The sequence below is a fragment of the Panthera uncia genome, assembly GCF_023721935.1.
Source record: "Panthera uncia isolate 11264 chromosome B2 unlocalized genomic scaffold, Puncia_PCG_1.0 HiC_scaffold_24, whole genome shotgun sequence".
In the NCBI taxonomy this organism is placed as follows: domain Eukaryota; kingdom Metazoa; phylum Chordata; class Mammalia; order Carnivora; family Felidae; genus Panthera; species Panthera uncia.
The window spans coordinates 11,402,224-11,652,314 of record NW_026057580.1 but is presented as its reverse complement, the minus strand read 5'-3'; the positions used below and the strand labels follow the sequence as shown (position 1 = coordinate 11,652,314).

Below are 250,091 nucleotides of genomic sequence, written 5' to 3'. Positions count from 1 at the left end.
TCCTAAGAGGAAAGTATATAGCAATTTAGGTCCACCTCAAGAAGCAAGAAAACACTCAAATGAAAAACCTAACCTTACACCTAAAGGACCTAGGAAAAGAACAGCAAACAAAACCTAAAAACAGCAGGAGGGAAATAATAAAGATTAGAAAAGAGGGGCACCTGGGTGGCTCAGACAGTTGAGCATCTGACTCTTGATTTCAACTCCAGTCATGATCTCATAGTTCATGGGACCAGCATCGGGGCTGACAATGCACAGCTTGCTTGGGATTCTCTCCCTCTCTCTGTGTCCCTCCCCACCTCGTGGTGTCTCTCACTTGCTCAAAATAAATAAATAAAAATTTTTAAGATTAGAGGAGAAATAAGTCACACAGAAACTTAAAAAACAAAAACAGAACAGATCAATGAAACCAGGATCTGGTTCTTTAAAAATAATAATAATAAAATTGATAAACCTCTAGCCGCACTAATCAAGAAAAAAAGAAAAGTAACTCAAATAAATAAAGTTACAAATGAAAGAGGAGAAATAAAAACTAATCCTACAGAAATACAAACAATTATAAGAGAATACTATGAAAAACTATATGCCAATAAATTGGACAGCCGAGAAGAAATGGGTAACTTCCTAGAAATATATAAACTACCCAAATTGAAACAGGATGGTTAAAACCCTGGGCAGTTATTTGGAGGATGGTTTTCAACCTTCAGGGGATTCAAAACTCTCATAAAAATTATCCTCCTAATTCTGATAGGTTGCTTAATTCTACCTTGTTTAGCTCCCCTGGTTGTAAGGTCTGCCTCCACTCTCATTGAGGCCATAATTTAAAATAAATAAATAAATAAAAAGATGGCCACTCATGTAATGATGTTATAAAAATATAAACCTTTAAACCAAGATGATGCTCTTTGTCCCAAAATAAAGGTGTCTGAGCATCAAAGGGGGGAATGTGGAAGGGACCCCTCCCTAAGGAAAGAAAAAACCTCAAGGCAACCTGACTATACATGTACGTGACAACATCCCTCACAACCTTGTAACATGAGACCACTTAATAAGACTACATGTTTGTCTGTTACCACATATGGGAGACAAAGAAGTAAAAAATATATTTAAAAAACTACACCACACGGCATTCAGGGCTCAGTTCTTTGGGTACAAACTCAACTGAGTGGTGCCAGCAGAAATAAAGCTGCTTCCTGGAAAAAAAGCCTCGGTGTCATGACTCTCTGTGCAAGAATCCTGCTACAAAATACCACCAGCATTTTTCACAGAAACACTCCGAATAGCAAAAGCAATCCTGAAAAATAAAAGCAACACTGATGGCATCCCGATTCCAGACTTCAAGCTATACTACAAAGCTGTAGTCATCAAGACAGTATTATACTGGCACAAAAAAACAGGTACATACCAATGGAAAAGAATAGAAAACCCAGAAATAGACCCACAACTATATGGTCAACTAATCTTCAACAAAGCAGAAAAGTTTATCCATGGAAAAAAAAAGTCAGTCTCCTCAACACATGATGTTGGGAAAATTGGACAGCAGCATGTAAAAAAAATGAAACTGGAACACTGTCTTACACTATACACAAAAATAAATTTAAAATGGATGAAAGACCTAAATGTGAGACATAAAGCCATCAAAATCCTAGAGGAGAAAACAGGCAGACCTCAGCCAGAGCGAGTTCTTACTAGACGCATCTCTGGAGTCAAGGGAAACAAAAGCAAAAACGAACTATTGGGACTTCATCAAGATAAAACCTGCTGCACAGTGAAAGAAACAATCAGCAAAACTAAAAGGCAGCCTGTGGAAATGGAGAAGACATTTACAAATGACATATCTGATAAAGGGTTGGTAGCCAAAATCTATAAAGATCCAGCAAAGAAACACTTTTCCAAAGAAGAGATCCAGATGGCTCACAGACACATGAAAAGATGCTCAACATCACTCATCATCAGGGAAATACAAATCAAAACCATGGTGAGATAGCACATCACACCTGTCAGAATGGCTAAAATTAACAACACAAGAAACAACAGGTGTTGGCAAGGATGCAGAGAAAGAGGAACTCTTGCACTGTTGGTGAGAATGTAAACTGGCACAGCCATTCTGGAGAAGAGTATGGAGGTTCCTCAAGAAGTTAAAAATATAACTACCCTATGATCCAACAATTTCACTACTATGTATTTACCCATAGGATATAAAAATACAGATTCAAAGAGGTACATGCACCCCAATGTTTATAGCAGCATTATCAACAATACCCAAACTATGGAAACAGCCCAAATGTCCATTGACTGATGAATGAATAAGAAAATCATGGTACATATACTCAGCCATCAAAAAGAATGAAATCTTGCCATTTGCAATGACGTGGATGGAGTTAGAGTGTATGCTAAGCGAAATAAGTCAGTCAGAGAAAGACATATACCATATGAGTTCACTATATGTGGAATTTAAGAAACAAAACAGGTGAACTTATGGGTAGGGGGAGAAAGAGAGGGAAACAAACCTTAAGAGACTCTTTATGATAGAGAACAAACTGAGGTTTGATGGCAGGAGATGGTTAGGGGATGGACTAAATGGATGATGGGTACTAAAGAGGCCACTTGTTATATTGAGCACTGGGTGTTATATGTAAGTGATGAATCACTAAATTGTACTCTTGAAAACAATAATACACTATATGTTAACTAACTGGATTTTTTTTTTAATTTTTGAAAAAAGAAAAAAAAGAACAAAAAGTTTTTGGAGATGGATGGCGGTGATGGATGCAACAATGGGAATGTGCTTACAACCACAGAACTGTACACTTAAAAATAGTTAAAATGGTAAATTTTATGTCGTATATATTTTACCACAATAAAAAAGACATATTTCCAAAAAGCTTTAATAATTTGACTATTCCAAAATCTTCATTAGTAACATTATTTCCGTCTTAAGTGCCATAAACATATGACCACCCACCTTGCTCTCCACTTCTACTTCATCATAATAAACTACAGGCAAAAGAATAACTACACTGCTTTTTCATGACAAGAGTTATTCCAAGTTTTTATTCCAAGAAACTGTTTTTTATTCCAAGAAACCAGCAAAGAGTTTCTTATTGCTTGCAGACAATTTAGCCATCTACTCCAAAATCCTAGCCTGAGAGTTCATTTTCTTTTTTTTTTTAAGTTTATTTATTTATTTTTAGAGAGAGAGAGCACGCATGTGCAAGTGGGGGAGGGACAGAGACAGAGGTAGAGAGAGAATCCCAAGCAGGCTCTGTCAGCACAAAGTGGGACCCAGGGCTCGATCCCAAAAACCATGAGATCATGACCTAAGCCGGAATCAAGAGTCGGGCACTTAACCAAGTGAGTTACCCAGGCAACCCAAGAATTAATTTTCTAGGACTATTTACAATGCCAGTTGTCTTAGCCTGGGTCTTTTAGAGAGCAGAGACTGAGTCAAATATTTAAGATACTAAAAATTGTTTGTGAATAACAGGCCTAGGCCTGTGAAGGCTAATAGAAGAGAGAATTAAGTCAAGGGAAAATGTGACACAATGCAAAGAAATGCAGTACTGTTCTGTCTCTGCCTCAGAACAAGCCTTGAGATGAAAACTGAGCTCAGTTGATCCATTTATTCTGCATACAGGGATTGTTTGGGAGGACTGCAAGATGGAAGAGCAGCTCACTATAGTCCACAAAAGACAGAAAGAAGGAGGGATGGGTTTGTCCATATCCCTTCTAAATTCCATTTCTCCTTGTGCCATTCACCCCTTAGTGGCTACTAGGAAACTTGATTCTACCCCCAGCCTCTCAGCAACCATGTAGGAAGCCAGACATCATGGATGTCTGCATGGATGTCTGCATGGATACATGCAATATCGTATTTCCTTCAGTCCTAAAGAGGTGGATTGATCCAGTACAGGTGGGGGAGTGAGAAAGGAAGGAACTGAAAGAATTGGAGGAAGCATACTGCCAATTTATGGACCAAACATAAATCATAATGTATGTCAGATTAAGGAAATGCAATTTCCCATAATAACACCATATTCCTTCACCCAACTTAAGTATTAGGGTATTTTCAGTCATCTTGTGAATATTTTGAGAAAGTTGTAATGCGTACTTTCTTTCGATAGAATTTAATGAATCCTGTAAGAGTGTACCAAAATCAAATTTTCTATTGCGTTGTTAAAGAAAATGCCTAATCAGAATTTTGAACTTTGGATGAGTTATATTTGTAAAAGATGTTGGGAAAACCTAGAAATATAGTGAGTTCTTAGCTTTGGTTTCATTTTTTTATTTTCTTCATCTCTTTCCTTGTACAAATTCCACTCAGATACCCTGTTACTATGTATGTTTCTAGAAAACATAGCCCCAAATTGCATGCCAAGTCTTGAGTACAAATAAAGCAAAAGCTACCAACATTTAGTGCTTTAAAGCACTTTAATTGCAGAAAATGCATGTCAAATGTACAATAAAAAACATTGCACTGTAAATTTTAGGATGTAATTAATTTGCTTCTCTGTCATAATTTTACTTACAAATTACTCTTGATAGTTGTCTGGATATTGGCCTCTAATCATATCTTAATCCCTCAAAACTATGACTGTGGCAAAAAGGACTTTGAAGATGTGATGAAGTTAAAGATCTTAAGAAGAGGACTTTCTAGATTTTCATAGTGGGCCCAATGTCATCACAGTGGTTCTTATCAGAGAAGGCAGAAGAGTAAGGGTCAGAAGAGAAGGTAGTGTTGGGGTGCCTGGGTGGCTCAGTCACTTAAGCATAAGATTCTTGATTTCAGCTCAGATCATGATCTCCAAGCCTGATAACTGCTTATCTACTAGAGGAAGATTGAAACTGACCAAACCAAAGGCCTCTCCTCCAGACCAGCACAGCCACTGGTTCCAAGGTACCAAGAGAAAACTATCCTGTGGTTTTCCTCATAGTTTCCGATTTAATTTTTTGTCAATTCTTATTATATTTTTTCTTTATTTTTTATCTCTTCTGGTTGTTTATTTAATCAGACATTTTTGCTCTATTCTTTTTACACCTTTTCTGTATCTCTTCTTTATTTCTTTCTCTCTTTCTCGTATAAGCCCTATAGTTTCTTTGATTCTCTGCCTGGTCTTATGTTCCGCCCTTGTCATTTCTCTGTTTGGGGTAAGGTTTCTTCCCCCTCCCCCCACCTTCTTTTTTTTCCAGGGTTACTTAAATGAATAAATCAAAGCACACCTGATGGAAGGCCCAATCCACTGCTACAAGTAATGAGATAAAGCAGCCAAAGACACAATAACAGAGTACATGCAACACACTCTAAAAACACTTCCTGAGGTGTTAGGACCTTGACAAGGTATGACATTTTTTAATATTGTAGTACTCACAGGTGCAGGACACAGAACAAGCTATTAAGATGCATAAAGGACATAAAACTGGCCAAAATGATGAAATGGAAGACTCTCCTCAAAAGTAATTCCAGGAAAAAATGACAGCTATAGAATTGTTCAAAAAATATATAAACAATATATCTGGTCAAGAATTTAGAATAATAGTCATGAGACTAATATCTGGGTTGAAAAGCATAGAAGACAGCAAAGAATCTATTGCTGCAGAGATCATAGGACTCAGAAATAGACACAATGAATTAAGAAATGTTGTAAATGAGATACAAAATAAACTAGATACCGTGATAGCAAGGATAGAAGAAGCAGATGAGAGAATAGGTGAAATAGAAGATAAAATTATGGAAAACGAGGAAGCTGAGAAAAGGAGAGAAAGGAAATTACTGGACAACAAGGGGAGATTCAGAAACCTAAATGTTTCAATGCAATGAAATATTTGTATCATAGGAGTTCCAGAAGAAGAAGAGAGAAAAAGGGGCAGAGGTTTATTTGAACAAATTACAGCTAAGAACTTCCTAATCTGGGGAAGGAAAAAGGCATCCAAGTGCAGGAAGCACAGAGAACTCCCTTCAGAATCAACAAAAACAGGTCAACACCATGCCATATCATAGTGAAACTGGCAAAATACAAAGATAAAGAGAGAATTCTGAAAGCAGCTAGGGACACATGAGCCTTAACCTACAAAGGTAGACATATAAGGGGAATAGAAGACCTGTCCACTGAAACTTGGCAGGCCAGAAGGGAGTGGCAGGAAATCTTCAATGTGCTGAATAGGAAAAATATGAAGCCAGGAATCCTTTATCCAGCATGACTGTCATTCAGAATAGAAGGAGAGATAAAGGCTCTCCCAGACAAAGCCTAAAGGAGTTCATGATCACTAAACCAACCCTACAGGAGATCCTAAGGGGGACTCTGTCAGTGGAAAGCAGCAAAGACTCCAAGGGACCAGAGACATCACCACAAGCATGAAACCTACAGATAACATAACAACACTAAATCCATATCTTTCAATAATCACTCATTTAGTATATGGACTAAATGCCCTAATCAAAAGACACAGGTATCAGAATGGGTAAAAAAAAAACCCAAGATCCATCTATATGCTGCCTACAAGAGACTCATTTTAGACCCGAGGACACCTGCAGATTGAAAGTGAGGGGATGGAAAATGATCTGTCATGCTACTGGATGTCAAAAGAAAGCCGGAGTAGCCATACTTATATCAGACAAACTAGATTTTAAAACAAAGACTAACAAGAGATGAAAAAGGGCATTATATAATAATTAAGAGGCCTATCCATCAAGAACAGCTAACAATTGTAAATGTTTATGTCTCCAACATGGAACACCCTAATATATGAATCAGTTAATCACAAACATAAATAAATGTATAGATAACAATACCATGATTGTAGGAGACTTTAATACTCCACTTACAACAGTGGACAGATCATCTAGGCAGAAAATCAGTAAGGAAACAATGGCTCTGAATTACGCATTGGACCAGATGGACTTAACAGATACATTCAGATCTTTTCATCCAAAAGCAACAGAATGCATTCTTCTTGAGTGCACATGTAACATTCTCCAAAATAGATCATATACATATTTGACACATCGGACAAAGGGCTAGTATCCAAAATCTATAAAGAGCTCACCAAACTCCACACCTGAAAAACAACCCAGTGAAGAAATGGGCAGAAAACATGAATAGACACTTCTCTAAAGAAGACATCGGATGGCCAACAGGCACATGAAATGATGCTCAACATCGCTCCTTATCAGGGAAATACAAATCAAAACCACACTCAGATATCACCTCACGCCAGTCAGAGTGGCCAAAATGAACAAATCAGGAGACTATAGATGCTGGCGAGGATGTGGAGAAATGGGAACCCTCTTGCACTGTTGGTGGGAATGCAAATTGGCGCAGACACTCTGGAAAGCAGTGTGGAGGTTCCTCAGAAAATTAAAAATAGACCTACCCTATGACCCAGCAATAGCACTGCTAGGAATTTACCCAAAGGATACAGGAGTACTGATGCATAGGGGCACTTGTACCCCAATGTTTATAGCAGTACTCTCAACAATAGCCAAATTATGGAAAGAGCCTAAATGTCCATCAACTGATGAATGGATAAAGAAATTGTGGTTTATATACACAATGGAATACTACGTGGCAATGAGAAAGAAGGAAATATGGCCCTTTGTAGCAACGTGGATGGAACTGGAGAGTGTGATGCTAAGTGAAATAAGCCATACAGAGAAAGACAGATACCATATGGTTTCACTCCTATGTGGATCCTGAGAAACTTAACAGAAACCCATGGGGGAGGGGAAGGAAAAAAAAAAAAAGAGGTTAGAGTGGGAGAGAGCCAAAGCATAAGAGACTGTTAAAAACTGAGAACAAACTGAGGGTTGATGGGGGGTGGGAGGGAGGGGAGGGTGGGTGATGGGTATTGAGGAGGGCACCTTTGGGATGAGCACTGGGTGTTGTATGGAAACCAATTTGACAATAAATTTCATATATTGAAAAAAAAAATGTATTGATTAATATTTGTACATACTGCTTGTTTTTTTTATTTTTTTTAAACGTTTATTTATTTTTGAGACAGAGAGAGACAGAGCATGAACAGGGGAGGGGCAGAGAGAGAGGGAGACACAGAATCTGAAACAGGCTCCAGGCTCTGAGCGGTCAGCACAGAGCCCGACGCGGAGCTCAAACTCACGGACCATGAGATCATGACCTGAGCCGAAGTCGGACGCTTAACCGACCGAGCCACCCAGGCGCCCCACACACTGCTTGTTAAACTTTGTGAATAAATTCTGCTTCCTGAGGGACTGTCTACATTGACTGATACACATATGATCCACATTGTGCTATTATCCCTGGATATGATATACAAACAATTGTAATCCACCTCAATCCCAAAGTCACACAAATATATTCCTTGATGGAATGAACTCAGGTGCATTATGCGAAGCTTGCAGGACACTTTGGCATATGAGAAGTGGCCAAAATCCTCATGGAAACTACCTTGGGCTCCTGGCTCTTTGCGGGGTATAGTTCTCAAAACAGAAGTTAACAAACAACAACAAAAACTGTAAGAGAATCACTATCTGACCCGATGCAGCCATCAGTTGTCTCCTGAACTAAAGAAAGAGCCTCCATCCTGCCACCTTCCATTGTCCAGAGGTGCTTATTATCTGTCCTTGAGCTCTTTGAAGAAAGATATTTTTCCAGAAGGGAATAGGAAAGACTGAGGAGAATCTTGAGTCAAGAGTCTCTGAGTCCTTTTCCCTGCCCAGTTCAGGGCAGAGATTCTAGAAAATGAAGAAGAAAAGTAAGCTGAGAGTCAAGCTAATATCACTCTGTCTTCTTTCCTCCTCCTTCTGAGTGTTTCGGGGCAGGACTTGGTCTTGAGACAATGGGCAAGGGTTCCCTATGTGGCAGAGGAGAGGGCTTAGAGAAAGGTACCAATGTCTGCAACTTTGATCTCAGGGGTCCAGCACTGAGGGTAACCTCTGGGATGCAGAAAATAACTGTGGTGGTGTAGTGTGGCCAAATGTGGAAGGAGGCATCTGGGAATCCCCATTCACACAAGGGTTAGTTTTATGTTTGTTTTTTTCAGAAGTTTCACTTTTCAATTTCACAATCTCTTTCATGCCTGGAGACCCATGACACTTGTCAATATCTGTTTCCACTGGGTATCCTGTTCTAGAGAAGCCAACTAGATGGAGTTTATTTTTACAGAGGAGCAGAACGGTAGCCAGAGTTCCCCGACTCTGAAGTCCTGAGGCATCAGATTACTGTGGTCCAAAATCTCCACCTGGTCCTCTCAGGGATGCTAATTCCGACAGAGACCCAGGAGAGTGAATGTGGGATCTGGAGTGAAACTGCCTTTGAGGAGGAAGGAAAAGAGGTATATCCCTTTGGATCTCTTCTCCTTCCTGCCCCCTTGCTCACCTGCCTTCTCTGATCCTCGTCACCTTCCCTACCACCCCAACACACACACACACACACACACACACACACACACACACACGAGACCCGCCTACCTCAGAGGGTCCCACTTCTTGAGGTGCTTCGACACCACTCTATCCCCAGCCCAGATTCGCAAAGCCTGGGTACTTCAAAGGCATGGATAATGCACACAGTTGTATTCCTGGGACACCACTGGTCCCACATAGAAGAGAACTGTGAATGACCCCTGATCTGGCTAACCACTGTCTTGGAAAGGGGATGCTGCGGGGCTGGGGCCAGGGTCTCATACCGTCCTGTGCATGCCCCAACTGGAGCCTTTGCGCAGTTGTGAGCTGCCTCCTACCCCTATGCACATTGCGTCTTCCTCAACAGGGACCTGAGCTCTGGAGTAGAGGCTGGACTACTCGAAAGGGAAGGCAGCCTGGTCGGTGGTGTGCTTCCAGACCTACCTGAAGGGTACTGCCTGGATCCCCCACATAGAACCCTGGAGAACCAGGAGGGCATGCTTCTTCACCTAGGTACCTGGGGACCACGGAGCAGCCTCCTTGGACCTCCTTTTTGACTGGGACAGTGTCTGTAGCGCTGTCCCTAAGAATGGGAACAAGGCAGGGATCAGAGAACCTTCCATATAGTTTAAGGGGTTCTGATGGAGAGGTTGAATTTGTCTGGGTCTCTAGGACAGTTTACCCCCACCCAGGGCCACTGCTTTCTGGATCATTTTGGAATAAGAGGTTTTGGGGAAGGAAGGTAGGGAGAAAGACGTCCAGAAATAATTGAAAGGCAATTTCTCTTTGAAACTGATCTTGGAGACCAAGCTTTGCTTGGATTTCTTTCCCTTAGACTTTGCCCTAAACCACTTTCCAAGGCCTGCTGCTCAGTCTGATTCTACATTTATCTCCGATGGAGCCACAGTTCCTCTTCTGCTGGCCTGAGGCCTCCATCTCTGTGTGGTCTCAGCTTTAGCCTAGAATCTGCTCTAAAATAGCATTTCCTTCTGTGCCTTGTGGAGGCTAGTGTTTGATTTTCTAGTTTCCCTCACCCATTCTCCTGTCCTTTCCCAAAGTGGTTACATATGCATTTCTTTGATGGATAACGGGAAGAAAATCAACAGAAATTGTACAAGTAGATAGTATGTATAACTGTATAGAAGTGGTCATAAACACAACAAATCATCTCAGCTTTTTTAGCTGAAAATAAGTTCTCTAACTTTATTCGCCTTTTTTAAGAATTGCTTTAGTTGTTCTGGGTCTTTAATGTTTTCATATAAATTTTAAAATCAGCTAACCAATGTTTACCAAAAGTTATCCTCAAATTTTGTTTTGGGATTTTGTTCAATCTATAGATCAATTTGGGGAGAACTGTCATCTTAACAATGTTGAGTCTTTTTTAAATGTTTATTTATTTATTTTGAGAGGTTGGAAGAGGCAGAGAGAGAGCAAGAGAGAAAATCCCAAGCAGGCTCTGTGCTGTTAGCACAGAGCCAGCCCAAGGGGAGACGGACTCAGAATCCATGACCTGGGGGGAAATCAAGAGTCAAAAGCTTAACCGACTGAGCCACCCAGAACCCCACTTTTTTTTCTTGATTAGTCTACCTAAAGGTTTGTCAAGTCAACAAAGAACAAAGTTTTGCCTTTGTTAATTGTCACTATTGCTGTCTGTTTTTTATTTAGCTGATTTCTTCTTTGTTATTTCCTTCCTTTTATCCTTTGGATTAATTTTACTCTTTCTAGTTTCTTAAGGTGAAATTCATGTTACTGCTTTTAGGGTTTTCTTTTTTTTTTTTTTAGTATTTTTTAATGTTTATTTATTTTTGAGAGAGAGAGAGAGAGAACACCCACAGGGAAGGGTCAGGGAGAGGGGGACACAGAGAATCTGAAGCAGGCTCCGCACTGTTAGTACAAAGCCCTACTTGGGGCTCCAACCTATGAACCATGAGACCATGACCTGAACCGAAGTCAGATACTCAACCAACTGAGCCACCCAGGTGCCCCGAGGTCTTTCTTCTTTTCTAATCTCAACATCCAAAGCTTTAAGTTTTCCTCAAGTGACTCTTTTGACTGCATTCTACAAATGTTAATAAGTTGTATTGTTGAAATTTTTAATTCTAAATATTTTTATATTTCCCTTGTAATTTTGTCTTCAACCTATGAACTATATAGAGGTGTGTTGATTTCCAGATATTTGGGCCTTCCTATATATTCGATTGGTATTAATTTCTAATTTAATTACATTATATTCAGAGAATACATTCTGTATGATCTCTATCCTTTTTAATTTATTGAGACTTGTTTTCTAGCACAGTATATTACCTATCTACTGCATGCACTTGAAAAGTTTTATTCTTCAATTGCTGGGAGGTAATGGTCTATAAATGACAATTAGATCAAGGTAGTTGATAGTTTGTTGTTGGGTTTTTTTCAGGTTCTCTGTCTTTATTGATATTTTGTTTAGTTGTTTTATCAATTGCTAAAAGATGGGTTATATAAATGGAATTGGAGGAGCAGGGATTTGGGAAATTGAGGGTTTTGTTCGTTTGGGGGGGTATTTGTTTTTCTTTCTTTTTCTGCCCCCACCCCCAACTCCACCCCCCATTTCTGACCTCCAGGTAACCGCAGCTCCACCAAACACGGGTCTCAGCAGCTTCAGCGGAGGACAGAGCCCAAGAGGCTTTTTAGCTTCCCCAAAGGAGAGGCCTCCCTTGAGCCCCAGGAAGCTGAGGGCTGATGCTGTTTTTGGAGAGAAGTATACCAAGAAAAAGACACGTTCTCCTGCTGGCCCCTACCGAGGTCAGCATGCCAATAAACCGGTGCCAGGACACGAGTTAGTGGAGGACGATGGGCCTCCTGGCTTTTGTGCAGCTTGTCCCTCAGGCCTGGTGTCCCCTCCGCTCTCCGGATAACTGAGCCCCTGCAGACTATCCCCTCCCTGAGGCCGACCACCGGACGCCAAGACAACCATCTCCAAGGGGGCCGAAGTGCCCACGGTAGGTGACACATTGGAGACTAGTGAAGCTCAGCAGGGGGGCTGGCGTGCAGACCGTCCTGCCAATCCCCCAAAGCCTGTCCTGGAGCAGAAAAGGCCTTCCCGGTGTCTCACCAGGACAGCAGAGCCCTTTAGGGAGCTTATTGAGGCCGTGGATTCTGCCAGTGAAAGGCCCTCCAGGCAGGAGCCAAGGAATGGTGACTTGGGAACCTCAGACCTGCTTGTGAAAACGCCACAAGTGATTTAGTGACTCGTGGCTTTAGAAGCCAAGAACCGAGCTGAGGAACTGGCTGCCCAGTCCGAGTAGGATGAGAATGAGGGATGGGGGTGGGGTACAGCGAAGCACAAACGGATCAAAGAGAGGCGGGGTTAGGGGTACCAGGCTGGGAACCAGCTGTGTGGGGTACGTTTTATCCCGTTTCATACAACGCAGCGGCGGGACCCAGGGCGCTTGGGATGAGACCCACCACGTGTGGGCTCCGCAAGGGGGTCTTGGCCCAGCGCCTGCAAGTCACCGCTCCTTCCCGCCCTGTTCATCTCTCTTATTTCTTCCAACTCTGCCAGCTTCTCCCCCCTCCTCCTGCCCCTTAGGCTGCAACCCCTCAACCATCCTTCCCCTCAGAGAATTCAGGGAGTGAAACGAGGGTGGCATCAGGCGCTCCAGTTAGGGTTTTGGAGAGATCCCAGGAGCTGCCCTCTCAGGCATTACCATTGACAGCATGCTCTCTGGTTACAGGATACTTTCCTAAGAGATTTCCTCTCCTCAGCTATGACAGGCAGGCTGTCTGATCACCCTGTGCCTGGGTAAGGAAAGTGAGGTGCAGGCGGAGAGGCTGGCCAGAACACAGAACCCCTCAGCTAGACTAGAATCCAGGCTTCTCTGTGATGGAGGCCATCTCCCAAGACCCCCAAGAGTCAGAGACCCCAGTCCAGGACATTATATTCTGCATCTTGTTTTCAGAAATAGGGATAGAAATGGCACTAACTTTCCCCTGCACCCTTTGGGCTGGGGAGGAGGTGCGAGAAAGGGGGGAATAGGTCCCCTGAGCCTGGGCACCCTGCGACTGCCAAGACTCAGCTTTCCCAGCCACAGCTAGCCTTGACTCCAGAATCTGCCCCTGAAAAAGAGGAAGAAAATCCCATATGCATGACCTCAGAAGTCTACCACTGCAAACCACATGTCCAACCAAGGACTTATATCTTGAATACATTTTTTAAAAATCTAAAAATTCAACAGTTAAAAAAACAACCAATACAATAGGAAGATGAAAAAAGACATGAACAGACATTTCCTTAAAGAGAACATGCAGATGGCAAATAAAGACATGAAAGGATGATTAACAGCTTTGGCCGCTAGGAAAATGCATATTAAAACCAAAATCAGAATGGATAAAATAAGGAAGAGTGATTAACACCAAATGCTCGTGAGGATGCAGAGAAACTGAATTCATTCATTGCTGGTGGGAATGTAAAATAGTATAGCTACTTTGGAAAACAAGTATGGCAGTCTTTTTTGTTTGTTTAATTAACATGCAATTCACTATTTAGACATTTATCCCAGAGAAATGTAATCTTAAATTTATACACACACACACACACAAGTGTGCATGAATGTTCATAGAGCAAATGTGTGAGCAAACAAGAAGAGCTCATTGGTACAGCCAGACAGAATCAGCTCCAAGAACTCCCACAGGGACCAGAAGCCACCAAGGTCTGTGGCCTGCACTGACAGAGAGGGTCTCAGAAACATGGCCTCAAGAGGGAAGATGAGACCAGAATTGAGAAGCAATCCTTTTATCACAGCAGTTGCAAACAGAGATGAGGAAGAGATTATTATCACAAGTCAGATGAGTAATTACTAGGGGCGCTGAGAAAGGGTATAATAATGTGAGAGGTGCACAGTTGTGGGGTTCTGACCCCATCTGCTTCTTGGCCTGCATGTTGCTTACATGATCATAATCACTAGTTAACTTTACATGTGGTTTCAGTACTTTTCTGCATATATTTTATATCTCATAATATTATAAAAGAAAAGAACAAGAGATCAAACCCTTTCAAGAAAAAAAAAAAAAAGAGGAGGTGTCATACAAAACACAGTGAGACCTAGTACTTACCTTTGCAAATATAACCAAGTACTAACTCCATGACCCCACTGAATACCTAAACCTTCCTATCCTCAGTTTCCTCATCTCTATTGAGACCCTGCATCTGCAAAGTTTGAACAGATGAGAGTGGATGGATCTTACTACCACAAAGCAGGGCTAGATTCTTGTGATTACACACACACACACACATCCTCTTAACCACACTCCTACCCCACCTTCATTCTCATTCCCCAGTAATGCAGTAATGGAGCTGGGCTCTGGATCCTGAAGGTCTACAAATTTCACCAGAACCATCACCCTCAGAATCACTTGCTCATTGTGGCAAAGACTCTGAGCCTCATTTCTCTATTGGCTGCTACAAACTCAAGTGCTCTGCAGCACACAGCACCCTGGCCTCATATTCAGGAGTTCTGGGTTCTAACACTGCCTCTAATTCTCTACCAGGCTTTGGTTAAAGCAGTCATCAGTTTCAGACCCTAGCTCACGCCTCCAAAAAGTGAAGGACTCAGACTGAGACATCTCAATGTTCTTGACAAGTATAAGGGTGTACAATCTCTAAATCCCCTATCTGATGACCAAGAATGAATTAGGTCTGTAATATGCTGCCCATCCCCTTCTAAATAGAGAAGACAGGATCTGAAAAATTGGACATAGTCTTGAAAAGTCCCATGTCAAACTAGTTATAGGATCCTGGAAAATGCAGCAGGGAGCAGGAGGGCTCCTGTTGGAGACAAAGGAGGTTGTGAGGTACCATTAGTACTCTGAGGAAATTATATATCCTCAAGGATTCTATCTACTCATTTCTGTGCCCAGAATTACTTTAACCACCACCACCACCCTCAAAAAACCTACTGTTTTTAATGATGGGAAGCATAAGAGAATGGTGGTAATGCAACTGCTTTCTCAGAAGGAACATTTTGACAACCTAAATCTTTACCTTCACCATTCCTCACCCACTTTATTACATATACAATTCAATAGTTCAATGATTTTAGTAAGATTATGGAGTTGTGCAACTATCACCAAAATTAAGTTTTAGGACATTTCCATTATTCCAAAATTTTCCTTGTTCTAATCCCCACTCCCAGCCCTAGTTCTAGCCATCCACTGATCAGTTATTTTTAGCCCTTTTTAGATGTATCATATAAAAAATTTTTTTAATGTTTATTTATTTTTGAGACAGAGAGAGACAGAGCACGAACAGGGGAGGGTCAGAGAGGGAGACACAGAATCTGAAACAGGCTCCAGGCCCTGATCCATCAGCACAGAGACCGACACAGGGCTCAAACTCACAGACCGCGAGATCACGACCTGAGCCAAAGTCGGACGCCCAACCGACTGAGCCACCCAGGCACCCCTAGGTGTATCATATAAATGAAATTGTACATTACACGGTCTTTTGTGTCTGATTTCATTAACTTAGTATAATGCTTTTGGTGTTCATCCATGTGATAGCATGTATCAGTTGTTTGTTCCTTGTAATTGCTGAATAGTAAGTACTTCATAGCATAGATTACCAAAGTTTGCTTTTCCCACCATCAGTTGGTAGACATTTATGTTCTTTCCAGTTTGGAGGCTATTATAAATATTGAAGCCATGAACAGTCATTTATATGTCTTTGTGTGAACTTGTGTTTTTCTTCATCTTGGGTAGATTCACAGGAGTGGGATGGCTAAGCTCTATTTTAAATTTATGTTTAATGATTTTTAAGAGAGTGTCAAATTGTCTTCCAAAGTGACTCTACTAATTTACTTTCCCACTAGCGATGTATGAGGGTTCTAGTTTCTCCTTGGCAATGCTCTTCTCTTTATACAATGTTTTTTCTTATAATAGCCATGCTATAATTGTATCTCAGTGTGGAATCTCATTTGGTTGTAGTTTTCCACCTGATGACTAAATTGTTGAAATACTAATCTTTTCATAAGCATAATAGGCATTCATATATCTTCTTTGGTAAAATGGTGATTCAAATCTTTTGTCCATTCTTTATTTTAATTCCAGTTGGTTAACATACAGTGTACTATTAGTTTCAGTATACAATATAGTGATTCAACACTTACATACATCACCTGGTGCTCATCACAAGTGCACTTCTTAATCTAGCACCTATCCTCTCCTCTGGTAAATATCGGCTTGTTCTCTATAATTAAGAGTCTGTTTATTGACTTGTCTCTCTCTTTTTTCCTCCTATGCTCATTTTTTTTGTTCTTAAATTTCACCTATGCATGAAATCATATGCTATCTCTCTTTCTCTGACTGACTTATTTCATTTAGCATATTTTCTGGCTCCATCCATATTGTTACAAATGCCAAGATTTCATTCTTTTTCATGACTTAATAATATCCCATTATATATACATATATATATCCACTAATATGTATGTGTATCTCACATCTTCATTACCCATTCATCAATAGATGGACCTTTGGGCTGCCTCTGTATCTTGGCTATTGTAAATAACACTGCTGTATAATGTTTATGCATAGGGATGCATGTATTCCTTTGAATTAGTGTTTTTGTATTCTTTGAGTGTTCAATTTTTAATTGGCTTATTTATATTATTATTGACTAATAGGGGTTCTTTATATATTCTGGATACTAGTTCTTTACCAGATGTATGGCCTGTAAATAATTTATTCCAGTTAGTGGCTTGTTTTTTTATTTGCCTTACATTTGGACCTTACATTTAGGTCTATGATCCATTTCGAGTTAATTTTTGTGTTTGATGTGTGGTAAGGGTCAAAATTTAATCAATGCATGCAGATATTGAAATGTCCAAGCACTATTTGTTGAAAAGACTTACTCTCCTTCGACACCTTGAAAACAAACTAACCATAAATATGAGAATGCATTTCTAGATCCTCAACTCTGTTCCATTGCTTTATATGCCTGTCTTTGTGCCAATATAACACTATCTTGATTACTATGGCTGTATAGTTAATGGAATTCTGCTACCAATTTCCAATTGTGGGGGTCCCCATACAGACAACAAACAATGCTTCCGACACTAGCTAGGTGTCCTACAATGTGACTCAATTCTGACTATCCAGAGTTAGCATCAGATTCCATGGGTTAAGGATTCTGTCCTACAAGATTGCCCCCCTCCAACCCACTAAATTCAAATGCCAGTTGAAAGCCCAGGTTGTTACCTGTGCTTCTGACCAACTGGCTATAAATCAGAGGTTCCAAGGACTCACTCCTCTGGTTCAATTAATTTGCATACAGAAGCTCACAGAACTCAGAGAAACATTTGTTTACTAGATTACTAGTTTCGGGGCACCTGGGTGGCTCAGTCGATTAAGCATCCAACTTCAGCTCAGGTCTTGATCTCCCAGTCTGTGAGTTCAAGCCCTGCGTAGGGCTCTGTGCTGACAGCTCAGAGCCTGGAACCTGCTTCGGATTCTGTGTCTCCCTCTCTCTCTACCCCTCCCCTGCCTGCGCTCTGTCTCTCTTTCTCAAAAATAAATAAACATTAAAAAAATACATTTTAGATTACTACTTTCTTATAAAAGGATATACCTTAGGAATAGCCAGATGGAAGAGATGTATAGGAAAGGGCACAGAGTTTCCAAGCCCTCTCTACATGTGCCACTCTCTTAATACTTCCCTATGTTTACCAACTCAAACCTCTCCAAACATGTCCTTTTGGGTTTTTATGGAGGCTTTATTACATAGGTGTGATTGATTACATTATTGGCCATTGCTGAATGGATTCAATCTCTAGCCCGTTTTCCCTCCCTGGATGTCAGGGGTTGAACTAAAAGTTCCAATCTTCTAATCACTTGCTTGGCTCTATTGGCAAATAGCCCCCTCCCTTAGGTGCTTTCCAAAAGTCATGTCATTCACATAACAAAAGACACTTTTATCATTCTTAACACTTAGGAAATTCCAAGGGTTTGGGGGGCTTCATGGAACCAGGAACCATGGAGAAAGACCAAATATATATGAGATATATGAATCATAAGATCACAAGAGTAAATTTTGAACCTGGGTGGTATGAGTCCTCCTACTTCATTCTCCTTTTTCAAAATTGTTTTGTTATGCTAAGTCATTTGTATTCCTGTACAAATTTTAGCATCTGTGAGTCAATTTTTATAAAAAACAGTTGCTGGGATTTTGATAGGGATTTTATTCAATTTAGAGAGAATTGTCATTTTGACAGTACTGAGTCTTCCAGTCAAGAACATTAAATGTCTCTCCATGTATTTAGACCACTCATTTCTCCCAGCAATGTTTCCATTTGCAGCAGACAAGTCTTGCACTTATTTACTTAAATTTATTCCTAAGTATTTGATGCTTTTATGAATTGAATTGTTTTCTTAACTCCATTTTCAGTTGTGCCTCTTTAATGGCCTACCTGCCAGCACTGGAGACTAATGCTCAGCCTACAATATGGCAATATTCTTCAAAAATACCAACCAGCTACTTGATGGCAAGTTGACTACATTGGATTTCCTCCACCTTCAAGAGCCAGTCGTTCATTTCTTACAAATAGACACTGATTCTGGGTAAGAATTTGCATTTTCTGTTCTTAGAACCTTGGCCAAATACCACTATGAAGGGAATTACAGAGTGTCTGGCCCATACAACATAGCTCTGTCCAGGAGACCCACTTCACAACAAACAAGAAGTGAAAAGTGGGCCGATGACCATGGTATCCACTAACAATATCACACATTGCACCAATCTGAAGCTGCTGGCAGAGCACTGGGATAATCTGCTGATAGTGCTGCTGAAGCATCAGCTCAGAAGTAATACTTTTCAAGATAAGGTGTCAATGTTCATAATGTAGGGTATTTATTGAATCAGAGACCTTTATCTGGTGTTATGTCCCCAGTGAGAACAGTACACAGGACATTGGTCCAAGAATGAAGGGATGGGAGGAGTGGGCTCATTTTCTATTACAGCCAATAACCCATTGGGGGAATTTGTGCTTCTTGCTTCTTTTAGTCCTGGCTATGCTGGATTAGAAGTCATGGAACCCTCTTGCCAAGTGATACAGTAAGGGTCATACTGACCTAAAACTGTGACTGTTGTCTAGACACTCTGGTCTCCTTGGATCCAAACACCAATAGAAGAAAAAAGGAGATTCAGTGCTGGTAGGAGTAACTCTAACAGGAAGAGGAAGTGGGCCTCCATTATGAAGGCAGGTAGGAGTCTGTGTAGAACTCAGATGATCCATGTGGGTGTCTCTTGGTACTCCATGCCCAATTATGACTATGAAAGCACATGTGTAGCAACCCCAGCTGACAAAAATATGATTACCAGGGCCTCAGATCCCTTGGGGATAAGGGATTGGATAACACCACCAGGTAAACCATCAAGACCCACCAAATTCAGGTTGCCTAGGTGGCTCAGTTGGTTGAGAAGCCGACTCTTGGTTTTGGCTTGGGTCATAATTTCGTGGTTTGTGAGTCCAAGTCCTGCATTGGGCTCTGTGCTGACAGTGCAGTGCTTGCTTAGGAGTCTCTCTCTCTCTCCTTCTCTCTCTGCCCCTCCCTCTCTCCTCTCTCTCTCTCAAAATAAATAAACTTAAAAAAAACAAAACCTGCCAAATTCAAGAAGATTTTCAGCTTCCCCAGATTAACACCAGGCAAGACAGTACCAGACCATGTAGTGCTCAGAAAAGCCTAGGGCAAAGGATGCCTTTGGAGAGAATTATATAATGAAAAAGTCAAGTTAGATGTTTTTCCATCCCCTAACAAGTCCAGTTTGTCAATTAACTGGTCCCAGAGAGGATGGTGTTTGAACTGAAACTGGTCACCTAGGTTCTTATCCAGTACCTCTCCTTTAAAACTGGATCTCTCCAGGGGCACCTGGGTTGCTCAGTCATTTGAGGGGACAACTCTTTATTTCAGCCCAGGTCGTGATCCCAGGGTCTTGGTATAGAGCCCTGCATCAGGCTTTGAAGCCTGCTTAAGATTCTCTCTCTCTTTCTCTCTCTCTCTCTCTCCCTTTGCCCCTCTCTCCTACTCATGCGAGTGTGTGCTTGCTCGCTCTCTGTCTCTCTAAAATAAAAAATAAAACTGGAACTCTCCTAATCTTAAAAACCAGAGAACCCCCAGCAGGGGATCCTACCTCCCATGCCTTGAATTCAGCACCCATATCCTGCCACTCTGCTTGATCAAACACTGCTCGGGAACTGATAACACCTAGAACAGATTATAGCCTAGAATGCAGGAAGAGCATGGTCGGGGGAAGGTGAGTAAGTGCAGAGGGAGGTGAGTGAGTACAGGGAGTTAGTTGGGGCACTGGGGCTATTTGGTTGTCCTGCAGGCTGTCCTGCATGTTCCTATCAGGCAAGTTCTGGCGCTGAAAGGGTGTGTGGAGAGTGCAGAACAAGAGAGGGAGTTGGGGGACAGGAGGAAGCTCCAGACTACAGAATGACAAGGAAATGAGTGCTATGGTCACTCAAGGCTTTGTTGGTCATGACAGGAGTCCCAAAAGTGGCTACCTTGAAGAGTATGATGGGAAGAATAACATGATGGGAAGAAGAGCACAAGGGAAAGAGTTGGGGATGGGGGGTGAGGAGGTAGAGAGCAAAGAAGTAAAGAAAGAGCTTGGGGATGGTGATGGTGCCAGTCTAAAAATCAGGAGCTCAGTTCCATTTTAGTAGGTTTCTAACCAAGTTGGTATGGATCTCCTGGTAGATAGAGAAGTGAGAACTGTAAAAGCAGCCAAATGTGGGTTTCCAGAGATATTCCCAGGTTCCACCCCTCTATCACACTTACTGTGACTCATTCTGCAGGCTCTTCCCCCATCAGACTATCCTTCCTCCTCATTTCCCCTTCCGACCTCTTCTGCTTTTCCCTCCATCCTTCTGTTCTCCTGGCTGTGATTCCCATTTGCTCTGCCTCTCCTCTCTTTCTTCCTCCGTGAAAGTTCAGGAAGGAACATAAATGCAGGCTGAGGTCATTTGCTTTTTGTTTTTTAAAATATGTTTTTTTTTTTTTTAAGTAATCTCTACACCCAACACAGGGCTCAAACTTACAACCACGAGAACAAGAGTTACATGCTCTACTGACCGAGCCATCCAGGTGCCCCTTTTTAAATTTTGCTTTATTATTATCAAAGCATTTTCCCCCACATCTGATCCTCAGTTATGTGAGGAAGGCCTTCCAATCAGTACATTGCCCAGGGAAGGAAACTAAGACCCAGAGCCTAATGATGCTTGTACAAGGTCACCCACTCCTTCAGCTTAATCTCCCCAAACAGGGACTTATAAGGGACCTAAGAGTCAGAGAAGACCTCAGGCCCTGGTATTATTGTGCTGCCTGCTTGGGTAATCGGGATAGGGATGATTCAGATTCCTCATCAGGAGAAGGGCCATCTGTGCACCTTGATAGGGATCTTCCTGTGACCCTAGATGTCCCTGCTGGGGATGACCATGACTCCCAAACCCACTCCCATAAAATAGAAGGAAAATAAGACATTAAGGAAACTAAGATTTTCTTCCTGTGAACCTTTTTTGGGAAGTATAGGGATGTACTCCAGGAAAAGGAGGGTGTATACCAAAAAAGCTGTGGAATCTTGGAAACCAGAGCCTCAACCCACAAGAGGGAAAAGGGAGTCACCAAGAAAAGTCAGGAGGAAGAAGAGTCTACGGGACAGCGGGGAGAGGCCTAGAAGGGATAGGGTGTCCTAGGTGCTGGGAAGGCAGAAGGGAGCCTTCACCAACAAAATGACCTAGACAACAACCATAATGAATCTGAAGGGATTGAGAAGGATTCACATTTATAAAATTAAAATATCATGAAACGTAAGAAAATGAAAACATCAGGCAATTATTAAATCCCTGAGAAACATTAGTGTGTATGAAAAGGACAATTAAGGGAGCTTAATGTGTGACTGAGACGTCAGTAACATTCTTATAAGTAAATAATTGTAACTCTGACTCCCAGTCCAGTCCAAACTACCATATACCTGCACCAGGAAGGTAAAATTGCATGGGAGGATGTGTTCTTGGGGAGTGGGGCACCAGCACTCAAGCCAAGCAAGGTCACTGAGGCTGCCTTAATGAAGAGAGAGGTAAGAGGAGTTACGAACCCTTTGACCTGAGCAGGTTGGCATACTCTAGTCTCCCTCATGGCTCCTTTCATGGGATTAATATGACAAACTGCCTCTAAATTCATTCACTTGGGTAGAATTCTTCTCCCAACTTCCTAACAGCCCTCGCCACCACCATTTCATGAAGATGATGTTCTGCACATTATTCATGGATTGTTTTTGCCAGCTGATGAGAGAGGATAGAAGGGGAGTTTACCCACCACAGCGAGAGGGAAGCAGCTCCAAACACTCCTGTGGTCACCAGAGCCCACCACAACCCAGAACTTGAAGTGCCCAGTGAGATCCTCAGCTCTGAGGGGGAAATCTCCTGTGGGCAGGAAGGAAAAATCAGAATTGGGAAGCTATTCCTTATTTCACAGAGAGTGCAAACACAATGGAAAAGCATACAGCAAAGCAAAGAAACTATTACCACAGAAGAGGGAACCATGCTTAGTTGGGATGGGGGTGAGGGGAGAAAAGATGATTATGACGGAGAAGGGGCACTCAGGACTTCCTGGGCACTGGCTGGGGTTATAACTCCTGACTAGGAAGTGGGTTCTTGAGGATTCAATATAATTACTAAAAGAAGATTACATGCATGTTCATATATTTATATATTTTTTAAAAACAAGCTAGGGTATGGTATAATCGACACTCAGCTCTGAGTCCTGCATTTCCAAATCCTATTCAGCTACTGGCCCTGCACCCCTCAGTTTCTACTCCTGTAATGAGACTCGAGGACAAAAGGTAGAAGACAACTCCCCTGAGCTGAAGCCCAATCACCTGTACTCACAGATGAGAAACCCAGTCTAGCCTCATAGGGCCTAAATATGCAAAATAAATAAATAAAGTTTCCACCCCAGCTCAGATTTTCCCTCCTTGAGATCCCCAAGTGCTGAAGGCTGAACCCTGTCACATTTTGACCATGAGTCTCCTCCTAAACCCTGGGACCCGTTTTCCCCCTCCTTACTCCAGTCTCCCAGATCCACAGTTCTGGATTCAGGTTCATCATGGGCACTGCTCCCTCTGATATGGCAGAATTTTCGGTCCAGTCTCTCCTGACAATTCGGTCTGGCCTCCTCTGGAGAGTGCTCACCATGCCCTTTGCTGAGTAGTTTGGACTAAGGGAGATCAGGCTGTGCAGTCGAAAGGACCTGTGTTAGGAATGGGTGTGGTCTTCTAACCCCATACAAGCTTACCCAGCTGATAAACAAGAGAGACCTGTGTTTTAGCAAGGTGACAGGCCAAACCTCAGCCCTCTGCAAAAGGAGCCAAAACCTGAAATATTTTAAGGCTGCCTTCTTGGTTTCAAGGGTTAGCAGAAGGGGAAGAGCAGGGAGGTTTATCCCAGAGGGCTTCTGGAGAGTGACCCTGGGCTCTGTGAACAGGACCCCTGCTCCTTCTCTCCCTGGCAGAGTGAGGTGGCTGGTGAATAACCCTTCCTTGGGCCTTGGGATATTCAATTCTGGCTCCAAATTTGGACCACTGAGGAAGCCCTGAAACTCAGCCAAGCCAGGCTGACAATGAAGGCAAGTCCAAATTGAGAGGACTGGCTGGGTTCACCGGGTGAGCAAGGTAGTGGTAGCTTCTGTTAACATTGTTCAGCATTTTTACTTTTTATCAAACTGCTTTTGAGTACAGTCTGTACCCAACTTTTACATCATTAGCTATACCAACTACTTTGTCTTTTCTTTTTTTCTTTCTTTCTCTCTTTCTTTCTTTCTCTTTCTTTCTTTCTTTCCTTCTTTATTTCTTTCAAAGAGAGAACACATGTACACAAGCAGGGAAGAGAGGCAGAAGGGGAGAGAGAGAGAATCTTAAACAGACTCCACACTCAGCACAGAGCCTGATATGGGGCTTGATCCCATGACTCTGGGATCATGACCTGAGCCCAAAATCAAGAATCAGATGCTCAACCAACTGAGCCACCCAGGCGCCCCACCCCACTATTCTTTTTAGATACCCAAATTGCTTTTCATTTAAAAACACAAATTACTTGCCATGTTTAGTACTACTTCCTGCACAATATCAAAAGATCTTCCCTTGGAATACAAAGACTCAACATCATAAATATATCGATTTGCCCAAGTTAATTGATAAATTTCATATATTCCCATTGTTTTCTTCTGGAGTTATTTAGTCTTATTTTAAAGCTCATATAGAAAAGTTAACAACCAAGAATGTCTGAAAAGGAAGAACATTTGAGGGCAGGGCAATCTGATTAGATATTTAAGTAATATGAATCCTCCATAATTAAAGCAGTATGGTATTAGCAAGTGAATAGAGAAAGAGATTACTGGGGAAGAATACTATGTTAAGAAATAGGATCAAGTAAATATAAAAATTTAGTGTGCAATAAAGTGGCATCTCAAATGCCTGGGGGAAAGATAGGCTTTTTAATTAATAGTATTGAACAACTAAATAGCCTCTGGGAAAAGATAAAATTAGAGCCATACTTGATTTCACATACTAAAATAAACCCCAATAGATCAGAAATTTAAATATAAATAATGACACCATACAAGTGCTGAAAGAATACATTGATTAATTCCTTTATAACCTGTGGGTTGGGAAGGCCTTTCTAAGTATGATTCAAAATACAGAAGTAATAAAAGAAAATATTAACAAATCTGACTATATAAAATTAAAAATACATGTGTTTTTGCAAAATAATAAACAAAATTGAAGGATAAATTATAAAGATGCATAACATATCACAAATAATTTATAGCTTATCTCCCTGCTACAGTTCTTAAAAATACAGAACACAAACACACATACCAAAACAAGAAAACTGAGCAAAAGACATCAGTGGAGAGTTCATAGGAAAGGAAAAGCAGGGGAGCCTGAGTGGCTCAATGAGATTGAGCCTCGCATTGGGTTCTATGCTGAGTGTGGAGCCTGCTTGGGATTTTCTCTCTCTCTCTCTCTCTCTCTCTCTCTCTCTCTCTCTCTCTCTCTCTCAAAGTAAACATTAAAAAAAGTAAAAGGAAAGGCATATGGCCTTAATACATATGAAAAGATGCTCAATTGTATTCATAATAAAAAATAAATAAATAAAACTACACCAAGATACAATTTCCCATTGATCTGAGTGACAAAAGTGCCAAAGTTTTTCAAAACAACCTATTAATGACTGTGGAGAAACAGGCCCACTATAACATTGCTGATGGGAGGGCAAAATGTTTACTAGAATCCTTGTGGAATAAAATTTAGCACCATCTAACAAAATTACATCTATAATTACCCTTAGACTCAGAAATCCCATTTCTAGTAATCTACTTACAATACATATTTCTACAAATGTGAACATGGATGAGAGTATTCATTTTGGCATTGTTTGTCATAGCAAAACACTAGAAACGACACAATGTCCATCTGTAGGAAACTGAATAAACCATGGTACATCCAGACAACAATGCTATGCAGCTGTAAATAAAGAATGAAAATAACCTATACATACTAATATGGATTAACCATCAAGATATATAGTTAAATAACAAAAGCAAAGTGCAAAGATGTCTATATAATGCTACTCTTTGTATAAGAAGGGAGACTAAATAAGAATCTTATACATATGTGTTTATTTTTGTAAAAAGAAATTGTGAAATAAAACAGAAACTAATAAAAATGGTTACTTAGAGGGGGAAGGAAGAAATGAAAGAGAGGATAGGATAAATATACTTGTCTGAGTAATCTGTTTTTAATTGTGTTTTTACTTTTAAACATTTTAAGCATTTTACATAATAAAAATGAAATTAATTTTGAAAGAAAAAATGAAAGTCTAAAACTGAAAACTAAAGGAAATAAACCTATTTATTTAGCAAATTTTAAGGTAGCCATTAGAGAAAATAATTATCTCAGGTGACTTCTGAATACAGTACTCTGTACATCCTTTACAGTAAATACTCTAAGGAGTAAAAAAACAGCAAATAAATATTAAATTTCATTTAGCGATTTTATTGTTAGTAGTACTATGATTGTTGCAGTTCTGAAGCTATTTTATGTATATCTTAAGATAAAGCAAATAGGTAAATATGTCCAGGTTATTAAGAGCCAAGATTTTCAATTACCTTGGGGGCACCTGGCTGGCTCAGTTGATAGAGCACAGGACTCTTAATCTCAGGGTCATGAATTCAAACTCCATGTTGGGCATGGAGGCTACTAAAAAGAAAAAGAAAAGAAAAGAAAAGAAACCTACAAGATTTTCAATTACCCTGATAAAAGATGTAAAGTATAAAATCAAAGAAAGGAGAAAACTATAATATAAAATTTGAATTGAAAATATCAATATAAATTCATGATTTTTCTAAACACTGCCTTAAATGTCTGAAAGCAGTGATATTTCTGAAGCAATGAACTCTCCCAGCTCCTAAACAGTGCTTTCTAAAAATCATTCCTCATTAAAAGAACCAGTGCTCCTTGGAGAAATGGCTGATTCCATGTCCAGAGCTTGGGAAAGTAAGATTGGGCCTGGGACATCTTGTGCCAAAAGCAAGAAAGTGCTCACAGACAACTTTGGGGGCACCTCAAAAGGACACAGGAGTCAAGTTTTAAAGGATGCCCACTGGACATATTTTAGTACAGTTTGAGCACAAAAAGAATGACTGTAATTGGTTGTAAAATACTAAATGGATAAAAACCCTGATCTCACAGTTAAAGAAAAAGACTGATTTTCCACCTGTGTAGATTAATATGCCACCACCTTACTCTGAAAATTGGTAATTACTGAGAGATAATAAAGCATTTACCCTGCCTTTTTAGAAGGAACTCTAGAGTCCTAGTTGATGAAGGAAAGCTCCTCTCTAGATAACTACTCCCTTATAAATGTAGGAAGGGGAGAATTAGAAATGCACCGCTTTGTAACCACTGATGAAATAAATTCACTCAGGGAAGGATCACTATAGATGCCAATTATTAGGTGAAAGTGTTTTAGAATAGTCATGGTGTCAAAGAACCTTGCAGATGACTTGTTAATTGCAAAGGGGGAAACTTTACAGGACAAATCTGACAATGTCCACCTTAACCAAGTGATCACACTAAGCATCATTAGTTGTGAGATGATCTCATCCCTTCTGATGTGAGGCAATGTTAAGTACATGGCACTTTTAAAGAATTAGTCCCCAAATTGGGTAATCAGAATCTAAGTTTTTAATTGAAAAGAAAAAATACAGAGGGATTGGGGAACAAGTTAAATGCCCAGACAGAAATAATAACAGAATCCATAACGTTGGACATTCTATAAAATAACTGGCCTTAGGGTGCCTGGGTGGCTACTTGGTGGAGTATCTGACTCTTGATCTCGGGGTTGTGAGCTCAAGCCCCACATTGGATGTGGAGCCTACTTTAAAACAAAACAAAACAAAACAACTAGCCTTATGTCTTCAAAAAGTCAATTCTATGAAGAAAAAATACTGATTGTTCTGGATTAAAAAGAAAAAAAGAGAGAGGAGGACATAACAACAACAACAAAGCAACATATGGAACTTGACTGGATCTTGGGGTTTTTTTAATTAACGCTATAAAAGATTTAAATTGGGGAAGTTTGAATATAGATTAATGTTAGATGATATTAAGAATTATTAACTCATTAGGGATGATAATTTCATCTAAGTGATGCAAGATATATACTGAAGATTTAGGGATGAATGGTCATGGTGTCTGTAACTTGTTTTCAAATAGTTCAGGAAAAGAAAGATATGTACACAGATGGATAGACAACAGAGACTATTAAAGCAGATACAGCAAAATATTAAGATTTGTTGAGTCCTTGTATTGAGTGTTTGGGTGTTTATCATCCTTTTTCCTCAGTTTTTCTGTGTGTTAGACAATTTTCAAAATAAAAAGTTAGAAAGAATTTCTACATGAATATTCTGATTTTTACACAGTAATGGAAGACATTCCAGGATGCATCTCGTTAATATTTCTTCTTTGTTCCCATCAGCAATCAAGAGAGTCTCACCTTCAGATTTCAAGACATATCAAGAAACATCCAAACTTTGTTGTCTCGTTATGCAAGTTTGGCATCAGTATTTTATTAAAAATTCTTGAATTTTTAAATATTAAAACACTGCAACTTACTGGCACAAGAATGACAATATACTAGCAATAAAATCAAAATGAAGCTAAACTATTTAGAAGCAGTAGCAACTCCATAATTCAAAGATAATTTAAACAGGCAATTTTAAAGAGTGCTTCATAAATGTGCAAAGCAACTCTCAGCCTGCAGTGATGCTGCCACACCAGCAGATAATGCTACAGAGCATTTCAGGTGCAGGGGAAAACCCTTTACCCATGGCTGTTGCAATCTCTTAATTAGCTTGAGTTGATGAGTTCATATCAGAATTTGTTTTATTAATTACGTTTATTGCTTACTGAAGTTATTCTTATACTACTTACTAACTGGTACAAAAGTGTTTTAACAACTGGTTGAGCTGTACCAGTGCAGACCAGCTGAATGTCAGTGCTGTTTCCTTCTATTAAGACAGAAGCCACTCAGCTCCTGAGGGAGGGTACTCCCTGCACTGGGACTCTCAGTGCATCACCTGCTCTCCAGGGCTTGTTCCATCCTAATTCCCACTTTCCCGCATTTCCAACTTTTCCTCCTCACTTGATCCTTCTTCCCAACATGTTAACACAAAGTATTATAAAAAAAAAAAAAAAAAAAAAAGTTTCTCAATTCTATATAATCTGCCCCTTCCGTTTTTCTTTCCTTGCAAATACAGCCGAATTTATTGAAGACTATATCTCTTCCTCCACTGCCTCCATTTTCTTCCTCCAAATTACTCCTCCATTGCCTTACATCCTGGGGCTTCTGATCTCACCTGTCCAACGGAACTACTCCCACCAATATCACCAAGGCTTCTTGTTGCCAAATCCAGTAGCCACTCTTCATTCTTGGTGTCAGCATTTCTTGGGAACATCCCACACTTCACCCTTCCTTCTTTCTTACCTGGGCTTTCATTGCACCACACTTTCCAGGTTTCATCCTGTCTGCTGGCTTCTCTTCCCCTGCCCACCTTTTTATGTATGTTCTCCACTTTCTTCCTTGGCCCTCTTCTTTTCTCATGCTGAACTTTCTGTGGGTTATCTACTTTACTCTCCTCCCAGTGTGTTGATGCTGCCCAAATCTGTCTGCAGCCATGACTCCCCCCCTTCCTCCAAGCTCCACTCGAATAAACCCTGTCTCAGGAAATAGCACCATCACCTACTCTGGTTCCAAGTCAGAAATGGTACAAAATATTGCCTTGTCTCTCTCCCTCCCCCACACAGCAAAACTATTCCCCAGACATTAACTCTACCCTCTAAGTACCCCATAAAACTATTTCTCTTCTTTCCATCAGCCACTACCTTAATTCTTGTTTCCATTCTCTTCCCTTGGATCACTGCAAAAGCCTTGGATCTCTCTACCTTTCCAAACCAGTCTCCACACTGAAACCAAAATGATCTAAGGCACAAATCTCTCCTTGTTCTTAGGCTTAAAGTTCTTCGCTATTCCTCTGGATAAACTCTACACCTTTAGTATGGCTGACAAGGCCTAGCAAGAGCTGGCCCAAGCCTCCCTCTCCAGCTTCACTTTTCCCCACCTCTACCTTGCACCCTAGGCCCCTAAGCCATGCTGAATACATTGGTCTTCCCAGCTCGTCAAGTGCTTGTTCCTTCAGCTTTGCTGTTCCCTCTGGAATCCTCTTGCCTTCTCAATGCCTGGCTAACTCCTGCTCTGTCTTTAGGTCTCAGCTTGGATCTCTGTTTTTCTAGGCTTCCTCTGACTCACCAAGACTAGCTTAGCTGCCTGCTTAGTATTTCCATAGCAATTATTTACCATAGACTACTGATTTTTTTTCTTGCATCCTTATAACTTGCTATCCAAACACAGCTTCCAGCCCTATACCACTCCTTCCTGATCAGATCCCAAGCACCACCCCCCCCACCAACCAAATGGAGCCACTACTAACTCACAGGATCTTGTATGACTCTTCTCACAGCACTTACTATACTCTTTTAGTAATTGTCTGTTTCCATTCTCTAGTAAATTGTGAACCCCATAAAGGACCACTTCTATATCACTTACCACTTAGGAGCAACTGGCAGATAGTGATTGCTCAACAAAACTTCATTGGGTGAATGAATCCTTGGGGTGATTATAGTTCTATCCACCTTGGTTATGAAGTTCAATAGATACATATAATTAATTTGCATAGTGCTATAGAATTATTGTATTATTAGTATCTGGCTGTTTTACTTCTTGAGGGTACAGTCTATGCCTTATTCAATTCATTTGTTCCAGAAAACTCAGCATGCCTGGCACATATCGTTTTCAACCAACTTGATTGTATTGGTGATCATAAGATATTAAGATAGAGAGGCCCAGATAACTGAACTACCCTATATTGTACACAGCTACCTTGTCCCAGAAACAGGATTAGAACTCAGTCTGAAAAAGAAAAAAAAAAAGGGGGGGGGGGGAGGAGGAAGTTGCTCAATGTCTAAATAGAATGCCAGCATGAATGAGAGAAGCAATGAGTTCTCTCCATCAAGAGACTGGTCAGAGAGGTACCTGGCTGGCTCAGTCAGTAGAGCATGTGACTCTTGAGTCACATGAGTCATGAGTTTGAGCCCCATATTGGATGTAGAGATTACTTAAATACATAACCTTAGAGAGAGACAGAGAGAGAGACAGAGAGACAGAGAGAGAGGCCAGAAGCAATGGGAACTGTCAGGGCCCCAGACCTCCATGGTCAAGTATCCCCATAGTGGACATGACCCAGGCCAAGGAGTGTGAGGACGGGGGTGTTGGGTATATCAGCATGGAAGGGAGACTGGACCCTGGCTTGTCTCTTTTAGACAGTTTCAACCTTCAGCCCAAGCACTGGTATTAAGGTATTATTTGTCCTTCTCTGGAATCTATTTATTGCTAAGATAGTTCTTTTCCCAGTGTTACTTTCCTACAGTGAGTGAGTCACTGACAGGGGCTGGGAAGAATCATTTACAGTATAGCCCATTGGGGATGTTAGAATTGCCTCCTTCTAAGTCTTTAACATAAACCTACCCCCTCTTCAGCTTCCCCTCCAGCTCCAGGCCTCAACTTTTCATCCCCACCCCCAGATTCTCCCTATGGCCCTAGTGAAACTCATGAGAGAGACAGCAAAGATAAAAAGATAAATGAGAAGCAGCGTTGTGGTGGAGGCGGGGGGTGGGCGGACAAGTAGAATTCTGATTTTCTCCCCTTTCTCCATTTTTTGAGAACACTAATGTCCCTACGTCTAAGCAGCAGATGAGTCTCTTGCTTCCCTAAACATCATGAACCCTCAGAGGAAGCTGAGCCTGGAGCCCCTTTCTTCTATCAGAGCCTTCTGAAGAGCCAAAGATGGGAGACAGCTGGGTTTTTCTCTAACTGGGACTTTTTCTCTTTTATATTTTGAGCAACCTTTAAGCACATTCACATGCTCACAGTATTTAATCTTTGTTCTGGAATGCAAACTCCAGGACTTATGTCTGCACTGGACCAACAGAGGATGAGCTTGGGAGTATGTGACTAGGCCTCAAAAGCCAAACATATCAGCTTCTCCTAAATATACTTAGTTTCCTTCACTCCTGGATTGCAGGGTTTCTATTGGCATTACAGAAAACTGCCCCATGACCCAGATCCTGCATGGGATGCTTTAGAGTGAAGGGGAAAAATCTGGTACTCGCATTTTCTCCTTCCCCTACACCTAATGGTTTGTCAATCTGTTAAACAATACTTTTTGCTACCACTCAACCCAGACAACATTGTGGTAGCCAACAAAACAAATCTCATTCTCCTTTTCCTCCAAGAATTAAGTCTAGGAGTCCAGTTGCTTGCTTAACAAAGTACAGCAAATGTTAAAATACCCTGACTCACAAGAGAACTAACTGCTGCTGAAATGCACATGACTCCATAAGACAGCTGTCTACCTGCTGACTTCTAGCTCAGACCCTGCACTGCTCATTTTAGCTCCATTCCAAAACCAGGGCAAATGGGATTCAGAAGGCTGATTCTGTGCCCTCCCTTATGAATCTCACAGACCTTCCATGCATGTAGACCTTTAAATAATAAAGCTTAACACTGTACTTAAGAGGCTGGTCTGCTCAAATCGTAAGTGTGCACACTAGTTGTTTGCCAGTAATTAAGATGCTACTTCTACACATTTAATCACCATTTTCACAAACATTGTCTTAACTAAAAATTCTATCAACAGGAAGTCCTAGAATTATAGTGTATGAGCCCCAAAGATTTGGAGAACATCACATACCCTTCTTAATCCAAAAACTTGGGTATCTGAAAATGGGATCTTAATCACGGCAAAGCTGCACATTTAGGTCAGGTCCTGTTCGTGCATCTTTATATGCTCAGTACTTAGCACAGATCCAGACAAACAGTTGACCCTCAAAAAGTAATTGTTGAACTTCAATAAATCCTGTAAAAATCTCACATGGAGACATCAGCTTGTCACACCTCTTACCACTTCTTCTCCAAAAAGATCCTAGTATAACCCAGGTCTAGCAGCAAGGAACACACAAGGCTGCTGCTCAAATCTGAGAAGGAAGGAATGGCATGAACTCAAAAAGAGGGTTGGATTTAGACCAGGCCTCAAAGCCTGAAGTGACTTCCCCGCCCCATGTTGATAACAGGATCCATAAAGTGCAGAATGGGAAAGTGAGCAGAGACAGTGGATTTCAGAGCCTTAGAACCCAGTGAAGTAACCCTTAAGAGAGCTCTTCCTTCCCAAAAAGAATGCATGAGAAAAGAAGGGAGAAGAGAGAAGTCTCCCACAACTGTCGGCCTAAAACAGCCGCTCTCACCTCAGCCCATCTGGGGAAGGGGCTACAAAGCAGACAATCTTTATTCACAATTGGGATGGCAGAGGGGAGGTACCCTCAGGTCAGTCCAAAAGCAGAGATACTGGGTGGAGCAGATGGCACAGGGCAAGGACTCAGCACTCGTCCTCGCCCAGAAGGGCATAAGGGTTTCGGGCAGCCAAGCTGGACCCTGGAGCTGAAGTCGGGGTGTCCTCATCCCCTTCCCCCTCCTCATCCGCATCCCGGTCCTCCTCTCCCTCCTCCTCACAGGAGCTGCTCAGCTCTTCTTCTTCCTCCTCCTCCTCGTCACCTGCTGGCCCCACCCTGCCCTGCAAAACCACCAGCTCTGTGGTCTCCGGATGGGACTCCCAGGTGCCTGGGGAACCAAAACAAGAAAAGAATGGAGGAGAGTTTTAAGCAAGGAACTAAAGCCAGAGAAAGATGGGGAAGAAGCAAAAACTAAGAGTAACAATCAGTTCTGTAGCTGCTGGCATTCATTCATTAATTCATTCATTCATTCATTCAAACTCCCATGGGCTGGGCACCGAACAATAGCTCTGCATACATTAACTCTACTTTCTACCACCACCTTACCAGGAGGCAACTATCACCCTGGTTTTGCAGACCAGGAAACTGTCTCAAAGATGTTTAGTAACACAGAGCTGGCTGACAGGTGTAGAATCCAGATCTGACCCTGGGCCACAAAGCCTTTTGCCTACATCATAGCACAGGAACACTGGCTGTCTGACCTTTCTGTTCACTGTAGCCTGGCGGATGAAAACACAGGCTGAGGCGGCCATCCAGTGCCAGCCGCAGGAGGCTATTGGCTGCTCTGTACACATCATTCCGGGCTGCCTTGGCTGTCTTATAACCACGTTTCTCTGCCCAGGCTGAAGAGAGAAAAGAATAATGGGGAGGGAAGCCGTTAACCGGACCCAGTCACCATCACCCTATTCCCATAACGTAGTCCTTCCACTTTTCTCTGGAACATCCCAGGCCACAGATCTTGCTGGCTCCACGACAGAAATCCAAGCATGAGTAGCCAGATATTTTACCAAGAGCAGAACCTCTGAGAAGAGGAGAGGAGATAGAGCAGGGTAAAGGGCAAGGGGAGAAGCCAGGAACATGGAGCCCACCTTCACAGATGTCCCAGGCACACCAGGGATGTTCTGCTGAGGGATCCTTGGCCTCTGGGTGGCGCAAGTGAAGCAGGACCTGCACAGGGATTCGAGAGGCCAGATAGCCCACTGCGGTGTATGGCTCCTGAATTTGGGCAATGGGGTAGATCCCCGCCAAAACCTGAGGGGAAACAAGAATGCTCAGCCCGTTCCTGGCCTTCTGCTTTCTCTCCCTCCCTGCCCCATCATACCTCATACCTGCAACTGCCTGGGCAGAAGGGAGGGGAATATGAGGCCAGGGCAGTCACAGAGCTTCACAGAAGGGGTGAGAAAGTAGGTCTGAAAGTATCGGGTATGGCCGGGGGTTCTGGAGACACTCACGACCTTCCGCCCCACCAGCCCGTTGATCAGCGAGGACTTTCCCACATTTGGGAAACCTAAAGAAGGCAAGGAAAATTAACACTGGACAGATCCCTACTCTGTGACAGGTAAGACAACAGCTATAGAGAAAAAGGGAAGTAAAGCTCAGAAATCAAGGAAGCAGTATAACCTTAAAAGTTTCAAACAAATCAGGCTCTGGGCTGGCAGGGTTGAATCCTGGCCTCTCCACTTATCAGCTTTGTAACCTCAAGGCAATTTGCTTCACTTTCTGAGCCTCTTTCCTCATTTTACAAGTGAGTAGTCAGGATTAAATAAAACAGAAACAAATAGAACTGTGTGGTTCAGTGCCTGCAGCAGACCAAATGCCCAACACAAGTGAAACATGTATCTCATAATCATTACAACTTGTCCAAGAAGAAGACTATAAATCCTTGGGGGCTCACTGCTGCTCTCTTCAGGACCACCTCCATCATTCTGGGTGACTTTGGTATTTGCACAGGTGTTCTGTTTAGCACTCTGACCTCTCGGTGCCTGCATCTATTTTCCAAAGATCATTTCCTCAACTACCCACTGTCAAGGTTGTACTCTGGACCTTGTCACTTCACACCTTCAAAATCTCAACCACAGGCACCACTCTCTCTGCCCTGACATCCTATCAATTCAGCTCACTTACTCTGTTTCCTCAGTTCCAACACATCTTTAACTCTGACCCTAGTACAGAACCACTATTCAATACTGAACTCATGTCCTTACTTCTCTTCTTACCCAACTGAGATCCCAGGCCCCAGCTCTATAGCCAGTAGCTTTCACACTTGAGTTCACCTTGAACTCCCCGGTCCTGCCCCTCTCCTCCATCTTACTCAACCCCATGGCTCCCATCCCCCAATGCCCTGACACTCAGGCTTATCCAAAAATCACCAAGCTCATTCCCACATGAAGACCCTCTCATTTACTGACCCCTTGGTCAGGAAGGCCCTTTTCCCATTATCTCCAAATAGCTACTTCCTCTGAACATCCTGGGCTCTTCTCAGAGGGAGTTTTGCATGAGAACCCTCCTCACTGGATCACTCTCTACCTTTCAATGCCCCTAAATAATATGATTTCAAATCATGAATCAATTTACTTTCAAGGAAATAAGCTCTGTGAGGGTAAGGACTTCTCTGCCATTTTCACAACAGCATAACCCGTCCCTGGAACAGCACCCGGCACTCAGTAAATATTTGCTAAGAACTAGAGGTAAATGAAACCTCAGGACTGCCTGTCCCACAGCAAAGGAAAGGGTCTCTGGGCCTTAATCATACATTCCTTTCCTCCCCAAAAAGAGCAGAGACAAGGCTATTAATTCAGGGAAGATGCTCCTTGACAACAAACTTAATGGGATAAGGCTCAGAAAGATACTAATGCTAACAAAGCTCCTGCTCTGATTTAATGATTGCTCTACTATTGATTACTACCATGTAAACAGTTAAAATCTATGTCTTTCAGAATAACGCCTGGTACATAGTAAGTACCACATAAATATTAAATTTCAACAATCGTGATTATTACCATTATCACTATCTGTCAGGCATCATTAGGCTCTCTGTATGCCATTCCCTTCATTCCTGACATCCATTCTAATTGGGTATCAGCATCCCCATTCTAAAAATCAAAGTAACTAAGACTCAGAATGGGTAAATAACTTCCTCAAAATTAATAAGAGCTAAGGAAAGGGAGAATTTAACTCAGCGGTGCCAGGATACTTCCACTATTGCCGACACCCTCCTTTTCCAAAGAGTGAAACTCTGTACCTCATAGGAGGCTGCCATGCATGGGCCATTGCTTCCTTACCCACACAGCCAATGGTCACCACTCCGTCTTTGTAGCGCTCCCGGGTTGGGCTGGTTGGCTCCATTGCTGAGTCAGTCTGCTGCTCCACAAGGACTGCAGGTCCATCCTCTTCTTCCTCCTCCTCCCCAGAGCCATTTCCCCAGGTGGCCCCAGCCACATCTCGGGCAATCTTCTCCCGCCAGCTGTTTAAGTCCACTGTTCCAAGAAGCAGAATATGATGAAGGTTCTCCCTAGGGCCACCATAAATGACTGCACAGACTATACACTGCACAGCTGATGTAACTGGCGCCCCGAGAGTGCCAACCTGCACAATACATTCTCCCCAGCCTTCACTTGACCCCACACAGAAATCATATGAATGTTTTTGTTTCAGAAAAATACTGGGAAGACTGAAAGCAACAGACCACTGGGGCTCCTGTCTACCTGCTGCCTCTGTTGCCACCAAGTCAGTCTGCTCCCTCTTCTACCCCTCCCTCTGGCTTCTTGCCTACATCCATAAAGAAGGGGTTGACTTTAAGGAAGGTAAGCAAAATGACTTCAAGCCTTGGGCTTTCCACATATCGTCCCACAGCTCCCCTCTTAAGAAGTATATACCTTTCCCCGCAGTGATGGCTTCACAGGCTCTCAGTAACTGCTCCGGCCCCAGTGCCCGAGTCCATCCTCTCCCCCGTCTCCGACTCTTCTTCAAAACTGAGATCAGAGGGCACAAAAGTGTTAGCACATGGGCTTATGCACCCCATCTCACCCACCACCCTTAAGACCAATATCAGGGACTCCTTTGTCAACAAGCCTCTCTGTTCTCCCTGTTGTCCCCTACCACCCACCTCTCCCATACTGCCTTCCTCATTGCCCACTCACCGCTACTAGGGTCCTGTGGGGTCCGTGGGTCCCGAGGGAAAGAGGTAAAAAGGACTATGTGGAGCTGGGGATAGTGCTGGTGAAAATAATGCTTCCAGGCAACGACGAGAGCCGGTGGGGCTAGATCCACCTTGTTCAGGACCAAGACCAAGGCCAACCCAAGTTCTCCAGTCACGTACTCGTAAAGTGCTGGTGGGAAATTCACAACCTGGGACAGGGTTGGTGAGAGGAGGGAGCAATGAGAGATCAACCCAGAGTTCTCTGCCTCTAGCTCCCCACTCACCAGGCACAGCTCAGAGACAAGACTCTAGTGGTAGCAGATTCTGGGGTAAAAGGGTAAATCAGCCAAACTAAACTAGGAAAATAAAGTAATGGTAAGCAATACCTGTGCATTTGTGTCTGGGGAACTTCTTACAGGCCCTAATTAGGAATGGAAATGAGCCAAACACAAGACAAGGAAATAGTGATACCTAGCACACTGGGATAAAGGCTGGGGTCAGGAATAGGGGTGGGGGTTGGGATCAAACTTCGCACCTATTTTTATGTGCACGCACTTATGTTTATACACATGCGTATGCACACACATACGCGTGTGCATGTTTGTGGCAAGCATGTGTGGCTGTGTGAGTGCATGTGAGTGCACACATATGTGTACCAATGCGTGTATATATGTTGTTAAGGACTTCCAACCTAAATGTTCCCACAGACCTCCCTTTCTCTCACTAGAGAACAACAGTGAAGTGGTAAAGCCAGATTAACACAAGGGTCATCTAGCAGCAGAGACTAGAGCCTTAACCACTGTCTTAACCACTATTCCAGGTGAGGCTGAATTCTGTAGTGACTAACATGATGGAGCAGGGGAAGCCCTAGCTGCCTTCACAGAATCCCTTGGAGCTCCACACTAGAACTTTCTATGGGTCTAGCTCTGGTGGGATGGGAAACAAATTATGTAGTTTTTCATCAAAGGGAAAAGACTGAGTTCCTGACTGCAGACATCAGTCATACTGATAGAGAAGACTAGAAATGAAAGATACTTCTCCAGCTCCCAATTTCTGCCTCTGTGCTTTACCCTACAAGAATCTTCCTTCCCCCTCCCCCTTGCCACCCTCATTCCCAGTACTCACTGGATGTCGGATATCAGTGATAAGCAGGACAATGTCAGACATCTCCAACACGCGCCACAGCTGCCTCCATGTCTAAAAAGACAACATCAGTGAAGAGTACCTAAGCCTGGAGTCCCTCTCCTACCTGACCCCAGACCAATTTGATGAAAGGTCACTCCTGTCCCCACTGCATTCTCACCTCCAGATTATGCTCAAAGTAGCTGAGTTTCTCAGAGGTGTAAGCCCCATGAATCTTTGCAAGATACTCCTGGAAGCTACGTTCCTCCTGGCTCATTAGCTGCTCCTTGGACATCTCATAGCTCCAAGGAGGACGTCGGGGAAAGTCCAGGACTGGGAAATCAAGAAAAAGTCCAAGTAAGTCTAAGAATAGTTTCAGGGCTCAAGAGTACATCGCAGACCTCTCCTTCCCGGCAGTCAGGTCTTCCTCTTCCAAGCTCCTTCCCCGAGCCCACTCACTGCCTCTCCCAAACATCCGTGTGTTGAGCTCTCACCTGAGCCAGGCTGATAGACCTCTCGGATGTCCAGCTCCAGCAGCTCAGCACTGACCGGCTGTAGCACTTGCTCCCGGGCTGCTTTCTTTCTCCTTTCCACCTCCTCCCGGCTGTCTCGCTCAAAATGCAGCCGGTATCTAATGGGACAGGGACCGCGCCATCTCTTGCAATCCTGTGACCACAAACTCCCCTCTTGGGCAGACAACTTCGTAGAGCTTTCTCTTCAGAGTTGTTCAAGTCTCCTTTCAGTAAGCCCTCCCTCAAGTCTCTCTTTCCCACAGTATTCGACCTTCCCCTAAGCCTCGCCCTTCTAAAAACCAAGAACTCTCTCCAGCCCCTCCGGAAGAGAGAACTGTGGCCTGCTCCGGTGAGCCCAGCTGCCTGCGGAGAACGGTGGCATCCCAGCCCCATCTCCTCCACCAGCAATAGCCGAGTTTCCCCCAATACTCACATCAGGGTAGGCGGGGAAGCCCGGACCAGTACACCCCCCTCCCCCGCCTACTCTCACCGATTTGGGTCATAGCCTCGAGGACCCAGCCCCTGGGAAGGCTGCTGGTTGAGCCTGCGGATATGATGGGTCACAGACTCCCCGTCTGAGGTGTCGGTTTGCTCCTCCCGCCGCTCCCGGCTCCCGCTGCGGCTGTTGGAACTGGATCGCAGCCCATCTTGGAGCCCTGCGGGGAGGAGTTGGTGACGCCGAGCTGGCGGGTTCTAAGGGGCTGTAAGACCCCCCTCCTCGGTCAGCCTGGCTTCTCCTCACAAGACCCCACTTCTTTTGAGGCCGGGGGCTCCCAGCCATCCCGCTCAACACCCTACCGGATGTGCGTGGGGGGAGTCATTCCTCCACCAGAGACCTGCGGGGATGGCGCCCGGTTAGAGCTGGAGGGGTTCCCCTCCCCCAACTATCCATCCTTTCCCACCCCTTCCAAGGAGCCTGGGGTAAGGAGAATCCCCTCTGCGGTGGCCCGCGAGCGTCCGCGCGCGGCCACCGCCCACTCCCACGCCCCGCAGAGGTGCGGCCGTCACACCCCTCCTTCCAGAGGTGCGGGAGCCCGAGCCCCGCCCCCTCCCCTCGCTCCTGCACTGACCTCGCTTCCGCTCCCGCTTGTCCTGCAACTGCTTCTTCTTTTGCTTCACGCTGAAGGGCTTCTTTCTCGGCATGGCCTGGACCAGTCACCTGGCCCAACCTCCGCCGAGCTCCGGCCGCCTCAACGGACTCCCCCCGGGCAACCCCCGCCGCAAGGGCCTGGGACCCTTGAGGGGGCGGGGCTATGAGGTGACGTCAGCGAGCGGGCCTGGCCGATTCGCCCCAGTGGCCTGGGTGGAAGGCGGACGAAGGGAAATACAGCCACTTTCCTCTGGCAGCGAGGCGAGAGGAAGATGCGGGGTGGGCTACCCGCACGTGAGACTCAGTGGCATGGACAGGGCGCAGCTGCGGCGAGGAAGGAGGCGTGCGTGGGAGGATCAAGCTAACTTCGTCACGGACGCTACCAACTCGCGTTCGGAAGAGGGGGGACGCGTGTCATCACTACCTTGCGCGCTGGGGGAAGCTACCACTCACCTGGAGGGGTGGGTGGAGCAGAGGGCGGGTCCTACCACCTGGGGGAGAGAGAGGCGTGGATGCGCTTAAGATATTTTAGCAACCCCCGGGCTTGACCTTTGTGGAAAGACCGGACTGCGTGTCTTGGCAATGAAGTCAAGTTGCTGAGCTACACTGGGGACAGGGTCAGACGTCTTGAGGGACGGGTGGCAGTCTAAAGAGTCCTGGGCGCGCCACCTTCGTGGGACCAAAATTCTTTTGTGGGACGATGATAAGGGCACAGATCATACGGGCAAGCGCGGGCGAGGAGGGAAACCCAGGCGGGACAAGGACTTTTGAAGAGAGGTCAGAGGGCACGAAGTTGTGCCTTCAGCTGTTACCATGGTAACCCGGGACCGGATGTGGCGACTTAAAGGTGCGACAGCGGTCTCAGGCCTTCTGGCCCGACAGCCTATCGACTCTATGGCACATTGTGAGGAGCCGGTTGTGGGGTCTTTTCAGCGAGGAGAGAAGAGAGGAATTTTCTTTTAAGCATTTATAGGAACGCAACAAAAAGAAGGCTTGGGCCTCTATTATCGTCTGGCAGAGACCGAGCCCCACAAAGTCTCCCCGGAGCCTTCCGGAAATGAAGGGGCAGGAGCCTCAGCTTCTCAGTCCACCCAACGGAAGCGGAAACAGAATCCCAGCGTGCCCCTTCCTCACTACCCTCCAAATCCCGCTGCAGCCATTGCCGCAACCACGATGCCGAAACGAAAGAAGCAGAGTCAGCAGCAGCAGCCGCCACTGCAGCAGCCCCCGCTGCCAGAGCGGGAAGAGACTGGAGACGAGGAGGATGGGAGTCCCATAGGTGAGGAGCCCGGGAGGGGTGTGCACATGCCTGTCAGCTGGTCAAGGCAAGGGGATGGGGTCTGAAAAGGCGCGGGGGAGGGGGCTCTAACGGAAGGAGGAAGGGCGCAAGCGCTGGGGCGGGGATAGGAGGCTGTCCGATGTGGAGTCCTGAGCGAGTTCTCTTCCTTGACTCCTCAACTTCCATCCGGCCCCTAACCTTTCTGAAGAAGACAAGGGAGAAAAGGATAAAGAGCTCGTGTGCGCAGCCGCAGAAGGCAAGCGGGGGGGGGGGGGGGGGCCTGGAGAGGTTGCAGATTGCGATGTCTAGAATAACAACTTGTGACCAGACTTGCACAGAGAAAGTGGAAATGCTGCCTTCTCTAAACTATTCTGGGGCGGGAGGTGTGAAGGGATCGCTCTGATTGGCCAATAGTTAGGGAGAGGAATTGGATTACCTCTCAAATCACCTGGGATGTTTTGGATAGCAACTATGTGAGGGAAAGAGAAAGCTGTAAGTATCCTTTACGCATTGTGTGCTCATTTTGACTGAGTCTCTACTTTTTTTTTTTTTTTTTTTTTTTTTTTTTGCAAACTCTGAGAACGCTTTGCAGAGGAAAGGGCAGATAGATGGGCTAACAACTTGTAACACTGCTGAGAATATATCTGGCTGTACTGATTGGATTAAAAGATGAGTAGCAGAAAACCATAACAGGATCATCAGTACTTTAGTCCATTCTGGTGACTATATTTTCGTGTCTACTCTTAGGACCACCCAGCCTTCTGGGCCCTCCCCCCATGGCCAATGGAAAGCCTGGTGACCCCAAGTCAGGTGAGGACAAGGGGGCTCTGATCCTTTGATTAGATCCTGGAGAAGGGAGCAAGGGAGGGACTACAACCCAGGAAGGACTCAAAACCAAAACATCAGGGATTCTTTACGTAAATTAATGGAAAAATGTTGTATATTCACAGATTGGAAAGTTCAATGATGTAAAAATGTCACTTCTTCCCAAATTGATCTACAGATTCAATGCATTCCCAGTTACAATCCCTATAATGGAAATAAGCCTTCTGTGTTATTACATGGAAATGCAAAGGATCAGGCTGAGAGATTGCAAAGACAGTCTTGAAATAGGAGGACTTATTACTGTAAAACTATGGTTACTATGATGTGGTATTGTCATAAATCAGTATCTCGGTACAAAGAGACTAGTAACAGGCCTGCACATATGTAGACACTTCATTTGTGATGAAGATGGAGCTGAGATAGTGGATGTTGCAGTAGATCATGCTGGATCAATTGGATATTCACGGGTGGGGGGGATGAAATCTGAACTATTCATGTGTAAACATCAATTCCACGTGAACTGTAGATCTGAGTGTTAAAGGTAAAGAAAATAAATACATTTCATAGTCTTAGAGGAGATACGAGTTCTTAAACAGACAAGAAGCACACACACACTAACCATAAAGGAAAGATTGATAAACTGAACTACATTAAACTTTTATCAACCAAATAACACCATTAAGAAATTAATAGGAAGCTAGAGAGTAGAAGATATTTGCAATAAGTATAACCAATAAAGAGCTCATATCTAGAATATATACAGAACTCTTCTAGACAACCTGTTAGAAAAGTGGGCAAAGGACCAGAGCAGCTGTTTCTCAAAAACTGAGATCTAAGTGACCAAGAACATGTGAACAAGAACTCAGTATCATTAGTTGTCAAATAACTGCAAGATAAAAACACACCACTTTGAAGTTGAGACCCTTGTGCACTGTTGCTGAGATAGTAAAATGCAATTCTATAGAAAACACTATGGCGTTTCCTCAAAAAAATTAGAAATAGAGCTACCATGTGATACAACAGTCCCACTTCTGGGTACATATCCAAAAGAGTGGAAAGCAGGATCTTGAAGGAATATTTGCACACTCCTATTCTTGCAGCATTATTTACAATAGCCAAGAGCCAGAAGCAACCGAAGTGTCTATTGAGAGATAAATGGATATACAAAATATGGTATATTCATACAATGGAATATTATTCATCCCCAAAAAGGAAGAGAATCCTTGTGTGTTATATAGCATGGATGAACCTTGAGGCCATCTTGCTAAATGAAACAAGCCAGTCAGAAAAAGACAAATGTTGTATGATTCCACTTATTTGAGGTATCAGAAGTAGTCAGATTCATAGAAGCAAAGTATAATGGTGGTTGCCAGGAGCTGAGTGGAGGAAAGGAGAGTTGTTAAAGATCTGTTTCACAACAATGAGGATTTACTGAACACTACTGAAAAATGCACTTAAAAATATTTAGATGGCAAATTTTACGTGCCTGGCTGGCTCATTCAGTAGAGCATGCGACTCTTGATCTCAGAGTTGTGAGATCGAGCCCCATGTTGGGCATGGAGTTTGCTTTAAAAAAAAAAAGCAAATTTTATGTTACGTGTTCTACCGCAATTTAAAAACAAAAAACAAACAAAAACTCCCCAGAATGGCAAAAATGAAAAAAATTTATATTACTAAGTGTTGTCAAGGCTATGGAACAATGGCCAGTGGGAGTGTAAATTGGTACAGCCACTTTGAAAAAGAAAGTTTGACTTCATTAAATTTTACCATACATATACCCTAGGACCCAACAATACCTATACTACGTTTATCCTCAACAGAAATGCATACATATGTGTAACAAAGACATGTATAAAAATGTTCATAGCAGCATTTTTCGTTATAGCCCCAAACTGGAATCCACCCACATGTCCACCATCAGTAGAATGGATAAATAAGTTGTTGTGTGTGCATGCAATGGGATACTACACTGCAATGAAAATGAACGAACTCCTGCTACAGGCAACTTGGATGAATCTCACAAACACGATGTTGAGCGAAAGGAGCCAGACAGAAAAGAATGCAGACTGTATGATTCCATTTATGCGAAGTTCAAAAAACAGGCAAAAACTAACCTATGGTGCTAGAAGTCAGGATAGTGGTTCCCTTTGGGGAGGAGGGTGGAATAGTGGGGGAGGAGGGGCACAAATGGGGGGAGGACTTCTGAGTGCTAAGAAGGCTCTATCCCTTCACCTGGGTGGTAAAAACACAGGTGTGTTTACTTTGATGGTAATTGAGTTGTGCTTTTAAAATTGGCGTATTTTTCTCTATGTATATTGTACTTCAATAAAAAGTAAAAGAACAAAAACACAGGGCTTTTTTCTCAGGATTAAGGTGGCCACTGATCACCTTTCCGTGTCTGTCTTTCTCTTTCTCTCCAGCTCTTCACAGAGGTCCTCCAGGCTCAAGGGGACCAATGATTCCACCACTGCTGAGTCTCCCACCTCCTCCCCGGGGCAGAGGCCCAATTCGGGGGGGCGTAGGCCCCAGATGTGGCCCATATGGTCGTGGTTGGTGGGGGGCCAATACTGAACCTCCTTTTCCTGGACCAGGCCATGGGGGTCCTTCCAGGGGAGGCTTTCACAAAGAGCAGAGAAATCCTCGAAGGCTCAAAAGTTGGTCTCTTATCAAAAATGCCTGCCCACCCAAGGATGGCCCCCAAGTTATGGAAGGTGAGGTCCTTTTTTTTTTTTTTTTTTTTTTTTTTTAAATGCCTATACACATTCAATACTCATCACTCCCAGAATGCCTGTGACTCTTCTCTTTTGGGCTATCCTTTGTCCTTTTGAAGTAGAAGTAGCCCTGAATGTGTTTTTCTGCCAGAGAATGACTACCGTTATCACTACCACTACCAAATAAATACCTGGAAATGGTAGGGAGTAGGAAATCTGACTGCCCTCTCTATTTCTGGTTTTTGTTATATCTTATTTTCTTTCTTATATTTTAAACTGCCCAATTTTTACTTGTTCACAGACAAATCCAACCGCCCTGTCTGCCGACACTTTGCCAAAAAGGGCCACTGTCGATATGAGGACCTCTGTGCCTTCTACCACCCAGGCGTCAATGGACCGCCTCTGTGAGACTGTGCCTTCCCATCCAGGCTGGAAGGAGCCCTCTGTGACCTAGCGGCCATATATTTCCCTGTGGCCCTGTGATGGCTACTGTGAGGCTGTTCCACCCACCACCCTCAGTCAGTGACACCCACCCCCATCTGTCACTTTCCTGTTTGGGGTTCAGAGTTGTGTTTCATCACTGGTGCCCAGTGTGTGATCCAGCCTCCAGAGACTCGCCTTCGGGACCCCATCTTTGCTCCCTTCAACTGCCTCCTGGATCCTCTTCCCCCTCACCAACTGACTGCTGAACAGGAAACCTCTTTGGTGCTGTTTCTTGTGCATCTGCCCACCCAGCCCCCAGTACTGCCCTCGATTCCTGAGAGCTCTGGAGCAATTTCCTACCATTCCCATCTAGCTGCTTAAATCCTTTTTATGTGACAACCCTTACCCCAAAAGTTGCCAGTTGCTCTGTGAAACTCACCAGGTTGACCTGGGGTTGAGTATGGATGACTGGTGCAGAGATACTTCCTGAAAGGCCACTCTCCCTGCTTTTGGATTTTGTAGTTTCTGCGTCAGTAGCATGATCCCCACCGCTCTGGTCTGTGATCACTGTGCTTTGTGAAACTGTGCATCCCCTTGTACGTAGCCTCTCTCAGTGTCCGTGGCATCTTTGTGACTTCCCAACACTAGAGTAAGTTTTTCTGCCAAAACAAGTGAGACTCGGTGCCCTCTAGACTTTCCACACCTCCCAACGTGGGAGAATTGTGAACCTTTCTGCAAGACTGCCTCCCTGGTCTCCCCATCCTGGTGTCGGGTTTTCTGGGTTTGACACAAGCCCATGAGATGTCCTCTAAAGCTTCTGATGGGCAACCCTGTCTCCTCTCCAGCCCACTTTAGTTAGACTATGTCATTGTGAGGCCACCAGCCCTTTCGTCTGAATTCTGTGAATCTCCACCCGGCCTACCTTTGGGTGGAACCTGGACAGTACTGTCGCCCTCGTCTAACCTTCTTCCCTGCATCCCTGGCACTGGTTGTTTTCTGTGAAAACGGCAGTGAACAGGCTCAGTTTTGAACTGGCCCTGAGGAAATGGGTCAGGAGTTGTGTGGGCAAGAGGGAAGGATGAGAGCCGTTGGAGAAAGAATGAATTTTTTTTCTTTTTAACATTTTTTTATATTAGTAATAAATGCAGTGGAAACAAGCATTTTCTTCAATCCCTGTGTTCCAGTCATCTCTGGAGGTACAGATGAGGCTGTTCTTGTTGGAGTCAACTTTATTCTTTCATTTGTTCATATACAGTGGTAATAGAGAAGACAATGCTTGAGTCTCTTTCAATCTGAAGGAACCAGTGAGGTCCCATTAACCTATAAGCATCAAGTACACACCAGGCTGTATTACGTTCAAGGGTAAAATTTTATAGGAAAAAAGAAAGGCCAAGTATCCGTGGAGTAATTTTTAAAGACTTTACCCATGTTTGTAGATTTGATGTTTATGGGAGTGGTAATGACAAAACAGTCTTTCAGCAAATATATGTGGAGTGACTGTGGGCCTGACAATACACTAAGCACTAGAAATAACAGAGACAAAACCAATGAATTTATAGGGGACACCGTTAGTCATAAAATCATGAACATGTGTAAGGTTGCATTTGTCAAAAGCAAGACATGATGAAAAGGGAGTATGTAATAAAGGGAGACTGGGAAGGTGACCTTTACACAAGCCCTGAAGGAAGTGAGGTGGGAGAGTGAAGTCTAAGCAAAGGTGTTTGCTTAGAGTTGGGAAGAGTAGGAGATGAGGTAGAAGAAAGAGGAACTAGACCACTCAGAACCTTGCAGAACACAGATTTGGGTCTTAAGACCGAAGCCTTTGAAGAGTTTTAGGCAGGTGAGTATAATGGATTAGATTAGTTTTTCAAGAAGATCCACTCAATATATACAGCTGGCCAGGCTTGGAAATGCCTTCGAAGGGAACTTCAGTAGTCCAGGTGAGTTGTGATGATGGTATAGACTTGGGGACTGGAATGGAAGAAAAGTAATTTGAAAATAGATCAAAATGAAAGTATTTTAGGTTTTAGTTTTTAGTATGTTAGGTTTTTCTGGTTTGCATAACTACCATTTTAAAAAAAGGTAAGAAAACAGGCATAATGCTGCTAATTTGTTTTTGAAGTTAGTGAGCTTCCTTTTAAGACTTCCAAGAAGAGAGATAAAAAAGGTATTTGCACATATAGGTTTGGTATTTAGATTAAAACTAGTGACATAAATGCTGCATATCTGAGTTTTTTGCATATAGGTGGCAGTTAAACCATACGCATAGAAACATTTATTCCCTAAATATTAAGTGCCTGCTATGGCCCAGTTTATCAGCTTTTCAGTTCAGTTGTAACAGAACAAAATTAGTCTTAGAAGTTTATGTTTCACAGCTTCAGAGGTAGTCCAAGGCATCATGCCACCACAAGGTCCTCAGGTATTCAGAACCCATCCCTCCAGGTTTCAGCTCCATAATTCCTTGAGTCAAGATTCTTTTATTCATGGTTTGGGAAGTGAAGCTTTAGCTTGCTTATCCATGCTCCAAGACTCAGTATGGACCAGGAAGGGCAGAGGATACCACCTGTGTTGGAGGAAATTTCCTTAAAGCTAACACAACTTCAACTTTGTGCCACTGGCCGTAACAGTCTTGTGGCCAATACCTAGCTGCCACTGAGGCTTGGAAAAGTACTCTTTATTCAGGCAGCTACATATTACGCAAAATAATTGGACTTTCAGGATGAATGTCCTCAGCCACTCTGCTAAAATTTGTGGATGCAACAGAGAATAAGACAAAGTGTCAATACCCTCTAGCCAAAGACCATGAGGAACATAACACACCTGTGGTTAAACAGTTGGATTTATTTCGTCTGCAGAAACCATCTCCCTAAGAGGGTTAAGAATGACAGAATTAAAGGTTTGTGTTAGGTGATTTGGAGGGAGGGTTCAAGGAAATGAAATTGTTGTGGATTGGGTGCTGTCAGGAAGTGAGGGCAATTCTATGATTGCACTTCTTAATCTTACCTAAAAGGAGGGAGGAATGAAACATGGCTAAAGCTGTGGCTGGTCAAAAAAAAACATTCATTTTAGCTGAGAGGGGGCTGTTTAATATTTATGGTTTGCACAATGATCTTATCTTTGTGTTTAGAAAGATTCTAAACTTTGTCTTACTTTATGACAGTCACAGTAACCTTGTCTGACATTGGTGTTCTATGAGGTTATGTTCAACCTGAGCTCCATGGCCTAGCTGTTAGGATCCCATCGTCGGGCTGTTTTTCTCAAAAGTGAACAGATGAATAATTACAGGTTGTGATTGGGGGTACTATATAGAGAATAATGGTTGGGGGCTACTCAAGACATGGTGGTTGGGATAGAACTCTGAAGAATCTGTTGCTGAAATCACCTGAGGAGAATGTCAAATGGGAAGAAGTGAGGGCTCAGGATAACCTGACAGCCTTGAGGAGGGCTGACATTTGATGGCCAAATAAGGACAAGGATGAACCTGACAAGGGGATTGAGGAGAGATGGCCAGAGAGGTTTGAGGAGAGATCTCAGAGTGTAGCGTCTTCTCTTTGCTTCCTCTGTGCAAGGTACCATGTCAAGTTTTTATACTTACTGTCTTATGTAAGTTTCACATTCATTCAATAAATACTTTAATGCCTACTCTGGGCTAGGCATTGTTTAGGGGCTGGGGATATAAAAATGAGAAAGACAAAATTCCTACCTATATGGTGCTTACAACCTATTGAGGATGATAGACAATAAGTACATGTGTAATATAATCTTAAGTAATAAGTGCTCTAAAGAAAAAGTGAAGGAAGAGGCTGGAGAGTGACAGGTGGAAGAGAATAAATCAATACTACAATAGGGCCTCTTAGAGGAGATAAGATGTGAATAGAGGCTGAAATTGAATAAAAAAGCAACCATATGAATATTTGAGGGAAGTGCATTCCAAGCATTGGGAACATCACAAAAGCCCTGAGGCAGGAATGAGTTTGAAGTAAAACAGAAGGCCAGTACGGCTAGACTATGGGAGATGAGATCAGGAAGTTCAACAGGGGCCAAGTCATACAGAACCTGGTAGGCTTTGGCAAAGCACTTGAATTTTATTCTGAGGGTTTGAACAGCTGATTTACATTTAAGTTTATTTTTGAGAGAGAGAGAGAGAGAGCGCGTGCACGTGCACGCGCAAGTCAGTCCCGCGAGAGCAGGGAAGGGGCAGAGAGAATCCCAAGCAGCTCCAGGCTTGAACCAGAGATCGTGATCTGAGGTGAAATCAAGAGTCAGATGCTTGGGGCATCTGGGTGGCTTAGTCGGTTGAGTCTGGCTTCAGCTCAGGTCATGATCTCACGGTTTGAGAGTTTGAGCCCCACATCTGGTTCTGTGCTGACAGCTCATAGCCTAGAGCTTACTTCGGATTCTGTGTTTTCCTCGCTTTCTGCCCCTCCCCACTCGCACTCTGTCCTTCTCTGACTCTCAAAAATAAAGAAACATAATAAAAAAAAATTTTTTTTTTAAAGAGTCAGATGCTCAACTGACTCAACAGCCACCTAGGTGCCCCACAACTGATTTACATTTAATTTTTTTTTAACGTTTTATTTTTGAGAGAGAGAGGAGAGAGACTAGGGGAGGGGCAGAGAGACAGGGAGACACAGAATCCAAAGCAGTCTCCAGGCTCTGAGCTGTCAGCACAGAGCCCGAAAATGGGGCTCAAACTCATGAACCATGAGATTATGACCTGAGCTGCAGCCACGCAGGTGCCCCAACTGATTTACATTTTAAAACTACTACTAATGTAGGTGTGAAGATAGACTAGAGAATGAGAATGACAGCAGGGCCACCAGTTAGGGACCACATTGGTGGTCCAGGGAAAAGAGATGGTGGCTTGGTCTGGGGTAAAGGTGGAGAGAGGTGGGCAGATTTGGGATATGTCTTAAAGTCTCAGTTGATGGCAACTCCACCTTCCTACTTACTCAGTCCAGAAACCTTAGAGTCTTTCTTATTTATTTATTTATTTATTTATTTATTTATTGTCACACCTGACATCCAAAATCCAACGCATTACAAAACCTGCTGGCACTTTTTCAAACATATCCAGAAATCAGTCCTTTTTTCCACCTCCAATACCATTGCCCTGCTCTGAGTCACCAACACCCCCTAACATGTCACCCTGCTTCTGCCATTCCTCCCCACCCTGTGACCCTCAGTTTATGAGAATAAACTGTTGAACAATTTATTCTCAGCTCGACCTTCAAAGTCATCCTTTTAATATGTAGGCCAGGTCATGTCACTGCTCTGCTCAAAACCTTGTAATGACTTTCTATTTTAGTCAAGAATAAAAGCAAAAAAAAATTTTTAATTTTTTTAAGCGTATTTATTTTTGAGAGAGAGAGAGACAAAGTGCAAGCAGGGGAGAGGCAGAGAGACAGAGACACAGAACCCAAAGCAGGCTCCAGGCTCTGAGCTGTCAGCACAGAGCCCAACGTGAGGGTGAGGCTCGAATTCACGGACCATGAGATCATGACCCGAGCAGAAGTCCGCCACTTAACCAACTGAGCCACCCAGGCACTCCAAGAAGCCAAATTCTTGACCTGCAAGACCCTTCCCAATCCAGACACTGCTTTACTTCTCTGTTTGCCTCTCCAACAACTTCTTATTCACATTGCTCCAGCCACTCTGGCCTCCTTGCTGTTTGCTCCTCATATATGCCAAGTATACTTCTGCTATAGAACATTGCTCTAGCTATACCTTCTCCCAGCAAGCCTCCTTTCCTGGAAATCCATACAGCCAAAAATCTCACCTTCTTCAAGAATTTGCTTGAATTTCACCTCACTGAGCCTTCATGAACATTCTAGTACTATAACCCCTGCCCTCCTGATACTTTTTACCTTGACCTGTATTTTCTTTTTTCCTTAGCATTATCTCCCCTGCTAGAAATGTAAGCAGAGATCTTTATTTCATTCACTGATCCCAGGAGCCTAAAAGAGAGCCTGGCATATACCATGTGTGTGCTCTCTCTCTCTCTCTCTCTCTCTCTCTGTATATATATATATATATATATATATATATATATATATACAAATATATATTTAAAATTTTTTAATGTTTATTTCTGAAAGATAGAGTGTGGGTGGGGGAGGGGCAGAGAGCAGGAGACACAGAATCCGAGGCAGGCTCCAGGCTCTGAGCTGTCAGCACAGAGCCTGATGTAGGGCTTGAACTCACGAACAGTGAGATCATGACCTGAGCCGAAGTCGGAGGCTTAACCAACTGAGCCACCCGGCACCCCAATAAATATATTTTTTAAAGAAATGAAGTATGATGAGGGGGAATTGAGAAAGAGAATGACTTTTCAAGTTTGGGCCCAAGTAACCAAATGAAAGGTGGTGCGATTTCTTGATGGAAAACCTGGAAGAGAAACAGAGTTGACGAGTAAAAACAAGAGCTCGGTTTAGTATATACTAATTTGAGATATTTATTAGGGATCTCAGAGAGGATATCCAATAAGCAGTTAGATTTGTGAGCCTGGAGCTTAGAGCAGAAGTTGGGGTCAAAATAAGAGACATTTAGGGATATTCATCAGTTATGGATAGTAAAGTCATGAGACATAGGTGATAAGTCTAGATAGAGAAAAATGTCAAAGAATGTGCCCCAAAACATTTAGACTTCAAGGGAAACCATGAGAGGGGCACCTGGGTGGCTCAGCCAGTTGGTTAGGTGTCCAACTTTTGATTTCGGCTCAGGTCATGGTCTCACGATTCACAAGATTGAGCCTGAGTCAGGCTCTGCGTTGACAGCGCAGAGCCTGCTTGAGATTCTCTCTGCTCCTCTGGAGCACGCTCTCATGCACGGTCTCTCTGAAAATAAATAAACATTTAAAAAAAGAAAAAAGAAAAAAAGCCAGGAAAGGAGAGAAGGGGAGCAGCCTCTGAAATGGAAGGGAAACCTGCAGAAAGCAGTGTCCCTGAAAAAAAAGGAAGGTGGGAATGATCATCTGTGTCAAATGCTGCTAGCATAGTATGATAAAGACAGAGAATTGGTCCCCTATCAGTTGACCTTGGGAAGAGTGGACTCAAGCAATGGTAGGGACAAGAGCATGATTATAATGGGTTAAGGAGAGCTGAAAGAGCTATGGGAGCGTCTTGCTCCCACACCTATTAAGTGGTAGGGTTAAGAGAACTCAAATCTTGATTGTGGTGGCAGTTTAATGGGTGTATATATGTAAAAACCTTGATCAAAGTGCAATTTATTGCCTGTCAATTTATTGTATGTGCGTTTATCATACACCAATTATATCCCAGTAAAACTGTGACTTCCCCCCGCCCCCCAAACTGCCCCCAAGCTTTATCACACCGTTATTTCTGTTAGGCTACAATTCCTAGTTTACAACCCTACACTCAACACCCGTCCTCTTCCCAAGTAGATGGACTACGTCTTTCTGCTCCTAACCACTTAAAAAACAAAAACAAAAAGAAGGATGCTTCTGCTCCTTCGTACCAATCCGAAATTACTATGCTCAGTACTTATTCACGAGACGTCGCGGACTCACTGCCGCAGCATTCACACACAGCCATAAATGCTTTATTGACTTTGCTGGGCCAAGCAGACGCCGGCCCCGCCCCATCGCCGCTGGCATGCCCACGAGATGACGCCGCGGAGCGCACGTGCACCGCCCAGGGGCCGGACCGTGGCGCCAAAGTGGAGAGCCCGCCCCATTCGGGACACCACGCTGCCGGAAGCGGAAATACCGCCCGGGGTCGCCAGAGTAGCTGTAACTGCCACCAAGATGCCGAAGGGACCCAAGCAGCAGCCGCCGGAGCCCGAGTGGATTGGGGATGGAGAGAGCACGAGCCCCACAGGTGAGGCTGATAGGCAGGGAACCAGCGAGATAGAAAAGGGAAGAAGAGAGCGCACGTATTTTAGGAGGGGGGGGTCACGGGTTGTGAAACTGACCGGGCCGTGAGGGAGGCTACTGCACATGCGTGTAATGGGGCCGGCCGGAAAGAGTTTACCCAGCACGCCAGTTTGGGGTGGGAGTGAAGGTGTCTGGCTGTCGCGCACGAGTTTCAGTGGGATTTGGCAAGAAACGAGGGAATGCGTATGGTACCGTGGAAGAGATGGGTAGAAAAGAGAAAGTCCTCTTTTCTTCCCTTTTGGACATCTTCCCCACCGCGCTGTATTCCACGTTCCATGGGAATCTGTCAAGCAGTGCGACACCTCACCCACTGCGCGCTCACGCACACATAAAACGTCACACATCCACCCACCCACACCCTCTCAGGAGCAAGAGGATGACTCCCTGGGTTCTTTCATAATACGCATCAGACTCATCTGGAGCAAGAGTGCAGGGTAGCTGCTGGGTGTTGCAGTGAAGGTTAAGGTTTACTTAAAAGCAGCGAATGTTTGGGGGCGCCTGGGTGGCTCAGTCGGTTAAACGGCCGACTTCGGCTCAGGTCATGATCTCACGGTCCGTGGGTTCTCGCCCCGCGTCGGGCTCTGTGCTGAAAGCTCAGAGTCTGGAGCCTGTTTCGGATTCTGTGTCTCCCTCTCTCTGACCCTCCCCCATTCATGCTCTGTCTCTCTCTGTCTCAAAAATAAATGTTAAAAAAAAAAAAAAATTAAAAAAAAAAAAGCAGCGAATGTTTGTTAAACAGCTGCTTTTAATTAAGTAAGCAGCACCTATACTGTGTCTTGGGAAGGGAGAAAAAATATGAAGACATCCTCCCAAATTTGAAGGCACTTCAAGGGGAGATAAAATAATTACAGTAGATACACAGTGACTCATTTTACAAGCGATTTTTGGATGCCTGCTGTATACCTGATACTGTGCAGAGAAACTGAGAATGTAGAGACAAAAGATCAGACTTGCCCCAAAGGGGCACTCAGTTTAGTAGAGGGGACAGCATGAATCCAAAAGTGGTTGACAGAGTGATGAATGCTTGAGAATGCTGTGAGACTAGAGAAGAGAGGAGAAGCATCTACTCAGACAGCTAGGGTAGGAATGTCAGCAAAGCCTCCCAGAAATACGTGGCAGCTGAGTTGATTCTGAAAGAATCAGTATGAGTTAGCAAGGGGAAGAGCATTCCAAGCAGAGGAAGAAATTTGTGCAAAGGTAAAGACGTAGGTGAGCCTGGCCATTCCCCATATTGGGTGACTAATGTAATGGGGTTGGAAAGGTGTGCAGGAGACAAATAATGGAACGCTTTACACGGTATTCCAAAGACTTTAATTCTGAAGACATTAGGACTAATTGAAGTGCATAAGGCATGGTGTGATCAGCTCATCCTGACAACACTGAGCAGTGGAGAATGACTTGTATTGGTCAAGATTGGAGGCAGGGCTACTATGTAAGAGGTGCTGGCAATGATCTAGGTGAGAAGCAGTACCAGGGTAAGCCAAGACAGTGAATATTAAAGAGTTACTAAGGAAATGGCATTGAGCAGGTCTGAGAACAGACTGAATGAAGGGAGAAGAATTAAGGATGACACTCACTTAAGTAACTCAAAGGGTAGTGTACTATTGTTTGAGATCAGAAATGGGCTGTAGGGTTGGGAGTGGGAAGAGATAAGGTCAGCTTTATGAATGTCAAGTTGGGGATTCCTGGGGAACTTCTAAGAGGAGATGGCAGGAAGAGATCTAGGCTAGAAGTAAACACACAAGCAAGTGTTGTTGAAACGTTGAATTCAGAGGAGTCCCCTGAGAGAGTATGCAGATTGAAGCCAAAAGAGGACAGAAGACAGGAACCCAAAAGATCCTCAACAATTAAGGGAAGGTAAGGAAGGAGGTAGAGGAGATGAGACTGAGAAAGGTGAGCAGCCAGAGAAACTGAAGGCAAACCAGGAGCCAACAGGATCCCTGAAATTAAGTCATGACAGGAGGGAAGCAGAGGATGAGGAGGTGGTAGCATGGAATATTGCAGAGAAGTCAGCAAAATCAGGACTAAAAAAATTCTTCTTGGGTTGAGCAACTAAGGGGACAGTGGCAACTTTGGCAAAGGTAGTAGTCATTAGGAGATGATACCCAAATCAGATCAGAGTATGCTCAAAAAGGAATGGGAAATGAGGAAGCAGAGCTAGTGTGAACCTGTGGAGACCACAGTAGAAAGCAGTAATTGGGGGAAGAGATAGTAAGGAAGTGTTCTTAGGCTTTCAAGTTAGTTTAAGTTGTGTGCTGAAGGGGAGGGTCTATTAGGGGAGGAGCGATGCAGGATACCGCATTGCTTTAGCGGTACTTAGCTTTTTCCTCTTCCTTGGTGATCATACCTTGTCGCACTTGAACCTGTGCATAGGATTTTCCTTTCTATGGTTAGGAGGATCAAAGTGAGGTTTAAAGTTCAAAAGAGAATTAAAATTGGAAGGGAGAGATGGTTGCGTTGTGTTAGTCCTTGGGGAGAGATTAATACCTGGGAGGAGTCACTCCTCAGTGTTGTCAAGGTGAGCTGATCATGCCATTCCTTCCTCTGTACTGCAGTGGGTCCTCCCTCCTAATGTCTTTAGGATTAAACTCTCTGGAATAGCATATAAAGCCTTTCATTATTTCTCCTGCACATCTTTCCAATTCATTGACACTATTCACCCAATACGGGGGATCAAATTTTGATGAAATGTGTTCTGGTTGGAAGATACAGATTAAGCAAAGACAGACCTACATATGCCTGAGACTTAATCAGGGGGCAATAACAGGTCAGTGTCCAGAACATAGGTGTGGGTAGGAAAACAGAGATATAGCAGAAAAGATAGAATAGGACCCTTTTAATCTGTAAAGTCTTAAGTTATAGGGATTGTTCTTTGATAACTCCAGTTTTGGGCATATGGGTGGTCAGTAAAACTTTCCTCAATAATTGGTTATTACAGACTATGTGGAATTCTAATTTAAAAGTACTTAGTAAAGCATGTGACTTTTTAATGTTTTGTGTGAGAGAGAGAGGATGCATGTGCATGGGGGCACAGGGGGAGGGGCAGGGGCAGAGAGAATCCCAAGCAGGCTCCACACTTGGTGCCCCACGAGTTCAAGCCCCACATTGGGTGTGGAGCCTAGGAGCCTACTTTTTTTTTTTTTTTTTTTTTTTAATTTTTTTTCCCAACGTTTTTTATTTATTTTTGGGACAGAGAGAGACAGAGCATGAACGGGGGAGGGGCAGAGAGAGAGGGAGACACAGAATCGGAAACAGGCTCCAGGCTCCGAGCCATCAGCCCAGAGCCTGACGCGGGGCTCGGACTCACGGACCGCGAGATCGTGACCTGGCTGAAGTCTGACGCTTAACCGACTGCGCCACCCAGGCGCCCCAAACCTACTTTTTAAAAAAAATGAAAAATAGGGAGACCTGGGTGGCTCAGTCGGTTAAATGTCCAATTCTTGGTTTCAGCTCAGGGCATGATCTTGTGGTTTTGTGAGGTCAAGCCCCATGTCAGTCTCTGCTTACAGCACGTAGCCTGTTTGGGATTCTCTCTGTCCTCTCTCTGCCCCTCCCCCACTCGCACTAAATAAATTTAAAAAAACTTTTTTTAATGAAAAATACTTAATGTAGGTAGCAGAAAGCCACTGATATATATATATTTTAATTTTTATTTATTTTTGAGAGAGAAAGCAGGGGAGGGGCAGAGAGAGAAAGAAAGAAAATCCCAAGCACACTCTGTACTCTCAGGGCAGAGCACGATGCAGGGCTCAAACCCTCAAACCGCGAGATCATGACCTGAACCAAAATCAAAAGTTGGATAGTTAACTGACTGAGCCACCCAGGTGCCCCTGATTTTTTTTTTTTTTTTTTTTTTTTTAAACTAAGATTACAGAAGTGTTTCTGGATAGAATTGGAAAGCAGTGGATGGATAGGATGATTTGAAGGGGAATGTGATAGTGGGTAGGCCTGGACAGGAAGAGAAATCATAAAGCTGCTGGCTGCCTCCCATTCTCATGGGGGCAGGGAGAGAGGGAGTTAGACATAGTCCCCTGCCTTCAGGGAAACAGGGTTGGATAGAGGGGAGGAGCTGGAATTTGTTCAGTCAGTCAGGTTTTATATAAGACTTCCTACTTTGTTCCATGGGAACGCAAGCTAAACAGTCTGTCAGGTTGCTCTCTGGGTTGAAAGACTAATGTACAAACAGTTAAATATAACAGTGTGATTTGTGCTAGAATGTTATTTGAGCAGACCAGGTGGGGCATAGACCCAGATGTTCATTTATTTACCAGACAGCTCCGTTTACACAGTCTGCAGCTTTTCACAAATGACATATGGCAAACCAAATTTATACTATCTTTGTCCTTTTAGAGAGGACCTTCTCTTCCAGTATGTCCTGAGTTAATAAATGGTACCACTATCCCAACTAATTTTGCCCAGCTAAAAACATAGGAGTCTTTGGGGCACCTGGCTGGCTCAGTTGGAGGAGCATGGGACTCTTTGGGTTGTGGGCTTGAGCCCCATGTTGAGTATTGAGATTACTTAAAAATAAAATCTTAAAAAAAAAAAGAAAATGTAGGAGTCCTCTCTGAGTACTGTGTCTTCCCACTTCTGTCTTCACTCTATAAATTCTACTTCTCCCTTCCACTGCCACTCTAGACCAAGGCACAGTTGGGACAGTGCAAATGCCTAAGGAACGATAGAAAGTAGTAAAATAGGATGGAGCCGCTGAGGGCTTTGCAGGGGAGGTCAGGCTGCTTTGGAATTTGTAGATAAGCATTCACAGTGTCTGCTTAACCTTCTAGACAAAGTGGTGAAGAAAGGGAAGAAGGACAAAAAGACCAAAAAGACGGTGAGTAAATGAGGGTTGTGGATGAGAAATGACAGTGGGTGTTTCCAATCAAAATAAGCCCATGTGAAGGAGGCAGGGGGTCCAAGGGAGGAGGAAAGATCTTTTCAAGAAAGGAAGCAAGGTGAGGGTGGACTGGAGGTTCAGTGGGCCTGTGTGTGGCAGAGAAGGACTTGGTTGGTCTCTGAGCCACATTTACCTATCTCTTAACTCCTTTTACAGTTCTTTGAGGAACTGGCAGTAGAAGATAAACAGGCTGGGGAAGAAGAGAAAGTGCTCAAGGAGAAGGAGCAGCCGCAACAGCAACAGCAGGTTCTCAAGTGTCAGGGGGTCCAGCCCACGTTGGTTCAGTCGGTTAGTGGGGAACTCTCTGTGCAGCAGAGAGGGGCCTGGGCTTCGTTGTCTTACTCTCTTTTCCTTTCAGCAGCAAAAAAAGAAACGAGACACCCGAAAAGGCCGGCGGAAGAAGGACGTGGACGATGATGGAGAAGAGAAAGAGCTCATGGAGCGTCTTAAGAAGCTCTCAGTACCAGCCAGTGATGAGGAGGATGAGGGTAAATGACCTGAGGGGAAATGGGTTCCCAGAATCCCTGAGTCATGAATAATAAAGTGCCTCATTTCTTGATTTTGAGTTGGATTAGATTGAGTAACCAGACATTATAATTTTTCCTACTTCATCTTCCCAACTGTCGTGTCATTTCAGTACCTGCCCCAATACCCCGAGGAGGGAAGAAAACCAAGGTAAGCCATCTGTGTGATAAACAAGAGACCCCAGGGCGGCAAACTTGACCATCCCACTGATTTCTCTGGCCCTTTCATTCTCTAGGGTGGTAATGTTTTTGCAGCCCTGATTCAGGATCAAAGTGAGGATGAGGAGGAGGAAGAAAAACATCCTCCCAAGCCTGCCAAGTTGGAAAAGAATCGGTTTAATAAGGTGAAAGTGGCCACTCTACTGGTCACTCCCACCCCATGTAGCACCTTCTGGCCATGGTGTGGTAATTCCCCTGCTTTTTTTCCTGCTTTTATTTTTTTAATTTTTTAACTTTAATTCCTTTTAAGATTTTAAGTAATCTCTATACCCAGTGTGGGCTCGAACTCACAATCCTGAGATCAAGAGTCACATGTGTCACTGATTGAGCAAGCCACACTCCCCATTTCCTGCTTTTAAACTAGTTCTTTTAGGGGTGCCTGGGTGGCTCGGTCAGTTGAGAGTCCAACTTTGGCTCAGGTCATGATCTCATGGTTTGTGGGTTCGAGTCCCGTGTCGGGTTCTGTGCTAACAGCTCGGAGCCTGGAGCCTGCTCCATATTCTCTGTTTGTCTGTCTGTCTGTCTGTCTGTCTCTCTCTCTCCCTCTCTCTGCCCTTCCCTTGCTCACACTCTCTTTCTCAAAAATAAACATTAAAAAATTAAAAAAAAAAAACAAAAAACTAGTTCTTTTAGGTCTCACACTATCAAAATCATCTTTTTTTTTTTTTTTTTTTTTAACGTTTATTTGAGAAAGAATGTATGTGAGCAGGGGAGGGGCAGAGAAAGGGGGACAGAGGATCTAAAGCAAGCTCTGCACTGACAGCAGAGAGCCTGATGTGGGGCTTCAATTCACAAACTTCGAGCTCATGACCCAAGCCGAAGCTGGACGTTTAACTGACTGAGCCACCCCAGGCACCCCAGATTAGACTCAAAATCTAAAGCAAAGGGCCTCAAGTTTTTGCTTTTCCACTCGGACCCCTTTTGCAAGGTTACTTGGGATTCTTCTGTGTATATGTTTCAAATTAGCCTGTTCACACCTTGGCATTCAGTTTTATGCCTGTGTTGAAGTATTTGTGGTTTTGTTTGTTTTTTAAGTAATCTTCACATCCAACTTGGGGCTCAGACTTAACCCCAAGATCAAGACTTGCATGCTGTACTGACTGAGCCAGCCAGGTTCCCCGCCCCCCCACCCTTTTAAGCACTACCCCAACATAGAGTTTGATTGAACCCATGACCCCAACATCAAGAGTCGTGTACTCCACCAGCTGAACCAGACACGCACCCCAAAGCCTTTCTTTTTTCTTTATGTTGTGTCTTCCCTTTTCCTTAGAATGCTCTCTCTAAGCTCAAGTCCATTTTTTCCTCTCAAGATGTGCCCTCTCGAGGAAGCCCTCCAGTGCTAGTGCCACCCCACCCATGTTCGTTTTCCTGACTCGTGTTCCCTTAGCTTTGCTGACATCATCTAGCTATTTTTTCACTGTTTCACCTCAAGGTAGAAACTAGGGTTTTCCTAGGTCTCATTTGTTTTCTGAGGAGCACTCAGTATAGTTAGCTCCTAGTTCTAGACTCCCTAGAAATGCTTGATAAATAAGTTAACAAATTAATTTTCTGTGTGTGTGTGTGTTCTCCAGGCTGTATCTGAGGAACAACAGCCTGGGCTGAAGGGCAGAAAGGGAAAGGAAGAGAAGTCAAAGGGGAAGACCAAGGTGAGGGAGTATTGGCAGGAGGAGGTGCTGGGTCTCAGGAATTAGAACATTTCATCAGCTCTGTTGTTTTTTCCCTGTTAGCCTCAAAATAAATTTGCTGCTCTGGACAATGAAGAGGAGGAGGATGAAGAAGAAGAAATAACAAAAGAAAAGGAGCCACCCAGACAAGGGAGGGAGAAGACCATGAAGGCAGAGCAGGTGTGTATTTTGGTGTTGGGGGAAGGAAGATTGGCTGAGGGACTGGCCTTCTGTGGCTCTTGGTTGGGGGAGGGGAGCAGGATCTGGGGGTGGCATTACTACCCAGAGCAGGAATTAGCAGGCTTTTGTAAAGGGCCACATAGTAAATATTTTTGGTTTTGTGGACCACATACAATCTCTGATGCATATTCCTGTTTTTTAAAAAAATTCTTTGAAAATGTAAAACCATTCTTAGCGCTTGGGCTGTATAAAAATAGGCATCAGGTGAGATTTGGCCCATAAACCATTTAGCTCTTGATTCAGAGAGGAAGGGACCCTGGTGGTAGCCTCAGATGATCTGGGTTCTGGCTCTGCCACTCACCACCTGTGTGACCTTTCCACCTTCTCAGGGCACGGTTATCTGTATGATCTAGTGATCTCTGCAGTCTTTCCACCTCTAGAACGTTCTAATTCTGGATTCTGTTAGATTTCTTAGTGCTGTATGTTAGGGTTTCTGGACGTTTTCTTTGCATGTTAACATGTAAGCTACAGAAACTCATTTGATACATGAGTAAAAGCTGTTTCATTTATTTCCTCCTCAGTGGTATGGGCAGTTTTGTTTGTAGGTGGGTAGAACTGTTATACTTTGTACATACACATTCATACTATTTGTCTTCTGTCATTCCTGACACAGAAGTGGGTGAAGGACCCCAGGGAGCCCAGGAGTGTGTGTGAGAGAGTGAGAGGACCCACCAAGAAATTTCAGGACTCTGGGAAAGGAACGAGCTAACTGTGGGGCTGGGTGAATGACATGAAATCTGAGTTCTAGAAGGGGTCTCTTGTTTTTCATCATCTCGTTCTCACAGGGTTCAGAGGAAGAAGGAGAAGAGGAGGAAGAAGAAGGGGAGTCTAAGGCTGATGATCCTTATGTGCACCTTAGCAAAAAGGAGAAGAAAAAGCTAAAGAAACAAGTAAGATCTCGGTCAGAATTAGGAGCGTTTGACTTTTTTTTTTTTTTTTTTTTTTAACATTTATTTATTTTTGAGACAGAGAGAGAGCATGAACAGGGGAGGGTCAGAGAAAGAGGGAGACACAGAATCTGAAACAGGCTCCAGGCTCTGAGCTGTCAGCACAGAGCCTGACGTGGGGCTCGAACCCACAGACTGAGATCATGACCTGAGCCTAAGTCGGACACTCAACTGACTGAGCCACCCAGGCGCCCCGCGTTTGACTTTTTTAATATTTCAGTTGGACTCCTGGCTGGCTCAGTAGGTGGAGCATGCAACTCTTGATCGAGTTCCAGCCCCACATTGGGTGTACAGATTTCATAAAATCTTCAAAAAAAATTTTTTTTTTAAACTAGGGGACATCTGAATTGGGGCAAAAGGGAGCTTTTGAGGTTACTGCAAGAACAACAGTTGGAATAAAGAAACAGATGTATTTTGTGGACCTTTTTTTTGGTGTCTGATGACGTGTGGCTGTGTTGTGATGGGTAACTGGCAGACAGTGGCCTCATGTGGGCTTTCCTTCTTTCTCAGATGGAGTATGAGCGCCAGGTGGCTTCATTAAAAGCAGCCAATGCTGCTGAAAATGATTTCTCTGTGTCCCAAGCAGAGGTGTCCTCCCGCCAAGCCATGTTAGAAAATGCATCTGACATTAAGGTAAGGTCTGAGAGGCTCCCTCCCAACCAGTTTACTCAAGGAAGTGCCACCTTTCCGAGTGGCCATGGCAGCCGAGGAAGCCAGGTATGAGTGGTATATTGGAAGAAAGCTTGGAGGTGTTTTCCATACCTTGACTTCTGCCAGCTTCAGTGAGAAGATAGGAAAACCAACACAACTAGAGGGGTCCACCCTTGGGGGGCAGGAAGGGTGGGATTGGCTGGACTCATTTAGAATTTGGGAGACTCTCCTTCAAAGCTGTGGACAGGAAGTGGACCAGCATGGTGAAGAGGGTCATGCTGGAGCTATCTGTTTTGTCAGAGGCTTCCCAGCAGGGAGAAAGTTGTCTGAAAGAGGAGGGTTCTCATGTGCTTTTCTTTCTTCTGCCACTGCTTCCCTGACAACTGCAGCTGGAGAAGTTCAGCATCTCGGCCCACGGCAAGGAGTTATTTGTCAACGCAGACTTGTACATTGTAGCTGGCCGCCGCTATGGGCTAGTGGGACCCAACGGGTGAGGAGAAGGGCTGGAGCTATAAAAGGGGAGGGGCTGGAAAAAAAAAGGTTTTTCAGGGATGGCCTGGTCTTAATAGTTCTCGTTCCCCAGCAAGGGCAAGACTACTCTCCTCAAGCACATTGCCAACCGGGCCTTGAGCATACCTCCCAACATTGACGTGCTGCTGTGTGAGCAGGGTGAGGCCAGTGGTGGGATGGGCCTGAGGGGTGGGCAGTTGGGGTAGAAGAGTCAACCAAGAACAGAAGAAATTGTGGTTATGGAGTGGGAAAGGTTCTAAGGTAAGATTGGGGACTGGGAGATGGATGCTAAGTAAAGACTTGAGAAAATTTCTTTGGAATAAGTACAAAGAATTGGGCAAGGTCAGACAAACCTGAAATTTAGCTGAAGAAAAGAAGGAATGGGAGACTTGGCCCTCAGGGCAACTGGCCTTTTCTCCCCTGACCCCCCAGAGGTGGTAGCAGATGAGACACCAGCTGTGCAGGCTGTTCTTCGGGCCGACACCAAGCGATTGAAACTGTTGGAAGAGGAGCGACGGCTCCAGGGGCAGCTGGAGCAGGGAGATGATGCAGCTGCTGAGAGGCTAGAGAAGGTAGAGGAGATGGCGCAGGGGACATGGGCTAAGAGTTGGGGGTTCCTGGAACCTTTGGACATGTGTCCTCTTCTCCCTCCTCCAGGTATATGAGGAATTGCGGGCGACTGGGGCGGCAGCTGCAGAGGCCAAAGCCCGGCGGATCCTAGCTGGTCTGGGCTTTGACCCTGAAATGCAGAATCGGCCCACACAGAAGTTCTCTGGGGGCTGGCGCATGCGTGTCTCCCTGGCCAGGTGGGCCACCCACCTCCCTGCCTTTCCCCTTTGCAGCATCAATCCACGCATGGGTGGGGGTGGCGGGGGGCGGGGCTTTCTCTTCTTCCTGTTCTTCTAAGGCCAGTAGGGAGTTTCAAGTCTTCCTGCTCCTTCCTGTATTGTCTGCATTGCCAGACTCAAGATCTTTCGTCCCTACCTGGGGGCATAATCTTTTCAACATCTCCTGCTCTCTGAGGAGAGATATGGAAGGAGTGTTCATGGTCTCACCTGCCAGAGGCTTCTGTGGAGTTCTCTGAGCAAGAATCTTCCTACCCCTGACCCTACATTCTGCTGCCTCACCTTCTAGGGCATTGTTCATGGAGCCCACGCTGCTGATGTTGGATGAACCTACCAACCACCTGGACCTCAATGCTGTCATCTGGCTCAATAAGTGCGTCACCTTTGACTGCAGTCTTTGCGTCATTGGTTGTCATTCTGTCCTTGTCTCCTCTAGCTGTTTACACTCTGTCCTTGACAGCACTCTATCCAGCCCCTTTCTCTTTTCCTCCCTGTTTTGTCAGTCTGTTTCCCTGACTTAACCCTAAACTGACCATTGTGACCTGTCCACACTCTTCTAAAACCCAGCTACCTCCAGGGCTGGCGGAAGACATTGCTCATCGTTTCCCATGACCAGGGCTTTCTGGATGATGTCTGCACCGATATTATTCATCTCGATGCCCAGCGGCTCCATTACTATCGGGGCAATTACAGTAAGGATCATTTGTTGGGGGGAGGAAAGAGACGAGGCCTTGGAGGGAAGACCCATAGGGATGCAATGATTAGCTAAATCTTAAAAGAGTCTAGACAGTGATGCCCAACTCTGTCCTCACCAGTTCTGGTTGTCCCTCTGCTGGGGAGGAAGACAACCGTTGTTGCCCATCCTCCTTTTCTGCCTCAGTGACCTTCAAGAAGATGTATCAGCAGAAGCAGAAAGAACTGCTGAAGCAGTATGAGAAGCAGGAGAAGAAGCTGAAGGAGCTAAAGGCAGGTGGCAAGTCCACCAAGCAGGCAGTAAGCACCTGGGGGGTTTTTCTCTCAATATGGAGAAAGAGGGAACTCTGTGACACTGCTCTCCATTTCAAGGACTGCTGTGAAGGGTGTGAATTTCTCCTTTTCCCCTTCCTCTCCAGGAAAAGCAGACAAAGGAAGCCCTGACTCGAAAGCAGCAGAAATGCCGGCGGAAAAACCAAGATGAGGAATCGCAAGAGGCCCCTGAGCTCCTGAAGCGCCCCAAGGAGTACACTGTGCGCTTTACTTTCCCTAATCCCCCACCGCTCAGCCCTCCTGTGCTGGGTCTGCATGGTGAGCAGCTGCAGACCCCACCAACGCAGGGCGGAAGTGTGTGCACCCCACGTCTTCCACCCAGCGTGGGATCCATTCCTTTTCTCCAAGGCCAGGAAAGGACTTTAGGACACCTTCAGAGTGATTCTGAAAAGAAAGTATATCACTTCTTTTCCTGATTCTCAGGTGTGACGTTTGGCTATGAGGGGCAGAAACCACTCTTTAAGAACCTGGATTTTGGCATTGACATGGATTCAAGGAGTGAGTTGGTGTCAAGTGGTTTGGGGACGTGAAGCAGGGCTACAGGGACAGTTTCTGAGGACCTCTTTGACCACCTGTCTTCCTCCTTGCAGTCTGCATCGTGGGCCCTAACGGTGTGGGGAAGAGCACCCTGCTTCTGTTGTTGACGGGCAAGCTGACACCAGTAAGTCCTGGTGCCAGGACCAGAGAGCATGACGAGTGTGAAAAGGCAGCTGTTCACCAAATGCTAGAATCAAGGAGCCCCCTCTGTGCTGGAGATTTAAATACAGAATTCATCGTAGATGTTTCCTTTTCCTCAGAGGTGCTAGAGAGGAGAACACTGTAGATCAGGGGAGAGAGCCAGGAGAAGGGTTGGACTAGGGGCACCTGGGTGACTCATCTGGTTAAGCCTCTGACTCTTGATCTCCACTCAGGTTATAATCTCACGGTTCCTGGGATCGAGCCCCATGTTGGGCTCTGTACTGACAGCAGGGAACCTGCTTGGGATTCTGTCTCCCTCTCTGCCCTCTCCCTCTCTCTCAAAAATAAAAAACTTAAGAAAAAAAGAAATTGCAGGAGTCAGAAAAGTCTGGAGATAACCAGTATTAATTTAGATGGATTACTTTCTCTTTTTCTTCTCTGCAAATGTGCATATAATTTTTTTTTAACAAAAGTGGGTTCTCAGATGAATTGTTTCATAGCCAGTTCTCAGATAATACACATCAAGTATTTTTCCATGCCAATAATTACCTGTGTACATTTGTTTCTTGTGGATTTATAGTTTATTTGATCACAGTCGTTTAGATTTTTTTCTGGTTTTTCACTGAAGGTCAATCCTATAGTAAACTTTTTTTTTTTTTTTTGAGAGGGTGCAAGTGAGCAAGGGGCAGAGAGAGTGAAAGAGAAAGAGAATCCCATGGGCAGAGAGAGGGAGAGAGAGAGAAGGTGGGGCTCATCCAAAGGGGGGCTTGAGCTCACCTGATGCGGGACTCAAACTCATGTATCGTGACATCATGACCTGAGCCGAAGTCAGGTGTTTAACCAACTGAGCAACCCAAGTGCTCCAGTAAATATTATTGTACATGTTCATGACTGTAGTTTTTTTTTTTAGGATAAACTTTCTAGAATTGTTTTTAGGATTTACAACATACTGCTATACAGTGCTTTTGATTGGTTGTAACCATCTTTACTCCCTCCAGGAAAATGTTGAGAAGGGCCCATTTCTTCATACACCTCAAGGTGTTTTTTCTTAGATCCTCTCACAGTCTCTTAACTCCCATGTGAGGCAGAACCCTGAAAAAGTTGCCATTGGTGGATCTTGCTGGGTGGGAAGGGGGTGTGTGTTGGTTGTGGTCAGCCCTCTCTTGGTTCTGAATCTGTGCTTTTTGTGTCCCCTCCTTTATTGTCATCTCACTCCCCTTTGCCCCGTACTCTTGTCATTTCCTGGATGTGCCTTTGTCACATTAGGGAGGACATCTGGGTTCCCCTTCTTGCATGGACTGATTCCCAGCCCAATTCTGATATTTGTCTCCCCTTAAGAAAAGTGAGGATGTGGAGGGGCAGCATCTTCCTCTCCATTCCCTTATCTTCCCACTTGCTTTTTCCTTGCAGACTCGTGGAGAAATGAGAAAGAACCACCGGTTGGTAAGTTGGCTTTGGGAATTAGGGAGGAAGAGCCTGATAGAGGAAGTATGATTTTTACAGACTGCCTTCCTCTCTTGGGCAGAAAATTGGCTTCTTCAACCAGCAGTATGCAGAACAGCTGCGCATGGAGGAGACACCCACTGAATATCTGCAGCGGGGCTTCAACCTGCCCTACCAGGATGCCCGGAAGTGCCTAGGCCGCTTTGGCCTTGAGAGTCATGCCCACACCATCCAGATCTGCAAACTCTCTGGTACCACTGTAGGGGGCTAGGGAAGGTGTCCTCCTCAATTTTCACACCTCCAGACTATACCTAGAGTCAGAAAAGAACAGCTAGGACTTGGGGAATCTCTGCACACACACATCTTCAGAGTTTATCTTCAGAAACGTAAGGCAGTGAAGTGTGATGGCCCTCTTTTTCCTTTGCTACAGGTGGGCAAAAAGCCCGAGTTGTGTTTGCTGAGCTGGCTTGTCGGGAACCCGATGTCCTCATCTTGGTGAGTGAGCTGGACTATGGGAGGGGGTAAAGGTGACAGTAATGAAAAGAATTGTAACACTTGGTCATGGAATGTCTCTTCCATAGGATGAACCCACCAATAACTTGGACATTGAGTCTATTGATGCTCTTGGGGAAGCCATCAATGAATACAAGGGTGGTAAGTCAGCTCAGGGTGCACCCTCCTCCTTTCCTGGTTCTCATTTGTCTCATTTGTTCTTCACGTTCTCATTTGTCTTTGCCTTCTTCGTCCCTACTCTCCCTTCTCACATCTTTTTTCAAAGCTGTGATCGTCGTCAGCCATGATGCCCGACTCATCACCGAAACCAACTGCCAGCTGTGGGTGGTGGAGGAGCAGAGTGTAAGCCAGATCGATGGTGACTTTGAGGACTACAAGCGGGAGGTGTTGGAGGCTCTGGGTGAAGTCATGGTCAACAGACCCCGAGAGTGAGTTTTCCTTCCTGGAAGTCTCCTGAAAGACAAGCTTGTGTGGCCTAGAAGTCCCCTGTTGTCTCCCTTTCTCTGCTTGGAAGCCTGCCTCTGGTCTGCAGCTGACCCAGCAACTACTCAGGCACAGGAAGGCAGAGCATGGTCTTGATGTGACCAGGTTACCACTTTGGTTCCTTTTCTCTGAAAAACTAGCCTGTTACAGTTTTCTTCAGATAACTGAGCTGGCCTTATCCTTGACATTCCTCCATATACACAGAGATGACTTTCATCGTTGTGGGCTCCATCTAGCCTAACTTATGTGGCCAGTTGTCTAGAGACTTTCATCACCAAGAACCCTGCCTGTGGTCCACCAGAAAGCTTCAGGCCTATCTGGTCCCCTGGTCTTTGAGTGGTGCTGTTCTTTTCTGGTGGATTTAATGCTGACTTACTGATACAAACAGTTACTGCAGCTCAGTGCTGGAGGCAAGTTGTGAGGCCTAGGCTGTTACCCAGCCCAGAGCTTGGTGCCTGCAGTCTTTTTGTAGTTGGGGACTTGGGGGCAAGAAAATTGCCCCTCAACTTGAATCTCCCTTTACAAGGGGAGGAAATAAAGGAAAGTTGTTGTTGCCATCCTGTCGCTGTTTGGAGATTCATGGGCATTGGGACTATTTTTAGTTTTGATTCACTTTATTGCTAGCAGCATTCAGTATCCATGCTTCCCCACTAATACAGATGGATCTAATTTGTAGTCTTATGCATTTTAGATGGTGCTTGCTGTTTGAGGATTCTCCAACCCTTCAGATAGGAATAGAAAGGGGTTCATCCCTTCCATCTGGGACTCTTGGGCCTCCCATTGTCCAAGCTTTGCTCTGTGGTCAGGGCCCCACAGTACTGATACTCTGAAAAGTTCTTAAGTAACTGACATCTCATACAGCACTGTGGAGTGTACAAAAAGGAAAAGACAAGGTCTGCCTGCATCAATAGTTTAGCTACAGAAGACTTTAGAAAATGAGACATGAGTGTAAAGGTGATTTGGTTAATTGCCAAATGTGTGTCCTCTAGATTCTATAAGTTGCCATGTGCTCATAAAAGGGAAAGATGATCCAGAACTTGATTATTTGATAGACAGGATCACTTCAGGGTGGGCCTCTTGAAAAATAAAAAGAATTTGAATAATGAGAAAATAGGGAGTCATTTTTGGAATGTAGGAAAAGAGAGATCTCAGGCCTGGAAAGAAGAAAAAACTATTTGGGAGTTAATGAGAAAGCGTAGCTGGTGTGGCCATTTTTCTTACTATTATATTGGAGAGGTAGATTTGGAAAGTAACCAGTGGCAGGTGGTTGGTGACTTTAGGTGGTGATGGGTGAGGTCGACTATAGAATGGAATGGAATGGAATGGAATCCATAACTTGTTGTGGGTGAGGTAACTAAATGCTGAACTAGGGTAGGGGAGGCATGGGAAGGAAAGGATGGGAGAGATGTGTGGGAGTTGGGGAGAAAGAAGAGAATGATCTGATGTATCCAGTTCCAGAGGGAATATGAGGAGCTGTTTGGTTAAGTCTGACAGCTTGGATATCTATTTTGGGGAGACTATTTTTTGACCAAGTGAATAAGTAATAGCCTGAGGTACAGATTTTGTAGTTTTGGTGTGGAAATAGTGTTGTTAGGGAACATCTCAAATTAGAAAGGAACTACTCCTCTTATGGAATTTGAGGGGAAAAAATCAGGGTCTTAAACCAAGCACCTGAGTAAGATGTTTTATGTAAAGTAATTTCCACAATTATGTGAAGTAATGGGAGCCAGGTTTCAAGTCTACTTACTAACAGTATGATGTTGGACAGGCTACTTAGCCTCTTGTACTGGTTTTCTCATCTGTAAAAAGATTGAAAGTGTGTACCTAGGGACACCTGGGTGGCTCAGTCTTAACTGACTGACTCTTGATTTTGGCTCAGGTCACCATCTCATGGTTTGTGAGATGGAGCCCCGCATCAGGCTCTGTGCTGACAGTACGGAACCTGCTTGGGTTCCTCTCTCTCCCTCTCTCACTATGCCCCTCCCCTGCTTGTGCACTCTCAAAATAAATGAATAAACCAAAAAAAAAAAAAGTACCTTGTAGGATTATTAAGGGATTAGGCAATTATTTTCTAAAGTGTTTTAAATTTTTTTGTTAGATGTGTTTCACATTACACTCTACACTTTTCAGTTCACTGGTCTAGATGAGATGATGCATAAAATATATAGGAATGTTATTTATAAAACGAATACCAAAATTTTGCATTTCAAGTTTTTTATCAACTTCACTACAAGTACTTGATGCTTCAAAACAGCTTCCATACATGGACACAAATTGTACTTTTTCCTTCAATATACATACTTAGTAATGGAGTTATTAATAATGCACTTAAATGTGGGCAAAAAAATACAATGCAAAAAGAACAAAAAATATGGTTTATATGGTACAGTATGTATGGATAACCCAAAGCCTGGAAAATGGAATTTTGTTAACAAATATTCTTACTCATAGACAACTTTTATTATCTATAAGTCATGCACTAATGTACATAATAACTACCATAGAAATGGTTTTGAAAAGCAGAGATTCTTCTGCATACCTTCCTAATGAAACAGAGGACACCGACCTGCCCACAATCATCTGCCCTCAACAGAGATGGTTGTTGCTGATATGATGGCTCTTGTTTAGCTGACTCCAGTGTCCTGGATGTTTTCCCTCTGTGTAAAATGTGGACAGGGTAACCAAAGCGTGAGTCCTGGAAGAGCATGAGAGCCAGGATAGCACTGTGTTTTAGGAACACACAAAGAGATTTTAGGAAATAGTGCCAGTACACTACAGTAAGAAACTACAATAAGAAAAGTGAAAACCAGGAATGAGCCTTGTGGCCATACAGCATGGGAGTATCCAAAGTTGCCATTTTGTGGCCAGTACTAATGCAACAACTGGGACACCGAACTGGCTGTTCTGGGTAGTGATGTTCAAAGTGTCCCAGACCAGCAGCATGAGCATCGCTTGGGATTCTGTTAGTGCAAGGATAGGAACTCTGCTGCCTTTGGAGCTAGGATAGAAAGGGTAGGGGGTGGGCTTTAAATCCAGTGAATAAGACTTCTCAGGAATAACATTAAAGCCAAGGCCTGAAGGTAGTGAAGGAACTAGGTGAGTGGAAAAGAAGAGCCCTCAGGGAAGAAACCATAGTGTTTCAGGGACCCTGGAGCCAGAAGAGCTTGACATAGACAAGATAGGCAGCTTGAGATAGAGCAGGGGCCAGGACACTCAGAGCCTGTAAGCCTTGATGGTGAGTTGGGATACTGTTTGAGGAGCAATGGGAGGCCATTCTCACACAGTGGTGAGAATTTATTATTTTTAATGTGTATTTGTTTTTGAAAGAGTGGGAGGGGCACAGAGAGGGAGAACACCCAAGCAGGCTCTGCACTGTCCGCACAGAGCCCAACGTGGGGCTCCATCTCATGAACCAGGAGATCATGACCTGAGCCAAAATCAAGAGTCCGACACAACCATTTGAGCTACCCAGGTGCCCGTGTTTTGATTTTACAAAATTGTTCTGGCTGCTGGGTGAATAGTTGAGTGGGTAGAGGAGATGCTGAGAGAGGGTTAGATACTGCCTTGGAAACTGATACCCTTCTTCCTCTGGGAAAGGAAGATCACATAGGCTCAGATATTTTCAGGTGAAGAGGAAATGGTGCTCACACTGGATGGATCTCATTCAGGAGCTTGGGTGCCAATCAAGAGGAATTGCCAAGTAGCAGTAAGTGTTGAGTTGGTGTCAAGATGGTAGGATTTGTGTTTTTTTGCAACATTAGGTTTACTGCCCAGGAGCAGGAATGGGGAAACTAGAACAGTGATGATCTAGAATTGGAGATGGAACTGGTGTGCTTTGGGTGGGGTTGACAGAGAATGTCTAAAGTTGAAAGGGTATTTCAGGGGCAGGGGGAATGGAAGCAGAAAGGAAGAACAGACCAGCTGAAATGGAGAGAAGTGCCTGCAGGGGAATTGGTGAAGGCATGGAAATGGGTCGCTTTGGATTTCCATGGAGAATTTGAAAGAAAAATGGCTGAACTAAATTTTAAATTAACGTAGAAAAAACTTTGAGCTCTAAAAGTTCTTGTGGCTTGATGCCAGAGATAGGGAAGCACAAGCCAGAGAGTGGCCCACTAGATTTTTCCACTTGAGCTGGTACTACTACATTTTTTTTTTCAACGTTAAAAAATTTTTAAGTAATCTCTGCCCCCAACGTAGGGCTCCAGCACACACCCTTAAGCTCCAGAGTTGCACACTCCACTGACCAAGCCAGCCATGCACCCCTACTTCATTCATATTTTATTTTTTATTTTTAAATCTTTTTTTTTTACCTATTTTACCTCTTTTTAGGTGCTTTTCTCAGGTCCTAAGTGCACAGAGCTTGTATACGCTGACTGGGCACAACCCCTCTGAGGACTCAGCAAAGAGAAGATAAAATTAGCCCCATTGGCCTTGCTAAATGTAAATGACACCTGTGAAATTTAGGTTATGCCCTCGTGTGACCAATCCTGTGTTCTAGGGCAGTGTCTTTCAGTGTTTTCCAGATCAGCATCAGCAACACATGGGAACTTGTTAGAAATGCAAAATCTCTAGATCCATCCCAGAACTACTCAATTAGAAAATTTGCTGGACCCCATTCCTCATGTCTTTTAATAAGCCCCTCAGTTGATTCTGATGAACACTAAAAGGTTGAAAACTGTTCCTTTTTAAAAAAATTTTTTTTAATCTGTGCCCAGTGTGGGGCTCAAACAACCCCGAGATCAAGTTGCATGCTGTACTGAGCCAGCCAGGTGCCCCAAAACGAGCTGCTTTCTCTGAAATCTCTATGCCCAACATGGGGCTCAAACTCATGACCTAGAGATCCAGAGCCACATGCTCTACTGAGCAAGCTAGGTGCTCCTGAAGACCACTGTTCTTAACCCATGCCCCAATATCCCCACCTTCCTCCTCAAAATGCACTATAATTCTAATTTCCCATTTCAAAATTAGCAAAACTTATTTGTAGTAATCCTATGTTCTGATCTCTAAGACCTGTCTCCCCAAGAATCTTACTCCATCAACTAGGCTCTCAATACTTGCCCTTAAGAATCCTGCATCATCAGGACACCTTGGTGGCTCAGTTGGGTGGGCATCTGACTTTGACTCAGGTCATGATCTCATAGTTCGAGTTCAACCCCCACATCAGGCTCTCCACTCTTGGCACAGGGCCCGCTTTGGATCCTCTGTCTCCCTCTCTCCTCAGCCCCTCCCCTGCTCATGCACTCTCTAAAAAATAATTAAAAAAAAAAAAAATCCAGGATCATCTAGCAGCAGCCTTAGTATAGTGACCTCTATTTTGCAAAGACACTTCTTGGGGGAGGAGGAGCGTACATTTTCTGCTTTTCTTCACTTTCTCCACTGGAACTGCTCTTAATAGGAGCCACCAGCTTTTCCTCCTTTCACCCACCCTCACTTAAATTCCTTCCCTAAGCAACTCCACAGGGATGTTGAAGTGAATGTCCACCTACACCATCTGTAGCTCCAGCAATCTGTGAAAAGCTGTGTTCCCCTAGGTCCCAATGCTTACTCAAAGAATGTTGACCCATGGGATTTACTCTGTACCTATGGGTGTTTTATGTTCAAAATATTCCTTAAGTGTTTCACTTAATACCAACACTGACCTCACAGAATAAATGTTAGCTCAAGAACTGAAAACACACTCCACAAATGTTTGTCCTAATGTACCTCAAACAGCAGATAATGGCTGGGTTTTAAACAAAGAGCCCAAACACACTAGGGGTTAAATAAGCTGCTTCTCTTTCCACTGTTTATTATTAATGTACAAAATATACAAAACCAAAAGAAAAAAAGAAAATACTCATCCCTCAAATCCATTGTGGCTCTAACCCAAGACCCTGCACAAAAGCCAACCAATCCACTGTTTTCACAGAAAACAACTGATGCCGAGACATGTGAAGGAGAGGGCTGGGGAAGGGCAAGTCAGCTTGTTGCACCCACCCAGGAAGGCACCTGGTGGGATTCAGAGGTGGCTGACAGGGCAAGGGAGCCAGAGGCCTCACACCAACAAGGTTCCAGGTGGGGGCAAAGAGTGCGCCAACTCCTGAAGGCAGTGCATGTAGTGTGACTGTCAGGCCCAGCGTGCTGGGCAAGTTGATGAAAAGCTGGTCTCACTGAAGTGTTTTACAAAGTTTCCAGAATGAGTTGTAGGCAAGGGTGGACCAACACCAGCAGCCTTACCTATACCAGCTAAAACTTCCACTGGATGCAGATGTGAATTGGCCATCACTGAACCTAACAGACCCATGATGCAGACTTGGGTGTTCACAGAAGGTTGCAAAGTCTTGAGAAAGGACTCAATGTAAAGCCTGTGTCAGGGCAGAAGTGGGGATGATATTTTCCAGAACTCAAATCCAGCCTAATTGAGCCCTCTCAGTGCAGTGGGATATATAATACCCCTTTTACCATCTCCCCACCCCCATGAGGAATAATGAACTTGGCTGGGATGATTTCATAAGTGCAGCTGATCCCATGTCAGTTCTGTGTGCATGTGGAGGACCCACAATAGGAGAGTTAGAGGTGTTCTCCAGGATAACCAGCTTTAGGTTCTCAGGCATTAAGGGCAATACTGGAAAGGGATTTGGGGTTATAGGGCAAATCTCCTCAAAAAATGAAGCCAACTGGGTCTTCTCTTCAGCAGTCCAGGGTACAGAATGTATCCAGTCTCTCCTCCCCAGACTGGAGGAAAATATGTACATCAATACGCACCAGTGATCGAAAACCCCCAGAAACCCAAGCAGGTGGGAACTGAGGGGGCCGGCTCCTCATCAGCTGGGGAAAGGGGAAAAGTGGGCCTCACAGAAGCCATAACAGGGTAGAAGGAGCAAGGCTGCAGTCCACAGGGGTGTGTGTGGGTGGGGCAGAGGAGGTGGTCCCTAGGGCAGAGGGGGCCCGTTGACACCCGGGTGGTAGAAGGCACAGTTGTTCTCATAGCGGCAGTTGCCCTTCATCATGAAATGTCGGCAAACAGGGCGGTTTGACATGTCTGTGGAAATGACGGTGGAATGGTTAGATAAAAAACGGCAGACAGAGGTCAATGCCACCCTCACCCCCACTTCCTCCCACCCCCACCCCATCCACAGCATCCTGAAAACTTCTCTTTCAGGGAGACCTGGAATCTTATGGATTTGGGGGAAGGGCAAAGGGTAGGAACTGAATGCATGCTGAGAATGAGGTGACCTCATGTTTGGCCTAGCACACCTGGGGTACTAATGCTCCCCCAACAACTTGTATGGAACACCAAAAACCATACAGGGAGCAGGAACTATTCTCACCTCCTCCATGGCTGTGGCCTCCATCATGCCCTCGGTGGCCCCCTCCTCCATGGCCAGGGCCATCATGGCCACGGTGCTCATGAGGCGGTGGCCCGCGATGGTCATGGCCTCGGTGACCAGGGACATCATGAGGCCGGTGGCCATGGGGCCCTCCATGTCCAGGACCTTCATGGGGGCGATGTCCACTGCTTCCACCCATGCTCCCACCAGGGCCTTCATGGGGGCGATGTCCGCCACCAGCACCCATGCCTCCACCAGGGCCTTCATGGGGACGATGTCCACTGCCTCCGCCCATGCCACTGCCAGGGCCTTCATGGGGACGATGTCCACTGCCACTGCCCATGCCACCGCCAGGGCCTTCATGGGGACGATGTCCCCCACCTCCACCCATGCTACCACCAGGGCCTTCGTGGGGGCGATGCCCACCACCCATGACACTGCCAGGGCCTTCATGGGGACGATGGCCACTGCTGCTGCTCATGCCCCCACCAGGGCCTTCATGAGGACGATGCCCACCACCTCCAACCATGCCCCCACCAGGGCCCCCTCTTCCATTTGGGGGTCCTCCTCCAGAGCGACCTCCTCTGGCCCCTCGGAAGGGAGGAGGAGGAGGAGGTTCATTTCCTCCTCGGCCACCACGGCCTCTATGGTACGGTCCAGGACCTGGTCCTGGACCCCCCCGCATTGGGCCACCCCGCATGGGGTCACCCGGGCCATCCCAGAAGGGATCACCCCCTCGTGGAGGGGGTGGGGGACCCAAGAGACGTGGACCCACTGGCCCACCGGGGCCTCCATGAGGACCTGTTAGGGGGAAAACAGAAACAGCAACAGTTACCTGTTACACTCAGGGACAGCCTCTCCCAGCCTAAACTATCTCCTCCCACCTTTTGGTCAACCTACACTATTACCATACCAAAATCAAGCAGGTAAACCCATTCCAACCTCTCGTTTACCACCTACCTGGCATAGGTCCCCCAGGTCCAGGGGGGAAGTGCTGCATGGCCTTGGGGCCACCAGGGCCTCCTGGTGGGAAACCATTGGCTATTGGACCAGGGCCTAATAATCCATGTGGCACTATTAATTTAAAAAAAAAAAAAAAGAGAACAGTCAGCAAGAGGATTCTAGAAGAGTGGCATGACTTCCTACTTAGGTACGCCCCTCTGGCCCTCTCAGACCAACTTGGCAGAGCAATGCTCTATCCAGTCTTCCCCTCCCCATCTAGCAGCAATACCCCTGGCTCACCACTGTCTGTGAACCCTGCTCCCCACACCCCAAAGTAGGCTTTCTCCCCCCAGGCCCCAGGGCTGGCCCTGGTGATTACCCAGCATCTGCTTGATCTTGTCTGAATAGTCTGGTTGCTTTAGCAGTTCCTCTGAGGGATGACTATTTGGGCTACCCTGTGAGGAGGCAAGGTGAATAGAGAGCAAGGTTAACAACTGGCAGAGAAAAGAGAGGCAGATGAGGGGGTAAGTGAGAAGATGAGTATTAGCGTAAAAAGACAAGCAGATTCCAGAGAAAATGGAAATGAGGAAGGTGGACTCTTACCATGATGGAGGTGAGGATCTCTTGGACATTGATGCCCCCTCCTCCAGGACCCTGGGGGCTCTTTCCAGCACCCATGCTTCCCATGAGATTGGCTAGGACAGGAGGCAACTTGGAGCCACCTGCCCCATCAGGTGAGCCACCAGCTCCCCCGGGTTCCAGGGTCTCAATATATGGGGTCTCATCCATAGAACACTCCTGCAAGAACAGGAGAACAATTCCATTTGAAATGGAAATGAAATGTGAAAGACACATTAAAATCAATCACAGTCTCCATTGCCACATAGCATTCGCTCACCTCATCTAGGGGGATGAGCTTCGGGGGTACAGGATCATAGGGCTCAGGATCAGGCTCATGAGGACTATTAGGAATATCACAGGTAATAAGGGAAAAAAAAGATAGTCAAATTATTTATTCAAGCTCTCACATTCCCTCCTAGCCTACACCCCCTTCTGAATTACCCCAGAGCGCATGTTCCCCTCAGCAGTCCAAGCACTTAATACGGATATGGTTCATGCCTAGAGCGTAAACCCTGTTCTGCTCACCTTTCCTTGTTCAGGAAGAGCTCCTGAAGGATTCCTTTCTCCCTCTCAGCCTGGATATATCGCTCCTGGCTATTGCTTCCAGGGGTGACAAGAGGTGAGGGTAGAACCAGGGGTCGCGGGCACACCCAGGGCACCTTCTCCTCCATATTGTCATGGCTCAGACGACGGGCCGTCTCAAACGCATGTCGGTCTGACAGTATCTCTCGTTTAGCTGCCTCACCAAAGTCCTTGATCTTATTCACATTTACTATTGGCAAGGAGAAAAAAACAAGAGCAAAAGTAAGTACAACCACGTCCTTTTTAAACTCTCTGTACCCACCTACTATACAGGAATCTACACACGCTAACCTCGTTCAGTTTCATCCAGTTCAAAATAGAAATATTCTCTCAGTTTGCCCTCCTCAGGCCATGTCACAGTCTTCCTCTTCCTGCCTTTCCGGGTCAGCTGGCTAGGATCTCCAGGACTCTCCACTGGCTTTGCATCCAGTGCTCCTGGCTCTAAAGAAGCTGTAAGCAAAAGAGGTTTTAGACGCAGGCCCTTTCTTTCAGAAAACCCCCAAATCTGAACCAATTTCTAGACTTACCTGTATCCATGAGCTCTGGGACTTCAACAGGGGGAACTGGGGTTCCTGGGCGGTCTGTGTCCATAGGCTCACAAGGAGGTGCTGGTTCTGGGGAAGAAGGCTTGGCTGTGCTTGGTTCTGTGCTCGTTTTCCCTTCAAATGGGCTTGGCTATAATGAAAGAAAAAGAAGTTAATGAGCTGATAAGAAAGCCAAAGTTAAGGTAAGGCAATTAGTCCATGGTCCTAGACAGAATCTCCCATGAGTTCCTATAAAGGAAGACTTTGTCTCTCACATTGCCAACCTCCCACCCGCACCCCAGCCTACATCTTGTTGTCCTCCCTAACCACCCCTACCTGCTAAACCCTTCCCTTCCTTCTACTTTACTTTTGACATCCTGTCACTGACACCTACTGCCCAGGGCTCATACCTTGGCAGCTGTAGGTGACAACACCTTCTTCTTCTTCTTAATTTTGATGCCTGGAACAGGGGCTGAATTGAGCGCATCCAGAAAGCCCAGGCCCTCCATAGCTATAAAAGGAAAAAGCATAACATGGAATCATTAGACTCTTTCACAATTCTATTCCTATACACAAATCTGGGCAGAAAATGGGCCAATGGAGACCCTACTCCAACTTAGGACATCATAAGGGCTGCCTACGTGACTCCGTCATTTAAGAGTCCCACTTTGGCTCAGGTTCAGGCCCCACATAGGGCTCTGTGCTGACAGTGCAGAGCCTGCTTGGGATTCTCTTCCCCTTTCTCTCTGCCCCTTCCCCATGCATGCACTCTCTCTCTCTCAAAATAAACTTTCATGGAGTTTTTTTTTTTTTAATGTTTATTTATTTTTGAGAAAGAGAGACAGAACGTGAGCAGGGGAGGGGCAGAGAGACAGGGAGACACAGAATCTGAAGCAGGCTCCAGACTCTGAGCTGTCAGCACACAGCCTGACACAGGCCTCGAGCTCACGTGACCTGAGCCTCGATCATGACCTGAGTCAAAGTCAGATATTTAAATCAACTAAACCACCCAGGCGCCCCTCAAAATAAACTTTTAAAAAATAATAGTAGTAATGAAAAAAAAAGAAAAGGATTAAAAACAAAACAAGACAAACAACAAAACTTAGGACATAATAAGTTCAAGGTGCCAGGAAGCATATGCTGGATTCATATAAGAAATGCTTGTTATTCTTACTAAAAAAATTTTTTATTTTTATAAAATTTATGAAAAATTTATTAAAAAATTTTATTTTTATCTTACGTAATCTCTATACCCAATGCAGCGCTCAAACTCATGACCTGGAGATCAAGAATTGCATGCTCCTCCAACTGAGCCAGCTGGGCACCCCTATTCTTTCTTTCTTTTAAAGGCAAACAATTTGTAGCTTTAAGTATGAATTAGAGCTCAGATAACTGAAGAAGCCAGCCCCCATTGACATGACAGAATATCCTGCAGCTGGGAGTGCTCCTAACCAGTCACATACCTCCCAATACCATCTCTAAAAGTACCCCTAAGTAATCCTATGAAAGGGGAGCTCCAGAAGTGCAAAAATTAAGACACACACACACTTAGGACATGAAGAAATCAATCCCCTACCTACCCCCCAACAATCATTCCCATGAAAAGGGTTTGTTCCCAATTCCAAGTATATTCCTTCACTTTAGACTCACGCTGTGGTGGGATGATCTTCACTTTGATCTCTTTGGTGGCATTGGGTGTGGTGTTCAGTGGCTTGTATTTCTTCTCTGCAGGGGGGGCAGCATCTCCTGGAGCAACTGTGGTGCTGTCAGAAGAGGAATGGTCAACAACATCTCTGATTCACCGTGACTTGCCCCTTCTTTCTCCCTCGTGTCCACAGACATAACCCACGCAGAAACCCAGGATGTGGTCCATACCTCTGACGCTTGAGGGGGATGGGTTTAAGGTTGTACTTGTCAGAAACCACCACTGCACTGGCATTCTTCTTCACAGGCACCAAAGATGGGGTCTCCAGCTCTAGCCCTGGCGGAAGGAAAAAAACACGATATTGGGGTTGAACTCTCTTAACTCTTCTTCCCTGGTCCAACCCCAAATCTTCATCCAGTCCAAGCTTCACCCACTAGTCTTCCCTCTTCCATGTGTGTGCCGTTTCATAAATCGGCTATTCCACCACAAGACCCTAGGTATGCATCCGCCCACAGACTGTCCCAAGACTAGTCAACAGCCCTACCAGTGGAACGGAACTTGGCATGACTGGGTGCTGTGGTTCGTAGAGACTTGGGCTTCTCCTTCTTCTTCTCTGGGGCCTCCTCAGCCCGGGTCTCAGCCTTCACCTCAGTCAAGGGTCGCTCAGGAGGGGTGGTTCGACTCTTCCCCTCTTCTTTACGTTTTTTTTTATCTTTCTCTGTTGTTAAAAAACAAAGCAGAGGGGCGCCTGGGTAGCTTGGTCGGTTAAGCGTCTGACTTCAGCTCAGGTCATGATCTCACACTCCGTGAGTTCGAGCCCCGCGTCAGGCTCTGTGCTGACAGCTCAGAGCCTGGAGCCTGTTTCAGATTCTGTGTCTCCCTCTCTCTCTGCCCCTCCCCTGTTCATGCTCTGTCTCTCTCCATCTCAAAAATAAATAAACGTTAAAAAAAAAAAAAAAATTAAAAAAAAAAAAAAACAAAAACAAAGCAGAAAAGGATTTTACTTAAAGAGAAAGACTCTCAGAGATGAAGCAGGCTAAAGGTACTGAAAGCCATGTCCCAGTGGGAAAGAAATAAATACAAGGGATAAAAGACTAAGGAGCTTACCAGCAGGCTGGGTACTGCTCTGGGAGCGGATGACAGCCATCCAGTCACTGACAAGGACTGAAGCCAATTTCCGGAGCTCTACAGGTGAGAGTAAGGGGAAATGCCTAAGTAATTAAAAATATTACTCTTCCAATAACAGAAAACAGAGATGTTTAAAGATATACTGTGAAAACCTGTGTAACAAAAAAAGTAACTCAGAGTTTTAAGAAAAACATGGGATAGGCTGAAAAACCAAACTCTTCAAAATGGAAAGATGAATCATATAGCAGTCTTCTATTCCAATTCAACACTGGGAGGGGAGGCGGGGCAGAGGTGGGGAAGAGGGAGAATGAACATCAATTACACACAGAATACATTATAAAAACTACATCAGTTGTTTTATATATACTTCATGTGGTTGTTATATTCCAAAGATTTTTAAACCTCCTTCACAAAGTGAGAAAGAGAAAGCTAGAAAACCAGAACGAAGCCAGTGCCAATGCTCTTCCCCTAACCAGTATTAGTTTGTGTTGTGCCTAAAGACAAAGTTCAAAGGAGGCAGATTTAGATCCATCTTTTTTTTTTTTTTTTTAAGTTTGAGAGAGAGCAAGCATGAGCAAGGGAGGGGCAGAAAGAAGGAGAGAGAGAATATGAGAATACCAAACAAGCTCCATGCTGCCAGCACAGAGCTGGATTTGGGACTGGAACCCAGGAACCGTGAGATCATGGCTTGAGCCGAAACCAAGAGTCTGACCCAGGTGGCTCAGCTGGTTAAGCATCCAACTCTTGGTTTCAGCTCAGGTCATGATCTCACAGTTCGTGAGATCAGGCCCCTTATCAGGCTCCATGCTCAGAGCACTGAGCCTGCTTGGCATTCTTTCTCTTCCTCTCTCTCTGCCCCTCCCCCCCTCAAAAATAAATAAACTTTAAAAAATCCTTTACAGCTCTTGGCTTTTGTACTTGGCAAATAACGTATCTATGGCACCCCTCCTCTTACCAACACTTTCACTTACAGACTCACTTAATAATGAGATTGTTTAAAACATTAAAACCTAACTTTTCAAATACTCACAAAACCAGCAATTTCTATACTTAAGGCAACATGAACCCTAAGGCATCCCCAATGCAGGGATATTATAAACCTTTTTGGACCAAATGAAATTATGGTCTAATGAAACTTTACAGTCTATAAGGAATATATAAATTACAGTATCCAAAGAAATTATACAAGAATTACACCTATATTCAAAAGTGGCAGCATACAATTGAGCCAACTGGAAAACAGAGAACAATATACCCGACAATGAAGAAACAAGAGATGGGCAATGATTTAAAAGGATCTTCTGTAATGTATTTTTACATTACAAATTATTATTAAAGATACTTGTGATATCACAAATCAGAAGTGCTCAGTATTTAAAGGGCTTAAAAACCAAGAATTAATACAGCTAAAAGAATAGAAAGCTAGAAAAGGTCTTTCACTGAAACAATTCTGTGAGTTAAACCCTTTATCTTTGTACGTTTTCTGTGTTTTCCTCTATAGCTAAAGGAACTTCAGATAGGCTTACCCAGGTCTACATGCTCCTTCCACACCCAAACCACCAAAGCCTCTTTTCAAAAGGACCTAGCACACCATTCCCTTCAGCCAAAAGAGCAAGCCTGTATTCTGATCAGGGGATTAGCTCTGCTAGAATACTGCTCACTTGTGGGATACTGGTGTCTTGTGCTTGTGGTTTGTACCCTGGGTATAACCCCCTTTTTTTTTCCACTAAAGAAAAGGCTGTAACTTTCTGGAGCCAGGCTCTGTCTTCAAGCCAGAACTGTATGGCCCTTGCCAAAGAGTCCACAACGCTTTGTCTTAGAAAAGGAAAGACTCTGTTGCCACCAAAGCTATAATCTATCTACTCCAGCAGTCAGGATTCTGTCCGTGCCCTAAAGGAAGGTGTTTACTGGTAGAAATAGTGTTATCTGTTGTTAAGAAAATACACACTGAAAGTCTCAGAATATGCTTTATATTTAGAAAAACAGAGTGATGATGACACTCTCTAGGATGATGCTATTTTCCCCAAAGAATTTTAAGTGTATACCTTTTACACCAAGAGATATTAAGAATCAGCTTCTAAAGTGTGGTGTCTTGTTTTACATTCAACAGTAGAGAAATGGACAAATCCCATTCAGAGTTGAGAACAGGAAAAGAGGACAGGTTAGAGAAGCTCAATTTTTAAAAGAAAGAGAAAAGCAAGGTGAGGTAGCAAGGAGTGACAGGACAGTTCAAGGATGGAAGTGAGACATGGCATTAACTAAGTAGAAGTAATGAGGAAGGGCTGTGACAGAAAGTAAGGACTGGCCCCTACCTTCATCCTCACTTGACTTGCTCAGTTGCTTCACCAGTTTGGCGGTGTTGTTCTATGAGAGATGGGGAGAAAAGTTAAGTGCCAGGAGGAAAATAAATCCTCTCAGAGTTAACAACTGCACAAACTCACCCACAGTTTCTTTTATTCTTTTTTAGATTTTATTTTTAAGTATTTTTAAGTATTGGGTATTTTTAAATACCCAATGTGGGTGGGGCTTGGGCTTGAACCCATAACTCCAAGATCAAGAGTGACACACTCTTCCGACTGAACCAGACAGGTGGTCCAGCCACAATTTCTTTTTTTTCCTTAAGTTTATTTATTTTGAAGCAGACAGACAGCATGAGTTGGGGAGGGGCAGAGAGACAGAGGACAGAGAGAGAATCCCAAGCAGGCTTGCTGTTGCAGGGCTTGAACCCATGAAGGCGTGAGATCATGACCTGAGCTGAAACCAAGAGTAAGAGGCTTAACAGCACAAAGCCCGATATGGGGCTTGAACTCACTGACTGTGAGATCATGACCTGAGCTGAAACCATGAGTTAGACACTTTAACTGACTGAGCCGCCCAGGCACCCCTTTGTAGACATATTCATACTTAACCCTGAAAACAACCAACAATAGGGGTGCCTGGGCGGCTCAGTTGGTTAAGCAACTGATTCTTGGTTTCGGCTCAGTTCGTGATCTTGTGGTTTCAGGAGTTCAAGCCCCACACTGGGCTCTGCCCTAGCAGCACGGAGACTGCTTGGGATTCTCTATCCCCCTCTCTCTGTTCCTTCCCCACTTGCACTCTCTCTCAAATAAATAAAACCTAAAAAAAAAAAAAAAAAACGTGGCACGTCACTTAAAAAAAACAAAACCCCAGTAATGGATGAGAAAACTAAGGCTCAAATATATGAAGTGCCCCAACCACACATCTATTAAATTTAGTTTTCTGATACTAAATTCCTATTTTTTCTTTTTCAATTTTTTTTTTTTTAACATTTATTTATTTTTGACAGAGCATGAGCAGGGGAGGGGTAGAGAGAGAGGGAGATACAGAATCCAAAGCAGGCTCCAGGCTCTGAGCTGTCAGCACAGAGCCTGACGCAGGGCTTGAACCCACGAACCTTGGGATCATGACCTGAGTTGAAGTCGGGACACTTAACTGAGTCACCCAGGTACCCCAAATTCCTATTTTTTTCTACCACTCTCCTTCACAGGCCCAAGACTGCAACGCCATCAGTGCCACTGTGGGTATTTTATCTGTTAGGCTAATGCAAAAAGGAAGCACTAGGGTTGTAAAGACTTAAGGTACCTGCTTGAGGTGGTCCACAGTGAGTGGTAGGTGCTGCAGGGTCAGCAGAATTTGCTGCAAGAGGGGAATGTTGTTGGTTGTCTTTGAATAGGTCAGCCAATTGTTAAGAAGCTTGTAGCCACCAACATCAATAAACCTGTAGGCAGGTAGGAGAATCTGTAATGACCTTCCTAGGTTTTGGAGTGCCACATCCCACACTCTTACTCCCCCATCAATAATCTAGAAACCCAGGCCTCACCTCCCCCACTTTCTAACATCTTCCCATCTCAGCCGCCCAGCTCCCCACTTACTTGACCAATATTTCTGGTGACTGGGTCTGCAGGAGAATGTTCAAGTAAGTGCATCGACTCACCATCTTTCGTGCTTCCTTCATAAGACTGTAGGAGGGAAATTAAGGTTAGACATGGAGCAGCTAGAATGCCTCTTCTTTCAGCAGAAGCATCTCTAACTGTGGGAGTGCATTAATAATCCTAATGACTTGGGACTTTGCTACAGGGTAGGAGGGTCACACAAGCCTCTTGGAGGATGATATGGATCCAGAGTGAAATGGAAACCTATGAGAGGATGGAAGACAATTCAGGAGACACTGAAGTCTCTGATCCAGGGAGGTAAGCATCACTGCTTCTAACACAGGACACACGTGATTCTGCTTCCTGGTCAAGAGACCTAGCACTAACAGCCATCCGTTCACAGTCTGTTCAGGACTGGTTTAGTTCTTTCCCTTCCACTGGGGAACTGGAAGGTTCCTGAGGGAAAATAACACTTTGGGTATAAGGAATGTGACCTAAAACAACCAAAAATTCTGCTCCCCTGCTCCCTTCCTTCCAAAGTGTGACTCCCTCAAGACTGTGGATATCCAAATATTCAAATTCCATTATGGCCAGGAACCAAGGGATCACCTTTTCCTATCACTTACTCTAAAATTATTGGATTCCAATCATATTCCCACTGACTCTCCCTTTCCCCTCCAAGAACACTCATTCCTGTCTGCCTTACTTAAGGTTATATTACAACATACAATATCTTCTACTCACAATGAATCCAAAGATAGGCAGACTCACCTGAAGATCTTGGAAATGCCATCCACACTCTTGACTTCCCCATCTCGGTTAAGGAAGCTATCCAGGCCCTTGAGAAGCTCTTTGGGATCTATGGGACCCGAACCCATGATCGAGGTTTCTAAGACAAGGACAAAGCAAACCCACAGAATAAGTGGGTGGCAAGGACAGTCCCACTATGCCCTCTAATAACTTCCATTTCTATATGTGACAAAATTCTGTGACTAATTATTCAATCTATATTGAACTACTCTCACCATTTTCTAGATATGAAAAAATCAACACAGACCATCACACCACTGAGAAAAAAAGCCCTGGCAAGTTAAGCATGGTACTAATACAGGACTGAATGGGAAGACAATGGACTGGGCAGTACACCTTTCTCTCTTCCTCCCAGTTACATCCCTTCTAGATAGCTAACTTCACTAAATTGTATTAGGGCTAAAAAACAAGTGCCTGTAACAAAACACTCAACATTCCAAGGCATTTTTGCTTAATTAGTTCCTGTTTCTACTTAGCAGCTGATAAATTTGGCCTGAAAAAAACCTGTAGTTTAATAAGAACTGGGCAAATCTTGGACAGGGCTAAATGTCTTCTAAGATTAGTCGGTTCCTTTTTATCTTAGTCTTATTTAGCCATAATCACCTCAAGTGGTAGGATGAGCTCTGCTTGCACCAGGAGAAAATCAGCTAAAATGGCAGGTGATATAAAACTTGGTAACAGAAACTTTCCCTCAAGAGAGTTGAGGGGAGCTCCCAGAAATGGAGACAAATGGACATAAAAGATATCAAGCTGGCACTCCTCAGTCTTAAATAGAACTGTCATTCATTAACCAAATACTGTACATGTTTTTATTGTTTTAAAGTCAAGAGAAAGACTGCTTTGTGATTTCAAAAGCAAAGACACAAATCTGAGCACTACTCCTCTCCAAAATCACACCACCATCCAAGATCTTCAAGAAAGGCCTGAAATTAGAAACCACAGAGGCAAAAAGAATGGAGTAGAGCTAGAAGCTGGAAAAATGCCATTAAATTCTTAAGTAGCTACTTTAGACCAGGTTAGAAAAGGAGCTCATTAAAAGCTAAACTCTGTTATGGGATGAAGTGTGAAGCAATTTCTAGGCCAGAACCCAAGATAATCTTGAATCAATGTGGCTCTGATTGGGATTTTTATCCACAATACCTCTAAATATAAACTTCTGAGAACCAAAAAAGAAAGCCCCCTCAGTAATACTTGCATTTGGAATATAAGGTTAACATTGGGTAGAAAGGAGGCAAGAACTACTTCTTGCCTCCTGCTTCTAGTACAGATAACAGACAGAATTTCAGCAGAAGGGTGGGAAAATCAGTGTTTTACAACGATGACTGAATTTTGTGCAGGAAAGAGAACAAGTTTCTTATAAAATAACATAAATTCGTTCTGTATGTTCTCAGACAAATCAAAAAGCATAACAATCTCAACCTTTTAGTCCTCTCAACAAAAAGGCCAACAAATTTCTAAATAGATAGGTCCTAACAACCTAAGGAAGAAGCAGCAGAAACAGGGAAGAGGCTGGTTCTTGAGATCATAACCTGTGGGCTGAATAGAGAGGAGATAAGGTAAGAAATTCCGAGAGGTGAGCAACTCTGGGTTAACTGTGCTGTTGTTGCTGCTGCCCTGGAACCTCCACAAAGACAGGTAGAACCTGAGGTCAGAGAAAAAAACACTGAAGTAGAATACTGGATAAGATTAGAAGCCCATGAGCCAAATCCACTGAAATGTGATGATTCTTAGAGACAGACATGGAGATAAAGGCATTTTTTCCCATGTAGTAAGACACCATATAAAGTGATCCATAGACACTACTATACCAAGAGATACACAGACACAATGGGATATATATAGACCGACTTCCCATTTGTTGGGGACTAAAAAAGCAATGAGTGAATCCAAAGTAATACATTTCATCAACCAAAATATACACAATTTGACAAAAACCTTCAATTAAGTAACACTTTAAACCAGTGCTACCTACCCCCCCACACCCCTTCCAGCCAAATACAGCTGATCCCAATGATTCAAACCAAGAGTAGGATATACATCGCCTTGGAGAACTACCTTTGGCATACCCAAGTCCGAGCTAAATCAACAGGACTGCTCCCCCTACTTCCTTCAGAAACAAAAAAAGTCACCTGAGCTCAAATGTTCCTTCACTTAAGAGGGTGAGAGAGAAGAGAATAACCATCCCCAGGAAAGAGACCAATGAGTGCAAAGCTAAATTCTGTCCAGTGCCTTCTGCTGGAAATGGGTACAAGGGACAACTTTTTCATTCCCATTCATAAAAAGCAAGAATAATCAGGGGAAGCTAGAAGACAAAGCAGATATATTAAATATTAGGTTTCCACCATTGTTATTCCTATTTATAATTTGGAAGTATAATTAACAAAAACTAAGTTTTGTCTCCTAAGTGCCAATTGTGAGAAAATGTAAATGGGTTTTCTCATGGTTTTCCTATAGGCAAATTAGTTTTCACTAAAATTAAGGACTCCAAATGTCTTACAACCAAATTTCCTTACTTCAAAGTCAGTACATTCTGAAAGAAGCTACAAGGCACTCAAGTGGAAAGAAATGAAGAACCTAAATTCCTGGCACAGGCCTACAGTGGAAAAGGCAAAGGAGTTGAACAGGGAAGGAGGGGCAATAACTAAGTGTCAACATTACCTAGTCATATCTGGAGCTTGGAATGAATGCTTGAGGAAGCTTTCTGGAACCAAAAATAATCTAGGGCATGACGTTTGCTCTTTTAATTTCCTCCAAGATAGAACATACAGAATAAGAAGGGCTGGGGAGAGGGAAATAACCCCAGCCTTATCTCCACCTTCCCCTAAGCTGTGCATTCCTTCTTATGGAGGATATTTGCAAGCAGAGATGAGCACTACTGACACAAGGCACTGGGAAATTTTCTACCTTTCTTACCAGAAATTTAAAAAGTCCTTAAGTGACACCAACTCCTGCCTCTGAAATGAGTTTTCCTTGAGGGTTACTCAGTTAACAAGGTGAAAAATATCTAGCTTGGCGAAAATTATTCCATACCCATCACCAAGAAAAAAGAACTTAATTGGTTCAGGACAAAAACCCTATGCAAATCAGAGCCCTTCTAAATACAATCACAACACTCATAACAAGGAAGGAGTCTGAGTTTACCTTGACTTAGAGAAGTCTTAGCACTTCTGGAAATGAAAATGTTTTGTACTTGACCTCTTACACTCCCCCCACCCTTCCTTTCCTTGGTGTTTGAGGTATTTCCTAATAGGACTCAGTGAACTGAATTAGGTCTCTTGGGTGATGTACAAGGTCTTACCTCTCCTAAGCATAAGCCCTACCCCTTAAACTTCTTTTGAAAACCTGATACAGTGATCTCCCGGAAACCTTATTTGCCTTTCAGTAAGGATGTAAAATCACCCCCCACCTGCCAGCAAAGTATCCCAGAAAATAACTCTGGCCACAAACTACAAGGATCAGGTTCTCCAAGGTTCTCTGGATGGATGTGGTTTCCCTATCTCCCATGTTAAGGAAGATCTTCTTTATTAATCCCCTGTTCACTAGAGATCAGGAACCCCAATGGGTAGAATGTTCAGCTCCCAAGGAAGGTATGCTGCAGAGGCACATGGCAAACTGCTTAAAAGATAAAAAACTTGTGGTCAATAGACATGTGGAAGAGTCCCTCCCACCCAATCCAGAAGTTTAAGCACTAATTTGAGAATCAGTACCCAACAGAAAATTAGCCCTGAAGTCTCACCAAGTCACCACAGGACAGGTGTTCAAAAGGGCTTTCCAATTTTGCCTAGAAACTCCACGCTTCAAGGCAGGACTTTAAAAAATGAAAAGTATATGGAGAGTTGGACAAAGATTTGACTGAAAAAGTTGGAGGAAGATAGATAAGGGACAGGATACCCAATACCACCCTCAGATAGGGCATGGCTTTGAACATGCACCAACTGCTAAAGCACTGCACAAGTTGAAAAATGAAGACATTATTTTCCCATTAATGTTTTTAAGGAATTTCTTTCTAAAGGAAGGAAAAAGAAATTCAAAAAGGGTGGCTCTTTGGAAAAAAGAAATGAAGGTTTTGAAATGTAATACCAGAAAGGTTTTGCTTACCAGACACCGTAGCTTGCATCCCCCTGCCTTGAGTTTACAACTGCCGCTTCCTTTCCTATTCACTTCTCATCCTAGTACCAATGTACAGGAGCTAAGCAACTGGAGAACGTGACACAGCACTGAACACAAAGAGTTTATCCCCAAACCCAGAGGTGGGATAAGGGAATAAGGGTGATTTAAAAGAAGTCTTCAGGTACCCACCCTCCCCCGTCTCATTATACAAAGCGACCAAATGCAGGCCCAAGGACTGGTTCCTGGACAGAAAGGGCACATTTCAGTATTAGGCCCCACTTGTCTATTCAAGTCACTTCCACAAGTTCTCCTTTCCCCAGTATCCCCCGCACCACGCCACACCTACATACATACATACACACAGCTCACACACACACACACATGCACACACCACCAGAAGGCTCCCAGTCTTAAAGTATAGTTGGTTTGACTGGTTTTCCACCCCTGGCAACTGAAGCGGGGAAAATTTCCAAGCTGTTGTGATGAGTGAAGGAAGATGAAAATAAAAGCAACAGGCTTTGATTGTTAAATATAAAAACTAGAGCTGCCCAGGAGATGGACAACTTCAAGACCTAATCCCTATAAGCTTTTCCCTCTTAAGAATATAAAAGATACTCTAAAGAAAATACAGAAAATGTCTTTTCCTGTCTAGCAGCAGCGTGCACAGGGAGTCCAGAAAGCATCTGCTCAGGGGTGGAGTTTCAAGAGGGTGGAGAGGAAGAAAGCTGATTACATCACCTTTCCATGCTGCTCCTCCCCCTTGACCAAGTTTCTAGGGCGGCCCTAAGCTCTGGATGGCAAAAGGGGGAGAAAAAACAACAAAGAAGCAGGGACGACGCCATTTTGTAATGGAGAAGAGGAAAACTTAAAAAAGCTATTCCGGCTCTGCCGGCAGCTAGTTACATTAGAAAACAACCCTTCTCAGTAAAATACCCCAAACCAGCCACCCACCCTGAATGGTCTTTAACCTAATTTGAGTAAGAGAGTTGTGAAAATAAAACCAATTAAAATATTTAAAAGAACATTTTTCTGTGGGGAAGAATTGAATTTGCAATTGAGGTTCAACCTGCTACCATCGACCACCCCCATCCTCCCTATAAAGGGAAAGGGGGAGGACTTGGACCCCTCTCAACAAATAGGGTTGAGGTGGGAGGACAGGAGAAAAATGGGCCAAGACACAACCTGCAACACCGCTTTGAAGACAAAAGGACAAGGAAAGTCGCCATATTGAAGCAGGGAAGAAAAAAATTCCTTTTAACGACACAAATCTTTTAGAAAGCTAGCATTCAATTGCACTAAATGGCTTTTAAAATTATACTCCTGAATTCCACATTTCCCAACCTTTCCACCCCCTATTAGACTGTATTCCCACCCACCAAAACGTTATCAAGTTAAAATGTTAATCACTTTTTTCCTCTTAAATAACCTGCGCAACCTGCAACAATTAAAAACATTCTTTACCTCCCCATTATCTTGTATGTACTGGCACTAAGATTATAGTTTTGTACTGAATTAAGTGTCTTGCAATCTTTATTCCTAGATTGCCACCTATTTTAACCACACAAATATATCCCAAGCAAATTACATTAAAATTGAGAGGATTTAACAATCATTTAAAGTCATAGCCAGCTACTATTTCTCTGCCCATCTCCTTACCCTGCAATCTTTATGTACAGATTGCTTATTAATCTGGCAAATTGAAAGGCGCCCTGCTTGTCTCACACACAAAGAAGTGGGACTTCTGGGCCACAAGATCCACCATCTTTTGTATGTGAGCTCATTAACCCTTTTGAAGACTGCTAACGAGGAAGTTAACCATTCCTCCTTATAAAAAGCAAACACTTATGGCTTTGGCAGTCTGGAAATTGGCTGGATTACCAAGGGTTAACCATCAAAATCCTCACTTGCTGGCCCTCCCTCCACCCTTTCCTTGCCTGCAGCAGGGCAGGAAGGTAGGTGGCAGGGGAGAGAGAACAAGACTGTTTAGACCAAAGGCCCTTTTTTAATGGAGATTAAGTGACCGGCTTGGTCCTTCTCCAGTTCTCTATTTTGTTCTATTGTCTCATTTCTTCCTCTCATTATTTTTGGTTTCACAACGGGAAACGTTGATTTCTTGTTGCAAGGCTGGTTTTGGAAAATTCGACACTTACTATCCAATTTTTTTGCGACGTCAGCACCTCGGGCTCAGGGGGGGAGGGGGCTCAAATTTGGAGAAAAAAAATAAAACAACCAACCAAGACCCAAAACTCAATTATTTAGGGGGCCTCATTGGATCAAAAAGTCTCTTAAAAAAACGAAGGCCAACTCAGTATTCATTTTCCCCCCACCCAACTCCATTTAGGGAGGGGGGGTCGTAGAAAAAAAGTTCTGAGTGGATTCAAAAAAGTAAACGCTGGATGAGTGAATTTGGGTGGGTTTGGGAAGGGTGGGTGGTTGATTATTTTTGAAGTTATGTGGTGACGGTCCTTCGGCCACAGATTGCAAGTCCCATGCAGCGTGGGCTGGTGGGGTGGGCAAGATAGGTGGGAAGGGGCAGAAGACACAAGTGGTTGGGCTGGTGGCTGCGGTTTTCCCTTTCCCCCCTCTCTCAGGATCCTTTCAAGGGCTTAGATGTTGCTGCGGCTTGTTTTTTTCCTCGTGGCCGGCCTGTCTTTCTCCGAGAAAATTCAAACCTAGGATAAAAGGAACACAAGGGAGAAAGATATAATCAATACGGGCTGCTTTAAACACCCAAAGTACCATATCTGTTGTCTCCAATCACATCCAGGTCCCATCCCGAACACAGCCGCCTTTTATAAGCCATGACCCTCCACATAACCCATCCCTAACCCCCTCCTCAGTCCAACAAAATCAACAAAACTTAACCCTCCAACCGACAAAACACCCAAACTTACCTCTAAACGAACCCCAGAATGGCGGCTGTCTGCTCGGGCGGAGTCTTTTATACCCGGACGCCGCCCAACGCGCCCAAACATGCTAGTGAAACGCCCTTGTCGCGAGACATTGTGCGCGAGGCATGAATTCATTGGCCAACGCGAAAGACAACTCGCTAGCTGATTGGCTATCCTTCCTTCACCTTCGCCCAGCCCCTTCCTCCCCCGGGACCTTCTTCCGCCTCCTTCCTGGCCCCCCCGGCAAGCGCGTGACCGCAGAGCCTAGCACCTCCCTTTCCTCTGCTTCCACCACTTCCGTCCTCCAGAACATTTCTCACCCTGGTTGGTAGAACCGGGCCGGCGCGTGCGCATTGAGAAGACGTCGGTCGAAATCCCCTTCAAAATTGTTTAAAACGCAAGCCCTTAGTATGAGATCTAAGAATCGTAATGACTGGTTTAGGAAAAACGCAATTTTGAGGCCAAATTCAATTGTGACGCAGTTGAAATTGGCTTCTCCCCATAGCCCCCCCCTTTTACGCTTCCGTCCTGACGCAAGTGCGGGGCCGCCTCCCGCACTGCGGTCTAGCCCTTGGCCCTACCGTAGTCAGTTTCTTGGAGCATGCGCAGTCGCCTTTCGAGCCTTGGGCGTACGTCAAGATGGCGGCGTCCCTATCGTGTTCGTTGCTGAGGCGCCTTCTTAACCTTTCGCCCTTCAGAGGTGCCCACGGAGTTCAGGTAACTCCTTGGAGCACGCTTTGCACAACCGCAACTTAGTTATACTTTCTCTAGGTTATTGCTGGGAATCCAGGAGCGGAGACCCTCCCAAGTGCTTATGCCTTGGCCGGCTAGGCAACACTGCTTCCACCACCCTTTCCTTCTCACCCTTTTCAGTGCTGCGCGGCTTTTTAATCTTTAGCCCAGGGCAAAGAGCCCGGGTTAGATATCATTCTTTTCCCGTTACCATCGCGGCTAAAGAACTAGGTAAAAGATTGGATCTCTTGGTCATACACAACCAGCTCTTAAGTATGCGTATGGTGTTTAAATCTGATTCTCTAGAGTGATCTTGGGTTGAGGGAGGCTAACTTTTACCTGCTGTGGTATCTCCCGGTAAAGCCAGGATACGTTCTCAAGACCTGGGGACCAATTTCTCCGCTTTCTGTCACTAAATTATTTTATTATTGTTATTATTATTATTATTTTAATCAGAGCATACATGAGACCTTAACTCAGTCCTTTGGATTGAGGTTTCCCTCCAGCCTCATGTACTCACCACACTGGAAGTTCTTGGTAGGGCACGGTAGGTTCTTGGTAGGGCAGGGTGAGATAGAAAGGCTTGCACAGCTGCCACTCCCTAAAGTGGGACTGAAGACTGGTGACAGGGGGTCACCACGGAGTTAATAACAGCTTTGGTAGCTTTAAAGCAAGCGTTAGGACTCAAGTTTGTTCTGACCTATGGAATGTTGACCTTCAACTTTTTTAAGACTGGGCAATTTCATGATCCAGGATTGGATTGAGTTGGAGATTGCCCTGTCATATGCATCCTCTCCCTGCCAGGCATCTTCCTTCCAAGAAGTTAGACATTATCCCTTTTCCTTTCTTCTCACTTTCCTCCACTAGACTCAGTACATTCTCAAAAGCACGACTATATCATAGGTGTCTTCTCAAATACGCCTGCTTCCCAGTCACTTAACCTAGTTACCCTCTCATATTAGCTTTTCCTTCAGGGTCCAGTCAGAGACAGGAATAGTGGTTGATGATACCAATTTTACCCTAACAAAAATGCTACTTTCTCTGTATATTCTTACTATATTCCATTAATACAGTGGACATGAATTCCCCTTCTGCTAACATGTGGGCAGTGAGACAATCAGGTCCTTTCCTTGAGCTCTTTTTCTGATTTTTTTGGCCCTCTTTTTATAGGTTCCCCTCCAGACTCTTTGCACCAAAGCCCTTCCTGAGGATGATTCTTTGCCCCTAGATCCCATAACCCCTTATAAGAATGAACCCTGGAAATATCTGGACTCAGAAGGTACCTCTAAATGGGAAAGGGGAGGATCACAGCGGTCTGAAATAAGTGGACAGAGACATTTCTATTACCCACCCCCCCCAGAAATAACTTGTGTGGTTTTTCATTTCAGAATACCAGAATCGCTATGGTTCTCGCCCTGTGTGGGCTGACTACCGTCGAAACCACAAAGGTGGCATACCCCCTCAGCGAACTCGAAAGACCTGTATTGTGAGTTTCTGAAGGTGGTACACGGATGGGATGTAGAGTGTGGATGGAGGCCATAGTGACCATGGCAGCAGTACTTTTTCTCATAGGACTTTGAACATCTTCACTTACCAGTTTTCTCTCTCCACAGCGTAGAGACAAAGTTGCTGGGAATCCCTGCCCCATCTGCCGGGATCCCAAGCTGCATGTTGACTTTAGGGTAAGGGGAATCTTTTCTTCAGAGTAAGGACTTGGAGTTTCTTCATAGTGCTAAAGAGATTACCATAGGTGTCCTACTCTTCTTCATAATGTAGTACTGTTATAGTTTATTTTGCATTGACTTTCTAGTAACAGAAAAACATTCCTCTCTCCAGCCTCTTGTTCTCTATTGTGGATCATACTAAAAAGCTTCATCTCTTATATGTGAAATTTACAGTTTACATTGTAAGGCCAGAAGAATACCTGTTTCTAATGGGAGAGCAATACCCAAAGGTTCATTTGTATCCATCACAATTATTGGCAAGTAGATTGGGCTAGTTTTTTTCTGTGCATGTGTTTGTTTTTGTTTTATTGTTGTCATGTTGTGTGATGGCCTGCTGAGACTTGGGGCTGGAGAGCAGATACATGAAGCAAGATACAGAGTCTAATTATTTTTCAAAAAGCCTTTATTGCCAGGACAGAATTTCCTCCCTAAAGAGTTAAAAAAACCATATAAAAATATGGGGAAAAAATGGGAAAAATGTTATTCTGAGCTTGCAGTGAAGGCATTAGAGCAGAAGCTGAATGGTCATCAAGGGAGTTGGAGGAAATTCGTGTATCAGTAAGCAGATGGGGGTGTCTGACTGCTCTCAGGTCCCTTCAGACACAGTTGTGGAAGGGTCCAATAGATAGATAATATCTCAATTTCAACTGTGTACGGTTGGTTATAAAAAGAGAACATAAGCAGTTGTATACAGTTTAGAAGCCATTACGTGACCGAGGAAGAGACACAGGTTATAGGTTGAATAGTTCAGATGATTCTGCTTGCTCTTTTACTCCACACACGTATCTACTTTTTTCCTTGGGTGTCATCTCCTGTTGATTGACCTGCTGGCCAACAGGCATCGTAACACAATTAAGACTATAAAATTGTTCTTAGTAAATGTATATGTTATACATAGTATGCTGTTGTGTACATTAATATTTTACACGTGTGCATTACAACACATATTTCTGGGTGATTTCATGGATTGCCAACTGACTGTCCCCAATTTGTTTTGCATGAAAGGCTGATTTTAGAACCTAACCCCTGCGGGAGAGGATTCTATGTAAGTCTCAGTGACAGAATGTAGAGTGTGCACATAAAATGGTTGCAAGGTCAAGAAAGGGGAAACGTTTGCTAGAGTTTTTAAGAATGTGTTTAGCAAAGTGATGGGGCTAGAAGGAGGGTAACACCTGAAGAGACACAGAGGAGTTAAGGGTGTCTGTGCACACGTGTACAGATTGTGCACTTCCAGTCTCTCAAGGTCTTGGTGCTCTCCCTGCCGTCTCATGTTTCCCCACCACTTTCCTCCCACAGAACCTGAAGCTCTTGGAACAATTTGTCTGCGCCCACACGGGTGTCATCTTTCATGCTCCGTACACAGGTTAGCCCATCATTCCTGTCACCACCAGAATAACTTTTCCTTGGAGCACTTCTTGTTTATTCAGTCACACAACAGGTATTTGGTGGTTCCTACGTATGGCATAAAAAACATTGATTGAACGTGTTTGGAAATCCTGCCTTAATGGGAATATTCACATGCTAAAGCAATTATATGTGGACAAAAAATATAAGCAAGTACCAATGTAAGTAAACTATCTCAACAGAGCTCTTAAAAGATAAGTCGTGGTGATTATCTCCTTTCTGTAGAGTCTCTGCTTTTACAAAAATTGACTGTCATTGGTCACAAACAGACACAAGTCTCCAGAGTGAAATCCCATCGTGCAATTTTTAGGCACTATCTCTTAATCCCTTCCCAGGATACAGCTCCTACAGAGCACTCTGGGGGCTCTCCTGCTCGATGGAGGCTTCAGCTGGGTTTGTGAGGGGCACCTTGAGCATTGATTGGCTCAGGTGGGGGACCACTCTCTTCTCAGAGATGACTGATAAATTGACTGCATGTAAGTTCTTTTTGTCATCGACAATCCAATTAGCTCTAACTCTCTCAAATTTGGAATTGTAATCCTAACAATGCAAGGTTACATCCATTCCTTAACGATGGTCACAGCCCAAATCTGGCTCACTGCTGTTCCCATTTATTTTCATGTTGTCTACAACTGCTTTCAAACTACAATGGCAGAGTTGAGTAGCTGAGACAGAGACTGTAGGACCTGCAGAGCCTGAAATTTATGTGGCCCACCACAAAAATTTTGCCAACCCCTGCTCTGAAGCAAGATAAATTTGCAAAACTAATCTGAATCCACCATTTTGGGGAAGGCAGCATGATCAGTGGAGTTTGGTTTGTCAGGGAGTTTTAAAGAGGAGCATTTATAGTCAAGCTATAGAAAGTTAAAGGGACTATTTTGCTACTCTCTCAGATCACCTTCTCCAGATCTGGAAACCTTTCTTCCTTTATATTTTGTTTAGGTTTATTTATTTTCTTTGAGAGAAAGCAAGAGTGAGTGGGGGTGGGGGGGCAGAGAGAGAGAGGGAGAGAGAGAGAATCCCAAGCAGACTCCATGTTCAGCGCAGAGCCTAATGCGGGGCTTGATTTCAAGAACTGTGAGAACGTGACCTAAGCCAAAATCAAGTCAGATGTTTAACAGATTGAGCCATCTAGGCACCCCCCTTTCTTGCTTTATTGACTCATTCTTTGTGGATTGTCCAATCTAAATCTTTAATCAACCATACTTGCCCTTTGAATTTTGTTCTGCTGTCTTGGAGGCTTTACCATCAAATGGCTTTTCTGTGGTGGCTAGATCCTCTTAGAGTCTTCATCTCAGCTCTCAGAAAGGGGGGATTCTTTCCATTGGATAGATGGGGAAACTGAGGCCCATTGAGGGGTCAGAGAACTGGGATTATTAGAGCAACTTTTTCAAACCCAGCTCTTTGTCATCATATAGAAGTAGTTATATACTTTATTTACTGTGCTTTTCGGAACAAGCACCAGGTTCTCTCTCTTTCTCCCTCCAGGGGTCTGTATGAAGCAACACAAGAAGTTGACCCAGGCCATCCAGAAAGCCAGGGATCATGGTGAGCATAAGGGGCACAGTGCAGTTTTGTGCCATAAAGAAGGTGATTTAGGGCTGGAGGGCGGCTATAAATGCTACCGATCTGAAAAGGTGGTACCCAACGTGCTCTTCCCAAAAAATCTCCTTTCAGCACTCCACTGGTCCCTTTTTCCCTCTCCTGAATCTTTTACCTTGTCCTTGTCCTATTCCCTTATTCTTCCTCTTTCCTTTCTCTTCCCTAACTATTGGTCTCAATGCCAGAGATAAATCATAGGGGATCTTTGTATAAATCTCTGGCCCTGGGCTCCATGACACCTTTGCAGAAATTTTAAAAAGGTATACCTCTGCTAGGGCAGGTGCATCTTTATAGTCCTGGTGCAGAGCTGCACGGTTTGACAGGCAAGAGCCCAGGCAGTAAGTATGTCAGTCCTCATTGCCCCTTGTCCAGTTGCCTTTGTGCAGTGTACAACATGCATAAATGTACCCAGTGGCTCTGACTGGTTCCTCCCTCCCTTTATAGGTCATTTTATTTATTGTCTTGACCTGAACTACTCTTCCTTGCTTCCTTCCTTCACTTTCTCTGTTTTTAATCCCCTAGGTCTCCTCAGGTACCACATTCCTCAGGTTGAACCTCGGGACCTTGACTTCAGTACCTCTCATGGAGCTGTGAGTGTTACTCCACCAGCGCCCAGCCTGGTGTCAGGTGACCCCTGGTACCCATGGTACAGCTGGAAACAGCCACCAGAGAGAGAGCTGTCCCGTCTTCGACGCCTCTATCAGAGTCATCTCCGAGAAGAGAGTGGTCCCCCACCTGAGTCAATGGCCGAATTGCCACTCACAACCCCAGCTGAAGCCTCCTCCACTGAGCAGGAGAGCCCCCAGAGTGCTCTGTAGGAGCTGTATCTTGGGAAGGGATTAAGAGATAGTGCCTAAAAATTGCATGATGGGATTTGACTCTGGAGACTTGTGTCTGTTTGTGGCCAGTGGCAGGCCCAGGGCCTGAGAAAAGAAATGACTGTGTTGTTGAAGGGAAAAAATACATTTGAGGCTTAGGGAGGGCAGGACAGATGTGTATGGGAAACCCCAACCCCTATATATTGTAAATAGGCTAAACATTCTGTTACTGCTTCAGACTTCTGCTAACTCAACTTTCCACAATAAAGCTATATCTCTGTTTGTGGTCTGAGTTTCAGATTAATGCCATTTGTGTGGGGGGAATGGGTGCTGCTGTGGGGAGGGGAGGGGTGAAGCTTGCACCAGACCAGCCAGTGACTCTTGGAACCAGGAGCCACCAGAAATGAGCAGTTGGGCCATTAGGTGATGATCACCTTTCTGGCCTCCTGTGCCCAACTCTGTGTTAGTGTTCCCACCATACCAGCTGTGTGGCGGGGTGGTATGTTAAAGGGTTGGAGAATGGGTCTTTAGGCTAGGAAAAATGCATTGCTATGGCCCTAGCTATGTGGGATGTGGGGTAGGGGAGTGGCATTGCTAAGGGACTGACTGGCCTGGGGAGAACGGCTTCTCCAGGGCTGGCTGCCAGGAAGCTCGTGCTGCCCCTAGAGGCGGGTCCTGAGCCCCTCCACTGCCAGGAAATAAGGGTTCCCAGAAGCACTTCCTCCCCTCCACCTCCTTCGAGGAGGAGCGGAAGTGACGTGTCGCGGGGCGGGTCTGTCCACGCACAATGGGCCATGGAGTTCTCTTTCGATGTGGACGCCCTGCTGCCGGAGCGGATCACGGTGCTGGACCAGCACCTGCGACCCCCAGCTCGGCGACCCGGAACCACAACGCCGGCCCGGTGACATCTCAAATTCGCCCCAAGGCCCTTCTCTCCTAGTTTCTCTCAAAAAATGGTCCAGGCACCACGCCCCCTTTTCACGGAATAGTGGCCCTGCCTTTTGTGGTTCTGGCTTGCCCTTTGGTGACCTTTGACCCTAGACCTGGTGGAGTTGGTCGCCACTTGCATCTGTGACCTTTCACTCTTAGGCCTGATTTGTTCTAACCAAAGCCCTTCCGGCTTCCCCACAATAACCTCAGGGAAGGAGTGTACTGTATTGAAAAGAGGTGTGGCAAAAGCTTGGGTTCCAGAAAGGTGGGGTGGAAAATCAGATTGGAAAGGTAAAGTCAGAGAGTCTTAAGTGCTGAACCTGGATTGAGGTTGTGGCCAATGTTACCAGGATCCTCTAATTCAGTAAGTATCTGACTCTTTCTTTCTTTCTGTAGTGTTGACCTGCAACAGCAAATTATGACCATTGTAGATGAACTGGGCAAGGCTTCTGCCAAGGTACTGGGGAGTCTTTAGATGGAGAAAAGGGCGGGGTGGGGGGAATCTCTCTGGGGCCAGTAGATAAGAGAGGCCTAGGTCCTTGGGAATGGACTTGCAGAAAGTCTGTCTTCATCTTCCCGGCAGGCCCAGCATCTTCCTGCTCCCATCACCAGTGCATCAAGGATGCAGAGTAACCGCCATGTTATGTATGTGCTCAAAGACACTTCAGCGCGACCGTAAGTGCCAAATGCCCTTCCATCCCATATTTTATTCCTTCCAACTCCAGCCCCTCTCCCTTTTTTGACTCTCCCAATAGATGCTATTAGCTTGTTTCATTATTCTTCCCATCCTGCAGAGCTGGAAAAGGAGCCATTATTGGCTTCCTGAAAGTTGGATACAAGAAACTCTTTGTACTGGTGAGTGTTACTGGAAGCTGAGAGTTCACATGCCTTGGCTTTTGAGAATAAAAGGGCTGGATGTTGGGAGGGGGCAACGATGTCTGTCCTAAAAGATATTTGTTCTTTACCTCTTAGGATGATCGTGAGGCTCACAATGAGGTAGAACCACTTTGCATTCTGGACTTTTACATCCATGAGTCACTTCAACGCCATGGCCATGGACGAGAACTCTTCCACTATATGTTGCAGGTGTCATTTAGCTTTTCACTAGTCCATCCAAAATAGAGATCAAAGGCCCCTTTGCCCTGACCCCTCCCAAAGGCCCTGACTTCCACCCTCCTCCCTGCCACATTCCCATATCCTCCTATCCCCTTCCCAGGCTGCTGGGTTCCTCTTGGCATGCTTTCCCCCAACCTTCTCCTACCCTGAATCTCCTGTCTTTGCAGAAGGAGCGGGTTGAACCACACCAACTGGCCATTGACCGACCATCACAGAAGCTGCTTAAGTTCCTGAATAAACATTACAACCTGGAGACCACAGTCCCACAGGTTAGAGGCTTCAGAGGGTAGATCCTCATTGAACATTTCCATTGAATGTATTTATTATTTGGGGGCAACGAAATGGCATCTTCCATGCATTCCTTATTACCCATTATATAGGATTTATTCTGCGTAGCTAACCTCTTCTCCCCCGGCTCCCCCCCCCCCCCCCACCGCCCATTTTTTTATGGTACCATCTCTCATTCTGCAGCTATTCACTTTCATGTATTTTGATTTTTCGTTATTGGCTGTTCTGTATACCCAATAATATGTTTGTGCCCCAAACATAGCCAGTTTTCACCTCGTTTTTACACAGGCCTTTACTCAATCAATATTTATTAAGGCCCAGAGTAATATATATTCCTTGTTTTGGAGGAGTTTTGGCCTAATAGGGAAGGTGGTTTGTGTATAAGTAAATATGATACAATGTACTAATGCTATCCATTCATTTAACAAATATTTATTGGGCACTTGACACTGTTTTGCACACTAGGAATACCTTACTCAACAAAACAGACAAAAGTCTCTGCCCTTGTGCAGTTTATATTCTCGTTGGGGAAACAACCGTAACAAATGACTATGTAGTATGGTTGATGATAAGTGCTCTGGAAAGAGGAGAGCCACTGAGAAGGCTTGCAAGTACCATTGTGGGGATGGGAGTTCATGGGGTTGCAAGTTTAAATAGGATAATCAGGGGCACCTGGGTGGTCTGTTAAGCATCCCATTCTTGGTTTTGGCTCAGGTCATGATCTCACAGTTTGTGAGTTCAAACCCAGCATTGGGCTCTGTACTTGGCTGCTTGGGAGTCTCTCTCTCTCTGCTCGCTCCCCTGCTCACTCTCTCTTGCAAAATAAGTAAGCTTCAAAAATTTTAAATGGGATAATCAGGGAAGGCCTCCCTGAGAAAGTGCCATTTGAGCAGTAACTTAAAGGAAGTGAGAATAAGAGCCAGGTAATATCTGGAGAGAGGGCATCCAGGCAGAAGGAATGGCTAGTGCAAAGTCCATGAGATAGAATGTGCCTGAATGAGAATGAATTGGCTGGTGTGGCTAGAGCAGTTTGAGTGAATGGGAGTGTGGTGGATCAAGTAGCAAGGGGGAGGAAGAACATTTCAGACCGTACAGGTATTGCAAAGGCTTTGGCTTTTGCTCTAAGTGAAAAAAGGAGAGTCATCATAGGAGTTTGAGCAGAGACATGATACAATCTGATTTAACGAGACCACTTTGGTTATTAAGAATAGCAATAGGGGAGCAAGGATATAAGCAAGCAGACTAGTGAGGAAGCAACAATCCTGATGGGAAATGGTGGGGCTGAAACCAAGGTGGTAGCATTAGAGAGGGTAAAGGGTGGTCAGATTTTAAATATTTTGAAGTTAAATAAGATATCCTAATAGATGATCTGTGGAGAAAGAGAAAGAAGGAGTTAAGGATGATCCCACACTCGGCCTGAGGCATTGGACAGATGAAATTTGCTTAACCTAGGGGCGCCTGGGTGGCTCAGTCGGTTGGGCGGCCGACTTCGGCTCAGGTCATGATCTCGCGGTCCGTGAGTTCGAGCCCCACGTCGGGCTCTGTGCTGACAGCTCAGAGCCTGGAGCCTGTTTCAGATTCTGTGTCTCCCTCTCGCTGACCCTCCCCTGTTCATGCTCTGTCTCTCTCTGTCTCAAAAATAAATAAAACGTTAAAAAAAAAAAATTTTTTTTTTAAAAAAAGAAATTTGCTTAACCGAGATGGTAGGTGGAGCAGCTTTGGAGGGAAATGGTAGGAGTCCATTTTGATTTTGTTAATCCTAGGTTGAGTTGACAGTTGGGTACTTCTTTGGAGTCCACAGAAGAGATTTGGAATAGAAAGGTCTCAGCATACATAGGGTGTTGAAAGCGATGAGATAGGAGGAGATCACCAAGGAGTGAGAATAGAAAGAAAAGTGGTTCAAGGACTTGAGCCATTGAGCACTTCTTTTTTTTTTTTTAAGTTTATTTACTTTGAGAGAGACAGAGCTGTGAGTGGGGGAGGGGCAAAGAGAGAGGGAGAGAGAATCCCAAGATCCCAAGCAGGCTCCACACTGTCAGTGCAGAGCCTACTGTGGGGCTTGGTCCCATGAGCCATGAGATCACAACCTGAGCTGAAACCAAGAATCAGGTGTTCAACCCAGGTACCCCAAGCACTCTTTTAAGGGGTGTCACCAGAGGAGGAGAAGAACCAGCACATGTGACCAAGGAGCGACTAGTGAAGTAGATGAAAATTTACAGGTAGGTAGGGTGACCTGGAAGACTAATGAAGAAAACATTTCCAGGAGGAAGAAATGGCTTACCGAGTCAAATGCTGCTGATTAGTGAGGTCAGAAGAGGCCTGAGAGGTGACTGTTGTATTTAGCTGCCTGAGGCCACTGGTGATCCTGACAAGGGGTTTTGGTGTAGTGGTGGGTAGAAGCCTGGATGGATTGGGTTTAAGGAGATTGAGAAGCCAGGAAGTGGAGAGGGCAAGAATAGGCCATAAATGCTGCTTTAAGGGGAACAAAGAAATAGAGCAAGAGCTAGAGGGGAAAGTGGATTAAGACAGGGTTGACAGTTTCCGTTTGGAAGAACCAGCAATATAAGAATGACTTAATAGAAAATGTGATGTCAGAACATAGGGAGAATTGCAGAAGCAATGTCATTGAATGGGCAGGAGGGGTTGGGATTGGGTTGACAAGTTAGCTTTGGATAGGAGCATGGACAATCCACTAACATGATTTGATTGATGTACTTACAGAAGAAGGCATAAAGACATGGTGGTGAGTGCTACCTTGGGGTGGGGGTTGGGTAAAGGAAGGCTTGACTTAGTTTAATCGTGAAAGCTGAATGTCATGGGGACAGAAGTAGGCAGGCTAAAGTGCATTTCCTATAGAGGAACCAGCATGAGCACAAGCAGATAGGTATTCAGATACCTTTTAGGGTACTACAGGCAGTATGGTGTGGCAGGAATGCTGTGCATGTGCAATAATTATTGCTGGAGTAGGAGGGTGGGCCTGTAGACAGGGTCAAGGCAGGAGATAGGCAGGATCTATTTATATTTAGAATGTCCTCCCCTAATACTTTGTTCCATTAAGAGGCAGTGGAGAGTGGTGGGAGGAGCATACCATATTGGGCATACCAAGGTAACCTGTAGACCAAAGCATTGTAGAGTATAATTATGTAAATAATGATTCATGAGCTCTGTGTGCTGTCTACATGCATCATCTTAGTTGATCTTTGTACCTCTCTTTGAGATGGGTGCTTTTATTGACCCCACTTAGGGGTTTATACAGATGAGCAACTTGACCAAGTTCACACAGCTAATAAGTGGCAATAACGTGAACCCAATGCCCACTCTTTTTTTTTTTAATTTTTTATTTATTTTTGAGGGAGAGAGAGACACACACAAAATGTGAGCAGGGGAGGGGCAGAGAGAGGAGACACAGAATCTGAAGCAGCCTCCAGGCTTTGACCTGTCAGCACAGAGCCTGACATGGGGCTAGAACCCATGAACTGTGAGATAATGACCTGAGCCAAAGTCAGATGCTTAACCAACTGAGCTACCCAGGCATCCCAGCTATTGGCCACTCTTTATGACTACACTATATTCCTGGCCGAAATGCTGCAGCTAGAATCAAGATTCTGGGGCTTAAGTCCTGGCTGTGTCACTTGTTAGCTACTTGGCTTTCGGCAGGCCATGTTTCCAAGCCTTTTTATTCTTCTTTAACATTATGACTACAAGGATTGTTGTGAAGGTCAAATTGAATGTGGTTTGACAAAATAACTCTAAAATGGTCAATTGGCACCCTGTCCTCCAGCATGTCTTCTCTTAACAATTCCACCCATTTGAACCCTGCTTAATTCTTAGTTTTTCTCATTGTTTATATACTTAAACTATTTGGTCTTGTTAATGTGTGTGAATGTTTAAGTTTTTGTTTTGACAGTTCGGGATGCCTCATCTTCCCTGATGTTTTGTGTGCTGTCTTTCCCATTTGCTTGGGTCCTGGGAGAACTAAAAAGTAGGGTATGGGTTTTTTGTTTTTGAGATAAAATGCACTGTTTTAACTATCTAAAATATACAGTTTAGTGATTTTTAGTATTTTCACAATGTTGTGTGATTATTCCTGCTAATTCTAGACCATTTCTATGACAAAGAGAAACCCAGAACTCATTAAGCAGTCACTTCCCATTCCCCTTTCCCCAGCCTTTGTCAACCAGTAATTTACTCTGTGGATTTGCTTATTCTGTACATTTTATATAAATGGAATCATACGATATGTGGCCTTTGTGTTTGGCTTTCACTTAGCATAATGTTTTCAGAGGGTTCATCCGTTGTAGCATGTATTGGTACGTCATCACTTTTTATGGGTGAATAATACTCGATTATTTGGATATATCGTATTTTGTTTATCAATTTATCATTGTTTATCCATTTATCAGCTGATTCAGATTTGGTTGTTTCTACTTTTTGGTTATTATGAATAATACTGCTGTGAATATTTGTGGGCAAGATTGTGTTTGCACATATCTTTATAGTTCTTTTAGGTATATGCCTAAGAGTAGAATTGCTGGGTCAAATGGTAATTCTTTATCTGTTTGAGGAACTGACAAGATGTTTTTCCACAATGACTGCAACATTTTACATCTTCTACCAGCAATATACAGTATTCCAAGTTCTCATTATCCTTACTAACATTTGTCATCCTAGTGGCTATGCACTGTTATCTCTTTGCAGTTTTGATTTGCATCTTCTTGATGACTAATGCAGATCTGCATCTTTTCAAATGTTTATTGGCCATTTGCTTATCTTCAGAGAAATGTTTATTCCAAGTCCAATATCAAGTCCCATTTTTAAATTGTGTTCTTTTTTAAAATTTTTTTTAATGTTTATTTTTGAGAGAGAGAGACAGAGCGTGAGAGGGGGGAGGGTCAGAGAGAGCAGGAGACACAGGATCCCAAGCAGGCTTTAGGCTCTGAGCTGTCAGTACAGAGCCCAACGTGGGGCTTAAACTCACAAACCATGAGTTCATGACCTGAGCTGAAGTTGGACGCTTAACTGACTGAGCCACCCATTTACACCCTCCCTTAAATTGTGTTCTTTGTTCTTGAGTTGTTAAGTGTTCTTTATATATTCTAGATATAACACTCTTATCAGATGTATGATTTGCAAATATTTTCTATTCTGTGAGTTTTTTCATTTTTTTCTTCCTTCCTTCCTTCCTTCCTTTCTTCCTTCCTTCTTTCCTTCCTTCCTTCCTTCCTTCCTTCCTTCCTTCCTTCCTTTTTAAGTTTACTTATTTTGAGAGAGACAGAGCACAAGCAGGGGAGGGCCAGAGAGAGGGAGAGAGAGAGAATCCCAAGCGGGTTTCATGCTGCCAGCCGCAGAGCCTGATTCAGGGCTCTAACTCAAACACCAGGAGACAATGACCTGAGCTGAAACCAAGAGTTGGACACTTAACCAACTGAGCCACACAGGTGTGTCCCACCTTTGCATTTTCTTAATTGTGTCTTTGGAAGTACAAAAGGTTTTGCTTTTGATGAAGTCCAATTAATTTTTTTCTTTGCTTTCTTATGCTTTGGTGTCATATTTAAGAAACAATTGTCTAATCCAGGTCATGAATATTATTCCCTATGTTTCCTTTTAAGAGTTTCATAGTTTTAGCTCTTAACAATTAAATCTTTGGGGCACCTCGCTGGCTCAGTCAGAAGAGCATGCAATGCTTGGTCTCTAGGCTGTGAGTTGAACCCCATGTTGGATGCAGAGACTACATACATACATACATACATACATACATAAACTTTAAAAAATTAAAAAAGAAATTGAGATCTTTGACCCAGTTGAAGTTATTTTTGTCTAGTGTGAGGTGTAGGCCTACATTCAGTATCTTGCATGTGAATATTCAGTTGTCCAAGCACCGTTTTTTGTTTTGTTTTGTTTTTTCCTTTTCAAATTTTTATTCAAATTGTAGTTAACATACAGTGCAATATTGGTTTCAGGAGCAAAATTCAGCAATTCATCACTTACATACAATGCCTGGTGCTCATCATAACAAGTGCCCTCCTTAATAACCATCACCCATGTAGCCCATCCCCCACTTACCTCTCTCCATCAACCCTCAGTTTGTTCTCTATCTTTAAGGTCTCTTGAGGCACCTGGGTGACTCAGTCAGCTAAGCGTCCGACTCTTGATTTTCGCTCAGGTCATGATCTCATGGTTCGTGAATTCCAGCACTGACAGCACAGACCCTGCTTGGGATTCTGTCTCCCTCTCTCTTCCCGCCCCCCTGCTTATGCTTTCTCTCTCTCTCTCAAAAAAAATAAAGCTTAAAAAAATTAAAAAGCAAAAGAGTCTCTTACAGTTTGTTCCCCCATCTCATATGTTCATTTGTTTCATTTCTTAAGTTCCACATATGAGTGAAATCATAAGGTATTTGTCTTTCTCTGACTTATTTCACTTAGCATAATACATTCTAGCTCCATCCATGTCACTGCAAATGGCAAGATTTCATCCTTTTTTATGGCTTAGTAATATTCCATTATAGATATACCATTTCTCTCACACACACACACACACACACACACGGACTCTTTACATAGTTGGACTTTTGTTGATAGTGCTGCTATAAACATCGGGGTGCATGTTCCCTTTTGAATCTGTGTTTTTATATCCTTTGGGTAAATACCTAATGGTGCAATTGCTGGATCGCAGTGTAGTTCTATTTTTAACTTTTTGAGGAACCTTCCAGAGTGCCAAGCACCATTTGTTTAAAAAGCTGCTTTTCCTTGCATTGAATCATCTTGGCATCCTTGTTGAAAATTGACCATAAACACATGGGTTTATTTCTGGACTCTATTCATTCCAATGGTCTCTCTCTCTGTCCATCTTTAGGCCTCTTCCATACCATTTTGATTACCATACCTTGTAGAAAGTTTTGAAATCAGGAAGTGTGAATCCTCCAAGATTGTCTTGGCTATTTGAGATCTTTTATAATTCCATATCAACTTTTAGGATCAGCTTATCAGGGTTTGAGTTTTTGACTGATTCTGTCAACAAGGACAGGAAGGCTGGCTTTTTGTTCCTCCCACTATGTTTTTTTAGGACAAGTTCTGTCCCCGGGTAGTGCTGAATGGACAACTATATTTCACTTGTTTCATCTTATAGGTCAACAACTTTGTGATCTTCGAAGGCTTCTTTGCCCATCAGCACCGTAAGTTCTCTCAATTTGTGTGTGTTGGCCAAGTAGTTGGGGTGAGGGGAAGGAAAGAGGTGGATTCTTGATCCCATTGGCCCCCTCACTGAGGGGCACCACCACTTCCTTCCTCACAGGGCCCCCTGCTCCCTCCCTGAGAGCATCTCGACATTCTCGTGCTGCTGTGGTTGATCCTACACCTGCTGGTAAAGCTGCAGTGAATGGGTAGAACTGTAGGGCCATAGTGGGTAGTTCCTCTGGAGGCCACAGGGAGCATAGTGCAATCATGGGCAATTTGGGTGAATTCTAAAGCAGCCGAAGTCTCTGGCAATTGTTACCCGTTTGCCATTGCCATTGTGAGCTTAGTGCATCTTAGGTTTGTTAGAACTTTAACCAAGTGAGTTCACTGGGAGCCTGTTTGAGGATTGGTATTGATGGAGTCTCTTGCCCCTTCAGGTCCGTCAAAATAGGCCAGAGTCACGTTTCTTTGCAAACCCCTCAGGTTTCTGTCAGTCAGTGAGGGACAGACAAGTGTAGTCAGCCCTTCCATTTCCAATCATAGAATAGTGACACAAATGGTCCAAAGTTTAAATATATATTAGTTTTAAAAAACAATGCTCAGAATTTAGTATTTCCAACCAAATAATGAAATTGATCTGGAGAAACCAAACCTAGGAGGTACTGAAATGCTGCCCAGCTTCCCCATTCCATCATACACACATGTTCCTTGCCAGTTTGGGCCCCACTCCTCACTCTTCCTCACTGCCTCCCACAGGTAGAGAAGCACAGCTTGCACAGAAGTGCTCCCTTGTTGATCTGGTTTTGTGGCTAGCTCTCACCTCATCCATGGCCAGGAAAGGGAGTAGCAGCCACCCAAAGAACAGTCTGTTACCAGTTATTAGTTTCGACCAGTGTCAGGCACTGGGAGGCAATTCATATCCATGACTTGCTTTGCTTGCCAAGGCTTCTTCCATCTAGCTCCTGCTGACTTACAGGCTGTAAGAGGGAGTGAGAGCCAACAAGGACAGTGAGGACCAATATCCACAGGGGAGGAGAGCACAGATAAAGCCTAAGTGGATTTGTTGAGAAGTCTCTCATTTACCACACGTGATAGAGAACCTCTGGAAAGGGAAAGGGAGGGAGCAAATAGGAAAGTAAGGGGGTGGAAAGTAGAGCTTTGGATAATATGTTAGCCTCCCATTTACTCTGCTAACTCCAGATGTCTTTGTTTTCTCCTCAAACTTTTGTTTTTCCTAAAAAAAGCTTAAGTTTTGTCCTATTTTTGCGCCAGAAGGAGAGGTTCTGCCCCACCCCAACCTCTCCAAAGCAATCCTGATTAACCAAGGGCTTTGTCCGTCTCATCTAGAGGGACCTGGGGTCCTCGTTGGCCCAGCTGGGACCATTCCACTGCCCCAGAATCCCAGGGGGGCCTGACAGCACCCACTGACAGTAAGAGCTCACCTCCCTTAGCCATCCTTCTCCTGCATCACCCAGGCCCCAGAGTCTCCCCCTGGAACTTTTCCCCCAACTCTGCATTTGACCTACTCCTTCTGGCTCCCCTCAAAAATGCTCCAACATTTTCCTTGAATTCCCTCTTGGTGTGAAGGCATTGCCACAGAGCTGCTTCTGTGATGGAGCTGAACTCTCCTTCCCTGGGAAGAACTGTGGTGTCAGGGAGTAGAGGTTTGGGGTCATGGGGGTAGTGGCTGGGAGGAGGGGTGCAGGGTATGTCTCCTAATGCTTGCTTTGCCTGTGTCTTCTTCACTGACAGCTCCAGCAAGAAAGCTGCCACCCAAGAGAGCAGAGGGAGACATTAAGCCATATTCCTCTAGTGACCGAGAATGTAAGACTGGGGTAGGGTGGCTGGGCTTGGGGACCTTAATCCAGGGGAAGGATTAGTTCTCTCTAAAGGCTCTGATTTCTCTTTTTTCTACCCAAATCTTTGCTGTCATCACTCTCTTCCCTCTTTTTTTTCTTCTTTCTCTGTTGTGGTATTTTCCCTCTTGCCAGTTCTGAAGGTAGCTGTGGAGCCTCCTTGGCCCCTAAACAGGGCCCCTCGCCGTGCTACGCCTCCAGTTCACCCACCCCCCCGCTCCAGCAGCCTGGGAAACTCACCAGAACGGGGTCCCCTCCGCCCCTTTGTGCCAGAGCAGGAGCTGCTGCGTTCCCTGCGCCTCTGCCCTCCACACCCTACTGCCCGCCTTCTGCTTGCTACCGACCCTGGGGGCAGTCCAGCCCAGCGTCGCCGCACCAGGTAATAGGAGTTAGGGAAGGTTAGGGAGCCTCAAAACTGTCAGAGAGGTTGTTAGAAATGGCAAAGGGCAGTTTGAATCCACCAGAGATGTGAAGCAGTAGGACATGTGGATTGGAGAGGCCTGAAACCTTTTGATAAGAATATATTGGAACAGAGTGGTATGGAGTGGTAGGAGTGGTATAGAAATAAACGAAGGAGCAGAATAGTACTTTATACGGAATCTAGGGACTCTAGTTTTAAAGTGAGAGACAGGAGGAAGGAAAAACACAGATCCATTGGGTGGGGAAATGGAGTCAAATTGGGGAAATCTTGGTTTAATACTTACTGGGAAGATGCAGTGTCTCTGACATATTGGGGAGCCACTGGCCCCATGTTAGTGCTTTATATGGCAGCAGCCCATCTTAACAGGTGGAGTGGGCATCTCATTGATTTCTCTCCCTAGCTTTCTCTTCACTTCTGACTTTGCTTTCTGTTTTTCTCTCTCCCCCATTTTCCCTTTCCCTTTCTCTTTCTCCTGTCCATAACACCCTTCCTCAGCTCCCTTCCCCGCTCTGATGAGAGTCGATACTGACAGACAGCTACCCCTTCCCCTCCCGTGGAGACCTGGGATGGGCAGAGCCCCCTCTCCCTGAGAACCCCAGACCCACTCTTCCATTGTAGTCCCCAGGGTTCAGTGGAACCTGACAGAGCTCATAGGATTCCCTCTTCCACTTTCTTGGGCAACAGTGTTGTCAGGGTCCTACATGGCCAAATACTTTGTAGCTTTTCTGCCTTCTTCCTAAGTGGGCTGCGAACACTCCCACAGACAGCCTGATTTGCTGCCAGATCCATTGATTGGGTGGCTCATACTGATTATCCAGAGAAGCACACTTTTGCTTGCTGTGTTAGACCCTAGAACACCAAGGAAGGTCCAAGGGCCTCCTCTGCCAGGGAAACTTTTAAGGAGTCTTATCCATGGAATAAATCCCATAGTCCTTCCACAGTGTTACTGGTGGCTCTAATACTGCTTTGTGCTGCCTACCACATTTATCTTCTCAGCCTGCTGAAGCCAACTAATGAGCTCTGCTTCAGAGCAGCTCAGTGATCTCGGACAGGGTCTTACCAGCTCCCCAAAGGGATCCACTCAACGTTGCCAAACTCTAAATCTCCCCATGTTTTGTGTATGTATTGGGAACCCCCAAGCTGATGTCTGCTTTGAGGCTCTAGACTCCCCACACTTCTAAAGATACCATCACGTCCCCCAGATCCAGATACTGTGAGGGAGTTTGTTTCTTGGCAGCAGATCCTGTTGAGCACCCTGTGATCACTCTTAGCCATGTTTCAGAAGATAGGCCCTGAGTCTCAAGTATCTGTTAGCTCCTGGGATCCCCTCTTGTATACATCCCTCCCCAGTAGCTAGATGCTGATAAATGCCTGTCTGGTGAGGTTGTCTTGAGATGATGGAGGAACTCTTCCTCTGGCCTTCCTTTCTTTCTTCCATAGCAAGAACCTTCCCTGCTCCATACCCAGGGTATGGAACATCCTTCCCCCTCCCTACCTTCTGAATGTGTGGTAGATCAGGTTACTCCCAGTGTGTTCCCCCATCCCAGTACTTGGGAGCAGGATCTCCCTCTCTCCCAACTCACTCCTTTTCCTTCCCCTTCTCACTGTTGTTTGAATAAACTGCATTCTTTTGTGTTTTTTAAATGGACATTTTCAATGAAAGAAAAATAAAAAAAACAAAAAAACAAAAAAACAAAAAAACCCCCAAACTTCAGGTCTCAGCCTCGTTTGTGTGTCACCTGTTTTTTTTTTCCTTGGGATCTCTGGACCTCTGTGCCTCTCATCTTCCTTACCTCTGAGATCTACTGGATCTTCTGCAGGTTCCTTCTCCTGTCCATGTAGTCACTGGATCCTCTGGGTAGGCTTCTGGATCTACTCTCCCATTCCCTCCAGAAACCTCCAGCTCTCCCCAGTGACTTCTACCCTTTTGCATAGGCCAGCCATTGCTGAGATGTCAAGATCTGCCAACATCTCTGGGACCTGCTCATTGCCTCCTGACTGTTCCCTGGATTCCTCTTCCCATTCTGGTTTCCTGCCCCTCTCCCACCCTTGGACCTCTCTCCGTACAATTTCTTTTCCTCCTAAATTAAGCCTTGTCACTCCCTATTTCCCTCTGGTCTGACATATCCTATAATTAAAATAACCATGTTTTCTAAACCAAACACCAGGGCATCTGGTCTAACAATTTTTTTTGCCTATATGTGATTCTGGTTTTCTGACATAACTCGAATCACATTTAGCCTTATTTTTAACACACTACCTCAACTAGAACTAAGACTACAGCAAACTAGGACTGTTCCAAAAAATCTTGGGGTATAAAATGAGCTCACTACCCTTTTCTGAAGCATAGATTAGATTAAAACCCCATAGGAATGGTAATTACCCCTTTGTCTTTATCCTGTACTATTCCTTTCCTTTCTCTTCTCTGATTCCCCCCTCCAAACCCACTTATCTTTCTTCCTGTAGCCTCTTCCCCATCATCTCCCATTTCTTCTACAGGGGGGCTCCCCCAGGGCTGGTAGCCCAAAGCTGCTGCTACAGCCGCCATGGGGGATTGAGTTCCTCATCCCCCAATACAGGTAAGTATTCATCCTTCCTTATCCTCAAACCAAGTAGACCATATTCACTACCTACTCCAGCCTTCCCATGACATGCCTGGTGTTTCCACAGGCAATCAAGAGTGGAAGCAAGGGGAACAGGAAACACAGAATAGGTGAGGTCTGAGCCCTTCCTCTACCAGCTTCCCACCACTTCTGACTCCTTTCCTAACATCACTGTCTGCTACTTTCTCCTTTGAACACCAGCTCCTCCCATAAATTGTTCCACCTAACATCCTTAAACCCTCTTTCCCCATAGGTTCAACTCGTGCTTACTTTGGCACTAAGGGGTTTCAGATTTGGACACATAGCACTAATGGTTTCAGCCTCATACTCACTCCATCATGTATCCTACTCTACATTAGGGCCAGACCTTGAAGAGCCCCTGATCTTAATTGCCACTCTAGTACCCCAGTAATTCACCTTCCATCTCCCTCTCACCTACCAGGTCTGCCAGCGAGGAGCAGGTCTTGTCACAGGATGGGTCTGGGGAGGAACTCATGCACACAGTTCCTCCACAGGCCCAGACCCTACCAGCTCAGTCCTGGACAATGGGTGGGGACATGTTCAACGCCAGGTTCATTCGAAACTTGCAGGACCGTCGCAGCACTAGGCCTTGGTGACGGAAACCCTTTCTCACACCTTCAAAGTCAGTATAATTTCTCACTACAGGAGGTAGCCAAACAAAGCCCTCCCTCATAATGGAAATATTTATTCATTAATTCTTTCATTCATTCAACAGCTTTTCTTACCAGTGCCAAGTCATTTGTATTTTATTTTTAACCAGAGCAATAAAAGTTTATTTTTATCACGAGAGCTACTAAAAAACTTGATTGTCGTTATTTCAGTCCCACCCCTCGTTCTTTGTTGCACCTGGTTCAGGCCTATCATCGCCCAGACTTTTGCGTAAGCGCCGCACGTGAGGCAGCTGTGTTCCCCTGAACGCTAGTTTACTGCGCAAGCGCTCTGAGGCAGCCTCAAGAACAGGCGAGCGCAGGCGCACTTAGTGCAGACAAAGTGCCTCACCGCTTCCCTGGAATCCGCTGCAGTGCGCAAGCGCGCAACATCTCCGTTTCCCTCCTCTCAGCCCCCCCCCCCACCTCCTTTCCCCTTCAAGAAACCGGCTCCAGGGCGCGCTCACCCCTGTGAAGAGGCCGGACACGGGAGGCGCTGTCTCCGCTCCCGGAAGATCATGTATCAGCCCAGCCGGGGGGCGGCCCGGCGTCTCGGCCCCTGCCTCCGTACCTACCAGGCTCGCCCCCAGGTGAGAGCAAAGAGGAAACCCGGGAGAGGAGGGGGCGGGGTGAGACCCTCCTCAGAGCCGGCGCGTAGGGCGGAGCGCGCGCCCCGTCCGCGCAGGCGCAGTGGCGTCCTACCGCCTCTTTTCACCTGGGCTGGGCGGTGCATGGAGGGGCGAGGGGTCGCGAGGATTGGAGGGTTGCGCCGCCATCGGTGGCGTACACGGGATGTTGGTTCTCCCGGGTCTGGGTTGTGCAGGTTGGATTGAAGCTGGGACGGCGGGGCGAGGCCGCATTTCGTCCCAGCTTCTGCGGTTACCTGTGCCTGGAGGTGATTTGAAGGGCAGTGGGTGGAGAGGTTCGCAGCCCGGCCGCGGAGCTGCCCCGGGAGTTTCCAAGTCCCGACCGGACAGACCTAGGGGCCGCGCTTTGCAGCTCGCGCATCTTCCACCCGGATAGCGGTCCTGGCAGAAAGGCCGGCCCGGCTGGACTGGGCTCGGGCCCCAGCTCCAGGGTGGGCAAGATGGCCACGCCCCCGGCGGAGACGGTGCCTCAGGGACACCTTTGGGGACAGAGGTACCTGCACGGCCCGCCAGCCTTCCCGATAGTGAGACACCCCCCCCCCCCCGGGGGGGGGTTCCTTGAGAGCGGAGAGACTTGGTCTAGGCCTATGAGTGGCCTCCCACTCATCGCACTTTAAGCGTAGGTAAACCAGAGGAATGAAGCCCTCTGGTTTCATTAACCTTCGTTAAAGGTCTGGAGACCTTTAACGGTCTCCTGGGCTTGTTTCTGTCATAGGGGGGCCCGAAATGATAGTAGGTTACATCTACATACTACTTTACAGGTCGCGGAGTTTTATTTACATTTATTAGGTCATATAGTCCTCATAATAACTCAGTGTGGCTTCATCGTCCTCGTTTATAAGAAGACATTTATAAGAGATAGGCATAGGTAATGAGAATGCCTAAGGTGTCACAATGTAATCGGAGCTCAGAGAAATGTCTCCTACTTCCAGTTGGATGTTTTTTTTCTGTTACACACTGCTTGGTGGAGTTCCCTTACAGGCTACGTTATTTCATCCACAGTAAGCGAAAATCTGTTACTCGTTCTTTTTTCAAAAAATATATTATGATTCTTCCTGTAAGAGAGGTGGAATTGCCCCCAAAACAGTGTTAGGATCTTAAACAAGTGTACTGTTTTGGGGGAAGTACTGGTACCTGTGTCACAGGAAACTCTTTCCTCCTGTTTTCAGTAGAGGTGAATTCATCCCATTTTCCTCTAATAATTTTCTCTCTCCTGTCAGGAGGAGCAGGATTGGAAGCATATTAATGAACAGAGTTTAGATGCGGGGGTATCAGGCAGCTAGATTCTTACCTTTTTTCCTTTTATTCTTCCTCCTTAGGACCAGCTTTCTCCACGGGCTCTACCATTTCCTCCACTTTGGCCCCACTCCACAACAACCACTTCTCCATCTTCTATTTTCTGGTCTCCCCCACTCCCACCCCCTCCTATCTGGTTGCTTCCCCGAGCTCCCCCCCTCCCTCTCCCTCAGATCCAGGCCCTCAGCTCACCATGGGTGGTTCTCCCTCCAGGAAAGGGAGAGGAGGGACCAGGACCTGAGATGCATAGCGGCTGCTTGGATGGGCTTAGGAGCCTATTTGAGGGACCTCCCTGCCCCTATCCTGGGGCTTTGATACCTTTCCAAGCCCCTGGGACCTCTTGCCCTTCCCCTGCCACGCCATCAGGAGATCCGAGTATGGAGGAGCACCTGGCTATCATGTATGAGAGACTGAGACACGAGGTAAGTCAGCCTGAAAGTGGGCTTCACCCACAGTGAGAAGGGATGTAGGCAATACTTGGAAATAGAGGATTTTCTTGAAATCACGAGGCAGGCAAATATATGTATTATGTCATTTCCCAAGGAAGAGATGTTCTTCAGTTTTGATTTAAGGGAAGTTAGACATGGAATGAGATTTCCTTTCAGAGGGGAGTAAAGAGGCACCAAAAAGAGAAAACTGAGAAATAGGATAATTTCTTTCCTACTGGACTGATGCCTTCTTCTTCCACCTAGCTTCCCAATCTCTTCCTTCACTCCCACGACTATACTCTCTACTCATCGGATGTGGAATTCATCAATGAGATCCTGAACATACGCACCAAGTGAGAATCCAGGCACGGGTAGGGCCTTGGGAAAGAAAACCACCCAATGCTTTATACTTGACCTTTTTCACTTACCAGAGAAGGTCCTGCTACTTCTCACAACTGTTTCCCATTCCCCAGAGGCCAGTGAGGTTTTTCTCATTATGCCATCATAAGATAGCTTTCCCATCCCTTCTTCACAGGGGCCTAACATGGTACATTCTGTCACTGACCCTCTGCCGCTTTCTGGCCTGGAACTATTTTGCACAACTTCGGTTGGAGGTTCTACAGCTGACCCGCCACCCAGAGAATTGGACCCTGCAAGCCCGCTGGCGGCTTGTGGGGCTGCCCATCCACATGCTTTTCCTGCGTTTCTACAAGCGTGACAAGGAAGAGCTTTACCAGTAAGAGAAAAGATCCAGTCAGTTTCCTAATCCTACTTTAGGACTCTGATGGTCTAGTCTTCCAGACAATCCTTGATCTACTCTGACTTGACTGCAAGCTTTTTCTTGAGGGCAGGGATTTCATTTTAGTCTACTTTAATATACAGAAATAGGGACTGAGCGTAAGGAAACCTCTAAACTCAGGTTTCTTCATGTACATTGTGTGGTACATAGTAGGCATTCAAATATTTATTGAACAAATGAAAATTCCTGTGTAATAAGTTGAGCCTCGCAACCCTAGGTAGAGTATTTGGTAAGTTTCTGGCAGAGAGTAGAATCTCAAGAAATTGTTAGGCTCAGCCCAAACCAGTGGTCCTCAAAGTTTGCTGCATGGTGGAATCATCTAAGGATCTTTAAAAAATATTGGTGCCAGACATTCTGATTTAAGTGGGACAGGGTACAGCCTCGGCAATCAGGACTTTTCAGAGTTCTCCAAGTGATCTAGTGTGTAGCAAAATTTAGCAACTACTGGTTTAAACAAATGCTTGAATTAAACTTTGCGATCAGTCACCTCCCTCAGTAAGCCTTTCTTTATCCCTTCACCAGGACTTATGATGCCTATTCCACCTTCTTCCTGAATTCCAATGGCCTCATTTGTCGCCATCGCCTAGACAAAGTGAGTCCTTTAGACTGGATGGGGATGGGGTGAAGGGATAGAACATCCCACCAGCTGGCATTAACCTTTGTTCCTGCAGCTGATGCCTTCACACTCACCCCCAACACCTGTGAAGAAACTGCTAGTGGGAGCCCTGGTGGCTCTAGGACTGTCAGAGCCAGAACCCAACTTACACCTGTGTTCTAAGACCTGATCCAGGAACTGGGTGGAGGCAGCACTGAAGACTTTGCTACATACGCACAAGTGGTGGAGGTGGAGGTGGCCTAGAATCTCTGGGAGCCAGCTTCCTCCTCTCTTTTCTCTCCTTTTTTGCCATCTCATGCCATGTAAAGCTGCTGTGTAATTTAATTTGTAAATAATAAAGTCTAAGTAAATATATGAGAATTTCCACGTCACTTTCTCTGCATCTCAAAAGTTCCTACAAAGCTTTATTCCAAAAATACTTTTATTAATAGATATTAAATAATACTACAGAAAGAAAAGGAGCTGGCGTTGGGTTGTGTTTGTGTTCCCTTCTCTTTACCCTAGCTCTTCTCGTGTCTTGCCTATTTTTTTTGGCATTTTCTTAGAATGGGGATCTTCTAGCTCCTTGGCCTTATAATAGTGGGGAGCTACCTCCAGAAGCCAACTGCTTTCAATCTCTAATACCTAGAAGAGATGAAAAAAATTAGCAGGGTTCCCCTTTTTCCAAACTAGATTCATAATGTACGTGTTTGACCAAAAAGTTTCTTTTTTTCCACCTTTGACTACAGGGCTAGGGGAAAGGTGCCAGGTTCTAATACTATATACCCCAAAGGCAGACACACCTCTACATGTCATTCAGGATCCCAAGCAAACTATCCCTAAAAAATCTGATCATAAAGCTATATAAACTACACTCATGACAGAGACCACATCTGCTTTGTTCACCATTCTCACCCCAGCATCTGAAAATACTGAGACAACAGGCATTCTCATTCATTAATTCATTGAATGAGTATGCAGATCTTAGTAGATGCTGACACAGCTGTTAGAAACAATGTCTTTCTATTTTATCCTACCTTAAATCAATGTGTTTTCCTTTCTCTGCTGGTCTCAGCAACTTGAATCTGGATTTTGAGCTTGCTAGGATCCCACCGCCCCACATATCTCCACCTTCCTGGGCAGGGGAAGGTCCCCTCACCTGTCTCATGAATTCCTTGGTGGTCAAGACAAGTTCATGGTAGAGCAGCCAGCGTGGCTGTTCCTCAAAGAGAGAGGAGTTGGGGTGAATGAACACTGTCTGCTGTTGTTTGACTGTGCGATAGCCACTACGAGTCAGTCGCGCCGTGTGGTAAAAGTAACCAGCTGTGATGGCCTTAAGGGCAGACAGGAAAGAAAGTCAACCAGAAAGCCAGATATCCAAGCACCCTAAGCACTCACTACCTTTTTAGTTCAGGCTTCTGGAGAACTAGAAAGGTAAAGGATGCATGAAGAACCCACTGAGAAGGAACCTTCATTGGCGTGGGGGAGAAAGCACAGAAGAGCACACTTTCCACAGGGGAAGAGGACATATCCTCAGGCTGGAGGGATGACTGCAGGCCGCTGGAGAAGCTTGCTCCATAGATTGAGGGGGTGTGGGGAACAGCAGACTAAAGAAACGCTGACCTTGCGTACACGAATATAGTCCCCTTGGCAGGAGCTGAGACCAACTTCCACTCGTTCCAAGAGCCCCTCCAGCTGTTCCCGCACATCCCTGGCTCGGCGCATTGATCTGAATTGTACAAAGTTTTCATAGCACCACTGGGAAGAGTAACCACTCTCAGCCCACTGTGAAGACGGTTAAAAAAAGGGGGGAGAAGTGGGGGGGATAAGTAGCAGAACCAGAGTCTCCCCCCATGTCTCCCTCATTCCCATCATCCATGCCCAGTGACCTGTGTATAAACGTTTAGCAGAACCAGGTGGTCCCCACCAGGGAGGAAAAAGTTGACACGGGCATTGTCGGCATGGACGACCTTGTCCTTGGGTCGGTAGAAGATGGAATTGTTGACAGAGAGCATGGCAGCCACTGTCAGGATCTCTTCTGAACAGCTATACCTGGGGCAGGAAGGGGAAAACATGAGGATTCAAAGGAAGACACACAGGAACAGACACACGGTGAGGGGAAAAGTGATCACTGTGTGTAGCTATGTCCTCACATGGAAACTGTTGGTTAGGATAATGGCTACAAACCAGAGCAGACAGATTTTGGTTGCAGCAATGGCAATATGCGTGTCGAGGACATGAAACATAACAGAGGAGGGCTATCCTTGGAGGTGGGGACAGGAAAGCACTTGGGACTTCTGAGGGTTCTATAGGAGGAAGGTGTGTATTGTGTGCATCAGGGAAAGACAGCACTTCATGTAATCACCTCTGACCTCAACCATGGCAGGGGAATGGCATTTAAAGGTGATCCCTCCACAACTACATCTGAATGTTACAGTCTGAAACCTTAGGAATGAGTAAGTCCCCAAACCAGTCCACAAATAGCACTCTGCACAGGTGTGAAGGGACTTCCACATCCATTCATGCCCCCAAATTTTCTGTTAGTCAATCTTATCCATTTCATATCATGATCAAGGAAGGGCAAGACAGTGTCTTACTGCCCCTTGTGAGCCTCAAAAGGGGCAGTAAGAGCTTTCTAACTTACTTGTTAAAGAATAATACAGTAGAGAAAAAAAGCAAGATAACAAAGATGGCCCCAAGAGACAGAAAGAGGCACAGCTGGTTTGTGTGCTGGGGGTTTGGGCAGGGTGAGGGTTGCTTACTTTTCAGAGGCCAAGATCATTTTAGATAGCATGGGATCCACTGGTAGCTCTGCCATCTTTCGACCAGACTAAGGAAGGAAAGAGAGGTGAGGCCAGTCCTCCTTCAGGTGTCTCTCCACCATTCAAGAGGTTACCCCCAATCCCTTCATCCTGCCCAGCCCATGCTGCCCTCCCACCTCACCGTGGTGAGCTCCCCAAGGTGGTTGAGGGCTCCCAGAGCATACAACTGCTCCAAGGCTAGCAGCAGGGTCTCATATGGTGGAGGGTCCAGGAAATCAAAGTGCATTAGGTCATGGATCCCTAAAGAAAGATATGAGGGAATAGACAGTTTCTCTGCAAGGACCAGTGACTCTAACCCCACCTCCCTCCTCTCAGGAAAACTGGGGGACCCCAATAACCTAAGCTCTTGAGCAGCAACACAACATTGCCCAGGCTGGTCCTCTGGATCTCTGGCACAGTGGTTTCCTCCAGCTCATGCTGATAGGCCCAGGCGGTATACAGGCGGAAGCACTTCCCTGCAGCCACCCGACCCGCCCGACCAGCTCGTTGATTGGCTGAGGCCTGGAAAGAAAGGAGAAGCAGGACAGCTGACAATCTGATGAGGGAAAAGACAAAGGGCAATATTTATGCAAGAGATCTGAAAGGATGGGAGCACCTGGGTGACTTGGTCGGTTAAGCATCTGACTTCCGATCAGGTCACAATCTCATGGTTAGTGAGTCTGAGCCCCACGTTGGACTCTGTGCTAACAGCATGGAGCCTGCTTTGGATTCCGTATCTCCCTTTCTCTCTGCCCCTCCTTGCCACTCGCACTCAGTCTCTCTCAAAAATAAATGAACATTTAAAAAAAAGGGGGCACCTAGGTGGCTCAGTCGGTTGAGCATCCAACTTCGGCTCAGGTCATGATCCCGCAGTCCATGAGTTCTAGCCCCGCGTCGGGCCCTGTGCTGACAGCTTGGAGCCTGGAGCCTGCTTCTGATTCTGTGTCTCCCTCTCCCTCTGCCCCTCCCCCACTCATGCTCTGTCTCTCTCTCTCTCAGAAGTGAATAAATGTTAAAAAAAAAAAAAAAAAAAAAAAAGAAATCTGAGAGGATGTAGGTTGCTTATTTCCTGTCCTCTGAGAAGCTCCCACAGGTTTCTGAGTTGAACCTTCCCCATGGAGACCCTGCTAGAGCCCAATCAGGCTGACCTTGCTGCAGGGTGTGACAGTGAGGGATTCCATGCCTGTGCGAGGGTTGTAGCTCTTCTGCTTACAGAACCCTGGATCCAGCACATAAATGATGCCCTCTATGGTGAGTGACGTCTCAGCGATGTTTGTTGCCACAACCACCTGAGTGAAAGGATGTAGAATCACCCAGGGACCCCACCCACCAAGTTACCTAGAAAAAGTAATCCTGGAAGATTCAAGTAGACAAGCAGGTGCAGACAAGGGGCAAGAGCTGAGGGCATTCATATCCAAAGGCAGGAGAGAGGTCCAAGGCCAGGCAGAGGCAAGGGAGAAGTAGGGATAAACAGGGACATGATGTGGAAAGGGAATAGGGAGAAGAGGAGTTAGAACTTTTTTCAGAAATGGGAGAGGGTGGGTCCAGGTCCCTGCCTCCATCTTGTCCAACACCACTTTCACATTCACCCTCCCCCACTACTTCCTGCAATAGCCTCCTCATGTGTCTTCCTGGCTTTACTCCAAGCCCTGTTTACCTGGCATCCAGATGGTTCTTTAAAAATGTTAACTTGTCACGTCTCTAACCCCATCCTTCAATGGCTTCCTGCCTACTTGAGAATTATATACAAGTCCCTTAAGGCCCTCAGTCATCCAGCCCTGGCTACCATTCTGACCTTACCTCTGAGTAAGGGCTCCCAGCCAGGCTCCCAGGCTGGTCCGAGCATACTCCTCACTCGGGTCCTTTGCATAAGCTCTTACCTCTGCTGGACACACTCATCTCCCAGATTATCAGCCTGGCTCCCTCCCTCACCAGGTTCAGGCCTCAGCTTCCCTTTCACCTTACTGGAGAGGGAGAGGCCTTCCCTACACCCCAAGGAAAATACTTCCCTGCCATTCCTCACTCCCACCCCCTAGAGTCAGTCTCCATCTTCCCAAGCTGCACTGTATTTCTCCACAGCATTAGCATTTGTCATAAATCAGCATTGTGTATTTACATGTCCACTGTCTCCTAACCTCTGTTAGACTATAAACTCTGGGAGGCTAGGGACTTAGTTTATCACTGTATCTTCGTTCCCTAGAACAGTAACTGGCATGTGGGAGAGCTTGTTAAATATTTGTTGAATGAAAGTTACATCTTTGCTCAAAACCTTTTGAATGCCACCCAATCATCTGAAGTCCAAATGCTTTCAACTGCTATGAAAGGCCCTCCCTAATATCAGCCCAAAGTTTTCACCTTGTGAACTTTCCACTCAGCCTTCTAGATAACGCTCTGATCTCAAACTCACCTTAGGCCTTGCTCTGATATTCCCCACCATTTTTCTTAAAGGTCCAGATCAAATCTAACCTGCTGGCACACCAAGGACCTCCCTCCTCCTCTGCACCCCTACAGTGCTACTTAACAGATCATGTATTTGGCTATGTCTCAGTTCATGCTGAATTATTCTCTCTCTCCAGCTCTGGAAGTGAGGGACTATTACTGAACCCTGTAGCTGCAACAGTGCCCAGGACATATCCTGCACAGGGCAGGCACATACTCTCTTTTCCATTACTAGTTGTGTGGGTTTCTCCAACTAACCTTTCGTGCCCCAGGGGGTGTGGGCTGGAAGATTCGAGCTTGCATGTCAGAAGGCAGGTTGGCATAAATGGGTAACACCAAGAGCTCCCGGATTTTGGAGCCCAGGCGGCGGCAGCGATCCTGGAGCATCTCACAGGCGGCCTCAATCTCCTCCTAGATTTGGGATGGGGAGAACAGTCCAGTGACATACAGCTGACATGCCAGCTCTGTCTTCCCCTGGGATACACACATCATCATCCCTCCCCTACATGTCACACCTGTCCTGTCAGGAACACCAGGATATCCCCGGGAGGCTGGGTCACATGGATCTGCAGCACAGACACCACACAAGCTTCCAGGTAGTCAGCCTCTGGAGCCTGGGGATGAGGAGGAGAAGGGTCACAGGAAGGCCATCTGCTCAGGAAACCTCTTCCTCTTCTCCCAGCTCAGTAACCACTTTATCCCAGTTCCCCTTTGGACTCTCCATTTCCCCTTCCATCTTTAGAACAACCTTCTCCAAAGGCTCAAGCTTTGGTGCCTCACACTTAAGTCCATCCTCCCTGAGGGGAGCACCTTGGTATAGAAGATGTCAACTGGAAACCTGCGTCCAGGGATTCGGAAGACAGGGGCGTCATCAAAGAAGGTGGAAAAACGGGCAGTGTCCAGTGTGGCTGAAGCCACCAAGACCTTCAGCTCAGGCCGGAAGCGAGCAACATCCTTGATCAACCCAAAGAGAATGTCTGTGTGTAGGGTCCGTTCATGAGCCTCATCTACCATCACCACGCTGGGGAAAGAACAGGGGAGCAGTGAGCAAGGAAAGCTGGGCATTGCAGGAGAGGACACTAGGGTGCCCTGGATAAGGGCACAAATGGAAGTAAAGAGCCCAAAGGTGAATGTGGGAGGAGGGAGTTCCAAGGAGAAGCCAATCACCCCAGTTAAGGAAGACCAACAAAAAGTTAAAGAAGGTCAAGACCCCAGGGTCTGCAGCCTATTCCAGCCTGGCAGACAACAATAACCAAGATCTGGAGGCTGGAAGCCAAGGCCAGGACAAGTCAGACAATCCTCTCTGGATCAGAGTCAAAGGTCTGTCAGAGTCAACAGAAGTAAGAATATCTGTTTTAAAGCGGAAAAAAAGTGAGAGCAGGGCCTCTTCAAATAAGGCTGGGCTCCCCAGGCTGGCTGGGGATGAACAGACAGATCTGAGCCACCACGATCTGAACAGCCCAGAAGTTCCCAGGCTCCCAATGGACTGCTGTGATGTGTCCCTGTTGGTCCTGCTGCCTCTTTGTGGAGAGAGGGAGCGGTTAAGTCTTTCTACCCCAAACTTAAAGGACCTTGCAGGCTTCTTGGTTTCCTCCTTAGTTACATGTGTGCCATGCTTCTTTATCCTTGCTCAAGTCTTTGGATTTCCAAGTGACAGTCAAGCCTGCAGGAGCTCACCCCCTGGCTCAACCCTTTGTGCCTAACCCTGACTATGCTGGTGTAGTCCCCAGCTGTTTCACAAAGCAGGCTGATTTGATGGGAAAACTCCATGCCCCAAACACTCTTACACTGGCTAGCCTTCTATGGGTTCTGAGATTTTTGCAAGGGATGTGAAGGCTCAAATTATATTTGTTCTATTGCTCCATATATGATATCCTAGGACCAGAAATCTATAGCCTCCTAAAAGTTAAAAAGGCACATATTGCTCAGCTAGCCTGACCCCACCACTAGCCCATGCACAGATCCCTTCTCCTCCTAAACACATGTTCATGCAAAGCCCTGCTTGGCCAACACCAACACTGAGAACTCACTATTCACAGGCCAAGGCACTCCAAGACTTTGGCCAAAGGCCCAAGAGTGAGGGTCCAGGCATACTGACAGCCCCTCCAATCACCACTCTGGCTTCTTGGTATTGTGCTGAAATCTGTCTCACTATAACCTCTCCCATGGTTGCTCCATGTACTGTCTGTAGTCACGTGAAACAAGTCTGACCTTTTTTTCCAAGTAACACCCCTTCCCATGTTTAGAGGGAACCAGGATGTGTCCCCTGAGTTTCTTCTCTCTAAGCTGAACATTCTAAGTTTCTTCAAAGGGTCTTCACATGGCTTTTCAAGTCTCTACAGCACTACTTTACCATCCTGGTATTTTCTACACTCTGGAAGCAACAGGGCAGGGGGCGGTGGGTGGGCAGGGAAGGGAGAGGACTTCTCTGCAGTCTCTTCTACCCCATCTCTATGGCGCCTGCAGTTCAGTCCTAGTACCATCCACACCATAAAGATCTAAGAAGTGGTGGGCTAGTCAGAAGACAAAGGCCAAACTAGCTGGGTAAGACTAAAGAGAAGAAAGGCCAGAAATTAAAGGAGATACAGGAAGATACTGAAGGGGGAGGAAGGCAGCAGATGGGGTAGAGGAGAAGATGGTGGCTCTCTTGTGGGAGGTGGGGACCCCTTGTGTACCTGTAACTTGCAAGGTCAGGTTCAGAGAGGAACTCCCGGAGGAGCATCCCATCTGTCATGTAGCGGAGGACAGTTCGCTCCGACGTGCAGTCCTCAAAGCGGATGCTATAGCCAACCTGTTAAGGGGGCCATTAGCAATCAAAATTGGGCTGGTGCTCCCTGAAGGGAGTGCAGGGCTAGGGGACGAGGTGCCAGGGCCTGGACCTGTGGTGTGAAGCCCTGTGCAGTGTGGGCTACGTCCCAGACCCTAGAGGCTCCCCTCGCCCTTCGGTCCCCACATATCTCACCTCATTCCCAAGCTTCACACCCATCTCCCGGGCCACTCGGGCAGCCACACTCATGGCTGCCACTCTCCGGGGCTGGGTGCAGGCAATCTTCATTCCCTTCTTTGTGTAACCCTGAATGACAAGAGAAGAGGTTTTCTCTTTGTTAAATATGCTCCTGGAACCCAGGACAATTCAGAGAAAGAGATGTAAATTCACGACAGGGCAGGGGGAATGGAGGGAACAGACAGAACCTGAAAACCAGACCACAAGGGCAAACGGATAGGACAGCACACCTAGGGCCCTTGAGGGCGTCGTCACCCAGCCCTGAGAGTCCCAGTGTCTGGGTAATCATGTTCAGGCCCTGCTAGATTTGAGGGGGAACAGGACAGACAACTGGGGCAGACCCAGATGCAATGGAAAACAAAAGAAGGTGAAAAAGGAAAATGAGTCCTTTGACTCTTCGTTCTTTGGCCCCTGCAGAGGAGCAACAGCTGAGCTGGCTGGCATGGGAAGGTCCACAGCCCACCATCTATCCGCTTTACATGTTCTTCCAACATGAATGTATGGAACCAGACACAAACATTGTGGCAGCAAGTGAGAATAGAAACATAAAGGGTTTGTCCTTATTCTTAAGAAACTCACAATTTAGAGGAAAAGACTAAGTGACTGAAGACGAAAAGGTAAGCAGCTACTCAAAACACCATGTAAAAGAAGGTCTGACAGGACTGTGCTTGTCAAGGGCCAGTGCCCAGCAACCTGGAGGGTGTGGATGACTGTACCTCCTCAAAGAGATACTGCGGGATCTGGGTGGTCTTCCCGGAGCCTGTCTCACCCTCGATGATGAGGACCTGATGATTAGCAATAGCAGCCAGGAGCTCCTCACGGAATGGGAACACTGGGAGGCTGCGGCGGACAGCCTGGATGGACTCTTTCTGCTGAGCCTGGGTTGGAGGTGGTGGGCCTGATGGCTCCTGAGAAGGAGAAAGAATGGCATGAGCTTCAGAGCCAGCTTCCCAACCTCCTTAGGATGTCCCAGAGTTCTCCCGCTCACCTCGTCACCCTGGAGCTGAGTGGCCCGGACAAACTCGATGGTCTCCTCTTCCTCCAGCACCAGCTGATACTTGGGCTTCTGGGAGGCAGCATCTCGGGCCCCAAATTTCAGGGACGCTGCCCCCAGCCGGGCCTCCTCCCAGCGCCGCTGCTCCTCCCCAGGGGCACCTGATTCCTCCTCCCCTAGATCCATAGCTCGTGCTGGCTATGGAGAGGACATGTGAAGATAGGTGATGCCTTCTTTCCAGGCCCCTCCTCCCCAGTCACTACCCCTGCCCACCAGGAAAGGCAAGACAAAGAAGGGGCCAGCCACAGCCCTGGTCAATGCCTTCAAGACCTCCCTCCCCTCAGCTTGGGGAGCAGGGCTGAAGCTGATTCTGCTTAATCTCACCTGTCCTCGGGTTTCCTCAGGCATATGGTAACGATTGGTGGCCTCCAGCTTCTCCTGCTCCCCAGCAGCCCGGTACTCTCGGGCCAAGTCCCGCACTCGCCGCTTGTATTTGAGCTCCCGCCGCTCATGTCGGCTCAGCTCCACATCCCCAAAAAGGAACTCCTCATCAGCCAGCTCAGCCTCCAGATCCTCAAGTTTCTCTCGTTCCCTCTTAGCCAAGTACTCTCGGCGGGATTTCTTCCGCAGCTCAGGGACCTGGGTCAGGACAGGGCAACCAAATCCTTATCTTATTAGAATAGCAACCCCTTTCCTTATCTATCTGTAAAAGTGACAAATTCCCCAACAGGCTGGCAATGTCCCTCTGCAATGTCCAACCTAATGGTATACTCCAAGCTGGGCCTCTCTGAAAGCCACACACTGACCCCACACACTATCTTCTAGCAGCACGATCCAACTGGAAGGACTTCTGGACAGTCTCACCATCTTTGTCAATACAAATACATCAGGGCAATTATTTGAATATTTTAGATTATATTATTATTTTATTCAACTTAGTGGAAAGGAGGAAAACAAAAGGGCTAATACCAGCATTTAGAAGCACAGGTCTCAAACGAAAACCACTGGCTGTGCCAAAAACAGTAGGTAATCTTCAGTCTGTTAGATGCTCCCTGGTCTTAAATCAAATGACTATGGTTTGGGAAAAGGGGAAAAATACACTATATACAAAAAAATGGAAGTATAACATCAGAAAGTGTTCTGTAAGGCAAGATGTAATTAGAAAGGCCTAGCTCTCTGAAACTAACCTCTCCCCGCCTCCTACAATGTGTCATTTGGCTTCTACAGGTTCCTTTGATATGAGCTTTTTAGGACATATTATGGATACCAATAAAAGACTGGCCACATCCATAAGACCTTTCTCAGCTCTCATCCTGAGCCCTCCCACTGTGGCAACATTGTCTTCTCCAGATCACAACAACCTCCTCTACTGTGGTGGCAAAACCTCATTAAGCCCTTTCGTTGGGGGCTCCAATTCGGTTTAATTGCTTGGCTTTTCTTGTTCGTTCTGTGAAGACTTAAAAGTTTATGCTCATGATCTAATGTGAGTACACAATCAAATACCCTTCCAACCTGATGGGTAAAGCAGAAGATATCCTTTTAAAATATGGACAAAAAACCAGGGCAATTTGAGGGGCACCTGGCTGGCTTAGTCAGAAGAGCATGGAACTCTTGATCTCAGGATCCTGAGTTCAAACCCCACACTGGGTGTAGCTATTACTAAAACAAACAAACAAACAAACAAACATACAAACAAACAAACAAAAACAACCCAGGGCAATATAAACATCAAAAAGAATCATGATAGGGCACCTGGGTGGCTCAGTCAGTTAAGCATCTAACTCTTGATTTCAGCTCAGGTCATAATCTCACAGTTTGTGGAATGGAATCCTACATTGGGCTCTGCATTGACAAAGTGAAGCCTGCTTGGGATTCTCTCTCTCTCTCTCTCTCTCTCTCTCCCTCTCTTTCTGCCCTTTCCCCACTCATGCACATGCACTGTCTCTCAAAATAAAAAAAAAAAAAGAATAATGATATGAAACTATAAAATACTGCAAAATAGAAATTCGTGAGTCCAATGTGACACACATACACACTAAGAATGGGAAAAAGCTTTTGCCCCCAGTGAGGTGGCTGTTACACCAAACTCCTTACTCTGAAAATTAGTAATTAAACATTTTCCCTGCCTTTTAAAAAGGAATGATAGCTCATTCCTACTTGTTAAGGAAAAGCTCTTCTTTACATAACAAGGATAGCCAAAAAATGTAGAAGGGATGTCAAACTCCAAAAATCACCTTCTGCAATCCCCAGTGAAACAGCAGATTCAGGAAAGGATCTGCATCTAATGGCTACTAAAACCATTAGATGAAAGGCTGTTGGCAAAAAGGATATCTGCACTAACAGGTAGCCATCGGATAGGATGTCCCCCCTGATGTGGTATAATGTGAAGTGCACATCGCCACCCAAGAGGTGTTCCTGTCACAACTTTTTAATCTGAGTTGAGGCAAGATTTAGATATAATTTCCACTTTAAAGGAAGCATGGGGCATAGAAGAACTCAATACCACAAGATAAGCGTCAGATAAATCCAGAATGTAGGACATAGTACAAGATGAGAGAGAGAGAGAGAGAGAGAGAGAGAGAGAGAGAATGAAACAAAAAAATATATAACAGTCTGAAACACCAAATGTAATGTAGGAAATTTAACTGGGTTCCTGCTTGGAAAAGCAGTTACTAAACACATTTTGGGGTAACTGGGGAAGTTTTACTATGGACAGGTTCCTAGTTGACACATGAGAAGTACTGTTCATCTTCTGGGGTGTGACAATGGCACTGTGGCTTTAGAGGACAATATCTTTATTTTTAGAAGGTACATGTTAATAGGATAAAATGCCATGTCTAAACTCTTTTAAATGGTTCAAAAAGAAAAAAAAGCCTACACTCACACAGACATCGCAAATACTACACATAATATTAACCATTTCTAGGGGTGCCTGGGTGGCTCAGTTGGTTAAGCATCCTACTTCAGTTCAGGTCATGATCTCACAGTTTGTGAGTTCGAACCCTGCATGGGGTTCTCTGCTCTGAGAACAGAGTCCCCTTCAGATCCTCTGTTCCCTCTCTCTCTCTGCCTCTCTCCCGCTCATACATGTGCTCGCTCTCTAAAATAAACATTAAAAAAAAAAAACTTAAGAAAAAAATTAACCATTTCTGAATCCAGTTTATATGAATGTTCATTATACTAATGCTTTCAACATTCTTATTTGTTTGGAAGTTTTCATGATTCAAAAAGAAAAGGAAAATTAAATTCTGGCAAATAAAAACATTACACCTGTACAGACAAATGTCTTAGTACTCTCTGACCACAATTGTTTTGTGGGGTGGGTCACGAGACGGCTTGGTCAGGAGAGACCTGAGTTCTAATAGGTCATTCTTAGGACATCAAGAGTCTCAAAATTCTTTTGAGAAACCAAAGTATAACCTTACTTGGGAAGACCAAACCTTTGGAAAACCACCTACCCTAACTAAACTTATACCATAACAAGTTCAGTTCATGAATTACAAGGGTTGTGTCCCCATTCAGTAAGAAGACCAACTCAGGAAACTAGAGGAAGATCACAAGGCCATGTCCGGGATAGAGAGACTAGATGGTACGAAGGTATTTGGAACTGGGTGTGTCCAAACTGAATGGTCAGCATATCCCTAGGCAGATCCCTGGGCAGTGGGATAGCTGCCCTGCCCCTGCCCTCCAGCCACCCCCCTTGATGTTCCAGATGCCTTTTGATTACATCTCATTAAGTCTCAGGAAAAGGGAAAGCTCACACTTCCTTTACGAACACAGCGTGATTTAATTCTAAGGAGTCAGGAGGGTTTGTGTGTAGCTTCCTTCCCTCTACAACTTAAGTTTGTCCTTGGTAGGCTCCTGTCAACAGGGACCTGACACCCCATCAGCATCCCCGCTGTATTTCGTGTCCTTTTTCCCCTACCCCAAACCACTTCATTAGAAAGTCTTTCCTTTTGCCTTCTGATGTTGGCTTCTTGGGCACTGGGACTCACCATGGCTTTCCGGTCTTCCTCAGCCATCTTGAGGCGCTTCTGAGCCTCTTCATAAGCCTAGGAAAAGAAGCCAAGAGTAAAGCACTGTGAGGACAAAATCTCCCAAAGCCACAGTCACTCCCCCTTTAGAATCACAAGGTTTTGATATACCATAGCATGAAGAAATGTCCCTTCTCAGTGGGAATCTCTAGGGCTACAGGTTCAGCAGAGGGTCGCCTTAGCCAAAGCACCCAGAGGGGTCCTTTTACCATACAGATGAATACCACCAGAGGCCATCGCTGGTCTTCCCAAAGATTACTATCTCTGCAATCACACCCAACCAGGAATATTCCTGGGGATTTACAAAACATGCTGCTCCTATGTACCTTCTTGTCTGACCGCTCCAAGACATTTCGAGTCCGATCCTTGTCCCGCTGCCGAACCCTCTCAGCAAAGGCATCACGTTCCTCCAGGTCCTGAAGGCGCTCTCGCTCAGTCCTCTCCCACTCATCCTCCGACTCTGGCTTCTCAGTCAGCTGTTTACTTCCTCTGCAGCCCAGCCCGAAGGATCACATAAGGCCTCCTAGAAGGTTTATCATCCCATCATCCCCTGCCCCATCCTGCTTCTGTCTTACCCTGTCTTTCTCTTCTCCTTCTCAGAAACCTCTTGCTCCTCTTCTTCCTCTTCATCCTGACGTTTCTTCCTGAGGTGTTTCCGTTTTTTACGCTTCTTCTGGACATTGCTCCCAGCTCTACCTACGGTCTCCTCACTGCTCTCCTCACTGTCTTCCAGCAACTTATAGGATAGGTTCTTCTCTAGCAGGGCTCGGGCCTCTCGCTCTGCCACTCGAGCTGGCTTTTCTACCACTGCCTTCCGTGGTACCTTTCAGTAGGAGGGAAGATAATGGGATGTGAGCAACTCCTGATCTCTGCCCACCAAGTTTGCCCCATTCCAAATTTAAGGAATGACCTGATCTTAAACCAGCCTTCATTGTCCCTCTTCCCAATGGCTTCACACCATGTTCATCCAGTAATTAACATTTATTGAAACCTGTCCAATGCACCAGGTACTTGCTAGGTACGAACACAGGAATAAACGAAAGACAAAAATCCCTGCCTTCATGGAGTTTATTTTGCATTCTCAAAATCAATTCTCAGTTGCTCAGCCTCTGTTGTTCCTCATGATTAAGTCATTCTGATACCACTGCACCCAGTGCTCCAGCCCAGCCGGTGTCGTCATGATGACCCACGCGCCCCGTTCCTGGCCCTGAATTCTCTGAAGCAGCCATGCTGGCGGCCGACATGCTACGAGGATTGATTTGCAAAGGCTTGTCATATGTCTGGCACTGTATCAGATTCCAGAGATGCTAAACAGATTAACATAAATCATCTACCCTCATCTTACTTACATTCTAAATTTATCTCTCACCAGGCACCATATCTCTCACCAGACAGCTAAAGCAGGCTATATGCCATTCTAGCAACATGCCAAACACTTTCACTCTTCCATATACCTGTTTTGTAAGGTGCTGTCAGGTGAGAGAAATACAAAGACAAGAAATACACAGTTCTGTCCTCTAGAAGCTCACCTTTACACCTTTACTACTTTCCCCTTCTCTGACAAATTTCAAGGAATTTTTGGGCCCGCATGCCTTGATCAGTACTGCTACCTTTTTCTGCCCTTCCACAGAACTTCTCTCTCTCTCTTTTTAAAAATTTTTAATGTTTATTTATTTCTGAGAGAGAAAGAGAGAGACAGAGAGTGAGCGGGGGAGGGGCAGAGACAGAGGGAGACAGAATCCGAAGCAGGATTCAGGCTCTGAGTTGTCAGCACAGAGCTGGTGGCAGGGCTCCAACTCAAGAGCGGGAGATCCTGACCCGAGCTGAAGACGGACGCTTTACCCACTGAGCCACCCAAGTGCCCCAGCACCTCTCTTCTCTGGCCTCGCTATTCAAAGTGTAGTCTGTGGACTATCGGATTTACCCGGAAACTAGTTAGAAATGCAAAAATTAAGATCCCATCCCATGACTAATAAATCGGAATCTGCACTTTAACAAGGGTCTTGAATGAGTCTCTGCATATTAAAGTTCAAGAAACACTGCTCTGTAGCACTTAACCCTCCTTGAACTTCTCCCCACAGCTGGACGTCCAGCACCTAGCACAGGACCCAGGCGACAACGGACAAGGCTAGGTGCTTGTAAACTGAGCTTATTTAATTCCCCGAACAACAGTTAGCCCAGTCTCACCAGGACAAATAAACTGGGGCCCCTCCCCTGCTCCACCTCCTCTCCCGGTGGGCCCTGCCTCACCCTTTCCCACACCTTGTTCCAGAGTCTCAGGGCGAAGTCCCGGGCCGGCCCGCTGAGGTCCAGAGTATCGGTGTCTCGGAGGCGCTGCACGAACTCCTCGGCCGAGGCACAGCGCTGCGCGGTACCGATCAGAAATTGGGCTACATGCCGTTCGCTCAACCCCAACACCGAGTGCAGCTCGTCCTGCACCCAGCGCTCCAGCCCAGCTGGCGTCGCCATGGTGACCCACGCTGCCCCGTTCCTGGCCCTGAATTCTCTCGAGCAGCCACGCTGGCGGCCGTCCCGTCGGAGGCCCGGAGACCTGGAGTCCTAGGCTGGAGTCTCAGCTCCGCAAAGGACCTGCCTTAGGACCTTGAGGTTCGGTTTTCGACAGCCCCAAACCTTCCTCCCGGACCACCGAGGCCGGAAGCGTCCGATCATTTCCGGTCTAAGCACTATGGTGGCCGAGCGAGTTCAAACCTCGCGGTACCGCCCCTGAGGCTCGGGATAAAATGTTCTATTTCCGCCTCTACTAAGTTCCTCAGTCGTCCCCTGATGGTCGGTCTGTGGATGCCTCTCTCATTTATTCATTCAACAAATGCTGTGTGCTAAGCACAATTTTAGTTGCTGGGGATATGGCAAAGAACTAATCAGAAAAAATCCCTTACCGAAGGGAGGGTCGAAGACGAGATACATAATAAAACATGTAAGTCCTATGGTCAAAAATATGTCAAAAAATAATGCAAGGTTTGTGTGTTGTGGGGGGAGATTCTCTTTCAAATGGAAGGTCAGGTACATGCTGATGAAAGATTAGCCCATGCTGTTTAGGAGTTACCTTTGTTAGCACTGTACCTGCAGCAGGAAGGAATACAGGTTAGGAATAAGCAAGGACCTCCAAGCAGGAACAGGATTTGGGAAAAAAACAAAGGTTCCCTTTTTTCTTTGTGCTGTCTTAAAGTTATTTTTAAAAGTCTCCAAACTAAGAAATGTGTAAACTGTGTTCTACATTTTCGCTAACCGCTTGAATTCTCTGGTGGCATTTAATCAAAAAATAAGCAGAACTTGTTACCTTGCTCTCTGCTTATCTGACGTCGGTTTGACCCTGTTTCATACTTTTATGACTAACTGGACTGATCAGATACTACTGTTGGGAAATGAAATAATCCAACAGCCACAGGTAGCTCCTTAGCATTGACTTCTTAGATGCATTGTTTTCTGTTTCTGAGATGGACTTTGGGCACCACAGGCATATCAGAGCTTCCTGCCCTGCTTTCCTGGGTTACAAGAGATTAGGATCTTTACTTAATTAGCTACTAATGTAAGCATTGTTTCCCTCTATACTCACACCCTCTCTAAATTGGCTCATTGTTCTAACACCTTGCTTGTTCCTTTGCTAGTAAATTGAAGACTTTTGGTATGTGTTTAAGATCACTTTGTCTTATTTTGTATTTAGTAAAAGGGAGTCTCCTCTGACTAGGCTGAGAAAACTCCCGTAATAGTAGGACTATAACTACTCAAACAAGTCTTTACTACCTTAGCAAACTAGAAAGAAAAAAAAAAAAAAAAAGACTTGATAAGCAAACTACATGTATAGATCTTCCACATTTATAGAAGATAGAAATTCTTTGAAATGCCAACATTCAGTGTACTTGGGCAACAAACCCATGAATTATCAATGGCTCTTAAACCTTTAGGTATAAAACCCATTGTCTAGCGGACTCGTTTTCAGAAAACTGCACTTCTGTACATACACTATATTTTGCAGCAATTTTAGTCTTGTTATATATGGTCCCAAGTCTTGAAGTAAATGCCCCTGGACTAGCCAGTGTTATACACTAGCTGGCTGCTTCTAGCAGGCTTCTAAATACTGAAATTCTTCAATTCCAATATTTTAGCTATTTTCATCTATTCCTGTATTTGTTCAGTCATTCAATCTAGTAATAGTTTTGTGAGGCCTGGGCTACTTCATTAAACCCAACTGACATCGTTTGCCCTTGTGGCACTTCCAGTTTAGTGGATTCTTCCTGCCCTTCCTCAAACCAGTCCTTTTCCTGCTAGTCCTTCGAGAAACAGATACAGGGCTCTTACAGAGCCCTTTCTTCATGTCAGTATTGAGTTCCTGTTTCACTTCCATCATTTTTCCCTCCTGCAGCCGTAGCCACTACCTCTTCAAGGCCAATAGGAAGATGGGAGAGGCTTGGTATGAGAAACACAGAACCTCCCACACACATACTTTTTTTCTAAAGAAGGAAAAGCAGCAGGAGAGTTGGAGAGATCTCCATTTTATTATGGAAAACTTCAAAAAAAAAACCAACCAAACAAACAAACAAACAAAAACCAAACAGGCAGTTGATAAGGAAGGAGAAATGGGAGAGAAGAGTTGAGGTGCATTGTTTGTCACTCCACACCCTTGCAATTCAATTGTGAACCACTAGGAGGAACAGAATTAAATAACTAAATGGGGGTACAAGGTTAGGGTTAGGATTCCCAGACTTTCCTCTTGGGGAAAACAGAGGTACAGACTGAGCAAAAGTGGAAGAAGCCACACCCCCAATGAGGCAACTGCCAGGGACAGGGGAGAGGATTCCACATAGACTCAACATGTAGGTGTGGTTGTAAACCTGGGACTTTGGCAGGTAGGGCTGGGAGCTAGTGGGGTTTGTAAACCAGGCTGGTGGTCAAGGGAGGTGGCAGGAGCTGTAAACAAAGGGGCAGTGACCTAAGGAACAGGAAGGAGAGGGGCCTGTAAATAGAATGGGGGCAGGCTGCCCAGGATGAGTGTTTAAATTGTAAGAGCCCTCAAGGGGTGGTGGGGAGTAAAGGAAGGCTGGAGAGTGTACTCTGTCCATGGAGATGTAAGAGGTGCTTCATCTCCCTCCCCCAACCCCTCACCCCCATGAGCTCTGTGCTCCTCCCCAGGACTTGATGCTCACTCTTGAATCACCCAGGGTGCACCAGCATGTCTGATGCACTCACATCAGAGACATTTGGTGAATGTGGAAACTGTGGGTAACTAGCTCTGCCCCTATAAACAGGATGAGGAAAGCAAGTTGGAAGATGTCGGTTGCCTTCCCTTCCAAGCTCATGTTCAGGGTTTCTCTGTTCTCAATCTTCTGGGCTCCAGGATCTTCAGTTCTGGGAAAGGGGAAGGTATAGACCGTATGTTGGAAGAGGGTCACCTCCGGCAGGACTCATCTGTGGGAGAGGAGGCAATAACGATAGAGAATGAGTGAGGGCCTCTGCCACCTGCCTTCCCCCCTTACTCTCCACACTGAAGATAAGTCTTTATATCTTTCATGCTGAGTGCTTGCTACTACAATAACAGCAGCCATCATTCACTAAGCTTGCGTTCTGTGCCAGGCATTCTTACAACCTGTTTAATCACACAATAACCCCAGATGAGTTTAAGTAATTTAATGTCCAGCCATAGTTCCAAGATGCTTCATAAAAATTACTGAACCCTCTCAGTAAACCCCAGGAGGTGGTTATTTTTAGCTCCATGTCATAATTGCTAAAAATAAGGCCAGAGAGCAGGTAATTTCCTGGAGATTACACCACAGGTAAGAGACAAGATGGAATTTAAACACAGTCCTGTCTTGGGGCGCCTGGGTGGTTCAGTCGATTAAGCGTCCGACTTCGGCTCAGGTCACGATCTCGCAGTCCGGGAGTTCGGGCCCCGCGTCAGGCTCTGTGCTGACTGCTCAGAGCCTGGAGCCTGTTTCAGATTCTGTGTTTCCCTCTCTCTCTGACCCTCCCCCGTTCATGCTCTGTCTCTCCCTATCTCAAAAATAAATAAACATTAAAAAAAAAAAAAAATTTAAACACAGTCCTGTCTGACCAAAACCTTGTGTTTTTAACCACAGTAGAGTGCTCAGAGTTATGGTTTTGAAATCTGGAGATCCCTTGTGCACTTCACTTTCTAAGACCTTGGTTTCCCCATTTGTCAAGGGAGTGGGTGGGGTTAGAGATCCTACCAAGTCTCTTCCAGGAGCACAACATTAATTAATTCCTCCCCTTCCCTCCTGGACTGCAGTGCCCAATAGGAACACCAGGGGGTGTCCTCGGACCAGCAGAGCCTCAGCTCACCCACGATCAGGGCCTTGGTGCGCAGGCCGCCCTGGAGCTCCCGTTGTAGCAGCAACAACTCTTCCTCATCCTCTTCGTCATCGGGTTGGGCCGCTGGGGGGCTGGGGGTACTGGGAGCCTCAGGCTCTGGGCCCAGCTCCTCCAGCACTGAACTTTCAGAGGGGTATTGATACGTGGTCTCCAATGCTGTCTCGCTGAAGGAGATCTTGAGCTGAGAGTAGGAGAGAAACGCAGGAGGCATGGAGTTCAGCCTGGGAAAGCTCCTAGGGAAGCACGTGCCAGGTGGGGAGGGGAGCTGGATTTGGGCACCCTACTGACTTTACCCTCCCTATCCACTCTGGGGCCCAGGGATCCAGTTTTCCTTTTTTTCCCCCTAAATTTTTATTATTTTATGTATTAATTATTATAATATATATAGCACTAATATAATATAATATAATATAATACATAATAATAAATTATTTATAAATATTACTTATTATGCATTTATTAATTTAATACTTGTTTATTTTGAGAGAGAGAAAACGTGAGGAGAGTTAAAGAGAACCCCATGGGGTGCCTGGGTGGCTCAGTCGGTTAAGCGTCCGACTTCAGCTCAGGTCATGATCTTGGGGTCCATGAGTTTGAGCCCTGCGTCGGCCTCTGTGCTGACAGCTCAGAGCCTGGAGCCTGTTTCAGATTCTGTGTGTCTCTCTCTCTGCCCCTCCCCTATTCACACTCTCTCTCTGTCTCAAAAATAAATAAACGTTAAAAAAAAAAAAAGAGAACCCCAAGCAGGCTCCTTGCTGTCAGCATGGAGCTAGCCGTGAGGGGGCTTGAACTCACCAACTGTGAAACCATGACCTGAGCCAAAACCAAGAGTCCAACACTTAACCGACTGAGCCACCCAGGCATCCCACCCAGTTTTCCTTTTGATATAGGCTCTCCAATCCCAGATTTCCCTTCTTCTATCATATCATTTCCAAAACATCAGACTTTTGCCTGAACTTTGACACAGGTGCAGAAGTGAGTAATAAAGGACCCAGCTTCCTACTCTTTAGACTGTGGGTGGCAGAAGGGTAAAAAGAAAATACGTGGAGATAACCCCTGTGATCAGAACCGAATCTTTGGGTACCCTGAGGGCAATCAAGAAGGCTTCCCAGAGGTAGGAAGTTTGAGTTGGCAGGAAATAGGTGGCTAGAGGGAGTCCCAGGCAAAAGCAAGGAAGAGCACATTGGTTTCCACATCCTCAGACCCTTGGCTGTTCCTGAGAAACCCTGGACACCTGTGCCCTCCTGCTCCCCCCCTCACTCCTCTCCTACAGCTGGAGTGAACTCACAACAAAGTGGGGCTGGGGCCTGGGAGGGAAGAAGAGACTCTGCTGAAAAGCCCAGAGGAAACAAGACTCTCCCCTAACACAGAGAGGAGATGGGCCCTTGAGTCCCTGCAAGGGAAGCTAGGTGAGGCGTCAGGGGCAGAGAAGAAAGTCCATGCAAACACAGGTTGGGGTGGAAAGCGCAACAGGAGAAACATGCAGAGACAGAGGCAAAAAGCCAGAGGGGACCTGGAGGGGGCAGAAATCCTCCACAAACACACTGTCCCAAGAGCAGGCGAGCCCCAGATGTTCTCATTCCCTTTCTACTCTTCCCCTTTGCCCTTTTAAGAAGCTCAGGGGCAGGGGCAGAGTGGGATTAACTCTGGGAGCCAAAGCGATTAAGGAGACAAACAGGAGGATTCTGTGTGAACTACTTGGAAAGGTCCAGACCATCTATTCAGGTCTTCCCAGAAGACCTGTTTGGGAAACTTGGAGCTTGGGCCCTGCATCCTTGAGTCTCCACATGGACTGGGGTGTGAGAAAAGAGAAACCGGGAGGGTGGCTGGACAAGTGGATGCTAAGGGCTGTACAGAATGTGCAACATGGGTTCCCATGGGAAGCTGGAACTAAGAGACCCCTTGGCTCCAAACCCACCATTGACTCCCCATTTCACTGGGAGGAAAAGCCAGAGCCTGACGAAGGCCCACAGGGTACTCCCACTGTACCACTTCTCCCTACCCCCCACTTCTCAGGCAACTATCTGCTCCCACTGCAGCCACCCTGGTCACAGTTCCTCTAAGGCCAACAGGGGCACTCCAGTCTTAAGGCCTTTGCACTGGCTATTCCTTCTGCCTGGAACACTGTTCCCCCAAATACCCCCATAGCTCCCTCTCTCCCAGTCACCCTATTTAAAGTTCATATTCACTCCCCCAACTTTCTCGCTGTCTACGTTCCACTTACCCTGTTGTAATTTTTTTCCATAATCATTTACCACCTCCTAATCTACCAGAGAATTTACTTGTTATTCTGTGTCCACTGTCCATAAGAGCATGAAAGTTGCTATGGTGAGTAAGGAAGAGTTGGTTCAGACCTCAGGTGTGATCCCCACAGACAACCAACACTGGGGACCAGTGTGGAAGGTACACAGTCTATCTGTGGAACTGCTGGTAGAAATGCATGACAGCAACCAGATCCCTTATATCCCAGTTCTTCAGAAGGACCAGTTCTGGTTCTGTTACTGACAGATTTACCCAAACTTCTGGGAACCCATTTATTTTCTTTTCACATTCCCTTTTGGGATAACAAGCTCCATGGTTTGTTATCCACTCTGAAAAATGATTCATTTTATTTGTTCTCAATCTGTTTGTCTCTCTTCTCCAATCCTGCTTCTCTGCTCACATCCCCCCCCCCCCCACAACTTCTGACTGGGTTTCTCAGGAATGCACAGCCTCCATGGGAGTTTGGTGGAGGGAGTACAGAGGGGTGTGACTCACTTGCTCCTCTCCCATCAGCTATATAAAGTCACAAGGGGGCCAAAGAGGGGAGGGGCCCATCTCTCAGCTAGAAGGGCCTCTGGGGAAGGACACCAGCCACAAGACAGGGCTGGGATTTCTCTCCCATGGCAAGGATGCATTTGATGGCCTTAGCTTCCAAACAAGAGTTATTTCGGGAAGGGGGTGAGGGGGCAGTCCTCTGGTCCCAGAGCAAGTGGATTGGGTCAGAGCTGGAACAAGCATGTCAGTCCCTGCTGAGCAGGGTGCAGAGAGAGGGAAGAAGGCCTCAGACAGGGTGGAGGGGGAGGTGTCTGGGTCTAGAAAACTCTGTGCTGCTTCTCTCCACCCCCACCCCTAGAGCAGCTATGGCTTCCTCATTCTCTCACCACATCCTGAGCAGTTTTGGCAGGCCTAGGGCCCAGCGGTTCCCCACTCAGCCCCACCAGCCTTCCGGCCCCCACCCCAGGCTTCCTGTTTGGGTGATCTGCTTCCGGCTTCCCTGCTCCCTAACCTAGGTATGGTCACCATCACAGGTCCTGTCCTGCACTCACATGGTCCCCAGCTTTGGGCCCTGAATTTCATGCCTCCCTCTGCTCTTCCTCCCCAAAGGCACAGGCCAACCTCTATAGGAAGTGACTTGTCTGAACACCTCACTCTGGCAGTTCCTGGCCTACCTCCTAACATCTGTCCAGCCCAAAGGGGAAGGGGCGGGTAGCAGTCAGAGTGCTCAGGATAGACTCAGGTACCATGGCTCAGGGAGGGGAGCTTGAGCTGCACATGAGGATGAACTGGGGGATCAAGTGTCCTGCAAGCTTAATCTAGGTCTTTGGTCCCTGTGGTTTCCCACTGACAAAGCACGCACGCGCGCACACACACACAAGACAAATCTGAGGACGTCAGATGAGATGACAACTGGACACTATGAAGGGCTTCTCAGTCTCTGAGGAGATGTGTTAGGTGCAGGGACCTCTCTTTCCTTAGAGATTTTCAAGCTGGAAACTGATTGGTGTGTAAGGAAGGGGTTGGGCTGAAGCCACAGCAAGAAGCCTGGCTGCTCCCACTTCCTGCACTTTGTCCTTTTTCCAGTTTAACCTCTAACCCTCTGCTGGCCTCAGCCCCCATCCCTGTCCCCAACTCCCATTGTATTCCCTGCTCTCAGCTCAGTGTCTCCAAATTCACTTCTCTCTTTTGCTACCCCAAAGGGAGGGAGAGGCCAGGGCAACAGGAAGAGAGGGGAAAACCAACTGCTGAGCCAGTTCTGGGGAGGGAGGGGAAGCCCAGGGAGGAAGGAAGAAGGGGAGTGAGGGGTGGGGGTATTTTGGAAGAAGAGAAGGCTTTTCTTGTCCCAAGAGAGAAGGGAGCACTGTTTAAAGCAGTGGCCCAGCTGGGGGTGTGCAACCCTGAGGTCACCCACTTCAAATGGCTTCTGTGTGTGCCTCTCCCATGGAGCAGACTTGGGGTTCAAAAGTCTTCTCTTTGGCCAGCCTTATTCCATTCCCCCACCCTCATCCCAGTAGTTCCCTCACTGGCTCTGCCCCCTCTGCCTTGGGACTGAGAACTTCCTCCACTCACTTCTCCCTGCCATTTTCCCCTAGAACCCCAAAGGCACCCCCTGTGCCTCTTCAGGCTTCCTGGCCCCACATTCCCTCCCCTGGGAGGCTGTGTGTGCTTTCAATCTGAGGACCCTGCTCTCATAGATTCTAGGCTGTAGCCTCAGCTCAGGTCTCCACCACACGGGTTGTGTCCCAGACTCAGAGGAAAGGAAGGAAAGAAATGGGGGGCAGGGAGGGACTCAGAGCCTGAGGGAATGAAGAGTGAGCAGCCTGGGCACACCCTGAGAGAGACACACCCAGAGACAGCACTTGATTTAGGGCAGGATTCTTGGGCTTGGAAATGAATGGAAAAGGAGGGCAACAAGAAGGAAGGGTGTGTGTGCAGAGGAGGAAGGGTTGTGGCAGGAATTAGCACGAAAGAATAGAGGAAGACCAGAACATAGGGATATAAAAAAAGAAAGGAGTACAGAAAGAACCAATGAGCAGGCTTCTAAAGAAAGCTGGCTTAGCTGTTCCCTACCTGTTTGTGGTGCCTTTCAGGGGACCCCTTGACAAGGCAGCTGCGGCTGAGACGGAGGTAGCCCCCCAGAACCAAGATCTCCTCAGCAGTTGGGTACCGCTTCTTCCCAGCTCCGGGGACTGCAACATCAGCTGTGGCTGGGGTGGCCGGAGGAGTGGTGGGGGCTGCAGGGGGCAGGGACCGCCGGGGGTTGACTGTGAAGGTGTGTCCACTGCGGCGAGGGGCCCCCACCCCTGGCCCTGCCTTCACCCCATAGAACAGTCGGTTCATGAGGGGATCCCCAGGGGACTGGGGGGCAGGTGGGGCTGGGGGTGGGGGAGACAGAGGGGCTGCTGGTGGGGGCCGGGGTTGCACTGCTTCCTCTTCCTGCCCTCTAGAGCCTCCAGTCCCAGCGTCCTCTGGTGGGAAGGGGGAGGGCACAGAGCTGCAGTTCTGCAGGGTTCTCAAAGGCCTGCCCAGAGCCCCCGCCTTCTCCTTCTCAGCCTCGCCTTCTCCAGCCTCTGTACCAAAGGGCCCCAGATACTTCTCAGCAGACTCTGGGGGGACTGGTTTCTGAATTTGAGTCTCTGTGTCCCTGGGTGTCCATTCTCGAACCTTCCCAGAATTCAGGGTCCATTTCCATCCTTCTGTCAGCCTCAGTCCCCTCTCACCATCCTGCACAGGGCTACGCCTTTGTTCTGCTGCCTCCACTTCTCCAGAGCTGCTGTCTGGAGCCTCCCTACTCAGGGTCTCTGACAGCTCTGTAATCTCTTCTGAGGCCAGTGTTGGAATTGGCTTCTCTTCTTTTCTCCCACATTCCTCTGAGCAGTCTTTTCTTTTTTCTAAGCTCAGCCTCCACTCTGATATCTCCAGTTGTACCAAACTCTGTTCCTGAGACTCTCCAGAGTCGGGCCTCCATTTATGGACCTCTGTCAGGCCCATCTTCTGGTTGTCAGACTCCGCTGGGCTCAGTCTACTTTCCACCACCTCTTTTCTCCTCGGGCTTTGTTCTCCAGGCTCTGCCAGTCTCAGACTCCACTCTGGAGTTTCTCCCGGGCTCAGCCTCCATTTCCGCGCTTCTGACAGTCTGGAGCTCTTGTCTCCAGCCTCTCCTGGGCTCTGCCTCCAGTCCCAAGCCTCTGAAGGCCTGGGGCTTGACTCTCGGGCTCCCCCTATCCTCTTCTCTCTGGCCTCCCTGGGACTGAGCCGCTCTTCTCTCGACTCTCTTCCCTTGGGGCTCTGATCCCGCATCTCCCCAGGGCTGGATCTCTGCTCCCTGGCCTCCAAAGTCCCAGGCCTTCTTTCTGCAAGTAGTTCTTCATTACGCTGCTGCTGCTGCTGCTGCTGCTGCTGCTGCTGCTGGCGCTCCTGCCGAATGAATCGGTTCTGGTGCACTGGCCCAATGGCCTCTAGGAGGACAGCCGACTCGTCTGGGTCTGGAGGTCCAGCCTCTGTAGTCCCAGGTGTAGGGGTAGGCTCCCCAGGAGACAGACCAAGCTTGGCCCGGCGGCGCTCCAGGAGCCCCCGCTTCCAGGCTGGCATCTGGGACAGACGCTCCCGCTCTGCCTTCTCCCGGCCACGAAGGGCTGCCTCCTCCTGCCGTCGCCGGGCTAGCAGCTGTAGCTTCCAGTCTGGGATGGTGGCCATGACCGCGTTGAGCTAAGGGTGCCGAGCGCTGGGGCCAGAGAACAGGAAGGAGAGGCTCCAGAGGCCCTGGGGGTGAGACTGGGGGTGGGCGGAGAGGAAGTAGAGGGGGAGAGGTGGGACACAGAGATGGGCAAAGGAGCTGAGGGTGAAGACAGAGGGAAAGAGGGAGAAGACGGAAAGCAGAGAAAGGGGAAAACTAAGAAAGTGAAGAAAAAGCTGTGGACCAAGTGGGGGTGGGGTCGTGGCAGAGAGGAAGAGTGGAGATTCAGGGCAAAGAGGCAGGAGTCAGATTTGGTAATGTACGGTTAATGGTATCACAGACAGTCCCAAGGATGTGAGAGGAGAGAAAGGCGGAAAAAGAAGCCGGCATGAGGGAGGAGAGAGAAAAGAGAGGCGGGGGAGGGGGGGTTGCGGGGGAGTAGGGGTCAGGCGAGGTTTCCCCACAGCTACTCCAGAGGCGGTTAGAGTGGGAAGGGAGGTCAGGGAATCCCGCCCGAGAAGGGGTGGTGGGACCTGAGGAGGGGGGGCGGGGAGGTGAGGAGGGGCGGAGAGTGGAGAGGTCCAGGGGAGCAAGGGGACTCCGGAGGCAGAGGGGAAATAGAGCTCCGCGGGAGGAGCGGGGCGCGCGTTTCAGCGCGGGCCGGGGAGGTCCTGGCTCCCCTCCCAGATCCGCTCGGGCCACACCTCTCCGGCCCCCAGCCGCCACCCCTCCGCCCTGCACTCCGCCCCCAGGCAGGTCGGGGGGAAATACCGTCCCTTGGGGACTTTCGGAACCCTGGCGTCCACCCCCACCCGTCCCGCCACCACCGCCTGCCTCTCCCACCGGCCAGGCCCGGGACCCTGGGTGCGGAGCACCGGCTCCACGACTCTGCTCTCCGGACCTTCGAGTCCTATGCCCGGGTCTCCGATCTCACCGAACCCTGACATAGCCGGCCATCCCCACCCAGCTCGGACCGCACAGACAATCTCGGCACAAAGAGGAGACAGCCCAAGGTCCTGGCTGGGGGCAGGAGCGGGGACAGAGGGAGGAGACACCCCTTCCCCAAGTCTGAAGCCCCTCAGTCAACTCACTAGCCAGCGGGGCTCCCAGGGGAGGGGGTGCGGAGGAGCCTGGCGTCCGGAGGGAGGAGGAGAGAGGAAGAGGAGGAGAGTGGGATTGAGGGAGATCCGGAGACAGGAGGGAGGGGAGGAGGGAAGGAAAGGAGGAGGGAAGGAAAGGAGGAGGAGGGAAGAGGGAGTAGAGGAGGAGGGACGGAGACAGAGACCTGGGGGCCGGGCGGGGGGCGGCGACCGCTTTGTCTGAGGACAATGGGGAAAGGGAAGGGGGCGCGGGGCGGTGCCAGAGGGGGCGGGGCTTCGCTCCAGAGATCCCCGCGTGGGACTAGACTCTTCGACTCACCCCTTTCCCGCCGCAACCCCTGGCCCTCCGCTCTCTGTCTTCAGGACCCTCAACCCACCCCCATCTCCCAGTAGTCCTGGAGAACCTAGGTGTCCAGACCCTCGCCCCCAGCTCACAGACTCAAGGCAGCGGCCCATGACTCAGGCCCCTCCAGGGACTTGGAGAGGAAGCAGCAGCTGCTGCGAGCCGGGCCCGCCCTTCCCATCTCCTGCCGCTCCTCCCCACGCTTTTGCCTCCCCCCCGCCCCCCACCCCGACAGCCTTTGTTACTGCGGGGTCCAGGGCCGCCACCAGGCTGCGGTGGGTCTGTGGAGAGCCGGGGCGGCTGGAGAAGTGCTCAGAAGCCAACGACTTTGGAAACTGGTTCCCCCACCAGAGCCAATGCCCCACTCTCTAGCTTCATCCTGTCTTCCATGGGTCCCCTGGTCTGCAGTGGGAAAATTGGGGAATTTGGAGGAAGGGGGACCAGGGAGATGGGGGTGGGTCTGCCGGAGTGGTCGCCGCCCAGCTGTCGCCAGAGGGCGCGGTGGCTGCCCAGACTCGAGTTTGGCGTGCCCTGGCTCCGCTTGCCTTCCGTCCCAAAGTTAGCCCTCCGGCTAGAGAAGACACTGACAGACTACATGGCATATGTAGAAAAAAAAGGCTGAATTTTATTTTTCTGCTGCGCGTGTTCCTCGGGAGAACAGAAGAGCGGAAGGATCCTCTCAACTAGGTTAGAGGACAGAGCCAGGGGCAGGGCCTAAAGAGGCCAGTGGGGCAGGCACTACCATCAAACCTGCAGACTCTGCTCCTAGGAAGGGAAGCTGGAGGAGAAGGGGATCCCTGAGGCACAGAATCAAGTAACAGTGGGAGAGAAGTGGTCAGGCCCACCCTTCTTCCTTTATAAGGAGGTTCTTGAGGCAGGTGGGTGGGAGGGGAAGGGGGGGATCAAGCCCTAAACTGTGAGGAGACATAAGTTTCCCACCTCCTTTTCTTGGCTGGTGAGAAGAAGATCTTGGAGGTCCAGTGGTTGAAACTCAAAATTTAGGGTATGGAGCTGGGCCCAAGAAGTGGAGGCTCAAACAAGGGAAGGGACAGCCCCTTCAGTCCATAGATTTGGGCCTCTGGTCTGAAGCAGCCAGGGCCTGGATGTTAAAGGAGAGGAAGCTCAGGGCTTGGAACCAGGCTAGCTCTTCACTCAGCCTCACCTTCCTGGGGCCGGGAGAGCAGGTTGAGTTTTCTTTGTAACTGGGCCCGGAGGTAGCGGAGGTCTTGCTGGTCAAGTCCGTGAGCCAGGCCCAGGTAGAGTGTAAGGAGGAGAGCAAGGAGGAGGCGGTCAGTGCCCAGAGTGGGCACCACCCACAGCACTGTCAGCAACTCCACACAGACTGGGTGGCGCAAGTGGGAGAAGAGTCTCAGAGCCCGGGGAGACTTCAGGGCCAGAGGCTCACCCAGCCCCAGCACATGGTAGTATACCTAGGAGGGAGAACAGCTTAGAAATGAAGTCAAACCCTTTTTGCAACTTAGCCACCTCTTTCCTCCCTTTGGAGGAAACTTCCCCTTCTATAACTCAGGCCCAAGAACCACCCTTCTGAGACTTGGACTCCTGATTCTCATCTCTGCTAGGCCCAGGAGGCCTATGGTTTCTGACCTTTGAGGGAAAGCTGAGGGGAGACTCTCTTATAAGAAAAGGAAGTAGGTGAGGGAGTTGAAAGAAGAGGAAGGTGGAAGAGCATGGGAGGAGGAGGAGGAGGGAAATCCTTGAAAGGGAAAGAGGCATTCTAGAGGGAATCAGAGGTCTCAGGTAGGAATCTGGGAGCCTCACCTGTTTGAGGCCCATGAGCTCGGCGTAGTCAAAGACGAGAAGGATGCTGAAGATGAGGAGCCAGGCTATGACGTGGAGCACAAAGCAGAGGAGGGGCACCCAGGTGGCCCATGGCTCAGCTCGAGCCTCCCACAACACAGGGCCTCTGGGTACAGGTTCCCAGTACCGCATCACCAACTGGGAAAGGATGAAGGGCTGGGTATCTCAGCAGCCTACCCTTGAAAGACCTAGACCCAGAGGCTGCCCCCACCCCAGGCTGGACTGCAGTTCTCCCCACCTCTACCATGAGCATCATAAACAAAAATTCACCATGTGGAGCATGCTAGGTGGGGTCCCAAGGATGTAAGGATAACCTGTATCTACCCTGAGGACTTAAGAGAACAGATGGGGGTGACCAGATAGGTACATAAAGTAGCCTGTGCCAAGCACACACTGAGAAAACAAATGTGTACTAACTGGGAAGCCTCCTCTTGAGACCTCAGGAAGTGATTCTGAAGAAAGGGTAGGACTGAAAGAGGTGTCACCAAAGGGATCTCAAGCAGAACAACATGAACAAAGTTGCAAAGGTGAGAATGCACATATGGTGCTTGGGGAATGAGGAATGGTACACCATTCTTGATAAGAAGAAGGATATGTGCTGTGGAGGAATGGAAGCTGAGATTAGAGTCCTAAACAACCTAAATTCCCCTAAACCCACATTTTATCAGAAGGCTAAGGTCCTTGCCCCTTCAACTGAGGGCACCCTTCTCACAGATTGTTTCCCTTGGGGACTCAGTGGCCAAGGCCTCATACCTGCAATGCCAGGGCAGTGCATGCCACGTACAGTGACCTCTGAAGAACCCCAAAATATCGAGACATCCACGCCTTCACTGTCTCAGTTGCCATGAGGCTGTGCTGCCCCACAAATAGTATCAGGAGACCCAGATCCCAAGCCAGGGGGGCAAGGATGCTGCAGTCCTGCAGAGCAGCCAGCCATCCTTGGCGGGCATCTAGGGGGAGTTCAAGAAGGGGACAAAAGATCAAGAAAGTTTCAGGAAACACCCCCTACCCTAATCTCCTCTTGGGGGTCCCAGGCCATGTCCTTTAATGCTTTCACGAGCCTTAATGCTTCCTCTCCTGGTTTTTCCCATATCGCTTTTCCATTCTCTGCCCTTTCCCTTTTCCCCAGGCCTCCTTCAGAGTGGGGAGGAGGATTCCTTCAATCACAAAAGGCTTGGCTGGAGAGGCCACCATTGGACTGATCCTCGTGTTTTCGGTACTCCAAATGTGCCCTCTTTTTAACACTCCCCTCTCCATAGTCCTCTCTACAAAAGCACTTTCCTTTCCTCTGCTTCTTATCGCCTTTTCCCTCCCCACTCAGTCCTAACTCTTCCGCCTCTCCAAACCGCTAATCCCTGAGTTCCTAATTTAGCCCTCCGGTCAGCCCTGAAGCTTCTCGGGCTTTCAAGGTTCTAGTTCCCTCTCCCGGACTTCCCCTGTCATTTGTCTCGAAGCCCCGCCCTCCCTCGCTCTCGTCCGGCTCCACCTCCAGCCACAGAGCTCGTCCTCGATCCCTTCCGCTCACCCGGACCCCCAGGCTCCGGGAGCCCTCCAAGAAGTGGCCGAAGAGAGGTAAAGCGCACGAACTCCACTCCGGTGCCAAAAGCCAGGATGAAAGAGGCGAGGGCAGCAGGGACCAGGAGCAGAGTTGGGGCCATGGCGACACTCGGAGGGGTTGAGAAAAGGGCGGGTATGGGATTCCCGCGGCCGCAGGCCCCGCCCCCGCCCCCACCTCCAGCCTGGGGTCCTGCCCAGGAAGGCGTGGCCCCTTCGCGCCGCTGCCTCGGCGTGCGTTCTCCGCGCGCTTTTTTTCCACACTGTCCCTATGGCGGGTCCCGGCGCCCTGACTGAGCCTGCGGTCGCCGCGTCATAGAAGGGAATGTTAGAATTCTGAGTGACAAGTGGAAACGTAGCTGCTCTGCAGCCACTCGTGTGGGTTGAGTCGCAGCTCGGCTAGTTGTCTCATCTAAAATGAAGACAGTTCGTTCGTTTCTTTCAGGGTTCTTGTAGAAAACGAGAATTATAAACCCCCTTTTCTGTAACCTTAGCCACTAAACATAGCCAAAGTCAGAGGTTACAAAGCGTCGGTTAACACTTCAAATAGGAAACGGTGAGAGAACGGAAGACTGTTGACCGAGGCTGAAAACCCAAAGGTCTGAATCACCTATTGTATCTTGTTAAAAAGTTAGTGACCATTTTACCATAAAGTAAATTAATGTTTATTCTGTAACTTATTCTCTCCACTTGCCAAGGACAGAGAATTTCTCTGTAACACTTAGATTATTTCTAATAATGCCAAAGGCTGTTGATCTATAATCATGAGAATAACAATGTTAAATATTTGTGATAGAAAATTTTGTGTTGTAAACTTTGTAGTAGGTTAATTTTACCCAAGCTTGTGATAATTATGACTTTACTCTGCAAGCTCATAAGCCTGACCACCATCCACGAGTCAGAAACCGCTAAGATCTTTTGTCTGAATTTTTTCCTTCAGACCTGTTTGTAATACCTACAGAATAACATATTTGAAAAGCAAAGTAAAAATAAGGTTTTCCTCCATCTGAATTAAACATCATGTTGCTAAGGACCTAGTCACAGTACCTAGGACCATAGCAGGGACCTTAGAACATCATGTAGCGAAATCCTTCAGCTTACAGACATAAGAATATAAAGAAAATTGACCAAGATGAGAACTAAGTTGCTGCTAGTCCTGTGGGCTCATGGATGAGAAAATTGCCAGGCAGCATCCCACAGCCTTTACTTTCCTTCTGTTGGAGGATCAGTACTCCCACCCTCCTCTGAATCAGTGCTGTTGTAAACTATACCAGTCTTATGTTTTCCCTCCAGATGCACCCTTCACCCTTCTTGTTCAAGGTTGTCCCGAATGGACTAAATCAATGAAAATCACAGCTTTTATTGAGGAAGCCCTCTCTGCATAACTGCTCTCTCCTCTCAACCTTTTGGACTTAGAGGTGGTCACAATAGAGCTGTGAGTACTAGGGTACTGTAACATTATGATTTCTCTACACTCTCCCAACTTCCTTGTCATTTTCACTGTATTAAACTCTCTCCAATTATCCTAATTTGACTGTGCTGTTATTTCCTGCTAGGACCCTGATAGAAATACATTATTTGTACTACTATAGTATTCATTGGAAGTGTAAGAAAAGATCTCTATTCTCCAGAAGTTTAAACTGGGGCACTTCAATGTCACTAAGTCAAGGTGCAGATGAGTGCTAAAATGGGAGTATAGAGACAGCTAGTACTGTAAGGCGTCCCATGAACCTCAAGGCCATAGACAGTTTTACACAGTACAAGATTCTGAGTGTGCAAGGGGACTAATATTTATTTGGGTCCTACTGTGCTGACAGCTCAGAGCCTGGAGCCTGCTTCAGATTCTGTCTCCCTCTCTCTGCCCTTCCCCCCCTTGCGCGTGTGTGCTCTCTCTCTCTCAAAAATAAATAAACATTAAAAAAGAGAGACATGTTTATATGTTTAAAAGTCAGCAGTAGTGGCAAAGCTCATGCTCTTTCTACTACACCAAAGTTTTACAAACTTAAGTATAATTTACTTGCAGAAAAGCCACTAACTAATCACCCATCTTTGTTATTAAAGTGAAATTCACATAACATAAAAACAACTATTTTAAAGAGAACAATCCAGTGACATTTAATACAATTCATAATGTGTGCAATCACCATCTCTATCTAGTTCCAAAGCGTTTTTATCATCCCAAAATAAAACCCTATACCCATTAAGCAGTCACTCCCCATTTCCCCCTTCTCCCAGCTGCTGACAACCACTACTCTACTCTGTCTCTATGAATTTACCTATTCCAAGTATTTCATGTAGGTGGAATCATCCCAGGCGACTTTGTGTCTGGCTTCTTTCACTTAGTATAATGCTTTTGAGGTTCATTCTCAAAACATTGTAGCAAGAATCAATACTTCATCTCCTTTTATGGCTGAATAATATTCTGTTGTGTGGATATGCCACATTTGTTTATTCACCTGTTAATGAACATTTTTCTTTTCACCTTTTGGCTCTAATGAAGTATAGATATGAACATCTGTGTACAAGTATTTGTTTCAACATGTGTTTTAAGTCTTTTGGGTGCACACCTACTAGTGGAATTACTGGGTCTTTTGGTAATTCTCTGTCTAATTTTTTAGAAATTGTCAGATTGTTTACCACAGCAGCTGAACCATTTTATATTCCCACCAGCAATATGTGATAAGGGTTCCAATTTCTCCACATCATTGAAATCAACCAACTTTTAAACTTTAAATTTAAGGGGCACCTGGATGGCTCAATTGGTGGAACATGCAACTCTTGATCTTGGGGTTGTGAGTTTAAGCCCCACAGTGGGTGTAGGGCTTACTTTAAAGACAAAAATAAACAAATACATAAATAAGATGTAAGATTATAAATAAATAATACATAAATTTAAGATGTTTAAAAAAACCCTGCACTACACCATAAGGCACAGAGTGAATATTTATTTATCACAGAAATTAAACGTAAGCTCTAATTTTATAAATACTGGAAAAGCAGGCCAGAAAAGTGCAAAGATCTGCTCAAAGTCAAAACTAAAGAACACTTCTAACAAGATGGGGTGAGGAGAGAGGAAAATATTTTAGTAGCATTCCATACCTCCAACCTCAAATTTACTTACTCCAAGCATCCCTTCAAGTTCTTGACACTAAAATTGTTTCTACTCTCTTTCAGAGGATGAATAAGAATCCCAGTCAAAGAGGGAGAGAGATGGCTTCCAAACAGGAGGCAGGACACCATGTGTGCCACACAGAAGTAAGTACATCAGTCCTGCTAAGGGCAGCCACTTATGATATCTGAGAATGGGATTACCCAACTCTAAGTGGCCATTTGAGAAATCTGTGTCTCATCAGGTGACCCAGCTGCCTCCCACTCTTTGTGTCTCAATCTAAACACTGAGTGACCACTGACATGCTCCAACTCCTGGGCTGTAGTGTCTTTGTGGAGATGGTAAATAGACCTGAATAGCTTATAGGAGGCCCCTCCCTTCTCAAAGATGGGAGGGGTCTCTGCCTCAGTTTCCCCTTCTAGAGAGCAGAGGGCTCTGGCTGTCCCCCACTGATATCATTATGGAACCCCAGCTGGGGTCCCTATTCAGTGCTGACTCCCCCCTCCTAGCAGCTGCTCTCTTCCAAACACACCCCTCCTCCTGCTGCCCCAGCCCTTGACACTGGCTGGCCTTCTCCCCCACACACAGGCCACGAGATGGGCTCCTGAGACCCTCCCCCAGCAAAGGGCTGCCTGCAGCTCATTCTGGAGAGAGAGAGCAGGCAAAAACTTGGACTGGCAGATAGAGGCCTGGGGAGTCAGAGTGCCTCAGTTTCCTCCTCAATAGCAACTGAGTATTTACAGTATCTGAAAGCAGGCTTGATACTTGATGGCACAAATGTAGACTTCATCTCCTTTCCCGCTTCCTGCAGGAAGCAGGATGGGGGCAGGTAGCACCTGGTAGGCAGGATGGTTTGCCCCTCCCTCCTCCATCCCTTCTGGAAGTTTTGGGGCCTTAGTGCCTGCAACAGCCAGCCTTGGGCAAATAAAAGACTAGGTTGTTTACTAAAAAAAAAAAAAAAAAAAAAAAAAAAAAAAAGAAACAGAAAAAAAAAAAAACTGTGGCTAAAATCTCACTATCTTTTTGTTTATCCATAAGCCTTTTTAGCCCCACCCATGTTCCAAGACAAATCAGGTCAGTATACCCCAATTCTTTCTAAAGCCCTAGGTTCTTTCTTCCAAATCTTTTCTAACACTTTATTTACTGGTCTGGGAGGGAAAACAGTAAGTACTGTGGTGATGTTTTCACGAGGATGACATTTCCAAAGTGGAGAGGATGAAGGCCTCTGGCTTGGCTTCCTGCTTCAGCACTCCTGTCAGCAGGAACTCAGGTGAGAGAATGGGCAGCCCAACCCGAAATGGAATAGAGCATCGAGAGAAGTCCTGGGAGCATGTAATCACAACTCTCTGAGGCTGGGAAAGACAGAGAGCAAAGACAAAGTCATGGGTGAAAAACAATCCTAGAAATAGGTTTGGAGTCCACAAATCAGTTTCAGCATCGCTACAATATACCTCCTGATAGGAAGCACACTTGCTGGAAGTACTCTTCCCAGAAAAACTGAACCTGAATTTATTCGAGCTTTTAAAATTAACTACAATTTACAAGGAATGTAAGAGATGGAAGAACAAGATAAATTACACAGCAAAAGAGCAAACAGAAAAACCCAGACTGGAACATTCTAAAGAACAACTGACATAGTTTCTGCAGGAAGTCAATGGAATAAGAAAGGCTGGGTGGGTTGGGGGGGGGGGAGGATCTTCTAGAGTAAAAGAGAATTAAGAGACATGCAATTGTGAGGGGAGCCTGGGTGGCTCAGTCAGTTAAGCAACTTATTTCAGCTCAAGTCATGATCTCAGGGGTGATGAGATGGAGCCCTGAGTTGGGGCTCTGTGTTGTCAGGGCAGGGCCTGCTTGGGATCCTCTCTCTCTGCCCCTTCCTGCTCACATGTGCAAGCATACTCTCTCTCAAAAATAAACAGGGGTGCCTGAGTGGCTCAGTTGGTTAAGCCTCCAACTTTGGCTCAGGTCATGATCTCACAGTTCGTGGGTTTGAGCCCCACCTCAGGCTCTGTGTTGACAGCTGAGAGCCTGGAGCCAGCTTCAGATTCTGTCTCTTTCTGCCCCTACCCTGCTTGCACTGTGTCTCTCTCTCTCTCTCAAAAATAAATAAACATTAAAAAAGTTTTTTTAAATAACCATTAAAAAAAAAGGAGATTGCAATTGTGGCAATACTTGGACCTCATCTGAATCTTGACTTGAATTATAAAGACACATTTTTGGCCAATTGGAAAAATCTGACTAATGGACTCTGAGAAAATGACAAGAAACTATTGTTAATTTTGTTATGGATCAATAATGGCATTGTGATTATGTAAACAAACATACATCATTTCTTACAGAAGTATACTTTAAGTATGTAAGGGGAAATAATATGATGCTTGTAGTTTCCTTTAAGATACTTCAGCAAAGGGGCGCCTCGGTGGCTAGGTCAGTAAAGCATCTGACTCTTGGTTTCAGCCCATGACATGATCTCATGGTTTGTGAGTCTGAGCCCCGCATCAGGCTCTGTGCAGAGCCTGCTTGGGATGATCTGTCTCCCCTCTCTTTCTGCCCCTACCTTGCTCATACTCTTTCAAAATAAATAAACTTTAAAAAACTTTTTTTTAAGTACTTCAGCAAAGAAAAAAAAAGGGATAAATGCAGACGATGTAGCAAAATCTAAGCTACCTTGTTAAATCTGAGTGACTGATATGTGGAGGTTCATTGATATATGGAAGTTCTCTCTCCCTTTGTGTATATTTAAAATATTAAAAATGCAAAATAAAAATCCATTTGGAATCAGCAAACCTCTCCTACATTCCTATCCCTTTATATACCACAGAGCTTACCCCCACCCTCTCACTACTCTGTGTTTCTATCCATACCAGTATTCTCCAAACTTTTCCCATTCCAGCCACCTCTTTAACTGCCACCTCACTAGACCCAAAACATACCACCCATACCTTATAGGAGCGGGGCATGCTGGGTAGGACAGTGCCTCCACAGCAGCTGATGATCTCTCCCATTTGAGGTGGTGGTGGCTGGACTCCTGGGGTCACATGGATCTCATAGCCCTAAGCAGAAGAAAACAGTGAAGACCATAGATGTATGCACTGAGAGCCCATGAACAGCTGGAGAGCCTCAGGAAGGAGGCCTGAAACATGGGGTAGAAGACAGCCTCTCACCTCTAGCAACCTTCTCTCCCGAGCCCGGCTCAGGGCATCTCGAAGGCTGAAGCCAAAGTTCTTCTCCTGCTCAGGATCAGCCACCACATATTCATCCGGGGGCAAGAAGCAACCAGCCTTGCGGGACTAAGGATAGCAGCAGTGAGCATCAAAGCTCAGCCCAGCCTACCACCCAGCTCTTCTGCTTAGCATGTGGACGGAGCTTATGAAATGTTCTTTGAATTAAGCTTTCTGCCTCATTCACCTCCCTTGTCTTCCTTTACCCTCTTTCCCCTCACTACTTTCTAGAGCATCATGTGAGCAGTCTTCTGCCATCAATATCTCTGCTGGTGTGCTATCACCTCCTGGCCTCTCACCTGGTGCAGCCAGTCCAGGGAGAGGATGGGGATCCCCCGCCCCAGGGCACACAGGAACTTGACCGTGCGGCGGACTCGATCAGTCACCAGGTGGGAAGCCTCTGCCACTGAGCTGGCCAGACTCCCACCCAGGGCCAGCACCGCCCGTTCTCCACGGGCATCCACCACACCTGTGAAGAGTACCTGTGGAAGGAGTTAGCCTAAGTTGGTCACGGCAACCCACGCCATCAGTGTCTATCTCTGAACCCCTAAGTCTCCTCCCATCCTCCCATGTCTGTCTCCCACCAAGCCCCAGGCCCCTTCTCTCCTACTTTGGGTGCTGTGGACTCTTGGTTAGGTTTGACCCGCCGAAGGCTGCGGCTTGGGATTCCCCTGGGCTCCTCCTCTGTTTGGTCTCTCTTTCTCTTGCCTGGTCCTGGAATCACTGCAACCTGGGATTGAGAAAGATCTTGCTGGGAGTTTCTGAGCCTCCAAGCCCTTTCCTAGCTTCATGGCCCCAGCCCTCACCTCACCTTATCCTTCCTTGGGCTCTCTGCTGAATCTTCTTCCTCTTTGTGGAGGGACACGGTCTTCTGTTGGAGCCGTTTTTGAAGTGGGGGTGAATCCACAGTAGCCAAAGGCCTCTTGCGGCTCTGAGAGGGCTTAGACTGGGGCTCTGGGGTGAACTCAGATCTGCCTGCTGCCTCTACCTTTTGGATCTGGGTAGCATGAGTGGGGGCCTCAGGAAGCTGGGCAAGAGCAGGCTCGGGAATGGTCCTAAGAGACTCCACTGCTCTCACTGCTCGTCTTTGGTTCTTTGAGGATCGAGAGTTAGGTTCAGGGGGTGCAGAGTGGGGCTCATGGACAATGGGAGCTGTGAAGGACCCATGCTTCCTTGTGGCCCTCCGCTTACTGCTGCAGTTGGCTTGAGGGATGGGCTCAGGGGGAACAGGCTGGCCTATGGGGTCAGGATTCTGGGACTCAGGGGTGGTAAGAACTGGCACAGCACTTACTGTAGACCTTAGTGTCTTACCCTGACCACCCTCAGCTATAGCCTTAGGGGTGACCAGTTGATCTATGGGGTTGAGAGATTCAAGGTCAGAGGCTATAGATTCAATTGGTTGGGGGATCTTGACAGAGGACCTATGTATCCTTCCCCGAGTGGCCCGAAATGTAGGCTCAGGGGTGACAGGCTGATCTGTGGAGATGGAAGGCTGGAGCTCAGAGGCTGTGGGGACAACTGGCTCAGGGGTCTTGACTGAGGACCTTTGTGTCCTGCCCCGAGTGGCCCGAGGTGTGAGTTTGGGAGTGACAGGCTCGTCTGTGGGGGTGGAAGCCTGGAGCTCAGGGACTGTGGGGACAACTGGTTTGGGGGTCTTGCTAGAAGACCTGGGTGTCCTGCCCTGAGATTTACGTTTGGGGGTGACAGACTGGCCTTTGGGGGTGGTAGGCTGGAGCTCAGGGGCTGTGGGAACAGTTGGTTCATGGGTCTTGACAAAAGACCTGGATGTCCTGCGCTGAGATGTGGGTTTGGGGGTGACAGACTGGTCTGTGGGGATGGAAGACTGGACTTCAGGAGCTGTTGGGACAACTAGCTCAGGAATCTTGACAGAAGACCTAGGTATCGTGCTATGAGTGGCCCCAGATGTGGGCTCAGTGAGGACAGACTGGTCTTTGGAGGTGGTAGGCTGGAGTTCAGGGGCCGTGGGGACAGTTGATTCAGGAGGGATCTTGACAGAGGACCCACGTGTCCTGCCTCGAGTGACTCGAGATGTGGGCTCAGGGGTGATAGGCTGGTCTTTGGAAGTAGAAGGCTGGGGCTCAGGGGCTGTGGGGACAATTGCTTTGGGAGTCTTGACACAAGACCTACGTGCCCTGCCCTGAGTAGCCCCAGATACAGACTCAGTGATGACAAACTGGCCTTTGGAGGTGGAAGGCTGGAGCTGAGAGGCTGTGGAAATAACCGGTTCAGGGGTTTTTACAAATTTATGTGTCCTGTCCTGAGATATGAGCTCAGGAGTGACAGACTGGTCTTTAGAGGTGGAAGGCTCAACATCAGGGGCTGTAGGGACAACTAGTTCAGGGGCCTTGACAGAGAACCTTTGTGTCCTACCCCGAGTGATCCGCGATGTGGGCTCAGGGGTGACAGGCTGGTCTTTGGAAATGGAAGGCTGGAGCTCAGGGGCTGTGGGGACAACCAGTTCAGGGGTCTTCACAGAGGACCTACGTCTCCTGCCCCGAGTGACCTGAGATGTGGGCTCAGCACTGAGGGGTTGGTCTGTGGGAATGGCAGTATGAGGTTCAAGGGCTACAGAAGAAACTGGAGAGGGTGTCTTCCTGGAGGACCCTCGGAGCCTGACTTTGGGTTTTGGCAAGGGAGTCTCTGGAACTTTTTGATTCCTGTTTTGCCTGGTCCTGGGAATGGGCTCTAAAGAAGATGGAGAGGAAGAACAGAAGGGCTGAGGCACAGGATGTTTTTGACTCTGAAAGAGGAGGGGGTTTTGGTGTGGGGCTGAAGCTTCAGGTACTGCAGGAGGCTGACAAGCATCTGTGGATTCCTGATCACCCTGAGGAGAAATAGAAGCAAGTGAGGGAGGAAGAGGCAGAAAGAAGAAAGACAGTACTTGAATACTGTTCTTGATACTTGTTTATGGTTAGACTGTGTTCCTGGCATTTCACTTGTCTATGACCTCCCTTCCTAAGACTGGAAACTTCCTGGGGAGGGAGCAGTCCTCGTTCCCACAGACCCCGCCTCATGCTAGAATAGTGTTCTCCATAGATGGATGATGGCAATAAGAGGATGGTTGGAAAAAAGAGGGAAAAGACACAAAAAAAATGGATATTCTGAGTTAGGTACAGGGAGACAGAACTTGAAAAACAGATACAGAAAATGACAGGTGCCAAGGGAAAGGGAAAGAAACCAACTAAGGAGTGGTGACAACAGATTAAAACTGGGAAGACAGAGAAAGGAGTAGATTGGAGCAAGGTCAGGGGAAGGAACAGTGGAATAGGAGGCAGAAACAGCAGCTCTCACCCCGAAGGCCTTCTCAGCAGGTGGCACCTCACAAGTCAAGTGGCCTAGACAGAAAGTAAAAACAAGTGTAGCTGAAGTCTAAGCAGTCAGTCACTTGGGGGTTGATTAGCACGAAGGCTAACCTGGAGTTCCCCTCTGTCTTCACTTACCTCTCTGCTGCCTCCTGGGGTTCATTGGGACTCCCTCTCCTCCACCTGACTGGCTCCCAGAAGCTACTGAGGCTGAAGCAAGTCCCTGATGACCGCCTGTCCCTGTTTCAAGCTCTAGTGTTGGACTGGAGGCTTGCCCTTCCTGGTCCTGGCTCCCTTTCTCAGTCTCCCCTCTCTGTGGGCCTCTCTCCAGTATTACTTCCGGTACCTCAACTCCTAATCCATTTGGCTCACCCTCTCTCTCTAGTACTAGTTTCTCTGTTTCTCTCTCAAATATTTCTCTTGCAAGAATCTGCTTTTCTATCTCTTTCTCTTGTATTTCCCTGGTTATCTCAATTTCTATGTTCAAACTCTCCATATTTCTTTTAATACTTGCAATTTTCACCTTTTGGTCAGACTCTTGTCCTTGAGTATCTCTAGCTAACACCTGTATCCCTCTGGTTAACTCTTCTTCTCCTATCACATCTTCTTGTTCTCCTGATGGCAGGTTCTCAGTTTCCCTGTCCAATGGTCCTCTCTCAGGGGCCACCCCCTCTGCTGCTTCTCTTGGTATCCCCATGTCTTTCTCCATAGTCTGCATCCCTTTGTCCTGAATCCCCAATGGCTCTATGTGAACTGGGCTTCCTGGATTTTGGCCTTGTGGTATTGTCCAAGGTGTAGAGAGGCAGGATCCATGGGCATCAAGAGGAGCAACAATGGGCTCGGGCTCAGGGGCCTCAGACTCTCTCGGACAGAATGGCTGTGTTGCCAAGACCTCCCACGGCTCATCCAAGGTACCTGGAAGGAGAGAGGGAGAGAGAGAGATACAGATTGAAAATGTAACAGGTTGAGAAAAGATTAAGATAAATTCATGAATAATAAACCTAAATGGATTATTAAAGGAAAGTTGGGAATAAGGAGGACAGTTATAACATTTAGTATTTCTCTAAAAAATAAGACCCCACACACGTACATAAATTCTCATAGGGGTGCCTGGGTGGCTCAGTTGGTTAAGCATCCAACTTTGGCTTAGGTCATGATCTTGTGGTTCATGAGCTCAAGCCCCACATCAGGCTCTCTGCTGTCAGCACAGAGCCCGCTTCGGATCCTCTATCCCCCTCTCTCACTGCCCCTCTCCAGCTCGTTCTCTCTCAAAATAAATAAATAAAGTTAAAAAAAAAAAGTTCTCATAGCAGCCTCTTTAAAAATGAGGGAGGGGCGCCTGGGTGGCTCAGTTGGTTAAGTGTCCGGCTTGATTTCAGCTCAGGTAATGATCTCATGATTCGGGATATTGAGCCTTGCATCAGGCTCTGCATTAACAACGAGAGCCTGCTGGGGATTCTTTCTCTCTCCCTCTCTCAAATAAATAAATAAACTTAAAAAAAAAAATTTAAAAAGATGATGGAGATGGAGAAACATCAGCAAAAGTCAAACAATATGAAAAAAGCATGTAGAGGGAGAAAGCAATGATGCCAAGTTAGGGGCATGAAAGACAGAATAGCTTATACCTGTATCCTGGAAGCTACGGCAGGAAGGACCAGGCTCTTGGGGTAGAGTAACCAGAAACGCCTGGGTGGCTTCATCCTCCATGCTCTGGGCTGTTGCACAAGAAAAGCCAACTCAAGCACAGCTCCTCCACAGAACTCCAGGGTCCCATTCCTGGTTTCTTGCCTCACCCATGCTAGCTTTCACAACCTTCAAGGACCACCATTTTGGGCTCCCAGGTCCCACCTGCACCAACATCCACATGACATGGATGTCCTCACCTTCCAGATTCTGATTGTCTCTCTCCACAAAGCACTGAGTAGCCTGTAGGTCCAGGTCTTCAGAATCTGGTGGAGGAAGAATAGAGGACAGATAATAAAAACTCTACCTGACCCTTAATTCCTTACTCTCTCTACCATTTTCTCCCTAACCCAAATCCTTCTGCAATGGACCAAATGTGTGTATCCCCCAAATTCATATGCTGAAATATAATTTCCAAAGTGAGTTTATTAGGAGGTGGGGCCTTAGGGAGATGATTAGTACATAAGAATAGAACACACGTAAATGGGACTAGTACCCTTAAAAAGAGACCCCAGAGGGGCGCCTGGGTGGCTCAGTCGGTTAAGCATCCGACTTTGGCTCAGGTCATGATCTCGCGGTCCATGAGTTCGAGCCCCGCGTCGGGCTCTTTGCTGACCGCTCAGAGCCTGGAGCCTGTTTCAGATTCTGTATCTCCCTCTCTCTCTGCCCCTCCCCCGTTCATGCTCTGTCTCTCTCTGTCTCAAAAATAAATAAACGTTAAAAAAAAAAAAAATTAAAAAAAAAAAAAAAAAGAGAGACCCCAGAGAGTTCCCTTGTGCCCTCTGCCATGTGAGGACATAGTAAGAACACAGCTGCCTATGAACAAGGAAGCAAGTCTTTACCAGAACATGACCAATCTGGCATTTTGATCTTAGACTTACCAGCCTTCACAACTGTGTGAAAAATAAATTTCTGTTATTTATAAGCCACCAGTATTCTGTTATTGCAGCCCAAATGGACTAAGATACTCTATAAGCATTCTTTCTTTTAGGGGTCAAGGGAGAAGGCCAGCACTTACCACCGTGGTTGTCTCCAGAGTCCTGGGTCCTGTCCATATGTGGTTCTCTCTCCCTTTCTATGGAGGTCTGGGTTCCCTCTCTCTGTGGCTGGATGGATTTCCCTGAAGTGCCTGTGACCACCAGATCATTAATGTCCTCCCTCGAGACAGGGAGGTGATCCTGCTCCACCTGTGACACAAGTGACCCACCCTGGGCCCTCGCCTCAAGATCTCTCTTGTGCTCAAGAACAGTTACAGCCCTCTTTGCCCCAGCATCCTCTTCTGCTGGAAGCTGGCTCTTTCTTATATCTGCCACCACTGAAGCTGCTAAGGATATGCCCTCCACACCTGTCTCACAGTCCCCAGATGGAGGTTGGGCTTCCTCTAGATGCATCACAGGCAGCTTTGCTTGGCCCTCTTCTACTTCCACATCTGTTTGATCTGTCCATACCACAGGCACCTGATGCTTCTCCACAAGTATAACAGCTGACCCTGGTGGGACTTTCTCCTTCACTTGTATGTTGATGTCCACTGTGGCAGAGGCTTGGCTTCTCTCCAGATGGACCCCAAGTGAGCTCTTATCTTTGTCCACCCCTAGATCACTGTTTTGGGGAGGAGGTTGCCTGTTTTCTGAATATGCCTGGTCTGTGTGACCCTTGAAAACAGTTCCTCTCTTTTCCATTGGGAGCCCCTCCTCCTCCATGTCTGTGTCGCTGTCTCTCCCAGTAGAGGTTTGGTTTTGCTCCAGAAGGGCCACAGGTTGGGCCCTGTCCTCTTCCAAATCTGTATCTCTGTTCCATGTAGTGGCTCGGCTCTCTTTCAGATGTGCCAAAGCGAGTGCTGCTAAGACTTCTTTCTCACCATCTGTATTGCTGTCAATCACCACAGAGGCTTGGCTTCTCTCTAGAGGGACTGCCAGCTGGATCTCACCTTCCCCCACATCTGTATCATTACCAGTTGGGCTCTCCTGTAGATGTACCAAGGCATGTGTCCGAGGACTCTCTGTACTAATTCCATGGAAGATTTGCCTCTTCTTCATAGGATCTACAGCTGGGGTTGCAGGGATCTCTTCTTCTTCCACATCAGTATCACTGTCTATGAAGTCAGAAGGCTGAGCCCTTTCCAAATGGACCACAGCAGGCCTTCCTGGAGGCCTGCTCTCATCATCCACATCTGTGTCACTGTCTTCCCCAGTAGGTTGGTTCCTCTCCAGTATCACCCCAAGTGAAACCACCCCATTCCTTGCATCCCTTTCAACTTCTGTGTCATTGTTTCTCTCTTTTACTGAACACTGATTCTTTTCAAGCTGGATTTCAGTTGCCATAGCTGTAGACTGTTTTGTCTCTGTAGTGGAGCCTCCTCTGGCAGTTGAGGAGGCCTCTCCTGATGCTGGATGTTGACTTTCTTCCTCATCTGTGTCACTGTCCAGGTTGAATACAAAAGGTGGCCCAGGGCCATCTGGGGCAGGGGAAGGCCCCTCTTCATCACTGTGAAGGGAACAGAAAGGAAAGAATCTAAAGCATGTTTCCCAAGAAGGAATATTCTACTCAACAGGGAGCTCCCTGAGAGCAGACACAAGGCAGTAGCTGTTTTTTTCTCTCCAGCAATTAGTTCTCTACTTGGCACGTCAGGTTAATGAAAGTTCAGCTGAGCAAAAGACTATGTGCAATTCCCCGGCCCCACTTTCATGATAATCATCTCTCAGAGATGGATCCTATAGCCCTGGTTCCTCCTCCTTTTGAAGACTCAAGTATCTGGTCTTCTGCACTCACCTCTCTGGAACCACTGCAGCTAGAGGGCAGGTTCTTGGTTCTTTCACCACACACCTTTCTGAAGGAGAATCTATAAAGAATAGAAAGGAGTAAGTTGACTATTTTAAACTCACCATCCCCATCTTCTCACCCACCCTCCCAATACACAAACATACCTACTTCCTCCTCTGAGTCCTCAGCCAACAGGAGTCCCTGGGGTTGAGTTCGTCCCTGTACCCTGGGTGTCTCTTCTATAGTTAGAGGGCCCCGGGAAACAAAGGGCAGGGGAACATTCAGGCGATGGTACTGGCAGGGCAAGTCAGCAAAGAGAATCAACTCCTGGTCCCTCAGCCGATGACTCACCCCTGGGCTTAGGACCTTAGGAGGCCTTAGGACTTGAGTACCATTGAGGCTGCCACAATCTTGAAGGACAGGTGCCTTGTCCCAGGCCAAGATTTCAATCACTGCATGTTGTTTGGAGATGGATGAAAAGGGCAGGGTCACAGAGCAATCAGGCATTCGGCCTACCATATTCTTCCCGAGATACAGAGGGAAATCTAAGAATTAGAGAGGTAGATAGATTAAGGCCAGAGTCTTGGCCTGCTATCAGGAAAATATTCCTGTTAAGTACCCCACTACTAACTCAAGGTCTCCACATACATAAGAAAATAAAGGCTGTAGTACACCTAAGTATTGAAGAATATAAGCAATGTTATTCATTGTCAATATCCATCCATCCATATTGGGTTTTTTTCTATTGTGGTAAAATATATGTTAAAATTTACCATGTAACCATTTTTAAGTGTACAGTTCAGGGGCATTAAGTACACTCACATTGTTGTGCAACCATCACCACCATCCATTTCCAGACTATGCTCAATTTCTATCTGAATCTCTTCACCTTCTCCTACCAAAGTAAAATTGAGCCCATTGAGTCCAGGGCACTTGCCTGGAACAATCAACTCAATCAGCCCCCTCTTCTCCATTCCCAGTGAAAAACATTTTCAGATCTCCTTGAAATATATATAAGCTTCTTGCAACCTTCCAACTACCTCCCCATAAAAATAAGGGGCCTGTGTCAGTACTCGAGCATCTAATAACCTCTGACCTTTTTCTGGTCCATGGGCACTACTGAAGATATGCAGTCGTCCTACGGGCTCCAAGCTACACCCCAAGGATTCACTGGGTATCTCTTTCTCCTCCTCTTCCTCAACCTCCCAGTTAATAGCTTGGGTGTCTTCCATGACCTGGGAAAGAAACACATTATCATCATCTCTATCACAACATTTAAAAAATATTTGTGATGGTTAGTGAGTTGGAGCTCAACATTGGGCTCTATGCTGTCAGCACAAAGCCAGCTTTGAATCCTCTGTCCCCCTCTCTCTCTGCCCTTCCCCCACTTACACACATGGACATGCTCTCCCTCTCTCAAAACTAAATAAAAATTTGTGACTATGATAAAAAATAAATATTGGTGGGGGATAAATATTACAAGGTCCCAAGTACACAAATATATACAAACACACGTGCTTACGTACAGAGACAAACATTTTCAGAAACAATGTTTGCCTTAGGATATACAATATACTGATAGTTTTCATTCCCGTTCTCTATTTTTTAAATGCTGATTTGCAACACACAGTTTGAAAAAAAAACATTTCAAAGGGAGCCAAATTATGCTAAGCATCAACTATGTGTTGGGCATTGTGTTATATGTCAGGCATAGCAGACATAGGAGGCATGCATTTAGGAAAGTAATGCTAAAAATATTAAATGAGTTGCTCAGAATAACATAGCAAGTAGGTGGAAAGGACAAGAATAAATATGCTTCTGGAGGCAAAGCCCATGGTTTTTACACTTTACCAGAACATCTCAGTATGATCAGAGTAAACTTCAAAGAATCCTAACAGCTGATATACATACATGCTTGCTATGTGTGAAGCACTGCTCTAGTTACTTTATATCTATCTACCTATCTCTATATATGTACATATATACATATAAGTACATATATTTATATATACAGATTCAGTCCTCACAAGAATCTTGTAAACAACTATTACTACATTCTATTTCTCGGATTAGGAAACTGCAACATACATGGGTTCAAGAACTTGCCCGAGATCACCAAGATACTGTCCATCCTCTGTTTAACATTTGGTGGCTTTTCATGCCCACAGAATAAAGTAAAATCTCAACTCCATAGCAAGACCTTCCATGATCTGAACCTCAGGTCCTACAATGTATGCTCCCCTCCCCCAAAGCCTATGGTTCAGCCATATGGACCTTCTCCCCAATTTCCCAACACAGTTCCTGTTGTCTCCCACACCTGCATGCTTTAGCCAGTACCTTGGCCCTTAACTCCTAGTTTTCTGATCCAACTCCTACCCATGATTTATGATTCAATTCAAATGTCACTTCCAACAAAGCCTTTCCTGGAGTCTTCCCTGCTTTCTGGTGTTCTTTGTGTACCCACATGTTCCACAGTGGTCAGTAAACTTGTCTTTCCCCTAACCTTTCTCACTATATTGTAACCAGTACTTTCCATTTCTGCCTTCACACACCCTCTCGAGAACTGGACCAGCAGAACTGTGTCTTTTCCCCTAGGGCACACCATATTCGCTCGACAGTACCTATTGTGTACCTGGTACTGTTCAAACCAAACATAAAATTAACCCTGCCCTCCTGTTGAAAGGGGATGAAAACTCAAAACAGGATGGGTGGAACTCACTTAGAAGGATGCCATCCCAGAGGTTAATTGTTGACAGGGAAAGTAGGACGCGTCCATGGGGACAGTGCTAACTCCGTCCTTAAGACTGGAGGATTCGGCGGGAGCCCGGGACCCTTGGCTCCAATCCAGTGGACCACCATCTTTGATCCCTACCCCAGTGGGTTCCCTCCAGGCCCAATGTCTCATACCTAAACTCGGGGAGGAGCGTCAAGTAAGGATGAGTATTACAATCCGAGAAGCAAACTTCCAAGTATCCTCCGCCCAGTCGCACCCAAGGCACGCCCCTCCCGCCCTCCGGGAGAACAAAGATGGCACCCGAGGAGTCGTGGGCGAGGCCCCCAGAACTCACCTACTTTGAGTCCCCGCGCGCGCCACCAGTAACGGCCACGACCCAGTGGCGCTAGAGCTCGTGCCGGGAGGGAGCCGATTCGCTGATTGGCTCCTGCTGCTGTCTTTCACAGCCCTGCTGCGCGACGATTGACGAAGCTCCCAACGCCGAGACACAAAGCCCCGCCCCCACCCTTAACAGCTTCAAGGGGCTGCTTCTCCCGGGAACCCGAAATCGGTTGAGGGAGGCGGCAATCGGAGGTTGCTCTGTGCGCACAGAATCGCGCACCTCGATTGGACAGCTCCGAGGCACAACCCACCACCGCTTCACCACCCACCGCCCACTTCCCGCGTAGATTTCCAAACCGCAACCACAGAGTCTGGCTGCCGCCGGCGGATAGAGGGGCTTACCATAGTCATTGCCGGATGCGTTTACTGCAACCAGAGAGCCCTTCCCCAGTCCTCCGAGACATGGAGTCCGCTGACTCATGAGAAATGAAAATGAGGTGTGGGTTGCAGTCGTGGCTGGAGGCTGCAGTTTGGAGAACGGCCCGTAGGCGTGGCGCTTGAGGACTCCCTCATGGAACTTCATTTCCTTCTGATTTGGCTTTTTTAGTAGAAGTCATGTCTGTTGCTCCCTGAGAATACATCCCTGATGGACATTTGGAGGTCATTTTCCTAAGGATCCGTAGGCGAAGAGAGAGAACTGTTTTGTTAACTATCTTAAAGGTTGACCAAGGTCTTTCAAGAGGTGTAGAAAGGATGATAAAATCATCTATTTCATGATCTCATACTAAGAGGAGAAGAGTATAGTAACAATTCGATATGTGTATAATTTAGGGAGTCTTTTTGCATTCTTTATCTCACTTTCTTCCGACCACAACAATCAAATAAGGAGAAGTAGATTTTACAGAAGGAATTGAAGGTCTGCGCGGACCTCCCGAGGTTCCTACAGCTAATGTTAGGTAGAGACAACTTGAAACAAGTCCTCTAATTCTAAATTCTGAGCCCTCCCCACTACCACAAAATAACTGCTTTCATGGTGATCATGCTCCAAAACATGAAATATTCTCTTTTTAGTGGGTAGAGGGGGTCTTATACAACTTGATGTTTATTTTTTTAGGTGAGGAGAAATGTGTTGAATGGATTGTGAATGATCTTGTTGTCCCATATTGTTACAGTGCTTACCACACTCCATTGTTTACACACTTCCCATCAAATTGCAAGATCCTGAAGACCCGGGAGCTAATTTTTACTCTTTTTGTATCCGTAGCTTCTGGTTTGTTGGATACCTAGTTTCTATCAAACGAATTAACCCCTAAGAAGAGGCATGCTACCCTGACTTGAGCCCATCCAATTTTCTCCCATCAGCTCCCCTCTTTTGTTTCAATCCTGAGGCTTTTGAAAGATTGCAATGACCAGCCACCTAGTCAGTGAATTCAGCAAACTGAAAAACAGTTCCACTGAAGTGTCTAGAGAGGCAGGCTGGAAGACACTAAAATTCTACCACGCACTTCATCTCAACAGTTCTGTGACAAAAAGCGTCTTTAGTGCTGCTCTAAGGCCCAGAACCCGTTACACGTAGACAAAGACTTCTGGCTTCACAGATTCCAGATACAGTTTCTCTAAACCATTCAACTTATTCTTTGAACACACCCTCAGACAATTATATCTCTCTTCTAAAAAGCCCTTGCTGCAATTTGGTTTCTTTCTAAACATTATCATTAGAAAACTTACAAAGAAATAGAGAGGCAATACGCTCTTTCTATCTGGGGGAGCAGCGGCTCACTGGCGCTCATGCCTAGGGGCACCAAAGGACCAGCCGTTAGCAGAGCAGGGTGCCGCATTTCTCCCGTTTTCGCTGAGCTAAGCGGCCCTCTCTTCCCAAGAGCTACCGCAGCAGGGAGCGTTCGGGGCGTGCCCACTCCACCTTCCAACGCCTGGCACCCTAGGGTTCCCACTTAGTGTGTCCCCGAAAACTACTCCCTCTTAGTACAAAAACTCAGGCATGGGGGAAAGAAATCTTGCGCAAGATCACTTTTCATCAAAACAAAAAACAAAACCCAAACCAAAAATCCAGTATCCACCCATCCCTCCCTTCCTTTTCCAGCGTGGACAACAATGGAGGACTACAACTCCCAGTGAGGCCTGCGTTCCTCCATCCAAGCAGAGACCAATGGACGTCTCATACGTGAGTGGCATCGACTAATCAGGGCCAGCCTAGATAAGGCTTTGTCTCGGGACCGCGGCGCGGGGCGCGTTCTCCCGCCTCCCAGCCTGGGCGCACGCGCGCCCCGCCCTGCCCGCCTTCCCTCCTTTGCCCTCCCCTCTTCTTTCTCCCTCTCAGAACCTTCCTGCAGCTGCGTTCGGACCTCGCTGCTCTAGGCTCCGGGACACGTCCCATCCTTCCAGCCTGCGACTAGCAGTATAGAAAAAAAATTCCGTATCATTTTCTTGCCCCCTACACATCTTGAGGCGAGCAAAAAATTTAAAATAAATTTTAACAATGAGGGAAATCGTGCACATCCAGGCCGGTCAGTGTGGCAACCAGATCGGTGCCAAGGTAAGGATTTTAAACCTCTTCTTTTAATTATATTTCTTTTGAGATGGAAAAAGTCCAGATAAATGATGAAGAATAGTTGTGGGATATATTTGCATTTCATCCATAGTTGAACTTTGCCCCCCAAAAGTTTTCTATACATAATAGACCTCTGTAGCTAGATTTCGCTTTTGAAAAATGGGGAATTCTTGGCTGGCTTATTTTGGGAAAGCTATTAAGTACCTTTCGGGTTCTGTAAGATTTTACCTGAAAGTGTTCTAACGGTCTGAGGACCGGGGAGGGAGGAAGATGCGGAAACGGTTCGAGACAAAGCGAAGCGAGGTTTCCCCCATGTGCATCCCCCTTGGCTGGGTTTCGTCGGAGGGGGAAGGAGAGAGGTTGGGCGGCGGCTGCGGAGAGCTCGAATCCCACCCGTGGGCTGGGGGACGCGTTGCGCCAGGGTGGGCTGCGCTGAGCGGTGCCCTTCGCAAAAGATAGGCATCTCGCGCGCCCGCGATCCCTGAGGGGCGGCCCCGTAGTTCTTCGTGGATGGAAGACTAATAGGTGCTGAATTAATTTTATTTCCTTTCATCTCCCGTAAAGAGACCCTTTTAGGGCGTGAACAGATACCGGGAAAGAGGGCGGGAGAGTCCTTTTCTTTAAAGGGTCCCTCAGGAATAACCAGGGGGAGAAAGGAAGATAATCCGTATTTAAAGCGAGGGCTTAAAAGCTAGCCAAGGAATAAAATACCGAGGCCAACCAAGGCAGAGTTGGGGAGTGGTGGTTTTTCTTTTTTCTTTTTTTTTTTTTTTTTTTTTGCGCGCCGTTACAGTGTAGCGGGGGAAGGGCGGGGAGGAAGTGCTGCTGCTACGTTGTAGCAGAAGGGCGGGGCCGGGCGCCCCTGGCGCGCGGGGACAATGCGGCCCTGCCGACCGGCTGGGGGCGCGCTAGTCCGAGTTGAGCCCCGCCTCGCGCGGAATTCGCGCCCCCGCCCACGCGCGACGCACCCTTTGTCAGTGGCACGGCGCGCGCGTGCGCCTCAATCGTGGAGGGAGGGTGGTCCACCGCAGCAGCTGCTGCTTTCTCTACCCCTTGCCCTTTGTACAAGTCCGGGAGGTGCGCTTGTCCAGTCTGGTCTGCCGCCTCCATCCCCCTCGGCACACTCCCACCCCACAATTTCCTGCTATCGCCGGGCATCCTCAGCCGCAACTCCGTTCACATCCCAAGCAGTGAAACCTGCGGGTGGCTCGTGGAAGGAAGTGGCAGGCAGATGGGAATACCGGGCCCTAGAACCAGGCTCACCACCGGGGTGTCTGGGATTAAAATGTGTGGATCGGGGGAGCCTAATTGGCTGGGACCAGAGCTTTTGAGGTCTCATTGTTTTCCCTCGGCAGTTCTGGGAGGTAATCAGTGATGAACATGGCATTGACCCCACCGGTACCTACCACGGTGACAGCGACCTGCAGCTGGACCGCATCTCCGTGTACTATAATGAAGCTACAGGTAAGGGCGGGAGCCTGGGAAGTTTGCCTCCTATCTCCTCTCCCCCTTCTCTGGGGTCTCTTTCCAGCCCTGGAGAACCCTTTACCACCTTCGGATGGGTCTATCTTTTTTTTTTTTTTAAAGGAGAACTCAACTTAATTTGACTTCCCCGTGGAGCAAAAGATTGGCTCTCCTGCCCCCTGGTGGCAGCACTTGGAATCACAAGTTTGGGTCCTTGGTCTCCCAGCCCCAATTTATCTTGTCTGCCAATTTTTACTCTACTTTCTTCCATATAGGTGGCAAATATGTTCCTCGTGCTATCTTGGTGGATCTAGAACCAGGGACCATGGACTCTGTTCGCTCAGGTCCTTTTGGGCAGATATTCAGACCAGACAACTTTGTTTTCGGTGAGTTATACACATATTAGTAGATAATGTGCTGTTCAATTTACTAGTATGAAGGAAACAGGAAGAATTAGGAGATAATTGTTATACTGGAGAGCTTACCTGGGGCTGTGTTCTGAAATCTCTAATGCAGGGTGTTGATAGTGACTACCCTAGGTTGTAAATAATGGGGGGGGGCGGTATATCACAGGTGAGTGAGAAAGAAGGCACATTCATGGACATTTTTCCAAAAGTTGAAGGTGGAATTTGGTCTTTTATCTCTCACCTCACTAACCAAGATTGCCTCCTGACCCCATTCCAGGTCAGTCTGGGGCAGGCAACAACTGGGCCAAGGGCCACTACACAGAGGGGGCTGAGCTGGTTGACTCAGTCTTGGATGTGGTACGGAAGGAGGCCGAGAGCTGTGACTGCCTGCAGGGCTTCCAGCTGACCCACTCACTGGGTGGGGGCACAGGCTCTGGAATGGGCACCTTGCTCATCAGCAAGATCCGAGAAGAATATCCTGACCGCATCATGAACACCTTCAGCGTGGTACCTTCACCCAAAGTGTCTGACACTGTGGTTGAGCCCTACAATGCCACCCTCTCCGTCCATCAATTGGTAGAGAACACAGATGAGACCTACTGCATTGACAACGAGGCCCTTTATGACATCTGCTTCCGCACTCTCAAGCTGACCACTCCAACCTACGGGGACCTGAACCACCTTGTTTCAGCCACCATGAGCGGTGTCACCACCTGCCTTCGCTTCCCTGGTCAGCTCAATGCAGACCTCCGCAAGCTGGCAGTTAACATGGTGCCCTTCCCACGTCTCCACTTCTTTATGCCTGGCTTTGCACCTCTGACCAGCCGTGGAAGCCAGCAGTATCGGGCCCTTACTGTGCCTGAACTCACCCAGCAGGTCTTCGATGCCAAGAACATGATGGCTGCCTGTGACCCCCGCCATGGCCGTTACCTCACTGTAGCTGCTGTCTTCCGTGGGCGGATGTCCATGAAGGAGGTAGATGAGCAGATGCTCAATGTGCAAAACAAGAATAGCAGCTACTTCGTGGAATGGATCCCCAACAATGTCAAGACGGCTGTCTGTGACATCCCACCCCGTGGCCTCAAGATGGCAGTCACCTTCATCGGCAACAGCACGGCCATCCAGGAGCTCTTCAAGCGCATCTCAGAGCAATTCACGGCCATGTTCCGGCGCAAGGCCTTCCTCCACTGGTACACAGGTGAGGGCATGGACGAGATGGAGTTCACTGAAGCTGAGAGCAACATGAACGACCTTGTCTCCGAGTACCAGCAGTACCAGGATGCCACCGCAGAAGAAGAAGAGGATTTTGGCGAGGAGGCTGAAGAGGAGGCCTAAGAGCATCATCACCGTAGCCTTCTCTGTTCCCTCAGCCTTCTTCCTCAACTGCCCCTGTCCTCTCCCTCAGAATTTGCATTTTCTGCCTCTATCTTGTTTTTTGTTTTTCCTTTTTTGGAGGGGGGTTCCTAGAACAGTGCCTGGCACATAATAGGCGCTCAATAAATATTTGTTGTTTGTTGAATGTCTCCTCTCTTCCACTTTGGGAAAACCTAGATTTCTGCCATTCTGGGTAACCTGGTATTCCCCTTAGGTATACATTTCTCTCATCTGTCCAGTTGATATTTCCCTTTGTTTAAGAAGCTGGAATTCATTAGATCTCATTTAGAACCATATGCTGAAAACCCAGTAGATGGCCACCATCCTAAGCCCATGTGGTAGCCCAAGGGAAAGGAAACCAACCCACTTCATAACAGGTAGGGGTACCTATAAGGAAGGGTTAGGGTTTTCTATTCCAGAGCGGTTTTGGGGAAGGCTATACAGGCTATTGAAGTCCTGATTTCCGGGAATTTCCCTGTTATTTCTCAGCTTTAGGGAAGGTGTTAACAGTATTATCTCCATTTTTAGTCCCCTTCCAAGCTCTGTCCTATTTCCTTTGTAGGGGTCTGCCCACTCTGTTGAGTGGGATCCTTCCCTCTTCTATGCAACCTCTTTCACATGTTGGATTCCTTTTCCCATGGTTGGAGAAGAAGGCCAAAAGGGGGAAGAGCGACTGACTTTGGTCCCTAAAGCCTCCAGAAAGGCCCTCCCCATCCCCACTTTTTCTTACAAACCTAGCCCTGCCATGTATAAGGTGTGTATTGCCACCTAAATACTTGAGTCATTCCTCCAGAGAAGGGACAAGGAGAACCCTCCATCTTTTGGCAACATCTCATCTCGTCCTTTTGCTATTCCTTTTATCCACCTGCCCTTGGTTTTGTCCTGTCCTACACTTCAAATTTCTATTTTGTGTTGAACTTGCTTTTTTTCATATTGAAAAGATGACATTGCCCCAAGAGCCAAAAATAAATGAGAATTGAAAAGAAGTTGTGAGATGTGTGCTCATTTAGGGAAAGCTTGCCAGTGGACACATGAAGCTCAAGTTCAGTTATACATATACTCTGCTTTCCATAAGCTGACGAGAATATCCTTATACTTAATTGACTTTCATTTCTTAGCCCTAGTACCCAAACCACCCCACCACCCTTACTACCAGTCTCAGTAACTGGGATAGTCCTAGGCTCAGATGCAGGATCTATGGACAGAAATGGGAACGGAGATGAATGTTTGTGTAACTGGTTCCCAGACCAGCAGGCATCAACATCCTCTTGGAACTTCTAGAAATGCAGATCCTCAGGCCTACTGGGATGTACTAAACCAGAAACCAGTTGACTACAGCAATCTGTTTTAACCGTAGTCTGGGAGAATCTCATGAATGAAGAGTTGGAAGTTACTACTGCACCACTTCCAAAGTATAGCACATCCAGGGTTCATTTGGGTTATGGCTCTGTCCTGTTTTCTGTTACCCTTTGGCATTTTCTCAGTTAACACAAGGGAAAGATAACTAGTGAGGGATGCCACGTTATGGTCTAAAGTGACTTACACCTAAAACCTACCCCATACTTCTAAGTACACAAAATAAGTCTCAAAGCTACCTTAGAAATTTAAGTCAACATAATTTTCCTTGGCCCTATTTTCAGTAATTCTGGGGACTAGTGCAGTTCTCTCCATTCCTCCCATTTCAGCACGCTTTCCGCCTGTAGCCAACTTTTTTGCAGGAAAAAAGTTGTGCAACTTTAACAGTGTACAAGTAACTTCTCCCATTCTAGAAAGTATTTAAAAACTTTTTTTGGTATCTTTTTTGTTTTTGAGAGAGACAGAGCATGAGTGGGGGAGGGGCAGAGAGAGAGATGGAGCCACAGAATCCGAAGCCAGCGCCAGGCTCTGAGCTGTCAGCATGTGGGGCTCAAATGCAGGAACCGTGAGATCATGACCTGAGCCAAAGTGAGTCACTTAACTGACCGAGCCACTCAGGCGCCCCTTAAAACTTTTAATGTTTATTTTTGAGAGAGAGAGAGAGCGCGCGCGCGCGTGCGCATGAGTGGGGGAGGGGCAGAGAGAGAAGGAGACACAGAATCTGAAACAGGCTCCAGGCTCTGAGATATCAGCACTGAGCTCAATTCGGGGGTTGAACTCCGGAATGGCAAGATCATGACCTGAACTGAAGTTGGATGCTTAACTGACTGAGCCACCCAGGTGTCCCAAAAGTCTACTGAACGAAGGGAATAAGCTACATACTAGCATTCATTTTGAATGAATTCTGCTTTATTAATTGTTCATCAGTATTTGTAATTTGTAATTTTTTTTATTTTTGAGAGAGTGTGAGCAGGGGAGGGGCAGAGAGACAGGGAGATACAGAATTCACAGCAGGCTCCAGGCTCCAAGCTGTCAACACAGAACCCAATGCAGGGCTTGAATCCACAAACTGCAAGATCATGACCTGAGCTGAAGTCGAATGCTTAACTGACTGAGCCACCCAGACACTCTAGTGTTAGTGCTTCTTAACAGCAATTGATTTGACAAAGTTGCGAACCTCCAGGCCATCCCTCAAGTTTGGGTCAGGAAAATTCTAGACAGTGTAATTAGGCTCACACAGTGTAATTAGGAAGTTAAATAAGCTGGGTGAGTAGGATAATCAGAAGACTGGCATGGGAATCCTGGGGGACCGATGCTCTTGGCAGTGTAGGGTTGGCAAGGGGAGTGACCATTCCCCTTCAAGGCAAGGCACAGGCAATTTGGCAAGGAGATGAGGGGTGGGACCCCAATGTCAAAAGGACATGCTCAGGGAAGCCAGTTGTACATGCAGTATGGGAACCATTCTGGCAACTTGAGCCATGAGGCTAGGCATCAGCGAAGGTTGACGGCTCAAGCTGTTCGCAAAGGCTTGTGGTTAACCTGGCAAAAAGACAATGGTGATGACACTTGGGAACCAGGTACCCTATTCTCCCAGGTCCCCATTTGGATGAAGGCTGAAGGGAGGACATGCATTTTCCAGGAGTCTTCTAAGAAGTTTTTTTTCTGCCACCCTACCCTACCCTCTTGTCAAGTGGTCATTAGGCCCCATGTACAGCAATTTATCACTGAAGAGGAGCAGAGAGGGCCAGAGCCCTTTCACAGACCTTCCTCAGCTCCTAATCTCTCAGTGCTTTCAATGAAGGCCTCAAGAAGACTCCAAGGAAACTAACTTGAAGGGCACTTCTATATATTTTTAATTTTTATTTTTTGAGAGAGAGAGAGAGCGAGCAGGGGAGGGCCAGAGAGACTGGGAGAGAGAATCCCATGCAGGTTTTGCACTGTCAGCACAGAGCCTAATGCAGGGCTCAAACTCAAAACTGAGATCATGACCTGAGCTGAAATAAGAGTTAGACACTTAACCAACTGAACCACCCAGGCACCCCCATATATATATATATATATATATATATATATATATATATTTTTTTTTTTTAATGTTTATTCATTTTTGAGCAACAGAACAGGAACGGGGGAGGGGCAGAAGAGAGAGGGAGACAGAGGATCTGAAGCTGGCTCTGCACTGACAGCAGCGAGCCTGATGTGGGGCTTGAACTTACAAATCGTGAGATCATGACCTGAGCTGAAGCTGGACGCTCAATCGACTTTATATATTTATATATATATCTATATATATTTATATATAGATATCTATATATATTTATATATATATATAAAATCCCTTCAGCAATTCAACATAGTAAATAGTATTATTAACATGATTTTAAGGTGAGGAAAGAGGTACAGGGAAGTAGAGAACTTGTCTAAGATCACAGCTAGCAGGCACTGAAGCCAAGATTCACACCAGAACAGTCTGGTTCCAGGGCCTGCTTTCTGACCTCTACCATAATCTATAGGTGAATAAACAGACACCAAGAAAAGTAGTAATATGGCTTGGAATTAATTGTCAACAGGCTGCAACTAGTTTCTTGTGCTAGTGGGGCCACAAGGCTCTAGAGGATGGTAAGCCTGGGTTTGAAGCCTAGCTTCACCAGCTGTATGACAGGGGCTGAGTTCCTTAACATATTGGAAGTTGTTTCTTTACTTTGTAAAATACTACTTACCCAAAGCATACTTTGATTTTAAAAAACCAACCATATGTGTAGAAGCTTAGCAGTGTGTCTGGCACATAGAAAACAAAAACGTCAATGGTCCCCAAGCCTCCTTAGTGCTGGTCCCACTACTAGGCCCACTGCATCACATGCCCCAGGAACCCAGAAATTCTGTTCCACAGCTCCCACCCTACAGACCCTCACCTGGGAGATGCTGACGCCTGTGAGTCTTTCCACGCTCTCTGGCAAGCGGCTCAGTATGTCCAGTACTTCCCCCGTCACTTTGGCCGCCCCCATGGCCCCGCCTCCACTGGACACCAGTGTGATCTTTTTGGCAGAGGTCAAGGGACCACTGATCTCCTCTGCTACCTGGTAGGTGAGAGATGCCCACTCAGCACCTGTGGTCTGACCACACTCCTTCCTAAAACGCCTTACCCTGGGCTTCAAGATCCTTGATCTGCTTCACTTTGTAAAGATCATCCTTCCTCACTTTGGTTGCTGGCTTATAATTCCCACCCCTAATTTATGGTCCCCTAGCCTGGTTCTCCCCAAGCTCTTGCCCCTCATTTCCGCCCACCCTACATTCCCTGGTTCTGTTCCTCTCCTGGTGCCCACACAACCTCCAGACCTGGGGCAGCTTCTCCAGCAGCATGTCCAGCTGAGCAGCCTCCTGGTACAGCTGGAATGCTTCCGCTTTCTTGGCCATCTGCTCAGCCTCGGCCCGGGCTCGAGCCCCTATGGCAAAGGCCTCAGCCTCCCCACGCATCTGAGAAGGGTACAGGAAAGTTGTGGTACTGATGGCTGTAGTTAAGGATAAGGAACCCAAGCTGATACAGCAACCCCTACTCCCTCCACAAGCCAGCAAGAGCCCCCTCTTAACTCACCCTCACAGATTCAGCTTCTGCCTCAGCCTGCATAATCAGTTGAGACCTGGGCACACAAGGGGAGGGAGGGGCTGAGGAGGGGCAAAAGGCAGACCCCATTGGAGAGACAGAGGCTCCTGTAACCCGAGTTCCATAGAACTCAGTTCTTCATCTGGGGGCACCCACATGGTAAAGGATCCAGGATGGGGCCTGGGAAGGGGCATTTACTTCTCTGCCTCAGCTAGGCGCTCCAGCTTGTAGCGCTCAGCCTCGGCTGGCTTCCGAACTCGGGCCTCCAGCTCCTTCTCTCGGCGGGCGATCTCCTGTTCCTGCACTGCCACCTGCTGGGCCCGCTCCACCACCTGCACCTGTACCCGCTGCTCCTCGATCTGCTGCTTAGTCTTGGCCACCTGGGTAGGAGAGATGCTCAACATCAGGGCTGAAGGGCAAGTTCCCAGGAACCACAGAGAGAAGCCAGAGCTCCAGGAGAGATATAAACAGAGTAGGTACATGAAGTTAGTCCTTGGCGGGTTCAGCCAGCCCAGCAAAGTCCATTTCCCATATGGATCCCAGTCATAGATTGGGGGATGGCCTGATCCTTCTCAGAGGCAATATCAAGGGTAGGGCATTTTCTAGGCAGCCTCAGCATCAAGAGATGCATAGGGCTGGGATCCAGTCCCTGTTCTCCCTTGGCCATGCTAAGTTTCCCTCTGTTGAGCTCCCCTATTAGTCTATTTCTCCACAGTGTCCATTGCTAGAGTACGAGCACTGGAGGGCTCTGGTGCACAGTGGCCGTCTTCCACCTTTAGGCTCACTCAAACCCATGTACTTCTTTCCATCTGTACTCCTGTAAACTTCCTGCAAGTCACCCTCAACTCTAGCCTGACCTGCCAACAGCTGCCTAACTGGCTTGGGCAGGGGCAGGGGCGGGTGTATGTATGTATCTTTTTCACTTTTATTTTTTGCATATGGTACAAATTCAGAAGAAAAAAAAAAACGAATAATGATAAGCAAGGCTTCCATCCACTTATTTCCTCAAACCACCTTGTTCCTTTCCCCAGAAGCAACCATTGTGACCAGTTTCTTGTGTATTCTTCTCCCAGGGACATTCAAAGCATCTACAAGAATGTGTACATATAGAATTCCTCTTATTTAGGCATATTTCTTTTTCTAATTCCTTGTAGAGTACAGAGATCAGAAGGCTCTTGCCAAGACTTTGGTGAGAGGTACCAGAGAAAAACATGTGTCTTTATTATCTCACTGCTCTGGCTCAGCCATGTACCAACATCTCTGTGGGTCTTATCAATACCAGAGATGGTGCCCAGCCTCTAATGCAGCCATCTGTTCACTCGAGAACAATGCTTCTGAGTATGGCACCCTCCAGTGTCTTTGACCCTAAAATTCCAAACAGGTCCCAAACTGGACTAGTTGCTCTCTACCCCAGAGTGCAGGATCTCTCTGTGTTGGAGTCCCTCCTGCCCGCTTTAAGCCCACCTTTTTTTTTTTTTTTTAAATGTTGTTTATTTTTGAGACAATTCGAGAAACAGAGTGAGAGCAGGGGAGGGGCAGAGAGGGAGACACAGAATCTGAAGCAGGCTCCAGGCTCCGAGCTGTCAGCCCAGAGCCTAACGCAGGGCTTGAACCCACAAACCATCAGATCATGACCTGAGCAGAAGTTTGACACTCAACCCACTGAGCCACTCAGGCACCCCTCCTGTTTAAGCCCACCTTTTGATGAAATAACCCCCAGCAGCTTCCTCAGAAAGAGTATGTGGACAATAAGTTTTTTGAGATCTTGCTTTTCTGAGGTTTTCCCCTACCTTTCTATTTGAATGACAATTAGGTTGAGTACAAGTTATTATGTTAAAATTCATTTTCCCAAAATAAATAAATAAAGTTTTAAAAAGGTTGGGGGGGGGGGGACACCTGGGTGGATCAGTCATTTAAGCATCCGACTTTTGATTTCAGCTCAGGTCGTGATCTCACAGTTCATGGGTTTGAGCCCCACGTTGTGTCAGCTCAGCCTACTTGGGAATCTCTCTCTCTCCCTCTCTGTCTCTCCCTCACTTGTTCTCTCTCTCTCTCTCTCTCAAAATAAGTAAACTTTAGAATTCATTTTCCATCAGCATTTTGAAAGCATTTCTCCATGGTCTTCTAGTTTCTTGAGAAATCTGAAGTCATTTTGATGCCTGACCCTTTGAGATCTGTTCTTTTTCTGTGGAAGCTTTTAGATCCTTTCTTTGTTCTCCATGTTCTGAAATTTCACGGTGTAGTTGTTTTTCATTCATTGTATTACATACTTGGTAGAGGGTTTCAACCTAGAAAGTCATACCTTTCAGAATAACCATTTAAAAATGTTTTCCATTGGCAATTTTCCTCCCAGTTACTTTGTTCTGTTGATTTATTAGATTAATAAATCTACAGATTAGGATTAATGAATTTATTAAAATTAGAATAATTTATTAGAATTAGGTTAATAAATCCCTTGATTAGAATTTCTTTCAATGTGATTTCCGCCCTCATTTCTGCCATCTTATTAATTTCTAGGAGCTCTTTTAATTATTTACTTATTTTTAATTATTATTATTATTTTTTATTTTTGAGAGAGTGAGAGAGAGCACACACGCACACACCAGTGGGGGAGGGGCAAAGAGAGAGGGAGACACAGAATCCGAAGCAGGGTCCAGGTTCGGAGCTGTCAGCACAGAGCCCAACACAGGGCTCAAACACACAAACCGTGAGATCTTGACCTGAACTGAAGTCGGACATGCAACCAACTGAACTACCCAGGCACCCCTAAGAGCTCTTTTTTTGTTTTCTGTTCTATGTCCTGATTTTCTGGATGTGAATTTTCCTCTTATCTCACTGGGGGTATTAAAAATTTTTTTTTTAACTTTCTTCTCCCTGCATAGTATATATATCCTTCAAATCACTTTGCTGTTTGTGGTTTTGGTCTCAGTCTTCCATGTTGCAGTATTCCCTCATATATCAGGTAATTCTTGGCTGTCTGCTCACAGTAAAAAAACTGTTTAAAACAGTTTTAAACAGTTTAAAACTGTTTAAAGTTTAAAACAGTGAAAGGAAACTGTGGGCATGTGGATAAAGCTTGTTGACTTTGAGCTTCACTCTAGGGTGATTGGGCAGGTCACCTGCTGAGGAACCTCTGATTCAGAATCTTTAAGCCTTTCCCTTTGGATTGGTCATGTTCCCCAGCATGGTCTTCTGATGTCTTCTTTGGAAGATGGAGGGTCTGGGGGGCAAATGGGGTAAGGGAGTTAGGGGAGGCTGTCAGCATTTAGTATTCAATGGTCAGTCACATCGTGCCTGTCATTGATAAAGTACCAGGCCCTCACCTGTGCCTAGCTGGCTCATATCATATCCTCTAGTTTTCTCTTGTCAGATAATAAACTTCCCAATGTCTACTAGGGCAGAGAAGAGCCTATGACCAAAGACATAGGGAGCCAGAGGAGCTGAGAAGTGACTTTTTATCACATTTACCTCATTTCTCCTCATTTCAACAGGCTCATCACAACTCCAGAGGCACCTGTTGCTGCTATCTCCTGAGCCTCAGCTGATTACATTGTTTCTCCCTGCAGCTCTGGCTCAGCTGTCTCAGACTGGCTTAGTCAATTACGATGGCTTTCTGGCTTCCAAAATGCTTTCTGTTCCCTCTGATTCTATTCTCTGCATCTGTTTTTGTCTTCCCTTTCTTTTCAAAAATCACTCTATGTGGTTTTAGTGAGGTTTTAGAGGGAGTGCAATTAACTATATTTATTCAATCCATCATCTTTGAGAAAGCTTCCAACTTAAATTCCTGCTTCCTCTCTTGTCTTCTGACAATCAATTCTCCTCATAGCAGCCAGACTGATCCTTGTGAAAATGTAAATTAGACCATGGCAGCACGCTGCTTAGAGTTCTCCAATAGTATGGGACACCTAAGTGCCTCAGTCAGATGAGCGTCTGACTCTTGGTTTTGATGCAGGTCATGATCTCAAGTTTCGTGGGGTCGAGCCCTGCACTGGGCTCCACACTGGTAGTGTGGAGCATTCTTGGGATTCTCTCTCCCCCTCTCTCTCATCTTCCCCTGCTCTTGTGTGTACACTCTTTCTCAAAAAAAAAAAAAAAAAAAAAAAAAAAAGTTCTCCAATAGCATTCTACTGGGTTTTGAATTCTAAGTCTCCATCACGACCACCTGAACCCTATGTGACCTGGCCATGCCTACCTTGCCATCTCACTGCATACCAGCCACACCAGATCAGAACCCTCCTTTCTGTTCCTGGGATATACCAAGCTTTCCTACCTCAGGGCCTTTGCACATGATGGTCCTCTGCCTAGCCACATATGGCTATTTATATTTAAATTAATATTAAATACAATTAAAAATTCTGTTCCTACATTTTACTAGCCACATTTGAAGCACTGAACATCACAGCACAGAGACGCCTGGGTGGCTCAGTGGTCAAGCATCCGACTTCAGCTCAGGTCATGATCTCGCAGTTCGTTAGTTCAAGTCCCACACTGGGCTCTGTGCTGACAGCTCAGAGCCTGGAGCCTGCTTCAGATTCTATGTATCCCTCTCTCTCTGCCCCTCCCCCACTTGCATTGTGTGTGAGTCTCTCTCTCTCTCTCAAAAATAAATAAACTTGAAAACGAATAAAAACAATTAAAAAATGTGTAAAAAAAAAAAATCACAGCACAGATTTACAGCACTTCCATCATCATAGAAAGTTCTATTTGAACAGTCTTGGCCTAGAATGTTCTTGGTCCACAACTCTTTACATTGCTGGCTCCTTCTCATGTTCAGGTTTCATCTCATAAGTCACTTCCTCACTGAAGCTTTCTTGGATCACCCCTAACCTAATATAGTACCTCTCCACTGTTTTTTGCTCACTCTGTGTATTTCCATCATAGCACTTAAACAAGAACCCATAAAAATTATGTACTTGCTTATTAGCTGTTTCCTGTGTTATAATGTAAGCTCCACAAGGGCAGGAATCTTTTCTGCCTTATATCCTTACCTCCAAAACAATGTCTGGCACATAGTAAGCACTTACATATTTATTGAATGAATATGTATTTATTGAATACATATTTATTGAATGAATCCTTATTTCATGAGCACCTAGCACAAAGCCTGGCACAAAATAAAGAACTCATAAAAGCTGGAACAGAGCCAAAATCAGCTCAATCCTTTGATCTTCAGACAAATAAAGCCATTTTTAGAAGGTTAAGGACCACTCAAGCAAATGGTTTCCACAATGTTAGTGCTTTTCAAACTCCAGTGTGTACATGAATCTCCTGGGGATTTTGTTAAAAATGCAGGCTTTGGGGGCACCTGGCTAGCCCAGTCAGTAAAGCATGTGACTCTTGACCTCAGGGTCGTGCATTCATGTCCCACACTGGGTCTGCAGCCTACTTAAAAAAAAAAAAATGCAGATTCTGATTCAGTCAGTAGGACTGGAGCCTGAGATTTTGTATCTAACAAGTTCCACAGTGATGCTGATGCTGATGCTGCTGGTAGGCAGACCATGCTGAGGAGCAAAGCACTATGCTACACTCAATTACCTGTCAAAACACCAGGAATTTAACATCATAAACTAAAGAGGTTTTGCACTTCATTAGGCTTTCAGCCTGTACCAATTCTTGGCAAAACCAAATTTCATAATATTGCCATCCTTTGGGTAAAGGTCTCAAAATACAGTTGATTTTCATTATTTGTGGTAGATCTATAGAGTAGCCATGAATACTGAATTAGCAAATACTTATTTTGCTATTAGGTTCCTGTGAGCCCTTGGTCACAACATTTTCATCGACAGATTAGTATATGTCCTTGTTTTACATGTGTTTCTGTTGAAAGATACCTTATGTAATATACATTGTTAATTCATTAACAACAAACTCATAGCCAAAAGCACTATAACTCCTGTCTGAAAGAAGCTTATCTAACACATGTATTTTCTCTATAGGCATATCACAGCCTCCTTGCACTTAGAAATACTTAGCACTTTAGCAGTACGCTTGGGGGCCATTTTAAACAGCAAAATCACCAACAAAAAGTACAAAAATGCAAAAAACATGGCAGTAAATATACTGTGAAAATGACACTTTTTACCTTATGAGAGCTGAAACAGGAAGGCAGAACATCTTGTTCAACCTCCGCTGCACGTTAGGCAACTCAAAGTTTTCACTGCTCTGTGCATTGTGTGCAAATGACCACAAAGGTGCCACAAGTACTGTTTCTGGGGTTACCAATAAATTTTTGAGTAGGCAAATTCTCAAATACAGAATCTGCAAACAAAGAGGACTGATCATGCCTCCTTGCAATATCAAGGGCTGCCCATATCTCACTTTGCAGGATTCAAAGCTCACATCCATGTTTTTCTTCCTCACGCCCTTCTTGGATCACCAGGGCTGCTTTGAGCCCACGGAAAATCAGAAAAAGGTGCCCCTTCCCCTGGGTGGATGCGGAACCACTGACCTGTGGCAGAATGCACAGTATGGTGAGCAGAGCATGGGCTGGATCCTAGCTCTGCTTCACCCCATTCACCCAGGTGCCCTTTCACAGGGAACAGTCTGCCCAAACATATGACCAGTCCTATTGACCATATCCCTTCTTGGCCTTTACTTTTCAACTGAAATGGTTAGGTTTTTCAAATCTTCCTCATATGGAGGAGTTGGGTCAGAAATGGACAGCCAGAGTAAAGGGATCAGAGTTAGAACCTGAGAAAGTGTGGTAGCCTGAGATGGAGGGCCTGAGAGGAACTGCCCAGTGTGGTAGTTCTGACCTGAAGCTGATAGGCCAAGTCAGCCTGTGCTCGGCGGGTGTTGACCTCGATGTCATATGCAGCCTTCTTTAGCTCATAGTCTCTCTGTGCTTTGGCCATCTCGATCTCACTCAGGTACTGAGCAGACACCTTTTCCTGCTTGGCTTTGGCCTCCTGTCCACACAGAGATCAGGAAGGAAGTCAGAGTAGGGAGAGGAAGGCCCCGCGGGGAGAGCCTACTCCTCACCAGGCTCCCCTGCACGTGGCCTCATCTATATCCTCTGCCAACCCAGCTCTACCAGACCTCACTCAGATGTGCCTCTTCCATCCCCTCTCCCGCTGCATGCCCAACAAATCCATAGTGACCAACTGACCCCCCAAGTGGGATCTATCTCACCCGGATCCCAGCATCTCTTTTGGCTTCTGCTTCCCCAATCCGAGCATCTTTTTGGACTTGAGCGGTTCGAGCCTTCCCTAAAGAGTGCAAATAATCCTGTGGGAGAGAAGCAGAAATCAGAATCCTCAGGAAGATTTAAGAGATGGGAGCAGGGAACTGGAGAAGATCAGCCACCTAGGTATACCTGATCATCATGAATGTCCTTCAGGGTATAGCTAACCACACTGATGCCCATGTTGACCAGGTCTGAGGAGGCCACTTTGAAAACTTGCTCTGAGAATTTCTGCCTGTCCTTATAGATTTCCTAGGGTAACAGAATGGTAGGAAGGAGGAATTTAAGCTCTCAGTCCTCTGGCTACTGTCTCCCACAGACTAGCTTGGCCCAGAGGCCCAACTCACTCTGGTATGCCTCCCAGATCTTTCCCTGCCCTCAAGCCCACCTCCACAGTCATGTGGGCCATGATAGCCCTCTGGTGGCCCTCCAGAGTCTCCAGTGCAATATGGGCAATCTCAGCCTCTGTCTTCCCCAGGAACATCTGGCAGGCAGCTGCCAACATCTCCTTGTTCTGCCCCTGGATTTTCACCTGTAGCCAGAATAGGGATAGAGGGAGTGTGGTGAAGGTCTCATGAAGCCAGGTAGGAAGCAGGAAAAGAATGGAAGAGTCAAGCGCCTCGGGAGTCCCTGGAGAAAGTGAGACTTCGCAGAGAAATTTCTCTGCAGCCAGAGGTTGGGAAGGCCATGGTCAGAAGATTCTTAATGTCTGGGGACAAAGAAGGTGATGAAGGAATGGACATCAGGGGAAAGGCTCTGAAAGCCTCACCTGGGCAATGCCAGTGACTGAGATGGGGACCCCATGGCGAGTGTAAACCTTTTCACTCTTGACATTGAGGGTCAGTGTGTTGAGAGAGATCCTATGGGAAAAAGGAGTGGACAGTGAGAAAAAAAAAAAAAAAAGGAAAGAGAGAAAACTAGGGTTCCCCTTCCCTGGTTCTCCTACTTACCTCTGGATTTGCTGGATGCAGGGCAGAACAAAAACACGCCCTCCAGCTACCATGACTGGGGGGCTTCTGCAGAAACCTGCAAGGTGAGGGGGCAGTAAGTTGCAGTGGTGAGGGGTAGGGCTAGAATATGGAAGACTGAAAAACTGGGGTTGGGGGGATAATCCCCACGAGGAAATCTGGGAGCTGGAGGGGAGACAGTCTGGGCCTCGTAAGGGTAGCGACTGGTAATCAAAAAGGGGGGGCTTGCAGCCGGGGGGGGGGGGGTGGACAGAAGGCTTGGCGCTGGGGAGCTGGTAGGGAGAAGAGTAAAGGACAGAGGCAGGACCGCAAGAGTCTGGGGGGCACTGGCTGAGAAGAGAACATTACTTACCGGAGACCACCATGGCCTCATTTGGGCCACAGGTGAAAAACATGGCTCAGGTTAGTTAGAGCTGGAGGAAAGGGAGAGAAAAACTTTGCGGGCGAGGTCCACAGAAGTGAATACTCTCTCTTTCCAAGGCCCAGTCCCTTCCACACCCGTGGGTCCGTTAAGACATTTCCTTCTGCAGTCCCACAGATCCCCAGCGGCTCCCTCCCACGCCGGCTTACGGCCACTCCCTGCCCCTGCCCCGTCCCGCCTTCTGTGAGGACAGTTTCTTGCTTATCTGATAATGCTCTCCCGCGCCTAGCGGACCCCAGACCTTGAGCCACCCTCCCCGCTCCTCCGCAGCCCGACTACATCTCCCCTCCCCACCCACCTCCCTGCACGCTGGCTGCGGCCGGGCTGGGGTCTCGGCAACAGCTGGGGCGCGCAGCCGATCTGGGGACTGAGCAGCGGTCCCGACGCACCGCCTTCCGCAAAGCTGGGCCTGCGCCCGCGCCGCTCACCCGGCCGCACCCTGTTGCTGCGGCAAACGCGACCCCGCCCCACGCGGCGAGCCAGCCCCCCTCACCCCTGCGCCCTCGGCCCGCCCCTTTCCCGGCAGGCCACTCTCTGGTTCGCAGACAGCCAGCCAGCAGCCGGGCCTACCGAGGCTGCTGGGCTAGCGGCCGCCCCCGCCGTCGCCCTTCCCCAGCTGCGAGCTCCGCCCCGGGATGCAGGACGTGACTTCCGTGGGCCTGGCAACCCAGGGCGGGGGACATTGCTTCATCTCGGATTTGCTCGGCTGTACTAACTGGGAAAACCACGCGTTGGGCAAAAAACGACCGTATCCGGTCACCTGGGGCGGAGCGCCCGTTAGGGACGTGGACCCAGCTCCTCCCGCCGGCCCGAGGAAGAATGGGGAATCGCCGCTTGCAAAGATACATTCAGATGACTGCTGACCGTAAATCGAGTTTATTTGTGTTCACAGAACATACCGGGCGACCCCACAGCCGCCCCCGATAGCCCACCGACCTTTGACACTGTAGCCACCCCTTGGGGGCAACTTCGAGGAGATCCTCGGACAAGGACCTTATTCCCAACAGTCCGCCAAAGCCTTACACAATAGATCCGCGGAGGTGACATCCTGGAGGACGGAATACCAGTCCCTAAACCTAAGACCCGCCACCATCCTTGCCTCAGCCCGGGCGCTCTCCAGGACCCAGATCCTCTCCATTCCTTCTCGGGAGAAGGGTCTCCCTAAGTTCTGGGAGCCCTGCTTCCACGTTTCCCACAAAGCTCAAATACTAAGAGATCTGCATTTTCAGTAGGGGGGCACATCTCACACCCCTGCATAAGTTAAAATAAATATTACATACACCCCTCCATCACCTAGGGGAACATACATAAATACATATATAAATATTAATTAGGATCAATAAGAAATAAATTAATGACGCTCTTCCCCACCCGATCTCGCCCCGGAGTGTCGGTGCTCCTCTAATCCCAGGCTCGGGCTGGAGTCTCCGCTGCAGTGTTGTGAGTTAAAATTGCCTCGGAAGTCCCAGTTTGGGATACGCTCTCGCGCACCAGGTACACCTGGTGTTTCTTTGGTTTTTCGGATTCTTTTGAGGGGGATGTGGGGAGTCCCGGTTAGAAGGCGGCCGGGTGTTGCTGGAGAAATGTGCTGAGGTCCAGAGCGTAGTCCGAGGGCTCAGAGGTCAGATTAAGGGACTCGAGGACCGGGGGCGCAGGGGTGGGCGTGGCGGATGCGCCGCTGGAGGTGTCCTCTGGAGCCAAGGGTGCCGGCACACCCTCTTCAGCCATCAGGATCTGGCAGAAGATGACGGTAAGCAGAAGAAAAAGGAGCCTTTTGGCAGGGTTCGGATCCTCGACTGGCAGCTGGCGCCGGACCTGAAGAGAGACAACGAAAGGAAGGTTAGCTGAGATCTCGGGGTTCGGCTGTTCCCGCTGCCCTGCCCCACCTGCTGCCTACTTCCTCGACACTCACCACTCGTGGGTACAGGACCCTACGGCTGCGCTTTCGATGCCCGCGGGAGGCGCTGGGGCGCGCGGCAGGGGCCACCGCGGGCTCCGGAGGAGGGTCGAAGGTGAAGATCTCAGGACCAGATCCCCGCCGGGGTCCGGGGCTGGTGGAGGAGACAGGGGTTGGGGCCCGCAGAACGGTCATGGTGGGGAGGGAGCTGCGAGAGTGACACATCGTGAGCTGAGCTGGGCGGAAGGCCGGATGAGGACCCGCGGTCGTGCGGAGCAATTTTTGTGCGCCCTGGAATGGGCGGATCCTTTTCGACTCCACCCACGACTGGGAGTGGTGGCCGGAGCGAGCTGGAAATTCCGAAGATTAAGCCGAGAGAGGGAGTGGCCTATGCAAGGTTAGGCGCCCAACTGTGTTGTGAGTGTGTGAGTTGTGAGTGGAGTGGGTGAGTTCCCGGACTTCAGGCACATGTCGGGACATGTGGTAGATGGAGAGGGGCCAACAGACAGCTTAGAAGGTGGTTGGGCCACAGGTCCCATCTCTTGGGAAGCAGGAGGACTTAAAAAAGAAATCTTACTGCTACAATAGTGACCTAGCAAGTCAAGAAATTACAGTTACACAGGCACATTTATACCCTCGTAGATGCACGCAGAAAACGCACACACCCCAAGAGGAAAGTTATTAGTGAAATAGCCAAGACGACATGGAAAAATGAACTACACACAGACACAATGCTTCCTGCCTCAACACACACTGTATTGTAGGGGCAGTAAAAATGGTCTCTTCTTTGGCTGGTCTAATAATTAAATTGATATAAGATAGATTAACAGGAAAAACAACAAGTTTAATTACCTACTTCTGGAACCCAGGAAGCCATGAGACTCAAGGCAGTAAGGCAATTGAGGCTTATAAGCAATCTTGAGCTAGGGAATGGATCAGTGGCCTGGGGCTTCAAAGAGGAGGAGGCCAATTCAGAGGAAGATAAGAACCGAAGTTTGGGAGTCAGAAGTTTGCCTTGCCAAGAGTAAGTCTTTCAGATAAAAGGTTATCTGTGTAATAGCTCTCTTTATCTTTCAGGCCTCTATCTAAATTCTTTTAGCCAGTTGAGGGAGAGAGGTAAAAAGCTTTTCCTGAGTCTTCTGGGTGTTGATTGCCTTCAGCTCAAAATAATTCACATGGCATAGTGGCACATTTTGGGGTGGCCTATTCTGCTCTTCTTTAACGTGTACATAACACATGCATGTGCGTGTGCGCGCACGCACACAGAGCAAAGGTGCAGAGACTTTGCAAGGATAACATAACAAAGCTACCCACTTAGATGTGTGCAGAAATGCTCACATAAGGCTGGTGCAGAAAGGCAAGAGGTTAGCAGCCACCCAGATTTGTCCCTTGTCATATAGAAAAAATAACAAAATTTATGTGAAGAACATTTTAAACTGTGAGATGTTATGCAAATATGGTAATGGTAATAAGAAGGGAGAGGCGCTTGGCTAAAAAAAAAAAATAGAGAATTGACACATTTTCATAACTGCCTTAGAGACAGCTGCTCATGGACACACAATTTAACATCCTTTGAGCATTCACTGGTGCTGGGTACCCTGTTGAAGGTACTGATCAAAGTACTAGGGCTATGAATTCCAGCATATGGGCTGCTGAGTGAGGCAAGCCAGATTTAGTGGGCACCTCACCCTTGTGGGCCTTACCTTATGCATGCAGGGGGGGGACCCCAATCAGGAGAACTGTTTTGAGGGTCTTTTTTAATTTTTTATTTAATTTTTTAAAATTTCCATCCAAGTTAGTTAGCATATAGTGCAACAATGACTTTAGGGGTAGATTCCTTAGTGCCCCTTACCCATTTAGCCTGTCCCCCCTCCCATAACCCCTCCAGTAACCCTCTGTTTGTTCTCCATATTTAAGTGTCTCTTATGTTTTGTCCCCCTTCCTGTTTTTATATTATTTTTGTTTCCCTTCCCTTTTGTTCATCTGTTTTGTCTCTTAAAGTCCTCATTTGAGTGAAGTCATATGATTTTTGTCTTTCTCTGACTGACTAATTTCACTTAGCATAATACATTCCAGTTCCATCCACGTTGTTGCAAATGGCAAGATTTCATTCTTTTTGATTGCTGAGTAATACTCCATTGTATATGTATACCACATCTTCTCTATCCATTCATCCATTGATGGACATTTGGGCTCTCTCCAAACTTGGGCTATTGTTGATAGTGCTGCTACAAACATGGGGGTGCATGTGCCCTTAGAAACAGCACACCTGTATCCCTTGGATAAATGCCTAGTAGTGCAATTGCTGGGTCATAGGGTAGTTCTGTTTTTAGTTTTTTGAGGAACCTCCATACTGTTTTCCAGAGTGGCTGCACCAGCTTGCATTCCCATGTTTTGAGGGTCTTAAGGAAACTGAAGACTAAGTGTAAAGGGGGACCCAAAGGAACTAGTGTTCACGCCTGTCTAATCAATAAGGTGGAAAAAACAAAAAGGTAAGACTTCATGGAAGAGTGGCATTTGAGATGACTTTGAACTGTGGGTGGGATACCACAGAGTCAGATGTGTAAGATGACTGTGAGGAAGAGAATGGAATCAGCAAAGGCCTTGAGCTGGAAAAGTACAGGATATGTTTGGGGAATCACAAGAAAAACAATCTTACAGTAAGTTTCCTGTAAAGGAGTAGTGGGAAGTAATGATACTTGAAAGGAGGTAGGCAGAGTGGAGAGAACTTAGCTGCCAGGCCAGGAAATTGAGTTTGACTCTAGATTGTGGATTCTGTGGGTCATGGGAGGATATAAAAGGAGGACAGTTCAAGCTGGGAACTAAGTAGGGCATGGGATAGGAGGCTATTGGAAAGGTTCAGGTGGAAGATAACAAGGGCCTGAGATGGGCTATGGCAGAGGGAACCAGGAAGAGGGGTGCAGTAAGAGACACTTGTAGCACAAGACCACAGAGATTTAATAATGAGATGGGAATCGTTAGAATCACGGAGCATGGAGAGTGCGGTGCTGACAGTTAAGAGTATGAAGGCTTTAAGGCTGACTCCAGGGATTTGAAATGCATCTGGCTCAGGTCTTTACTCCAGATCATATTATGCCTGGTGCACACAGAGTACGTATATGATCTCTTCCATTACAGGCTGTGCTGTGTCACACATGTCTTTGTGCCCTCCATAAAACCCAGCAGAGTGCCTTACATGTAGTAGTGGCTCAACAGTCTTATTAAATGAAAGCTGAAAATGCACATATGGTATTCACACAGTGGCCGGGTCACCCCAAGCTTTGAGACATGGATACACTCTTTCAAGCCACACATACAAAGTTACATCTTAAGAACAGCTGGGACAATTCTTTTTTTTTTTTTTTTTTTTGAGAGACAGAGAGAGACATGGCACAAGTGAGAGAGAGCAGGAGACACTGAATCCAAAGCAGGCTCCAGGCTCCGAGCTGTTAGCACAGGGCCCGATGAGGGGCTCAAACCCATGAACAGGAGCTCATGACCTGAGCTGAAGTTGGACGCTCAACCAACTGAGCCACCCAGGTGCCCCTAGCTGGGACAATTCTTACACACATAACAAACAAGGAACAAATGATGGTGTTTCTCAACCAAGGACATGTGGGATGCAAATAGAGGACATCCCCAGAACTGGGCTAAAATAGATACACTATTTCTGTGTATACAACTGCTTCCTAGGCCTCTATGTTTCTTTATTTTACACCCATCATTGCTGTCTAAACTCATGTATTAAACACTTCTTCCTGACCAACATAAAACACACCTCTACAGAAACACATCCCTTTCCCATACCTGCCTTTCACACCTGCCACCATCCTTGTTTTCACACCCAAACAGTGAGCCCACACAGCTACCTGCATCCTTATTCCAAGGGAACCTGCACGCCACACAACTATTAAAATGAATACATGACTATTGGCATGCGTGCATGGGCCCACATACGTGCTCACACAGATGTAAATTGAGGGTGGGGGAGATAGTGATGATGGAAGAAACAGGCTTGGTGGGAGAGAGGTGGGGGCACCCAAGGTCAGGAATGAACAACTTGTTTATGATGGAAATTTTCTCTAGGGCATTAGGCAGGGGAGGGGAAACAAAGCCGGCTGTCAGGATCTTGTTTCACCACTACCTCCCACATCTGGAATCTGGGCCTCCAGCTGGGCCTAGTTATCTTTATTGTCCTCCCGGCACAGAGAGACCTTTCTTTGTGGCAAGGCCAGAATGGGACAGAGCAGAACGAGACAACCCATACTGCTCACCATTCCTTCTCAACCAATGTCATCCCTGTTTCTGCTACCCTCAGAGACACACAGCTCTCCCCACCACCTCCTGACACACAGGAAGCTAGGGAAAGGTTGAGAGTGAATCATTAAGCCAATGAAAGGGTGCGGGGGTGAGTGCTGGGGGATGAGTTAAGGCCAGGAAGGGCCAGGGGCTGAGATGGCAGCTGCACCAGTTCTCACTGCCCTAATCCTGGGCAAACAGGCCGCTGGCCCCTTTCCATTCCACTGCTCTCACTACTCCTCATTTCCTTTCCATCTTCCCCAGGATTGCCATGCTCCTTCACTCCCCTCATTTGACCCGTGAGCTTGACCTCCTGCCAACCTCTTTCTTAGCCACTTGTGCATTTTCTTACAACACTTGCTACCTTGGGGAATCATTTTATCTATTTGTTTACTTTTTGTTGTTTGTCTCCCCCACTGGAATATAATCTCCATAAATATACAGGACCACATCCGCCCTTTTCCTCATGATGTCTTGGTGGTGTCTCCAGTACATGGCCTTTCACCTAGTAGGGGGTTCATAAATATTCTTAAATCCATCTTCTCTGAGGAGCTACCGCTCACCCTCAGAGGTATCTGTTTATCCAGCTGTGTCCCTTCAAAGGTCTGTCCCCCCCCCCCCCAATGCTTCCTCTCCAAAGAGGAGACGGGGGATGCTCAACTGTGGCTCAGGGGAATCTGCCATTAAATTGGAAATAACTGTGCAGGCGATGGTTGGCAAAGCCCTGGCCCTCACTCTGTATAAATCCCTGGCATAAGAGTGAGTCGTGCCTGTTGGCCACCTAGAGTATTGCTGCATTGCTGACTGAAGGCTAGTATGGGGGACAAAGGTAATGGGAAGGAGACAGATATTTGGAAGTGGGAACTTTTGAAAAAGGGTAACAGGGTTAGAGGGCTGGAGTCAGGGTACTCAAGGAACAGAAACAGAAAGCTCAGCAGCACCTAGATGTTTGGTAGATACTCAGTAACTTTGTTGACTTGACTTGGTTTTGCAGTAGAAAGGAGACATGATGTAGCAAAAAGAGCATATTAGAATCTAGTGGTGTTAGAGGAAACTGGGTTTAAACCCCAGCTTTGCTACCTATTAACTATATGATATTGGGCCAGCTACTTAATTTCTCTGAAAAGGTTCCCTCAATTGAAATGTGGGTGCACCTGCACCCCAAAGTTTATAGCAGCACTATCAACAATAGCCAAAGTATGGAAAGAGCCCAAATATCCATCGATGGGTGAATGGATGAAGAAGATGTGGTATATATATACAATGGAGTATTACTCAGCAATAAAAAAGAATGAAATCTTGCCATTTGCAACTACGTGGATGGAACTAGAGGGTATTATGCTAAGCAAAATTTGTCAGTCAGAGAAAGACAAATATATGACTTCACTCACATGAGGACTTTAAGACACAGAACAGATGAGCACAAGGGAAGGGAAGCAAAAATAATATAACAGGGAGGGGGACAAAACATAAGAGACTCTTAAATACAGAGAAAAAACAGAGGGTTACTGGAGGGGTTGTGGGAGGGGGGATGGGCTAAATGGGTAAGGGGAACTAAGGAATCTACCCCTAAAATCATTGTTGCACTATATGCTAACTAACTTGGATGTAAATTAGAAAAAGAAAAAAAAAAGAAAAAAAGAAAGAATAATGGGCAAATTGGCTTTCAGGTTACTGTGAGGATTAAGTATATAAGTATACTGCTCCTAGGCACATAGCAGGCGCTTTTTCCCATGATGGCCACTATTATGATTATATGAAGAGGGGCTACTTCGGGGGAGATATGGGCAGCAGTGAGCTAATCCAGGAGTAGAAGACCAGGGTGACAAAATAGCCTCAAAGTGCTAACGTCATCAGGACATAGAATTTCTCTTTTGGGGTGCCTGGGTGGCTCAGTCAGTTAAGCGTCTGACTTCGGCTCACGAGTTTGAACCCTGCATCGGGCTCTGTGCCGACAGCTTGGAGCCTGGAGCCTGCTTCAGATTCTGTCTCCCTCTGTCTCTGCCCCTCCCATGCTCGTACTCTGCTTTTCTCTCTCTCAAAAATAAATAAATATTTTAAAAAATTAAAAAGAAAGGAATTTCTCTTTCTCTTTTCGCCCCAACCCCTTGCTTCCCTCTCCATCTCAGGCAGGTTTTGTGGCTTTTTTCTTTTCTTCAGAGAAGCAGAGACTTCTGCATTCCTAGTTCTTGTTCAGCGAGTTGACTGATTTTAAACACCTTTCCCCTGGCCCCATGCACACACATTCTAGCTGGAACAATTCTTGCTAGAGGCATGGCAGTAGGGTGAGCTGGTGAATTCTTGGCAGCAAGTTAATAAATGACCCTCAAAGATGCCCATTTGGGCCTTAGGAAGGTCAAGATCAGGCCCTGACAGTTTTCCCTGATGCAAAAGGAAGGCAAGAGTGCCTGGAGCACCAAGGCAAGGTCACAAGAGAGCATGATATCCCCTGTCCTGATATACAGCCTGGTCCATGCTAGTTCAGTCCAACTCAACCAAAATTTCCTGGAGGCTGCTGAGAATGGGGAGCTGGGAAAGGACCCAATGTGCCTGTTCTTGTGCCAACACTGGCTTTCTAGGACCCGGTGTTGTAGTTCCTCCCTTTGGCCTCACATTTCTTCCTATCAGATAATAACTCCATGAAAGCAGGACTTTATCCATCTTGTTCACTGCTCTATATTCAGTGCCTAGAACTTTACTTCTCCATCATTACAGGCTGCCTGAAAAAGCTGGACACGTAGGGCCCTTTAACTCAATGTTACAGAGTTGTTCATGTGGGAAACAGCTTGCATCTCTCTGTAGAGTGCTCCCATGTCAGCATTGGAGAGTATGATTGCGATTTAATTCAAAGCATAATATGGGTGGTGGGGAAGGGGAAAGTGCAACAAGTAAAGTATTCCCCCCTTTGTCCGACCTTTTCAGACACCCTGTATTTACTGGATGAGTATCTGTAAAGTCAAGTGTTTAGATTAAAGGCTCTCTGATGTCTCTCCCTCCTCTGCAACCCCATGATTCACAGTGTCTCCCATGGGTTCTCAAAAGTTAAACTAGGCCTCCCTCCTATTTTCAACACAGCCACCATAAGCCCTTTTCTTTGAAGGTTGGGAGAGGCCTCTAGGGGTGGGATAAGAGCTCCAGGCTGGCCTGACTCCAGCTGCCAGCCGGCCCTCCTCCTGGTATTTCGTGTTAGCACTAGGGCTTGACTGCCTGCCAGGGGGTGAGCCCTGAAGCTGGTTTTCTGGGAAGGGTAGGTGCCTGTGTGACTCAGAACCAAGTAGGGGAAAAAACATGTTCACTCAATCTCCGGCACCCTCCTGCCTGGCCTGGCTTTGGCCATGAGCTCATGAAAGAGGAAGCTGGGCCAGGCAGACAGTAGCCCTGCCTTCCCTCAAGTTTTCTCTCCGTGGCCTCACAGATTCCCTGGAGTGTCTGGGCCTCATGTTGCCGTCATCCTGTCTCCAGAGTGGCCCTGACCCTTTTATGACAGTCTCCCTTCCCAGACGATTGGTCAGTTGTTTCCCCAGGTTGGAAATCCCACCCGGCACAGAAGGGGATTGCTCACAAGGGGAGGCTGAAAATACTCTATCCCTTGGGTCTGTTGATCTCCACCAGGAACCATGACTTGTTTGGGTTTGCTCCTGTAACCACTGAATCTCTGGAATAGACCAAGAGATTCTAACCCTGAGGGCCTCTAACCCTGTTTCAGGAAAGAAACAGAGGGTCTCAAACTACTGGGCAGCTGAGCTACCCTCAGGGTTGCTTTATACTGAGACTTATCTAATATTTTTGGCATGCAGAACAGTCCACTACCAGAAATGCACTTTTTATTTCAGTGGAAATTATGACAAGGATGGGCCACAAAGAACCTTCCTAACTCTCCTCCCCACTGTCCATCTTCTATGTCTTCCCCAGAGCTTTCTTGTTAAAAGATGGACTTGACTGGGGCGCCTGGGTGGCTCAGTCGGTTAAGCATCCGACTTTGGCCCAGGTCATGATCTCACGGTTCGTGAGTTTGAGCCCCGAGTCAGGCTCTGTGCTGACAGCTTGGAGCCTGGAGCCTGCTTTGGATTCTGTGTCTCCCTCTCTCTCTGCCTCTCCCCAGCTCATGCTCACACTCTGTCTCTGTCAAAAATAAATAAACTTAAAAAAAAAAAAAAAAGATGGACTTGACCAAGTCAGTGCTTGCCAAGCAATTCTGTGCCTCCAAACTCTCCAGTAGGGCTGCGCTGGTTTCCCAACCTAAGTCCGGGCAACTTCGTGGGCTTTCTCTCTCAACTCCCCCAATGCTTTCCTCCTGACCGGAGATACAGCACTATTTTTTCACATGTGCCAAACTCTTACCCATTGGACCCTTCACACATGACACATGCAGTTTCCTCTCTTTTTTTCCTCTCCATCCTCCTGGGAATACCCTGCCCTTACTCCCACATGCAGAATTAGTCCATCTACTTCTTTTTAAAAAAATATATTTATTTATTTTTGAGAGAGAGAGAGAGAGAGAGAGAGAGAGAGAGAGAGAACACAGGTGGGGGAAGGGCAGAGAAAGAGGGAGACACAGAATCTGAAGCAGGCTCCAGCACAGCAGGCTGTGCTGACAGCTCGGAGCCCCAATGCAGGGCTCAAACTCACAAACCTGTGAGATCATGACCTGAGCTGAAGTCAGACACTTAACCAACTGAGGCACCCAGGCACCCCTAGTCCATCTACTTTGTACATAAACCTCTTGAGGCATAAAACACAATTTACTATAGTCATTTGTTTATTGATCTTTCTGATTGCCTGGACATGCCATTGCCCTTTCTGGTTGCCATGACCAGACACTGTGATGCAGCCATTTTGATGCCAGGAACATTTTGACAAGGCAAAAAAAGTTATTAAATTGGGGCGCCTGGGTGGCTCAATAGCTTGAATGGCCAACTTCAGCTCAAGGCATGATCTCGCGGTTTGTGAGTTCGAGCCCCACATAGGGCTCTGTGCTGACATCTCAGAGCCTGGAGTCTGCTTCAAACTCTGTGTCTTTCTCTCTGCCCCTCACCTGCTCATTCTCTCTCTCTCTCTCAAAAATAAACATTAAGAAAAGAAAGTTTTTAAAAAGTTATTAAATTGTCAGCACTTAGAGAAAATAAAAAAGAGGGGTGCCTGTGTGACTCAGTCAGTTAAGCATCTGACTCTTGATTTCGGCTCAGGTCATAATCTCACAGTTGTGAGTTGGAGCCCCACAACAGGCTCAGTGCAGAGTTCAGAGCCTGCTTGGGATTCTCTCTGTCTCTGTCTCTGTCTCTCTGTCTCTCTCTCTCCCTCTTTCTCTGCCCCTCCCCTGCTCATTCTCTCTCTCTCTCTGTCAGAATAAATAAATAAACTTAAAAAATAAATAAAATCAGAAAGAAATGTACAAACCAGGTTTTCTCAACCCATCTCTATGGGTTGTGCTCATCCTCTCACCTTTTCACATAGAAGTTGCTAGTGTTTGATGATATTATCTTTTATAAAAAGTCAGGTATATTGAAGTATAGCTTACATACAGTAAAATGCACCCTTTTTAGGAGTACAGTTTGATGAGTTTTGACAAACTCATATAGTTGTGCAAATGTCACCCCAACATGATATAGAATATCTCCATTGCCCCAGAAAGTTCCTCATGCTCCTTTGTAGTCAATACCTGCTCTCCATTCCCAGCCCCTAGCGACCACTGATCTGATTTCCATTCATGTAGTTTTGCCTATCCTAAAATGTCATATAAATAAGACTATATGAGACACTCTTTTGTGTCTGGATTATTTTGCTTAGTATAATATCTCTGTGATTCATCCATGTTCTTGCACAAATCAGTAGGTCTTTCCTTTTGATTTCTGAATAGTATTCCATTGTATAAATATACCACAGTTGGCTACTCATTCACCATTGGTGGACATTTGTGTTTTTTTCTTCTTTTTGGCTATTATGAACAATGCTGCCGTGAACTTTTTATATGACTCTTTTTGTGGACATGCGTTCTTTTATTTTTCTTGAGTAAGTATCTAGGAGTAGTACAATTAAGTATAGATTTAACTTAATAAGAAATTTCCATGTTGTTTTCCAGAGTGGTTTGCCATTTTATTCTTTGACAGGACTATTTTTTTTTTAATTTTTTTTTTAACGTTTATTTATTTTTGAGACAGAGAGAGACAGAGCATGAACAGGGGAGGGGCAGAGAGAGAGGGAGACACAGAATCGGAAGCAGGCTCCAGGCTCTGAGCCATCAGCCCAGAGCCCGACGCGGGGCTCGAACCCACTGACCGCGAGATCGTGACCTGAGCTGAAGTCGGATGCTCAACCGACTGAGACACCCAGGCGCCCCTGACAGGACTATTTTAAGGAAGCTGCCTCAAAACATCTCTGTTGCTGGGGCAGCTGACTGGCTCAGTTGGTAGAGCATGCAACTCTTGACCTCAGGGTGGTGAGTTCAAGCCCTACTTTGGGCTAAGTATAGCTTACTTAAAAACAAAACAAACAAAAAATCCCCGTCAACCAAATCTGCCAAGTGAAAATGTTTTCTTCATCAGAGAACAGGTTCTCTTTTAGATTACCTCAAGGGACAGGGATGGGATGGAATGCAGCTATGTCCTTGGTTAGCTATTGATCCTCTAAAGGACTGGCATGTCCTCAGGATGCTGCAGCAATTTCCCTTGGAACTGCAGCAGCTCCAAGAACACACCCTCCTGACCTCACCCAACAACCTTGTGGCTCAGTATCTCTGTCTGCCTTGCTTCCCACTCCCTTGTAGGCACTGTTCTTTCTGACTGCTATACATGAATCAATTTAGTTAGTCTTCACAAACCCCTACTATTATTATTTATACCCTCATTTTACAGAGGAAGAAAATGAGAGGTTCAATGAGGCAGCTCAGTTTCCCAAGACTGCATTACTATAAAGTAGTAGGAGTTAGACTGGATCTCTGGTCTATCTCATTCTGCAGTCCAGCTGTGTGGCATATTGGTCAGAGTGAAGTCCAGAGCTAGTCCACTTGGGTTCAATTTCATTGTTCAAATTTATATAGTATTTGTAGTAAGCCTCTGAAAAGAGGGCTTTTATAACATCTATTTTACAAGTGAAGAGATACCAAGGCTGTTACGCAACAGCGGAGGGTGGGGGGAGTGCTAGGATTGCCATCCAGGAAGTTTGGTTCCAGAGACAGAGCAACCAACCTCTATGTTTTCCTGTCTTTCAACAATCCTCATTATTAATGTTATTATTTGGCTCACTGCCCTGGCTTTTAGTGTCTTTGGGGTTTTACACTGCTTTGACATTTGCATCTTTGCTTAGGTTTCACTTTCAAACTCTGAATGTGTTGTGCACTCACTCCCCAGGATGGAATAACTTTGGTGGGTAGGACTTTTGGGCATGGGTACCCCTGGCTATATCACTGCCCTTTGAGAACTGCCTCTAGCTCAGGCAAGAATCCTAATCTAGCAGGCAAAGTCAGGGAGGTAAGTTATTTGCAGAAATAATGCCCAAGAAATCTCCTTCAGCTCTTATCTCAAGAGGATAAGGACTTGAGATCATCTGAAGGGATTATTTGCTTCCATAAACAAATTTTTTAAATATAATTTATTGTCAAATTGGCTTACAAACAACACCCAGTGCTCATCCCAACAAGTGCCCTCCTCAATGCCCATCACCCATTTCCCCCTCTCCCCCACCCCTACCCACACACCCTCATTCCATTTTCTGTATTTAAGAGTCACTTGTGGTTTGCCTCCCTCCCTCTCTGTTTGTAACTATTTTTCCCCCTTCCCTCCCCCCATGGACTTCTCTTAAGTTTCTCAAGATTCACATATGAGTGAAACATATGATATCTATCCTTCTCTGACTAACTTATTTCACTCAGCATAATACCTTCCAGTTCCATCCACATTGCTGCAAATGACATGATTTCATTCTTTCTCATTGACAAATAGTATTTCATTGTATATATAAACCACATCTTCTTTATCCACTCATTAGTTGTTGGATATTTAGGCTCTTTCCATAGTTTGGCTATTGTTGAAAGGACTGCCATAAACATTGGGGTACATGTGCCCCTATGCATCAGCACTGCTGTATCCCTTGGGTAAATTCCTAGTAGTGCTATTGCTGGGTCCATAAACAAATTTTGAATTCTTTCAGATGAGAGACAATCATTGAACCCCTTGTCAGGGCTTAATACTGTACCTGGCACATATTAGGTACTCAATAGATTTTTACTGATTGGTTGATTGACTGATTGAATGAATGAATAAAGGACCCAGATTCTCTTAGTTTAGCTCTGTGCTGTCCCATAGGGTTGCATGTAGCTATTTAAATTTGAATTAAAGAAAATTTAAATGAAGATAACGATGGTTATCATATTGGAAAGCATGGATATAGCACATTTCTATCATCACGGAAAGTTCTATTGGACAACACTGGGTTAGATGATGGGGTGAGAGAAGGAAAACTGGTGCATAGGGGAAAACATTTATTGAAGGCTGATAGCTTTACCTTGATTTTGATACTTTTAAAACAGCCTATGGCACAAAAACAGACACATAGACCAATGGAATAGAATAGAAACCCCAGAACTAGACCCACAAACGTATGGCCAACTCATCTTTGACAAAGCAGGAAAGAACATCCAATGGAAAAAAGACAGTCTCTTTAACAAATGGTGCTGGGAGAACTGGACAGCAACATGCAGAAGGTTGAAACTAGACTACTTTCTCACACCATTCACAAAAATAAACTCAAAATGGATAAAGGATCTGAATGTGAGACAGGAAACCATCAAAACCCTAGAGGAGAAAGCAGGAAAAGACCTCTCTGACCTCAGCCGTAGCAATCTCTTACTCGACACATCCCCAAAGGCAAGGGAATTAAAAGCAAAAGTGAATTACTGGGACCTTATGAAGATAAAAAGCTTCTGCACAGCAAAGGAAACAACCAACAAAACTAAAAGGCAACCAACGGAATGGGAAAAGATATTTGCAAATGACATATCGGACAAAGGGCTAGTATCCAAAATCTATAAAGAGCTCACCAAACTCCACACCCGAAAAACAAATAACCCAGTGAAGAAATGGGCAGAAAACATGAATAGACACTTCTCTAAAGAAGACATCCGGATGGCCAACAGGCACATGAAAAGATGCTCAACATCGCTCCTCATCAGGAAAATACAAATCAAAACCACACGCAGATATCACCTCACGCCAGTCAGAGTGGCCAAAGTGAACAAATCAGGAGACTATAGATGCTGGAGAGGATGTGGAGAAACGGGAACCCTCTTGTACTGTTGGTGGGAATGCAAATTGGTGCAGCCGCTCTGGAAAACAGTGTGGAGGTTCCTCAGAAAATTAAAAATAGACCTACCCTATGACCCAGCAATAACACTGCTAGGAATTTACCCAAGGGATACAGGAGTACTGATGCATAGGGGCACTTGTACCCCAATGTTTATAGCAGCACTCTCAACAATAGCCAAATTATGGAAAGAGCCTAAATGTCCATCAACTGATGAATGGATAAAGAAATTGTGGTTTATATACACAATGGAGTACTATGTGGCAATGAGAAAGAATGAAATATGGCCCTTTGTAGCAACGTGGATGGAACTGGAGAGTGTGATGCTAAGTGAAATAAGCCATACAGAGAAAGACAGATACCATATGTTTTCTCTCTTATGTGGATCCTGAGAAACTTAACAGAAACCCATGGGGGAGGGGAAGGAAAAAAAAAAAGAGGTTAGAGTGGGAGAGAGTCAAAGCATAAGAGACTGTTAAAAACTGAGAACAAACTGAGGGTTGATGGGGGGTGGGAGGGAGGGGAGGGTGGGTGATGGGTATTGAGGAGGGCACCTTTTGGGATGAGCACTGGGTGTTGTATGGAAACCAATTTGACAATAAATTTCATATATTGAAAAATAAATAAATAAATAAATAAATAAATAAATAAATAAAATAAAAACAGCCTAGATCAGTCTTCTCTCATTAGATTATGTTGCATACTGCCCATTTAGAAGTCTCGGAATCACTTCAGAAATCTATTATTGAAAAAGAGAAATATATCTCTGATCACACCCATGACCCAAACTTCTGAGAAAAAGAAGACAGGAGATTGAAGGAGGAACTAAAGCCACAGTTTTCTTTCTGTCATAGGCCACAGGGAACTAACCCTTCCAGGGTGCCTTGTGCCCATTATCTCATCTGGTCCTCTCAACAGCCCTGTAGGACACAGAAGGGCAGTGAAGGTAAGTGGCTGAAGGTCATGTACTTGTGAAATGGTGGAGGTAAATCCCCATACTCAAAACATCAGTAGATTGAGTAACAACTGTGTTCCAACTAAGAGCAGTAGAAGACAGAAGGATGGATAAAATATGCTTTAAGAAGCTTATAACCCAATGAAGGGAAAATAAGAGAAACACATAACAAATAATGCCCAAGAAATCTCCTCCAGCTCTTTATCTCAAGAGCATAAGGACTTGAGATCATCTTGTGATGATCCCCAATGAAGGGGAATCATGGGATCACAATTCCCAATGAAGGGAAAATAAGAGAAACACATAACAACTATATAATTGTACATATATACACGTGTATTTATGTATGTATATTATATACATACATGTATACATTAATATGTGTACATTATATGTATGCATAGACATATATATGTGTGTGTGTGTATATATATACACACACACGTAATAGCATATAACTAACATTTGTTTGGTATATTAGAACTTATAAGTACTTTTCCTCAGCAAACAACTATGATGAATGTCAAATGAATGGAATGTTGATACAGAAAGCAAGCATTCTAGGAATTCAGAGCAGGGTGAGATCACTGCAGGATGGGGTGAGGGGGAAAGTTTTTGTTGAGACACAGAACTAGCAAGAATGCTGGGCAGTCACACAAACCCAAATACAACTTGTTGCTTCTATACTAGAAATCTGCCGTACTCTCCATTGCTTATAGTTTTTAATGAGGTGATTGTAAATTCATTTTACTTTCTAGAAAATAAAATGCTAACTGAGTGCTTAGAGGTCTGTGTTTTCTCTCTGATCCTCCATCCAAATGATCAACATATTAAAAACAACAACAAACCTCCCACACTTTTTTTTTGAAATTTATTGTCAAATTGGTTTCCATACAACACCCAGTGCTCATCCCAAAAGGTGCCCTCCTCAATACCCATCACCTCCCCTCCCCTCCTTCCCACCCCCCATCAGCCCTCTGTTCTCAGTTTTTAAGAGTCTCTTATGCTTTGGCTCTCTCCCACTCTAACCTCTTTTTTTTTTTCCTTCCCCTCCCCCATGGGTTTCTGTTAAGTTTCTCAGGATCCACATAAGAGTGAAAACATATGGTATCTGTCTTTCTCTGTATGGCTTATTTCACTTAGCATCACACTCTCCAGTTCCATCCATGTTGCTACAAAGGGCCATATTTCATTCTTTCTCATTGCCACATAGTACTCCATTGTGTATATAAACCACAATTTCTTTATCCATTCATCAGTTGATGGACATTTAGGCTCTTTCCATAATTTGGCTATTGTTGAGAGTGCTGCTATAAATATTGGGATACAAGTGCCCCTTATGCATCAGCACTCCTGTATCCCTTGGGTAAATTCCTAGCAGTGCTATTGCTGGGTCATAGGGTAGGTCTATTTTTAATTTTTTGAGGAACCTCCACACTGTTTTCCAGAGTGGCTGCACCAGTTTGCATTCCCACCAACAGTGCAAGAGGGTTCCCATTTCTCCACATCCTCTCCAGCATCTATAGTCTCCTGATTTGTTCATTTTGACCACTCTGACTGGTGCCTCCCACACTTTTTATGTGATTCTAGAAACATAGAGTAAGTTGGACATTCTAGATGTAAATATATTTGAGTTGCCTTTACTTAATTACCCTGTGATGAGCATCCAGTGGTATAGCTCAAACACCTTACGTAACACTCAGGGTTATGTAATGTCAATTCTGCCCATCAATTCCTGCGGTGTAGAATACATAAAACTCTAGCCCTGCATTCTGACTGGTCTTGCCTCAGTTCTCCTTACATAATCATGGCCACTTCCCTGTTGGTAGTGATTTAGAAATGTCTTTCTAAAGCTCTGTGCGCTTTGCCTCAGCTTCCTTTAATTTTTTTCTAAAGCTTCTGTCTTTCTTCCTTTGGATTTCTTTGGTTTCAAGCCACAGATACTCATTATGGCTAACTTGAACAGAAATGTTGAATCCTGGGAGGATATTGGATAGCTCACAGAATCAAAGGAAGGCTAGAGAACCAGGCTTAAGGAACAGAGAAACAAAGGCAGCTCCAGGGGATTCAGTGGCAAAAATTAAATCTTGCCCTTGCCACGTGCTGAAATGAATGAGTGACAATCAGATTTTTCCATCTCTCCCATTCATGTTCATCATTCCAAGCCCTAGAAGAGACAATCTGGTTAGCCTAGTTTAGGGGCCAGGGGGAGAAAGGAAACTACCTGACAGTCATGACGACTACATAGAGCAGAGAGTGTATGCTGGATGATCAAACCCCAGAAAATATCCACCATATCCCATTTTCTCTTCCTAACCTCCATTTCCTACTTTTTATAATTATCCATAATAGGAGTGACCAACATATCTTCCAAGGTTATAGAAAAGATACTTTAAGGGGCGCCTGGGTGGCTCAGTCGGTTAAGCGGCCGACTTCGGCTCAGGTCATGATCTCGCGGTCCATGAGTTCGAGCCCCGCGTCGGGCTCTGTGCTGACAGCTCAGAGCCTGGAGCCTGTTTCAGATTCTGTGTCTCCCTCTCTCTGACCCTCCCCTGTTCATGCTCTGTCTCTCTCTGTCTCAAAAAAATAAATAATAAACGTTAAAAAAAAAAGAAAAGATACTTTAAAAAAAATCCATTTATATTGGAATTTTTCCCAAAAGGTATTAATGGTTGAGGAAGTTTGGCCTTAACCCTCAGCAGATGGTAGAAAGACTAAAAAAGATAATGTATGCAAAATGCCTATTACATGCTAACATGTAAGTTTTGGTAAATGTTATTGCCATCCCAGCGCTTCATCAGTGATGTGTCGGAGCCAGCTCATACAGCTCACACAAGGATCCAGGACCCAATCATTGTATTTTTAGGATTTTTGTGAGCCAATTGACATAATATTGCTAGCTTGAAGTTGACCTTGATGGGAATTTTTATGCCATGGAAATTGGAATGTTGCAAATGAGGACTTGCCCCCTATCCCACCCCCAACATAGTTATTAATTATTTACCTGTCCACCACTGCATCCACTTCTTTCTTCACAAAATGTGAGTAGAATCATGAAGGATTGAGTGCCAGTTAGGATTGGATTCAGCTGTGAGTAAAAACAACAGTGGTTTACTACCTATAAGTTAATTCTCTAGATTGAGGTAGGCAGTTCGGGTTGGCTAGTAGCTCTAATTTGTTGCCTCACACAAACATGGCTTTTACTTCATGATATAAGATGGCTGCTGTAGGGGCCAAGGGCTGGCTGCCCCAAGATAGGCCAGTTTGGCATGAATTTTATTTTGAGTTATAAGCAATCAAAATGCAGCTTCTCCTAATGGAGAAGCTCTTCATATCTCCCTCACTGCCTGTTTATACCAGAGGGAGCTCTCTTGTACCAAAGAGAGCTATTTTTTTAAAAAGTTTTATTTATTTATTTATTTATTTATTTATTTATTTTTATTTATTTATTTAAGAGAGAGAGAGAGAGAGAGAGGCAGGGAGAGGGAGAGAATCCCAAGTAGGCTCCCCACAGTCAGCATGCAGAGCCTGACATGGAACTTGAACTCATGAAACCGTGAGATCATGACATGAGCCAAAATCAAGAGTTGGCATCTTAGCTGAGTCACCCAGAATCCCCTAACAGAGATTCCTCTTTACCTAAGAAACTTATCTGCATAATAGGGAGATCTTTGTTTTTTTCAAATATTCCTTTCACCTTCATGCTAATGGTCTCTCACTCCTTTGTATCATCAGACACTACCCCTCTCCCAAGCTCATATAAGCATCATGTTGCCTCATTGTCTTTGGAATTTCATGTCTGTGTGGATTCCCTGCATGTATGTTACATTTGATTTTTTCCTGTTAATCTTTCTTATGTCAATTTGATTCTTAGTCCAGCTGGAAAGACTCTGAATGACAGAGGAAATCTCCCTCCCCAACACTGTGTAAGCTCCACATTACAGCCAGTAGGGAAGAGAAAGGCAAAGAAAAACTCCCCTTCCTATTAAGGCCATCAATAGAAGCAACACACAACATTTCTGCTTATATGAAATAGATTGAGGTGAAGTCACTCAACCATATCTAGCTGCAAGGGAGACCTGGACATGTTTATTTACTCCACGCAGCCATGTGCCCATCTTGAAACTAAGAAGAAGGAGCAAGTGGATACTGGGAGACAGCTGGCCATCACTCTTGTTACCAGCTAGAACCCAAGACTTGAACCCAATGGCTTGAACTCACTGATCTTTGTCCCACATTTTTCCTTAACCTCTTTTTTCCAGCTTATCTCTTAACTCAGGCAAATGGAAAGCAATACTGCCCCTTAAGCAATAGCAAGTGCTCTGATAAGACCTTCAGCCAGCCCAGACCACCCAGACCAGTTTGAGCTTAATCCCCAACTGGCACCTGCACAGATGGATCATGGAGTGACCTCTAGAATGACCTACCATTACCTTTACCTCATTATAATACTAAAACCTCTGCCCAAGGAGGAGCCTCAGCCTCATTTACATAACATACAATGTATCTGTAGGCATATTTCCTGAAGGTGCATGCATGACCTTAAGCCCACCTCTACATATGATGACAAGGTTTCCCTGTCTAAATATTTATCCTAACCGTAAATAAAATGGAACCCATCCACCCTTGCTCAGGGAGTCACAGCTTTAGAAGCTATTCCACATGATCTCCTTGTTTGCAGCAAATAAAGTTTTCTTTTTGCAACAACCTGATACAGCGTCTGATTCATCAAGGGGTGAACTCATGTTGATTCAGTTATACTCCTACGAGTGGGTGGGATTTAGGAAAGTATAGGTGAGAGGGAAAAGTCCTGCTGGTGTGATAGGAATGTGTGTGTTTGTGGAACTCTGAAGGAGCTGGCTGGAACTAAAAATTAGAAATACTGAAAATGAGATTAAGTAAATAAGATGGAAGCTGGCCAGATCTCAGTGAGGGGCCAGGAAAGCAGACAAAAGAATCTTTATCTGGTGCCACTAGAAACAGGAGGCATTGAACTTTTGGGTAGGGGAGCTGTACAATCAGAGGCATTTAAAAATTTTTAATCTAGCAATTACATGCTAGACATGTTGGAGAAGGGTGGAAAAACAGGAAGCATCAGGCAGGGTGCAGGGGAGACTGATTTCACAATCCAGCTGTGAGGTAGGAATACATCTGAGAGCCATTTGCTAGACAATGTGTTTGGCTTGATGACTGGCCTGATAGGGAGTTTCAGGCTGGGGTCAAGACACAGGATTTACAGGGTAAACAGAACAAACCTGCCTTGGTAGGTGTTTTCAACTGGGCCACTTAGAAGCAGAGCCTGTGGAGCTCCTGGGTGGCTCAGTCGGTTGAGTAGCTGACTTCAACTCAAATCATGATCTCATAATTCGTGGGTTCGAACCCCGCATTGGGCTCTGTGCTTACAGCTCAGAGCCTGGAGCCTGCTTCACATTCCATGTTTCTTTCTCTGCCCCTTAAACCCTTCCCCGCTTGTGCCCTTTCTCTCTCTCAAAAATAAATAAACAAAAAAAGAAGCAGAGCCTGGTGGGACATTTATTCAAGGGGCTGATTGAAGGAAGAAAAGAAGAGTAAGGACAATGGGATGGCAAAGGGGAAGCAGCTGAGCAAGTGAGTGGGCTGAGCTGAAGTCCATAGGAAAGCTCTTGGTACAGATGTCACAAGAGTGGGCTACAGCTGGAGGCAAGCGGGCTGGTGTCTTATAGTCCTGCATCAGGCAGTCATTGACTCAGGCCTGCCCAAAGTGTGTGTAACTGGGGAAGGCTTGGCTCCCATTTGACCCAGGGCAATTCTTCAAAAAGGGGACAGCTGTGTGGTTATTAGACAACATGCTTGTGGGTGATGAGTGGACCAGCTGCTAAAAGATCTGAGTGAGGCCCAGACAGAATCCATTACAGTGGGTCCATTTTGGGTGTGTTGGATTTGAGGTGGCAAAGAAATAAGGTATTAGTACATAACTAGTGGGTCATGGGATCTACCAGATAGGAGTTCATGTAGAAGAATAGGGCTAGCTATGAAGATACTAGAGTGAGGGACTCTGACACACAGATGATAGTGTGATAAGAAGAAATAAGCTCTTTGAGGGCCATGGAGACAGAGAGGGGAGCAAGCCTTTGGAAAGAAAGTTGGTTATTCCCTAGTGGGAAGGTGGGTGGGAGAAGAGGAATCAATGAATAAAACAAAGCAGAGATCAGTAGAAAGACATATTAGTGTGGTAGTTTAACTTATCACTGGAAGTCAAGGGAAGAAGACTTTGAAGAAGAATGAGTATGGAGAAAAAGTTGAGGTATTTTGTTTTGTTTTGTTTTGTTTGTTAGTTCAGATGTTGTTGGTGGCCTTTAAGGGAACAACGTCACAGCAGAACTGGGTTAGAAACCACATAGTGAGAGCTAGTAATGCTTTCCATATTTAATGGCATTCCATTCTGGTTCTTAACTCCTCTAGGGCACTTCTTGCTTCAATTGATATGCTGCTCATTCTTGCTTGTCCTAAGGTTACTCTATGTTCTGGTTACCTAGTATATATATATATATATATATACTGCCGAAGCGAGCACAATGTTCTGGTTACCTAATGTTGCCTAACAGATTACCCCAAGACTTAGCAGCATGAGACACCCTTAGTTATATTCATGGATTCTGTGGATTAGGAATTTGGATGGACACAGTGGGGATGGCTTGTCTCTGCTCCATGATGTCTGGGGCTGCAGCTGGAAGACTCAAAAGCTGGGGACCAGAATTATCTGCAGGTTTCTTCACTCACACATCTGACAGTGGATGCTTTCTTATTGGCTGGGGACTTCAGTTTCTCTCCTGGTGGTCTAGATTGGGTTATTCCTGCATGGTGGCTGGGTTACTGAAAGAAAGAAGCAGGCATGAACTGTATTCTTTTTATAACCTCATCTTTTTTATGATCTACATTGTTCTCCCTGTACCCCATTGGTCAGTGCAGTCACAGCCCAACCCAGATTCAAAGGGAGGGAACATGACCCCACCCTGGAATCTATAAAACTACTGAAGAAGAGCATGGAGGTGGAGGGCCACTCATCTTCAGAAAATGCCATCTGCTATACTCTCTCAGAGCTTCTTATGAGTGTCCTCTTTATTCAACAACCATTAATAATAACAGTAATGGAATGAACTACCTGAGGCCTAGAGGGGTAAGTGAGGTACTCTAGATGACTCAGCAAGGACTCCACTGTGACATGGACCCAGGGCTTCTGGGTTGATGTTACTTTTATTAAGAACTGGATGCCTCCAAAGAGCAAATAAAACTTGTGGAGACTGGGACTGTTTCTTCAGATGCCCCATCCATCCTCACAGCAGCTCAGGGCCAACTACAGAGCTATGAACAGAGATCCCTCAGCCACTTACTGACTGGTCCTGCATTTGATACACCGATTTAATATGATGATTTAATATAATTTTGTATCTCTTTTCTCAGGAGAGCAGTCAAAGGCTAGGACACAGACCCTAATGTTGCATTCAACTTCCTGGCTGGAAGACCAGGATGAAGTTGCTTCTGATCTCTATGCTGGCAATGAGCAAGGCAGCACCCATGTTAGGAGTGTGAGGTAAGTGGGAGATGCCAAGGAGTGTTCAGGTAGAGAAATTAGATGGTGATCTGAGGTAACTGCATAGGAAAAGCAGGGAAGGCTAGAAGGGAGGTGGCTGAGGCAATGGGTATGGGTCCAGCTCAGAGGGGAGGGGAGCCAATTTCCACCCCCTCCTGAACTCACATCCCAGTTCTAAACATGTTTCACAGCCCCAGGGGGAGACTCTGGCAAAGGATTCAGTGTGGGTAGCAGGCATACTTATCACAATCAGGAGTGGGTGGGAGCAGATCTTAGAACTTACATCCGGTCTCAATTTTCCAGACCCTGCCTATGCCCTGCCCTTCCACCCAAACCTATCTTTGACTTCATCTCTTTAGAAATGTCCTCGGGCTAGCAGTTTCTTTCTCAGAGATTGCAGATCAGGAAGGACCTTTGGAAACCACAGTTTCCACTTCTGCTGTAGGGGCAGAAAGCATGGGGCAGCCCAACCCCTCAATGCCTGGGAAGTAGCAGAGGAAGTAACTGAAGCTGGCTCTGTGCTGTAGGACTATTGCCCTTACCAGGTCCCCACTATCCTGCATCAGCCCTGCAGGGACCTGTCAGGGGGTCTTTTTGCCCCTGTTTTCTCTCTATCCTGCTCACCTCTATAAAAAGGTATATTCTCCCTGCTCAGGCCCCCTGGCAGTAGCTCACTGTGACTTCTCATCTTACCCCCAACTCCTTGGCCTCACCTTCATGACCTTGGTGTATCATTTGTGAGTCATCCTTGCTGCCTTGTTCCAGCCCCACCAATGTGCTTACTGCTCTCTCCCACATAGGAATTACTCACTGCTTATGTCATCAATCCCTCTGGAATGTGCCCCTTCCTCCATGACACCCATTCTCTCTTCATCCTTTATTATTATTTTTTAAACTAACAGTGTTGTCTTTTCCCCCCTTGGATGATTAAAATAATACATACTTTTTGTAGAAAATCTGTAAAATGAAAAATGTATACAAAAGAAAATTGAAAGTACCCATAATTCCACAGCTTAACTAACTGTGGTAACTAACATTACCATTCTGGTGGGCTTCCTTCTTGTCTCCTCCTCACCAAAACTCCTTCCTGCCTCAGGCCTTCATGCATGCTTATTATTCCTTCTGCCTAAAAGTCTCTCTCTCTTCCTTTCTCCTCTACCTACTACCCCCTCTTCTCTTCCCACCTGCATTCTATGAGTAAATCAACTCATCTGTATAATCATAAAGGTCATTCTTGCAGAGAAACTGTTCCTCTACCTCCAAGTTATGTCTATTACACATTCACAGCACCCAGTACTTTTCCTTGTATCATTTACCACAACTAGAAATAAACCATCATTTTTGTCCTCATGTGTTTAATGTCTGTCTAAGCTACTTGACTTGACATAAGGTCCATGACTGGCTTACTTGTTTATTCTGTTGACCCTAGCATCTGCCACAGTGCCTCGTATACAGAAAACAAACAACACATTGTACCAAGACACCTTCCTAGAGTAACCATGTGTCCTCTCAGCACTTTAAAATAATCAGTTTAAAAAATATGATGACTCAATTACCATATGAGACCTGGTTCCAGGTACAGGAAACCTGGATCTTGCCCCAAGGAGTCTTCAGTCTTTTGAGGGAGACAGACAAGTAAGTGGAGGATTCTGATATGTCCTTGATGATCAGTTATAAGTATATATAATCAATAGTGTTAAGTAAAGCATAGAGAAAGGGCCCCTAAACTAGCCTTGAGGGAGGTGATACTATTGTTTTAATTTGTCCTCATTAGTGCATTTACTTCATAGAATCATAGGATAATAGAATTGAATGGGACCATGAGATCAATAGGCCCCAACTCTTTCTGTGAGGTGAGGAAATTAAAGCAGTGAAGGGCAATAAAGTGACTTGGCCAAAGCCCCTGGGTAATTTACTGGTGGCAGATCTGGGATTAGAGCCTCAATCTTGAGACTCCCAGTGCAGTACCCTTTCTAACTGTACCTTAGGGGCCTTTGGAGGAGGGGCCTTTAGAGGAGGCCCCCCCCCCCCTGCTCCTCCTTCCATTCTGTTAATCCCCAAGTCCTGCTGATTTTACCTTGTAAAGGTTTCTTCAGTTTGTCTGCTTTTCCTCCCGTCCCCTCTATCACGCTCCAAACCTCCATCATCTCCAGCCTGGGTGCCTACACTCACCTCCTACATTGTCTCTCTGCTTCTAGTCTTGTCCTGATCAGATTCCTTCTCCACTTTGCAGCCCAAGTGAGCCTTCACAGGCCTAAGTGTGAGCATGTATATCCCCAGCTTAAAGCCTCATTGAATTTTTCGTTCAAATTAATATGGTATGTTAGCTTTGGCTGCCATAACAAAATACTGCAGAGTGGGTGGCTTAAACAACAGAAATTTATTTCTCATTGTTCTGGAGGCTGTAAGTCCGAGATCAGGGTGCCAGAAAGTAGGTTTAATTCTGAGGCCTCTTCTTCTTCTTCTTCTTCTTCTTCTTTTTTTCCATGTCAGACAGGTAATGTGCCGAGGTCGTAACAGGGAGGCACATGTCACATAATGGTGTGAATATCCAATCATCACTCTTATGAACTACAAAAGGAGAAGAGCTCTCTTGTGTCTCCTCCTTTTTTAAGGACACAAATCCTATCAAATTAGGGCCCCAGTCTTAGGACCTCATTTAACCTTAATTACCTACAAAAGACCCTATCTCCAAATACAGTCACATTGGAGTTTAGGGCTTCAACAGATGAATCTTGGGGGCACACAAACCCGTCCATAGCACACGGTCTACGAAGTCTTTCTTAATCTGGCCTACTTTACCCACTACCCTCTCTGCTTTCATGCTTCTATACCTTCAATCTCTCTTGGTTCCTTTAACTTGTTCAGTTTTCTGCAGCGCTGATCCCTCCATCATCTTCCCTCTTTCTCTGCCTCTCCTATTCCTATTTAGTCTTTGTAAGGAAATATCCATCTATCCTTGGAGTAAATGGATATGGTTTGCCCACTTTGGCTCTGAGTCCCCCAGGATATCATAGGACCTGTCTTGGATCTCTTTGAGAGTGCTTATTTTTTTGAGAACCGAGACCTGAAGACACCCAATTACAAAATAGAGTGTACAGCTCCCATTGTAAGCCGGAGATGGAAACTCAGTCCCTCTTTACTGGTTTCCTCCTTTTGGACCTATATCTCACCCTTTCTATTTCTGCTTGGGCAAACCACTGAATTATTTCTTGAGGGACATGGCCCTCCCTTGCCTACTAAGCAGTAAACTCAGCTTCCCTCCTCTGCCAGCTCCCACGTCTTTGTATTTTGGTTACTTTCAAGTCTCAGTTTAAATATCAGTTTCCAAGGGAGGCCTTCCCTGAAACCCCATCCTGTGTTTAGTCCTTTGTCTCTCCATTCCTGTGGCAGCCTGTGTTCCCCCTTTCCTAAGAGTCACTACCTCATCCCTGTATGTTTCGTGTCTGTTCTTCTGAGCAACCTAGGCAGCATGCACCTCTGTCTACTCGGTTGCAGTTCCCCAGGTTAGTGCAGCACCTGCTCCTAGTAGGCTATTAGAAACTGTTAGCTTTTATTAGTGGAAGCTCTGTAAATATCCACTGGCTTGAGTTGTTTTCAAATAGTTCCTCAGATAGTATATGTATCTTGTCTAAATTGGACTGAAATTTGTCAGAAGGATCCTGTCTGTTCCTTTCTTTAATTCTTCCTCACTATGCCCATTATGGGCTTCTTCATCCAAAAAACATTTCATAAATGATTTTTAACTGATCTCCCACAGTAACTTTCCCAAAACGGATCATATTCTAAGAAATGATCAAATTCAAGAGTATGTGTGTAACAGGACAATTTATTATGAATTTATTGTAAGAATCTATTAAGAATTAGAAAGGAATGCAGGTGTTCTCTTCCTCCTCTGCATAGCCAGGACTTTGTTTCCTTGAAGTTGTAGGTTTCCTGACCCCTAGAGGAGGTTGACTTTTTTTGTGTGTGTGTTTGTTTGTTTATTTATTTATTCAAATTTTTATTATTTTATTTTATTTGCATTTTTTTTTCATCATGATAAGTGTACTTTTTAATCCCCATCACCTGATTCACCCATCCTCCCACCTACCTCCCCTCTGGTAACAATCAGTTTGTTCTCTATAATTAAGAGTCTGTTTCTTGGTTTGTCCCTCTCTCTTTCTCTTTTTTTTTTCTTCTGCTTGTTTGTTTTGTTTCTTACGTTTCACATATGAGTGAGATCATATGGTACTTGTCTTTTTCAGACTGACTTATTTTGCTTAGTGTTATACTCTCTAACTCTATCCATGTCATTGCAAATAGTGAGATTTCATTCTCTTTTATGGCTGAATAATATTCCATTGTGTATTTGTGTATATATATATATATATATATATATTCTATTTCTTCTTTATCCATTGATCTATTGATGGACATCTGGGCTGCTTCCATAGTTTGACTATTGTAAATAATGCTGCAGTAAACATAGGGGTGAATGTATCCCTTTGAATTTGTGTTTTTGTATTTTTTGGATAAATACCCAGTAGTGTAATTACTGGATCCTAGGGTAGTTCTATTTTTAACTTGCTGAGTAAACTCCATACTATTTTCCACAGTGGCTGCATCAGTTTGCATTCCCACCAACAGTGCAAGAGGGTCCTTTTTTCTCCACATCCTCCCTAACACTTGTTGTTTCTTGTGTTTTTTATTTTAGCCACTCTGACAGGTGTGAGGTGTTATCTCATTGTAGTTTGGATTTGCATTTCTCTGATAATTAATGATGTTGAGCATCTTTTCATGGTTTGGTGTTGAGTAGTTCTTTACGGATTTTGGATACCAACCCTTTATTGGATATGTCATTTGCAAATATCTTCTACCCATTCAGTATATTTCCTTTTAGTTTTGTTGGTTGTTCCCTTGTCTGTGCAGAAACTTTCTTCTTTAATGTAGTCTCAATAGTTTATTTTTGCTTTTATTTCTTTTGCTTCAGAAGACATATCTAGAAAAATGTTGCTATGGCTGATGTCAGAGTAATTACTGCTTGTGCTCTCTTCCAGGATTTTGATTGTTTCTTTTCTCACATTTAGGTCTTTAATCCATTTTGAATTTGTTTTGTGTATGGTGTATGAAAGTGGTCCAGTTTCATTCTCTTGAATTTTGCTGTCCAGTTTTCCCAACACCATTGTTGAAAAAACTTTTCCTCATTGTATGTTCATACCTCCTTTGTTAAAGATTAATTGACCATATAATTGTGGATTTATTTCTGGGTTTTCTATTCTATTCCATTGATTTGTTTGTTTGTTTTAGAGACAAAGAGCACAGGGAGGTAGAGGGGCAGAGGGAGAGAGAGAGAATCTTTTTTTTTTTTTTTAGGTTGATTTGTTTATTTTGGGGGGGGGGCAAGTGTGAGTGGGGGAGGGGCAGAGAAAGGGAGAGAGAATCCCAAGCAAGCTCTGCACTGCCAGCACAGAGTTCGACGAAGGGCTCAAACCCATGAACCGGGAGATTGTGACCTGAGCCAAAATCAAGAGTCAGATTCTTAACCAACTGAGCCACCCATGTGCCCCTATGTATTTATTTTTATGTCAGTACCATACGGTTTTAATTACTACTGCTTTGTAATATAACTTGAAATCTGGAATTGTGATACCTCTAGTTTTGTTTTGCTTTTTCAAGATTTCTTTGACTCTTCAAAATCTTTTGTGGTTCCATACACATTTTAGGATTGTTTCTTCTATTTCTGTGAAATATGCTATTGGTGTTTTATTTTATTTTATTAAAAAAAATTTTTTTTTAATGTTTATTTATTTTTGAGACAGAGAGAGACAGAGCATGAACAGGGGAGGGGCAGAGAGAGAGAGGGAGACACAGAATCTGAAACAGGATCCAGGCTCTGAGCTGTCAGCACAGAGCCCGACGCGGGGCTTGAACTCATGGACCGTGAGATCATGACCTGAGCCGAAGTGGGACGCTTAACCAATTGAGCCACCCAGGTGCCCCCTATTGGTGTTTTAATAAAGATTACGTTAAATCTGTAGGTAGTATAGAAATCTTAACAATATTTATTGTTTCAACCCATGAACATGGAATATCTTTCCATTTCTTTGTGTTGTCTTGAATTTCTTTCATCAGTGTTTTTATAATTTTCAGAGTACAGGTCTTTCACCTATTTGGTCAACTTTATTCCTAAATATTTTATTGTTTTTGGTGCAATTATAAATGGGATTGTTTTCTTTAATTTTTTTAAATGTTTATTTATTCTTGAGAGAGAGAGCACGAACAAGGGAAGGGCAAAGAGAGATACAGAATCTGAAAGAGGCTCCAGGCTCCCAGCTGTCAGCACAGAGTCGGACATGGGGCTTGAACCCACGAACCATGAGATCATGACCTGAGCGGAAGTCAGACACTTAACTGACTGAGCCACCCTGGCGCCCAGGGATTGTTTTCTTAATTTCACTTTTTGCTGCTTCACTATTATTGTATAGGAATGCAACAGATTTCTGTACATTGATTTTGTATCCTGTGACTTTACTGAATTCATTTACCAGTTCTAGTAGTTTTTGGGTGGAGTCTAGGATTTTCTATATATAGTATCTTATCATCTGCAGATAGTTTTACTTCTTTACTATTTGGATGCCTTTTATTTCTTTATACTGTCTAATTGCTGAGACTAGGACTTCCAGTACTATGTTAACTATCAGTGGTGAGATTGGACATATTTTGATCTTTGGGGAGAAGTTCTCAGTTTTTCACCATTGAGTATGATTTTAGTTGTAGGTTTTTCATATATGGCTTTTATTACGTTGAGATAGGTTTTGTCTAGACTTACTTTCCAGAGGGTTTTTTTTTTTTTTATCATGAATGGTTGTGGTACTTTGTCAATTGCTTTTTCTGCAACTACTGAAGTTGTCATATGTTTTTTGTACTTTTTCTTATTGATATGATGTATCATGTTTTGCAAATATTGAACCATCTTTGTGTTCTGGCACTAAATCCAACTTGATGGTGGTGTGTGGTTTTTAAAATGTATTGCTGGATTAAGTTTGCTAATATTTTGTTGAGGATTTTTGCATCTATACTCATGAGAGATTTGGTCTGTAGTTCTCTTTTTTTGTGGTGACTTTATCTGGTTTTGGTATCAGGGTGATACTGGTCTCAGAATGAATTCGGAAGTTTTCTTTCCTCTTATATTTTTTAGAATAGCTTGAGAAGAATAGGTATTAACTCTTCTTTAAATGTTTGGTGGAATTCACCTGTGAAGCCATCTGGTCTTGGACTTTTGTTTTTTCTTTGGAGGGGGGGGCTGTCTTTTTTTAAGTTTATTTTTGAGAGAGAGAGAGAGAGAGACACAATGTGAGCAGAGGAGGGGCAGGGAGAGAGAGAGGAAGACGCAGAATCTGAAGTAGGCTCCAGGCTCTGAGCTGTCAGCACAGAGTTTGACGCAGGACTTAAACTCAAGAACCACAATATCATGACCTGAGCCAAAGTCTGACACTCAACTGACTGAGCCACCCAGGTGCCCCTGTTTTGGGGGAGTGTTTTGATTATTGATTCAATGTCATTGCTGGTAATTGGTCTGTTCAAATTTTCTATTTCTTCCTGCTTTAGTTTTGGTAGATTATTTGCTTCTAGGAATTTATCCATTTCTTCTACATTGTCAACTTTGTTGGCAAAACTTTGTCAACTTTGTTGGCATAGGTTTTCATAATACTCTTGTTACAATTGTTTGTATTTTGGTAATGTTGGTTGTTATTTCTCCTATTTCATTAGTGGTTTTGTTTATTTGTGTCCTCTCTCTCTCTCTGTCTCTCTGTTTCTCTCTGTTTCTCTCTTTCTTTTGTTTTTTTGGATGAGTATGACTAGAGATTTATCAATTTTGTTGATCTTTTCAAAGAACCAGTTTCTGGTTGCATTGATCTGTTCCATTGTTGTTTTCTTTTTTAAGTATCTCTATCATATATTTCTGCTCTAATCTTTATTATTTCCTTCCTTTTGCTGGTTTGGGCTTTGTTTGTTCTTTTTCTAGCTCTTTTAGGTGTAAGGTCTTTTGTGTATTTTAGAAGGAAAGGAAAGAATCAGGCTGAGCGAGAGTCTGAAGGAAATCCACCTCTAAGTAGGCTTTAGTTTTAGAAGGTATTGGATGTCTGGTCTGAGATGGGGGGATAGACAGTATACCCCTTGGTTGATTCTTGGAACTCTGGGAACTCAGAGAAAAGATAGGGGATGCAACTTCTCCAGGGAATGTGAAGGTCTAGGCCTCTTCCAAAGCAGTCCCTTGGATGGTACTGGTTGCTAGGGTCCATGAGAACTGGGCCAGGATACTTTGGATAGGGCATTTTCAGAGCCTTGGCAAATGTCCCCAGCCACCAGGCAAGGCCAGATCAAGACTGTAGAGAAGCACTAAAAATGTTACAGTGCCCCCTGCCCCCGCCCCGATAAAAGAGGTATATGAAACCAAAAAACAGCTTTAAGGGTATACTATAGATTTGTGATTTTCCCCAGTAGTGTGACTGCTTTCATGCTCTCCTCTCTCTCCATCTGCTTCTATTTCTCCTCTTTCTCCTTCTTCTCAAATATAAAATTATTTCCAAAGTTGGTGTTTTTTTTTCCCCACTCCTGGCTTTGCTGGTGTCATGAATGGGTGATTAGGACCTGCCCAGGTCAGCTGAGTGGCTTGACTTCTTTTTTTTTTAGTTTATTTATTTATTTTGAGAGAGACAGAGACAGCACAAGTGGGGGAGGAACAGAGAGAGAGGGAGACAGAGAATCCCAAGTAGGCTCCACACTGTCAGCACAGAGCCTGATGCAGGGCTCAAACTCATGAAACTGTGAGATCATGACCTGAGTGGTAACCAAGAATCAGATGCTTAACTGACTAAGCCACCCAGGTGCACCTGAGCGGCTTGATTCTAATGCACCCCACAGGCCTAGGCAAGAAACAAGGAATACAAGGCAGTGCTGACCACCATGGTCAGAGCAGCAGACTCTCCTCTTCCCTCAGGACAGCGTGAGCCTAAAGCTTCCCTGTGTGACCCAAGGGGGACAGTCTGAACAGTGTTAGACTCTAGAATTCTAGTCAGTGATGATCAGGGCTGAGGTCAGACTTGATATGAGTGAGTCCATAAAGAAATAAGATATTACCTGTGCCCCAAGAGCTGTGGATCAGTTCATTCATACCTGTTATATGTATATGGACATACATGCTTACATGCACATAACTCTTTCTAGATAGAGAAGGAACTAGTAACAATTATGGCTTCTGGGAAGTAAGACTAAGTCTGCCTATTTGTTGTTGTTGTTTTTTGACTACGTTTTTTAAAAAAACATTGAACAGATGTTATTTTTATAATAAAAATGTACTTCAAAAATTAACATGACAGCAACAATAAACTCATCAGATTGCTAATATCTTCAGATTTCAAACTCTAGGACAGATGGAGAATCTGCTTTTCAGGAAGAGCTTATGACCCAGGGCTAGGCTATGAGAGGGGGACCAGTGATGCCTTCCAGCTGTGGTGTGTCCAGTGCAGCTGGAGAGGGGGCTAAATATAGAGTAGGCTGTGCAGTGTAGCAAGATGAATCAGGGCTAGTGCTAGAACATTCCTTCATTCTGTCAATGAGCATTCACCTTGTACCTGAGTTCCAGACACAAGGACATAGAAGTAAACAAAGCAGCGGGGTCTGGTTGGCTCAGTCTGTAGATCAAGAGACTCTTGATCTCAGGTTCATGTGTTCAAGCCCCACACTGGGTGTGGAGCCTACTTAAAAAAAAAAAAAAAAAAAGGTGAACAAAGCAGACTGAGTCCTTGGTCCCTGGATTTAGAGTCTAGAGGAGGTGATGTGTGGGTCACACTGGACCACACTGGCCTAGCTGGAGAACCAGGAGAGAGAGTGTGAAGCATAGAGGGCCCAGGAAAATCCCAAGGTCAGGTATGGGTAGAGGAAGGTTGTGTACCTTTCCAGGGCACTTAGTTCTTTAGTGCCTCTCCACAGGGCCTCTTCTGTGTTTTTTGAGGGGCTAGAAGGTTTCTTTTTATTTACTTATTTACATAGGGCTTGAACTCACGACCCTGAGATCAAGAGTCACATGCCACACCGACTGAGCCAACCAGGCACCCCTAGAAGTTTTCTTTTTAATTTAAAAGATTTTTTTTAATTGAAAAAGTTATTTTAAAATTCACATAGAGTAAAATTTACTTTTTTTAGTGTACATTTCTATGAATCTTAAAATTTTTTTTGAATGTTTATTATTTTTGAAGGAGAGAGAGAGAGAGAGACAGAGCGTGAACAGGAGAGGAGCAGAGAGAAAGGGAGACACAGAATCCAAAGCAGGCTCTAGGTTCTGAGCTGTCAGCACAGAGCCTGATGTGGGGCTCTAACCCACAAACCGTGAGATCATGACCTGAGCCAAAGTCAGATGCTCAACCGACTGAGCCACCCAGGAGCCCCTCTATGAATCTTAATATGTGTAAAAATTCATGTAATCACCACCACAATCAAGATATAGAATAGTTCTGCTGCCCCAAACTCCCTTATGCTATCCTTTGTAGTCACATCCTTCCTCCCATCCCCTGCAAACCTCTTGCTGGTTTGAGCTATTCTCCATTACTGTTGTTTTGTCTTTTCAAAAATGTCACAGAAATGGAATAATATAGCCATGGAACCTTTTTTAAAAGATTTATTTATTTATTAAAAATGTTTATTTATTTGGGGGGTGGGTAGAAGGAGAGGGAGAGAAAAAGGGAAAGAATCCAGAAAGAATCCCAAGCATGTTCTGCACTGTCAGCATGAGACCTGACACAAGGCTTAAACCCATGAACCTAACCACTAACCGTGAGTACATGACCTGAGCCGAAATCAGGTCACTTAACCAACTGAGCCACCCAGGCACCCCTTAAGATTTTATTTTTAAGTAATCTCTACACACATCATGGGGCTGAAACCCACCACCCTGAGATCAAGAATCACATGCCCTACCAACTGAGCCAGCCAGGAGCCTCAGCATGAAACCTTTTGAGATCAGATTTGTTCATCTAGCATGATGCCTTTGAGAGGCATCCGAGTTGTTGCATGTATCAATAATTTGTTTCTTTTTGCTTCTAGATAGTATTCCATGGTATGGATATGTCAAGTTATGCATTTACCCATTTTAACATAGTTTTGGGTAATTACAAATAAAGCTGCTGTGAGCATTTAGTGTACAGGTTTTTGTATGAACATATCTTTATTTGTCTCAGGTAAATACCTACAGGATTGCTGAGTTATATGGTAAGTGTGATTGACTTTATAAGAAATTGCTGAACTGTGTTAGAGAGCAGACTTTGTGCTCCACTAGTAACAAAATAGAGTTGCTCTGCATTCTTGTCAACATTTGATGATGCTGTCAATATCTTTTACTTTAGCTATTCTAATAGATTTGTAGTGGTAATGCATCATGGTTTCAATCTGCAAAATTGATGGCCAAATGTTGAGTTTATTTGCCTTCTTGCTACCCTCTTAGTGTAAGTGTCTATTCACGTCTTTTGCCTATCTTTAAATTCGGTTGTCTGCTTTCTTGCTGTTGAGTTTTGAGAATTCCTTATGTATTCTGGATACACGTTCTTTTTTTTTTTTAATGTTTACTTGAGAGAGAGAGAGAGAGAGAGAGAGAGAGAGCATGAGTGGGGGAGGGGAGAGAGAGAGGGAGACACAGAATCTGAAACAGGCTCCAGGCTCTGAGCTATCAGCACAGGGCCCGACACGGGGCTTGAACTCACAAACTGTGAGATCGTGACCCGAGCTGAAGTCAGACACTTAAGCAACTGAGCCACCCAGGCACCCCTGGATACATGTTCTTTGTAGGATATGTGATTTGGAAATACTTTCTTTCACTTGATATCTTGTCTTTTCATTCTCTTAGTAGAATCTTTGGCACAACATATTTTTTTTAATTTGGTAAAAAATATTTTTATCACTTATTTTTATTGAGATGTAACTGCTATTTAGAAACATGTACAAATAGTAAGTGTACAGCTTGATTAATTTTTACATTTGTATTCACTAATTTAACCACAATCTCCCCCAAGATAGCATCACCCCCATTACCCCAGAAGGTTCCCTTAAGCCCCTATCTAGTCAATATACAGCATTCCCTCTCATACCCTCCTTTGAAATAACTGCTATTCTGACTTCTGTCATCATATATTAATTTTATCTAGAAGGTTTCAAAGAATTGTGCTCCATGTTTTGTGACCTACTTGGTTTTGTCTTGGAAAATGAAAGTCTCCAAAAACCCCACTTTGGAGACAGATGCCGATGCCCTCACCAGATGTGATGCAGAGGTTGGTTAGCAAGGCTGGGTTTCTTAGCATCTTGCTTCTGGCATGCCTTAAGCCATGCTTCACAACAGGGTCCAAAAACTTGGTAGAAAATGCCAGAAGAGGTCTAGGCACCCTAAAAATCCAATGACATGGAAAGAGAAGAATCTCAGGAATCAAAAGACATGGGTTCAGCCTCCCTCTCTGACATTTCCTGCATGTCCTTGAACAAACTACATAAACTTCTTGAGCCTCAGCCACCTCATCTGTAAAGTGGGAACAGTAATACCCACTGTGCTTATCAGGCTTGTTCACAAATATGTGAATCTCCTTCTTCTTCCAGGTTCCTAGGAAAACTGTACTTTGCCACCCCATTTAACTCTTACCAATTAACCCAGGCATGGCTGTGTAACTTAAATTGACAAATTACAATATGTCTCTTCTATGGGGAATAATTTTAAAGATTTAATTTTTAAGTAATCTCTGCATCCAATGTTGGGCTTGAGTTTACACCTCCAAGATCAAGAGTCACAAGCTCTACCAACTGAGCCAGTCAGGCACTCCCTACTTTCCCCATCTCCAAATATTTATTTATTTATTTATTTATTTAGAAAAGTTTATTTATTTATTTATTTCATCAATCTCTACACCCAATGTGGGGCTCAAACTCACAACCCTAAGATCAAGAGTCACACACTCTTCCAAGAGGCACCCCTCTTCTGTGTGGAACTTTTAAAAGCCAATGTGTGCTTTTCTACATTCTCTCCTCCTACTTATGGCAACTGGCAATGTTTTAGATAGTGGCTACCCTGTCAACCTAGGTCCTAGAGTTAGGACCATGAAGACTCAGAGTAGAGCCTCAGCCAACCCAGGAGCAATAAATAACTTTTTGTTGCATAAAGACATCGAGATTTTAGGGATGCTTGTTATAGAAGCATAACCTAGCTTCTTTGGGTGACATACTGTATTATAGATATTACCAGAATTATATGAAAAAAATGTGCAACTTCTGGGGACATAATAAGGCTTAATTTTCTTCCTTTCAAAATCTTTTTCTTTCTTTCTGAAGGGTCATGAACCTAGGGTTGTTCTTACCAGCCAAGAACCTTGATGATCTATAAGAGAACAGATATCCATTCAACCACAAAAGAAAGAAGAGGAAGGGATGCAAAGCAACAAAGGGTACAGAAATATGACACAAAGCAAGGAAGAGAAACAAAGTGAAAAAAGTGAGACAAAGTATAAAAACAGGGAGAAGAGAGGTACAGAGGATGCCTGAGACACAGACAGAGATGATGCTAAGAAAAACAACTGCTGAGGCAAATGGAAACTGTATCTGTTTGGGATGTTCACCCCAGCCCTAGGCAAGTAATGTCAACTGTTATGGTAGCTGAACAATCTTGATTAGTTCCTGGTCTTCCATTCATCAGTCTTGGCACCTAATGTTTACTGAGCACCTACTGTATGCCTGGCACTGTGCTTGTGCTGAGTTTAGGGAGGTAAGTATGACCCAGTGCTAACAGCTGCTTTCAAGAATCCCCTAATCTGTTGTGAAGCAGTCACATGAAGAGTTAGAATAAAATTTGGCCTGTGACATGATGGAAGTGCCTGCAAGGAGTTAAGGGAGGAGAAGGGGAACCAAGCCCTGTGCAGAAGAGTGAGGAAGGACTTTCTGGAAGACATGAGACTAAGAGTCTTGCAGGATAACTAGGAGTTAGTGAAGGCAGGGTGGCAGAAGGGTAACAGGGGCCAGGTGGTGGAGGTGAGAACAGGGGCCAGGTAGTTTGGGGTTGCTGGAACCTTGATGAAAGGCATTGGGCATTAGGAGATGCGCCTGGAGAGGGACTAGGGCCTATCTCAGGGGCTTGATATCTTTCACTGGGTTGGTTAGGGAAGATTTGCATGGCTAAGCAGAGAAGCTAAATTGCTTTGCCCGCTGTGTGGACAGTGGATTGGGGACAGAATCTCTTTTTGTGAGATCTTTTGGGATTAGGCTGAATGCCCAGCCTATGGCCCAGAGGTGCACAAGATGGCCTCTGGAATAATCACCCCAGTCAAGGCTTAGTGAATGCTGCCACGAGCGGGCAGTGTTCTATGTGCCTTATGGACCCTATGTGGAGTAACTACTTCACTCTCCTGACAACCCTGTGGTGAGGGTATAGTCTTATCATCCCCATTTTGACCACCAGTAAACTAGGCACAGAGAGGTTAAGTTGTGCATCCCTGCCCTAAAGCTAGTAAGCAGCACACCAGCATTCCAGGGCAGGCTGCCCAGCTCCGATCTGCCTCTAACCATTCTCCCTCGGGCGTCCTCAGGGTTGGCTGCTGTCAGGAAAGCCCTCACAGAGGCATAATTTGGCTTTGGCATCCTGCTTCAAGTTTATGAAATCTTCCACATAGATGACCTAACTCCAGCTTGCAACAATAACTTCTGTGAGGTAGGTAGTATTATTCATAGCTAAGAAAACTGACCAAGGAAATCGAATGATTTGTCAAAGGTCAAAGTTAGACTCAGACGTGCGTCTTCCAAGCTGGAGTCCAGTGTCAGGTCTCATGTTCATTTGTCAGTCAAGGCTGAGGCCAGCCTCACGCTCAGCACGTTGCATAGTTCACAGGTCAGAGCACTTTCCACTCCTATTGCCTTTGTCCAGGAAAAATGCTTTTCTGAACTGAGGGAAGGAGTCACAGAGAAATGTGTTGTTGGCATCGATTTCCTATGGTTGGGCAATAGCTTCCGCCATCCAGACCAGGTGACGTCAGCTGTCTGGATTCCTGCCAGTGTTCTCCTGCCCAGGAAACAGACTTCCGGCCAGGGCTAAGCTGTCTCTGGCTTCCTGGAGCAGTAGACCTCTGAATTTGCAGTGAAAGACTGAACATCAGATCTCAGGGAAGGTTTCACTACAGGGGAGGAGGTAAAAATGGGGAAGAGGAGTTGAGAAGACACTGTTTAGGGATAAACATGGAGCCCCTCTGCCTGGGGTCTGGAGTTTTCCTTCCAGCATGAGGGCAGGATTCAGTGATCAGAATGAGAGGGTTAAGACTGTGACTAAGAGGGGCGCCTGGGTGGCTCAGCCAGTTAAGCGTCTGACTCTTGATTTTGCCTCAGATGATGATTTCACGGTTCTTGGGATCAAGCCCTGCACTGGGTTCAGTGCTAATAGCACAGAGCCTGCTTGGGATTCTCTCTCTTCTTTTCTCCCTGGTCCTCCTCTGCTTGCATGCTCTCTCTTTCTCTCTCAAAAAATAAATAAACATTTAAAAAAAAGAGAGAGAGACCGTGACTAAGATACTTAAGTAAATTGAGGGTGGAGGGGAAGAAAGGCAAGCAAAGCTAAGGAAATCTGGAAAAAATTACACATAGAGATACAAACACAGAAGGTCAAACATAGGCCAAGAATAGAATGTTGATCCCAATCCTCATGCACTTTTCAGTGGATATGAGTCTTGAACAAATCAGTAATGCAGGAATATAAACAGCTCTCATTTCTTTTTCTTTTCTCTTTTTTTTTGTAATTATGAAAGCATAAAAGTTATTTAAAACATCTGAACAATAGATACATGAATTAAAGTAGAAAATGAAAGTGTCCCACTATCATCCCGAACCCTACTCTCCAAACCTGGTTCATAAATGGTTTAGCCATTCCTTCAGCCAATGTTGATGTCAGTTAATCCTCACAAAAACCCTATGAGGTAAGAACTACTATTATGCCTTCATTATTATTATTGTTTTTAAATTGTACTAAAATATACATAACATAAAATCGACCACATTAGGGAGTCCTGGTGGCTGCTGATGGTGAGTGGCCTTCACGGCCTTCAGGCCCACCCGACTCATTGGCAGACGGTGTTGCAGCCTTCTGAGCGGGTTCTGTGCCACTGCAAGTCACAGGGACAAATACAGGTTCTTTGCTAGTTTGAGGAGAACCCAGTTTGAAGAATATAAGAATGAAAAGGATTTGGGAAAGGCTGCCAGCTACCTAGGGAGGTGGAGGCAGAATCTGGCACAGTCAGCTTCCACCACCATGTGTCTCCCTCCCAGGAGACCCTCCCAGGGCATCTGCTCTGAGAGGTAGGAGTGTTACAAGGTTCCTCGTGGTGCAGAGATGACCTTGCATCCTTCTGAGAAAGCAATGTATCATGATTTCTTTGCCAAGAGAGGTCAGTGGAAGAAACTGGGGAGGGAAAGCTGGGAGCGAGAGGCTAAGCAGCTGCAGGAGGACACCTGCCCCGTGGTCCTAAGATGGAAGCTTTGCCCCTTGCCTGAAAAGCAGGTGAGTTGCTCCCATTGTGGCACATTGTGACCAGGCCCCAAGAAGAGTTGACGTAGAGAGAGACAAGGACACCTCACCATTCAGGCTTGCAAGGAAATAAGTTACAGAACATATACACACTTACCCTAATAAAAATAATAGACATGGGAAAAAATTTACCATTTTAACCATTTTTAAGGATATAGTTCATAGCATTAAGTACATGCACAGTGTTGTGCAACCATCACCACCATCCATCTCCAGAGCTTTTTCATCTTCTGCATCTGAAACTCTGTGCTCATTACACAGAATCTTCCCATCCCTTCCCATAGCCCCTGATGACTACTATTCTACTTTTTAAAAAATACTTTTTATTATTAAAAAAATTTTTTTTGAATGTTTACTTATTATTGAGACAGAGAGACAGAGCATGAACATGGGAGGGACAGAGAGAGGGGGAGACACAGAATCCGAAACAGGGTCCAGGTTCTGAACTGGGCAGCACAGAGCCTGATGTGGGGCTTGAACCCACAAACCATGAGATCATGACCTGAGCTGAAGTCGGAAGCTTAGCCAACTGAGCCACCCAGGTGCCCCTAAAAATACTTTTTTATTTATTTTTATTTTTGACAGAGAGAGAGATAGAGCATGAGTGGGGGAGGGGTAGAGAGAGAGGGAGACACAGAATCTGAAGCAGGCTCCAGGCTCTGAGTTGTCAGCACAAAGCCTGACGCGGGGCTCGAACCCACAGACTGCGAGATCATGACCTGAGCTGTAGTCGGCTGCCCAACCGATTGAGCCACCCAGGCGCCCCTAAAAATACTTTTTAAAGTTTATTTATTTATTTTGAGAGAGAGAGAGAGAGAACATAAGCAGGGGAGGGGAAGAGAGAGAGGGAGAGAATCCCAAGCAGGTTCTGCACTGTCAGCACTGAGCCCCATGCAGGGCTTGAACTCATGAACTGCAAGATCATGATCTGAGCTGAAATCAAGAGTCAGATGCTTAACCAACTAAGCCACCCAGGTGCCCCCACTATTCTACTTTCTGTGTCTATGAATTTAACTATAGTAGATCCCCCATATAGGTGGAGCCATGTATTTGTCCTTTTGTGACTGACTCATTTTACTTAGCATAATGTCTTTGTGGTTCATCCATGTTGTAATATGTGTCAGAATTTTCTTCCTTTCCAGGCTGAATAGTATTCCATTGTATGTATACACCGCATATTGTTTATCCATTCATCCATCAATGGACACTTGGGTTATATCCACCTTTTGGCTATTGTGAATAATGCTGCTATGAATGTGGATATACACATATCTATTTGAATTTTGCCTTTACTTTTAATAACAATTGTATTGAGATAGAATTCATATACTACACACTTCACCCTTTTAAAGTGCGCACTGAATGGTTTTTAGTGTTCTCAGAGTTATGCAATCAGCACCACAGTGAATTTTAGAACATTTTCATCACTCCTAAAAGAAGCCCCATACCCGTTAATTGTCCCAATTTCCCCTCAGATCTCCCCGACTTCAGCCCTGGGCAACCACGAATCTACTTTTTATGTCAATAGACTCGTCCATTTGGGACATTTCATGTAAATTAAATCATACAATATGTGGCCTTTGTGTCTGGCTTCTTTCATTTAGTGCAGCGTTTTCAAGGTTCATTCACATTATAGCATGTATCAGTTCTTTTTCTCTCTTCTCTCTCTCTTTTCCTTCCTTCCTTTCTCCCTTCCTTCCTTCCTTCCTTCCTTCCCTCCTCCTCTCCTTCTGATATATTTTTTGTGGTTTGTTCTCCTTACAGTTTTGGTTTTATTTATTTATTTATTTATTTATTATTGAAATGTAGTTGACACACAATGTTACATTAGTTTCAGGTGTACAGCATAATGATTCAACAAGTCTACATGTTATGCTATGCTCACTACAAGTGTAGTTACCATTTGTCACCATGGAATGCTGTTATAATTTAATTGACAATATTCCCCATGCTGTACCTTTTATCCTTGTGACTTATTCATTCCTTACTGGAAATCTGTATCTCCCACCCTCCTTTATCCATTTTTCACATGCTCCCAACCTCCCTCCATTCTACCAACCATCAGTTTGTTCTCTGTATTTATGGGTCTGTTTCTGCTTTTTGTTTGCTTGTTTGTTTTGTTTATTCATCTGGTTTTTAGATTCTATATATAAGTGAAATTATATGGTATTTGTCTTTATCTGACTTATTTTACTTAGCATAATATATTTTCTCTCTATTTACATTGTTACAAATGGCAAGATCTCATCCTTTTTATGGTTAATATTCCACTGTATACGTATAGCACTTCTTCTTTACCCATTCACCTACCAATGGACACTTGGGTTACTTCCATATATTGGCTATTGTAAACAATGCTGCAATAAACACAGGTGTGCATGTATCTTTTTGAATTAGTGTTTTGTTTTCTTTGGGTAAATAGTCAGTAGTGGAATGACTGAATCATATAGTATTTTTATTTTTAATTTTTTGAGGAACCTTCATATTTTTTTCCACAGTGGCGGCACCAATTTATATTCCCATGAACAGTGCACAAGGGTTTCTTTTTCTCCACATCCTCACAAGCACTTATTTCTTGTCTTTTTGATTCTAGCCATTCTGATAGGTGTGAGGTGATACTTCATTGTGGTTTTCATTTGTATTTCCCTGATGATTAGTGATAGTGAGCATCATTTCATGTGTCTATTTGTCATCTGTATGTCTTGGGAAAGTGTCTATTCAATTCCTCTGCCTATTTTTACATTGAATTGTCTGTTTTTGGTATTGAGTTGTATAAGTTCTTTCTATATTATGAATATTAGCTCCTATTGGATATATCATTTGAAAATACCTTCTCCCATTTAGTAGGTTGCCTTTTAGTTTTGCTAATGGTTTCCTTTGCTGTACAAAAGCTTTGTTTTCTGGTGTAGTCTCAATAGTTTATTTTTGCTTTTGTTTCCCTTGCCTGAGGAGACATAGCTAGAGAAAAGTTGCTAATGCTGATGTCAAAGAAATTACTGCCTATATTTTCTTTTAGGAGTTTTATGGTTTCATGTTTCACATTTAGGTCTTTAATCCATTTTGAATTTATTTTTGTGTATGGGGTAGGAAAGTGGTCCAGTTTCAGGGTTCCTGGGTGGCTCAGTCAGTTGAGCGTCCAACTCTTGGTCTCAGCTCAGGTCATGATCTCATGGTTCATGAGTTCGAGCCCTGCATTGGGCTCTGTCCTCACAGTGCGGAGCCCGCTTGGGATTCTGTCTCCTTCTCTCTCTGCACCACCCCCCCCCCCAACTTACTATCTGTATCTTTCTCAAAATAAATAAAAATAAACTTAAAAAAAAAGAAAGTGGTCCAGTTTCATTCTTCTGCATGCAGCTGTCCAGTTTTCCCAGCATTATCTATTGAAAAGACTGTCTTTTCCCCATTGTATATTCTTGCCTCTTTTATTGTAGATTAATTGACCATATTTATTCATTTATGGTTTATTTCTGGGCTCTCTATTCTGTTCCATTGACCTGAGTCTATTTTTGTACCAGTACCATACTATTTGACTACTACAGCTTTATAGTCTATCTTGAAATATGGGATTGCATCACCTCTAGTTTTGTTCTCCTTTCTAATAATTGTTTTGGCTTGTGCTTTGTTTCTTTTTATTGCCAAATATTATTCCACAGTGGGGATATATACACACTTTATATAACCATTCATCTATTGATGAACGTTTGTGTGGTTTCTGTATTTTGGTTATCATGAAAAATGCTGGCATGAACATTCATGTACAAGAATATGTGTGGATAGGGGCCCTTGGATGGCTCAGTCGTTAGGCATCCGACTTTGGCTCATGGTTTGTGAGTTTGAGCCCTTGCATCAGGCTCTGCACTGGTGGTGCGGAGCATGCTTGGGATTCTCTCTCTCCCCCTCTCTCTGCCCCTTCCCCACTCTTTCTCTCTCTCAAAGTAAATAAAGAAAATTAAAAAAGAGAGAATGTGTGTGGATATATATTTTTATTTCCCATTGATATATACCTACAAGTGGAATTTCTACGTCATATGGCACTTCTCTTTAGCCTTTTGAGGAACTGCCAGATTATTTTCTAAATTGACTGCACCATTTGACATTCTCACTAGCAGTGTTTGAGGGTTCCAGTTTCTCCAATCTGTCTTTTTGAGTCTAGCCATTTTAGTGGGTATGAAGTGGTATCTCATTGTAGTTTACATTGCGTTTACCTGATGGCTAATGATGTTGAGCATCTTTTTATGTGCTTATTGATCATTTGTATTTCTTTGGAGAAATGTTTATTCAGATCCTTTGGCCATTAAAAAAAATTTTTTTTTTAGCATTTATTTATTTTTGAAGGAAAGAGACACAGAGCGTGAGTGGGGGCGGGACAGAGAGCTAGGGAGACACAGAGTTCGAAGCAGGCTCCAGGCTCCAAGCTGTCAGCACAGAGCCCGATGTGGGGCTCAAACTCACAAACCACAAGATCATGATCTAAGCCCAAGTCAGTTGCTCAACCGACTGAACCACCCAGGCGTCCCTGTTTGCCCATTTTTAAATTTGGTTATTTTTCATTACTGAATTTTAAGAGTTCTTTATGTATTCTAAAATTTTTAAAAATGTTTTTATTTATTTTTGAGAGCAAGAGAGAGAGAGACAGAGTACAAGCAGGGGAGAGGCTGAGAAAGAGGGAGACACAGAATCCGTAGCAGGCTCCAGACTCCAAGCTGCCAGCACAGAGCCTGAAGTGGGGCTTGAGCTTATGAACGGTGAGATTAGGACCTGAGCCAAAGTTGGATGCTCAACGGACTGAGCCACCCAGGTACCCCTCCCTTTTTTTTATAATAATTTTTAAAAATGTTTTTATTTATTTTTGAGAGAGAGAGAGGGAGAGACAGAGAGAGAGAAAACGAGTGGGGGAGGGACAGAGAAAGAGGGAGGAACAGAATCTGAAGCAGGCTCCAGACTCTGAGCTATCAGCACAGAGCCCCACATGGAGTTCTTTATGTATTCTAAATACAAGTCCTTTAACAGATATATGATTTACAAGTATTTTATACCATTCTGTGTGTCATCTTTTCATTTTCTTGATGGTGTCCTTTGAAGCACACAAGTCTAAGTTTTTATAAAGTGTAATTTAGCTATTTTTTTCTTTTGTTACTTGTGTACTCGGTGTCATATCCAAAAAACTATTACCTAATTCATGGTCACAAAGATTTATGCCTATGTTTTCTTCTAAGAGTTTAATAATTTTGGCTCTTACATTTAGGTCTTTGATCCATTTTGAAGTAATTTTCATATATGGCATGAGGTGGGGATCCTATTTTATTCTTTTGCATGTGGATATCCAGTTGTCGCAGCATTAGTATGCCTTTTTACAGATGAATACATTGTAGACTCCCTGAAAAAAGGGACAGTGTCTGATTTTGCTCATCTTTGTCTCCTCAGGATTCATTTAGCCCCATGCCTGACATATACAAGATGCTCAATAAATACAGGCAGAGTGAATGAGTATATGAGTGACTGAGACTCAGAGAGGTTAAATAACTTACATGGGTCAGTCAGCTGGAAAGTGGCCATATGTGGTTCAAACCCAAGGTTTTCCAGTCATTTCTAATTACAAGTTGTTGTGCCTCTAGGTTTCCAAAACTGTCTCAGGTTACCAAAAGCTCTTTATCACAAGAAACCAGATTTCCTCAAAGTTTCATTTGATGTCCCTCTCTGTACCTTTCCAATAATTCCATTGTTTATGAACAGGCAGCCACACTTCTCAAACCCTCAAAGGGATGAGGACAGCCTCATGTCCCTTCCACCTCTGACTCCCCTCCTCTTTCCACCCTCTCCAGCCACAGAGACAAAGACTCTACTTCCTTCTGTGGAGGTTTTGTAGTTGGAAAACTCTTCTAGATGTCTGACCACAGCCTCCTGCTGCAGAATTTTACCATAAATCCCCATGAGTGTTAGGTATAATAGTTTATTATGGGACCTGGTTTGGTGTGGGAGACATTTTGACTGTGCAGGAAGCTTTATGTGCTCTGCACTGAGTGAAGTACAGTTTGGGTGAAGCCCTCTGCCCTTGCTCTAGTCCCACCTTGGTGCTCCCTTCATAGACCATGCTTTCTGATTCAGGGTATAGCATGCCATCTCAGAGAAAGAAGCCAGATGGCATAAACCTCAGTTCTAAAACATTCTGATGGACTCACCTCTTTAGGGATGAGGACAAGGGAGAGCCTGGAAGAGAGAAACTTTTGCTCCTTAAAGCTTCCCCAGTTAAAGCCAAGACTGGTGAGAGAGTTGGGCGGAATTACCAGCCCCCACCCTGACAATGTTGAGTTTGGGCTCCCCCTGTTGGGCCCTTTGGAAAATAATTATGTGAACTACAAAAAAATTAACATAAGGCTGGGGGCAAAAGAAATAATGTTTATGGAGAGCTTGCTATATACTAGGCATTTTGTTTAGGCATTTCATTTCATTCTTTTTTAAAACTATTATTATTATTATTATTTTATTTTGGAGAAAGACAAAGAGAAAGAACAAGAGTGTGCGAGTGGGGGGAGGGGCGGAGGAAGAGAGAAAGAATCTCAGGCAGGCTCCACGCTGAGTGTGGGCTCCATGCCAGACTCAATCTCATGACCCTGGGATCATGATCTGAGCCAAAATCAAGAGCTGGACTCTTAACTGACTGAACCACCCAGGCACCCCTCATTTCATTCTTAAGTAATCCCATAGGTAGGTTTTTATCAATTGTCTTTTGTAGAGTTGGAAACCGAAACTTGCCCAAAGTCATACAAGGATTTGAACCCAGAGCTTTGACTCCCTAAAGTCCATACATTTTCTAGTACTCTGAGCCAAGAAAGCCAGCAGGCAAAAATGGCACATAAGGGCCCCTCCCTCCCTTCACTTCCACTGAATCTATTGCTTATTTTGTTGAGACAGTTCGGGGACCTAAGAATGCTCTGGGGAATCCCCTTGAACCATTGGTGTGCTTCAGCCAGCTCAGTCCAAATGGTGAGAACAATCTGTTAACAAGCTGGTTGTTAAATGGGTTTTTAGTTGGAAAGAGGTCATGATGAGAGGGAGCTTTTACATCATGGAAATTGGTAATCAGGGTCCTACTCCTCTAACCCCACATGCTGGTTTATCAGCACACCACTGTAACTGAACTCTCCTCTGAGGTCACAGATGCCCTAACAGAGCCTTAACTTTGAGGCCTTGAGTGAGAGCTGAGAATGCCCCCAGTGGTCACAAACCTTCAGGTGCAGGCTGAGGAAGGATAGACATTACCGTTGGAAAATGAGGAAGTGTGTGCACATGGGAGAGAGAAAAGAGACTGTAAAATATTGGTTATTCACACGTAAATAAAATGCCAGCGTTTTTAATCATGGGGATTTTGGGGGGAAGGGTTGTGATCTGTCATTAAGTTCTTTTTTTTCAGAGCAATGAAAGAGATCCAATTCTTGTGGGAACTAGAAAAGTGCCCTGGGTCGACGGGGGTGGGGGGGGGGGTGGGGGCTCTGCACAGCACAGAAGAGGGGAAATCTCATTTGTGGAAGGAAAGATGACTCTGAGCCTTGAGGTCTTGGGGTGGGAGGCAGTTTGCTTTTTGTTATTTTGCTTTATTTTTTAAGTTTATTTATTTATTTTGAGAAAGACACACAAGCGTGAGTGGGGGAGGGGCAGAAAGTGAGAGAAACAGAGAATCCTAAGCAGGCCCCGCACTCCCAGCGTGGAACTCGAACCAGTCTCCCCTATTTTATTTTATTTTATTTTATTTTATTAAGTTTACTATTTTGAGAGAGAGTGTGTGTGTGCACAAGCAGGAGAGGGGCAGAGAGAGAGGGAGAGAGAGAGAATTCCAAGCAGGCTCTATAGTCTCAGCGCAGAGTCCTATGTGGGGCTTGAACTCATGAACTGTGAGGTCATGACCTGAGCCGAAATCAAAATCAAGAATGGACACTTAATCGACCCAGACATCCAGGTCTGCCCTGAGAGGCAGTTTATAGACCACATTCCTGACTGAGACTGCAACTGGGATCCTTTTACCTGCCAGGTGGTGACAAGCCTCCCAGATTACCCAGGGCTACAGGAGTCTGTGAAGAGCAAAATAACTCTAAGCATCAGGAGAACAATCTCCAGAGCCAACTCTGGGTGCTTTGTAGTCACCTCCATTTGAGGACTGGAGTCAGGGACTTTCCTCAACTGGTCTACGTGCTGCAAAGAAACAGCCGCCTTTTGTAATAAAAGAGGAACATCTGGGGGATGCAGTTGGAGGGAGCATCTCCTTGGGGAGGGGAAGGGACTTCCCAGCCCTGCCTTGTCCCCAGAAGTTTCCCTGTCCCTTTATGCTTGCAAGCAACCACTGTTGAAGCCATTGGCCCCACATGGACTCAGAACAATTAAATAATACTTCCCTAAAGGTCTAGAGTTAAGAAGATAGTAAAGAACTGAGTAGCAGGTAACTAATCTGATTCACAAGACAGCTGATTTACCTTCAGCCCACAGGCAATTACAGGGATTGCTCCTCCTTTGCTCCTGGCTTGCTGCCTCCATCTCAAAAAGACTCCCTGAGTCGGAGGGAGAAGGATAGACAGCTGCAAGTTCATATCCATGTCTGCCCAAGGCTCTCATTCTGAGTTCCAGGTCCTTGGCTGAGGACCGACCTCACCTATGCCTGCCTGATGCCAGAAATGCGCATCTCTAAGAGACCATGCTTACTGACAGGCATGTGACTTTGGCCTACAGGGCACACCAGGAAAGCCACAGTCCCCAGGAAACCTCATACAGTGAGGGGTGGAATGGGGCATTGTCCTTTGTTCCAGGTGTTGTGACTCTCAACCCTAGGGCTAGAGACTATGATCAAAGGGACACCTGATTGGATGCGCCAAAGCTATGACACTGATGTGATTTTTAGGGTTAATTAGCCCTTTGGGCAGGGCAGGCTTCCACCCACTGGTATAGCTCCCAGGCTAGGCGGGCCTGGGTAGACTTCAGGGGCAAGGCAGACAGCAGAAGGTGTGTGCAATGGGAAGGAGACTTGAACTCAGAGGCTGCTGGTTTCTGTTAGGCAGAGGTTAACAGAAGACCGTGACACAGAGACAGATAATATATCACCTAACTACTGACTGGTACAACACCTTCTCTAACCTTTGAGAGAGTCTGCTCCCACTGCTTGTTCACATCCATTCATTCAACAAATACTTATTAAGTTTCTCTTAGATGCTAGGTGCTACACAAGACACTAGATATAGTAGTGAATAGGACAGCCATCTTGCCCCCTTGGAGATCACAGGACATTGCGATGAAAGACATTGAACAAATAATTAAAGGGTGATGAGTGCTATGAAGGAAAAGTATAGGGTGTATTATGAGGTACCTAATTAGCAGGAGGCTCCAAGAGGACAGGGACCATGCTTAGCTTGTATACTAGTGCCAGTGTCTGGCATGGAGTAACCATGGACATGTTTGGTTGAGAGAACCAAGGGGTCTAGCTGAATAAAGGGTGTGTGTGTGTGTGTGTGTGTGTGCGTGTGTGTGTTGTGTAATTAACCCTCCTTTAGCTCAGCTTGGTAAGCAGCTTTTATAAAACTGCTGATCCTCTTGAATTAATGATAGGTAAGAGCATGATATTAATGAGATATTCACCATTAGAGGCAGCTTACTAATAGAACAAGCCCTGACATAGATTCCTTGCCACCTGAGTTTGAACCCTGAATCTACCACTTACTAGCTATGAGAATTTGAGCAAGTTGCCCACATTTGCTGTGCCTTGTTTTTGTAAATTCTATCTCCTAGCATTGTAAAGATATAAGGCAATGTATACTGTGACATTAATACTATAACTATTACTATAGTATAACTATTATATCTATCATAAATAGTATAGTATTATATATAACGTAGTATTATATACAGTATAATAACTATAACATACCTTAACTGTTAATATAATTAATAGCTATAATACTTGGTAGGTACTGTTATTTTTCATGTACACCAAACTTATATCCAAAAGGACTTTGGTAGTTAAAAGAAAAGACATAAACACGATAAACCTGGATATGACAGACAAGAGTAGAATAATAAATCACATAGAAAGGGAGGAGAGGGTGTGTTTACAGTGCTAGATAATATCTATGTAGAGAGAGGATGAACCCTTGGAAGGTGAATCAGAAGCCTTTCCTGTTGGAAAGGGGCCTCTGTGCTTGGCATGCTGGTGGCTTTTACCAACCTTCCTACCCCCCCAAAACAATCTCATTCCAACGAGTTCAGAATTTTTTAACCTCCAAAATCTGTTTGTAGCAAGTTTGGGATGAGGGATGGCGAAATGAAGGGGAGATTGATGTGTGTGCACCCATTGGCCACATTTGCAGAAAGGATAGCAGACCCTTTTGACCTTTACAAGAAGCACCAGATCTTGCATATCTCCAAATTAGATGATACATACTTATCCAGATTTTCCAGGCCTTTCTCAATTACATTTATGTTAAGAGGCTGCTGTTTCCTGTTTATATTCTCTTACCACGAGTTAACCGCTCTCCCTACTTTCACTTAAGTTTTGTATCTTGCTCTGTGAAAAACTTTTAAGCTGCCTGAAAACATTTCCTAAAATTGTTTCTCAAGTCTTTTTTCAAATATCTGCATTTATTGAGGATTAATAAAGCTAAGCTGCCATCAAGATCAAAATGCCTCTCTTTACCCCAATTTGCAATTCCTAAAAACCATTATTTTTTCAGAATGCTTCACATTTTCCTTCTATTAGTGTTAATGACTGACTTTCTTTCTGGGAAATTTTCACAAAGAAATGAAGTTTTTTAAAAAGTTTTTCCAGGGGTGCCTGGGTGGCTCAGTCGGTCAAGTGTCCGACTTCAGCTCAGGTCATAATCTCATGGTATGTGAGTTCGAGCCCCATGTTGGGCTCTCTGCTGTCAGTGCGGACCTGGCTTCAGATCCTCTGTCTCCCTCTCTATGCCCTTCCCCCCCCCTCAAAAATGAAAATAAACAACAACAAAAAAGTTTTTTCCAGTAGGTCTTTGCCTACTGGACTACCCACTGAGAAACACGGAGCTGCTTCCTGAAGCTGGGTGGTCAGCTCTCCTAGCCCAACCAGACCCAGCTGGGCAGTGCCATTCTTGCTGTGCCTCAGCAGGGTCTTCACAGACAATTGAAACAGCCTGAATAGGGGCGCCTGGGTGGCTCAGTCGGTTGAGCTTCTGACTTCGGCTCAGGTCATGATCTCACGGTCTGTGAGTTCGAGCCCTGCGTCGGGCTCTGTGCTGACAGCTCAGAGCCTGGAGCCTGCTTCAGATTCTGTGTCCCCTCTGTCTCTGACCCTCCCCCATTCATGCTCTGTCTCTCTCTGTCTCAAAAATAAATAAGCATTAAAAAAAAAAAAGAAACAGCCTGAATATAAAATTTGCAGATGTCATGTGTACTGATTATCCATATCAAGAAGACACAAACAAGTAATAAAGACATGCACCCCATTATTGCTTCACTGCAGTAATTCTAGATATGATTAGTTACAGCTAAAGAGTTAAGTCCCATTGTTAATTATGTTTTGGTGTTTTTGGGGGGCCAGAGTAATGGGTATATAATCCAAATGTTGCTCCTTTACAGGGGTCAGATGGATCTCACATGAGATCTAGTTTGCTTCTTTGCCTTGTGTGTCAATTCCTTGCCCTATCCTGTCATTATCATTTCGCCATTAGTGAATCTTCAAGGCCTGACCCTTGTTAGGAAATGATGGAAAAAAGTCAGTTGCTCTATAATTACCAATTACAGTGTGACTTCTTACAAATAAATGCACTCAACTTTCAGCATTACTCATTTGTTGTAAAATTGTAAAAGTCCATCTCTGTTTAGAGATGTGGTTCATGCTTTGCTTGCTCTACTTCCTGGAAAATAATCCAAAATGGTGATGGCCAAATGAAACACTGTGAGGGGAGCAATGGCTGGTCATGGGTCACATCACATGCAAAGCCCTGACTAGAGAAGCGTAGTATCTTCTGGACATCTTTTGCAAAGATGATAGACTTCTTTTTTTTTTTTTTTAAATTTTTTTTTCAACGTTTTTTATTTATTTTTGAGACAGAGAGAGACAGAGCATGAACGGGGGAGGGGCAGAGAGAGAGGGAGACACAGAATCGGAAACAGGCTCCAGGCTCCGAGCCATCAGCCCAGAGCCTGACGCGGGGCTCGAACTCACGGACCGCGAGATCGTGACCTGGCTGAAGTCGGACGCTTAACCGACTGTGCCACCCAGGCGCCCCGATGATAGACTTCTTTAGGTAGGCCTTGCTTAGATATTAAGTGGAAGAAGTTTTGTTGACTGTGTTATAGAGGTCTTTGGCCCATATATTGTATATATGTTGGCCTGTATATTGTATGAAACTTCAGTTATTATGTATAACTGCCAGGTGTTTAAAATAGGAAATGGGTAAGGAATGCATTCCTGAGAAGAGGGAGTGAGGTTGCCTTTAAGAGGAGGTGAGGGCGTTACCTATTAGGTTGTTGAGGGTATTAAATGGGATGATGCATGAAAAGGACAGCCCAGCACCTGGCAGGTAGTAAGAACTCAATAAATGTGAAATTATTATTACTATTATCTGCCTAGCATCTTCAGCCCCCTTGGCTTCATGTGCCAGCAACACTTCCCAACTTGTTCACTTCTTATCCTTCCTCAGGTTCTTTTGTTTATCTTAAGTTCTTCTTCTATCTTCTGAAATAATCGTATCTCATATCTACAGTTGAAGAGCTAAGAGCAGCGAGGGACCTCAGGTGCAGATGTAGTCATAGATAGGGATAATGGTGAATTCTCAGGTCTTTTAACTTAAAAAAGTTCAGGTCCTAGGGACTTTTTACCTTTTTCAAGATGGAGTCCTGTACTGTGTAGGTTACAGTTATTCTAGTCCATGGAGTGCTGGTAGTGGTATTTGTATCCCATCTGTCTTCCATTCCATATCACAGGCCCAGTTGTGATCAGGGATGTCAGCTCACTTCACACAATCAGAACTTGTTCATTTGGGGCACCCTGAATGATGCCAGATGGGCAAGAACCTGAATGAGAACCACCTCAAGAGAACCTCTTGCCTGGAACCTCATGGTGAATTGTTGAATGTTTTATACTCCTTGTTCTCTCCGCTACAGTCAGTTGGTCTGGGAAGAAGGGAGGGTGGGGAGCTGCGAGGGCCTTGTTATTTAGGCTCTTCCTCTGATAGTAAAGAGCCAATTGGAGGGAGCTGTTCCAACTCTGTGGTTCTGGGCTCTGAAGTGGTCTTTACCTACAATAGCAGTGATGCCTAGGCTCAGATCAGTGGGAAAACAGCCTGGAGTTTAGGAGCCTCAGATTTTTTTTTTTTTCAGATTCCCCTAAATGTCTCATATTTTTTTATGAGTTTATCTTTTTTTTTTAATTTTTTTAACGTTTATTTATTTTTGAGACAGAGAGAGACAGAGCATGAACAGGGGAGGGGCAGAGAGAGAGGGAGACACAGAATCTGACATGGGCACCAGGCTCTGAGCTGTCAGCACAGAGCCCGATGCGGGGCTCAAACTCACAGAGACCGTGAGATCATGACCTGAGCTGAAGTTGGACACTTGACTGACTGAGCCACCCGGGCGCCCCAAGTTTATCTTTTTTGAATCAGAATTGAAATAAATTCCAAATAGGCTGATATTTTTATCTTTATTTTTTAAATATTTATTATTTTTAATGTTTATTTATTTTAATTTTTTAATGTTTATTTATTTTTGAGAGAGTGAGAGAGAGACAGAGTAGGATTGGGGATGGGTCAGAGAGAGGGAGACACAGAATCTGAAGCAGGCTGAGCTGTCAGCACAGAGCCCGATGTGGGGCTTGAACTCACGAACTATGAGATCATGACCTGAGCTGAAGTCAGATGCTTAACCATCTGAGCCACTCAGGCGCCCTAATGTTTGTTTGTTGTTTGTTTGTTTATTAATGTTTATTTATTTTTGAGAGACAGAGACAGAGAGAGTGCAAGTTGGGGAGGGGCAGAGTGGGAGGGGGACAGAGGATCTGATGCAGGCTCTGTGATAAGAGCAGAGAGCCTGATGCAGGCTCAAACTCAGGAACCATGGGATCATGACCTGAGCTGAAGTCGGATGCTTAACTGACTGAGCTACCCAGGCACCCTTATTTATTTATTTTTGAAAGAGAGAGAGAAATCACGAGAGGGAGAGGGGCAGAGAGAGAGGGAGACAGAGAATCTGAAGCAGTCTCTGCACTGACAGAGTCTGATGCAGGGCTCAAACTAATGAACCATGAGATCATGACCTGAGCCAAAATTAAGAGTTAGATGCTTGGGACGCCTGGGTTTCTCAGTTGGTTAAGTGTGAGACTTTGGCTCAGGTCATGATCCCCCAGTTTGTTGGTTCAAGCCCCATGTAGGGCTCTGTGCTGACAGCTCAGAGCCTGGATCCTGCTTCAGATTCTGTGTCTCCCTCTCTCTCTGACCCTCCCCTGCTCACACTCTGTCTCTGTCTCTGTCTCTCTCTCTCAAAAATAAATAAGCATAAGAAAAAAAAGAGATGCTCAACCGACCGAACTACCTAGGTTCCCCTTATGTTTCTTTTAATGTGTAAGTTCTTTCATCCATTCTATTTTTCTCCTTGAAAGGTATTTGTTGAAGACACTGTGTTGTTGTTATTGTTTGTTTTGTTTTTGTCCTGTAGAGTTTACGTCAGTCTGGGTTTGGCTTATTTTGCAGGATTCCTCAGAGAATGTTGTGAACTTCCAACAGAAGGTAAATAATGTCTGTTTACCTCTCTCTTGTTTATGTTATCAGGCATTAATCATCATTGACTAATCTGTGATTTTCTAAGAGGTTGCAAAATGGTGATATTGGAATTCTATCATTCTGTTCTTCATTTACTAGCTGGACTACTTCTGTAAGAGAAATTCCTCATCAACCACGTGGTCAGGTATGGTTCCTATAGGAAAGGCAAGATAAATGTTGGCTTCTCTTTATGACCAGTTTTCAAATTATTGAGTTGTTTACCTACAACTCTCCAATTAAAAGTGACCAATTAAAAAAAATCATTATAAAGTCATGGGTTTAAATATATTTGATGTATTTTAGTTTATTGCAGTCTGTTGCGATTATTATTCTTATGAGTGCTTGAATTGTCCCATCTTTGGCAAGAGTCTCCTCACCTCCTTTTGATGTAGTCCTAAGATACTTTGATAGCTTCTTGAGTTTTTGTTATAATGAAACATCCAAGCACATCTTATACATTTCCTTCTCCAGCCTGAGAACAAAGCATTTCTTTAAGGTTTCCATTGATAGGAAATGGCAATTAGAGACCACAGTCTGAATCCCAAGGACACTCATTGCTATTGGGTTGATCCTTGTTTTCTAGGGCCTTCTGGTGGACAGGAAGTACAAACATATATATTCTAACATAAAGTCATTCTTTGTTTATACTAATATTTTGATTTAAATAAGACTTCCATTATTTTACATGACTTCATCTAATATCTACTCTTTCTCCCAACCAAATATTTCAGTTCCCAAACATACCAACATTTGCTTTATCTCTCCATATTATCACCTTAATTGATTAGTCATTAATCAATTAATATAGAAATGAAAACCATTTTTCAATTTTGTTTGTCCTTAGGATATATCTCACAAGGCATATACAGTCAAGTTAGTATGGTTTAAAGTTGTTTGAAATAGTTCTTCTCTTTGTGATTATACCACTAACTGTGCAGATAGGTTTTGTTTTATTTTTCTTTTGCTCTTTAAGGAAAGCTTTTTGTTTGTTTGTTTTGAGAGAGAGAGAGAGAGAGAGAGAGACCGTGCGTGCGAGCAAGGAAGTCAGAGGGAGAGGGAGAGAGAGAATCTTCAGCAAGCTCCATGCCCAGCATGAAGCCCAACTAAGGGCTGAGTCTCATGACCATTAGATCATGACTTGAGCCAAAATCAAGACTCTGATGCTTAACCGACTAAGCCACCCAGGCACCCCTGGGGAAAGCTTTTTAAAGTTAATTTTTTTGGTAATTATTTAAAATATTTACACAGTTTCAGAGTCAGATCTACAAAACAAAGTATATCAGAAAAACCTAATTTCTATCCCTATCTCCTCTACTTGATTTCCTCCTTCTCCCATACATAGACATTTTAAAAAGTTTTTAGCTTATTCTTCCATTGTATATATATATATATATATATATATATACATATATTATTCTTAGATATATAGTAACATTTTATGTAGTTTTCCTCACTTTTTATTTAAAAAGTTATTTTATTGAGATATTTATATATAGTTCTACCTTGCTTTTTCTAGACAATGTATGCTGGTGATCATTCCATGACAGTATATAGAGACATTTTTTAACCCCCCCCTTTTGTTAATGCTGCACAGTACTTCATATTTAGTTCAACCAGTTTCTTATAGTTGTACATTTGGACTGTTTCTATATTACAAACAGGGCTGCAATAAATAACCTATGTAAACACTTTTCCATATTTTTGCCAGTGATTTTTTTAGATAGATTCTGAGAAATGGTATTACTGGATCAAAGAGGAAATGCATATGTAATTTTACTAGATATGGCCAACCGAATTACCCTTCATAGGGGTTGCCTCTTTCTGCATTCCCATCAACAGTATACTAAAATGACTGTTTCCCCACAGCTTTGCCAACAAATTGGTTGGATTTTTGCCAATTTGATAAGTAAAAAACACTACTTTAGTACAGTTTTGATTTGTATTTTTCTTGTTAGAAGAAAGGTTGAACATTTTTTAAATATGTTATGGAGCCCTTTTCATTTATTTCTGTGAACTGTTTGTTCATGTCTCTTCCAATTTTAAAAAACTTTTTAAAAACTGATTTAAGTAATGTCTATACCAACATGGGGCTCAAACTCACAACCCAGAGATCAAGAACTGCATGCTTCAGGCACCTGGGTGACTCAGTCGTTTAAACATCTGACTTTGGCTCAGATCATGATCTGACAGGCCGAGAGTTCAAGCCCCGTGTTCGGTTTTGTGCTGACAGCTTAGAGCCTGGAGCCTGCTTCAGATTCTGTCTCCCTCTCTGCTTCTCCCCAACTCATGCTCTCTCTCTCTCTTTCTCAAAAATAAATAAGCATTAAAAAAAAAAAAACAAAGAAAAAAAGAGTTGCATGTTCTTTCAACTGAGCCAGCTAGGTGCCCTGTTCTTGCAATTTTTAAGTTGAGTTTGTAGGGGCAGAAAAAATTTCCCTTCTTCCTTTCTAGGTTCTTTGGCTGGTCTAATAGTTAAATTGACAAAGATTAACAGAAGAAAAACACAATTTATACTTACAAGAGCCTCATAAAAAATATGACATTCCAAGACAGTCAGGCAACTGAGGTTTATCTGCTGGCCTGAGCTAAGGAATGGGATAGAGGCCTAGGGCTTCAAAGGGGATGGGGGCAATTCACAGGAAGATAAAAAGAGGCATTATTTTGTAGTCATGTGTTTGCCCTGTCAAGCAGGTAAGTCAGATAAAAAGTTATCAGTGCACCTGGCTGGCTCAGTCAGTAGAGCATGTGACTCTTGATCTTGGGGTTGTGAGTTTGAACCCCATGTTGGGTATAGACATTACTTGAAAAAAAAAAGTTATCTCTGGTAATAGCTCTCTTTATGGTTCAGGTCCCTATATAAGTTCTTTTAGGCATTGAGGGAAGATAAAAAGCTTTTCCTGAGTCTGCTGGGTGTTGATTTCCTTCAGGTCAAAATAATTCACATGCCAAAGTGGCACATTTTAGAGTGGCTTATTCTGCTCCCCTTAAAGTTGTTGGTTCTTTTCCCTCTAATTTTAGAAGTTCTTTATATATTAAGGATGTTAGCCATTTGTGACATGTTTATCATTTTACCGTGCTTATGGTAATGTTTTCCTTATGAAAGTGTTTGCTTTTAAATTGTTTTAAAGTTTATTTATTTATTTGAGAGAGAGAGAGAGAGAGGCAGAGAGAGAGGGAGAGAGAGAATCCCAGCAGGCTCTGCACTGTCTGTGCAGAGCCCAGTGTGGGGCTCTAACTCACGAAATGTGAGATCATGACCTGAGTCAAAACCAAGAGTCTAATGCTTAACTAACAGCTACCCAGGTGCCCCTTCTATAGTTTCAATTTTTAAAAAATATCCTATGTAGAAGTTATCCTTTTGTATGCTATGATAAATGGATCAAATTTTATTCTTTTTGTATAGAGTCTCAAATTTATTTATTACTATTTCCCCTCCCTCCCTTCCTTCAGCCTGCCTTTTCCTGGACATTGTATTCTTTCCTAGGTTTGCCAAAACTGGACATGGATCAAAATAAACATCTGTTCGACTCCCTGCACTTGATCCATTTTGTTGCCTGTTTTTCTTTCCTGTACTCTTTGTGATTTCTGCACAGTGTTTTTCCAGCAGCTCAAGGGAGTTATGACCTTTTGAGTTTCAGGAAGAGTGGGCTAAAGATCTGTCCAGAGAGTGATTCAAGCTGGAGCAGGTCCTGCCGAGGCTGAGGAGGGCCAGCTCTGCTTGGGGGTGAGGATAGGATTGGGTAGAAAGTGGTTTCCTGGGGGCAAAGTGGGGGTACTCATTCAGGACCATTCAGGAGCTCAGTTGTTTCCTGTTCCCATATACCTCCTGCTCTTGTTTTCTATGTTTGAAAGTATCAATTTTCTAACTGAGGAAGACTGGTGACAGAAGGAAGAGAAGTGGACAGTAAAAGGGAAGAATGGGATACAGAGATTGGAACTTCTCTTCCTCTATACTCACGTGATAGTCAGGGCAGCTCCATATCATCAATGCCAGCTCCCACCTGCCATTTTCTACAACCAAGTGCCAGGTACTCTGCTAAATGCTTTATGGGGAGTAAGTCATCTAATCTTGACCTGTTAGTTGGCTAAGGTTGTTACTACCAGAAGGGAAAAGAGGCTCAGAATTAAGGTCACACTTGTAAGTAGTAGGATGATGTCAGTCTGCATGACATTAAATTCCAGGCTCAATATGCCTAAGTCTGCGGCCTCTATAATAAAAGGTTCATAATACCCTATAGTTATATTTCCTCTTCCATCTGAGGACTAACCTCATCCCATTTCACTCCCCAGATCCACTGAGCTCAGATGTGGGCAGTGTGGTTGACTCTAGACTTTGCAGCCCTCATGCTGGGTTGTAAGTCTCTGTGGCCTGGGAGGGCCCCATGCTGGCCATCTTTTATTCCATTGCCAGCACAGTGCCTGGCACATTGTAGATACTCATTACATATCTGTTGGATAATTGAATAGATGAAAAAGAACGGGAAAAAGAAATGTGTGTTGGTGATGAAGGGGCAGGAGTAGAGGAGGCACAGGGGGAGAGAGGCAGATTTAGGGGTAAGACAGAGGGGCTGGAAGGTGCTGGACTGGTGACTGGAAGGGGTCCATGTTGATGTTTGTTCAGAAGCACAGAAAAGTTGTCACTTGCAGGTCAAGAAATATTTCAATTTTTTAACAACTTGATCATGAGGAAATGACCTAGACTGTAGTAATTTTCTGTCACTTATCCCTTATCAGAGGCATTTTATTTTCTGAATACATCATCTAATGGGTCCAGGACTGAACAGAGCTCCCCTCTGTGCAGCAGATATGCACTTCTGCTTCCATCCTTCAGATTTTGAATATTTCTGTTCCATATTCAAACGTCCTCAACTGTCCTTTCAATTGGAAAACAAAACACAAACACAAACCCTGACTGTCTTCTACAAACAAGTTAAGATGAAGAAGGTATTGAGCTCTTTCAGGTTGCAAAGAACAGAGAAACACTCAAGTTACCTTCAGGGGGGAAATTTTTCTAAGGCTATACAGGTAAGTAAGAAAAATAGGAAATGGCTTTTTCCCGTCTTGCAAGATGGTGGGTGAAAAAAGCTGAGAAGTGAGATACTAAGGAGAAGAAACCTAAAACCTAGAAGGCTGATGCTGGTGGCAGGGTTCAGAAGGGTAACCTCAAGGCTAAAACGGCAAAGAAGGGGAAGTGGGAAGTCCCATCAGAGCTGAAATCCTGTCCTAGTCAGAGGAATTGGCAGATATTTCCCCATTGACTATGTATTCCAGAAGGGCCATGTAGAAGAGGAAGTATTCAGCAGCTAAATCCGGGGTTGAAAAGAAAAAGAAGTTTCTTGCTATTGTCACAAAACCAGTTGGTGGTGACAATGGTGGTACCCTAGTGATTAAACTTTGAAAAATACCTAGATATTATCCTACTGAAGATGTGCCTTGAAAGCTGTTGAGCCATGGCAAAAAACTTTTAAGTCAGCATGTGAGAAAACTGCGAGCTGGTGTCACTCCTGGGACCATTTTGATCATCCTCACTGGGGGCAACAGAGGCAAGAGGGTTGTTTTCCTGAAGCAGCTGAGCAGTGCTTGCTACTTGTGACTGGACCTCTGGCCCTCAATCGAGTTCCTCTGTGTAGAACACACCAGAAATTTGTCATTGCACCTCCACCAAAACATCTCACTGATGCTTGCTTCAAGAAGAAGCTGTGTAAACCCAGACACCAGGAAGGTGAGATCTCTGACATGGTGAAGGAGAAATATGAGATTACAGAGCAGTGCGAAGTTGATCAGAAAGCTGTGGACTTGCAAATTCTGCCACAAATCAAAGCTCTTCCTCAGCTTCAAGGCTACCTCTGCCCTGTGTTTTATGTCATAAATGGAGTGTATCCTCACAAATTGGTGTTCTAAATTTCTTACAAAGAATCTAATTTAATAACTGATCCATTAGAAAGAAAGAAAGAAAGAAAGAAAGAAAGAAAGAAAGAAAGAGGGGTACCTGGGTGGCTCAGTTGGTTAAGCATCTGACCCTTCATCTCAGCTCAGGTCTTGATCTCAGGGTTGTGAGTTAGGGCCTCGCATTGGGCTCCATGCTGGGTGTGAAGCCTACTTGAAAGGAAGAAAGGAAGAGAGAAAGAAAGAGAGAAAGAGAGAGGAAGGAAGGAAAGGAAAGGAAGATGGAAGAAAAATAGGAAATGGTCTGTGTAGGCCTTGAGGAGAGCTGGAGTGCCATTCAGGATATAACATGGGATGGGGTGGCCTGGCAGAGAAGAGGAAACTGCTCTCTGTCCTTGAGCATAATGACAGTAACTCCTTCATTTCACAGCTCTTCCGGGGCCTGAACAGATTACCTCCACATCAGCTCCAAACTTCCTCTACCTTTGCTGCTTCTCTCTCACCTGTCTCTTCTTTCCTCTCTAGTACCACAACTTCTACAAGTTGGCTACTCTTATTTCCTTTTCTTTTCTTTTCCTTCTTTCCTTCTTTCTTTCCTTCTTTCTTTCCTTCCTTCCTTCCTTCCTTCTGTCCTTTGTTTTTGCTTTAGGGTATGATGGTATCATTAATTTGTGGGCATATTGCTCTTTCTTAAAAAATTTTTTTAAGTTTTATTTATTTATTTTGAGGGGGGAGGGGCAGAAAGAGGGTCAGCTCTGAGCTGTCAGCTCCAAGTTTGACATAGGGCTCAAACTCATGAAACTGTGAGATCATGACCTGAACCAAAATCAAGAGTCAGATGCTTGGGGCACCTGGGTGGCATGGTTGGTTAAGTGTCCAATTCTTGGTTTCAGCTCAGGTCATGATCTCACAGTTCATGGGTTCGAGCCCTGCATTGGGCTCTGTGCTGTCAGCTCAGAGCCTGCTTGGGATTTTCTCTCTCCCTCTGTATCTGCTCCTCCCCTGTTCATGCTCTCTCTCTCTCTCTCTCTCTCTCAAAAAAATAAATAAATAAACTTTAACAAGAAGAAAAGATCTGCAAAATAAATGAAAAAAGATTATTTAAAAAAAAAGAGTTGGACACTCAACTGACTGAGCCACCCAGGTGCCCCATTAATTCTGGGGAGTTATTGCTCTTTGTAAGAGAAAATCTGTAATGTACTCTTTGATTACATGAAATTAAGGCAGAGTCTGAACTGAGAGGCTGATCCAAGAGGTGTTCCATTGCTAAGCACAATTCCTTGAGCAGAGAGGTGAGAAATGTCTAGAGTGGGTCCCCTGAGACAGAAATCATTTTAGGAACAGTCACCTTTGGTATGGAATTCTAATGTGTCCCTGTTCTGGGTTGTAATTCCCCTACTCGTTGGCCTATCCATGGTTCAAGTCTCTACTAAGCTGAGTTGACCCCTAGCCCATTGTTAGCTTGTAAAGGAAGGGAAGGGCTACAGAGCCTGGATGCTCACAGAGAAGTGGTAAGAGGAAGAAGGAAGAGGTAATATTGACCAGGAAAATGGTGGCACTTCCTGCGTCAGGGTCCTAGACTTCCTGTAGCTGTAGAACAGTAGGGGTTTGAGTTATTTTGTAACCGGGGCACAGTAGTACAAGAGCACCTGCTGCAGGGATCCCAAACAGACGAGGTTTGATCACTTTCCACTGACAAAATCGAAAGTCAGAGACATGAGTGGTGGTGAAACAAGAAAGAAATTCATTTCAGGGAGGCCTATACTGGGAGGATGGCAGACTGACTAGTGTCACAAAGACTGTCTCCAAAGTGCTGGAAAAGCTTCTAGGTTTATTATTTTATTTATTTATTTAATTTTATATTATATTATATTATATTATATTATATTATATTATATTATATTTTGAGACAGAGAGAGCACAAGTGAGCAAGGGGCAGAGAGAGAGAGAGAGAGAGAGAGAGAAGTGGGGCTCACCCAAAGCAGGACTCAAACTCATCTGATGTGGGACCCAAACTGACAAACTGTGAGAACATGACCTGAGCCAAAGTCAGATGCTTAATGACTGAACCACCCAGGCACCTGCCTCTAGGTTTATAAAAGGAAAATGTGGGACAAATGTTGGTGGGTATGTGCAGGTGGGCAGCAAAAATCAGGTTGTTCATTGTCTTGGAGTCAGTTATGTGGGGTCTTGCTGGGTCAGAGCACTCCTTATTGCTTGAGGGGGTAGTTTCTGTCCCCAGTGGATGCTTTGCCCAAAGGGTCTTTTATCTGAGTTAAGAGAGAAACTGGAAAGAGGAACTTAATCAGAAAATACTGACTACGATCAGAATGGAGGTAGTTGCAGTCCTCTTTCAATTTGACTATCAACAGAAAGTGAGAGGAGACTGGGTGGCTCACTCAGTTGAGCGTCCAACTCTTGATTTAGGCTCAGGTTATGATCTCAGGATCATGAAATCAAGCCTCACTTCAAGCTCTAGGCTGATCATAGAGCTTGCTTAAGATTCTCTCCCTCTCCCTCTGACTCTCCCCACTGCTTGGGTGCTCTCTCTCTCAAAGGAAAAAAAAAAAAAAAGAAAGAAAGAAAGAAAGAAAGAAAAGAAAAGATAGAAAGCCAGAAAGATGGAAGGAAGAAAAGAAAGTGATGGCCAAAGGCTGAGAACCCGGGCTTCCCTTTCACCATATGGAGCTGGTGTTCTCCCTGTGGTGCCTGCATATTCCTGTGTCTCTGTGGAATGATTCCAAATCCCCACCCTCTGTCTATAGAGGCCCCGCTACTTCCTACCTCTTCAAATATCCTCCCCTTTCACTAGTTCTTCTCCCACTTTTTTTTTTTACCTTCTTCCTCTCTTCTTCACTCCCTCCCAATCTCTTCTTGCTCACATTCTTCAACATCTTTTTCTTTTGACTTATATTTTAATCTTTCCATTCCACCACCTTCAGTCTTTTCTTCCATTTCCTCCTTCTTTCCCATCTCCTTGCCTTACCTAACTTCTTGGCTTTCTCCCACTTTTCACTGCAACAGCTTTTTATCCCATCCATTCAGCGTACCTGGAGGGTGCAAACTCATGGCCTGCTGCCTGATAACTGCAGAGACATATAATATGTAACAGAATGCTTACCAAAAATATTGAATTCATTCCCAACATTTAAAAATGGGATATTTCACCTAAAAAAAATCCAGATTTCAATTTCTAAAAAAATTGAAACTATCTGGCATCATGAGGCCCATAACGGTAACAGTTGAGGAAGCAGGATGGTGGCGGCCCCTCTCAGGTAACCAGAGTCTACTTGGTGTTCCCTGGTTTCCCTCACACTGAGGGAAAATGTCAGTTAGCAATTATCATTTAGTTTGAGCAGCTTTTTTTCCATTAGCATAAGAATTTCTGTTCCAACCCACATCTTTACTCAAAAGTGGGAGAACAAAGAGACAGCAAAAGCCTTGTTTTTTTCTCAGCCCCGAGTGCTTTATCATTTGCATTTCCTGCTTTGCCTCTGCAGGCGGCAAAGTCTGCAACCTCTGCTATAGACAAAGACCCCTATCTCCCTTCCCCATTTCTCTACCCTCACCTCCTCTTCTTCCGTAGTACCCCGCCCACATTTTGTTCGTGCGAAGATTAGTTTTTAATGCAGCACTGTAAGGTTAAGTAACTTCAGGACGACTACTGAAACTTTCAATCTTCAATCTACAGAAAAGTTCTGTGAAAAATCATCATATTTTTGCAGTGGTGCTTTGTATATGTTCATGGATTGGAGTAGTTACTTTATTGAGAATCTATTACTTGTCTTGCTATTTGTGTCATCTGGCTAACAACCTATTCATATGGATGAGAGCTGAGGAAATGTTTACTGTGCATGCCCAAGACAACCTTCTTTTAGGATCATTATCAGCTTGGGGATGGCATTCAGCTGGTAG

General features: G+C 45.2%; 14 protein-coding genes, 2 long non-coding RNA genes and 2 pseudogenes across 33 annotated transcripts; 8 read left to right on the top strand and 10 right to left on the bottom strand.

The window, feature by feature from the left end:
• Positions 1-33,352: 33,352 nt before the first annotated feature.
• On the bottom strand, positions 33,353-40,966 carry GNL1 (G protein nucleolar 1 (putative)). The gene is made up of 12 exons (XM_049653688.1): positions 40,217-40,966; positions 39,637-39,802; positions 39,129-39,265; positions 38,816-38,967; positions 38,638-38,709; positions 37,514-37,721; positions 37,250-37,345; positions 36,656-36,850; positions 34,703-34,881; positions 34,463-34,625; positions 34,076-34,216; positions 33,353-33,702 (listed from the first exon to the last, which is right to left on the bottom strand). Exons 1-12 carry the CDS (start codon positions 40,287-40,289, stop codon positions 33,461-33,463), a joined length of 1,824 nt encoding a protein of 607 aa, XP_049509645.1. The 5' UTR covers positions 40,290-40,966; the 3' UTR covers positions 33,353-33,460.
• A 106-nt stretch (positions 40,967-41,072) lies between these two features.
• PRR3 (proline rich 3) lies at positions 41,073-46,644 on the top strand. Of its 2 annotated transcripts, XM_049653703.1 has the most exons (5): positions 41,073-41,515; positions 42,263-42,325; positions 44,226-44,408; positions 44,761-45,051; positions 45,353-46,644. In XM_049653703.1, the coding sequence occupies exons 1-5, from the start codon at positions 41,410-41,412 to the stop codon at positions 45,457-45,459; spliced, it is 750 nt and encodes a 249-aa protein (XP_049509660.1). In that variant the 5' UTR covers positions 41,073-41,409; the 3' UTR covers positions 45,460-46,644. The 2 variants fall into 2 exon arrangements, with proteins under 2 accessions (XP_049509660.1, XP_049509661.1); XM_049653704.1 differs by lacking the exon at positions 44,226-44,408.
• A 6,480-nt stretch (positions 46,645-53,124) lies between these two features.
• On the top strand, positions 53,125-68,562 carry ABCF1 (ATP binding cassette subfamily F member 1). 2 transcript variants are annotated; one of them, XM_049653685.1, is made up of 25 exons: positions 53,125-53,312; positions 58,153-58,199; positions 58,419-58,508; positions 58,624-58,750; positions 58,900-58,937; positions 59,023-59,130; positions 60,577-60,651; positions 60,733-60,849; positions 61,695-61,799; positions 62,367-62,489; positions 62,897-62,997; positions 63,091-63,176; positions 63,450-63,589; positions 63,675-63,823; positions 64,152-64,235; positions 64,430-64,554; positions 64,743-64,855; positions 64,975-65,146; positions 65,312-65,386; positions 65,479-65,549; positions 66,977-67,009; positions 67,092-67,260; positions 67,440-67,504; positions 67,591-67,663; positions 67,788-68,562. In XM_049653685.1, the coding sequence occupies exons 1-25, from the start codon at positions 53,240-53,242 to the stop codon at positions 67,952-67,954; spliced, it is 2,526 nt and encodes an 841-aa protein (XP_049509642.1). In that variant the 5' UTR covers positions 53,125-53,239; the 3' UTR covers positions 67,955-68,562. The 2 variants fall into 2 exon arrangements, with proteins under 2 accessions (XP_049509642.1, XP_049509641.1); XM_049653684.1 differs by having other exon boundaries at positions 53,128-53,312; positions 58,621-58,750.
• Positions 68,563-73,763: 5,201 nt separating this feature from the next.
• Positions 73,764-92,878, bottom strand: PPP1R10 (protein phosphatase 1 regulatory subunit 10). Of its 3 annotated transcripts, none has more exons than XM_049653682.1 (20): positions 92,782-92,878; positions 91,721-92,242; positions 85,422-85,539; positions 84,651-84,737; positions 84,361-84,496; positions 83,070-83,121; positions 80,737-80,814; positions 80,174-80,347; positions 79,860-79,965; positions 79,635-79,747; positions 78,395-78,495; positions 77,988-78,135; positions 77,752-77,910; positions 77,404-77,650; positions 77,156-77,219; positions 76,861-77,055; positions 76,637-76,712; positions 76,276-76,389; positions 75,316-76,116; positions 73,764-75,026 (listed from the first exon to the last, which is right to left on the bottom strand). In XM_049653682.1, the coding sequence occupies exons 3-20, from the start codon at positions 85,526-85,528 to the stop codon at positions 74,917-74,919; spliced, it is 2,868 nt and encodes a 955-aa protein (XP_049509639.1). In that variant the 5' UTR covers positions 85,529-85,539; positions 91,721-92,242; positions 92,782-92,878; the 3' UTR covers positions 73,764-74,916. The 3 variants fall into 3 exon arrangements, with proteins under 3 accessions (XP_049509639.1, XP_049509638.1, XP_049509640.1); XM_049653681.1 differs by lacking the exon at positions 92,782-92,878 and adding an exon at positions 92,465-92,701; XM_049653683.1 differs by lacking the exons at positions 80,174-80,347; positions 92,782-92,878 and having other exon boundaries at positions 91,721-92,458.
• A 121-nt stretch (positions 92,879-92,999) lies between these two features.
• Positions 93,000-99,023, top strand: MRPS18B (mitochondrial ribosomal protein S18B). 2 transcript variants are annotated; one of them, XM_049653701.1, is made up of 7 exons: positions 93,000-93,178; positions 94,364-94,472; positions 94,582-94,679; positions 94,807-94,875; positions 96,214-96,280; positions 97,810-97,869; positions 98,446-99,023. In XM_049653701.1, the coding sequence occupies exons 1-7, from the start codon at positions 93,101-93,103 to the stop codon at positions 98,739-98,741; spliced, it is 777 nt and encodes a 258-aa protein (XP_049509658.1). In that variant the 5' UTR covers positions 93,000-93,100; the 3' UTR covers positions 98,742-99,023. The 2 variants fall into 2 exon arrangements, with proteins under 2 accessions (XP_049509658.1, XP_049509659.1); XM_049653702.1 differs by lacking the exon at positions 94,807-94,875.
• A 453-nt stretch (positions 99,024-99,476) lies between these two features.
• On the top strand, positions 99,477-113,937 carry ATAT1 (alpha tubulin acetyltransferase 1). Of its 4 annotated transcripts, XM_049653693.1 has the most exons (13): positions 99,488-99,642; positions 100,068-100,128; positions 100,255-100,346; positions 100,466-100,526; positions 100,644-100,757; positions 100,955-101,056; positions 108,201-108,246; positions 108,366-108,434; positions 110,000-110,071; positions 110,239-110,482; positions 113,024-113,103; positions 113,195-113,237; positions 113,570-113,937. In XM_049653693.1, exons 1-13 carry the CDS (start codon positions 99,536-99,538, stop codon positions 113,742-113,744), a joined length of 1,266 nt encoding a protein of 421 aa, XP_049509650.1. In that variant the 5' UTR covers positions 99,488-99,535; the 3' UTR covers positions 113,745-113,937. The 4 variants fall into 4 exon arrangements, with proteins under 4 accessions (XP_049509652.1, XP_049509653.1, XP_049509650.1 ...); XM_049653694.1 differs by lacking the exon at positions 108,366-108,434 and having other exon boundaries at positions 99,489-99,642; XM_049653695.1 differs by lacking the exons at positions 113,024-113,103; positions 113,195-113,237; positions 113,570-113,937 and adding an exon at positions 111,020-112,168 and having other exon boundaries at positions 99,477-99,642.
• Positions 113,938-114,123: 186 nt separating this feature from the next.
• Positions 114,124-117,935, top strand: CB2H6orf136 (chromosome B2 C6orf136 homolog). 2 transcript variants are annotated; one of them, XM_049653697.1, is made up of 7 exons: positions 114,465-114,618; positions 114,666-114,690; positions 115,762-116,160; positions 116,431-116,519; positions 116,702-116,902; positions 117,488-117,557; positions 117,637-117,935. In XM_049653697.1, the coding sequence occupies exons 1-7, from the start codon at positions 114,527-114,529 to the stop codon at positions 117,748-117,750; spliced, it is 990 nt and encodes a 329-aa protein (XP_049509654.1). In that variant the 5' UTR covers positions 114,465-114,526; the 3' UTR covers positions 117,751-117,935. The 2 variants fall into 2 exon arrangements, with proteins under 2 accessions (XP_049509655.1, XP_049509654.1); XM_049653698.1 differs by lacking the exons at positions 114,465-114,618; positions 114,666-114,690 and adding an exon at positions 114,124-114,385.
• A 34-nt stretch (positions 117,936-117,969) lies between these two features.
• Positions 117,970-134,583, bottom strand: DHX16 (DEAH-box helicase 16). Of its 2 annotated transcripts, none has more exons than XM_049653679.1 (20): positions 133,083-134,583; positions 131,408-131,655; positions 131,159-131,321; positions 130,794-130,850; positions 127,183-127,437; positions 126,793-126,996; positions 126,521-126,712; positions 125,763-125,873; positions 125,476-125,591; positions 123,611-123,821; positions 123,316-123,414; positions 123,059-123,211; positions 121,510-121,650; positions 120,721-120,883; positions 120,504-120,622; positions 120,323-120,390; positions 119,450-119,612; positions 119,184-119,345; positions 118,720-118,893; positions 117,970-118,205 (listed from the first exon to the last, which is right to left on the bottom strand). In XM_049653679.1, exons 1-20 carry the CDS (start codon positions 133,299-133,301, stop codon positions 118,077-118,079), a joined length of 3,147 nt encoding a protein of 1,048 aa, XP_049509636.1. In that variant the 5' UTR covers positions 133,302-134,583; the 3' UTR covers positions 117,970-118,076. The 2 variants fall into 2 exon arrangements, with proteins under 2 accessions (XP_049509636.1, XP_049509637.1); XM_049653680.1 differs by having other exon boundaries at positions 133,095-134,581.
• Positions 134,584-134,833: 250 nt separating this feature from the next.
• On the bottom strand, positions 134,834-145,269 carry PPP1R18 (protein phosphatase 1 regulatory subunit 18). Of its 2 annotated transcripts, XM_049653687.1 has the most exons (4): positions 144,705-145,269; positions 142,008-143,849; positions 137,148-137,358; positions 134,834-136,256 (listed from the first exon to the last, which is right to left on the bottom strand). In XM_049653687.1, the coding sequence occupies exons 2-4, from the start codon at positions 143,631-143,633 to the stop codon at positions 136,237-136,239; spliced, it is 1,857 nt and encodes a 618-aa protein (XP_049509644.1). In that variant the 5' UTR covers positions 143,634-143,849; positions 144,705-145,269; the 3' UTR covers positions 134,834-136,236. The 2 variants fall into 2 exon arrangements, with proteins under 2 accessions (XP_049509644.1, XP_049509643.1); XM_049653686.1 differs by having other exon boundaries at positions 142,008-145,269.
• A 388-nt stretch (positions 145,270-145,657) lies between these two features.
• NRM (nurim) lies at positions 145,658-148,595 on the bottom strand. 2 transcript variants are annotated; one of them, XM_049653699.1, is made up of 4 exons: positions 148,400-148,595; positions 147,628-147,824; positions 146,836-147,012; positions 145,658-146,486 (listed from the first exon to the last, which is right to left on the bottom strand). In XM_049653699.1, the coding sequence occupies exons 1-4, from the start codon at positions 148,530-148,532 to the stop codon at positions 146,205-146,207; spliced, it is 789 nt and encodes a 262-aa protein (XP_049509656.1). In that variant the 5' UTR covers positions 148,533-148,595; the 3' UTR covers positions 145,658-146,204. The 2 variants fall into 2 exon arrangements, with proteins under 2 accessions (XP_049509656.1, XP_049509657.1); XM_049653700.1 differs by lacking the exon at positions 146,836-147,012.
• Positions 148,596-148,659: 64 nt separating this feature from the next.
• Positions 148,660-151,848, top strand: LOC125938498 (uncharacterized). The gene is made up of 3 exons (XR_007462721.1): positions 148,660-149,027; positions 149,722-149,863; positions 151,603-151,848. It is a non-coding gene; the product is annotated as an uncharacterized LOC125938498 (long non-coding RNA).
• Positions 151,354-165,876, bottom strand: MDC1 (mediator of DNA damage checkpoint 1). Of its 5 annotated transcripts, none has more exons than XM_049653675.1 (15): positions 165,593-165,876; positions 163,621-163,759; positions 162,689-163,069; positions 162,534-162,603; positions 160,783-162,248; positions 159,965-160,030; positions 159,707-159,796; positions 158,220-158,996; positions 158,071-158,114; positions 155,570-157,603; positions 155,369-155,488; positions 155,058-155,240; positions 154,702-154,827; positions 154,480-154,590; positions 151,354-152,889 (listed from the first exon to the last, which is right to left on the bottom strand). In XM_049653675.1, the coding sequence occupies exons 2-15, from the start codon at positions 163,754-163,756 to the stop codon at positions 152,722-152,724; spliced, it is 5,772 nt and encodes a 1,923-aa protein (XP_049509632.1). In that variant the 5' UTR covers positions 163,757-163,759; positions 165,593-165,876; the 3' UTR covers positions 151,354-152,721. The 5 variants fall into 5 exon arrangements, with proteins under 5 accessions (XP_049509632.1, XP_049509631.1, XP_049509633.1 ...); XM_049653674.1 differs by lacking the exon at positions 165,593-165,876 and adding an exon at positions 165,432-165,586; XM_049653676.1 differs by lacking the exon at positions 165,593-165,876 and adding an exon at positions 165,244-165,418.
• A 2,013-nt stretch (positions 165,877-167,889) lies between these two features.
• On the top strand, positions 167,890-171,538 carry TUBB (tubulin beta class I). The gene is made up of 4 exons (XM_049653689.1): positions 167,890-168,133; positions 169,504-169,612; positions 169,888-169,998; positions 170,297-171,538. The coding sequence occupies exons 1-4, from the start codon at positions 168,077-168,079 to the stop codon at positions 171,352-171,354; spliced, it is 1,335 nt and encodes a 444-aa protein (XP_049509646.1). The 5' UTR covers positions 167,890-168,076; the 3' UTR covers positions 171,355-171,538.
• Positions 171,539-172,848: 1,310 nt separating this feature from the next.
• On the bottom strand, positions 172,849-185,693 carry FLOT1 (flotillin 1). Of its 2 annotated transcripts, none has more exons than XM_049653692.1 (13): positions 185,493-185,693; positions 184,854-184,914; positions 184,484-184,559; positions 184,303-184,393; positions 183,922-184,065; positions 183,666-183,785; positions 183,482-183,577; positions 183,106-183,258; positions 176,549-176,730; positions 176,342-176,387; positions 176,086-176,223; positions 175,662-175,826; positions 172,849-174,288 (listed from the first exon to the last, which is right to left on the bottom strand). In XM_049653692.1, exons 2-13 carry the CDS (start codon positions 184,894-184,896, stop codon positions 174,259-174,261), a joined length of 1,284 nt encoding a protein of 427 aa, XP_049509649.1. In that variant the 5' UTR covers positions 184,897-184,914; positions 185,493-185,693; the 3' UTR covers positions 172,849-174,258. The 2 variants fall into 2 exon arrangements, with proteins under 2 accessions (XP_049509649.1, XP_049509648.1); XM_049653691.1 differs by lacking the exon at positions 185,493-185,693 and adding an exon at positions 185,221-185,429.
• Positions 185,694-185,782: 89 nt separating this feature from the next.
• Positions 185,783-187,095, bottom strand: IER3 (immediate early response 3). Its single transcript, XM_049653705.1, has 2 exons — positions 186,835-187,095; positions 185,783-186,737 (listed from the first exon to the last, which is right to left on the bottom strand). Exons 1-2 carry the CDS (start codon positions 187,042-187,044, stop codon positions 186,477-186,479), a joined length of 471 nt encoding a protein of 156 aa, XP_049509662.1. The 5' UTR covers positions 187,045-187,095; the 3' UTR covers positions 185,783-186,476.
• Positions 187,096-202,984: 15,889 nt separating this feature from the next.
• LOC125938483 (uncharacterized) lies at positions 202,985-209,875 on the bottom strand. Its single transcript, XR_007462715.1, has 4 exons — positions 209,654-209,875; positions 208,130-208,222; positions 204,375-204,458; positions 202,985-203,537 (listed from the first exon to the last, which is right to left on the bottom strand). It is a non-coding gene; the product is annotated as an uncharacterized LOC125938483 (long non-coding RNA).
• Positions 209,876-211,427: 1,552 nt separating this feature from the next.
• On the bottom strand, positions 211,428-211,523 carry LOC125939239 (uncharacterized; annotated as a pseudogene).
• A 33,812-nt stretch (positions 211,524-245,335) lies between these two features.
• Positions 245,336-246,236, top strand: LOC125938200 (60S ribosomal protein L6-like; annotated as a pseudogene).
• Positions 246,237-250,091: the final 3,855 nt, after the last annotated feature.

Excerpts from the sequence above, each read along its gene's own strand:
- GNL1 (XM_049653688.1), bottom strand. The coding sequence starts at position 40,289 with ATGCCGAGAAAGAAGCCCTTCAGCGTGAAGCAAAAGAAGAAGCAGTTG. Across the intron at positions 38,968-39,128 it reads GGTCTATCAGCCTGGCTCAG|TCCTGGACTTTCCCCGACGT; the intron begins GTGAGAGCTCAA and ends TTGATTTCCCAG. Across the intron at positions 34,217-34,462 it reads TGCCTGGGACATCTGTGAAG|CCTGGGCAGAGAAACGTGGT; the intron begins GTGGGCTCCATG and ends TTCTCTCTTCAG.
- PRR3 (XM_049653703.1), top strand. The coding sequence starts at position 41,410 with ATGCCGAAACGAAAGAAGCAGAGTCAGCAGCAGCAGCCGCCACTGCAG. Across the intron at positions 41,516-42,262 it reads GGAGGATGGGAGTCCCATAG|GACCACCCAGCCTTCTGGGC; the intron begins GTGAGGAGCCCG and ends GTCTACTCTTAG. Across the intron at positions 44,409-44,760 it reads GACAGAAAAGAATGCAGACT|CTCTTCACAGAGGTCCTCCA; the intron begins GTATGATTCCAT and ends CTTTCTCTCCAG.
- ABCF1 (XM_049653684.1), top strand. The coding sequence starts at position 53,240 with ATGCCGAAGGGACCCAAGCAGCAGCCGCCGGAGCCCGAGTGGATTGGG. Across the intron at positions 64,555-64,742 it reads TTACTATCGGGGCAATTACA|TGACCTTCAAGAAGATGTAT; the intron begins GTAAGGATCATT and ends TTTCTGCCTCAG. Across the intron at positions 67,261-67,439 it reads CCAGATCTGCAAACTCTCTG|GTGGGCAAAAAGCCCGAGTT; the intron begins GTACCACTGTAG and ends CCTTTGCTACAG.
- PPP1R10 (XM_049653682.1), bottom strand. The coding sequence starts at position 85,528 with ATGGGTTCGGGTCCCATAGATCCCAAAGAGCTTCTCAAGGGCCTGGAT. Across the intron at positions 84,738-85,421 it reads GGCATTTCCAAGATCTTCAG|TCTTATGAAGGAAGCACGAA; the intron begins GTGAGTCTGCCT and ends TCCCTCCTACAG. Across the intron at positions 77,651-77,751 it reads ACTGGATGAAACTGAACGAG|TAAATGTGAATAAGATCAAG; the intron begins GTTAGCGTGTGT and ends CCTTGCCAATAG.
- MRPS18B (XM_049653701.1), top strand. The coding sequence starts at position 93,101 with ATGGCGGCGTCCCTATCGTGTTCGTTGCTGAGGCGCCTTCTTAACCTT. Across the intron at positions 93,179-94,363 it reads GAGGTGCCCACGGAGTTCAG|GTTCCCCTCCAGACTCTTTG; the intron begins GTAACTCCTTGG and ends CTCTTTTTATAG. Across the intron at positions 94,473-94,581 it reads GAAATATCTGGACTCAGAAG|AATACCAGAATCGCTATGGT; the intron begins GTACCTCTAAAT and ends TTTTCATTTCAG.
- ATAT1 (XM_049653693.1), top strand. The coding sequence starts at position 99,536 with ATGGAGTTCTCTTTCGATGTGGACGCCCTGCTGCCGGAGCGGATCACG. Across the intron at positions 108,435-109,999 it reads GGTTGATCCTACACCTGCTG|CTCCAGCAAGAAAGCTGCCA; the intron begins GTAAAGCTGCAG and ends CTTCACTGACAG. Across the intron at positions 113,104-113,194 it reads TTCCTCATCCCCCAATACAG|GCAATCAAGAGTGGAAGCAA; the intron begins GTAAGTATTCAT and ends GTGTTTCCACAG.
- CB2H6orf136 (XM_049653697.1), top strand. The coding sequence starts at position 114,527 with ATGGAGGGGCGAGGGGTCGCGAGGATTGGAGGGTTGCGCCGCCATCGG. Across the intron at positions 116,520-116,701 it reads ATCCTGAACATACGCACCAA|GGGCCTAACATGGTACATTC; the intron begins GTGAGAATCCAG and ends CCTTCTTCACAG. Across the intron at positions 116,903-117,487 it reads GACAAGGAAGAGCTTTACCA|GACTTATGATGCCTATTCCA; the intron begins GTAAGAGAAAAG and ends TCCCTTCACCAG.
- DHX16 (XM_049653679.1), bottom strand. The coding sequence starts at position 133,301 with ATGGCGACGCCAGCTGGGCTGGAGCGCTGGGTGCAGGACGAGCTGCAC. Across the intron at positions 123,415-123,610 it reads TTGACATCTTCTATACCAAG|GCTCCAGAGGCTGACTACCT; the intron begins GTGCTCCCCTCA and ends CCTCATCCCCAG. Across the intron at positions 119,346-119,449 it reads TGCTAAACGTTTATACACAG|TGGGCTGAGAGTGGTTACTC; the intron begins GTCACTGGGCAT and ends CCGTCTTCACAG.
- PPP1R18 (XM_049653686.1), bottom strand. The coding sequence starts at position 143,633 with ATGGCCACCATCCCAGACTGGAAGCTACAGCTGCTAGCCCGGCGACGG. Across the intron at positions 137,359-142,007 it reads CTGAAAGGCACCACAAACAG|CTCAAGATCTCCTTCAGCGA; the intron begins GTAGGGAACAGC and ends TCCTACTCTCAG. Across the intron at positions 136,257-137,147 it reads CACCAAGGCCCTGATCGTGG|ATGAGTCCTGCCGGAGGTGA; the intron begins GTGAGCTGAGGC and ends CCTCTCCCACAG.
- NRM (XM_049653699.1), bottom strand. The coding sequence starts at position 148,532 with ATGGCCCCAACTCTGCTCCTGGTCCCTGCTGCCCTCGCCTCTTTCATC. Across the intron at positions 147,825-148,399 it reads CCCGGAGCCTGGGGGTCCGG|ATGCCCGCCAAGGATGGCTG; the intron begins GTGAGCGGAAGG and ends AACTCCCCCTAG. Across the intron at positions 147,013-147,627 it reads GCACTGCCCTGGCATTGCAG|TTGGTGATGCGGTACTGGGA; the intron begins GTATGAGGCCTT and ends ATCCTTTCCCAG.
- MDC1 (XM_049653675.1), bottom strand. The coding sequence starts at position 163,756 with ATGGAAGACACCCAAGCTATTAACTGGGAGGTTGAGGAAGAGGAGGAG. Across the intron at positions 158,115-158,219 it reads CCCCAGGAGGCAGCAGAGAG|GCCACTTGACTTGTGAGGTG; the intron begins GTAAGTGAAGAC and ends CTTTCTGTCTAG. Across the intron at positions 154,591-154,701 it reads GGGAGAGAAGGTTGCTAGAG|GGCTATGAGATCCATGTGAC; the intron begins GTGAGAGGCTGT and ends TCTTCTGCTTAG.
- TUBB (XM_049653689.1), top strand. The coding sequence starts at position 168,077 with ATGAGGGAAATCGTGCACATCCAGGCCGGTCAGTGTGGCAACCAGATC. Across the intron at positions 168,134-169,503 it reads GCAACCAGATCGGTGCCAAG|TTCTGGGAGGTAATCAGTGA; the intron begins GTAAGGATTTTA and ends TTCCCTCGGCAG. Across the intron at positions 169,613-169,887 it reads GTACTATAATGAAGCTACAG|GTGGCAAATATGTTCCTCGT; the intron begins GTAAGGGCGGGA and ends TCTTCCATATAG.
- FLOT1 (XM_049653692.1), bottom strand. The coding sequence starts at position 184,896 with ATGTTTTTCACCTGTGGCCCAAATGAGGCCATGGTGGTCTCCG. Across the intron at positions 176,388-176,548 it reads CGCCTAGCTGAGGCAGAGAA|GTCTCAACTGATTATGCAGG; the intron begins GTAAATGCCCCT and ends TTGTGTGCCCAG. Across the intron at positions 176,224-176,341 it reads CAGAAGCTGAATCTGTGAGG|ATGCGTGGGGAGGCTGAGGC; the intron begins GTGAGTTAAGAG and ends TACCCTTCTCAG.
- IER3 (XM_049653705.1), bottom strand. The coding sequence starts at position 187,044 with ATGTGTCACTCTCGCAGCTCCCTCCCCACCATGACCGTTCTGCGGGCC. Across the intron at positions 186,738-186,834 it reads GGGTCCTGTACCCACGAGTG|GTCCGGCGCCAGCTGCCAGT; the intron begins GTGAGTGTCGAG and ends GTCTCTCTTCAG.